The 272,632-nt window shown below is 38.8% G+C and overlaps 39 protein-coding genes, 9 long non-coding RNA genes and 6 other non-coding genes across 104 annotated transcripts; 30 read left to right on the forward strand and 24 right to left on the reverse strand.

Annotated features, from left to right (window-relative positions):
• Window positions 1-826: 826 nt before the first annotated feature.
• On the forward strand, window positions 827-5,079 carry LOC117229000 (galactoside alpha-(1,2)-fucosyltransferase 1). Of its 2 annotated transcripts, XR_013034877.1 has the most exons (4): window positions 827-1,412; window positions 2,083-2,713; window positions 2,771-4,534; window positions 4,619-5,079. XR_013034877.1 is itself a non-coding variant. In XM_076526586.1 (3 exons), the coding sequence occupies exons 2-3, from the start codon at window positions 2,250-2,252 to the stop codon at window positions 3,309-3,311; spliced, it is 1,005 nt and encodes a 334-aa protein (XP_076382701.1). In that variant the 5' UTR covers window positions 827-1,412; window positions 2,083-2,249; the 3' UTR covers window positions 3,312-5,079. The 2 variants fall into 2 exon arrangements, 1 of the variants encoding a protein (XP_076382701.1); XM_076526586.1 differs by having other exon boundaries at window positions 2,771-5,079.
• Gas8 (Growth arrest specific protein 8) lies at window positions 4,666-7,250 on the reverse strand. Its single transcript, XM_033484923.2, has 8 exons — window positions 7,111-7,250; window positions 6,797-7,008; window positions 6,465-6,726; window positions 6,133-6,393; window positions 5,909-6,076; window positions 5,752-5,838; window positions 5,473-5,682; window positions 4,666-5,413 (listed from the first exon to the last, which is right to left on the reverse strand). Exons 1-8 carry the CDS (start codon window positions 7,111-7,113, stop codon window positions 5,198-5,200), a joined length of 1,419 nt encoding a protein of 472 aa, XP_033340814.1. The 5' UTR covers window positions 7,114-7,250; the 3' UTR covers window positions 4,666-5,197.
• A 358-nt stretch (window positions 7,251-7,608) lies between these two features.
• Window positions 7,609-12,664, reverse strand: fbl (pantothenate kinase 3 fbl). 6 transcript variants are annotated; one of them, XM_033484998.2, is made up of 10 exons: window positions 12,352-12,664; window positions 10,572-10,749; window positions 10,117-10,295; window positions 9,736-9,909; window positions 9,495-9,662; window positions 9,343-9,419; window positions 9,093-9,269; window positions 8,856-9,024; window positions 8,658-8,771; window positions 7,609-8,577 (listed from the first exon to the last, which is right to left on the reverse strand). In XM_033484998.2, exons 2-10 carry the CDS (start codon window positions 10,693-10,695, stop codon window positions 8,524-8,526), a joined length of 1,236 nt encoding a protein of 411 aa, XP_033340889.1. In that variant the 5' UTR covers window positions 10,696-10,749; window positions 12,352-12,664; the 3' UTR covers window positions 7,609-8,523. The 6 variants fall into 6 exon arrangements, with proteins under 6 accessions (XP_033340889.1, XP_033340895.1, XP_033340910.1 ...); XM_033485004.2 differs by lacking the exon at window positions 12,352-12,664 and adding an exon at window positions 11,580-11,867; XM_033485019.2 differs by lacking the exon at window positions 12,352-12,664 and adding an exon at window positions 11,576-11,867 and having other exon boundaries at window positions 10,587-10,749.
• LOC117228936 (ubiquitin domain-containing protein 1) lies at window positions 12,138-22,487 on the forward strand. 2 transcript variants are annotated; one of them, XM_076526588.1, is made up of 6 exons: window positions 12,138-12,286; window positions 18,070-18,285; window positions 18,673-19,032; window positions 19,111-19,229; window positions 19,323-19,496; window positions 19,748-22,487. In XM_076526588.1, the coding sequence occupies exons 2-5, from the start codon at window positions 18,204-18,206 to the stop codon at window positions 19,482-19,484; spliced, it is 723 nt and encodes a 240-aa protein (XP_076382703.1). In that variant the 5' UTR covers window positions 12,138-12,286; window positions 18,070-18,203; the 3' UTR covers window positions 19,485-19,496; window positions 19,748-22,487. The 2 variants fall into 2 exon arrangements, with proteins under 2 accessions (XP_076382703.1, XP_033340933.1); XM_033485042.2 differs by having other exon boundaries at window positions 12,139-12,286; window positions 19,323-22,487.
• rtp (MORN repeat-containing protein retinophilin) lies at window positions 13,140-14,059 on the reverse strand. The gene is made up of 4 exons (XM_033485094.2): window positions 13,915-14,059; window positions 13,609-13,792; window positions 13,427-13,536; window positions 13,140-13,346 (listed from the first exon to the last, which is right to left on the reverse strand). The coding sequence occupies exons 1-4, from the start codon at window positions 13,922-13,924 to the stop codon at window positions 13,198-13,200; spliced, it is 453 nt and encodes a 150-aa protein (XP_033340985.1). The 5' UTR covers window positions 13,925-14,059; the 3' UTR covers window positions 13,140-13,197.
• On the reverse strand, window positions 14,092-17,855 carry Mms19 (MMS19 nucleotide excision repair protein). The gene is made up of 9 exons (XM_033484899.2): window positions 17,716-17,855; window positions 17,235-17,473; window positions 16,835-17,167; window positions 16,161-16,755; window positions 15,821-16,102; window positions 15,027-15,739; window positions 14,692-14,949; window positions 14,468-14,632; window positions 14,092-14,390 (listed from the first exon to the last, which is right to left on the reverse strand). The coding sequence occupies exons 1-9, from the start codon at window positions 17,810-17,812 to the stop codon at window positions 14,199-14,201; spliced, it is 2,874 nt and encodes a 957-aa protein (XP_033340790.2). The 5' UTR covers window positions 17,813-17,855; the 3' UTR covers window positions 14,092-14,198.
• Window positions 22,280-25,001, reverse strand: LOC117228887 (heme A synthase COX15). Of its 5 annotated transcripts, none has more exons than XM_033484970.2 (7): window positions 24,862-25,001; window positions 24,385-24,451; window positions 24,149-24,308; window positions 23,940-24,066; window positions 23,580-23,712; window positions 22,885-23,509; window positions 22,280-22,818 (listed from the first exon to the last, which is right to left on the reverse strand). In XM_033484970.2, exons 3-7 carry the CDS (start codon window positions 24,305-24,307, stop codon window positions 22,564-22,566), a joined length of 1,299 nt encoding a protein of 432 aa, XP_033340861.1. In that variant the 5' UTR covers window position 24,308; window positions 24,385-24,451; window positions 24,862-25,001; the 3' UTR covers window positions 22,280-22,563. The 5 variants fall into 5 exon arrangements, with proteins under 5 accessions (XP_033340861.1, XP_033340841.1, XP_033340830.1 ...); XM_033484950.2 differs by having other exon boundaries at window positions 24,385-24,507; XM_033484939.2 differs by lacking the exon at window positions 24,862-25,001 and adding an exon at window positions 24,626-24,755 and having other exon boundaries at window positions 24,385-24,507.
• LOC117228876 (xaa-Pro aminopeptidase ApepP) lies at window positions 24,946-27,397 on the forward strand. Of its 3 annotated transcripts, none has more exons than XM_076526584.1 (6): window positions 24,946-25,077; window positions 25,183-26,301; window positions 26,377-26,703; window positions 26,773-26,903; window positions 26,980-27,155; window positions 27,221-27,397. In XM_076526584.1, the coding sequence occupies exons 2-6, from the start codon at window positions 25,193-25,195 to the stop codon at window positions 27,341-27,343; spliced, it is 1,866 nt and encodes a 621-aa protein (XP_076382699.1). In that variant the 5' UTR covers window positions 24,946-25,077; window positions 25,183-25,192; the 3' UTR covers window positions 27,344-27,397. The 3 variants fall into 3 exon arrangements, with proteins under 3 accessions (XP_076382699.1, XP_033340803.1, XP_076382700.1); XM_033484912.2 differs by having other exon boundaries at window positions 24,971-25,111; XM_076526585.1 differs by lacking the exon at window positions 24,946-25,077 and having other exon boundaries at window positions 25,165-26,301.
• On the reverse strand, window positions 26,717-28,382 carry LOC117228945 (PRADC1-like protein). Its single transcript, XM_033485055.2, has 3 exons — window positions 28,170-28,382; window positions 27,952-28,091; window positions 26,717-27,885 (listed from the first exon to the last, which is right to left on the reverse strand). Exons 1-3 carry the CDS (start codon window positions 28,252-28,254, stop codon window positions 27,439-27,441), a joined length of 672 nt encoding a protein of 223 aa, XP_033340946.1. The 5' UTR covers window positions 28,255-28,382; the 3' UTR covers window positions 26,717-27,438.
• A 9-nt stretch (window positions 28,383-28,391) lies between these two features.
• LOC117228952 (muscle-specific protein 20) lies at window positions 28,392-51,243 on the reverse strand. 2 transcript variants are annotated; one of them, XM_076526591.1, is made up of 5 exons: window positions 51,094-51,243; window positions 42,757-42,838; window positions 31,694-31,823; window positions 29,078-29,198; window positions 28,392-29,004 (listed from the first exon to the last, which is right to left on the reverse strand). In XM_076526591.1, the coding sequence occupies exons 1-5, from the start codon at window positions 51,115-51,117 to the stop codon at window positions 28,813-28,815; spliced, it is 549 nt and encodes a 182-aa protein (XP_076382706.1). In that variant the 5' UTR covers window positions 51,118-51,243; the 3' UTR covers window positions 28,392-28,812. The 2 variants fall into 2 exon arrangements, with proteins under 2 accessions (XP_076382706.1, XP_076382707.1); XM_076526592.1 differs by lacking the exons at window positions 28,392-29,004; window positions 29,078-29,198 and adding an exon at window positions 30,429-31,504.
• LOC143260601 (uncharacterized) lies at window positions 30,312-30,761 on the forward strand. Its single transcript, XR_013034887.1, has 2 exons — window positions 30,312-30,449; window positions 30,512-30,761. It is a non-coding gene; the product is annotated as an uncharacterized LOC143260601 (long non-coding RNA).
• On the reverse strand, window positions 31,904-34,082 carry LOC143260599 (uncharacterized). The gene is made up of 2 exons (XR_013034885.1): window positions 33,583-34,082; window positions 31,904-33,400 (listed from the first exon to the last, which is right to left on the reverse strand). It is a non-coding gene; the product is annotated as an uncharacterized LOC143260599 (long non-coding RNA).
• On the forward strand, window positions 34,199-40,826 carry LOC117228990 (uncharacterized). Of its 3 annotated transcripts, XR_013034882.1 has the most exons (5): window positions 34,199-34,521; window positions 34,606-36,854; window positions 36,930-36,992; window positions 37,156-38,649; window positions 38,939-40,826. It is a non-coding gene; the product is annotated as an uncharacterized LOC117228990 (long non-coding RNA). The 3 variants fall into 3 exon arrangements; XR_004492426.2 differs by lacking the exons at window positions 34,199-34,521; window positions 38,939-40,826 and having other exon boundaries at window positions 35,217-36,854; window positions 37,156-37,845; XR_013034881.1 differs by lacking the exons at window positions 34,199-34,521; window positions 38,939-40,826 and having other exon boundaries at window positions 35,217-36,845; window positions 37,156-37,845.
• Window positions 43,317-43,457, reverse strand: LOC117229366 (U4 spliceosomal RNA). Its single transcript, XR_004492529.1, has one exon. It is a non-coding gene; the product is annotated as a U4 spliceosomal RNA (small nuclear RNA).
• Window positions 45,065-45,592, forward strand: LOC143260596 (uncharacterized). Its single transcript, XM_076526594.1, has 2 exons — window positions 45,065-45,127; window positions 45,197-45,592. Exons 1-2 carry the CDS (start codon window positions 45,080-45,082, stop codon window positions 45,590-45,592), a joined length of 444 nt encoding a protein of 147 aa, XP_076382709.1. The 5' UTR covers window positions 45,065-45,079.
• On the forward strand, window positions 45,453-49,330 carry LOC117228965 (myophilin). Its single transcript, XM_033485083.2, has 4 exons — window positions 45,453-45,601; window positions 47,849-48,048; window positions 48,119-48,239; window positions 48,364-49,330. Exons 1-4 carry the CDS (start codon window positions 45,596-45,598, stop codon window positions 48,544-48,546), a joined length of 510 nt encoding a protein of 169 aa, XP_033340974.1. The 5' UTR covers window positions 45,453-45,595; the 3' UTR covers window positions 48,547-49,330.
• On the reverse strand, window positions 46,032-47,625 carry LOC117228997 (uncharacterized). The gene is made up of 2 exons (XR_004492427.2): window positions 47,302-47,625; window positions 46,032-46,966 (listed from the first exon to the last, which is right to left on the reverse strand). It is a non-coding gene; the product is annotated as an uncharacterized LOC117228997 (long non-coding RNA).
• Window positions 51,244-51,913: 670 nt separating the features above from the next.
• TRNAL-AAG (transfer RNA leucine (anticodon AAG)) lies at window positions 51,914-51,995 on the forward strand. Its single transcript has one exon. It is a non-coding gene; the product is annotated as a tRNA-Leu (tRNA).
• A 954-nt stretch (window positions 51,996-52,949) lies between these two features.
• On the forward strand, window positions 52,950-53,021 carry TRNAW-CCA (transfer RNA tryptophan (anticodon CCA)). Its single transcript has one exon. It is a non-coding gene; the product is annotated as a tRNA-Trp (tRNA).
• An 892-nt stretch (window positions 53,022-53,913) lies between these two features.
• On the reverse strand, window positions 53,914-56,073 carry LOC117228586 (uncharacterized). 2 transcript variants are annotated; one of them, XR_004492343.2, is made up of 3 exons: window positions 55,733-56,073; window positions 55,224-55,653; window positions 53,914-55,125 (listed from the first exon to the last, which is right to left on the reverse strand). It is a non-coding gene; the product is annotated as an uncharacterized LOC117228586 (long non-coding RNA). The 2 variants fall into 2 exon arrangements; XR_004492342.2 differs by having other exon boundaries at window positions 55,224-56,073.
• Window positions 56,074-57,373: 1,300 nt separating this feature from the next.
• Window positions 57,374-57,445, forward strand: TRNAW-CCA (transfer RNA tryptophan (anticodon CCA)). Its single transcript has one exon. It is a non-coding gene; the product is annotated as a tRNA-Trp (tRNA).
• A 262-nt stretch (window positions 57,446-57,707) lies between these two features.
• On the forward strand, window positions 57,708-57,789 carry TRNAS-AGA (transfer RNA serine (anticodon AGA)). Its single transcript has one exon. It is a non-coding gene; the product is annotated as a tRNA-Ser (tRNA).
• A 307-nt stretch (window positions 57,790-58,096) lies between these two features.
• TRNAT-AGU (transfer RNA threonine (anticodon AGU)) lies at window positions 58,097-58,170 on the forward strand. The gene has a single exon. It is a non-coding gene; the product is annotated as a tRNA-Thr (tRNA).
• A 138-nt stretch (window positions 58,171-58,308) lies between these two features.
• On the reverse strand, window positions 58,309-59,808 carry LOC117229173 (uncharacterized). Its single transcript, XM_033485429.2, has 4 exons — window positions 59,387-59,808; window positions 59,010-59,274; window positions 58,665-58,930; window positions 58,309-58,578 (listed from the first exon to the last, which is right to left on the reverse strand). Exons 1-4 carry the CDS (start codon window positions 59,390-59,392, stop codon window positions 58,426-58,428), a joined length of 690 nt encoding a protein of 229 aa, XP_033341320.1. The 5' UTR covers window positions 59,393-59,808; the 3' UTR covers window positions 58,309-58,425.
• A 346-nt stretch (window positions 59,809-60,154) lies between these two features.
• Window positions 60,155-63,006, reverse strand: emei (transmembrane protein 161-like emei). Its single transcript, XM_033485416.2, has 11 exons — window positions 62,649-63,006; window positions 62,454-62,557; window positions 62,121-62,376; window positions 61,940-62,019; window positions 61,631-61,846; window positions 61,421-61,537; window positions 61,210-61,350; window positions 60,968-61,142; window positions 60,794-60,890; window positions 60,559-60,719; window positions 60,155-60,495 (listed from the first exon to the last, which is right to left on the reverse strand). The coding sequence occupies exons 1-11, from the start codon at window positions 62,649-62,651 to the stop codon at window positions 60,376-60,378; spliced, it is 1,470 nt and encodes a 489-aa protein (XP_033341307.1). The 5' UTR covers window positions 62,652-63,006; the 3' UTR covers window positions 60,155-60,375.
• Window positions 63,007-64,729: 1,723 nt separating this feature from the next.
• Window positions 64,730-67,543, forward strand: LOC117218152 (astakine). Of its 2 annotated transcripts, none has more exons than XM_076526631.1 (3): window positions 64,730-64,861; window positions 66,578-66,732; window positions 66,976-67,543. In XM_076526631.1, coding segments are annotated over exons 1-3 (411 nt in total). In that variant the 5' UTR covers window positions 64,730-64,859; the 3' UTR covers window positions 67,230-67,543. The 2 variants fall into 2 exon arrangements, with proteins under 2 accessions (XP_076382746.1, XP_076382747.1); XM_076526632.1 differs by having other exon boundaries at window positions 64,778-64,999.
• A 765-nt stretch (window positions 67,544-68,308) lies between these two features.
• On the forward strand, window positions 68,309-69,438 carry LOC117218151 (AN1-type zinc finger protein 1). The gene is made up of 3 exons (XM_033466313.2): window positions 68,309-68,448; window positions 68,527-68,960; window positions 69,036-69,438. The coding sequence occupies exons 2-3, from the start codon at window positions 68,535-68,537 to the stop codon at window positions 69,414-69,416; spliced, it is 807 nt and encodes a 268-aa protein (XP_033322204.2). The 5' UTR covers window positions 68,309-68,448; window positions 68,527-68,534; the 3' UTR covers window positions 69,417-69,438.
• A 117-nt stretch (window positions 69,439-69,555) lies between these two features.
• LOC117218150 (tetraspanin-33) lies at window positions 69,556-72,466 on the reverse strand. Its single transcript, XM_033466312.2, has 5 exons — window positions 72,123-72,466; window positions 71,764-71,967; window positions 71,521-71,694; window positions 71,312-71,443; window positions 69,556-71,226 (listed from the first exon to the last, which is right to left on the reverse strand). Exons 1-5 carry the CDS (start codon window positions 72,210-72,212, stop codon window positions 70,990-70,992), a joined length of 837 nt encoding a protein of 278 aa, XP_033322203.1. The 5' UTR covers window positions 72,213-72,466; the 3' UTR covers window positions 69,556-70,989.
• Window positions 72,467-72,541: 75 nt separating this feature from the next.
• On the forward strand, window positions 72,542-76,591 carry Brd8 (Bromodomain containing 8). The gene is made up of 3 exons (XM_033466300.2): window positions 72,542-72,706; window positions 73,046-76,032; window positions 76,115-76,591. Exons 1-3 carry the CDS (start codon window positions 72,688-72,690, stop codon window positions 76,289-76,291), a joined length of 3,183 nt encoding a protein of 1,060 aa, XP_033322191.2. The 5' UTR covers window positions 72,542-72,687; the 3' UTR covers window positions 76,292-76,591.
• Window positions 76,592-76,825: 234 nt separating this feature from the next.
• On the forward strand, window positions 76,826-77,999 carry LOC143260611 (uncharacterized). Its single transcript, XM_076526630.1, has 3 exons — window positions 76,826-77,066; window positions 77,127-77,349; window positions 77,864-77,999. Exons 1-3 carry the CDS (start codon window positions 76,902-76,904, stop codon window positions 77,932-77,934), a joined length of 459 nt encoding a protein of 152 aa, XP_076382745.1. The 5' UTR covers window positions 76,826-76,901; the 3' UTR covers window positions 77,935-77,999.
• LOC117218154 (uncharacterized) lies at window positions 76,964-78,086 on the reverse strand. The gene is made up of 2 exons (XR_013034900.1): window positions 77,974-78,086; window positions 76,964-77,055 (listed from the first exon to the last, which is right to left on the reverse strand). It is a non-coding gene; the product is annotated as an uncharacterized LOC117218154 (long non-coding RNA).
• Window positions 77,989-80,376, forward strand: LOC117218147 (heparanase). The gene is made up of 6 exons (XM_033466306.2): window positions 77,989-78,112; window positions 78,393-78,706; window positions 78,797-79,043; window positions 79,114-79,473; window positions 79,548-79,998; window positions 80,064-80,376. Exons 1-6 carry the CDS (start codon window positions 78,046-78,048, stop codon window positions 80,224-80,226), a joined length of 1,602 nt encoding a protein of 533 aa, XP_033322197.2. The 5' UTR covers window positions 77,989-78,045; the 3' UTR covers window positions 80,227-80,376.
• Window positions 80,377-80,908: 532 nt separating this feature from the next.
• Window positions 80,909-82,306, reverse strand: LOC117218149 (uncharacterized). The gene is made up of 3 exons (XM_033466311.2): window positions 82,040-82,306; window positions 81,610-81,963; window positions 80,909-81,535 (listed from the first exon to the last, which is right to left on the reverse strand). Exons 1-3 carry the CDS (start codon window positions 82,304-82,306, stop codon window positions 80,996-80,998), a joined length of 1,161 nt encoding a protein of 386 aa, XP_033322202.2. The 3' UTR covers window positions 80,909-80,995.
• Window positions 82,307-82,533: 227 nt separating this feature from the next.
• On the forward strand, window positions 82,534-84,878 carry LOC117218148 (tektin-3). Its single transcript, XM_033466309.2, has 9 exons — window positions 82,534-82,628; window positions 82,692-82,846; window positions 82,926-83,177; window positions 83,288-83,520; window positions 83,598-83,707; window positions 83,777-83,925; window positions 84,000-84,222; window positions 84,290-84,444; window positions 84,518-84,878. The coding sequence occupies exons 1-9, from the start codon at window positions 82,581-82,583 to the stop codon at window positions 84,726-84,728; spliced, it is 1,536 nt and encodes a 511-aa protein (XP_033322200.2). The 5' UTR covers window positions 82,534-82,580; the 3' UTR covers window positions 84,729-84,878.
• A 43-nt stretch (window positions 84,879-84,921) lies between these two features.
• mino (glycerol-3-phosphate acyltransferase mino) lies at window positions 84,922-95,542 on the reverse strand. 2 transcript variants are annotated; one of them, XM_076526609.1, is made up of 13 exons: window positions 95,407-95,542; window positions 90,561-90,679; window positions 90,323-90,501; window positions 88,451-88,606; window positions 87,976-88,370; window positions 87,465-87,888; window positions 87,222-87,393; window positions 86,539-86,723; window positions 86,282-86,468; window positions 85,988-86,211; window positions 85,816-85,926; window positions 85,552-85,744; window positions 84,922-85,472 (listed from the first exon to the last, which is right to left on the reverse strand). In XM_076526609.1, exons 1-13 carry the CDS (start codon window positions 95,466-95,468, stop codon window positions 85,285-85,287), a joined length of 2,595 nt encoding a protein of 864 aa, XP_076382724.1. In that variant the 5' UTR covers window positions 95,469-95,542; the 3' UTR covers window positions 84,922-85,284. The 2 variants fall into 2 exon arrangements, with proteins under 2 accessions (XP_076382724.1, XP_033322195.2); XM_033466304.2 differs by lacking the exons at window positions 90,323-90,501; window positions 90,561-90,679; window positions 95,407-95,542 and adding an exon at window positions 88,742-89,197.
• A 2,980-nt stretch (window positions 95,543-98,522) lies between these two features.
• LOC143260612 (uncharacterized) lies at window positions 98,523-99,969 on the reverse strand. 2 transcript variants are annotated; one of them, XR_013034897.1, is made up of 4 exons: window positions 99,722-99,969; window positions 99,276-99,319; window positions 98,842-98,992; window positions 98,523-98,735 (listed from the first exon to the last, which is right to left on the reverse strand). XR_013034897.1 is itself a non-coding variant. In XM_076526633.1 (3 exons), exons 1-3 carry the CDS (start codon window positions 99,967-99,969, stop codon window positions 98,961-98,963), a joined length of 324 nt encoding a protein of 107 aa, XP_076382748.1. In that variant the 3' UTR covers window positions 98,523-98,960. The 2 variants fall into 2 exon arrangements, 1 of the variants encoding a protein (XP_076382748.1); XM_076526633.1 differs by having other exon boundaries at window positions 98,523-98,992.
• Noc3 (Nucleolar complex protein 3) lies at window positions 99,897-103,178 on the forward strand. Its single transcript, XM_033484082.2, has 10 exons — window positions 99,897-100,037; window positions 100,161-100,432; window positions 100,504-100,744; window positions 100,830-101,127; window positions 101,210-101,544; window positions 101,613-101,983; window positions 102,062-102,226; window positions 102,297-102,654; window positions 102,742-102,839; window positions 102,912-103,178. Exons 1-10 carry the CDS (start codon window positions 100,032-100,034, stop codon window positions 103,117-103,119), a joined length of 2,352 nt encoding a protein of 783 aa, XP_033339973.2. The 5' UTR covers window positions 99,897-100,031; the 3' UTR covers window positions 103,120-103,178.
• Window positions 103,179-103,254: 76 nt separating this feature from the next.
• Window positions 103,255-109,782, reverse strand: LOC117228367 (Reduction in Cnn dots 1). 3 transcript variants are annotated; one of them, XM_033484078.2, is made up of 8 exons: window positions 109,641-109,782; window positions 109,050-109,425; window positions 108,385-108,970; window positions 108,024-108,305; window positions 107,249-107,941; window positions 106,801-107,164; window positions 106,524-106,715; window positions 103,255-105,000 (listed from the first exon to the last, which is right to left on the reverse strand). In XM_033484078.2, the coding sequence occupies exons 2-8, from the start codon at window positions 109,304-109,306 to the stop codon at window positions 103,895-103,897; spliced, it is 3,480 nt and encodes a 1,159-aa protein (XP_033339969.2). In that variant the 5' UTR covers window positions 109,307-109,425; window positions 109,641-109,782; the 3' UTR covers window positions 103,255-103,894. The 3 variants fall into 3 exon arrangements, with proteins under 3 accessions (XP_033339969.2, XP_033339972.2, XP_033339970.2); XM_033484081.2 differs by having other exon boundaries at window positions 109,050-109,318; window positions 109,641-109,780; XM_033484079.2 differs by having other exon boundaries at window positions 109,050-109,372; window positions 109,641-109,777.
• LOC143260613 (uncharacterized) lies at window positions 105,022-106,795 on the forward strand. Its single transcript, XR_013034898.1, has 2 exons — window positions 105,022-105,979; window positions 106,539-106,795. It is a non-coding gene; the product is annotated as an uncharacterized LOC143260613 (long non-coding RNA).
• On the forward strand, window positions 109,733-112,614 carry LOC143260610 (phospholipid phosphatase 4-like). 8 transcript variants are annotated; one of them, XM_076526628.1, is made up of 7 exons: window positions 110,542-110,808; window positions 111,097-111,363; window positions 111,443-111,548; window positions 111,625-111,772; window positions 111,888-112,016; window positions 112,178-112,242; window positions 112,362-112,614. In XM_076526628.1, the coding sequence occupies exons 2-6, from the start codon at window positions 111,278-111,280 to the stop codon at window positions 112,207-112,209; spliced, it is 501 nt and encodes a 166-aa protein (XP_076382743.1). In that variant the 5' UTR covers window positions 110,542-110,808; window positions 111,097-111,277; the 3' UTR covers window positions 112,210-112,242; window positions 112,362-112,614. The 8 variants fall into 8 exon arrangements, 7 of the variants coding, with proteins under 7 accessions (XP_076382740.1, XP_076382743.1, XP_076382737.1 ...); XR_013034896.1 differs by having other exon boundaries at window positions 110,543-110,808; window positions 112,080-112,242; XM_076526625.1 differs by lacking the exon at window positions 110,542-110,808 and adding an exon at window positions 109,733-109,865 and having other exon boundaries at window positions 112,080-112,614.
• LOC143260609 (nucleolar complex protein 3-like) lies at window positions 112,471-115,751 on the forward strand. The gene is made up of 10 exons (XM_076526610.1): window positions 112,471-112,610; window positions 112,734-113,005; window positions 113,077-113,317; window positions 113,403-113,700; window positions 113,783-114,117; window positions 114,186-114,556; window positions 114,635-114,799; window positions 114,870-115,227; window positions 115,315-115,412; window positions 115,485-115,751. Exons 1-10 carry the CDS (start codon window positions 112,605-112,607, stop codon window positions 115,690-115,692), a joined length of 2,352 nt encoding a protein of 783 aa, XP_076382725.1. The 5' UTR covers window positions 112,471-112,604; the 3' UTR covers window positions 115,693-115,751.
• Window positions 115,752-115,827: 76 nt separating this feature from the next.
• LOC143260608 (uncharacterized) lies at window positions 115,828-122,355 on the reverse strand. Of its 3 annotated transcripts, none has more exons than XM_076526605.1 (8): window positions 122,214-122,355; window positions 121,623-121,998; window positions 120,958-121,543; window positions 120,597-120,878; window positions 119,822-120,514; window positions 119,374-119,737; window positions 119,097-119,288; window positions 115,828-117,573 (listed from the first exon to the last, which is right to left on the reverse strand). In XM_076526605.1, the coding sequence occupies exons 2-8, from the start codon at window positions 121,877-121,879 to the stop codon at window positions 116,468-116,470; spliced, it is 3,480 nt and encodes a 1,159-aa protein (XP_076382720.1). In that variant the 5' UTR covers window positions 121,880-121,998; window positions 122,214-122,355; the 3' UTR covers window positions 115,828-116,467. The 3 variants fall into 3 exon arrangements, with proteins under 3 accessions (XP_076382720.1, XP_076382722.1, XP_076382721.1); XM_076526607.1 differs by having other exon boundaries at window positions 121,623-121,891; window positions 122,214-122,353; XM_076526606.1 differs by having other exon boundaries at window positions 121,623-121,945; window positions 122,214-122,350.
• Window positions 117,595-119,368, forward strand: LOC143260614 (uncharacterized). Its single transcript, XR_013034899.1, has 2 exons — window positions 117,595-118,552; window positions 119,112-119,368. It is a non-coding gene; the product is annotated as an uncharacterized LOC143260614 (long non-coding RNA).
• On the forward strand, window positions 122,306-125,237 carry LOC117221112 (phospholipid phosphatase 5). Of its 7 annotated transcripts, none has more exons than XM_076526616.1 (7): window positions 122,306-122,438; window positions 123,670-123,936; window positions 124,016-124,121; window positions 124,198-124,345; window positions 124,461-124,589; window positions 124,652-124,822; window positions 124,877-125,237. In XM_076526616.1, the coding sequence occupies exons 2-7, from the start codon at window positions 123,851-123,853 to the stop codon at window positions 125,035-125,037; spliced, it is 801 nt and encodes a 266-aa protein (XP_076382731.1). In that variant the 5' UTR covers window positions 122,306-122,438; window positions 123,670-123,850; the 3' UTR covers window positions 125,038-125,237. The 7 variants fall into 7 exon arrangements, with proteins under 7 accessions (XP_076382731.1, XP_076382733.1, XP_076382734.1 ...); XM_076526618.1 differs by lacking the exon at window positions 122,306-122,438 and adding an exon at window positions 123,116-123,381 and having other exon boundaries at window positions 124,889-125,237; XM_076526619.1 differs by lacking the exon at window positions 122,306-122,438 and adding an exon at window positions 123,116-123,381 and having other exon boundaries at window positions 124,929-125,237.
• A 380-nt stretch (window positions 125,238-125,617) lies between these two features.
• Window positions 125,618-134,055, forward strand: slmb (beta-transducin repeat containing E3 ubiquitin protein ligase slmb). Its single transcript, XM_033471784.2, has 9 exons — window positions 125,618-126,119; window positions 130,642-130,876; window positions 130,968-131,154; window positions 131,295-131,751; window positions 131,829-132,202; window positions 132,288-132,366; window positions 132,434-132,614; window positions 132,742-132,789; window positions 132,993-134,055. Exons 1-8 carry the CDS (start codon window positions 126,066-126,068, stop codon window positions 132,750-132,752), a joined length of 1,578 nt encoding a protein of 525 aa, XP_033327675.1. The 5' UTR covers window positions 125,618-126,065; the 3' UTR covers window positions 132,753-132,789; window positions 132,993-134,055.
• Window positions 127,439-128,391, reverse strand: LOC117221113 (uncharacterized). The gene is made up of 2 exons (XR_004490414.2): window positions 127,927-128,391; window positions 127,439-127,855 (listed from the first exon to the last, which is right to left on the reverse strand). It is a non-coding gene; the product is annotated as an uncharacterized LOC117221113 (long non-coding RNA).
• A 2,559-nt stretch (window positions 134,056-136,614) lies between the features above and the next one.
• Ranbp16 (Ran-binding protein 16) lies at window positions 136,615-143,702 on the forward strand. Of its 3 annotated transcripts, none has more exons than XM_033471793.2 (15): window positions 136,615-136,772; window positions 138,129-138,366; window positions 138,441-138,607; window positions 138,682-138,906; window positions 139,007-139,880; window positions 139,962-140,250; window positions 140,315-140,459; window positions 140,544-140,691; window positions 140,773-140,932; window positions 141,031-141,433; window positions 141,513-141,651; window positions 141,722-141,799; window positions 141,867-142,057; window positions 142,144-142,271; window positions 142,388-142,847. In XM_033471793.2, exons 1-15 carry the CDS (start codon window positions 136,758-136,760, stop codon window positions 142,491-142,493), a joined length of 3,306 nt encoding a protein of 1,101 aa, XP_033327684.2. In that variant the 5' UTR covers window positions 136,615-136,757; the 3' UTR covers window positions 142,494-142,847. The 3 variants fall into 3 exon arrangements, 2 of the variants coding, with proteins under 2 accessions (XP_033327684.2, XP_033327683.2); XR_004490417.2 differs by lacking the exon at window positions 136,615-136,772 and adding an exon at window positions 142,888-143,702 and having other exon boundaries at window positions 138,008-138,366; window positions 142,388-142,728; XM_033471792.2 differs by lacking the exon at window positions 136,615-136,772 and having other exon boundaries at window positions 136,786-138,366.
• A 736-nt stretch (window positions 143,703-144,438) lies between these two features.
• On the reverse strand, window positions 144,439-147,143 carry mms4 (Methyl methanesulfonate sensitivity 4). Of its 2 annotated transcripts, XM_076526612.1 has the most exons (4): window positions 147,034-147,143; window positions 145,313-146,806; window positions 145,190-145,243; window positions 144,439-145,008 (listed from the first exon to the last, which is right to left on the reverse strand). In XM_076526612.1, the coding sequence occupies exons 2-4, from the start codon at window positions 146,606-146,608 to the stop codon at window positions 144,898-144,900; spliced, it is 1,461 nt and encodes a 486-aa protein (XP_076382727.1). In that variant the 5' UTR covers window positions 146,609-146,806; window positions 147,034-147,143; the 3' UTR covers window positions 144,439-144,897. The 2 variants fall into 2 exon arrangements, with proteins under 2 accessions (XP_076382727.1, XP_076382726.1); XM_076526611.1 differs by having other exon boundaries at window positions 145,313-147,143.
• A 377-nt stretch (window positions 147,144-147,520) lies between these two features.
• On the forward strand, window positions 147,521-155,214 carry alpha-Cat (catenin alpha). 3 transcript variants are annotated; one of them, XM_033471797.2, is made up of 8 exons: window positions 147,521-148,071; window positions 148,647-148,988; window positions 149,072-149,804; window positions 150,078-150,104; window positions 150,811-151,044; window positions 151,136-151,738; window positions 151,822-152,499; window positions 152,696-155,214. In XM_033471797.2, the coding sequence occupies exons 2-8, from the start codon at window positions 148,672-148,674 to the stop codon at window positions 152,858-152,860; spliced, it is 2,757 nt and encodes a 918-aa protein (XP_033327688.1). In that variant the 5' UTR covers window positions 147,521-148,071; window positions 148,647-148,671; the 3' UTR covers window positions 152,861-155,214. The 3 variants fall into 3 exon arrangements, with proteins under 3 accessions (XP_033327688.1, XP_033327691.1, XP_076382723.1); XM_076526608.1 differs by lacking the exon at window positions 147,521-148,071 and adding an exon at window positions 148,079-148,582; XM_033471800.2 differs by lacking the exon at window positions 150,078-150,104 and having other exon boundaries at window positions 147,539-148,071.
• A 127-nt stretch (window positions 155,215-155,341) lies between these two features.
• Paip2 (polyA-binding protein interacting protein 2) lies at window positions 155,342-159,607 on the reverse strand. Of its 6 annotated transcripts, none has more exons than XM_033471804.2 (5): window positions 159,451-159,607; window positions 158,963-159,044; window positions 158,567-158,748; window positions 158,340-158,492; window positions 155,342-158,265 (listed from the first exon to the last, which is right to left on the reverse strand). In XM_033471804.2, exons 2-5 carry the CDS (start codon window positions 159,033-159,035, stop codon window positions 158,167-158,169), a joined length of 507 nt encoding a protein of 168 aa, XP_033327695.1. In that variant the 5' UTR covers window positions 159,036-159,044; window positions 159,451-159,607; the 3' UTR covers window positions 155,342-158,166. The 6 variants fall into 6 exon arrangements, with proteins under 6 accessions (XP_033327695.1, XP_033327693.1, XP_033327694.1 ...); XM_033471802.2 differs by having other exon boundaries at window positions 158,567-158,760; XM_033471803.2 differs by lacking the exon at window positions 159,451-159,607 and adding an exon at window positions 159,121-159,331 and having other exon boundaries at window positions 158,567-158,760.
• Window positions 159,608-161,036: 1,429 nt separating this feature from the next.
• On the forward strand, window positions 161,037-199,629 carry BNIP3 (BCL2 interacting protein 3). The gene is made up of 6 exons (XM_033471777.2): window positions 161,037-161,232; window positions 173,832-173,997; window positions 176,779-176,866; window positions 196,131-196,204; window positions 197,333-197,488; window positions 197,691-199,629. Exons 1-6 carry the CDS (start codon window positions 161,190-161,192, stop codon window positions 197,740-197,742), a joined length of 579 nt encoding a protein of 192 aa, XP_033327668.1. The 5' UTR covers window positions 161,037-161,189; the 3' UTR covers window positions 197,743-199,629.
• A 26-nt stretch (window positions 199,630-199,655) lies between these two features.
• On the forward strand, window positions 199,656-203,842 carry LOC117221106 (kinesin-like protein KIF9). The gene is made up of 13 exons (XM_033471776.2): window positions 199,656-200,092; window positions 200,228-200,379; window positions 201,115-201,208; window positions 201,284-201,463; window positions 201,520-201,705; window positions 201,769-201,983; window positions 202,072-202,425; window positions 202,511-202,610; window positions 202,673-202,778; window positions 202,848-202,957; window positions 203,043-203,180; window positions 203,247-203,636; window positions 203,722-203,842. Exons 1-13 carry the CDS (start codon window positions 199,979-199,981, stop codon window positions 203,770-203,772), a joined length of 2,190 nt encoding a protein of 729 aa, XP_033327667.2. The 5' UTR covers window positions 199,656-199,978; the 3' UTR covers window positions 203,773-203,842.
• Window positions 203,843-205,246: 1,404 nt separating this feature from the next.
• Window positions 205,247-210,111, forward strand: LOC117221109 (uncharacterized). 4 transcript variants are annotated; one of them, XM_033471778.2, is made up of 4 exons: window positions 205,247-205,483; window positions 206,333-206,500; window positions 206,986-207,040; window positions 207,130-210,111. In XM_033471778.2, exons 1-4 carry the CDS (start codon window positions 205,440-205,442, stop codon window positions 208,468-208,470), a joined length of 1,608 nt encoding a protein of 535 aa, XP_033327669.2. In that variant the 5' UTR covers window positions 205,247-205,439; the 3' UTR covers window positions 208,471-210,111. The 4 variants fall into 4 exon arrangements, with proteins under 4 accessions (XP_033327669.2, XP_033327670.2, XP_033327672.2 ...); XM_033471779.2 differs by having other exon boundaries at window positions 205,248-205,483; window positions 206,219-206,500; XM_033471780.2 differs by lacking the exon at window positions 205,247-205,483 and adding an exon at window positions 205,505-205,966.
• Window positions 209,435-238,223, reverse strand: LOC117221117 (uncharacterized). Its single transcript, XM_033471790.2, has 6 exons — window positions 237,777-238,223; window positions 234,748-235,469; window positions 233,705-234,249; window positions 231,185-231,504; window positions 227,442-227,756; window positions 209,435-214,998 (listed from the first exon to the last, which is right to left on the reverse strand). Exons 2-6 carry the CDS (start codon window positions 234,918-234,920, stop codon window positions 214,534-214,536), a joined length of 1,818 nt encoding a protein of 605 aa, XP_033327681.2. The 5' UTR covers window positions 234,921-235,469; window positions 237,777-238,223; the 3' UTR covers window positions 209,435-214,533.
• Between the last annotated feature and the right edge of the window lie 34,409 nt (window positions 238,224-272,632).

Consider the following 272,632-nt stretch of genomic DNA (forward strand, 5'->3'; position numbering starts at 1 on the left):
CGGCGAGTCTTCTAAAATATTTAAATAAATTTTTTGAGCCGATCTACGCATTTACATTCTTTTATTTCGATCTAGGAAACATATTTACTGATGACACGTCGGAACATAATGCCGCCACGGGTGTTTGAACGCTTCAAAATGGCGATTCCATTCTTCGCGGATTCATGTTGGTCAACGGTACGGTGAACACAATTATGGTCGTTATCGTACCCTGGCAAATTGTTTATCGTCCATGCTTACCTCCTCTATAATTCTATTTACATATTGCGTAAAAATAAATGCAAATATTGTAAGCAAATTACCATTATTGTTAACTTTCGCCGAACAGATATTGTTTTCCCTCTAAATTTCAGTTACTTCCGGTGCATTGACATGAATGATTCTTTAATCGTGAAATTATTTATGATCCAACTATTAAAGATCGTCAAATATTTCAGAACGAATTAAGAAAATTTTGTTTAATAATTTATTAACTAATTTGTTGCTTATTTGTAATGTATAGAAGGGAGGTTACACTTGTCCAGTTATCTTGGAAATATTGATATTTCTGGACTACAATTAGATTTGTTCCACCATCTGGCGGCACTATATACAATTCTTTCTTATTACGAGAATTGCACTACCTTTCGATGATAACACAAATCGTAGACTCAAGGGATAAATCTGTAATTCAGCGCCAAAGAACATAGTGCCAATATGCTCAAACTGGTAGATAAATTTTCCGACAGAATAAATACATTACGGTAGCGCTATCTGATGTGTTTGAAAATTAACTACAGTTGGTCATTCGCCTATCAATTTGAGTATTTTGCCACGGATGGTGTCATTAGTAATTAACGTTGTTTGGGATTTAAGTCGGTGAAAATATTCTTATTTCAAATCGTTTTAAGTCGTCAAACAATGTAAAAATAAATTTTTAGCATGCATGAATGTTTAGCATTTTCTGTGTGTGTACGTTATCTATAGAGTCAGTTCGGTAGGCGGTAAAAGAAATGAAAAATCTATGTGTACATGTGTACATGTATATTAACCACCCAGTAGTGACGACTGTTCTCCATGACGTCATCGGTCTGTACATCTCCTATTCCAAGGATGCAAGTTTGACGGGAGTGTCTTTTATTATTTAACAGCTTTGCGAAATAGTTTCGTTTTGAGGCAGTAGTCGCAATTTAGCATAATATCAGCAGTAAATAAAATGGGCTTTGCACTGTAATCGTCTGTGTCGGTGAAGTGAAATCGATTGAAAGATATAAAAGTACATACATCTCATGGAAACGCAACAAGCGTTGATGCACGAGGCACGCATCGATTTCACCGGGAAAACATGAGTGGCAGAAATAAGAGACAGAGCGACGCGAGCCCCGTGGCTAATAGCGAGTTTCAAGTGCAATGCGAATATTTTACTGGAACGGGTGAGTGACAAATTATCGTCGTTTTGTTTGTGAACAACTTTCAGTCTCGAACGCAACTCAATTGCGTTCGTCTCGCGAAAACCGCTGGAAAAATGTTTCCCTCTCTCTTTCTCTCTCTCTCTCTCTCGATAATCATTCCCACTAACAAAATCAATTTTTGTTTTCTACTCCAGAGTAAGTAAAAGATTCTTTCATGTTTTTTGCGTTTTCTATATTTTTGTCGTGCTATTCGTAGCAGATAGACGGTGGTGCATTTTTGTATATACATGTCTGAGTTCATGTAACACCTGAAGCTCACCACCTGTTAACCATTCTGTAATATAATTTCCTATATGGCGTTGTAGCATAATTGAACCAGATGCGAAATAAACGATCACAAGTTTCGATTCATACGTATCGTGCTTTGTATAATAAAACCTTGCTAAATTAGTAGCTTTAAAAACGAGTACATATGTATTAAGCCATGTCCTTTTCCATTGTCTGACCAATTCTTGCGTATACTACTCTTACGCATATCATTGACTACTTCAACATGAAATACACAACAATTTCAAGCAAATCTTTTTTCAAGTATTTTTATTATCACATTAGTTACACAACCCCTATCCTACTACCATATAGGAATAGAAATTATGTGCCATTCAATATAAATGGTATTATCATTGTAAAGATGTACGTCGGAAAACAAAGGGCATGGCACACCTGTAGATACGAAATGCCGGACTAGTGGAAATTGAAGAGTAGAGAATAATAAGCAGAGAGCTGTAGTGCAGAAGATAGAGAAAAGAATTGATTGGTACGTAGTAACAGAGCATCCTGCAGGAGCAAGTAAGGATAATGAGTCACGCTCAGCAGCATGTACTTGCAAGTGCAATAGTTCTTGCTCTCATAGTGGTCTTCGGCATCCATGTCTTCCTGTTTCCCATGTACACATCCAACCCACCAGCTCGTCATATTAAGATTTCAACCTATGAACAAGCTCTTTGTCGTACCACATTAAAAAATATCAGAATACCACCAGAGTGGAGAAATCCATGTCCGAAATATGGAATAGTTTCTGCAGTCCAAGGTGGCAGGCTTGGCAATCAAATTTGGGAGTATGCTTCGGTGTGGGCAACCGCCAGACGGACTGGCCTAGAACCATTCATGCCACGCTGTATACTAAGGACTCTAGAAGAGTACTTTGAAAATCTTAGTATCCCACCACTTAGTTACATTGGGAGATGCAGTCTAGATGTTAGCCAAGTTGTTAATTCTCTGGGACAATGGAATAGCACGGAGCAAAATATCATAATACCAAGGTAAATTATTTTTTTTATTGTATTTGATTGTTTTATATTTTAATGCTTCCATTGTAGACATGCGGCTTATTGGTCTCTCATTTTGGTGTGGTTGGATGATGTACGAAGAGAGTTTACTTTTAAGCTAAATTTGAGAATTTATGCAGAGAGAGTACTGAAAGAAATAGGCGAAGAATTCAACTTGCCTGAACCAACATTCGTAAGCATACACGTAAGAAGGACAGACTACATAGACTATTTGTGGCAGAAATTGAAAATTAGACCTGCTCCCGTTAGCTACTATTTCGCGGCAATGGATTACTTTGCTGGCAAGTATAGTAATGTAGTTTTTGTAGTGACTAGCGATAATATAGTTTGGTGCAAGTACAATTTGCATAGTAAACGACATAGAATCAAATTTGTATCTGATGTGGATGCAAGAGGTCCTGGCAAAGACCTGGCAGTTTTATCAGCATGTAATCACAGTATTATAGATTATGGTACATATGGTTCATTTGGAGCAATTTTGGCTGCTGGTGAAACTGTGGTGTACAATGTAACAACATACTTTTCTACATTGATTGCTGAAGTTTTGCCAAACTGGAAAATAATGAGTTGAACAAAAATCAAAAAGATACTTTTTACGAATCTCACATTAGAAATAACACGTGTACAAACACTTTATGAAAAATACTTTTTATACGGAGTATAAATATTCGTTTTATTCAACATTATTAAAACACAGAGAACACTCCTCTGTTGTTTACATCAAAATTATAAATGCTCAAAAACGAAGTTTTCTATACAATTTGTTAGTTGTTTATAATTTTTACAGTTATTATTTTAAATTCATAAATAATAACATTTATTTTCAAGCAATACACATATATGGCAGCATATAATTATCTACACTAAAAAAATATTAAAATTTAAATTTTAACGAATTTTTAATTTAGTAGAATTAATGCTTTGTTCCATGTAAAAATTCAAAGTTATTTTTGCATTATTCATAATGAAACAACCAAATGAAAGTGTATCGTTATATTTCAAAAAGTTTTTATCAAAATGATATATCTACGATGCTGATAAATTGCTTAGAAATAATATGCATAGTTTTTCACTTGATTATTGCACTATTAGGTAAATATTAGAGAACTATGCACCCATAATGGTAGTAAGAAAATTTACATATTTTAAAAAATTTGTAAAAATCTAACATAGAAGAGGGATACAACGGAACAATGGACCACTAATGTCTAAAATTAAAACAGATACTTATTTTTTTTACTACTGAGATTCATACTCTTGCGGCCCTGAACAATTAAATAGACTCGATATTATTTTAACATGATGAACCAATAAGCTGAGCCTAATCGAAAAATCTACAGAATAAAAAAGATATACAAACTTTACAGTGGTCGGAAATTAGGTGCAGTGATTTTTGAATATTTATATTATTGTTTTCGAAATCAGAAGCTTTTGACTAGTGTAGAATTGTTTCGTGATATAATGTAACAATCTGAGAAGAGGAGAAAGCATAGTTAAATGTACTTGCATTATGCGTTAAGTCTATCATACAAAGGTAAACTTGCAGATATAGATGAAAAAGTATTGACGATCTATGACTCTTATAATGTACAATGATTTCAACTGTGATTCTATTTCTTATTGTGCCAAAATTCGTAATATACATACACATATATAAAGAAACATATATATGGATATATATATATATATATATATATATAATAAGTTCATGTGTGTGTACAAAATAATATATACGTTTGCTGGTGCACGTTTGTACATGTACACACATATACAATGGAGTTATATCTATACAAGGTATTATATAATGTTTACAAATATGTAAAAACAAAAAAATGATAAATTATTTCTTCACTTGACAATTAAATATTTCTGAAACAGAAAAAATCAATAGATCGAAGGAAGAGGTATTTTACATAAGGCCAGTATATAAGTGTTTGAAGTTTATTAACCACGTGACCTGATATATTCGATTTATAATATTTTATAAATTAGTCTAGTTGGTGTGTCCATGTCTATATATGTTAATATCTATATAAATATATAGATATATATAGATATACTTACATAAAGCGTCTTCAATGTATTCAATGCCTGTTAGTTGTTGATTAGAAGAAAGAAGATATGGTTGAAAGAGTTGATATAAAAAATGGTTCATCATTTAGAATTTATAAAAGTGTTAAAAAGGCATAATTACGAATGTGTACAACTTTCAGGCACTGATATGATCTGCTCTGTACATTCTCTGTGATAACTTTACGTAATTTATAAAAAAAAAAGTAAAACAGATGTGCTGAAACTTATTTGTTTTACAAAATAAAAATAGTATACGTCAAAAATTATTTATGCTTTCTTTCCATTGATGTTCTTCATTTATGTCTCAAAAGTTTTACTGGCTATTAATAATGATCGATTTAATGATCATTTGCAATTCATATCAGGATGATTTATTAATATGAACTAACGATTTACGGTAACTAATCCAGCAGGTCCTAGACCTAATTTTGAACTTACTGATTTTATTTTTAAAGGTTGAAAACCAAGCTCGCTTTTCGGAATCCCATACTCCTGTAACTTTGCTTCATATGTCCTTAATAGGTCATCATGTGCTTTGCAAACTTTTGCTAATTCATACTGAAGATCTTGTATTGCAGTGTTTTTTCTAGTCAGCATGTTCTGTAAAAGAGAAAATGCATTCTGCTATAAAAATGAAGGCAAACAATTAATATACAGACCTCTAATTTCTTATTGGCATGTAGGACAGCTTCTGGGTCTAATTGAGCAGCAGCAAGCACCTCGCTAATCTGTGCCTCGCGTTGTTCTAGCAAATCAGATAATTTTTCGAGTTTCTTTTCTAAAAGTACGTTCTTTAGACCTGTTTTCTGTTGAAGTTCAAGTATAGATGAGATAAATCTTGATTGTAACTCGTCCCTTTCGGATTGACACTGATAAATAAAGTGCATTTTTAAGTTGAAATAAAAACGATGTTTGTCAAATGAAAAACAACTTTATACCTTGTCAAAACGTAATTCCAGTACTTCATTTTCCCATCTCAGATTCTCGAAATCTTTTTGAACAATTGCCAGCCTCTTCTTGGTAGACTGTAACGATGGGAAATAAAATGTAATATAAAATTAAGTCGTATTAATAAAAACTGATTAAGAAACTAACAGTTAATGCTTGTTTATCCTTCTCATAGTTTTGAAGTTGGTGAGTTAATTGTGCCACTGAATTTTCGAGATTTTTCAAGTCACCAGAATATTTTTTGTTTTCTGTGGTTAATTCTCGTACTTGTTTCTTCATCCGCTCTTCATTGTTTCTCATTACTTCCATTTGATCCTACAACATTAAGAAAAAAGTAATATCGATAGCTCTATATTTTATATTAGTCATACCTTCATACTTTTAATTAAAGACAAATTGTTCAGAGTAATATCATTGAAGTAAGTTTTCATTTCTGAGAATGCTGTCTCGTGATTTTTTATTAAATTATTAATCTGTATATTCTTCCTCTCTTCTACTTCGGTTATTTCCATACGATGTTTCAGAGTAAGAGATTCATACTGATTTGCTAACTTTTGCTCATACTTTTGTTCCATTTCGGCAGCTTCAGTTTCAAATTGCTTCGTTATCTTATCTATCTCCTCTGCATTTTGCTAAATAATGAAAATCAATTGCTGTAAATCCATTCAATAATGCGAGAAGATTCTTTCAATCTTTCCCATACCAATTTTAGTGCACGTATTTCATTTAGATGTGCTAAATCTTGCTCTTTTATTGTCTTCTTTAGATCCCTCTTATCTTTATACAATTCATTCTCTTGAGCTATGTAATCGTCTTGCGCCAATTTTAATGCAACCATGTGATCAGCTTTAGTTTCTGATAAATTGGTTTGATGTTCATACATCAAGTGTTTCACTTTCTGCTTGTACAATTTCAGCTCTGCCTCATGCTTATCAGTTACTTCTTCCTTCTCACGTTCTGTGTTTCTTTGCAGACAACAGACATCAGTTGAATGTGAGATCAAATATATTTAAGTTAAAAGAATCATGGATGTACCTGATAGTCGCTTGAGCCTCTTCTAATTGATGTCTTGTGATTTCCCAAAAAGTCCGAAGCTTATCTCTTTCAAGCTGAAAATAATTTCTTTCTTCTCTCTCCCGTTCCAATTCTTCAAGTATTTTGTGAGCATACACCTCTAATTGTTCTCTATTCATTTTTGTTGTATCTGCACCATCAACATTGTCAGGTGCTTTTGCCTTTTTTGGTCCCTATATAAAGTGTTCATAGAAAAATAAGTAATCATGTAAATCCAAATTGGATATAATTGCGATTTTGTCACGTAAATTTGTAACCAAAGGTCAGAAACTTACCATTTTGAATGCAAAATTCTATCAAGAAAATCTCAGAAAACGCGATACAAACAATATAGGATTAATGTTTAAATAAACTTGCTGTAAATAAGCAAACAAATTTATTAACGGCCGTAAAATATTTATAGTGGCACTGTGGTATTGACAGTTATAAATGAGATGTAGACGTCACTGCTCAACTTCCAAACATGAAAGATTATCTGTTTTGACTGAATAGTTGCCAAGCAACTAAAATCCAAATGACATGTATAACACACGAAATGACAACAGTGTATTCTCAATTAACTTTATCGTTTTATTGAATATCATGTATATAAAATATGCAAGGAGGAGTTCAGAAATGCATGCAAATCTAATAATACAATTTAAAAAATACTTCTAGTTTGCTATAACATTTCCAAGCTTTTTAACATTTCATGCCAAATGATGTATTATTTATTAATATATGTTGTAATGAATGTTACATTTGTTCTTGTTTTGTAAAAAGAAACACAGTAATAAATCTATTTTTGTTATATTTTTAAATACATATAAATATTAGCTGTAACGTCAAACATATCATAAAATACGTATATCAAAAACATTTTTTTTATAATGTTATAATACAAATATTCATGTAATGTTTTTCCGTTCTATTATTTACCGTGTTGTGAATTATTCTATAACAAATGCCTAACAATATCTTATGCGTACAATACCTTACATCACCTCGTATAATACCCCCCTTACAGTATTTGTTAGATGGCAAAGAATGCATAGAAATAACTTCTAAATGTCACCACCGACCATTACATATACTTTCTATTATTTGTATAACATAACGTTAATCTTACTATTCTATTAACTTACGTTAAAAATTTATTAATAACAATAATCATAGCAATAGATGTTAAGCAGATAGTTCTCCAATTATTGTTTGTTCTCTGCGTTTGTGAATAATAAAAAATTTATAAAAAATGACGAATTGTGAAGAATCGATGAATGTGTTTATAAAAACGTTTGGAAAGTAAAGTATGAGGTAGACCCATATTACTCGTATAAAGAATGTTCACTTGAGTTTTATGCGTTCGACTTTTGGTCCATTATAATTTCTTATGTAAACTCGTGCAAAGTTTGTGCCCACATTAGGTCTGTTTACAATGATCATATAATACGTTTCGAAATACTAACTTATTGTACTGTGCTTATTCTTTAAGATTACAATAAATATAAAGATAATACAATTCTGACCTCAGGCCTCTGCCGTTATTAAAATTTCATATATCATTATAACTAATTCCTGAGAAATTAAACAATATATAATAAAAATAAATAATCGTATTAAATAATTGGATAACCGCCTTCGTTAAAAAAGATTCACTTGAACGGGAGTATCAAATGGAATGCTATATATTATGCATTTTTTCTATATCTTTAACTTGTGTCTCCATTGAATTGAAGCAGACATCCTATCGCACCAAAGTATCCCTATAATTAATGTAAAAAAAAATATGAGATTATATTTTGTAATGTACAACATTTTAAAATTGCAGTTCAATGTATTTTACCTCATGCTCCAAGAACAAAGCTTTCATTGTTCCTTTAGACCAATAATCCATAGCATAGGCCAGAAGTTTCATCGATATATGATTTACCCTGAGGAAGTTACCCACAAATACTACCTAAAATATCAAAACGAAAACAATCAACATCACATCAAAACGATTCTTCATAAAATAAACGCAAAAATATTGTATTCATTTTACCCTTTCGATTTTTTCATTCACGGCACACATACGCGCAATTGAACCAATATTATTTGTAATGGTGACAAGTGTAGCGTGCGCAAGATCTTCCTTGCTAACTGCATTGCGACGTTCTTTAGAATTCATCTGACCAAAACTGAACACACGATCAAAACATGCAAGTAAATGTCTTAAATAAAAAATTGATTACACAACAGAGAAACAAAGTTCAGCACAGTATATTACTGAAAGTTATACCTGCTTGCAACAAGATCTCCGGGGAGACCGAATGGTCCATAATCTCCACCATAAATATCTTTGACCAGCTTGTCCACTCTAGTGTTGTCACCTCCTGTTGCTAATTCTATTGCCTCTTCAAAAGTGTTGCATCCAGTTAATAAACAACACAGTCCTAAAAATGTACCGCCGCCTAGACTAAATGCGAAATAAATAAATTAGTATAGAAGTATTTTTAGGCATTGTTGTGAATATGTTTTAAATAACATACCTTGTACCAGAGATTCTCTTATAATTTTCTGGTCCATATACTGCTAGTATGCTTACTCCTGACCCTATATTTACAAGCTGTGAAAAGATAGTTATTAGATATAAAATACAAGCTCAAAGGCATATAGAAAATATTAATAGAAACGAACATACCAAGAATGGATAGGGTTCAGAAAAGTCATAAGGAACTTTCTGACATTTGCTATCTTCTGTAGGATGAGACCAGTAATAACACTCGCGTGGATTTGTTGTTTCTATGTAAAGCATGCCACGTATTAAACTATCTAGTTCATCAAATTTTGCTAAATTCATGTTTACTTCCTGTAAATAAAACATTTATTAGTATGTTTTCATGTTGAAATTTAAAAATGTAACAAAAAAAAAGGACTCTCACTTGTTTAAAATTTTTTTCAAATTTATATGCTCCACCACCAGTGGCACAAACTGTTGTCACAAGACTAGCCATACCCTTAGACCTTGCTAATGCTAAAAAATTTCCCATTTCACTTGTAGGAAATCTAATAAAATGCAATGTGCCATGTCTGCCCCTTATGTAAACATTGTCCATCTGTAATTAATTTTTATTTTTAAACAGCATCAAGGCTTTCTATTACTCAGATTTATTAAGTATCTTTTTAACTTCCTAACACTTTCACTGTGTCGTGAGCATGGATGTTTTATTAATTCGCTATCGCGATAAATAATTGTTTACGACGCGGACTGGCATCAAGCCACAATGAGCATATTAAAGTGTTTAATCATTCAAAGAATATACCTGCAGATGTATATCTCTGTGGCCAGTTTTTCCATATGCGGAATTCTTAACTAGGTACCGCCTAATATTCTTTAAAACTTCCACCTCTGCATCAGCTTCATCCCTTGTAATATCTTTTGGTTCAAAATATACTAATTTGCATAATGTACCTCCTATATCCATGCCAAACCATGGCATTGCTGCAAAAAGAAAAATGAGAAAGTATTACATCCTTATATTTATAATGTATTACATCCAAATTATTATGAAATATTTGAAACGTTTTGAAGCATTATTAAACAAGATGCAACTTTTACAAACACTATATTTAATACATCAAAAACACAACAATTACGTAAATGATAAGGGAGTACAAGCAACTAATACATTATAAACATTTGGGACAATACTATTAAAATAAATAAAATATATACATAGAAGAATAAAATAAAAATGGCTACACTAAGCACACATACAGTTGAATAACTCACAAGGTGATGAGTGATTTTTGGACTCCTTGGCTGCAGTCTCAGAATCAGGAAAACCGTTGGATGCCATAACTTTTGAAGTTATATGATTTTTATAACTTTGAGGACTCATTGTTGAACTTCAAATTATTTACAAATACTTCCAATGCATTGGCCAACTTGTTGACTAAAAATTATGGAAAGAATAAACATTATATACATAGTGAACACTAATTTAATACTAATGTTTTGAACTAGCCATTACATAACATCCATATTTAAAAAATGTTTCTTTACTGACTGATCACATAATGACATTCTAAATTATGGCATGGCACAAAGGTCACTATTTAATTATGCATACCATGTTTGAAAAACACGAACGCATAACGCTCTACTGAGAACCATATATAAACTGTGACATGCCATATAAACTCATAGCAGTTTCAATTAAACAAAATATAATGTTTATTTATGATGAATCGAAATCAGTCAAATACGAATGCAAAGTAATTTATATTGTTCATAATAAAATCAATAACATCGACAATATATTCGATTTAAATTATACTATTTATATTACATTACATTTTGTTATGTTAATAGCGTAATTTACAGATACAATAGTATATCATACGATGCTATGTAAAGCAGCAAAGGTCGCGTTCGCTAAGATACCAAAAATATGCGCCGTTTATCATGATTAGACCGAAAGATAATTAGTTGAAATAGATAAACGATAGTATACAATTTTAATTATAAATCTTGTGAGTAGGTGACACCGAGTCCATGACATCAAAATCCACAGTTTATAAAGTAATATAATCATTGCGTACGTTCGCGTGCGATCAATGAAAAATTCGATTGCACATTTTCTAAATAAAATAACAATTGTGCGTTAACAATACGACATCGATGCGTTTCACGTTACCATCATTAGAGAAAAATTTCCAGTGAACACTGATTAGTATTATAGAATTCACAAACTTTAGAATCGTCAATGGATTATATACTTGCAGAATAACGCCAACGGTGTCGAGCGTAAATGGGAAGTGTACGAGTATGCGCGAATGCTGCACGCGCCTAACTGTGCATTCACTTGCAAGTTTGTAACTTGTATAGTATGTAACTATGTGGAATCACGCGATTTACGACGTCTCTCTTCTTTGAATTTCGTCAACAAACAAAACAGGAATGATTGATATCAACAGATAGAATAGATGTGTTGTCTACTATTGGTTGATACAATGACACGAGAGAGGACAAAATACAAGCACCATTTTCCAAGCCAGCCAACGATAGAGAAACGAAGCAATCGATAATGTAATACATAACTGTATCTTATGTATGTATACAGGGTGTTCCAAAAATTTCTCACAATCCGGAAATGAGGGGTTCCTGAAGTCATTTGAAGTAACTTTTCCCTTAGCGAAAATGCGATCCGTGGCTTCGTTTACGAGTTATTAAGAAAAAACAGTGACCAATGAGAGGCAAGATTAGTTGGCGCGAGACAGCCGAGCCAATGAGCGGAACTGGGCTTCGACCGTTCGTTGGTTGTGCCATCATGCGCCAGACAAGCTCGCCTCTTATTGGTCACTGTTTTTCATTAATAACTCGTAAACAAAGCCGCGGATTGCATTTTCACTAAGGAAAAAGTTACTTCAAATGGCCTCGGGAACCCTTCATTTCCGGATTGTGAGACATTTTTGGGACGCCCTGTATATGTATGTATATGGCACATCGGCACATGCTACATATAAAAGAAATAAGGTGTAAGATCATCTCCTACCTGGAAGTGTCATTTTAAGCCTGCATTTATGTGTTTCAAAACTTGCACGAATCAGCGATTATCGAAGTTACTCGTGAAAAGACTGACAACGCGTGATTACGAAACGGTTATTTCTTTTTGTCGATATCTCACGTTAATGTTCAAGCCTGACCTAATAGCACTCGATGGTTCTGTAAATTTTTTAGTCAGTTTCAAAAGACTTGGAAAGTTTGTATCACAATCACTTGGTTATCTAAGTTCGCAATGTCGATTGATAACTACGCTGAGTAGGAATCTCAAGAATACGTTCCATGAAGATCGCCCGATGCGATACTCCTTCCCTTCTCATTCTTATTTGCCTTTTAAATTCCTGGGATCACGTCGCCTAGCTATGGAAACGTTGGTTTATGTTAATATCTTTCTTCTTTTTACCCACGTTCACGTGTAATATAAGATTATTGACGTCATGAATTCGTATTACTTACGTTGTCGTCAAAAATATTGTATGAACATGAAAAACAGTCACACCGTATCGTCATCACGAGTTCGTTGGAAACCCATGCCCATGACACTAAAAAATTTTGAATGATAATTCTCTTAACAACACTTTAATTGAGACAAACTACTGTCGTTGTATCAAGCTGTGTTTTGCAATCGCTGAATCACATGTGTCAATTAATTTACTATGTAGATACAATCAGAACTATATTTATTTCATGTTAATAATGTATTACGATTTCACATTAAAATGGTACTCTTAGTCTAGACAAATTGGATTGCAATGAAATAAATAAATAAATAGCATTAACTAGTGTTCAACACTTTTATTAAGATTCACAACTACTCATTTTCATTTATGTCTACTGCTTAATTGCATTGAGCACGAGCCATCATAGATATCTTCTGTGCTTTTTGTACTATGTCTGGACAATGTTTACGTCGTACCAATTTACAATCTTGAAAGAAACCTTCGTTCCTGGGAAATCCATGAGATCCATCCGAATATGTGATCAGTCCTTCATTAAGAAAATTGAGACATGATTTGTATATATATATATAATTTATACATGGCAGATACTTGTAACATTTTATATACCTAGACCCCATACACGGCCTCCACGAAATTCTCCTTCAAATTTCATTCCATCTGCTCTCCAAAACACCCCATGGCCATGAAACCATCCTTGCATAAATTCACCTTCATACCTGATACATAAATAATATTAAAACGTTGACAATCATACAAGTAAAATGAGTAAGCTAATAATGGGCATTTACTTTGCTCCATCTGGAAAGATTATTACTCCCAAACCAGAGCATAATCCATTTTGAAAACCACCATCGTAGCGTGTTCCATCAGTAAGGAGCAAAGAACCAGCACCATGCTTTAAACCTTTCCCATTCCAATCTCCAATATACTTTGTACCATCTTCATATCTAAAAGCACCATTTTTTACCACACCTGTAAGGAAATTTAAACGTGCACATTTTTAACACAGATTAGAACACACTATTTCCACAGTTTTCTTCAAATATAAAAAAAAAGAGACTGAAGTTACGAATTACTAAAACATTAACTCTTACCATCACCCATGCTTCTGGCATACTAAAAGCATTAAAGAGAATCTTTCAGGTTTCAATCCTATTATAGAAATCAATCCTTTATTTAATTATGTACATTATGTACAATATAGCATGAATAGAACATGGTAAATCTAAACTTCTGGTATTTACTGACGATTTTTAAATCAAAGAAACATAGACAATCAACGTTTCATTTATATGTTTAAAAAAAATATACATATTTGTAAGTCGTACAACATTTTATTTGTAACTTGGTTTCACTTAGGATAAACAGATCATTGGTCTCAAATTCCTCCTGGAGCTCCGACCAAAAACCACCGTGTTCTAGCTTTCGCTGCAGCATTTCGGACTAAACGTTTCCGGTCGTCAAGGGATATTGCCAGTTTTTCTAATACATCTTGCTTGTATATATTAAGTAGAACCGTCGGATAATTACAATAATTCATTAAACATTCTAGAGCTGTTATTCTAACTCTCTGAAATATATATTTACAATATATTAAAGTATAAACTACTGCATCAAGAAATATCAATTAATTTCATGATATATTACCATTGTTGTGTAAGTAATCAGCTTTAGAAGTTTGGGGATAAAACATTGTGCTTTATCAGAGAAAATAACATGTTTGGTCTCCAATAGAACTTTCAATGTTGTCAGTGTTGAAAAAATTAACTGTTCATTGTCAAGAGACAAAGACTCTATTAAAAGTGGTACCAGCTGAAAAAGAATACATGTCACTAAATTAAAGTACAACTTGTTACGTAAACATGCTATACCTTTGTTAAATGCATAAATAGGAGTTCCACAGGTGCTTCCTCTAATAAGTATACCACTGCAGTCAAATATCTTTGTCTTGATGTGTCCTCGAACTCGAGATTTTTTTTAATTAAATGTTCAAATACTCTTTGTTTATAAAAGATTTTGACGATACAAAAATTTTCTTGTACTAAGGCATCTTCCTGTTTACTCGTTAAATCTTTATATTCCTGGGCCATTTGTTGACCAATTTGATCATGTTTTAAAAGATTTGTAATCTATAAAAACAATATTAGAGAAAGATTAAGCATTGGTCCGGAATTATTTTGAAAAATTATCAGTAATTATTACATACTTCGTCTAAAAATATTTCAACATCATAAGAACCTCTTGTAATTACGGCTTTTGTTAACCATATTTGTAAAGATGCTGCTGCTTCGATGCAAATATTCGTTTCTAGACTAATATTTATCTTTTCTTTGAAGTATAACAACACGCGACGGAAGCATTCACTATTATCATTCATTTTGTTTAACACAACAGCTATGAATTTACACGTTGTAAGCCTTACGTTGGAATGAATACTGTTCAGAGCTAAATTACACAAATTTTCTAACAAATCCGAGGTCAATATTAAATCAACATTTAGCCTTAAGGGAATGAATATATTCATTATGAACACTGCCTTGATCTCTAAAATATTCGTACTTAAAGCTGCAACATATTTGTCGACAATGCTTTGCTGTTGTTCGAGCGTGAGACTTCTTACAATTAATCGAGAAATATTTAAAATCAAATTTAATCTTTGATCCAGGGGACTGATGTCAATGGCGGCTAATTTTTCAATAATATTACATTCATTATGCAGATATTGTTGAATATCATAATCAATATTTTTTGTAGCAACTAGCCTGTGAAGACACGTTAAAGCTGTAAAGCTTATTTCGAAATTGATAGCCTTTGTCTGAGATACAATGTGTGGAAGTACTTCAATACCTAATTTGTACGTTTTAGCTACTGCTGCTAATACTTCCAGTTTGCGAATTTGTACTTTCACGGTTTCTTCGCCTAAAACATGTAAAATATTTTACTTAAGTATTTTAAAATAGAAGATCATGAAAACACGTTGTAAGATGTAGCTCGATTTACCAATTTCTAACTTAAATTTCTCCTTTATCAAAGCTGATATTTCCTGGGGATACAAAGAAGCAAAAGCTAAAATGGATGCGTGGCAAATTATTCTCATTTCGTTACAAGATGTTTCAATCAAGTTACAAATTTTTTCATAGAGACATCTTCGATGTATATCATTTAAATACAATTTCTGCAGTGTTAGACCAACTAATAGTCTTGATTGCAGCTCTGTATGCTGTGTTGATAGTTCACTTAAATATAATTGCGGTATATCTGTCCATGATAACTCTGCAACACCTACAAACATATCTTATGTACATTGTATACATTAACATATGACTATACGAGTACATACTTTTTATATCAATTTTATGTTCAGAGCTGATTTTAATAAAGTTATTTAGTGTTTCAATTAAAATAACTTTATCAGTTGCTGAAGTTTTGACAGAATATTGACCAAGACATAATGGCACTATTACTTTTAATACATGTGTGCATGATTCCGTATTAACTTTTGCAACGCATTCTAATGCCTTAACAGTTGGTCTAAACATACTAAGTTGAACATCGTACAAAGAAGACTTTGTATCTGTAATTACATTATCAATAAACTCTTCACAAAGCTTGGTATCACTCGATATAACTGAAATTATAGACATGACTGTCTTTAAGCTTGCACTTTTTAGTTCTAAGTCTCCACCAGGTATGATCTCTTTTCTCAAGGCAGGCCATAGTTCAGTCAGAAATGGTGCAGCACCTTTTACACCAAATGTGTGCATGCCTTTGCATAACAGGTCTAAAGAGTCTAACTTGGCAACTTTAAGATTCGAGAATAATTTATCGAGTATAAGTGGTATACAAAATTCTGCAAATTCTGGTACAGCATAAAGACAAGGTGCCAATTTCTCTGCTAAATCATCACGTGTTATTCCTACCCCTTCTGATCCAGACTGAAAATGTTAAATCAAACTATAATTTGCATTCATAAACGATTGCATAAATAAAATCTGTATTGGCTGATCTAATTACAGGATTGAAGTCGACTGGAAAGTAGCATGCAGTGACTTCAAACATTTCTTCTGTCAAATGACCTAATGGGAATTCTTTTATAAACTGTGGAAGTATGCTAAATAATAGCATAAGATTTCTAGGATCTCTTTCTCCATCAATATAGCTAACAAATCCATAAATAAAGTCTGGTCCCATAGCTTTTAGGTCTTCTATTCTGTTTTGTAGTAATGTTATAAATATTAAATATATGTTACGGCGATCACGCAACAGTTGAGATTGGCATTGGACATGTTCAAAAAGTACTCTGAGTAAACGTTCTGGTGAATTCCGAGGTAGGTGTTTCATTTCAACCTGGAACAATAATTCAAAATATTTTTATTTATTTACATGCAATTAATGAACATAATAAAACACTTACAAGCGACAATATCCCTCTCAACACTGATGGTATAATGCTATGATGGTCTTTAAGCCTATCACAGTAAAATGCTGTTACAAAACATAATTCATTTTCATTCAAGTATTCTTTGGGTAAGTGAGACAATATAGAAGAGAGGGCATCAATGCCTTTTTCCCTCGTAATGAGATTTTTGTCGGTAACAAAAGGTCCAAGCTCTTTCACAACTGCATAAAGCTTCGTGTGCCCAGATTGTATTTCTAAATAAACAAAGATGATTACAGCATAGTTTAAAGTAATATTCAGTCACATAAAAATCTACAGACCAATTCTGTATCATTTTTCTCTATCTTAAATTTATATAAAATCAATTTACAAATCTGACACACAAAACAAGTTTTTTTTCTGTGTTGTGTATGATCAGTTTCTGCTTGCTTTACACATCAAGGCCGTTCATCTATGTATATCATCAGAAAGAAGGATTATGGTAATTAATACACACCTGAGGCGATCTCCTGGCATGTCGTATTCAGTGTTTCATTTTTTTCAAACGCAGTAAGAAATCTTTCCCTAGAAACAGTACTTGCGAGCGAAGCCATTACATACCATGCCTCTTTGCTGCGTTACTTAACCTCAGTGTAATAATACATACATATATGTCCGGTCAGATTATAATAAATGTCTCCTTCATGAGTTTTCAAATCAAATTCGAGATAAGGGTGATTGCATGCAGCTGTCACGTCACGTGTAATGTGTATCAATTAATTATTTCGCCTATCGAGAAGCTCGGTGGTTTAGTTTGTTTTAGATATGTGTTTAACTTTAAAATTCACTTGTGTACGTGCATGTGTTTTAGGTTAAGTCACTGATGATACGATTAGAGCGCCTCTAATGGTACCGATTTGTAATGCAGTGGATAAGATGGACGAAAATGGCATGCGAGGTGTTGTTAAATTTCAGTGAAATGTTTGGTCACTCCAGCCGCCTAGGATGGGAGGCTGCATAGGTTTAACGAGGGCAAGAAACGCCTCCGTTGACGATACCACAGGAAACTCGTCGAGAGTCAATTCAGGTGAATATCTGGTCGAGATTTGTCGCGCAGGAACTTAGATCAACATCGGGCTAACCTTGAAGATACTTGAGCTTTTTCCCTTACCTTCGCATCTAGCGTTTGTTCCGTGTTATGGCTCGTTATTTGCATATTATTTGGCACATCGCATTGCGACTAATTATTTGCAACTGTGCATACTATTGTGCTGTTTCGTTACCGACGTCGGGTTCAAAGTTTCGTGTGTAATATCATTGCTATCGTATCTATTTCTCGGAAAATATTTACATTTCACGATTGTTTATCGTTGATTTCGGTGCAGTGACATAAATGTATTATATTGCGCGATTTCGTAATTATTGCGAATATCATACGCTTTCCTTCTTGCAAAGAAATCTTTTGTTTACGTAGGAAATTCAAGAAAGAATCATCCATTATGCCATGAAGTGATTAGGTGGAAGTCAGATGTACCATTGACAGAAGGTCAGCTCAGAAGCAAAAGAGACGAATTTTGGGACACTGCACCTGCGTTCGATGGTCGTAAAGAAATATGGGATGCATTGAGAGCCGGGGCAACTGCTGCAGAAGCTCAAGACTATCAATTAGCACAGGCTATATTAGATGGAGCTAATATTTCTGTGCCAAATGGCTTTTTAACAGAATGTTATGACGAATTAGGAACCAGGTACCAAGTCCCTATTTACTGCTTATCTTATCCTATTAATATTGTGAAAGAGGACAGTGGAAGAGACTCTCCTGCCGATTGTTCAGGTAACAGAATAAAAACATCTTCTAATTAAGCATCTTGAATTAATAATTTAGATGTTTATTCGTAATGTTATTTTATAGAACCAGTTGATAGTGGTGTTGAACAAACTTTAAAGCTTAGGTTGTCAACTACATCTGGGGAAGTAAAATTGCCTGTTTATAGCAAAGATACTATTGCCATTGCTAAAAAGAAATTACAGGTATTCAGAAAATTCTAATAACATTGTATATAATTTGTTAACTAAAAAATGAAGTGAACAAATTTTTCTATTCATTGATGATTGTGTTAACAGAGCCAGGAAGGGTTAGAACCATCTCGTCAAAGGTGGTTCTTTGGTGGCAAATTATTAGGGGATAAAATGCATATAGAAGAAGCAAAGATACAACCAGGTTATGTAATACAAGTAATTGTGAATCCTGAAAAGTTGGATGATAGTCCAATGAAAACAAGCTGAACTACTGTATACGTAAGATACAAGTCACATTGAACCAACCTTTCTAATAAGCACTATCTTACACACGTTCAAGAAGTAGGAACAGATTTTTTTTTAATTTTATAATGTATCATTATTAAGATTAGAGCAGCAATTCTTGAAGTGATTTTTTACAATAAAATGCACTTAACTCTCGTAATATACGTAAATGTTATAAGGATTAAATATTATTTCGTTTAAATTGTAGGTTGTGATTATTTAATTCTCTTTTTAATTTATACTAGATCAACAAAAAAAAAACAGAGCGTTAACTGTATATCGGTGAACCATTAGAGAATTCGAATTTATAATTGGTTCTCTGTTTAATGCATATAGCAAATCAAGCAAGAAAAATTGTTTCGAAAATGACATCTGAATTCACAGCAGGAAAGGTGATTGTACTCAAATTCTGATATTGTCATACTTATTTGTTACTACCAACAGAGGTACTGGTGCTGTAACACTTGAGAAAACTAAGTATATATGTAGAAAGTTATTCTGTGCTGCTTATTGAACCATGTTGCATAATGATATAATGTAAAAAATAAGTCATACACTTAAAATAACAATAAGAGAATTACATAAATATTGAATATAAAGAAGACATCAATGGACAATAGAGAGAAAAGGAACAAGATATATGCTACTTGTTGCAATGCATTTCTTCTTAACTTATCTAGATTCTGTATTCAATTTTTTTTAATTTGAAATAAATAATTGCAATATCTATTAAGGTCAAATTAGTAGAAGTAATCACTAATATCTTGTGTTATTTTTGCATAACAGTATAGGGCATAAAATTGTTTAATACACTTCTTTCAATTTTTGTAAATGGATCTTGAATATTTATAAGTCATAAGTTTCAATTATTTAATAGGAGCAAATGTTTGGCCTAACAATGGCCTGAAAATCTACGATTCCTTCCTGTAAGTACTAATAGGATATTGTATAAGGTTTTCAAAGTTGAAGAATAATGCACAGAGAAGAAAACATAAGACTAATATTGAAACTCATGTGGTGCAGAACGTATAATTTTTGCACAATTTTATCAGCGTAATCGTTTCAACGTTTCTGTGTTATTTGTGCTTATAAGGAAATGTTTAACACAGAAACGGTACTGCAAGTTCAATTTTTAAATAGCACTCGATTTATTACTTCTGCCCCATATGTTGCACAACAAGAAAAATTTGTCTAAAGGTATAACTATACAAAAGTGACATATTATGCGTGTGAATTTATTGACTGTACTAATACAACGGTGATATAGTTTATTTCTTATATGCATTGATCATATAAAATTATATATAGTATTGCGTGTGGGTGTATGTATAATAAATACAGACGTATATATGTATATGTATACAGATACATATATCAGTTCCACTATTTTCAATTTGAGTGTCAAAACAAGTATATTTAAACGTATAAATAACTTATTTATAAATTGGGTAATTACGTCCAAGATAATAATAAAAATGCCTGCAAGAAATTGTTAAAAATATTAACATGAAAGTGTACAAAAACCTATTCACACGAAAATTGATTATGATTAATTTCTTCGAATATAATATGGATAATAGTGTAAACAAAGGAAGTACACCTTGTTTGTCTAGAAATTTAGGAACTCCACATAAATACACCATTCTTCTCTCTGCTAGATCACAGTGTTCACAAATGTTCTTTATATACAAAGAAATAGACTTTTTTTCTATTTGCATTAACAATATGCAATTAAACTGTACCTTCATTTAATGAGACATGTGATCGTCTGGTAAAGCAATGACACTTTTCAAAGTATTACTTTATACTTTTCTTATGTTCGAAATGGTAATTTCGCATTTATTGTGAGACATGTGTTACCAGAACGTAATTAAGACATAAGATTCTCAATGGGACAACAAATTCTATCAGACTGATATTAGTTTCATTATATAGTATTTGGGTTACTTGCAATATATGAAAGAGACTGCATTAAGTTCTTTTTGATTGATGTTCAAGCACCACAGAAACGTTTTGTGCGTAAATAAATTACAGTATGTGTTTTCACACATATTCGTGTAAAGGTTTTATCATAAATGTTGTGTTTCTTTTTAAGGCTTGTAATTCCTATTTGTATGAGCGGTGAAAAATATTTTCCTTTAATACTCATATCCATGTAATATTGAATAAAAAAAATGTGATGTGGCACTATTGCCATGCAAGGAAATGAGAGTGACTGTAAATAAAAAAAGCATTACAATAATGAAAGTGCAATTCAAAACGCCTAATAAATATTGCTGCTGCTTTATATTAATGTTGCTATGTTGGACCAATGCATATAAGGCGTTTTAAACAAAAGAAAAATCAAAGAATGACTGATTGGAGATTAGGTAGAACAACTGCCAATAAAATAAAGTTGAATTCACTGTGTTGCTGATCAGAAGTAATTAGAACATATATAATGGAGAAAAAAAAACTTTTTAAATGCTGAAACAAAATATTACTGTAATTAGATAGCAATTATCAATTAAGCAGGGTTTACACATTTTTTAAACTAACCGAATATTACTATTGAACTATGTAATATTACTTACCAAAGCTGGTTTTTGAAATTAGGTATCAGTACAAACATTATTTAGTATTTGATACTTGCCCAAGCACAATGAAACAAGAGGAAATGATATTAGTAGTCAGTTCATTCTGATTTACAGTCTATATAGAAATAAAATTCAGTCAGGCCCATAAGATGTAATCTTATAATAACAAATAATGAAGAAAGGGAGTGAAAATGTTACAGATATGACACAATTTGTTTATTACGTTAGGATAGGTATTTATTTGTTCTTTATAAACATGAAATTAAATATACTTACAAAACGATATAAAATTACTTAAACTTTGATATTCTGATTGTAGGTATATTACTTACACACGTGTAAATTTATTTCTATGAATATTGATTATTATAACTTAATGCATTGTCAAATAAAGCATAATGTTGTGAAACTGTTATGAAATTATCTTACCATTTCCTGTTTCGTGGTGAACAATCATTGTATGTCACAAGTGTTTATTTATAGCCTCATTTAGGAACATATTTTAAGTATTTTAATTCGTGACACAACCAAATCATTGTGCTTAGTACAAGAAGACTACCAGACTGATGAGATGCGGCTAATGTTAAGGGTACATGGTGCACTAATGTTGTGATTCCTAGCAATACTTGTAAATAACCAGCGCAGAGAACAGCAACAACTGCTTTTCTTGCATTTCCAGGAAGTTTATATTTTCGAGATGCAATTCCAATATAAGTAATCAGAGACAACGTAGTGATTCCCTGTAAGGAAATATAGATTGTAAAAACGACGTTATAATTGCTGTCTGACTTATATCAAAAGCATACCAAAATTCTATGATCAAATTGTACAGCAGTTGGATTCTCAGTAAAATTTTTCCATTTCGGCGTTATTGCGAGTATGTCATCCGGTATCCATTTATCTGCCATTTTTGGAAATGTATTATAAATAAGACCCGCGTCCATTCCCGCTACAAAAGCTCCAGACAGAGCAGTAAGAAACACTAATCCCTTCGTCGAATGAACTATCATTCTAAATCTTTTCAATTTTTGTTTGATATCAGTTATGTTAACGTTCAGGGCACTGAGATCTAGTTTTTCGGCAGGACTTAAATAGCTTAAAGCATTGTATAAGAATCCTGTGTATATTATGAATGCCATCCCCAAATGAGCAGCCAAACGGTACTGTGAAACTCTAGGAACGTCTGATGGGTCCACAAAACGGTCCTCCAAACCCGATTTGACCATGTACCAGCCCATAAGTCCTTGTAAACCAATCAATGATCCTAGGGCAGCTACTCTAATTTTCATTGCTAGTGATAGCATACCTTTTGCCCAAAAATAAGTTGCTGGTACTATGAATACTCCACCTATCAAACGTCCCCACATTCTATGCAAATATTCCATCCACCAAATGCGTTTAAACTCTTCTAGTGTCATATCATGATTGGTTCTAAAATAAAAATGTAGATGCACAGTACAGTTTTAAAAAGCTTGCATTAATGTGTGTTAATAAGTTTTACATTTTATACTCAGGAAACTGTTTGTATCGTTCAAATTCTATGTGCCATTGATTTTCAGTAGTAGGCATTTTTTCACCTAACAATTTCCAAGTAACCATCGATAAACCAGATTCTGTGAGTCTTGTTACACCTCCTAAGCACATAGGAAGGAGAAATAAATTTTCGTATACTTTTTAATTTATGTTTTATTCATTATCATGTATGAAATAATTTAAGTGCTTAATATAGAAGTTCGATATGTAGTGTTAAAGCTACAGAAGTATGTTTCTAGTCTTGAAATCTATTTTCCATAAGTTTTGTCTACAATAACTTTTATAATAGTACGTATGTAAGAATATAAAACTAAATAGACAATTGTACCCAGAACAACAGCAATGAAGACCATGCCGCTACATGTTAATAGCCATTTTCCCACAGTTTTATCTGGTTTTGGAGATGATTTTGAGGCAAAACCAACAGCTATAACATTCCTTTGTTTAAGCAAATTCTATAAATATTATTGTAGAAGTTAGTATTGATTTAATTCATGAATAATCAAATGGATATTATTTTGAATTTAGTGTGTATACCTTTCGTAAACAGATACAATCTCTTTTTATTGATAAACTTGCTCTATTTATGTTTGTGGGTTTTAAACCAAGCATATATAAACTTTGTCGAGGTTGTAGAAATCTCAATGCATTGTTCTTTCCAATTGTTAATGCACAATGTTTCGTTAAACTAAGCATGCTAAAAAACATACAATGAATTAACAGCTATACATATATTAAATTAAGAATATATGTATGAGTGTATGTATACTTACATTGCAGAATTGTATTTTTAGGTTCAATGATAATGCTTTATCTTTATTTATATCTCTGCTGAATAATCTAATGTAAACAAACGATTGTATTTACTTTGCATGTTTTCGGGATAACCCGAAGACCTAAATACATATAGAAAGTATGACAGTAGAAAGGAATACAAAAAAATTACCAATCATTATAGAAGTTAAATAAAAAGTTTTATCATTCCCTAATCATTGCATCAAAGAATGTATGTACCGGTAATTAACGACGTACAATACTTGTTACGTCATATCCATCGTGTGTCATTTTCATGCATGTTGTGTTATGATTATGATTAAATTTATAAAAAAGAATATTATTTCATTATTGGAATGGCCGATTCCAATAAACTACAAGTACAAGTTATATGCTGATAAATGCAATTTGTTGCGTTATATGTAGGTATTTAGAAACTCTATTTGCTGAATATTACAAATTGAATCAGTTCTAACCTTGAGCAAAAGTGTAAATGGTTGGAGTATCAGTATGTTATACACTATACTATACGATTTATATCTTTGATAAAGAAAAGAGTTGAATTCTTCGATGTTTTTCTGAATTATGTGATAAGATAATTCTCTCTTAATCTGATGACAAATGACACAATTGTGAGTGCTTGAAAGGAATAGATTGATATTTATTGCAAATAATAACGTTCTTAGGGAAAGGTAAATATTGGAAAAATAAAAGCTGATATAATTTGTAAGTATTAAATTAGATAGTTTCATTTGCTTTATCAAAAAATTATTATACAGATTAATTTATCACTATAGTGGCATCAATATGGCAGAAAAGAGCGGTGCAATGAAATTAGCCAAACTTCGTGAACTGATGGAAGCTGTTCCAATTGGTGGTATTAAAGGAAAAGGTATCCAAGCAGTGCTTGTAAATTCAGATGATGCTCATCAGTCTGAATATTTAAGAGATAGAGATAAGAGAGTACAGTTCATAAGTGGTTTCACTGGATCTTCTGGTTTTGTCATTGTTACACCGAATAAAGCTTTATTGTGGACAGATGGAAGGTACTATTTACAAGCTTTGGCAGAATTAGATCCTCCAGATATGTGGACATTGATGAAGGAAGGATTATTAGATACTCCAACAACAGTTAAATGGTTGGTTTCTAACTTACCACCAAAATCTACTGTCGGTGCAGATGCTAATCTAATGAGTTACACAGAATGGGTTTACTTACATACCAGTTTAACTGCTGCTGGACATTGTCTGATTCCGCTTGAAGAAAATTTAATTGATAAAGTCTGGGGCAATGAGCAACCTGTTGCTACAGGTAATATTGTTCTACCACAGTCTCTGCAATTTTCGGGATGCACTGCAGGAGAGAAAGTTAGACTATGCAGGGAAGAAATGAATAAGAACGAGGCAAAAGTACTTGTGATTACAGCTTTGGACGAAGTAGCATATATTTTGAACTTCAGAGGATCTGATATACCTTACAATCCTGTTTTCTTTGCTTATGTGATTCTCACATTAAATGATCTGCATCTGTTTATCGATAAAAGTAAAGTTAGTGAAAAAGCTCAACAACAGCTAATAGATGAAGGGGTAAACGTAGTTTATCACGCGTATGATGATATAAATGCATTTCTAAAGGAAACTGCAGTTGCTAGCAATGAAAAAATATGGATTAGTAATGCTTCAAGCTATGCTTTACACGCTATTTGTGAGGAAGTAAAAAAGTACAGTGCTATCACGCCGATAACAATTATGAAGGCTGTAAAAAATAATGTTGAGGTGCAAGGAATGAAGGCTGCACATATACGTGACGCTGTTGCACTTGTAAAATATTTTGCATGGCTGGAAGATCAAGTTAAAAATAAGAAGGAAACGATTACAGAAATATCAGGGGCGACACAGCTGGAGAAATTTAGGAAGTAAGGGGATTTATATGCAAAATTAATGAACTTTGAATATAAACGAAATTATTTGCAATATGTATTATTTCAAAGGGAGCAAGAACACTTCATTGGACTCAGTTTCCCAACAATTTCCTCGGTTGGACCTCATGGAGCAATAATCCATTATCTACCAACAAAGAAAACGGATGTGCCAATTACAGACAAAGAATTGTATCTTTGTGACTCTGGTGCACAGTACCAAGACGGCACCACAGACGTTACAAGAACTTTGCACTTTGGTGATGCAACGAGCTTTGAACGTGAATGTTTCACAAGGGTATTCAAGGGACAGTGTGGTCTCGCTACAGCCATCTTCCCTTTGAAGTTACAAGGAAATTATCTTGATTCGTTTACCCGTGAAAACTTGTGGAGTGTCGGGTATATAGATCTGTTTTGCTTATAAAATGGAAAATATTATTTATTCATATATTAAATGTACAATTACAGTCTTAATTATCCTCATGGTACTGGTCATGGAGTAGGTTCGTATCTAAACGTTCACGAAGGGCCTATTGCCATCTCTTGGCGACCATATCCAGAAGATCCAGGTCTACAACCTGGCAATTTTGTTTCAAATGGTACGAGGTACAAGTATTACTCTTGTTTGTTATATAAATATACCGTGAGCATGAATACAATCGGTAACTTTATTAGAACCAGGCTACTACGAGGACGAAAAATTTGGCATTAGACTCGAAAATATAGAATTAGTGGTAAAGGCAAATACCCCATACAATTACAAGAATCGTGGCTTTCTTACTTTTGAGACTGTTACACTGGTGCCTATACAGACCAAGTTACTTGATATTTCCTTATTAATGGATAACGAGGTATTGATTTCACTTTCCTTTTACGTTCTTTTTATCTTAATAATATCATTTGCAATTCATTTTAGATCAAATACTTGAATGACTACCACGCGAAATGTTTGAATGTTCTGGAACCTCTATTGCAAGGACCAGAAAATGCTCAAGCGCTTGAGTGGCTACGAAGAGAAACTCGACCAATTTCGAAATAACAATTAGTTATTTACCGAGAAACAAATTCCATAATAAACTGTTTTTATATTTAATTTGTCCCCATTTAAAACCACCTTTTAATATGAATCGAAGATCACCAAAGCAACCATGGTGGTTGATGTACTTTATCCAAAGAAGTATAAGTTAAGTTTACTGGGATATTGATTAAGGCAAATGGTTGATTTAAACGCTTTAGTGTTTGCCGAATCATTTTGCCATTCTTACCAAGCAAAAATCCAGCAGGAATGTTCACTGTTTTCGAGGGTGGTATGGTATGGTCACGGGCCATTTCTACATAATAATAGTCTGCCCAGAATGGATTAGTTGTTGAATCTTCAACAGTAGGTAAATAATAGTCTGCTATGATCACAGCCTTCGCGCCAGCTTCTTCAACCATCATGCTCTTAATAAAAAAACTACAATTGCCCCGTTCCACTAAGGCAACTCTACCTTTTAATTCTTTGGCATTCTTTGCTATCTGACAACCTTGAGGAGGTTCAGCTGGAACCAGAGGTATTTTCTCCTCCAAGAAGCTTGCATTCTGAAAAGTTGTTAGACACAATGAACAGATCAGTATCGTTTGGAGATGGTAGACACAGCTACTTACGAAAGGAACTCCAAAATCTTTAGCGGGCTTCAATTTGTATGTGTACTCCAATTCTGGTGGATGTATAATTTCGAAGAACACATCTGTCCCGTAACTCGTATCCAGAAAGGACCCTCTCGAGTTAAATTTAAACAAATTTCCTAACCAATTTTCGATGACAAACAGTAAATTTAATAATGCAGATGTCAGTAACCTAACGTCCTCACATCCTTACTAACCTTCTCCGATTCCACTCGTTATTTTAAGGCCGAGTAATGTTAAAATGTAGAAAGAACGGAAAAAATTCATACTCTGTATTTGCATGTTAGTGTTCACATTGTTACTAACGGCATTACAGTGAAGAACTTAGGAAACTTAACCTTATTGACATAACCGCTGGTTTGCGCTTGTGTATACTATCTCACGGATATGATAAATGATTACGTACACAACACAACATATAGTTTACAAATGGCTTTTGTAATTGTCGAACAAGTATTTTGCAATTACATAAATGTGCAATACAATGCATGGCCATGTATAATATTGTAAATATAACAGTAATTTCATGTTTTACCTAATTTATTTATAAATCATCTGTAACAATAAATTATTTCACACCAGAGAATAATGCAAGCACAAGTTAAGTGCAGGAGACATTAGTAAAGAATCTCACATAAAAGAGATAAATCTTTATTAACATGTTGATTTTCGCATGCATTGGTATCGATGTATTAAAAATGCGAGGAAAAGCCACTTATCTTCTATTTGTATAAACTACATTGTAAATCAATGTCGTTTATTCACTATGCTTCACCCTTATATTAATATTATAATTTATAAAATGAACTGTAATGTCATAAAAAAAATGAACAATGAACACTATTTTCCAAGGAGTATCTTCCTTGTAGCGCCAAAGCTCTGTCCAGCTTGAGTCGCGCCTTTATTAGTTCCAGCTTGCAGTCCAATTAGGCCTTCACCGGCTCTTAATTGTTCCTCGGTGAAGTGTCGTTTGTTCTCCTCGGCTGGTTTAGGACCCAGCCAGGGTCCACGCCACTCTGGATGTCTATACGTCTGTGAAGAAATTCAGTTAATTCTATAATGCTCATCGAAAAGAATATGATTTATTGTTAGTAGAACTAGTTACTGTGCGACCGATGGCGAAGACTGTATTAGTCACTTGAGCGATATTTTTTCTTTCCATGAGATCAACTGCTTGGAAGAGATCTACATCAGGTACTCCGTATTTCACGCAAGCCTTTTGGAACCTGGAACAATGCAATGAATACCGTCAATTCCATTGAAAAATTTTCTTTAATAAAAAACTATTTTCTTCGTAAGTGCTCTCTATATATTGCCCGCCAGATAATTACACATACTACGCAGGTCATCGACTCATTCAGGTGTCACAGTGATTCGTTATTTAATCATACAGAATAAATGTGGTTCGAATAACAGTAGTCGTTTCATTATGACTAATGAATGAATTATAGATTTACCTATGAATAAATTTGAAATTTGTATTTGTTATTTGAAAGGATATCTGTCTAACTCTGCAGCATAAACGTTCATCGTCTATCCGTAGCCGCTAGACTTTAACAGAATATAGATCATCGGGACACCTCTTCGATGATCCGCCATCTTGTCGGCGCGATGACAGTAGGCGACAAACGTGAGGCAGGCCAGTGTTAACGAGCTCTCCGGGTACCAGGCATGTAGCTAATTAAAGAGGACTACAACGCATGCATGTACAACCTCCATGCCGTTGCTGATTTCCGCATGAAAAGGGAGTAACGCGGAGTGGCCGCGCTGCGCATCGTTCGCCCCACTACAAGAAAGCGCTCTTAAACATTGAAAACGCGCCAATTGGTGGCATGCGCAGGCAACGCGACACGCGATACTGTGGTTAAACAAAGAAGTCGTCACAATCGTCATGCGTGCTGTGTGTAGAGACTTCCTATGTCTCTCTGAATTTAGCAATATCAACGTTTTGATCGCAGGTGGTAGCTACCGATAACTAAAAAGATATTCAACATAGTATGGCATAGCACTGTGATATCACAGTGATAACACAGTGAAGCATTTTAATACCCTAATTTTGTCATAATTGATGTTTTTAGACGATCTTGGATTGAGGAACTGAGGGCGATGGTGGTGCCTCTTTTGGAGAAAATATTAAACTCCGTTCGGAGTCTGTACAACGCCAATTGGTGCAGTGGCAAAACACTCAAACTGTTCGCCAAATTTGACTGTTGGTAATTTCGACTAGTAGTTCGACCGTTTTGCCACTACCCAAATTGGCGCTGTACTAACCCTGTGCGGGGCTTTTTTTACCCAAAGAGAGACGCCAACATCCCTCTCCTTTACACAATGCAGAGGCGTTTAAAAACATTGATTATGCCAAAATTAGGGCATAAAACACTAAACCAAGGGCACGGAGTCGTTCAGGAGAATTTATTTTACGTATAAAAAACAAATAAAAACATTGTGAAACATAATTAATTGCTGTTTGAAGTTTGGTTAGTTATTTATTATGTTAACTAATTATATTTTGCCTTGTTATCGTATGGTTTTCTTACAGGATGTCGATGCATCAAGTTATTCTGAACAATAGAAATAGGAATATGGAAAAGGGAAAGGATTTATAAATAGACATACGCTTTTACAAGATATAGCATAATTTTAGCACGAAACCTAATTGTTCCGGATATTGCTATGGAAATAGGAAACGACAGTAATAATGTATTAGAAGATTTAGGCTATTAGAAGTAGTATAGGATTTGTAGGAAGAAAGAAAATTGTATGAATAAAAAATGCTATGGTTTGAATAACGCGGAATAAAGTGCCCGTTGGAGACTCGCTGCAGATCGCCAGTATCGCCACCATTTGTGTGCGGGACTATACTATACGCTAGTGGGTAGTCTCCACTGGGGACACTGATTGTTGCCACGTTGTCTCTTGCGGGCAATAGTTGTGGACATCGCACTAAATCGTTTTTTAACATTTCGTAATTAAACTAGAATATACTTGTACTGAGAGACAGTAGCGCGAGATGGTTGATTTGTATTCATAATGCAGTAGAGAGACTAATTTTACCAAAACGGAGAATGAACGAATGTAGATTATTGCCATTCGAGCAATACAAGACAATATAAACAGTCGTTTCAAATGTTCAGCAGATCGAATATTAAGTTCGAAGCGAGTCTGAACGATAACGCTAGAGAATCATCTGGCCAGGATTTAGCTACTGCGAGAGAGGCATCGGTCCGTCTGCGTTCACTGCGACGCGCGACGGTAACCCGACCTCAGACTTTATTGGTACTTATTTAGCAGGCTGTCAGAGAACGGCAAGAGGTATCTACACCGCGAACAGCTGGAACAGCTATTGTCGCGGTTCTTGAGTGTCCAAGTATGGCGGAATCGTTGGCCTCGAAGGGATAAACTCGAGGTCAATAGTCGCTGATGGTTGAATCTCTCGATTCCGGCGAGAGTCGGTGACCAATGGTCTCGATGTCGATAGGGTGCGAGTCGAGAGTCGTTCCGAAGCAAAACACTGTCGATTGCGGAAAGTCGACTGTGTAACAGAGAAGCATAATGTCGAAAGAGGTTCAACGAATTTGAAACCGATGAGATAGTTCTGCGGAACAACCACGCGTAAATACATTACGTGGTATGTATAAATATCTTCGGATAAAGTATTTCGAAACGAACAAACAACAGTGTTTATACAATATTTGTCAGCGCATTGATCATAGGTACTTACTGATTAAGGTTATCCATCATCTTATAATCGCCGCCGGAGGTGTTGATCTTGGTGATAAGTCCCGGTTGCAGTTTGTTCATAAGTTTGCAAAGAAGGACCCCATCTCTTAAGGAATCTTCGTAACTCACGCCTGAAAAGGGTTGTAGAAGAAGAATGCGTTAATTAACGTTTCTGTTATCGTACAGTTTTTCGAAAAGAAGACATCCGGAGTGTAGATATTAGTGTAGTAGCTATCTACTTCACTTTTGTTGCTTTATATTTACGAGAAAAGTACAAGTGGATTGGATAGGTATTACAAGTACTTTCGCAAAACAGATCATAATTTCGGAAAGGGCATCAACGATCATCAGACCTTCTTATACTTTGATACATATTTTTCTAAAACAAGCATCTTCGTTAACAAGCGTTCAAACTTATCTCCCGTGTCAAGAAACGTTGTTATGTAAATCCAGATTACAACAGTGTTCTGATTCGAGAGAAGGAAATCTTTAAAAACAAAACAAGAGCGACAGAACAATGAAAAGAATGCCGGGAACCACAGTGACACCAGGATAGCAGAAAAAACAAACGACTCCTCTCCCCCGCGGGTAACGACAACGACATGCGCAGTCGGTGCCAGCACTATCAGTCATCGATTTTCATGTCGAATGAATGACAAATTCATTTCTCTTCCTCTTTTATAGTTTTGTCTTTTCTCAGTATCTTCCCAGCTACCCTCTGGCGACCGACCAGCAAAATAATGACGCTAACGCTATTGAATTGATTTTCGTTTAGGTGCCCGTAACTTACGTAATTTCTGTTACTTTACACCATTTGCATCTTCCTTACATTTTTTTCTTAGTACATTATTCATTTGTTTCTTATATCTATTTACAATAAGCTATATAAACGTATAAATTGTTTAAAAATATAAAAAATACGTTTTCTTTAGTTTATACAACCTTTTGTCATGCATCCAGCTGACGAGTCAATCCCTCTTGATCTAACGTGTTAGGCCGCAGAAATTACAATAGGCGATTTAGGATGCATCAAGGTCATTAGTTCAACGTCGCAATTGTCAATTTCATCTAGTCATAGCGATTTCACATGTAAGTTAGCTTACTTAGTTACATATAACATCATTGAAGAGATACCTAATTTATCGCTAAATCGTGTGGACATACCCATGTCTCATGGAATAATACCCAGAGATTCCGACTTTAGAATTTTGGGTCGTATTGACCTTCTTATAAGTGCCGGTTTGTTTTGGGATCTTTTATGCATTGGACAGATCAAAGTCGGAATCGGTAACCTCGTGTGGCAGAAGACGCGACTCAACAGGGTTTGCAGTTTGCAGTGACCTGTCTCGACTCCTGTCTCGATTGTTTTCGGCGATTCATTTCTCGTCGGGGTATGTGCCCTGCTATTTATTCGGACAATGGTACGAATTAAAAAAAATTGGCGCGCGAAATGAATTAAGGGATTTAGGGCAGTTATTGCCTTCCAGTGCGTACAATGATAGATTTATAGGCGTGTCAGCGCAAGAACAGATTGTTCCTACACTGTCTTGTTCCAGTTTCCTTTGGTGGTTTCGCCAGGAATTTTTCCTCCGAGGTCTTTATGCTTGCCGCCTTTTTTTCCGTTAACGCTTCGTTCTCTCGGGGTCTCTTCACAGCCAATCGGTGAAAAGAGTCCCCCGCTTCCTATTGGCTAACTGCTCTCTCTTTTCTGTAAAATTTGCATCGGTACATTTACTAGCGCCATCTTTTTTCCTTTGTTTGTTTGCCGCCTGGTGGCGCCAGGCGGTCTCCCACTCCCACCGGGTGTTTACTGCCCATCTCCCTCTTTCCATAGATGGGGGTTAGAGGCAACCCTAACCTCCCATCCTTTGGAACATTTTTATGTTATACCTCCTTTATTCTTGTTCCCTGATCGGAATCTATTTGCTCCAACTGCACCTCACCTACCACCTTGTCTTTTGGGTTAATTATTGCTCTACTTTTGCTTTTCGTTTTTCTCCAATATTTATATGAAAAACGCACCTTTTTCTAACCACGTTCGTTCGATGAGGTATTTCCTACCCCTCTCCTCGAAATAAATAATAACGCAGGCTGCGTGCACCAGCACTCGTTCATGGCGCCCCATTATACCAAGAGGCGCGCCAAGGGGCATGGCATTTTTTGCTGTTTGGCCGAAGGACCAGGAAAGACCGCCTCCGTCTTCCCGTCGCTCGGGCTCTCTTTTTGCTCGCGATCGTTGGGCCTCGATCACCTAACCGCCATCATTGTCTTTCCGTCGTCGTGGGATCGTGCTGCGAAGCGCTCCCGTCGCCATTCGAAAGACACGCTGCATCTCGAAGTGCCAGGAGTACAGCATCCCGAAAGAGGTTCGCCCATCAAGCTGTCAGCCCTGTATCGTCATCGCCAACCGTTCACCTCCCCCCACCCGCAAGCCTGACAACGTCACGTTTCGATGTATCGAACTTATCGACACGGCACGCTACCTGGCGACCGGCTTTATAAATTGTATCGATGCACGGGCCGCCAGAAGAAGCGCTGCGGTCGCTTCGGGGCGCAACAGGCGTCCGTTGTAAATATGCAGATTAGTATCACGAGAAATCAGACGCTTATCATTCTATCGCATCGTGTACAATAGCAAGTCATTGTTCAGGACAGGTTATTCGATTATATTGTAATTGGTAATTCAGAGAACTCATTAAACTGCGATGCCATTACGTAAGTGCACACGAGGTACAATTACAAAGTGGAATGTAATGATTGAATCAGGTGTGCTACCTGAACTTCTCATGCGATGAATATCATTTGTAGATTTATAATTTCCGAACAGAAGTAAGCTGTTCTGTATTTCTACTTCAGTGGATTATTTTATCTAAATTATTTTGTGCAATAGTCTACTCTGGTATCATATTTCAGAAAGAAAAACGCCGACCATCGACATTCTTCGATGAAACTGTTTTACAGATGGCACGGTTGAGGAAGAGCTGCGATTCAAACGCTATATTCTAGTTTAGTGATAGTCAGCGATGGTAATATATGCAGTATCTATGAATATGAAAGTTGTGGAGTTACTAAGAAAACATACAGAGTCTCGAGTATTCCTCGAACTGCGCTCTCCGCGTGTATGCATAAATGATCAAAGAACGCGCACTATGCGCGCATGGATCTATAAATTTATGGCCATGAAAATGATAACCTTTGCATTTTATGAAAATAGAAAAGCAACTCTGAACAATCGTATGACAAAGTAACGGATATGTTAGAAAATTGTCGATATGTACTCCATCAAGGTTGTGGGGTAAGTGCCGAGAGGTCAATCATGGTCCTCTCATCAAAAGACACTGCCTTCCACACTCCATGACCAGATCCTTCACGAACAAAGTCCCAATTCTTTAGCAATGCGGCATCGGGACGCTTGCCTTCTTCAAATGTACATATTGGGTTGTCCGGAAAGTTCGTGCCGATTTTCGGTAGGTAGCGTGAGAGACTTAACTGAATATATCACAATGATTGAAAACAAATGACATGTGTACATATTCTAAACGAGATAACTTCAACCATATTTGGAAAAAAGCTTGTGGTTACGATTCGTTAATTTTTATCAGTTTTGTACGCCTTAGAATATGGCGGCAAATAAAGTGCATTATAGGCATTTAATGCTTTTCTTTTTCCGAAAGGGCAAAAATGCCACACAAGCGGCAAATAAAATATGCGCTGTTTATGGCGAGGATGCTGTAGCCGAAAGAACTGTGCGGAAGTGGTTTACTCGGTTTAAAGCTGGAAATTTCGACCTTGAAGATCAAGAACGCCCAGGTAGGCCGTCCACCACAGACGAAGATATGATTAGAACAGAAATCGAGAATAACCCACGCTCAACATTACGTCAATTAGCAGGAATGCTAAATAAATCAAAATCAACCATCCGCGATCATACCGTGAAGTTTGGCTCCAATATTTAAATGAGCTGCGTTTTAATTTTCCTAAAAAATCGGCACGAACTTTCCGGACAACCCAATACATTGTCTCAGTAGACGATCTGAGACAGCCGATAGCCGGAAAACTCAACGTGGTCTCCAACCGACGTCGTCTGTCGTCAGGTCTGTTTAGTCTCACTCATTTATCCCCCAATAGCCCCTATTATAAAATTATCAAATACCCTAATTCGGTTCTTCTTTCCGAACTCTCTCTTCCTAAAAATGCGTCGCCGCTAATAGATAAATATTTTTCCAATTTTATATACTCAATGAAAATCCGCCGTGTTCTATTTCGTAATGCTTTCGGAATGTTTTTGGCTGTAGCCGACTTCCGCGAGCTGTTCAAAAGACTACTACCCTGATCCTGCAAGGACGACATGTCACGTGGTTTCGCGATGGACGGCGCAAGTGCAAGTTACTTTATTTTATGGTGCTAAGGATTATAATATTTTCCTTGTTACACTGTTTTTATAGTCCAATACTTTTTCTTTGTACAAACTCTTCGTACCATCTTCACTGTTGGTTTCCTCTTCTTCTTCTTCTTTCTTGTCTATTTTGTTTCCTTTTCATGTCACTCCATGGGTTATTCTCTTTCTCTTTAGGCAGTGGTTTGTTTTCCCATTTTTCTACTTTAATCTACTTTTCTACTATGTATGTGTTTTCTCATAGTTTTGTGTAGATCGCATTCTTAGTTCTTACATTGCTATATTTTTTGTTTCAGCGAATGATTTGTAATTTGTAATTTGATAATCTAGTCGTATGCAATCTCTGGAGGTTGCACTATGTCGTTTACCTTAGTTGGCGCATCTGGGAAGCAGTTCACATCTCTCGTGATACGTTTCACCGCAAATTATACAAAGATTTACGCCTGCTTTACATGCTGTCTTGCGATGGTCCAACTTCAAGCACTTATAATATTGTTTTACTGGTCTGATCGACGAACGACGCGCCGCCGAATGCCTACCCGAAAATCTGTTCGCCTAGTACAAAACTGGTCCTGTGCTTGAATTCTCGATTGACGAGCCTTCGACAGTCGATCAGTTTCGGATACGTCGACCAGTTCCGTTCAATTAGCTGCGAATCAGCTACCACTGCACCTTACAGGCTTTCGTAAACGGTGGTCAATCCTCACTACGAATGCGGAGAGAAAAATAGCGGGGCGATTACACGCGAATGTTCAAAGTTAGCATGGTATAAGATGTATTTTTGGGAAAATCCTCCAATCGATAAGAAAATAGCAATACTTTATTATATTTTACTTTTCAGGGATCCCGTCACAAAGTTAAACGAATGATCAATTGGTATGCACTCCTAAAAGTATCGAAACAGGTGATACGCATAATAATAATAATATAATATATTGTATAATTATAATATATTATATATTAAATATATTATATAATATATATTATATTATATATTAAATATATATTATATAATAAGGACAGAAAGTCGAATGAAAATTTCTTGTAGTTTGAAACGCGCATTTCAGGCGGTCACTTTGGGAGCCTCGTCGAGGCGCGCGAGTCAAACGAGCCGAGCAGACCTTCCGCTTTTCCACGCTATCCAGGCATCAGCCGAGAGGAACGGCAACATCAATATCCCGATGGAACGCGGCAAACCGGTGTAAACAAGTAGAGAGCAGAGAGTGACATGCTGATACGTTCCTGGTAGCGTCGAATCGCAATGAGATGTCGTAAACGCGAGAGGATGACAGAAAATCGATAGGACCGCCTTCCAGACCTTGTCCACGACATCCTGCGAGATTCTTCGCCGGTTTCTTTCGTCCTGGTGGCGAGCACAACCGTATGATGCTGGCCTGATATTTTTCAGACGCCGCGTGTCTTACCGGTATCTTCGTTCGCGTCGATACGCGCGGCGAAAAAATATCGGACTGCAACAATACCTATCGGCGGATCGGCGATATTTCTGCCGCTGATACGATCCTGTTACGGTGACACGTCACGGTCGTCATGTCTCGGCGATTTGACGTGAAATCGATAAACCCCCTACGGGTACGCTACGCTTGCATTTACGTATAAATATTTAGTAGGTCTCCACCGCGCCAATTGATTTTATAAGTCAACCCTCTGTAACTTGAAACCCCCTAATACTTGAAACGTAATTGTGTAATGATCAGCTGATGTACAAGCTTGTTACACGTATACAAACTTGAGATACAGCTTGTTTTTAAGAGAAATCGAAGGCAGATAACCTGACGCTACTCCGCTTTCGGTTCATTTGTGGTAGGGTCGAGGGGTTCACGTAGCCTCTCAAAGCTGTGGTTCCTGACGACGGACAAACCCTAGATCATGTCTGACAACTCGAAGTTGTGCAGGTATTCGATGGGGCACATTCGACGTCGTACCGTTATCTTAAACAAAAGAGATAGTTTTCATGACGGATCTGGCCACGGAGTGGGGAATGCCTTCTGGTAAAAGGATTGTGTTGCACCGCAAGACGCTTACCCCAGATCCGCCGTAGAGAAAGCCTCATTTCTATCCACCCAAAATTTCTAACATATAAAATTCATAGAACAATTAACATTTTTGAAGAAGTCACCTTTCACGCAATAATTAAATAAGACTTAATGGATAATCGATACGTGACATCAGATTCATTAGGCGTTACAGATACAGAGGGTGGAACACGCGTAATTGGTGTCCAGATAGGTCTTGAAAGTTGAAGATCTGGGTCTGAAAAGACCCGGCGACAGTTGTCCAACAAAGCGTCTGTCCTCGATGCTTTGGCATTTGTTAGAAAGAGAATGGTGTCTGATACATATTATGATGAAATGCATCAATGTTAGTATTTGTAGGGACTCCAAACAAGGATTTTGTCTCGGATGTGTGCGCTTGCTCGAGCCGGTATCGATTTAACGTCAGTTTCATGTCATAAAGACGTCAAACGCACGGTTTTCACCAGGACAACATCCCCGGGCTGAATTTACGATCAGAGGCGAGCAACAGGTCCCGCGGGAACAGCGGTATGTGTGCGCAGTATCCGTTTTCTCTCCATTCTATCGGTGGTTAGCGTTTGCATAAGGATTTTTATACAAGCTCATATAGAGACTAAATTATGAAAGTATAATTCTCTTTCCACTAACGTCTCACGTCTCAGTTTCACTAATGTTTTACGTCTCCAATCATTTTAAAAGAAAGACTCTTGCTCGTACAGCAGTATTTGTCCATTTTAAGCTGTTCCTACTTGAGTATATGTATATCATCCTCTTGAAAAACAAGAGCAGCTTTTAGTAAAAATCGTCTAATTTTCAGCTGCAGCATACGAGAAATCAGTGTCATCAACGAAGAATTGTCCAGATACCAGTCTGTCATTATACAATCAACATCCAACAAAGACCTAGTTATGTCAGGACAAATTACCAAGATCAAGTGAAACTACCAATGTTAGCACAAATTACTAATATCGGGACAAACTATCCTTCGATCAATAGCAGCAAAATACGCTCCTCGAGCGCACCCTCAAGCGTGATATAGCTGGAGGCGACCACCTGTTGCGCTCGCTCGTAAATCTACCCCGGGGCTGTAATCCTGGTAGGCTTGTCTCAGAATGACGTCATTGACGACCCTTTGACAGACAACTGACATCTGCTGACGTATCCGCGGGGTCTTCTGCTCGGCCCGTGTCATCGAGACGAGCCATTTCCTGGCGGAAAGTATTCTTACGTGCTCGGTAAGGCCGGGGTGGGTCTTACCAACACACGTAGGCAATAGGCTCTCATCGGTGAGCAGGCCATAAATTCATCTACTACCCGTCGTTGCTACCCTAGTAACTGCGAGCTTTCGTGACGTCACGCGACGCCTCGTGACGAACTGTTCTCGACATATCGACGGCTGTCGATGTTCCACCCCCTGCGTCAGGATGGACAGGAGGAAGCTCGAAAAAGCTGATCAGCCTGCTGGACCACCGCGAGACACATCGACGTCGACGACGACGTGGCGGGAAAGCTATAAATCCCTCAAACGTCTGCTGGTACCCTGGTGCTAGCAAGCTACTTGTGCCACCGTGACGAACGGATGACTGACACTTCACTCCCCAGGATTCACCCCCGACATCCGGTCTTTTAACCGACCTAGACGCGTGAGCGAAAAAGAGGAGCGTACGTTCCTGAAGAACGGGAGATATAGACGTGAAGTAAGCAACATGAAAAGAGAGAGAAGATAAGAGATAAAGTGTGGGACGAGGAAAAAGAGATCAACACCGATTAGATAAGAAAGAAACGAACGTTAGGGTTCCACCCCAATCCCCTCCGTGGGTGTCGCAACCTAGGAAGATGCAAGACAAGGAGAAAATCACCATAGGAGAGCCACCTGGCACCAGTCGGGCGAAACTAAGTAGACTGTCGCTATTGAACAAACCAATGGAGCGCGTGGATTTTGAATCTCAGAAACCAATCGTAACCAAGAATGAATCAACACGAACCAATAGGAATGAACGCACAGCAGTGACACGCATACGCAAAAACGATGGAGTCGAAGAAGAAAGAAATTTACTACGCAACAAGGGAAGATAACCGTTATAGAGATATCCACCATTCAAGATACAGAAAGTGAAAGAGAATCTGGTGCCGAAAGCGTAGTTGAATTTGATAGGAGAAAAGAGAAGAAACAGGAGATAAATAAATCTCTGAGACAAGAATTAGTATAACTATGATCAATAATTTCAGATTTAATTTTTATGCAAATAGTGCTTTCTTGTTGATACATTTAAATGATTTCCGACGTATGTTAACACTCAAATATTTTTTTCAAAATAATTATTACAATGCAAGAGCCTGACCATCTATCGGAAAAAATATGTACGATGCATTCTTTCGAGAGGATCGTGTTCGGCATGCCTCGCGAGCTTCCAGGAACAGGCTAACATCTACAACAGAATAACTTGGGAATCCTGGAATACGTAGAATTCCGATTGCGTTTAGCGGAGCGAGCCACAGCTGCGGGGGTGGAAGAGAAAGTGACTGCGGAGACGATCGAACGCCGCCATTCCAAGTTCAATTTTAAACGAGTCAATAACATCAAAAGCTTCGAATACCCGGCTCGCATCACCGCGAGGAGTTATCTATCCTCGGTGGAGGTGGAGCTGACCCGCGGTACTCGAGCCCCATCTGTTGTAGATAACATTATCAATCGATAAGGTAAACCATTCATCTACCGAAAGAAACATGCTGATAACGAAAAGTCTGATTAGACTTGAAAATTAGACTCTAAGACTTGAATTTAAATTATCTTGATCTTACAGATATCACATTCACCAACTTATAAAATCAACTTCAAAACTATGGATTTTAGACAGTCACTAAACAAAACAAAATAGAAATATTGTCGAAGATGTGGATCAGTCTTTTTATATGAAAAAAGTTGTTCTTTCTTTTATTGAAAGAAGTCGTCAATGGCAAGTATAAGACACCAATGAATTCTGATTATTAACAAGTAATCGATTTACAAGATATTGCAATGTTACGTCAATTGCTATTCTATTAGGTGGAACGATAATCTCATGACAGGTGCGCCTTGAATCGGTTAATACCAGGCTCACACTTTGCCAAGGAAGTTCTACCTAACCCGAGCCGAGCCCTCCTCCTTCGATTCACGTGGAGGGTGGAAACTGTATATAGATCAATTAGCAACAGAGGAAGATGGCATCCTTTAGCCTTTGGCCACCTTCGTTACACCCTCCACTTTATTAGGGAGTTAGCATGCCACGAAGGCGCTATTCCCAGCGTTGTATGTTTTCTCTGCGAGGATTCTCCCTTGGTAACATTTTTCCCGCTTTCACAGAGTGTAGTGTTCAACTGCCACAAGTTCCTCTTCCATCCTTCAGGCAACGACCAATGGGGATGCGAGAGTGACTTGAAGAAATTCGAGAAAAGACTACAGTCGCATCTTGTCCATGTTTCAGCGAACCCAGAGCGCTCAACACGACGATTGCGTCGACGCCGGGCGTATTTCTTGAATCAGGGGTGCACGTTAGACATAGGGGTTGTTGCCTGCAACCCCGTTCAATAGGGTGACTCGAATGACGTAACAAAGCGCGCGTTTTATCAGGAAAACAACAGTCGACGAAAGATGCAACTACCCCCAGGAATTAGGAATTCTGGCAATCGGCAGGAGCCAACCCCCACTCTTTGTAAGTTAGGCGTTCAACTTTTATGCTTACCCCCGGAGAAAATTTATTATTCTCTACTCTCTTATTCTCTACTTTGAATACCGTACAATTTCTCTATGCACTAATTTCTTAAAAATTTGAGATGGCAAATGAAATACAATTGGTTGAATTAAGTAGTTAAACGAGGGATGAAGAAACTAATTTTTATGAACGTATGAGGATTAATGGCATCTAGATTCAAATGTTTTAATCAGTATTTTGAACCGCTAGCGAAAGCCCCAATTTTCAGGTCGAGATATGATACAGAGTTCAATGTCTTATAGGAAACCTCCGCCATTTTGACGCGTGGGAATGCTGGAAAAACTGACCTAGTCAACAAGCTTAACCTTTGCGACGTCACGCGGCCTGACATTCGTACCCGGGAATTATAGGGTTCCAGAGGGCATCTGAAATGTTGCGCGGGTCCTGCACGGGGGTGGTGATATTGACACGCTTTTCGAACCGCACCACCTCCGCAGAACAGGAGCCCATGCATCCGAGAGCGTACACAAACATCGAGGGAGTAGGTGTCATCGGCAAAGTTCAATCAACAGCGCTTCCCTCGATCCTCCCGCTGCAATATGCATTTTCACGGCTCGACACAGTGAGATTGCGTATCTCTGGAGGTCGGCGCCCGATAGACTCGCTTTATGTATAGTAATCAATCATAGATACAATAAGAGTACAAAAGAAAGTTTTTGTTGTTAGGCTTTGCGAAGGAATGCATCAAGGAATTCTATGGACTCTTACAATGACTATTGTAAGTATTAAGGTTTGAGAATAAGGACTTTGGCTCTATCTTCCTGACGATGTGTTTTGAAGATTATTTACGAAAAGGGCCACAATCAAGATCAAGGTTGACTCCATTATGGTAACTGACTAAAACTAACTAAAACTAAGCCAAAATATTTTTCAAGAACTTCACCTGATGGAAATCTCTCTCCGACCACCGTCTCGATCCATTGTTGGGCTTCAGCCTCCTGGCTAGCCTCTCGTTTCCCAGCAACCTGAAAGCAGAAGATGAAAGGGTCGCTATTTTAAAACTTTTTGAATGTTGATACTTCAGTATGAGTGTTATGGTACGTCGCTTCCGGTGATTAATGGGTGCTAATCTATATAGTATCTTTATAAGATGGATGAGGTCTATTCAGATATGATTGCTAAAAATAAATTTCGTTTTCAGGACCGGATGGGCCCCCCTCCTTCACCCTTGTCGCACGTGTCGAATATTCATTGTCGTTTATTTTAGATGTTATGGAGGAGAGCGAGCGCACCCGGCGGTTTGATTAACGACGCCTTTCAGTTTTATATATATATTCTCTAGAAATTGAAGAGAAGATGTTGGTAAAGTGTATTTATTATTTCAAGTATGAAAACGTTTAAACTAATTATAAATCCTTTGAATCTACAAACATTTTCAAGGTTAGGATTTTATTCTATATTCGATAAGGTATCAAGATATTTTGTTTCGATTTGTATCATCAGTTTCCGTAGAAACTTCCAAAAATTGCCGTAGCCGATGGTATTTCACATCGTCATGGCGGGGTATTGGTAAAAGTTTTCAACTAGCAATAATCGCACCTCGGTAGAACCTCATTGGTTACGATATCGCCACTGCGCAAAGCTGATGAGCACGTTTTTCCCCGTCCTACTAATAACAGCGCCAGCATCTTTTAGCTGCGAGAAATCCGTCAACCTCGATGCCATCTAGTGGCAGGTCCGTCAACTAACCGCCCTAACAAGATCGTACTACTGTCTCTGATTTACTGGTCTGTACAATTTCAAGCTTTATAATAACTGCAGTTCAATCAAACTTTCTAGTACTCATGAAGTTACTTAACAATATAAATATACACAATTTAATAAAAAACATTCTTCGGTCAGTATTTCCAACAGCAATCTATCCAATTTGTTTTAAACAACTTTACTTTCAGTTGCTGTGCAAGGCAACTGCAATCGGTGTATTTGCAATTGAACGCAAGTAAAGATTGGTTGAGTATTTGCTGGAAATGCACTGTGATAGGGAAACAGGATGCTAAGAGGTGGCAGTTAAGTATATGCAGTACGTAACGAAACCTTGCAATGGAATCTCATTGCACTTCACTCAATTCCTTCCGTATTGTTCGGGCAAACCTTGCTTTTCTTATCTGTTGCTCAAATCTGATGGGCAAACAATTAAACAATTGTATCAAAAAGCTGATTATACCGTCTGTTACAGGTCTGGCGAAATGGTTCTAGAAATGGAGGTCTTGGAATCCTTGAGCGAACCGTAAAATGATTTATCAGAAGCAACATGCTTCAACTTCTTGTCGATGATCATTTAATTAAAACGCGTTAAACATTAATATATAATATGGAGGAATGATACGACTATTTTAACGGAGAACTGAACGAGTATTATCGTCATTGCTTCCGGCATTGCAGCTCCATCAGGAGATCCGCGATGCGCCCGCAACTGATGCAACAATCCGAGTCTAGAATGTCTCAAATTTCTAATTGAATCGGCCCAACCTCCAAGAAAAGCTAACACGATCATATCGATGATGCCATCGATCACATTTTCGTTACACAACTACGGGCGAAACTTGGACTATGAAGAATCGTTCCAGACGATTTCGTCGGGTTACGATAAACTTGGAAACAGTGTCGATTGACGGAATCTAAACTCGGCGGTGGCCTCACCCTTCGAAGTGGCCAAAATCCAGAAACTACGACGCCTCGCTTATCGGTGTTTTCATCTGGCCGTGGTCCACGGACCGGTTAACTACCGTCGATTTGTGCAAAACACACCCACTTGTTCGAAGTTTTCCGCTCGCGGGAACGTCAGCAATCGTAATAACGAAACATACAACCCCCCTAAATAGTCTGTCCAGATCGTTCTAACTATTCCCGAACTTGATACATGATTTTCTCTCACGATACCGTCACTGTAATAGTCACACTTCTGCTACCTACTCAGAAAGTAATATGCTAGCTCTACTTAATGAAAACTCAAGCATGTCTTGTTTCTTGCAGGATATGTCAATACCCTGTCATACAATCGTACATTGCCTTACCAAGGAATCTTTTTGTCTTCCCAAGGCAATTATATTTCGAATAACGGTGGATCGTGTTCGCACCAGGCCTGGCTCTTTCCGGATCCTAGACTCTAGAGAATCACCATAGTTCAAAGCGAAGATTCATCAAGGAAAGGCTAAGAAGAAGCCGAGAATAAAGAGCTATGATTCGACCCAAATTGCTACCCAGTTATGGCGAAGAAGGTCTACGAACTCAGACCGAGTCTTAGATCAGGCCAGGTCTTAGATCAGGTCATCAGCTGTTTATCATTAGCCAGTATTGTAAGCAAAATGTATTCTTCGTTCCAGGATCCGTTCACGATTCTCAGTCTAATTAATCGAAGAGAGTTCAATGAAGAGAAGACGAAGAAGTGGAGCAGATCGGTTATGACTGATGTAACGGGTCGCCTCGTGTCTTGTCTTGTAAATAGGGCTGCAGTGTCAAGATCTGGCTGTGGGAAGGTGGGCGGGGGTGTGGGAATACCCAGTGGGCAACCGGCCAAAAATCACTCGTTCCTGAATGTCGGTGAAAAGGATTCGGCGGAGGGGAGACCGGCATATAGCGTCGCGACGCACGGCGTCCGACTTAGTCTTTGGTCGGCGTCATCGTTCAAAAGTCGCTGTCCCTTCGGAAGAGAAAGAGAGTTAAGACTCCTGCCGGTGCAGTGGTTAGAGATTGGATCGTCGGAGGACCAGACAGGATAAACAATGCCGGTATGTGTCGAGCGAAACGGTCAACCCCGAAGACACGGCGGTGTCCGTTCCGCGAGCAACAGTGGACCAATGTCGCGATAAATTGCCGATAATCACGGGCCCGTTAACGAGCATCGCGACATGCGAGAAGGGAACCGCTAACAGCTGGTGGATTAATAATGCTCGTTCGCGATGTTAATGCCGAGAAACCGCGGTTATTCGTAGAATCCTAATTACGGTAGACCTTGGGCTATTTCGTTCTGGCGGTAGTCCCAAAATATTGGATTAATCTTTACACGAGAGAAGTATTGAAATATGCCGACATATAAAAAACGAGGGGATGCACCGATGCGGCACGCAACCAAACGTTTTCAGCTTCCATTTATCGCTTCGACATTCGTTCCTCTCATTAAAGACGCATTTGTAAATCTTAATTTCATAAATGAATTAATTTAATTCTGTAAAAATATCAAGAAACTTTATTTTTGCACGGTGAGAGACCATCGTAGTCTCAGGGTACCGTTGTAGAGCTTAACGTTAGCGCCCGCGAGCCAGATCTAAGACGTTGTGGGCGTTCTAAACTGTTCGTCTAACGAGCCACAAACGTCAAAGAAGACGTTTCCTGACTGATTTGTTGCGATCCGTTTATAGTTGCGCGGACACGAGCCGTTAGATTGTTAACACGACGGAAATCCTGTGACGCCGGTTTGTTGCCGCGATGGAGTTTGACGCGTATTGACCGTCCGAGATATTTTTACCTCAAGATAAATACCCTTACGTAATATCTATGTTCGACGATGCTCGGGAATGGATATCCCAATTTAAAAGCCGCGCTTTAACCAGCGAGAGAATTTCATTTCCGCGTTTTCGCGAAACGTTTCGATATCCTCCGAGACTATTTCCACATCATCGATCTGATAACGCTAATTACGCTAGAACAGAGACACGGGGAAGTAATAGAACATGTACACCAGGGCGGCGAACATAACGGCGAACATAACGGCGACGTAAGTCAGGAGAAACAAAAAATATGTTGTAAACGTGTTGATCATTGTCTGCGGCATGGATGCTATTCATCTCCTCGTGCCGGTCTTATCCTCGAAACGTTGGAATCCCGATGAAAGCCCGAGGAAGGATGTCCGGTCGGTTCAAAATATATCATGCGCGCCTCTTCTTCGCTCTCGACTTGATCATCTTAATTTTAAGATCGCCGATCGTTGGGAAAAGTCGAGGGAACGAAAACGTTACTCCTCTTGAGAACCGTGCTTAAAATACACCTCGGGAGAGTTCGACGAGGAACACGTTGCTTCTGAAGATTTGACACTTCGCAGACGGGCTCTGGAGATCTCTCTACGTCCTTTCCGGTCCACCGAAAGGTGCGCCGAGCTAGATAATTTCAAAGTCAATCGGTGGTAATTTCGTACCTGGTATCCGCACAGAACGTCTCTCAGCATAGATCAGACAACTATTCTTCGCTGTGGCGAGAAGATCCGTTCCGTTTCTCTGCGGATAATAGGTAACACGGGTTTGCCTTCGAACAGGATTTCGCGCGGAGCACGGTCAAGACCACACAGGATCTATTTCGCGAGGTATCGAGGCTGATTGCAGCTATAAATACAGATCTATCGCGATGCAGGGATTGCCAGATTTAATTTGCGTCGACATCGTCGGGGCTGGGGTGCTCGTAAATCAACGGGAAATGAGTTGAACAAATTGCTTACATTAACGCGCCGAACAGGGACACCGATCAGTGGCTTCCAACTAGCAGCTTCAAAGAGGATTGCGGAGTTAGGAAGTCTTCTGAACCGAGATGTATGATCTCGTCGGGTCGCTCGATGAGATTTGGAACTATTAGCCGTGACGTTGGCGATTTTAATGAGAAACGGCGACGCGGAGGCATTGTCAGGCTGCCAAACGGTGGAATTCAACGCGGTGTTCTACCAAAAATCGGGAAACGAACGGGGTTCACACGGCACAGAAACAGGTGGCCCGAGTGAACCTAGCCGTCTCTGCCAGATTTTAATAAAAGCCGAGCGGATCGGCCGTCGACGAATATTTTATTTTCGACGTGCGGTTTACGAACGGTAACGTAACACCGTCGCGATCTATTTCCGTTCCGTCGACATTTTTAAATCGCTGACGCTCCGGCTGGACCATCCCCCATGCTTCTCAATTCCGTTGTAACCGAATCCAAGGGGCTGCTTCGTACGAGCAGAGATATTCTACTTGATTTTATTGGGACGACCTAAAAGTTTCGTGTGTTTCCAGGCCCGCAACAAGGATCAGGAGTCCGAGGTGCTCACTTGGATCGAGGCTGTCCTGGGCGAAAAACTTCCACCGGGAAACTACGAGGACATCCTCAAGGATGGAGTCGTCCTGTGCAAACTCATCAACAAACTGGCTCCCGGATCGGTGAAAAAGATTCAGGAAAAGGGAACCAACTTTCAGTTGATGGAAAATGTTCAAAGGTGGGAGACGATTGAATATTCAGTTGAACGAGAATTTACTAGATGGTAATTCGGTCTTTTGTTTTTCTAGATTCCAAGCTGCCATCAAGAACTACGGCGTCCCACAAGAGGAGATCTTCCAGACGGCTGATCTCTTCGAGAGACGCAACATCCCACAAGTGACCCTGTGCCTTTATGCTCTCGGTAGGATTGTAAGTATCCCATGATCAGGTTTGCTTCTGGTTCGAATTGGCCAGGACTGGCATTGGCGTAGAGTTAAGTTCTTACTATAGCAAGGACATACCTTTGCTTATATTAAACCGGTTGTTTGGACAGACGCAGAAACATCCTGAGTACAACGGACCCGGTCTAGGACCCAAGATGGCCGACGAGAACAAACGAATCTTCTCGGAGGACCAGCTCCGAGCGAGCGAGGGCCACCTCAATTTGCAAATGGGTTTCAACAAAGGCGCCAGCCAATCTGGCCACGGTGGATTCGGCAACACGAGACACATGTAAACATTTGCCTCGACCCGACAACTTGTTGACGACGATCGCCTTAGGCACACATTACTACTTGCTACCCATCTCCACACATTATGAGACGGTTTTCACACTCTTGGAATGGAAAAGCGTCGCGTGCACGAACTTCGAATGACATTAAAAGCATGTCCACGCGTGGGAGAGTAGAGCTAACATCGTAACTCGTCGTTGTAAATTTATTTTCTCATTCTTTGTACAAGTAAATGCGAGATTCTGTAACTGTGTCGATCGAGTAGTGTAATCGATGGCTAAACACATTCTACACGTTACAATCACTCACTTTGCATTATACACTTTACAATTTACTCTATGTACTCTGCACATTGCACAAACAACACGTACAACATGGATCACGTATTCTACACGAACATATGGAAACAAGTACACGCACAGAAACACGGTTACACGCGTCGAGGACTCGATATAGACGTTGTTGAAGTCTAATAATTATGCGTGGAAGTTCGACAAACAATTTCGACGACGATGTGCAATAAAACGAAACTTATAACTCGACTGATATTTCGCACCACGCATAATTATTGAAGATGACAGGCAACACGACGCGAAGTGCCAACAAAGCATTTGTCATTTTCCGTCGCACAAGTGGTCAGTAGTCTCGCATTTGCTTCAATGAATTCCGTTGATTCGAAGCAAACAGTCGTACTTTTCTAAGGTTTCTAATTGTCCCTGATACCTAATCACCCTATTCACATGTGAACAAATGTATCGAATAAAGAGGCAGCGCTGCTATTTTCTATTACCTTCCGTGAAAACTTACTCGAAAGTCTTCCTGAACGTTTTTCTACGAAACATGGGCGAAGAAAATTTAGAGAATCTCGTTAGAGACCTGTGCCAAGAATCGCTAATGTGGCTTATGTGGCTTATTAATGCAACTGATTCAAAAATACCGCGCATTAGGCCGCATGACTTGCTGAAAATCGCGACGATTGTATACAGCACTGATATACATGTATAATTGCATTGTATAATTCTGCTTAGAATGTTCCACATTAAAATGTTCTACTTCCAGCGGCGTTGGAATCTAATGGAAATTTCTAGCTTGAAGCGGTTCTAGAACCGTTCCAGCTCGTTTGCGTTTCCGTTTTGGATCCCAGAGGCTTCTGGTAGCACCCTCAACTCGGCCGGTCTAATTTCGGCGCATCAGACCCGAAAATACCGACGGCTTGTTTGTAAATAAACGTTGCCGCGAGACCCGTTGCCGTCATCGCGACACAAATTTTTCAGCTTATAAGATTTTCTTAGCTGGAACGCGCACGCCGATCACGCAACGCCCCAACATTTTGATTTTCAAACTTTTACTTAGCTCGGAATGTAATGGAAACCGTCCGGATATCTTTGGATGACCAGCTCGGAACTGGACTAGCATTGTGTCATCGTAACAGGAAAAATCATTATTCAGGAGTAAAGAATGAACCGACTGTTTCGGCAACAGCATTCGTTTAGAATGTTCGTGACTTTTGAAAGGTATGGACACTATGATGTAGTGAATTGAAGTATCAATTAGCTTTCTATCGCAATCCCGATCGGCAGGAATAATTTCTGTAACGGAAGTATTGATTTCAAGGATGCAGTGTGCCGCGCTAATGGCCCATCAAAAGTTTATTTGACCTTCGCAAACCGCCCTCGGTCCCACGTGTAAATCAAATTTAGTTTAGCGAATGCATCGAGTGACTCATGGTGTGTATAAGCTCTCCAGAATTAGAAGCATTTTAATGAAAACTCGCGAAAGTATCGCAGCGATACGCGCGGTGAATCAGAAGTTTGAAATAGATAGCTTTCCTGCATGTCAAGGAGACGTGATTTTCTCTTCCATCGTGTAATTCTGGACGCTTCACGAATATTCAAAATTCTGACGAGTACACCCTGAGAACGACTGGCGCAACGTAACGCGGGACACGAAGCGAAAAAGCAAATTGAGTGTCTTGCTAGATTCATTTTTCTCAATGTTAAGACAAATTCTGGTGGTACTAGCAATATCGTACACTTGAAATTGTTTTCAGATGAAGTCTCTGGACATCAAAAATGTCCAGAACGGAATCAAAGTGGTTTATTCAATATAACCGCAACCGGAACATTTTATTTTATCATGAAAATTATTCTCTGAACGAAACTTCAAATCCTACAGACTACAATCCTCAGACTACAAATCCTAATGAAAATTGCTTTATCCAATAATGCAAATGAATTTTGACCCGACTGCCATTGCATTAAAGTAATTATTTCCACTGCATGATGTTAGAGAACATAAGAATTCAATAAGAATAAATACAGATAGATCGCAGAGCACTACAAGTTTTGTATGAATCTAAGATTTCCACTACATGATGTTGAACATAAAAATTCAATATAAATAGATACTGAGAGAACGCAGGACAATGTAAATCTTATACGAACGAACATGGAGCTTTGTAGAATTCGACGTCAACTCAACTTTGTTGAACGTTGAATCGGTTCCACTCATTACGCACCAAGGATATTCTATACAGAAGTGAACCGACTTACCTGCCAAAGCGGACGTCCAGGCATGTCGAATACGGCTAACTTCGTTGACAATTAGCAGAACGCGTGAGAGAAGCCGATAGAGCTTAACGCACTCAAACTCAAGCACAAAAATTGTGAGCTTCCGAGCCTCGTGCTGCGTATATATGCGTGACAGGTACCCGTTGGTGTTAGTCAGCGTGGGGGCGTTTCTATATATGGACCACTTACTCACCACTACCCTCGTTCACACACGCGACCACCTCCGCCGTATCTTTTTGGAGGGGATTCTCAAAGAAATCACGCGAACGCCGTGTTTCCACCGACTGGAAATATAATTTCGACTGCAATTGAACCCTGGGCCCAAGGACTCTGGCCGTTGACTTTTATGAGACTCGAGAGTGAAGGACCGAAAGTGGCAGGCACTATCTTGTATCTTAATTACCTAAAATAAATAAACGCAAATGTCAAATCAACAGCACCTTGGACACGATTCCCTATGTGTTAGAAAGCATGGGCCATTTTCTACAATTATTCGGTAGTGAAGGGAATAGCTGGCAAGTATGGTCAATTTTTTTCAAACCCTAATTCTCATTGCGGGGATGAACAATGGCTCTTTACTCTCACATATACGTCAATGATCTAAAATAAATAAAAGTAAATGTTAAAACAGTAGATTTTTCTCTGAAGAAATCTTATCACATGCTTGCGGTTGCATCTCTAGAATCCGTTCCAAAAGAGTTGCAACTTGCAACGTCGTGTCGCTTCCTGTTATCTATTTAGCAGATTTAGCATATATGTTGGGTCTACATATAACGACCTTGGGAGCGGTGAGACTACAACGGGTAGCGTGGCCGAGCGGTCTAAGGCGCTGGTTTAAGGCACCAGTCTCTTCGGAGGCGTGGGTTCGAATCCCACCGCTGCCATTAATTTTTGCTTCCATTCGCAATAGCAGAGGTAGACGCCGATGCGTCCCCGGATTATATTCCTCGCAGCCTTCGCGGTCCGCGGCGTGTAATTAGCGGAAGAAGGCAGTGGTACCGACTCCTTTGAAGGTCCAATGGGTTGCGTCGGCACGCGGCGCCGTGGTTCACACCTATTAGGTGCGCACGTTGCTGCAGGAGCTTCACCATGTTGTGCCTCGAACCAGAGACATCTTCCGATGCTCTCGCGAACATTGTGCTAAGACTGTAACACAGTCGATAACTTCGTTTTTGTATAGGAACATTATCTATGAACAAAGTTAGAATTTCATAAATTTTAAATAGGACGTGCGATACTGTGACGACGATTATCTTTAGTAATATGAAAAAGGAAGAGATTTGAGAAACATCGGCATTCTCGTAGTTACCAAACTGTGGGTTTGAATAACATGCTCTTGCAAGCGGATAGAATCCTGTTGCCATTGTTATCACCGGGGGCTAGCCATTCTTGACCATTCTGGTAAACAGGGTCGATTATTGAACAGCCATCCGATCAGACAGGGGAAGCGGCGATGATATACACGTATAATAATAAACTCCAGCCGTCCCGAAAAAGCGCCATGAAAGTACTTATGCTTCTCGATGATCTGCTAGCCTGATCCGTGTTTCATTCTGAAGATGTTACCACGAGCCACACCCTGTTGGTACACATGCAACTTTTTAAATACGTAGATACGTGGACGTGAAATATAGATATGTTTCTTTATACAGAAGACATTATACAATGAAATTTAAACATTGCAATTGCGGTTCCTATATCTTTTAAAAATAACGAATCGTCTATTGACATGGTTGATTATTCAGTTTGTTTCTCAATAATTCTTTCGACGGAGTTCCGTTGTCAGGCTTACATGTCTGGACACAGAAAATTAGCGGTCAGGAAACGTCGTTCAAGCGGACTCCGTGGCGCAACGGTAGCGCGTCTGACTCCAGATCAGAAGGTTGCGTGTTCAAATCACGTCGGGGTCATGTCTATCTTTCATTTTGCAACTACAACATTTTAAGTATTATTTACCTGGGCATAATCTTTTCAACAGGTTTCCTTTGTGTTGCAATAATTTTTCAGCACCAAAACGATTGATTGGTCACTCTGAAATTATGAAATATTTCGTTGTTATACAATTTCAACTGCTTAAATGCATCGGGCAAAAAGTACAAGTGGATATGACGGTACCGTTCGACGTCGCGTGTGCATGAATGCGAAAGAAAGATGGCGGGAAATATAATGAACGCGGTTCCTTTGTACTGAAATTCAGTGCGAAGGAGACTGAAGTGCGGAGCGTGCTCACATCCCGCACACAAGACGCGAAATACTAGGATAATATGAATGACCTTTCTCCTCTCTCGTACCGTTGAGCGACATTCGCGCGGGTTGTCTCATTTAGCCCCTCCTTGGATTAGGCTAACACGTTCGACATGGAGGTCGACTAAAATGGCGGCTTCTTTCCCTATATGTATATGTATCATTGGAGAAAGAAAGTGCAGAGAAAAGACCCTAGGCTCTGATAATTAATTTAGCCCATGTGTCCCAGTACAAATATGTCGTTGTTGATATGTTAGTAAAATTGTTTTCTGTATTATTTAGTGTAGTTTGTTACAAATTTCTATGGTTATTCTTACTTATTACTATACATGTAGTTATATGTAGAAAAATAGTTCAATAAAAAAAATAAATTGTGAAGTTGCTAGTCCACCTTTAGTTTAGAATATTATGTGACTGAGGGTAAACTATGAATTATATTTAATTACGAACTTAGGAAATATAATCCCTAAATCCGTGTCAGTAGCTTGGTAGTTTTGCCGCAAGTGGCAGCACTATTTGTTTAATAATTTTAGTACTTTACTACGTTTTTATTCAAAGTTTAAATTATACTTGTCATTTATTAAATACATTTATTAATTCTATTATTAAGGCAATAAACGGTAAGAATACATCAGCATCATAGTAGAGACCCTGTAATAAGAAGTGCGCAGCGAGGGTGAAGTTAGGTCGTTGGTCGCCATGTTCAAGCACAATCATCGAAATTTGGAGCCCGCTGATTTGTCTCACTCAGTCATGTCTCGTCCTCTTTCCAAAGCAGTTGTGGGGTACTGAATGTATAGTAGAATGGAAAGGTTCTTGAATTGAGAGATTTATATGATTCGTGGTTAAATATGATGGCACCAATCAGAATCGGCCTCGATATTATGGGCATTTGCTGCTCCATCTAGCAACAAGAACCGGAACTAATCGGCTTGAAATTTGACGATTTTGCCGTAGATGGTAGCACAATTTGTTTTAAAATTTTAGTTATATTACCGACGGAGTTGATTCCATAAGTTCACAACAGAATGATTACCGCATATCTTGCAATGCGTGCAATTTATAAGAATAGGTAACACAATATAAGTTTTACAAGATAATCACTGTTGCGTATTAGCATCGCGAAACAAGATTACGTATCCGTACGACTACATACATTTCGATTGGACTTATCTATCTGAACTGAACCGAACTTTCAACATCGTTATGCTTCCCTGCTACAATGCACCAACTGATTGAGCCTAAATGATTCTGATTGCTAATCATTAAACCTTCAAACTTCAAACATCTCCGCGTACACGTTACATATATTATTAAATCATGCTTCGACTAAGATACGGAAAATTCTGAGATACACGTATCATTATATTGTCAAGATTCCACGGAGTTTTCCACGGAATTTTTTTTATCAAAAATATCACATCATGATGTCGATGACATCCACCATCTTTTTCCCAGGAAACGAAATACATACATATATACGTGATCGATATCAGGTACGATTTGAACGCAATTTTGTAACGTAAAAATCCCGAGTACTGTTTAAAATACATCGAGCTGTATTAATTTAACGTGGCTCGGTGTGCGATAGAATTATTCATTGAATTATAATCATCGAGTTTACCGCTACACACATACGTAACATAGACGTTGTCCATGCGTATCCAGGATCGCCGTGGACCTTGGTGCGCCGTTCGTCATCATCGTTTATCTTTCGCCTTTCGTACGACGAACGAGGAGTATGCTAATTTACGCGCAGCCTCCAGTAATCTGTAGTTAACGAGTAGAATGGACATAATCAACAATTTAACCGACTCGGTAGTAGGAACGCATGAACGTCGACTGATATTCGCCGCCATCGATATTACCTCTTCGATGGACGTGGTGGCCGCGGATCGGAAAGACACAATTTTGAGGAAGAGCCGCGCGGGCCTTAAGCACCTCTGTGACGTACAATACTTTATTGGCCCCCAACGACCTCTTTCCATTGCTTATCGGTTCATTGACTCCGGCATGGGCTGAAATTTCGGCAGGGCTACGTGTTTAGCCCGTCCCCGATGGCGGCAGACATCTTCCCGCTTCACCTCCGCCCTCGATAATCCATTGTTACGATGCTTCTAACCTCGTCCGCTCGGATCGAAGCATCATTACGGGACAGTGACACCGTTTTTCCCCAAAATCGGAATTAATAACGTGTCTCCAGTACGTATATGTAGGTGAGATGTCTCGTAAATTGTTTATCGTATCGTTATCGTGTCTCCGCGTCCGTAGTGCAACACAATGACGGTCCCCGTGTCGCTACATTCGTGGATGGATCAAACCTTATTACGCTTTCCCCTAAAATTAACGCGCGGTTCAGAAGTGGGGGATCCTCTACCTTCAAGCTTGTGTATTATGTCAGCACGTCACGTGGCCTACGTGCACACGCACGCAGCCAAGGTGGTGTGCGTGCACACTAGCGCATCTATCGGTCGCATGCGTTCCTGTTGAAAAAATTCCTCACGGGCGAAAGTCAAGGTATGACGGAACAGCACAACCATCGAAGCATACCAACTCCACTAACGTGTTATCCTGGTGCTAGGAGGGGCTTTGTGAGACAACCCGCGCGAAACTCTTTTCAACGTAGGGAGAAGACCGGCCTTCTCTAGCAACATGTTCCTCGGATAAATCGGTGCTTGCATGCGGGATGTGAGCACGCATCGCGTTCCTGTTTGTAGACACACTGCAACAATACTGATGATTGATGATGTTACATTTACCCTGTCTTATCATGTAGACATTCTACTACCTTTCCAGAGAACATATGACTACTGTTTATGCCACGAGGCCTAGCCTGTCACAAATGACAGGACTACAATTGTAATTAGGAAATTATAGGTAAATAATATCGGTTTTTGTGTTCTGTTAGGATTGAACGTATCCTTCTAAAGAAGGATATGTGCCATGTGGACACTTACTGCACATTTCTTAGCAAATGTAAGGAACGTACCTCGATGTGATGGACGGTCAATCACAGTCATCTCGGCCTTTTCGACTCTATGGCCAAAGCCATACTTAAAGATTCCTAACTTTTCAAACATGTATCAACAAATGCGTCTTATCAAGTACCCAGGTGACCTATGGTACCCCAGGTACCTATGACCTCACCATAAATTGACCGTCAGGCTATGTGCCTAAAAAATAAGCTGTCGCTATTATTGTCAATATACTTATCAAGAATTTATAAATTACAAAAATACAAATTTTGTCTAGGATAACGTTTTACTGGTTTCCTAAAATGGTTAAGTTAACCCTTTGCAGTCGAGGACTTTTTCAAGTGAACTACCCGCTGCGTCGAATGTCTTATTTTGTATAAAGCGATATTATGTTTTTATTTTTTGTTGTCTTTGCGGCGACATTCGATCTAGTGAATAGAAATGTGATATCGCTTGTACGGCGACATTCGACTGCAAGGAGTTAACATTAATATGGAAAGTATATTTATATTTTTCATAAATATCAATATAATCTTACGAAATTATATCGTATATGGTCTTATTTTAAACAGAAAAACCTTACAATTACATAGATAGAAGTCTCATTAAGAATATATAAAAAAGTTTTATATTGCGTTATTATTTATTTTTCATTTGCTATCCTTTCCTACGTTCGGCAAAGTACAAAAGCGAACGCCGAAGCTCGATCTGAGGCTGATCTTGATCTTTTCAAGGCACTTCGGTTCCGAGTTTTATTCAGCACTTGATCTGCCTGGCGCGATGCTTGCCCGCCAATGTGAACATGGTTATACTTGCACGGACCGAGCACAACAGCGAGTTTCGGCCCTAAGGGGTTGCGGAAATATAATGTAATATGATAGATTAATGACTTAATGTACTACACTTTCCATAACTGAAATATGATCAACACTTTCTTTATTTCAGATATTTTTTTATACGAAATGAGCTTTTCTTGATGAGTTATTGATTCAAGACCGACAGAACAAGAAAGTATTCCGTTTTCAGAAGATCGATGTAACGAAGACTCCGTGGCGCAACGGTAGCGCGTCTGACTCCAGATCAGAAGGTTGCGTGTTCAAATCACGTCGGGGTCAATTTCTTTTTTCCCATCAAATATTTGTAATACATATACTTTTGCTTTTAATTTAAATTATTATCTTTCATAAAAACTCTAACATCTGCAAGTCATCAATGAGAAACGAGGATAATCACTCACTGCAATAATACACTTTAAGTAGTTCTTGGTTTGTCGATGCTAAATAATTCTTTATATATTCTAATATTTTATTATTGCTTGATTATTTATAATAATTTCTAGTTGCTCTGAATTTTTCAAATTTAAGGCAATTTCTCGGAGCAGTCGTGGCCGAGTGGTTAAGGCGTCTGACTAGAAATCAGATTCCCAGTGGGAGCGTAGGTTCGAGTCCTACCGACTGCGAATATATATAACATAAATCATTTTTTTTCTTCGAAGAGTAGGTACTATTTTACATTTCAAAGATAGATAAGACCGATGAAAATGAATGACTATTCTGGGCTTAATAGTGAAGTAAATTTTTATTCCATCTGTTCAATACGTTTCTGAAGGTAGAGTTTTCTATTGTCGCCAGGAAGTAATTAATTTTTTCTTAATTTCATTTGTATAAGTTATAAAGACGTTCAACAATATTGTTACCAATAATTAATTGTTAAATTCATTTACTGCTCAAAACTGTTCTACGCCTTAATCGAAATTGGTGCTCAGCGGCGCCGTGGCTTAGTTGGTTAAAGCGCCTGTCTAGTAAACAGGAGATCGGGGGTTCGAATCCCCCCGGGGCCTTAAGTGGATCTTTTTTATTTACTTTTAGTAACAAAATTCTCTGACGTAGAACGTTATTACTTTATTATATTTATCATTGTATATTAAATTGATATTTTATTAACAGTTTGATAAATGATAAATCAAGTAACTGCAATAAAGGATTCACAGTGTTTATTTCAGTATCTTTAGGCTATTAATTAGTAGTATACAAATTGTTTCAGCGCACATTAAATTAATGCAAATAAATAAAATTATTATATACATTCTTATCATCTAAAAGTCAAATTTGTAACCATTTCCAGAGACTTTCACACGTGCTACAGAAGGTGCAGAAGAATAAGCGACGCCTAACAAACTCTGAGGCTGGTGTTCCTGTTGCTGGGGCTGTTGCTGTTCCTCTTGCTGTAATTCGACTTGTTCGGGAACCTGTGGATGATTACTATTAAACAAAAATCACATTTGAATTTTCTACAAATTATTATAATTAGTTGTCATATAACTGAAAGTTTTACCTGTTGAGTTTGAGCAACTTGTGCATGCGATTGTGCTTGAGCTTGTCTTAAAGCAAGAAGTTGGGCCAATTGTGCCTGATACAAAGCAGCTGCATTATATCCTTGTACCTGAGGTTGCTGAATTTGTTGCAACTGTTGATAATAAGCCAATGCTGCAGGATCTGCAGCAGTTTGATAGGGATAAGGTGCAGCTACAGGAGATACATATGTGGGTGCAGCTGGTGCAGCTGCATAGCCATTTGTAATTGGACCAACTGGAAACACTCCTGTAACATAACACATAATTACTCTGATTCCGTTTTTAGAACAAGATAAATACTATTATTTTGTTAAATAGTTACAGACCTAAGCCAGGATTTCTATAAGCAAGAGCATTGGCAACATTAGGGAACACTTTCTGTGATAAGTAAGGATTTCCAATACTGGAACTAAACGATTGATGAGAGCTGGGTCCACTAAATGCAAAGGCAGTTTGTGTCAAGCCTGGCCTAATGAAACTAAAGGATGCATGTTGGTCAGAAGTGCCTAATACATTTGTGGGTTTCACACCATTAATAGGTGGCTCAGCAAATGCACTGGAAAGCACTATGCAACCAAGTACTATGTATTTCTGAAAGAAATAGATCTTTTAGCAACTAGAACAGAGATAAATGGGTTGCAACAAGTTCTAGTAGAAAGAATTACTCTTCATTGAAGTTGAGAAACTTGCTCTCAGTACTCACCAACATTTTAGAAACTTAAAAGAACTTTAGCACTGTCTCACAGGAACGAACGATCGTATTAACAATGGAACATCAACTATTCTGACGCCAAGTAACCCCGTGGGGAGTTATATATTGCGGAAGCGACCAGGTTGATACGTGAGTAGCATCACATCAACACGTTTTCAGAGGTACAATCACACTTTCTCCAAGATGCCAAGATGGGACAGTTCATGAATCGTAATCGCTTGATATCAAGTTTTCGTTTTTACAGAAGATTTTTGTAATGCGACATAATGTACATAATTGTACGGTTATTTACAAACTAGGATATAAACTGTTCTTCATCGCCATATCATGACCGTATCTTTTTGAAAATACGAGTACATTGCAATACGTAATAATGTGAATATTTTTTACAGAATTATATACAAGAATCGAATTGCTACAATATAAAAGGCAATGTTATACCTCTATGTGATTCATCTATGATCATGACGTAGCCGAAGAAAGTTTGCTTTCAGCAAATCCAAAACGGTATTGATACGCCGACAGGTTATTAATGGTAATCAAATAGTCGTTCACAGAATGTTAAATAGCTTATTTACTGGCAGTGATACAATTTATTTATGTCTCGCACACGTTCAGAAGCCATACTTAGATTCGACCGTAAAATATCCGTAAATTTCTCTCTGCTATTCTGTGTGCTACCACCTCATGTACTTTTCCATCGGTTTTGTATAATCGCCACACATTATATGGAAAATTTAAACATTTGTTTTGACGTAGTTGAGTTTCAGCTCTTTTATTACTATATGTATTACAAATTTTAAAAGTTAGTACAAATGTTTTTTTTGGACAGTCGATATTGTGCGTACCTTGAAATAGGTACTTTTTCGAAAAATATTCGTTGAATATTCCAGTAGCAGTAGAATCGATAGACCAATTGCAGAGATTGACATAAATTTGTGCGAAATGACGTGAAATGCGTTATCTTTCACGGTGACTGTTCACATACTGGAGAAATATGATTGATAAAACATGCCCATGGCAGTAGACGCAAATAATGTGAAGCAACTCCACCATGTTGCTAGACCAAATAGACCTCTGTACACGTCTGTTGTAAATATCTATAAAATAACATATTGTGTATTCGTGATTTTGTGGTTTTGTCCATGAAACTATAGTTATACCTGCTTCAAAGATCCTAATGCAAGTTGAAAATCTTGCGCGGTTTGCGCAACAGTTTTATCAAGATCATCATTGGTTCCTTTCAGTACCGATATTGGTGATTCATCCACTGGACACTCTTCCAAAGCTTCATCTTTGAAGATACCCTCCCACGTATAACCACCTAACGAAGATATACAAACACATTAATATATGAAAATATAAAATTGATAAACAATACTTTGAAATTGATTTTACCTAATGATTTGTACATGAACGTTAAAAATAGACATATAATTAATGGAACAATGATTTGCAACGCGACAACACATAAATAATAAAATACGGCTGCAATCTGAAACAAATTAGAAATAAGACTATTAATATAATTGATAACTACGATTACGTCCTAAGTGTTTTTTTCATAAGTACCTTTTTCTGTAAATCAACGTTCTTTATCCTACCAGCTTCCTTCTTTTGATTCTCTAATCGTTGCACAGCTAAATTTAGATATGATTGCAGATACGTCGGCATCAATATTAACTTTAATAAAATCGCAACGACTATTGCAATCAGCCTCATACTCTCGAAAGCCGCGGGTGTCATTCTGTAAAAATTTATTTTTAAGAATACAATTAACATATTACTAAAGTCTTTAGCGAATTAAAACTTACAGTGGACCATTCATACCAGAAAATATTCTAACTGTAAGGTAATCCCTACTTATAGGCTTAATCCATAAGCTTATCAATAGAAGTGGAGAGGCATAACTAATGTTTGATATCAATAACAATAGCTTTCTGTCTTCGCAATATCTAAAACATAGTAGTTTGTTAAACATTCGTTCCAGTGAGAACATTTTTGACGTTACCATAGTCTCAGTACCTTAATGTATCCCAATGCATTTTTGACACTCTCAATCCAGGAAAAGTAAATAAGGAACCGAGCAAACCACACCACAAGGCAAGAAAGAATTTTATAACAATTTTTGATGCAGGTCCACTATAAAGGAAATTATCAGAGTATGGATATATAGAGATGAAATAATGTAAAAAGACAAACTGAAAGCTCCTAGTTAAGATTCTACAGACTTACGTAGATGAAAGACCTTGATTATCTAAAAACAAAGATGCGCTGTGATTAAAGCTTGCATAAGCTTTGTCCAATCCAATTTCAAGATTGTTCTCATCAACGATAAGAATCATCATAGCTATGAGAAGATAAGCAAATCCGGTCACAATACATGTGGACCTTTCACCTATACTCTCCTCTCCTTTGAAATATTCTATCCACAAGGAGAGCAATACTTTGCTAAGTAAATAATTAAGGAAGTCAATCTCAATATAAAAGAATCATTCTTTAGAGAAAGTATACCCTGACATGAATCAGCAGAGAAAAGGATACAATGCAAAACCCAAAACCAATGAACACCAAAGCATACTTAGATTTATCTCATCTTTGATTGGATAGAAATAATTATACACCTGTTTGATACAAAGCATTATGAAAACACAAAGAAAGGAGCCTAAACTTTTCATTTTACATTTCTTTCATACTCTGTACATTCAAAGAAACCATTACCAACCTCTGTTAGAGCATAGACTGCTGCAGCATAAACAGAAAAATCCAATAACCACTGATACTCTGTATAATATTTTAAATGCACTACATCTAAAGTATTTATCTTAACATTCTCCAGTGTAATATCCAGATTTCTAGGAACTTGAAACACATCGGCAACCTTTCCATTTTCCATGTGCTTGCCTTTCTTGGGTTTCTCTTTGGGTACACCCACAAGGCTCCTTAACTGTTGGTCAGTTGGATACAAGTAACGTGTCAACCTATTAAGCAATTAATAAATCTTCTATTAACTTTAAATTCTGGTTGATCAATGTTGTTACCAATCATGTCAATGTACCCTGTAGAACATAAGATCCACCTCGCCAAGGAGAAATGTGGAGTCAATTTTTGGATGACACTGACCATAATAAGAGTGATGACCAATTGAGCTCCGAGGAAAGCCTGTAACATTGTAAATCACTTTTACTAAAGAACATCGAATATCTGTTTGAAGTTGTTATTTATCCTAGACACTTGTGTTCAAAGAGATTACCATGATTGAATTTGTTGCAGGATTTGAAAAAAAAAATAAAGTGAATCCACCGATCTCACGAAACCATAAGTCCCATCACGGGAATCGTAATTCCTCGATAAATCGCCGACTAATGCTGAGAGACAACAAGCAATTATCTCGGAAATAACGCCGGTAATGCGTGTTCAACCATTTTAAATGGCACACGTTCGAATAGCTGGTTTTATAAATAGTTGTAACCCCGCGAAACCGAAAACATCGTAACCCTTTGCATGGGATATGAGGTTATTTCCAGTTATTCTGATTCTATCTATAGTAAGGGAAGATTAACCTGTTTGGGGTGAAGCCTTGCAAAGTCGCTGACAGATGGCTAACTATCATCGAAGATGCCATCTATATACTCGAACGTAAAAGATTTAAAAATTCGAGATCATAATTTAAATTCAAATTACACTCAGAAAAATTATGTAATATAACCACAGACCGCGTCTGTGATATAACAATGTTACTTATCTTTTGAATATTTAAACATTCACTCATTCATAGGTATGTAATCATTCAAAGGAGCCAGATTGAAGCATTATAGTTGTAAATAATAAGCGTATCACAGAACGCGAATATGGCCTCGAAAACGAGAGCGGTACCATCTGTATAAAACTGTTCGAACTTTTACCAAAAAGTTATAAGGATTTTAATTGTCGATAAAATAATTTGTCTAGCAATTTGAGCGTTTTGCCACTACGAGCAATGGCGCTAAATTTAGGTTTCAGGATGCTCAGATGATTTTTGTCACTATTTACACAGCGTGCTAAAGACGAACCGGTAAGAATCATTTGCGATTACATCAAACATTCGTTAATGTTATACAAATAATGTAAAAATATATTGAGCGTTAGGTTTGTACTTCAATCATTTACTCTAAAGTTCTAATATTATAACGAATCTTCCGATTTGAAGCAGTAGTCGTGCATTTACCATTTTCGTTACCAAAGTAAAGTGGAAACTGTACAATTTTTCGTCCACAAATATGGATACATTAAAAGAATACATTTTTTCACATTTCCTTGAGTATGCAGCACTCAGCGTCCACCATTGTGGAGCCATAGAAATAATAAATAGTATTATTTTTTAATCAATGATAATAATGGTTTAATAGCAATTTTTATTGGAAAAGGTTACGACAATAGTCTGCTACTGATAGATCCAGCTTGTGCAATTACAATTACCAATACCCGCAGGTACGTACAATCGACAACGAATTGATCGCACAGGAAATGCTGGTCTCATGCTGATTATAGGTAAATTAGAAACTTAGTATAATTAAGAGTGAAGCAATATTCGATATGTAGCCGAGATCGATGAACCTTCTCTCGTGGTTCCTGACCGATAAACACGAAATTGATTTTAAAAAAATGGCAATCCAGAGATTCATTAAAGTATTTGTGACGTCGATTCAATCGAAGTTTACGCGCACGCATTGAACTCGGCCCCATCGCTACCCGACGATAGACATTGTTCCAATAATACCGAACAACAAATGGCATTAATTATTAATCCTACGTACGAGCTTACAGGATCTGATGCGATCTCGCATCGCGGGATTTCCATTCAATTGATTACGTAATAGTTAATTATAAAACGGACGATCTTCGATTGAACCTACCTGTTTGTGAAATGTGGTAATTACGAAGGTGACGAGAAAAATTTTATTCGGACCTCCAACAAAATGATTTTAATTGAAATAATATACCAAGAAAGTTTCCGTCTTTTTAATCACTGCAGATAGATAGATATCTTCCTAAACTTTTCCATTTCATTTTCCTTCTCATCATGAATTGATGCTTTTGCAGAACCAATCTGGAAGATCAATATTAGAGAATCCAGAGGAACTCGATGGTTGTACCGTTTATTTCAAACGATGAGAACATTAAATTAATTTGCCTTGTTCCAGATAAATTAGTGTCACTATTCTGAAAGATAAGAGTTTAGCCAGGCAATCGTGATTGCAACTCTCTCGGTGGTAGTTGCGCCACTATCGTCAGGGATAATGGCGCCAACAAAAAAAAGATTCGTGTATCTGGGCACGAAGATCGATCGATCCGACCGTGACACCCGTGCCATGAATCTTCCTCTTCGATATAAAAACAACAGCCTCACCGGTTCACGCGATCAAATGCCGACAAGTGTTCGCCGAGCGTGGACAACGTGAACGATCTCTGCTGGCATCCGTGAATGTACGCACCTATCTGTAATTATCGTTGTTCTATTTGATCTTGTCACACCTGAGAAACGAAGAAAGAAAGAGAGAGAAAGAGAGAGACGCAAAAGTCGTGATCGGCCGTATACGAGATTAACAGGATTTGGATTCACGCGTGAGTACAAGAACAGAACAAGAACATTTTACAAGCGTTTCGATGAATTAGTATCGAAATAAGAAATTAAAGAGATCCGCGGCGCGTCCGATCCGCAGAGACTTACTCTACGCGGCTGTTCGCAAAATGTGCGTTCCTCTTTCATTTCATCTCTCAGTTTATGGACGCTTTACATTCGCGGGAAAGGTGTTAATGGGCTTCAAATGAAAAAACTTACAGCATCGTTGCAGGATAATTATTTTGTGCCGTGAACGCGTATTAAGAGATCAAGATTAACGCGAGCGGTATTTTATAAAATATAATATATTTTATAAAATTAATATACTCTTTATAAAATATAAAATATATATTAACTCTCCCGAATCGGTCTATGACGTTCATAATTACGTTCACGGGAGGACACGTCATTTACGCAGAAACATAGAGCCCGAATGAGTGTCCTCGAAAATAATGTGTATCGTTTCATCGCTGCAGTCGGGCATTATATAATTATCAATGATACATTATCACGAACGGGAGAAAGATGGGGGTCAGAGTCACCGATGATACAGAATTTGGAGCAAACGTCGTGGATATCAGCGATCTCGCGACCCAACATCGCCGGCTAAATACATAGTACGGTTTTTACAGTTTCTAACGAGTCGAAAGTTGACGCCTCAGTTATTCGTTGTCTGATTAACGCGTGACTAAGCCCTGGACGAAAGATCGGTCCATGTACGAACAACCTACCTGGAGGCTCCTTTGTCTCCCTCTTTCCTTCTTTAGGGAACAAGGAAATAAGGGTGCCTCGATACCGAGCATGCCGATTAACCCTTAACGTGCACGCTCGAGTTAACTCGAGCGCGCTAAACTGGCCAAACTGTGCACACTCGAGATAATTCGAGCGGCGTTGTACTTTATGTTGCTATAATTTTTCACACTCGAATGGAATCGAGAATTGAAAATAACAATGTGAAAGCAAAAAAAAACAATCGTTTTATTGATATTTATCATTTACATGAGATTGTAAGCTATAACACTTACTTATTCAAGTATAAAATATATCCTTTTTCTAGTTATCACTTACGACTTATCTTTTCCTTGTGAGCCGCTTTCCGACAGCGTATTCATATTCGGATACTGATTCGCTCATTTTTCAATATATATTTTACTAAAATATAATGTAAAATAAAATACAATAATAATAATAATAATAATAATAATAATAATAATAATAATAATAATAATAATAATAATAATAATAATATTCTGAAAATTAGAATTGCAATAAAAATTTTGATTATTTTTGTATTTTTGTAATTTTCTTGCCAAGACAACGTTCTAAATTGTGTTTTTTTACATTAAAAAAAATTGATCTTTTTTGGCCGGCCTTTTTCAAAAAAACTGCGCATTAAGGGGTTAATCAAATACGACTGAACTACATCCCTATTGTTCTATTGCAACTGCGAAAATTTTGTATAATCGTTCCCAGGTGTCTGATAACAAAACGAGCTGCGAATATACGAGCTCAAATATGACTGAACTACATCCCTATATTGTTCTATTGCAACTGTGAAAATTTTGTATAATCGTTCCCAGGTGTCTGATAACAAAACGAGCTGCGATGGCGTCGATCTTGCTCGCTTCGATTCTTCTCCTTTCGTTCAGCTGTCTCTCCCACGCAACGGACCGACCGGATTATATTCACTGTCAGAATAATTTGGAATGCGGACCCGGATACTGTTGCTCCATAGGTATGACGTTCGATGGTAACAATTTACACATGGTGCCATCGAAAGGAAATCGTGTGCTGTTTTATTCCTTGTGACTTATCCCGATTTCCAAGAACGAAATCGAAGCTCAAGGGCAGCGTTTCGACACTGCAGAAAGAGTTCACGTTGAATCGTGGCAGCGGCTTTAACTCGCTTAAAGGAACGCGATGATATTTATTGATAATTATTGATAAGCGATGAAATTAATAGAACGATTGATTTTAGGAGCAAACAGGTACAGTACCCCTCAGTGCAGACCTATGCATGCTGTGGGAGAAGTGTGCAGACCAGGCATCCCTTCCACCATCAACATGACTGCGTCGTATCCTGACGGTGTCCACGTGCAGTTGACCAACGTTCATTATATCCTTTGTCCCTGCGCCGACGGATTGTTCTGCAACCTAGGTGTCTGCGAGGAGACAGCCGAGAAACGCGACTCGAATCTTTTAATCGACGAACACCGTAATCAAGAAGATTAATCCATCCATTAGACGTGTCTCTGCAACGGCTCTCTACGGTGCAATTCGAGTGGCATTGTACAGGGCAAATGCGAAAAGCGGCTAAATAACGGGGGATTTTATTTTAAATGATTCAAACAAGATGACCTAAATAAAACATGATCTGGGAACCAAAGCGTTAAGTATTTTTAAGTTAGATGTAACGGATACGAGTTGACGCGTTAACGTATATTAAACATAGCACAGTCGATCGAGTATCGTAAGTAAGTTTACTTTGATGCAATGTACTTCTAGTGTGTAAAACCGTTAAATAAAAAATAACGCACTGCAATAAATGCTATTCTAGTCTAAGTAAAATTAAGAAGACCTCTGCAGCTATGTAATTTAATAACGATTGTTACATGTTGAGTTCTTCATTGATACCTGTTTCTTAAAAAATGGCGCCGAAGTATCATCGCGCCACCATCTAGCGTTAAAAGTATGGTACTATTTAGCTATTTGTTTGTGCATTTTTCCGTATATGGCGCGACGAATCATTTCTATTATTTGTTTCACATATTTAGATAATTAAAAACATTATACATAACAACTTTTTCTTTGAAATATTTATTCATAGAAATTGAAATCAATCCGACACCATGGAAAAATATGATTTGTTATAATTTTCTTATAACAATGATCTTGTTTTATGCAATCTTATTGTAAGCTTATCAATTTAAAAATAACGCAAAAATTTTTGTTGTAATTCGATTAAACAAATTTTTGTACTATTTTCTACGAACATACGATATAAAAAAACAATTTCCGTATCTTCATTCACGTAAGCAGAGTACAATGACCTTATATATTTTATTGCGCAGGATTTCATCCACTTCGGCATACATGTGCATTGTTCTGAATTCGGTCATTTCGGTCGTACAAAAGTTCTTTATACATATGTACATACATATATTAAAGTGAGCGAAACATTGTTCGATTAATTAAGTGAGTCTTTACGGAATGGACAGTCAGGTGTGTGCAGACGGTAAATTATTAGACGTGATCGATGAAGCTTGGCAAAATGACTGTTTGCCCATCGACGATATTGTAGTACCACCAGCAGAATTACCTGATCCAGAAAGTGACAATGGCGATTCGCAAATGACACTAAAGGAATTGGAACAAAAGTGGAATAATCTTGCTTTGGGCACACTCAGTGAAAATCATTTGCATTCTCCGACACCGTCTCACAATTAATTAAGTAAGTATATACTTGAATACTTTACATAACCAATGTATCTACAATTTACTTATTAATGTTTATTTTATTTTTAACAAGGACTCATAATGGATTTTCCAAATCTGGGGGAAAGATGTTCAGTCGATGAATGCAAACGATTAAATTTTTTGCCGTTCACGTGCAATCATTGTCGTGTAATCTTTTGCATGCAACACTTTCAGGCACACTCTCTCAAATGCGAAAGTTTCCGCGACAATGTGACAGACACCAAGACAAAATCTTTAAGTTACATTTGCACAGATGAGTCATGCAAAGAAACTTCACCTATTGAAATGAATTGCATCAAGTGCAAGAAACATTTTTGTTTGAAACACAGATACCATGGGTGTCTAGAATATTCCAATGAAGAGAAGACAATGAAATTGAAAAAATGGCAGATACCAAAGAAACAATTTGCAGAAGCAAAAGCTATAGTGGATCAAGAAATTACAGTTAGTTTAAAGAAATCTAAAAACATTGCAATGGCCAACAAAGTATGTTGTGGTATTTAAATGACCTGTAAGATAGAATTTATGCGTATAAGTTTACACTAAACATTATTTTTACAGGTACGTCTTATGCGTATAAAGGGTTCTGCTGTTGGTCCTAAAAATATACCAATGAACGAACGTTGCTACTTTCTTGTATACCCATCACCTAAAATGTATAATAAACATATAGGACCATCAAAGGGTATTTATGTGAATATGACTTGGACAATAGGAAAAGCCATTGATTCGTTGGCTGACATACTTAAAATGTCCAACAATAATCATGTAGCGGGTGCATCTAGATTACAATTATTTCATCATGCAACTGGTGAACTGGTATCCAATGAAATGGATACATTATTAACAAAGTTGCTAGAAAATTCTGAACTTGTTGATGGTCAAAGTGTTATTTTAGAATATTCAGATTGTGTGCCTATAGATACTTCTTTGTATAAATAAACTAATTTACAATGAATAATAACACCAGCTGTTGTTTTCTTCATTTTTACATGAATCACCTCATAAATTTATTGAACATTTCTTTTTCATTTTCATATTATATGTATATTCGAACACTGGTAATGGCAAGAACACAATATTAGAATAATACTTGTTTATTACAAACTAGATGGATTCATATATCAGTTTTACATTTATTCTCGATAAAAAGTCACGCAGATGTACTCCATATGCACTCAATAAACGAATCGTTTACACCAGATTATTGTCAGGTTTTGTTCCAAATAAAAATGTTAGACAATATTCTGACTTTGGCACTGGACGTTTCTTCATCTATACATTAGATTAGAGTTACACTAATGTAATATAATAGAACGAAACTATATGGATTTGTAAATGACTATGTGCTTACTGATATTGGGGGATCAGGACCCACCAGACCTATAAGAATATTTTGGCTAAGAAATTAGGAAAAAGTCGGAAGGCTTTGTACAGATGATCGATGATCAATATACGAATCTCAGTCCCAAGGCCTGTTTCCGACTATTTCTTAAAATCCTACAATATTTTTATAATATGCTCATATAAAGATTAAAAAACATGAATACATAGCAAAAGAGATTCGAAGTTAATTTTTTCGAACGATGTGCGTATTTTATCTGTGTACTTATATAGTGTATTCTATTGTGTTTGATAAGTATTCTTTATCTAAAAGAATAACAAAAAGCTCTCGTTTAAAATGAGAACGATTTACCTGCTAAAGCATTTTTGCAAATAATTGCATAAATATACAGAAAAAGAAGAGTATAAAAACTCAATCGCTTATAAACCTCATATAAATTGTGTCTACTTTGTAAATTACATAATCTAATTGTAAGTCTTTTATAGATCAATTATTCAAAAGCTTAAACTGTCAGTACTTATAATATGTATGGATACATTATTCTGATGATACTTTGAAAATCTGATGCAAAAATTACTATCGTATGAAATTCAATATTGTATAAGGATATTTTTTTCAGAAAATCATACATGAATAATTATTGCACGTTAATATTAAATCAATTACCTTGGCATGTACTCACTGTTCTATCCTTTAGTAATCTTATACTAACTAAAAATTCTACCCAAATGCGAGTAGCTTTTGTAAATGCAAATTCATATGCATGTAAATGAAGGCTTATACTTGGATCACATTTTTTTAATGAACTAGTGTGACCAGTTTGCTGCTATGTAAATAAAATTTCATTAAAAAAATGTATATATGGCTAAAGCATTCAACGATTTAATAAGAACGATGAAAAAAAAACAAAAAAACGTTTACAACAACAGGAAAGTATGTAAGTTAAAGCTAGCCTTTGTTTAAGTATATATGAAAATAATTTTTAAAATAAAGAACAAGCCTAATCAAAAAAAGAATGCATAATATGTATACGAAGATCGCGAAAAGAACGAGTAATGTCATTCGAACGTTTACGTGCGTTTCGACATCTTGGCCTCTTGTTCGGCCACTGGCCACCTGCCAGCTGGGAGGGCAATGAATCTGATAGCGGTAGGTGGCCTGAAGTCAAGCTCAGGAATGCCAACGAGATTTTTGTAATTCAATTTGACCTTCTAGTGTTTTGGCAAGATAAATTACAAACAGTTGACTAAGGGCTATACCCAAAGCAATACCAGCTATTGTATACAAGTTTCGTTCTGCAAAACTTCTTACAATTTCAATACATCCACTGGTCCACACCTTTTTGCCGGCTTCAGAGACTGGAAACATTTGAACTTTGTACCCACACATTATATTCACAAGACCGCTCTGAAAATTTAAATGGCATCTTATTTATATTGTGTCTTAATTATACTACTGCTATTTAAAAGTTTGAATATTAGAATGAGCATACTGATATGTCTGTAGCATTGATACAACAAGAAAACGGCACACCGCAACGTTCTACACTAGGACTAGAACAATTGAAGTATTCATTTTTTCCCCAATCCAAATATCCTTCTTGGCTCAAACCGCAGCACTGAAACTATAGATCAAAATATTCATACATTCAATGTTATAGATTTTTGTAATATATTATTGGGCTATTATGGAAGGTCTTACTTCTTGTTGCCCAAAGTCAATGAAGTTCTGTAGATCAGGATCCTCTCTATACGTTTGTATAATCTTATCTGTGAATGATTCTTCTAACAATGATTGCAATGTATGGGGAAACACAAAACCAACAATTGCTACTCCCATTTCAAGGAGAAAGAACACCAACAAAGAGAGTGAATACTGCAACAAAAAAACAATATGTTAACTAATCTATAAATGTTCACTTAGCATATATGTAGTAGTACTAACAAATTTCAGAAGACATGTATTTTCACGCAGTGCCCCAACACATCCAGCAAAACTAACAACAAAGACTACTCCTCCTGCAATGACCATTACAAGAGAAATATTCAAGACCACATCGTACACATTTTCCAGTCTAACAGATCCAGTAGCTTGCCATTTGTCCACAAATGCATATAAGCCAACTCCAATTAACAATCCTCCGAATAACTACATAATAAAATATTATATTTGAAATTGTATTGTCCTGTAGTTAACCATTTCCCCAAATTTTGATGTAATTTGGAGAGACAAGTACTGAGATGATGATTACAGCAATTAAAGAAAATTTATTAAGATATTAAAGATGTGAAAAACTTACTTACCCAGAAAACGAAATTGAGCATAAATATCATATACTTTACGCACGAACTAACATATGTAAAGTTATTTGTCCGCCTTCGGTTATTCATCATTGCAAAGTAAAAACAGTTATAGAATTTATTGGTTGGTATGTACAATTAATATAACACTCGCGCTTTCAGCTATGTATATATATATATATATGTACATGTACAATTTACATCAGCTGCACCACTAATTCGTCGATTTCACATACTGGATACATATTAACGAACTTTTCACTCGATTCTAGATTAATTACGTTTGACGATCCATGAATAAAATCAAAACTATAATGCACCATTCTTTGACAGCTTACTTGGAATCCGCCATTACAGTTCCGTTTCTCGTGTTCCCTGCTCTTCGATTTGAAATCAGCTGTCCACGCGTTCCATGTTCCACTGGAAAGGAACAATGCGTACATCAGCGTACATCCAACATGAATTGAATGTAAAGAATCAACAACGAATAAATTTTTAATAATTAATCTGTGAATTTCAATGTTTGTGCCTATACATTAATGAAAGGCTAAACTTGTTGTTTGAAAAAATGACGTCAGTACAAGACCGTAAGTTTTTGAATTATTTATTTTTGTTTCTGATTTGAAGGTTAAGAAAACTACTTACTGTTAATAAACATTTCTTAAACGCTTAATTGTTCGTATAATATAGCAACATCATGCCACAAGCGTTACTTGTTATTGAAAAAGATTAAACGAGTTAATTATTTTTGTTTGTGTATGTAATGAAACAAAATAGATTAACACTGTTTTGTAACCTATACAATGTAAACAACAATTTGATTCTCAAAGCGTTACTACTTTTGTAGGAATTGTTACACAGAAATTACTCACAAGTTCGCTGTTTTTCTAATTTATTTGTAATTGCTATTACAATATCTTTTTTAGGGCTGAAATTAAAACGAACCTATGACAATTGGAGTACCCGCGAACAACTATGTTTAGCATCCAGTGTATTGAAGTCTGGTGACCAAAATTGGATGAGCGTGTCAAGATCCTTGAAGGCAATTGTTGAAAAAGAAACATTAAGGCCACCCGATTGGTTTTCTCAAAAGTCTTGTGCCATTCAGTATGCACATTTATTAGAAAATGCGGATACTCCTAAGAGAAAAAAGAGAGAGAGTGGCGAAACAACTGGTGAATCCATAGTTAGAAAGCTAACACAGGAAAGAATAACTGAATTAGGACAAATATTGGCCTTCCAAAGAGATGAGTACCAACAACTTAAAGCTGAAATAAATATGTTAAAATCAGGACCTATAACAGAAGATAAATTACAAAAAATGTGGCTTGGTATCGAACAGGAAGAACGGGAGCAAGAACAAAAAGCAAGGGCCCATTCGGCATGGCTAGCCAAACGTCAACAAAAGCAAGAATTGAATTCACCGCAAGGAACATCTGCTATAAATCAACGTAGATCTACCGATACTTCTCTAGAACTTCAAGAAACAACAGAAGCAACTGACGAGGATGAAAAGAAGGGTAAAGGAGGGAGATCGCCTTTACTAACAAGTTTATTGAAATCACCAAGTCCTACCACACAAATTCAGACATCAACTACAACAGCACAAGCAAGCTCTCCTACAATTACAAGCCTACTTGGTTCTAGCCCTAAGGTTCCAAATACTCAATTGACGCAGAACGTTTCCCCACAACTACATCAATTAGTTTCTTCAACAATTACAAATGCACCACCAGAGAGACCATCAGTTGGTGCCCCGACTTTATCAATGTTGCTTGAAATGCCTACTAATGCACAACGAGGTCCCTTACCAAATTTACAGACAACGTCAACTATTGTATCGCAACAGAACGTGCCTACAGAAGTTCATACTTTACAAACACAACCTGTTCATCAAGTAACAATTCAAAATGAGACACCAATGCCTGCTCAATCACTTGCCATTAATCCACCAAATAGTCCAATTACGGAGAGTATGGTACACATAATAAACAATATAGACGTAATAAATGCAATACATAAAGATATCGCAGATGTAATAGACAAAGATGAAATTAACGAAATTATTGGTGATATAGAAGAATTAATAAAGGAAGAAATAACTGGGAGTCCACAAACTCTAGACACAACTACTACGCCAATTAATAGTCTTACTGTACCCCAAATTCAAGAAGTCCCAGTTGTTACGGAACGTCCAGAGCCTAGAGATGTAGATGAAGTTGTGTCGCTCTCTAATTCACCAGAGAGCGAAATGGCTATTGAAGAAATCGATTCTAGCACATCGAACATTGCAGAAATCATAGGGACAGTTGCTATTGAACCACAAGAACCTAAAGTTATTGTTGCTGAAATATCTGAAACTGTATCTAGTACATCCGAGCAAGTTAAATCTGAAGAATCTACAAGTCACGAAAGGATGACAGTACCTGATGAACTTCTCCCTGAGTTGGAGACAAATGATGGTGACAGTAGCAAAGATGCACCGCTAGAAGAAAAACAAATGATTGAGGAATTAGATACTATGGATTCAACATCAAATGTGGAAGCAGAGGAAGCTGATTCCAAAATGCGTATGAAAGAGCTGGATGATATGGTAGAAGATGAGATAGAAGAAGAGGAAGAAACAGATGTCGTTGTACCAGAGACTAAAGAATCACCTAGCAATAAACTACAAAGAGAGTCTTCTGAAGAGCTAGATAATAAGGGAAATATGGAATTAGATCAACTAGAAATGCATCTTGCTAAAATTACTGGTGAACAGCAGGATGTTCCATCGGCGGAAGTTGTTAGTGTTTCTTCCGAGGTAACGAATGATCTTCCCAGCACCGAGGACACGGAAAAGTCCCAAGACATTAGTTTGATTTTAGAAGATGACGAAAGTATACACAGCACGGAAGACAAGAAGAAAATAACTGAAGAACAAATCATAGAGAATACAATTGAAAGTACAGAATCAGTCGAATCGTTTAAAGAGGAACCTGTAATTGTAATAAAAGAGAAAACTATCATCGAAGTAAGTGAACAATCGCCAGAAAAATCTCAAGAAGAACACACAGAAGAAACTTTAGAGATTTATACAGATGAATTTAAGAAAGAAGACACAAAGGATTCTTCGGAAGATACAACCAGTTCTATCCTGCAAGATATAGAAATTAAAGAAGAAGAGATAGAGGAAACTACCCTTGTAGAAGATTCTGCTCAACTAGTGTCACCAGAAGAAGTTGAAATTTCAAAACAAGAATTTATGGAGCCTGCTAAATCTGAAAACGATGTTCCTATTATTAAAAAAGAAGAAAGCACATTCGAAGAATCTAAAATAGAAGAAGAATCTAAAATTCGATTAGAGAATGTTACTATGTTAGAATTAAAAAAGGAAGATATTCCTGTAAAGGAAGAAAAAGAAGATAAAAAGATTGTAGACAACGAACAAAATGTAAAAAAGGAAACAGAATCGATAGTTAGCGCTGGTGAAGATACTGTTGAATTAGATGAGGAAGAATCGTCGTTAAGTAAATTAAGCGGTGGACGTGCTATGAAAACTTATTCCAAAAAACAAAACGCATCTATTGACAGTGAGCCAGAGAATGAAGGTACTGGAGAAGGTGCAGATTACAGAGCATGGAAAAAGGCAGTTATGTTATTTTATAATCGTCTTGCCACACATAAATATGCATCTGTATTTTTGAGACCTATTACAGAAGATCAAGCGCCTGGCTATCATTCAGTAATATTTAGACCCATGGATTTATCGACAATTAAAAAGAATATAGACAATGGCACAATCAGGTCTACAATACATTTCCAACGCGATGTCATGCTAATGTTTCAAAATGCAATTATGTATAATAAACATGATACTTTTATTTATAAAATGGCAATTTCAATGCAAGAAGAATGTCTACAGCATATGCAGGTATACATCCAATCATAAGTTTTGTAGATATTAAACATCATTATTGTCACTAATAGCAAATATTATTTTATTCTCATTCTAGATATTGGTGCAAGTTACAGGAGAGGGAACACTCAGAAGAGAAACAAGAACTGCAGCAAGCAGTAGCAGTGAGGCTAGTGAAAGTAGCATAAAACGGAAAAGGAGTCACATTACACCAAGTCCTCATGATACAGACAGTCCACGTTCAAAGAAACGTAGAAAATCAGAGAATGACTAAGATTTCCTCTTTATGTAGGTGTATGTGGTTAATATTGAAGTTCGAAGAAACTGTTTGGAAAACAAAAAACCAGACAAATCTGTTCTGTTGACATAAAAGGAAAGTGTTGGACATGAAAGATGCTTAATGTTTATAAGACAAAACAATGACTTCAATTTTATTCAATTACTTTCTTATAGAAATGAAGAACAAAACAGGATATTTTGCACCGAATATATAAAATTTGTTTCATTTGTTTTTATAACATACCGGTATGGTATTGTAAATGTACAGTGAATTTAATACATTGAATTATTAATACTCCATTGCTTTACAAAAATAAGAACTCATTGAAATAGGTTTTTGTTTTGGCAAAAATGTAATAAAAACATTTTAAATAACAACAAAATATTTCCATTAATCTTGTACACGAGTGAAATTTCAAAAAGTAGTAGAAACTGCATTTCTACAACAAAAAAAGAACCTATCATTCCAAATGGCTCTGAATAGTATTTGAGTTATTTTGAAACCCCAAGTCACCTATAAATTTACCAGTTTAACGGAAACATATAATTTACAAACACAACGTGTTGCAATTACAATATTTTCACAAATTTAAGTAAAAACAGTAATGGGTTATTGTGCTAGCGGGGATATTCGAAAAACAGTACATAGCTCCGAAGATGACGAAGGTTATGAAAATCAATCATTTTATTCTGCTGTGTCTTTCGGTGTATTGAATCAACCAGAGATTAGAAACAATTCGTGTTTCCAATTTGGAAAATCTGTAACAATAGTAAGTTATTAACAATATTGGCGAACACATTAATATCTTAAACAATCATATATATATAAGTCTTCAGAACTAGCGCTGCCGGCATCAGATGATAGCGATAAACCATTTTGGGCCGAAAATGAGTTAAGTAGCTCGGAATCGAAACAGCAATTATTTAAACGACAGAAACGTCGCCGCAGTTTATCTTATCGTAATCGCCTTGTTAAACACCGACGTAAATCTGTATTTTTTCAATCATCGAGTTCTAGCTTAGACTCAAATCCTGGTCAAATAACCTCGAAAGGTATTCCCATTAAATTTTTCTAAACGTATATTACAAAAAGCTTAATTAGGCATGTTATTTTCATAATTATTACAGTTGCCATTCAGAGAAAATATAATCATTATACAGGTCGATTCAGTATCGGAAAAATACAATCTGGACGTAACATTATGAAAAGAAAATTTACGTGTAACAAAGTAATTTTTTCTAGCATGTACTTAAATTTTTAACATAAACTTAGATAAAAATGCAATTTATAACATTAAGGAAAATTTGTATATACATTTTAATCAAATACATAGTAAGTCACTTTTCATCTCGAATTCAGTCCAGTTACGAGCACAATTTATTATGCTCATTCATTTAGTATAGTAGTTACTATACTTTACTATAAACTTTAGGCTACTAGAAGTAGTAGTAGGTGCAAATATGTATGTAGATACATATACATAATCTAAAATACTATTGTTTGAATATTTGAAATATATGCGGCATTTTCTAAGGTTCTTCTACACTCATTTGACTCATTTCACAGCGAATCGCCAACATCCTGCTGTTCAGCATATACAATACACATTTATTTTCTTATCGACCGTTGCTATATAAACATAAACAGAAGTCACATTACTCGATTAATCATCGTACCTCTCTTTTACGCAGAGCAAGAATAATTAATAAAGAATACTTCTCAAAACATTTAGAAAATCTTGAACAATTATGAGTTACTTGAAAATCAACGAACGAGGAAAGAATCAATACGAGAACCTTGGCGAAGTTCGTATCCGTAAGTAAATGTTCCAATTAATGAAAAATTTCAATACATTTAATCTATTTTAAATAAATTATGAATTATAATTAATTATTATAATTAAATAAATTATAAATTCGGACATTATTAATTTTAATATTAAATTTACGTTATCGGTATAGTACATCAACCGCCATGTTATGCGATATATTGCGCATGCTCGTAGATTCAAATTTGATTTGAAATACAAATTTTTATAAAGTTGCGCTAATTGTCTGAATATTCAATAATACATTTTTATCTTTGTGAATTTCAGATACCTCATTTTGCCATGTTTTTAGCTTATCTATTCTGGGATTTTGCATAATATTTTTAATATTATCAGCATGGAATTTTAATAATGTGATCATTGAAACGAACAAGATCCATGTATATTATTTGCATTCACAACGTTCACCTCTATATGTCGTATCAGACAAATTCTTATCCTTTGGGCTTGATACAAGCTTATTACGACATATACAAAATCTTCCAATTGAAAATGAAAAGTTCGTCAATTTAGCCCGACATCTCGCACCTGCTTATGTTCGAATAGGTGGAACATCTGCAGATTGTCTATTTTTTAATCAGGTTTTGTTAATCTTGTAATGTATATTTTAAAAAATTTTAGCATAGCTTATTTACTCATTTTTATATTTCGCGTGATTTTATGATTAACAGACGATGCAGATAATTAATGAAACGGCAATTAGTCCTGTGGATGGTGACGATATAAGTAACTTTACAATCACCGATGTAGATTTCACAAATTTATACAATTTTGCAACGAAATCGAAACTACGCATGATTTTCGATTTAAATGTATTAATTAGAGATGCAAATAATGCGTGGGACGATGTTAATGCTAGGACTATAATCTCATTTGCCAAGGAAAATTACATGAAGTTGGATTGGCAATTAGGAAATGGTAATGTTATGCTACAATATTGTAATCTTATTTATCACGTCTTTTAATTATGGTTGAAATGTAATTGCAGAACCGAATTCATTTTATCATGTGTTTAATAGAAGAGTGAACGCAACTCAACTTGCGAATGATTATTATCAATTAAGACTGTTATTAAACAGATTAGGATATAATGCAAGTATCCTTGTTGGTCCAGAAGTGAACCGTGTAGGGGAGAGTAATCATTTTGGAGAGAATTATGCTGAAATGTTTTTAAAGAACGATAAAAACAGTGTAAATTATGTTACTTGGCATCAGTATTATCTGAATGGGAGAGAAGCTAAAATTGCAGATTTTCTTAATATTGCTACATTCAATTATCTATCAGAACAAATTAAATCTATGCAGCAGGCCATTGCATCATCGGGAAACAATATTCTTATGTGGTTATGTATGTGATTAGATAAATTCATGTTCAAAATGAGTAACATCCATTAAATCCAAAATTGATCGTGTCATTTACAGCAGAAACCAGTACAGCATTTGGTGGAGGTGCACCAGAATTGTCAGATAGATTTGTAGCTGGATTTTTATGGCTTGATAAGTTAGGATATAGTGCTAGTACTGGTGTAAATGCTGTTACCAGACAGTCGCTGTTTGGCAATAATTATGCTATGATAGGACCAAATCTTGTACCAAATCCAGACTGGTGGGTTAGTGTTGTGTATAAACACTTTGTATCGGAGAGAGTTTTAAAGTTAACACCGGCAAATGTTGTTAGCTTGGAAGGTGTACGGCTCTATGCCCACTGTACCCCTAAGAAAGCATTAATTAACAGAGTTCCAGCAATTACGATATACGGAATCAATATTAATAAGGTTCCTTCTCTAATAATTATTCGAGGGATCGTTCCTATACTTGATAAAAACGCTAAGATCTTCGTATATGCGCTAACTTCTGATTATCTTCAATCTAAGTATGTGAATGCAATTATTGGTCACATTGTTACAAAATTCATTATAATATTCCATTACATTTCAGAGATATAAAGATGAATGGTAAAACATTGAAATTGCAACCCGATGGAAGTTTACCACCATTCCCACCTGTAATACTAGAACCAACAGGATCAATTGAATTGCCACCCTACTCCATGGTATACATGGTAATACATGGAGCAGAGGTTCCAGCATGTAAAACATAGGTATTGTGCTAAAAATCAACAAAAGCATACACAGTTTTGTATAGTATGTTTTTTATATATTAAAAGTTATCATATGGTCTAATAAAACATTTTTACAATTTCTTGCTAAGAAAAAAATTTATGAAATCAATAAAATAGTTAAAGAACCAAGTTTTTGTTGTGTGTGTATATGTATTATTATAATATATGAATTTGTACGTGTCTATAAATATATATGTGTATATATACGTGTATCTGTAGATAACTAACTCTTATCGTCAACATATAACACCCTAGAATACAGAAACGGCACCGTGTGAACGTATTCGTAAACTTCATGTCCCTTCAATCTATTAATATATCACAAGACTGTTTTGTTAACGAAAGATACAATCATGTGATTGTTCATTGATACATAATATTGCATCTTTCCTTGTTGATATAAAACAATTTACTAGAAATTACAGACTACTTCGAAAAAAAACATTATAAAATAGAAGCATTATCGCACGCAACAAATATACAAATACTGAACAGATGCATACATAATGTTAGATAATTGGAATGGTTAGATAAATCTTTCTGTAGTGAAATGTTATTACATACATTTGAATAGCCCTAAAAGAAAATCAATATTTTCAGAATGTATTACAAATGGCTGCTATCAATAATTATATATGTATGTACGACATGAGCATGGAAGTAACGGTATAACAGTTTATTGGGTCGTTACTATTTATGTTATATATTTACACAAGAACGTTCGTTTTACTAAGTTTAATGTAACATATCATTCTTGAGCTGATACTGTGATAGTTTTCCCTTTGGGATCGTCGAATCTGTCCATAGTACGAATATCCATAATCATGGTAAGACCCCAAACTAAAATTAAACCTAATATACCAGTAACAAATATTCCTGTCCAAATTGGAATCGTAGTGAAACCAACACAATCGTATGCATCGCTAAATTTCGCCTCTCTAGCGGAATCTTCTTTATTAAATACTTGCACTTGGAAATTTTTTATAGTTAGCAAATGAGTTTCGTCTTGTTTGAAAGTTATATTATATGAACAATGGTACGAAAATTTTGATGCAAAGACAATATTCGTGCTTGTTATTAAGTCGATATTTTTTGTGTCACTCTCAAAATTTGAGAACAAAACAACCTTCCTGAGAGTAAAGTAACCACTTCTATTTTCAAATTTAAAGGAAAGCGTAAGATTATCTGATTCTGGTTTGTAATTTAGATTCAATATGAATTCATCTTTATCTGTAGTCTCTGTTGCGATTAAAGGATTAAGCTCTATAGCTTTATCTTTTTGTGGAATCTGTAACACATACATTTATTATAAAAGTACTCCTAATCATTTGTAGAAAAATGATATTTTTAATATGTAATTACCTGCAGTAATAGAGATTCACTAGCATAGAAAAGTACCCTTGCAGTTTGCAAGGTAAAAGGATTAGTGTTATTTTCAGTAGCTTCTCTTTTAACACGTTCGGATTGTCTATAACTACATAATCTTCCTGTAAGAATAGCTGTTAAATTAGGACTAGATTCTTTCAATGCTTCATATGTCTGTGGTACAATATCTAAATTGCTAATTGTCATAACTGACAACTGCCCTTCAGATATAGCATCTGTATAGTCTGCATAAGTTGTATTATAAGAAGGTAAATCTTCGATAACATTGACTGCTGTTTCAACTGCAGGATAATAATAGAATGAATCACCAGTGATAGTCGAATGAAGAAGCTGAAAGAAAGGGCTGTATGTATTATTCGAATGTTCAAACAAATCACTTTTTGGGCGCTGTCGCCCATATACTAACCTGCTTGTGCTTTATTAAATCTTCAACACACAGATTACGTTTCACAAAGAGAAGTACAGGAGGCAAGCCTTCCAACTTCTCGTGCAGAAACGATTCGAATTCTTTGCGAGTAGTTTTCAAAAATGGATTTATTGAATGTCTTTCGGAATCGGAGCCCGCACCACCCCATATTAGTACAGGTACCGCGTTATTCGCATACAATGGTGAAACCTGAGCAGCAATGGTTAATGCAAGAATCAAACTCAAAACACTACAAAATTGTGTCATGATGCTTCCAACGAAACAATTTTGGGCGAGTCAAACGAATACTGAAGTACTGATCAGCTCACAATCGAGCAGAAGGCAACGAAGCACCTGACTAGATCTGGAATCATATGACAGACGTCACGTGATGACTTTGTTTCCGGTTTTCAAATAAGTTTCCCCTCTGAAACCTAAACCATGTCACTTTTTTAAATTAAACGAGTTCTTCTAATGAGGAAATTTTCGTTGCGTTAAACATTCTGGTTTCCTGTGAATCTCGTATATCGTAAAACACAACATGGATAGCGATAAAAGCGGAGGGAAGAATGAAACTGTTATGTATTCGGTTTGTATTCCACAATGTGAAATCTCATGCAATGTTTTCTTTAAATTGACATATTAATTTTAGCAACTCCAACCATGGAGCACAGTAGGTGCGTTACCATGTATGGAACAAATAGCTGGTCCACCTGTTCCAGTTAGAGTCGGCGAATTTTATAAAACCCCGAAGCCTCATCCATGGCGCCCTACTATGGGATACGAAATGGTAGAAGCCGCCTCCTTGTAAGAACTTCCGGTAGTCATGCAGCATCATTATTTGAAAAGCACATTTCTTAAAAAGAACTTTCTAATGACAATTTAGACCCGCACAACCTATGACAAACATACTGGCCGAAACCTGTTACATGCCTAACGGAATGGCCACGGAACCACTACGATTTCCAAATTTGGTAACCGGTTTCGATAGGAATCCTGCACATGCAGCTCGAGCTGCACTCTTTACTAGATACGGGCCATACGAATGGGTGCAAAACCAGATAAATCTTTACAATGAATCTAACAGCAATAGAAATTATTCGGAAAACTTACGCCAAGACACCGTTCGGATGATGCGGTAAAAGAAAAAAATTATTTTGGAGTTCAACTTGAACAGTTTTAAAGATACCATTTGTCCTAAGCGCGAAGAACACAATATATTTTTATAATTTGTCGAGGTGATCTTAGAGAGGCTGACGAAAAGGTGCAAAATGGACAAATGGAAACGGGTCGAAAATTGGGAGAAAGAATCACGGACACGACGTTCTGGAGGAACGAAGTAGCTGGGGAATTGGAACGGATGATAATTGCAAATACAAAAATGCAAGAATGCCGTAGAAACTTGCAATCGGCAATACAAAATTTGGAGGGACAATTGCACATAGCGCAGGAATGTTTATACTACCGCGAGGCCAGGACAGGTTTTGAAGTTTTACATTTAAGACTTATATATGCTGTTACTTCTTTCATTTTATTATATAATATTAACTGTAACTAGGTTCTGATTTGGTGCACGATCAGGCTGAACATGCTCTTTTAAAAGAGATAGAAGTGGTGAGAAATTGTGAAAATAAATTAGAAGAGTTTACCGATAAATGTATCAATCAAGTACGTTTAAATTGAAAAGTTTATGTAGAAGTGTGGTTATCATGCTATACAGAAAATTCTTATATTCAGCTTACAAATAGTAGAGCGGTACAAAATCAACTAGAGATTGACATAAGGAACAAAGAAACTGCATTAGGGATTGATATCACTTCTCACCAAATGAATAATTTTAGTCGTGGTTTGCAGTATTACAGTGGCATTGAAAAATACGATAATAGGTAACAGTACAGTTAATGATTTACAGAGGCAGCTGATAAAGATTATGTTGCACTATAATACATTTTTTATTCAGTGTTACGCAAGCCGAATCGTGGGCTGAAGCTTCCAATAATGTAGTGAAAAAATCACAGACAGAAAGATCAAAATCTAGTCAGTTAATTAGCGACATTGAAATTGCCATAAATGCAGTAGGTCACGAAATGTGGGACGCATGGGGCTTTACAAATAATGCACTAGCCAGAAGAGCTGCAGAGATGCTTGAAGCAAAAGAAAAATTACAGATACATTTACATAAAGTAATTGAAGCCTATAGTTTCATCTTAGATGCTTTTAACACTACATATTTCATATTTGTTGATATAGATGCAACAAGAGATATTTGAAATTGAAAAAAATATGCAACTAATGCAGAAAGCAATTGCAGATAAAAGTTCTGCCCTGAAGGTTGCACATACCCGTCTTGAAAGCAGGACACATCGACCCGAGGCAGAACTATGCAAAGACTATGCTCAACTCAGGTATATAGAAAAGAAATTTTTATGATGTATGTTCTCAGAACATTAATCTTACGTTTATGGTTTGAATTCACAGAATGATCAAGGAAGTAGAAACCATAAATGAAATGATAAATGAAATGAACTTGAAGCTGCAAAAATTCGAAGCACAACATCAACAACTATTACGTACTAGATCTAATCTAGAAACAGATCTGAAATCGAAAGTTGATGCACTATTTATTGACAGAGAAAAGTGCATGGGTATGAGAAAAACCTACCCAATTGCATCAGTTATTAAATTTTAAGTTATGCTTCTATTGTATACATATTAATGGAACTGGAAGTTTCGTATTATTATATTTATTTTTTTCTAATAATATACATTTAACGTAAATATTTCGTATAAAATTAGCATTTTTATATAAAAATATAATAAAAATAGTTTTTAGTGCGTATCTTTCGTTGACATTAATAAAGAATTTACTAATACCCAAACCATTAGTATATAAGATTAGTTTTATTAACGTAGTAATTATAAATCTATAATCATCTAATGCTGATTGTATAGTAATATCACATGAACCATGTATATAAAATTTTTGTACGCGCATCAGAATTAACGACTGAAATCTAAAGTTTACCTGTACAACATGATGACTATGTAAAAAATATTTACCAAGACTTATCTACAAAACTTGTCAATTTTTTAATATACATACTCTAATATGTTGCGAAAACACAGTTTTCTTAAAGTTATATCTTACTTAATGTTCTGAAACCACTATATACAAGGTTTTACAACGATGTTTTATATAAAAGAATAGTACATTACAGAAGTTATTTCCTTGGTAATGTCTTTTTTTAATTTACATTTCGAGTCCATTTGAACGCTGCTATTGTTTCATAGATCTCCGTTACAGCCCAGTCTTTGTCATACTCATCCTTCAGATAGAGTATTTTAATGTTCTCTTGCGGGTGGCATTCCAAAACGTTCCATTTTTCAAACAATTTTAACGAATTTTTTATTGGATCAACGCATAAGCTCTCTCCTATTTTATGAACAAATTGATCCTGCGTTACTTTTCTTCTCTTATCATCCATTGCACATATTTCAATGTTATTACTCACCATAATTTACTATACCCCGATCTAAATTTGTTTTCAATTCTGCTAAGATTTCCTGGATTAGATCTCTTTCGGTAAGTGATCGTCCTACTAATTTCTTAAGTGTAAAGGCACTGAACGTGTAGATATCAATTAACGGCCGCAGCATCGTATGGAGAAATTCCATGCGTTTTGCGTGTTCTGGTACTAAACTTAGCTAAAACAAAATTCAAACAAATGAACATCGTCATTACAAAATATCTTTAGCTGTATAAAGCATATCCTTACTTTATATTGAATACTTTTTGTCCTATTGCTGCTCATATGTTCCTCGTCCGAACTGTCGTCAAACTTTGATGCGAATCTTCTGCTCCATGACTCTTCATCTAAGCAACCTTGCTGTAAAATCATTTTCACTATCAATAGCTGGTTGGTAAAAAATTACATTAACTTATAATACCTCTTGTAACATAATGATATCGGTATACGAGAGATTCTCTATTGCCTCAACAACGACGTGTTCTAAATCCTGGCATGGTTTGCAAAATATAAACTCGTATTTAAGGATATCGCATAGTTTAAGTGATCTTTGAATGAGGAGATCTTGAGATACTGTGATATTGTTTCGAGCAATAGCTTCTGGATCGTTGATCTGTGACTGCAATTCAGCATACAAAGCTGATACTAAAAAAAATACGAGAAATAATGAGTCTAGAATTAGTGATTTAGAACTATTAATTGGCTTCATCCTTACCTACTATACTATCCATAACGTAACACGTAAGCATCGTATTGCTGTAATAAGACAATTCGATCACATTTGGTAATATCGAGACAGGACGGATTGCGGTAACGAAGCCTGATTTGATTAATTGACCATCGATCACCTCTGTAATTTCTTGCCTTTGCTGCTGCACTAACCCCGGACCCAAAATATCCATCTGAAAGATATAATGCGAGGTCGTATCACCTTATTTCAATAAAAAGCTAATAAAAGAATCATTTGCTCACAGCGTGGTTGATAATGTCAAGACTTTCTCCGCAGAAAGCAATATCTCTCTTGCGACACTCTAAGTCTTGTCTGAGCATGTCAAATGCTTCCACTAATTTGTCCAAAGTACAACCATCTCGGAATTTATTTAAAAGCAAAAATGCAACGATGTTGGTGGACATGATAGGAGTCGAGACAGAAGAGTCTAAAAAATATTTTCTATTGAACAGGATTCAATGCAATCAAAATACAGTGACCCACAAAAGTGTTCGTCCACCCTTTAAAACGCGTTGTTACGAGTTAAAACAAATTAAACATAGCAAAAATCGCAGTTTTGTCTCGATTTTTGACACGTTTGACCAAAAACTGTAAGAAATTGCAATTTTTTAAATCTTTCAACGCCTGTAGCTTGACTCTGGATTAATCGATTTCGATAAAATTTTCAGCACGCACACAAGTTACAGAATTTTACGAAAGGTATTTCTTTTAAATTTTCGTTATAAGCTCAGATACAAAAATTAAAAAGCAAGCGTTTTAGTCACAAATAAAAGTGTTTTAGTCATTGTTTAATAGACTAATCCCCCTATCATCTAAAAGAAATTCAAATTATTTAGTCTAGTTCCTAAAAGCGTTATTGCATTTTAAAAGGTGTACAAACACTTTTATGGGTCACTGTACATGTAATCATTCGTCTTTCTCCTACCATATACAACGTGACGCGCAATACTATCTACTAATTGACGATGCTCCTCCACAATAACGTCTGTGCCATACAACGACGAACTGGACATTGTATACTTTAGAGTCTTCTCGGTGGGCGATGTTTTATTAACGGTTAACTTATTTTGCTGTGCTTGAAACGCACTCAACATTTCCTATCGATTAAGCAATTAAGTTAATAAGGACATTTTGTATCACGATTACGGATAATTAAGTGGCTGCTTACCCTAAGGGAGAACGGCTGACAAAAGTCGACTTTAACGATTCCATAATTGCCCTTTAGAGTCTCCCACATGGCTCTAATCGTAGACCAAAAGGTTTCCATTTTCTTTGGTTGACCTAGCTGTTCTCTAACAAAATTCCCATCAACGAGGCGTTCATAGTTTATTGTAACAGGTACTAGCAGCGCGTCTTCAACAGTTCCATCCATGTATGCGTCAATAATCACGCTCAGAATACCACCCTTTGGCATACACGGTTTACCAGTTCTTGTTCGTCCCCCTTCTATGAAGAATTCAATGTTATGGCCTGCTCTCAAGCTCTCCATGATATATGTGTGAAGAGTAGTACGGTAAAGAACATCTTTGCGACCCAAAACCGGATCGATCCTACGCTTGATAAAAAACGCGCCTAAGCCTCGTAGTAGCCAGCTAGAATTAACGTTAAATGGTAATAATTATTGGTAAAGAAAGAGCTTAGCAGAATAGATTACAAAATACAGAATATCCGCAACACACCCAAAGAATGGAATTTTTAAATTATCTCCGGCTGCGATCAGTGGATATCTAACTTCGTTCATTAATAGAGTGAAGCTGATCATAATGTAATCTAAGTGACTGCGGTGCAGCGGAAGAAATACCAAAGGAAGGCCAGTTTCGTTTGCTTTCTTCAGCATCTCTATCTGCGACGGTAATACTACGGCGGACTGTATAAAACACGGCAACAATTTATACAGAACCCAAGCAGCCAATTTAAGTAAAACGTTGCTTATTCTGCTTTCCATCTCAAGTAGGATTGTCTTAGCCCTTTCTTTTGCTTTGGTCAGAGCCTTCGTTTCGCTGCAGCCCTCGTCTGCCACTGTTTCCCAAGCGGTCATTTTGACCGCTTCTTCTAATCTCTCGTCGTTCAGGACCTAAAAACGGAATATACTCTGCAATGTCTGCGATTTCGAAGTTTAAGATACAAAAATTTCAATGCTCATTTGTGATATACCATTTGAGTAATTTTCGCGTAATCGTACACTTTACGGCTCCAAACATGCGAGATGCAACTGAACACTTTTGAAAATAGCGCGGGACCTGGATTGACTACTAGTATGTTTAGGCCGAAAGGCATGTGCTGCTTGATAATACTATTTACCAACGAATCCTGTAATAACACGAAATCAAAGTTAGTTAAGTGGAAAATTTTTCGCATGAAGATACTTTCTTATTTTTAGAATGATTCTTCAAGGGAAATAGATATGTTACGCGTGGATGTTTCAACATCCTTTGATCAACTTACACCTTCGGGATATCCCCGTATAATGGTAATGCGTAACCATCGTGAAAAAAGTCCACGTGGTTTGTCATACATTTTTAGATTTTTCTTTCTTTAGCTTAAAATAGCTCTCGATCACCGCACAATCACGTTAATTATCATTACTGCAAGTTTCACGAGCATTACGAGTCAGTTTTCAAATCAGATTTCTTAAATTGAATTATTCGATAAGAGTAATTGAACGACCCCTCGCTATTGTCGGTACATTGCCATCAAGAGCTGTGATTATGCATCCGATAAAGGTACATTGCACTCAACGGTATACATTACACATCGTCTTATGTTTGAATTCACTGACCAAAAAATGATCAACGTGTGTATTGGAAAGAATGTATTATTATATTCGATCACTACGCAATAAAATGCGCGACGAAATTATACAATAAAATAATTTGCGCATGTCTTGTGCGTAAACGCGCGACCAACAATTATTGTAGTTATCGAAGGAATTGACAGAATCCGATGCAGCAGTTACGTAATTAAATGTGCGTCGAAAGATGGCGGTGTTAATTAGGTAACGAGAGGTTTTTTCGTTGTGCGGTGCTTGAAATTCAAACTACACCAAACAATGTCTACTATAATAACGTGTAGAATTTTAATAATCATTCTCCTAGTCGGAGCACATCGGACACACTTTTAACATTCAATGCGTTTAGAGTATTTCGTAATCACAGATATTAACACATTTGATTAGTTCGAATATTTTCTTGAATATTTGTAGAATATTATCGATCAAGCTCGTTAACTATAGTAGGCGGACGAGTTATTCAGAACAAATGAAACTGAATTGATGCACATGTGCAACCACGATATTCCGAATTTTGTGCGTGCGATGGTCGCAAGAGGCACGGCTAAATATATTTTTGGTGTTGCAGGAATGTGAAGAAGCGATGTCGACGTTGTCAAACTGTCTGGGTAGAGTCTATACGCTATTAACATTGCTGCTCTCTTCACAAGCATTATTACAACAGCCCGTTAACACTATTGGTAGACAACTATTAAAAAATTCAGATACCATACAATATAGTCACGATCATATTAAATCACGTTAACATCGCTCTTCACATAATTAATATGGATGATCGTGCAATACAGTGGTTCTACAATAATTCCTCAATTGAACAATATTCTTATGAGCAGACTCCCTTAACCCTTTGCAGTCGAATGGCGACTATAAGGCGCCACTAAAAATTGTTATGTCACGTTTGAAAATAATGTTAACGTTATCAAATTTGCTTTATATTTATGAAACTCTTAATAGCGTAATTGTTGCACGAGTTACTAAATTCTATTTCGTATAAAACGGAAACACTATAGGTCAGAAAAACTATTTTAGATTTCGAGTTAAAATGGCTCCGACTGCAAAGGGTTAACACGTTGACCGCCAAAATTTTATAAAATCAAAGCATTCCATTGATTAATATCTGTGATATTATTTGTAAAAATTACGTGATATTGCTTTCAAATTAATCGCCCGAATGTGGATGGCATGCCATCAACGTGTCAAGGATTTGTTTCGGCAGTCCATTTTTCCATGAAACTCACTCTGGAAGCTGGAGTGCAACTCCGACAGCAGTAGTGCAAAAACGAGGGTTTCTCTTTCACCAGAGCACTCAACGGCTCGGTCTCCTTGATCTTGAACAAGTTGTTCTCCCGAACTTTTCTCGCCTGTTCTCTATCCTGTATCTTTCGCCTGTGCAACTGCAGTCCAGTCCGGCGAAGCTCTAAAACACAACGAACCCCGTAACAAACTGAATCATTGATTAATTACAAATAAGCTTACCCCCGACCGAGTAACGATTGGTGCTCGATTCCGAATTTCTTTTCACTTCCGTTCTACTCTCCCATTTCGCGTAGACCTCCTGCAGACGCGTTGATAATACGTCCACCATGGTGTTCGCTCTGCGATTACATAGGACATTTATTCGTTATTAATGTACAATGAATTTCGATGATTTTGTCTCACTTGAAGATTTCAAACGAGCCCTAAATAAATTACAATAGCAGATATCCGAGGGCTTTCGAGGGTTTTACGAGCTGTTTTCGCAGCTCGATTGTCCCAGAATGATTGAAACGAGTGATCTGGATGCAGGAGACTCATAATTACCGACGTCATGATATTAACACTAACCGTACTGGCACTTGACACAACCTTGACATACACCTAACCATACCGTAACCGATCATTTGACCGGTTACGAAATAGACGTTGTTTTTATGAAAAGAATTGTCAATTTATTGTTAGAAATGGTGCAAAACATAACTTTGATGTAACAATAAAACAATCAATCATATATTTATCATATTTTTATTTTTATATGTAACAGTATTGTCAACTTTCACTTTCGGAATCTGATACAAATTTTCGGCGCTTTTGTCCCCTACGGACATTAAATACGTTTTCTTCTTCATCGTCAGTGTCAGACAAATCGTCGCTTTCAATTTCATCAGTGTCGAACAAATCGCGGCAAGCGAGCCAGGTGATGAATTTTTCTCGGTAAAAAAAAAGAAGCCAAAAAGAAAAGAAAAATCGACAAATTTGATTAATCAGATAATATAAGAGTTTGCACAAAGTTAGATGAACAAAAAATATAATAACAAACATATAATTTTTAAATCAATCTTCCAACCGGCCCCGGTACGGTTAGTGTTAACAGACAATCACGGATATAATTCGAGGAGAATTTCACGGGTGATGCTCCCTGAGCCCAATCGAGCATCATTCACGCTCGATCTCCAACGCATTTAACGAGTCGATACAGCCGAGTGCAATTCTGAGCGGAGCGGATGTGGCTTTTCTTTTCCTGAACCTGTCCCCCGTATTGGACGCACAACAGGAGGCAACAGGAGTTCCAACGATAGGAAAATCAGTTACGTGGTCCCTAGATCAAGTCCATCGGACACAGGGTTCATTGGAGTTCATCCAAATTCTTCCCTCTATTTCAGTTTTCATAAAGCAAAATATGAAAATAGAAGTCAGTTTCACCGAGCCACTGAACGTGATCAGTTTTTATCGCTTTTCAAAAACAACAAGATCTTCACAATCTGGATAATAGCAAGATAAAGAATCCGCGAAATCCGTCATTTCGACAAACGTTAAATTTCATAAGGTATATTCGCGTTGCAAAAAGAAGGGAGATCAGATATGGATGGATGGTAGCGATCTGGCCGTGAAAAGCAAAGGTCGGCCAGGATATTAAACGCTCCAATTGGGGCGTGAAACCGTCGGGTAGAGCTTTGTCAACAATACCGTTTGTCATTTTATACAAATACGATATCTGTACATCTATCAATCTCCGTGCCTTTTGTTTACCGCGAGATATCGCGCAAGGCAATTATCAAATCTAAACTTTCACCCGGCAAATCCTCGGGCAAGATGACTTCTTAATCATGCTAATATATGTATACCGGAGACTCTCCCACGAAGGTCTGTTCCACAGGACGTCCAGCGGGATTGTACGCACACGGCCGTGGGCACGAAATTACAAGAAGTTACCCTCCGTTAGGCTCGCACGACTCTTAGGATGACGTAGTAATTCGCATTGTTCCATGAAACGGATGGAAAAAAAAGGAAGTACATGCGGAACAATGCTGCTCGACGTCTTGAAATGTAATGCATCAAATCCAAAGTTGAAACGCGAGGAGTCGAGGAAGGTCGATTTGGGGGCTCCTTGCGAGAGCCTTTGCAAATCAAATCTGTTCTTCAAGGTAGAATTCAGTGTCCGTTGCTGTAGGTCGCGCAAGTAGCTGACGCAAAGTCTGTATACCTTATCTGAAGCCGACGATAAGGAACCAACCACTCGAGACTGTTTCTCTACATTCGATCATTTAGGAATATATAATTTCTATTTAACGAGTTATGCATTTTTACAGGTCAAAAGGAGACCGCGACGACAAGACAATGAACACGTGAATTAGTTTTTCTGATGCGACGATTTCAGTATTGGGTTACATCCGTCGCGAAACTCCGTCACTTTGTGAGAAATAGGAAGAAAAGCGAATGATCGTAAATCACGGATCCATCGTGTTGTAACGTGGGACGTGTCGCTTTTTGTACTATCATCATTCGTGTTCGTCGTGACGAGTGCTTTCAAGCACGGCCTCGACCAATGTTGTGTTGAATCGAGCGTTCGATAAAGTCATGAAATATGTATCGCGAAGCGGCAGGTTTTGCGACGCGATTATGCAGATAGCTGGTAAGAAAAGGGACACCCGGTGCCATACGATCTGCAGCCGATCTATGTACACGCGAACGTATCGAGTATCGGTTACATAAACGAGTATTAAGTGTGAGCGGCCTGTCCGATTGGAAGAAGCATGTAAACGCGAAGCATTTGTCCGAAAACAAAAACAAAAAACGGTATCGTTCGATGGAGATCGGCAAACAGGTCGGACCATGTCGTCGCGAAACGATCACGGACGTTGTACCGAACCGGAAACGGATCTGTTCGACGATCGATGCTGGTGTCTTTCACAGTTTACGATCGAGGTACCTTAATCTCTTTCGAAGTCAGAATTTTGTACAATTGTCGAAAGCAGCACGCGCTCGAAGGTAGCAATGATTAATCGGCAAAGTCCAAACCGATAAGAGTATCGCGTGCCAGACTGCTGCTACTTCGAAGCCATCAAACGATTACAAACGATCGTGAGCAGTGACCGTCTCACCTCGAGTGGGAGTTAGACGATAATCATGATTAATAACCGTGGACACGGGTCCTTAGCAAACTGGACCCACTTTTGCCATGCTCGCCTGACGACACTGGCCAACAATTACTTCGCATTCCGACGTATTGAGATTATCAGGATCAAGTTTACTCGCTTCTTAAGAAAATTCTAACGCTATAGACAAACGACACCTTTCGTTAACACCGAAGCTCCGTGGAGGCTGCAACGCTTTCAACGAAGCGTCTCGTCGAATGTGCTTAAACCTGTTCGCTGCCACCACTTTTTTGGCTGCCTGTTTTCACTGCTAAAACATTAAAAATTGGAACGTACTAACATGAACACAATGAATATTAATATGTTCACTGAAAACAGAGTACGTATCCGGTTTGAAAAATAATCAAGCAATTTGTCGAACGAAAGTTATGGATTGTGACTTTACGTATCGATGTGTTAATTGATTTCTATGTCCGGACGAAACAAGTGATCCCCAAAGGCTTCTAGAGCCTTTCGTTAGGTAATTTCACTCTACATATTTCCAATCTATGACGATATTTATTTTCACAGCGTTAGATACATTCAAAGAATGCGCCACGCTTGTAAAAATAAGATGCAACACGACGAAGAAAAGTAGAAGTTCGACGGACAACATAATCGTTTAATAACAAACGCAGCTGGCGATGGTCCGATCGGATCAGCGTGTCGCAATTTTATTTTGTAGTCGACTGATATCGGATTGAACAGAGGTTAAAAGCATCGAGACGAGGATGGAAGAAAATGGAGAACTTCGATGAAAATAGAGCATCTTACGATATTGCTGAAGTTCTTTTTGTTTTAACATAGAACGCATGATCGTCCGGGTCGGGGTCCGGGTTATCGAGAAACAGAAACTCGTGTAGGACTCTTGTGAAAGCATTGTAAGATTAGGGGATGCGAATCTGATGCAGCTGGTGCAGCAGAACGCGAGTAAGCGCTGTACGCAATTAGCGCAAATGCGAACGATTCGCGCGAGGAAAATTCGTCAAAAGAAAAGCTAGAATTCAGACTAATGGTTTAACAGATTCCACAAGGATTTGCATAATTTCCCGATTATGGTAAAACAAGAGTGTTCGCGACCCGATCCACAAGCGTAAAATTAATGCCTTAGACACGATTAGAATTTTACCACCTCTTTGCAGCGGAGAAAGCGCAAACGGCCGAAGCTACGATTTCATGCAAATACTAGTCGAAATCGACGGAAGTCCTTTTACCACGTATTGCTTCAAAACAAACTCTGATTCTAAATAGAAATGTAGATTTTTCGTGAAATTACCTGATTAAGATATTCTACATCCCCTTAACCACGGTATAAATGAAATGCTCGAATTAAGTAAATCAGAGTTTTCTTCTAATGTATTTTGCACTGCGTAAAAAGAACGCAATCATATTGGACGCATAAACAAAAGTCGCAGGCTTTTCAGCAATTTGCAGGCCTCGAAATTGAAATCCCCGTATTATAAATCTGAGATTAATCTAAGTTAATCGAGATGTCCAGCAGACTCCGCAATACGTTCCGAGCGACCGACAACTCGATTATAAGTGTTACAAATAAGATTTGAATGGCATCGGTTATTTTAGGGTGCAGGCTAGACCGTGCGAAGCAAGAAGGTTAACTCCTTAATCGAGCGCATGCAAATTGCGATTAGTGGTACAAAGAGTTGTGCAACATTGTTGGCACACATCTGTTTCGAGGAGAAGCGCAACCGCAAGTGGGGATATCGTGCGTCGTTATACTAAATCTCGCGTGTGTAATGACCCGTAACGATCGCTCCATCGCGTTGCAATCAGCTGAGACACGACTCTCCCTCGGCCGAAATTCCCCGTGGAAAGAAAATAAAAAGATTCGCGGCAGAGACAGGCGGTCCTTAACGCTTCGTCGGCGAGCCGTTTCAGATGGCTAGAGCGCGTTGTACTACGATTATGGTTACCTGAAGTTGAAAAAGTAGAAGAGGATCCCGAAGAACAGGAAAATTTCGACGAGGCCGTCCATCGTGTTGTATCGTGTTGATCGCACAAAGCACCGCTCGCCGTGTAGAAAAAAAGCAAATGAATTCGAAAATGCGTAACTGGCTGGCTTCAAGGCGGGCCGGCGCCGGCAGAGCGAGCGATTATGCTCGTTTAGTCCGTAAAACAGAGTCGCGAGCTCAACTGCTCGGGAACATGATGATTTCGATCGAAATCGGCCGCCGTTTATCTCGAGTCAGCCCGATCACGGACGGTGACAATCGCGTAAACTTTGATCTTCGCGGCCGTCGCTCCTCGTGAGGAAACCACCTGGACATGATCCATAGATCCCCGAGAGAGCACGTTATCGTCGGACGTAACGGATGGCGCGCGAGGGCGCGCGCGCGCGCTTGCACTCGCAATCGACGACTTTCGTCGTGTGGGGAACCTTTGTGAAACAACAACACCGTGAAACACGAAATGCCGCCGCGCCGGTCGGGACAATCGCCGACTTTCTACCGCGATGCGTTAAATATCCGGCAACAATATTCGCAGAGGACAGTTCACTGACTCGTTTTAGCGTGTCGCGCACGGGTAGCATCGTTGCATCGCAGTCGCAACCGGCCCCTGAACTCAAGCATCCGGAACCCTTTTGTGCCGTCAACGGCCGAGGAACGGTTCGCAATCGAACAGGGCTAACAATTAGTTGGAAACGCTCGTCGATCGCTGGTTCGAACGCTCGATCGCAGGCTGAACATTGGCAACTCGGACAATCGTGTGAGAAAATCTACGGTGGCTCCAGAAATTCTCCGACAAATTGTTCATATTAAAACTGTTACGATTTCGGAAAAGCATTAAACCTGGTTTTGTTTTAAAGTTACAGGCAAGTCGCGAAAGGGCTGGACATGTTAACTCGTACAAGGAGTGCCTACGATAGAGGTGAACCAGCGTGATGATCGGTAGCATGTAATACTCCCGGGTGGGTAATACACTGATGACCATGTTAACTCGTATGCAGAGACCGTGTTGGTGTAAGAACGTCCGGTGGTGTGAGTATATACAGGGTGAACCACCTGACACGCATTCCTAAATATTTCCTAAGTCAATCTTTACGATAATAGCCAAAATTCTCGATGGAAAAAGGATTTACTCGTTGTTTTAATCCCAAGAACGTTTGTTTAAAAGTTGTTAAATGTTATCCATAACTCATAATGCGTATACGGATTACTTCAGCAATACGTGTTAGATTGTTCCTCTGTATTTGCGAAACGATCTCATTCTAACGGGTCGAATGGTACCGTTTTTGTTTCGCTCTCCAAACAGGATACGCCTTAAGAATGATCTTGACGGTCGTAATTTCGTGGAAGTCGATAATGGCACTGAATCATAGTGTAGCATAATGTTAACGGAGTTCGACACAGCTTTTACACGTCGGAATAATGATACCTTGAGTTCATCTCGAAATATAGTCATCGCATTCCTATGTTGTCCTGCGATAAATTGAGAAGAATGGTTGTACAAGTTTGCATAGATTTTCTGGTTTGCAATAATACTCTGGTAATCAGAGAATCGTTTTATATCGAGGTCCTAAAAAGCAACAGAATTTATATGTGAATCCCTTTCAAGTTCAAAAGCAAAACTCTGAATATGTATCTGAAAACTATTCACACCTCCACTTTTTGTTACGAATTCGTTACAGCGACCGTGAAAGAAGCATATTTTTCAAATATGCAATTCGACCTTATTATTTCCTAACGTGCGACCTCTGTCGAAGTATATCGTGCGAAAACACAGTGATTTACGACATTCATTCTTCCGCCGATAGATTTTCCATTTCTTCCACTCCATCCTTCTAAAAAATGTTCCGAAAAAAAGTTATCATTCAACGCACTAATTAATATTTCGCAAGACTGAATTCGATACCTGATTTATTCTATACAAAATTCAATTCGTATGCAAATACAGCAAGACGTTAAAATAAATATGTAGTCATGGACCAACAAGTAAATTGACACTGACATTTGGAATACGTAACCGGCAACACCACTTATCCTCAGTCATTCATTCAAAATTCCATTGCGAGATCAGTGAACTGTCGTCGAATATCGTCGCACGCAAGATTTACAATTACGTTCTATAAACAACGATTATTCAAATATTAACAATCACGGTAGACAGAAAGGAGTACCTTATGTTCGGCGACGTTCCAATTCCGTTACGTTTAACCGCGAAAATTTAAAGCGAACAGTACGAACTGTGGCGCACTTTTTGGAGGAAGAACTAACAACGAAAATCCGTTCAGTGTTGCATGTAATATCGGACCGTGCATGTAACACGGAAAAAAGGAACGATTATGCGAACCAAACGAACAGTTTCGGTTTCATTCGGCAAACGATGTGATCACCGCAAAGGTCGAATCATAACTGCATCCATGGCACCAAGGAGAACACGTGGTACACGGGGCAAAATAACATTCCCCGCGATGCTGACGATTAATCAGCATGACACTTTTAAGTTTTCCATCGAATACACAACCCCCGTTTGTCTATGACGTTAAGGGACGATAAGATTACAATTTGGAAACGGTCTCGTGATCAGTTACTGCGTTTCTCAGTCTCGAAAGAATGTGAAACGTAGATAATGGATGGTAGCTGGGCATTCGGCATAAACCGATGGTGGCGTTACTCTCGTTTGTCCAATAGGATCTCACGAAAAATGTTTGTTAGTTAAGTCACGAAAAAATTCGTCTTGACTGCATCTGCATTTCCATCGCGCACAATGTCAGACAAGTCAACGAAACCGTTTTAAAACTTCACAGAAGACGATCGGACACGCACTGATCAATGGCGACGTCGGACTCTGGTACCATTCCAAATATTTCATTTATTCGAAACGTTTAATATTAAAAATCCTACACGATCGTTTTTGTGTAAGAATATCGAACGTGTAAAGGGAGCGTTCGCGAGAGATTCTTTGTTTAACGTCTTTACGGGTTCGCACGATGCACTCTACAGAAACAGCATTCTCGAGCCACAAAATCGGTGTGACCCGATGTCCAGTTAGTTCCATGCAACCCGTAAATTAATCCTATTGAAAGCCATTAACGTTTCATGCTGTTCTTTATTGTGTGTCAATTTACAGGACCGCATTAAGATTCTCTGACTGTACGTACAAGAAAGATTCATTGGTAGTCTGAGAACTCGCTAAACAACGATTTCGTATGGGACTACGCTTTCTTCTTTACGCGTTGCTTTCACAATCAAAACGGTGAATGTAGTCGCTTCGTTATACACTTCGTTTTTTTATGTTATTTCTATTCAATCAAATCAACCATCGGTTATATTAATGATTAAATGAATTATATAATTGTGTTTTTCTTTATAATAAATGATATAACGTCAAATAAGTAAATGCCAAACCTTCAAACACGACCTTCTGCTATTGGACATTATAGTATAAAAAATTTATGGTAGATTATATGGCTCCCAATAAGTTTGTAACCTAATAAAATGAGCCCGATGACATCTAATTGCGATATTCATTCTTCATTTATATACAAATTATAGCGAACTAGAAAATATAACGTAACATGAATATACATAACATAACAAAAAATATTAAAAAGGATGACATATTGTTTACGAAATATATTTAGTTATGTATTAAGCTCTTAATTAATTACGACAATGCTTACGTTTTCTATTGTAAATATTCTTAGATCATAATGGAAAAGTTGACTATAGCGTGCCAAAAGTAATCTAGCATATCTTCTTCATCAGTCTGACAAGCGTGCAAAACATAACCTTCTTCTAAAAAGTATACCTTTTAGATTCACGCATAAATCTTATCTTACCTTCTGATGATATTTGAAGAAAATTCTTGTGTTCACATGGATCACTATTCAAAATAGATTTAATTATTAATAAATACGTTAAAATATAGTACTTCGCACTATAAAACATACAATCCTATATCTATGCTATTATCTTCATGCATGCGTTCAACATACTATTGTAAGTTCTGAACAGAGATTGTAGCTATTGAAATCGAAATTTGTAATTGTTAATACAATAATATCGTGTATTAAACGATATAAGTTTATTAGTAACAATTAATATAAGTACATAACAACTGTGATGTAGTATAATTAATAACATTTTTTTATGTTTATTATAAAAAAAGGTGGACATGCAATGTTGTGTGCGACCGTCTAACATGGCGCACGACGTCATATATAACAAAAACAGGTGCTGACAGAATGAACACTTATTTTACAAACTAGTTTGTAATAACAAATACTGTTCAAACGCTGCGATAGTACAATTACTGTGGTAAAGAAAATTGTTTTGGCGATGACTGTTGAAAGGTCGGTGGTTTGGAGGAAGAAGGATGGGGAGAGCGTTTCGGCCGGGTCCCGCTAGAGGACTCATCAGTAAGGTTTTTGTAGCGGGTTCTGCCTTAGACTTTGGGATGTGGGAAGGACGGACGAAGTTTGTATAATATACAAACTGAGGCAGATCGGTCACGTGCGGGAAAAGAAAATCCATTTGCTGACGAGTCTGGAGGTAGCCGTCACAGTGTGTTCAACGTTGCATAAATCTACGAAAAAATGGTGGTAAGTAATGCCAGATTAATGAATTAAAAACAATAATTAAACTTAACCTAAACGTCGTTATATATTTAAGATACATTTAAGGCAATTTGTCATTTCGTATAATTAGTTAATTTCTTATGTTAGGCAAAACAGAAAAAACTTAAAATTAGTGCAATTAAAAGGAGCAATCAGAAAAGGACCAAACTTATGAAACAAGGAAAACTTAAAACAAGGCGACATAAACCGAAAAAACAAGTTCAAAAAGTAGTACAATCACATCCAGAATCAGTGGAAGAAGAAGAGAGTGATCATGGAGAAGATCTTTTGAATATGGTCGAAGAAGATGACTTAGAATTTTTGGAGAAAGCTATCTCTAATAAATCCTATAATTTATTGAAACATATACATCTAAACCAGTATGTTAAATGTTCGATACCTTTATTATAGTATTTTGATAAACAATTGTTTATAATTATGTGTAATTTAGAACAGATAATAGAAAAGATAAAAAAAGGAAAAGTAACGGAACACTAGAGGAATTATATGAAAATAATGTTTCAAAAATAGCCGAAGAAAAAGGAAACAAGAAAGTTCGTCTACTACTTCCTACAAAAACTCAAAATGGGATTATAGAAAAAAGAGTAATAGAAGTTGATGATAAAGATAAAGAAAATGAGTCTAATGAGGAACAAAATGGAGAAGATGAGAATGTGGAAGGAGAAGTAGAGGTATGTGTAATAATGCTCATATCATATGAAACATTACTTCAATAGCAAGAATCCTTATATATGTATGAATTAACTGATATTTCAGAATGAAGTTAAAGATGAAGGTGAAAATAAGAAGCCTGTGTCTATGATTGAACTCTTAGCGTGTCGTAGAGAAGCACTAACATCAAAACGTTTAAAAATTGGTTTACTTGCTAGTACTCTTTTAGAAACACCAGAGCATAAATCTGATAATTTCAAAGCTTTGCTAGATTTTATGGAAGAATCAGATCCAGAAGTATACATTACTGTTAGAAAATTGGCAACAGTATCTTTGTTAGAAGTCTTCAAAGACTTATTACCGTCTTATCATATTCTACAAGTTCAGCAAGAGGGTGTAAAATGTATGCAGCTATCATTGGTGATATTATTTATATTTTAACAATATGCTGTAGCATATATGATGAACATTTTTTGATTCTTTAGTAAAGAAGGATACATTGGCACTACAAAATTATGAAAGCACTCTATTAAGAAATTATAAACGTTATCTGCAAAAATTAGAAAAGATGTCTGGTGTATTACGAAGAAAAAAAGGAGATACACGACCATTAAAAGAAGAGGAAATTGAATTAGGAAAGCTTGGAATAACGTGCATGTGTAGTATTTTAACGACGCATCCTTACTTTAACTACTCCATTAATATAGCCAATTTTTTGATACCGTTTCTTGATAATAAACTTGAATTTGTGAGACAAGAAGTGGTTAAATGTATTTCTCAAATATTCAAGGAAGACAAACGAGCTGAATTGTCTCTTACAGTAAGAAATCCAAACTATAATTTTAAGGTGCACTCTAATAATATTAATTATATTGTTTCAATTTTCAGATCGTACGTAGACTAAATCAGTACATAAAAACAAAAGCTCACTCTGTTCATTCTGAAGTTCTATTTGTACTTTTATCTCTTCGTATAAAAGATGTGAATTTGGATAAAGAGAAAGAGGAGGAAAGTAAGCAAAGAAAACTTATGTCTCACAAACAAAGAATTCTTGCTTTAAGTAAACGAGAGCGAAAAAAGAGTAAAAAGCTTGAACAAGTAGAAAATGAGTTGCTTGAAACCAAAGCAGAAGAGAATAAACACACTAAACAGAAACTCCTTACTGAAATTACTAGCATAGTGTTTACTATTTACTTTAGAATATTAAAGCAAACACCTAATAGTAAAATTCTGTCCATTTGTCTGGAAGGCCTTGCAAAGTATAGTAATTTTTTCTACATCTAATTACTTAATATATATCACGTTATATAATATTTCATTCTACGTAATAATTACAGATTTGCACATTGCATAAATTTGGAGTTTTATCAGGATTTAGTGACTGTTATAAATAAATTGATGGAAGAAACGAATTTGAGTCTAAGAGATCAATTGTATTGTATACAATGCGTATTCACAATATTATCAGGTCAGGGATCGGCATTAAATCTCGATCCTTATAGGTATGTGTCTCAGAAAAAGCAATTATCCATTTAGAGGAGAAAATTAAACGTACAGTTTTTTATTTTATAGGTTTTATGTACATCTATATAAAAATTTAATAAATATCCATTGTGGTAAAACTCATCCAGAATCAGAGATTCTTATAAAAGTTTTAGTACAAGTTTTAATTCAAAGGAGAAAAAGAATCACGCAAAATCGTTTAATAGCGTTTCTAAAAAAAATAGCTATTGTGTCTTTACAATCTCAGCATAACACAGCACTCAGCATTCTTGGAATAATAAAACAAAGTATGCAGCTTGGAAAAACTGCGAATATTTTGCTAGACACAGATTGCAGTACTGGAGATGGCTTTTATCAACCAGAATTAGAAGAACCTGAATGTTGTAATGCACACTGTACAGCATTGTGGGAACTCGCAGCTTTGCAAGTACGTAATCATAAAACTTTATCAATAACAACAGATATCTTCAAAGTTCTATCAATTATTTATACTTTTACTATTTTATCTTTGCAGCGGCATTATCATAGCGTCGTCCAGAATATAGCGAAAAATATAGCTTGGGGTGTACCATCCACTGGGGAAGGTAGTTTATCCCCTAAAATTTCAAAATTGTAAGTAAAACATTTCGTTTTTATGGACTGATGTTTTTAGATAAATGATGTCAATCATCTAATTTTTTGTAGAACTCCAGAAGAACTGTACACTGAGTATGATCCTACTGGTGTTGCATTCAAACCAGCTGTACCAGTTCCCAAGAAGACAACTAGAAAGAAGACAATAGCGACACATCATTTTGTTAACAGTCAATTCGGAGATTACGTTAATAGCGTAAATAACTCTGAATTGTTTGCAGACGGATACGTAGATTTTTATAATGCATATTGCAGTTAACATTACCTATAATACAAATTACAAAGAATGAAATGAGCAATATATTATTTTAAACCGTGCATACTTTGTAAATATTTATTTACGATCTTCAAAATTCTGTACGCAGCTATGAAATAAGTAGCATTTCGAAGTAAATAAATTAAACAGCAAAATTTTATTGTACTAGAAGATTCGACAATGAAACAAATGTACAACAATAATCGTGATTCACATTTTCATAAACCATTGTATTTACAATGCATATACAGTTATTATCACAATCGATATAATTCAAAATTAAATTATGTTAATTGATTTCTAAAATTTAAAATAACTTATTAAAATAAATTCATAATAAATAGCTTGTTTTTTAACTAAAAGTATTAGAATCATTGTGTGAGAATAGGCTAGATATACGTATTTGTTGGAAACTTTTTCCTAAAAAAAGAAACTTAAATCGTTCTCAACTCTTTATGAAATGTATGTAGTAAGAAAATGTTAATACATTAATCCTAGAATATTTTATAAGATTGGCATAAGATAATATTTCTTTGCATAGATAAATTTGAAATTATATAAAAGATTGCTCACTAGTAGTTTTTTATCTGTAAAATGCATTCTATACAGTATCTGTGAAAATCCATGGAACATCCCAGTAGCATTGCATTTTTATTACATTCATACTATAAAATAAGGAACAATATACGATTAATTATTATTAAAGCTGTTTAACCAATAACATTTACATAATTATGCTAGCCATACAAACACATTCTATTATTTGTAATTAGATAATCTATATGTGGAAGTTAATTCCATCGTCAAGTTTGGAATTCTCCGAACAAGTCTCTTCGTTTACTTTCGTTTCACACGAAATTTGTTTTACACTGTCCTGTTTCGTTGGCGATGATAAATCGATTTTTTGTAAAGGTATATATTTACGCTCTATAATATTCATTTTTATTGCATCTTCTATTTCTATTGTTTCATCTAGGTACCTCTCTTCGTTTCTTATCAGTTTCTTTGATGTGATTTGTGCAGTTTTATCAAGGGTCAAAAGTTTAGGTGTATTCATTTTGTCAATTGTCTTCGTAACAATTACTTGTTCGTTTTTATCATTTTGATGGGGAAGTTGCGAATTCCTTTTAGCAAGTATTATTTTAGTGTACTTTATAGTGGGTTGGTTTGTACGAGTTTGCATTGGAATTGTAGTTTTAGTTTTCGATATAGTAGGATTTTGTGGTCTCGTCTGTAGTATTACATGATTTAAATTTTGCACAGCTACATTGGGACATATGATAGTTTGAGCAGAAGGCGTGATAAATTTGTTAGTTTGTTGCTTATCATGTTTGTTACTTATGAGAACAACTTTAGTGCTGCTATTCAATTTACTTGTACTTTTTTCATGAACATCTATAGGTACAGTTACTTGCGATAGAGATGGATTTTTTTCAATGGAATTTAAATTATCATCATCTTTTGCAAATATAATTGGTATGTCCAAGATGTTTCCTAAATCATCATCAATATCATTTGCAAGGCAATTCTTTTGTACAGTCTGCGGTTTTGCTTTGTGAATTCTCTGCAAGCTGGATGTGTTAACTGTGATTTTTGGCATTGTTTTTGTAGATCGTTGGGTGGGTTTTAACTTGGTAGATAGTGGTAAGATAGTGCCTGAACTATGACTATTGAATGGTACTATCATCGGCGAACAAGTAGGTTTAGTATTAAGAGAACTTTCAACCATGATTATATTCCCACATGATGTATTATGAGAGTTATCGTTGTTGTTACAGGTTGTTACTTGTCGAGGTAATTGTGACATCTTGAACGTATCCAATGAATGAGTAGAACTGAGGATCACATGTGAAGAGTTACTGGTTGTTGCCATGTCGTCCATCACTATAAAATATATAGGTACGTATCAACAAGTTTTTAAAGTATAGATCAGCAAGTATTCCACTGATTTAATATGAACACCATTCAAGGATATAGATATGTTCAGAAATTATGGGAGACTCATTCTTAATGTACTATAAACCATGCACGAGCTATAAAAATAATAACAAAAGTTTGATAGCTTAACTAATATTTGTACTAACAGTGTTATCATACAGATATCATTATATCTTTTCGTCAGATATGTATACTGATAGAATACTTTTTTTGAAAAATATTACTGTATAGCTTAAGTAAAGATTGATACAAATCGTTAATGCAAATAGGATCGGGGTTAGGAAACAAATAAATTCAAATTACATGAAAAAATATTTATTTAATACAAAATAAAGGGTAGCGCTAATATATGTACAAGACATTACTTTAAATATTTTTGAATATATAAACTTATATTAATTGTAAAATAATATTAATACATGCTATATTTTATAACAAATATATGTATATGTATGTAATCCCCTTGTTATCTTTATGTAGCAAAATCAACAGTTATTATTAAATGCACTAATAATAAGTAAAAATATAATACGACTAGAAATAAATATGATCAGTTAAGTTTATTTGACTAATGCAGTCATACTACAGAAACACATTTCAAATAAAAAAGGCTACTAAAATCAGATAAAAGTTTGAACCACAATCTATGAACATAATAACAAAAAAATGGAAACAACTGTAACAAGACTCCTGTATCAATGGTGTTCATGCATAATGTGTTTTGTTTTTCCATAAATTAGGAGTCCTTCCAAATTGATAAAATAAATTGTAAATAAAAGTATAAAATTGAATAAAATAAACAGCTAATCAAGAAAAAAGTATATTTGATGAATAGTAATATATTGAAAAAATGCTCTAGTCTATACATGAAATTTTGTTTTATGTACGCGGGACATTTCTACAAAAGAAACTCCTATAAGCTTCTGTAAGTATTATGGATAGATGACATGGAGCCTCCTTCCAGTGCTCTTATCTCTTAAAATATAATTTATTAATACTGGAAATGATCTGTACATTTTTATTTTTTATACTCTTTTGTTTCTGTTTTATAATGTTTTCATATTTCTTTTAATTTCGTTTTTCTATGTTGTGGATACTTTCAAACAAATTGGAAAATTTATTTATTTGTGATTTTTTATATGTATTTTATAGGGATGTATGAAATACATTTCAAAGATACATATTACAATTATATAACTTTCTATGCATATGTACAAGATTTATCAAATTTAGGAAAAAATACTTTCTGTCGAGGAAAGAAAGAGGATATATAATTACGTTTCAGTAAATAAAGTTTTTACAATACTTTCGTTGTATCAATATACTCTTAAAAGTAATAATTAAATTTTACCAATTTTTATAATGTCCTAATTTCGTACTTGTCAACGCTATTTATATTTCATTGAAAACTCAGAAATATTACGACGTTGGCAAATTATTTAGTATTTGATTAGATAATAATATTCTACCTTTTGATATTGTAGATGAGGTTGGTGTTACATTATTTGCTGCAGAATTGTTTGGGGTCAGTAAGATGCTAGATGCTGTTGGTACACGAGTAGACGATGAACCTGTCGCGAGTGTGAGAGAACTTTTGCCATTTTGTAGCATATTTGGTAAATTGCCATTCGACGTACCAATTCCGGATTTATTATGTATTACTATACACAGGAAGAAATGAATATTCATTAAATATAATATACAATTGTAGATTAAAACAGAATACAATAATTACAGAACATTTACCTGCTGTAGTCGGAGTAGTAACTCTAATTTGGTTTCCAGAACTCGTCAATACATTAACTAACTTCGCGTCTCCGTTTTTATCAGGCATATTAATGTGCCTATAGTTATTAGATATTACTTTAGAAAACCCTTTGCCTGACGATACTATAGCTTTCATTTTTGAAATGTTCTGCAGCTGAACGCTTGTTGGTGTGAGTTTAGATACTTTAGTTGAGGACATTGAAGGTTTAGCAGTACTTTTGACTACAGGAGAAATGGTATGACTAGTTGATGCTGGTGCTAGTCGTATTGGACCAATGGGTGCTAAACTTGCTAAGGAACCAATGTTTAAAGTTATACCACCATTGTCTGTGGTAGAGTTTTGCTGTAAGAAAAATATTTGCTATTGCATTTACTTCTTCTAAAGACATATTGCACATTGTTATACTGCTACTGTTTTACTGCTTACCTGACCAGACAGCCTGGACGTTATTAAATGCTCTACAAAGTGTGCTTTCTGATTACTAATTACACGAGGTTTGCGTTTCACGTTGTGTGTGTGACTTGTATGTGCTGCACTTGCAGTTACTAAATTCGACTGTGCATTAAGTGTCCCTATTTTCGAAAGTGCAGGCGATGATGTATTTTGTCCAAGAGACACTGCCGAAGAAATAGGTGTGTTTGGTCGAGACTTCTTTACAGTTGGAGAATTTGGTTCACTTTCGACTGAACTGCTTGTCGAATTTCTTCGTTTTCGCGGTTCTTTTCTGCTGTTTTTACTTTCGAAACTCGATAATAAGGTTGATCTTAATGGCAGAGGTTGTGGTTGTAAAAGAATGCTGCCTACAAAATCTCCAATCTCATCCAGAATACATCTGTCCACCATGCTCTGAGTAATACCCTCAAATATCTTTTTCGCAGTAGATATCCTCAAATGATCATCTGCAGTTCCAACTACCACCAAACTTGTCTCGACCAACATCTTTTCTCGAAGATCTTCTAAATCATCGGATCTCGCAAGGGTAGCATTTTGCCCGATAATGAACATAACTGGACAACGAATATCCATTAACGTATCATCGGGAGTACCCCTTTTCCCTTCAACCGTAGAGAAGGGAAATCCAAGACAAATAACTGCAGTCACGTGTTCCATTTGTGCAACCTATAAATATTTGAATGCAATATTAATATTAAATTATGTAATATGAGACACAGAGAGTATTTTAATAATGCATTGATACTACCTGGCATGCGAGAGCAGCACCAGCATTAAAACCAACTAGTATTATCGGTCGTCCGGGACAATCACTTCTAATGTCCTGTATTTTTGTCCTAGTAGCTTGTACTAATTGGTCGATGCACACCATCATAGTCATTCTATTAGCTGCTAAACCTAAGTGTGTATGTACAGTAACAACCATTCCTAAAGCTCCCAATTGCGATATCCATTTATGTTGCCTCGACGACATGCTAGAACCAACCCCGGTAGGTGTTATTATTAGAATCGGATTTCCTGGTAATTTTTTCTGTAATAATAACGTTAATAGTCAGGATACATGAATATATATACAGGTAAGTTGTAACGATCTAAAAAAATTTCATTACAAGTCTATTGCCATTTAAACTTGGAGCAATTGGATCCCATGATCTTTTTAAAAGCGTTCCAAGAGTTTCCCATGTTATAGAACCTGTTTTTGCATTAATATTTGGCTGCACAGCAATCATCTTATCAATAAGTTGTGGAATTTTCAGTCTTAAAGTTTGCAATATATCAAGATAAATCCCAAGGTATTCTTGAGGAAGATGATCGAATAATAAGCTGTGCAACCATTGAGCAAGTCTCCAATCCCAGCCTGCAGAAGCCAATGTTTCTCGAAATCTTCTTGCAGCTGTATCTACTGATGTCCGCCGAAATATTGGTTCTATAGCACTAGTTGATTTAGCTAATCTCGCGAGTCTCTCTGAATTAAATATTTTAAGGACTTTGGTGAATATTCTATTCTGTACAGGAGTCCATAAGATTTTATCAAGCTGCTCTTCCCAATCTTCGTTTTCATCTGGCCTGGCAAAATTTGCTAAACCTTGAAGCTCATCCATTTGATTTCTAGATCTTGTTAAATCCAGTGGCGGTACCAGCGATTCATTGCTATCTTTTACCACGTCGACTTCTTCATCTTGACCAGATTTCTCCCTAATACAATAATTGTTATAGTATAAGTTTTTTATTTAGCATACTGAGCTCAATTCATTTTCTACATTTAATTTCTTACGTTGATGAACTTCTTTTAGGAAAAAATAACTTTTTTAGGGGTTTCACATATATATTTTCTGGTCTCCAATTCCATGGCCTAGCATAACAATGATCCCTTGTTATCATATCAACTTCCATCTCATAGCACCCAGCAAGCTGGTGTAAATATGTTGTTAATCTGTTTGGATTATCATCGATTGTGTCACTCATAGGGCTTGGAACTCTTGAGCCACTTATTGATGTAGATGGTATTGCTGACGTTGGTGTCAACATCATTATTGTAAATTACTAACACAAAATATATCCATAAGTATAATTAACCTCGGTTTGATTATACTGGATCTGTTTAAACCATTTATTCCATGACTTTTATTAGATTTCTTAAATGTATGTCGCTAGAGATAATTAGAAACTTATGTTATTATTATATGATATTTATATTCTTCACTTTAACATTAAAAATATACAGAAAAATTTAAACAATAGAGTGTATACATTCAAATTAATTGTAATAAAATGTATATAAACACATGCATAAATACTATTTTCCATTATGTAAATTACTTTAAACGTAAAAAGTGGTGCAGTATATTTCCCCCGTAAAACTAACCTGCAATATGCATTAGTTTCAAAATTTTGTCTTGTAGCATCGCAATGCCAAGTCTTATATCATTACACAGCCGTATATTAAATAACAGATATCGTTTTAATGGAATCTGTTGCAAGAAAAGGAGGTAGAATATAAATATAACACGAGTGTGTGGGTAATTGTGAATATGGGGCTGTGATTGGACTCCGCATGGGCTCCAAAATATGCATGCACATAACTACATACGTATGTACACATATTGTATACACTATTTTTGCATATCCAATAATGTACGAATCTATTAGATTCAACTGTGCATTTATTACATCAACATCCAATATTCGATGGTGTCGAAAGCATATGACCCCTAAAGATAATAAAATCACTCGGAATTAGCTTTTCTAATGCTAAAAATTGGAACAAGTACAAGAAATATTGTGGGTCCAAATAAACCTAATTGCTGACGTACGCGTGAAGGGATCAAATCATCAAATATTCGATCAAATGAGAATGAACAAACTGAACATAAACATGAATACATAATTAGATGGATGCGAATAATTACAATTTGCGTACGAAGCGATATTTAGATCAACAGATGGTCACTATGCAATATATTTATATATATGTATGTATACACATACACACGCTCGCACGCACACACGTGAACGTACATCTGAATGGTCTACAATGGATCTAGACTAATTGACCAATCGCGGACTCGGAAATCAAGTTTTAAATTTTAGTGTTGGCTTAAAATTATTTATGGAATTGCATAAATTATATTTTATTATTGTCCAGCGAATGTATTAATCTTCCTTCGATTTGATAAGATTTTTTTTTCGAAAAGTTTAAACATTCCATTTCAACATGGCAAGTTGTATTTTTGTACTTATGTACATATCACAATAAAGTCTGATTCACAATTGACATTTTAGTATGTACCTAGCTGAACATCGCTAGCATCGAATCAAATAATTATGTACAATTAAAATTGAAATATTTGGGCAAGAAAAATGTAACGTATTCGGTGTTGTTTTTCCAATAGTATATTAAAATGTATTTTTATGTATTTTATGTATACATCGACTAAATAAGTGCTATAACATATCTTGAAAAACTTCAACATAAATGATTGGTTAACACTTATTTTTTTAGAAAAATAGCATTAGGTCATTAACGTAAGTAGGTAAATATTAAACTGCGGGTATTTATGCAAATTTACAGCTTGTACGATAAACCTATGCAAATCTAAAGAAACTCGATCAATACAAAATGAACATTTTACTTAAACTTTTATATGAATAGATACAGTGAACAATGAGACATTAAAGTTCAATAAATCGTTTCTTCCTTATTTTTTATAGATTTTTATAAGAAGTAAATGTGTAAAAATCTGCACTATAGTAATTAGAAATCATTTAATCATATACCTTTTTTTTGTGTTCTGTTGATAATTTGAAACATATGTTTGCAGGTACTGTTATAATGGATGGACCCTCATAAATCAGTATCATATGAATACACAACAATGTGTATGCTTGTACTTACATGTGTATAGTGAATTTGGATTTATGTGATTAAATACATATTTGTTTCTATACATTTCACAAACAAAATGATAGCTATACTATGATTGCTTTTATTTATTCAAATATATGATGGCTGTTTCACGTAGTACGGATTTCTTGACAGGAATTTGGTTTGATATATTACTACGGATCGTTTTAGCAGGATTATTCATGTAATACTTTTTTTAAAAATCTATTTCTTAATGTTATTGTTATTATTTTTATGAATACTGTTTATTCTTTGCATAACAGAGAATTAGAGAATGCAGAACCATTTACAAGAAAAATTCATGAGGAGGAATTATGGTTATATAAAAATCCAAGAACTGATTCCTATGTTCCAACTACAGTATTATGGGTATTGTATTATACACATAGCATTATATTTCTGAATGTGCATCGAGTAATAGAATTATTAACTTGTATCTTTACAGCCTTTAGTATTCCTTATGCCAGCTGTGGTGATTTTTTGCACATTAATAATTTATAAAGACAAAACTGACTTTTACCAAGCAATATTGTCACTGACTTTAGCATTGGGCTTCAATGGTGTTGTGACGGATATTATTAAACTTTTAGTTGGTAAGAATTAAAATACTTAACTAAAAAAATCTATTATCTAGTCTTTAAGTGAAGAAGGAATATTTCCAATTTCAAGAATTTTTCCTGATTCAACATTTCACAATAAATGTTGTAGGTCGCCCTAGACCAGATTTCTTTTGGAGATGTTTTCCAGATGGGAAAATGATTTCAGATTTCAAATGTAACGGAAATCCAATTATTGTTAGAGATGGAAGGAAGTCATTTCCAAGTGGACATTCCTCGTGTATGTATCACTATAGGAGTCCATGTAGATTCCATAGTAATTGAAGCATTATTTATCTTTCAGTTGCATTTGCAAGCTTGTTGATAACAATTAATACGAGTACATGAGGCCCGTAATGTAATTCAATTAATAAAATTGTGTGATGTTTATTATAAAAAAAGGTGGACATGCAATGTTGTGTGCGACCGTCTAACATGGCGCACGACGACATATATAACAAAAACAGGTGCTGACAGAATGAACACTTATTTTACAAACTAGTTTGTAATAACAAATACTGTTCAAACGCTGCGATAGTACAATTACTGTGGTAAAGAAAATTGTTTTGGCGGTGACTGTTGAAAGGTCGGTGGTTTGGAGGAAGAAGGATGGGGAGAGCGTTTCGGCCGGGTCCCGCTAGAGGACTCATCAGTAAGGTTTTTGTAGCGGGTTCTGCCTTAGACTTTGGGATGTTGGAAGGACGGACGAAGTTTGTATAATATACAAACTGAGGCAGATCGGTCACGTGCGGGAAAAGAAAATCCATTTGCTGACGAGTCTGGAGGTAGCCGTCACAGTGTGTTCAACGTTGCATAAATCTACGAAAAAATGGTGGTAAGTAATGCCAGATTAATGAATTAAAAACAATAATTAAACTTAACCTAAACGTCGTTATATATTTAAGATACATTTAAGGCAATTTGTCATTTCGTATAATTAGTTAATTTCTTATGTTAGGCAAAACAGAAAAAACTTAAAATTAGTGCAATTAAAAGGAGTAATCAGAAAAGGACCAAACTTATGAAACAAGGAAAACTTAAAACAAGGCGACATAAACCGAAAAAACAAGTTCAAAAAGTAGTACAATCACATCCAGAATCAGTGGAAGAAGAAGAGAGTGATCATGGAGAAGATCTTTTGAATATGGTCGAAGAAGATGACTTAGAATTTTTGGAGAAAGCTATCTCTAATAAATCCTATAATTTATTGAAACATATACATCTAAACCAGTATGTTAAATGTTCGATACCTTTATTATAGTATTTTGATAAACAATTGTTTATAATTATGTGTAATTTAGAACAGATAATAGAAAAGATAAAAAAAGGAAAAGTAACGGAACACTAGAGGAATTATATGAAAATAATGTTTCAAAAATAGCCGAAGAAAAAGGAAACAAGAAAGTTCGTCTACTACTTCCTACAAAAACTCAAAATGGGATTATAGAAAAAAGAGTAATAGAAGTTGATGATAAAGATAAAGAAAATGAGTCTAATGAGGAACAAAATGTAGAAGATGAGAATGTGGAAGGAGAAGTAGAGGTATGTGTAATAATGCTCATGTCATATGAAACATTACTTCAATAGCAAGAATCCTTATATATGTATGAATTAACTGATATTTCAGAATGAAGTTAAAGATGAAGGTGAAAATAAGAAGCCTGTGTCTATGATTGAACTCTTAGCGTGTCGTAGAGAAGCACTAACATCAAAACGTTTAAAAATTGGTTTACTTGCTAGTACTCTTTTAGAAACACCAGAGCATAAATCTGATAATTTCAAAGCTTTGCTAGATTTTATGGAAGAATCAGATCCAGAAGTATACATTACTGTTAGAAAATTGGCAACAGTATCTTTGTTAGAAGTCTTCAAAGACTTATTACCGTCTTATCATATTCTACAAGTTCAGCAAGAGGGTGTAAAATGTATGCAGCTATCATTGGTGATATTATTTATATTTTAACAATATGCTGTAGCATATATGATGAACATTTTTTGATTCTTTAGTAAAGAAGGATACATTGGCACTACAAAATTATGAAAGCACTCTATTAAGAAATTATAAACGTTATCTGCAAAAATTAGAAAAGATGTCTGGTGTATTACGAAGAAAAAAAGGAGATACACGACCATTAAAAGAAGAGGAAATTGAATTAGGAAAGCTTGGAATAACGTGCATGTGTAGTATTTTAACGACGCATCCTTACTTTAACTACTCCATTAATATAGCCAATTTTTTGATACCGTTTCTTGATAATAAACTTGAATTTGTGAGACAAGAAGTGGTTAAATGTATTTCTCAAATATTCAAGGAAGACAAACGAGCTGAATTGTCTCTTACAGTAAGAAATCCAAACTATAATTTTAAGGTGCACTCTAATAATATTAATTATATTGTTTCAATTTTCAGATCGTACGTAGACTAAATCAGTACATAAAAACAAAAGCTCACTCTGTTCATTCTGAAGTTCTATTTGTACTTTTATCTCTTCGTATAAAAGATGTGAATTTGGATAAAGAGAAAGAGGAGGAAAGTAAGCAAAGAAAACTTATGTCTCACAAACAAAGAATTCTTGCTTTAAGTAAACGAGAGCGAAAAAAGAGTAAAAAGCTTGAACAAGTAGAAAATGAGTTGCTTGAAACCAAAGCAGAAGAGAATAAACACACTAAACAGAAACTCCTTACTGAAATTACTAGCATAGTGTTTACTATTTACTTTAGAATATTAAAGCAAACACCTAATAGTAAAATTCTGTCCATTTGTCTGGAAGGCCTTGCAAAGTATAGTAATTTTTTCTACATCTAATTACTTAATATATATCACGTTATATAATATTTCATTCTACGTAATAATTACAGATTTGCACATTGCATAAATTTGGAGTTTTATCAGGATTTAGTGACTGTTATAAATAAATTGATGGAAGAAACGAATTTGAGTCTAAGAGATCAATTGTATTGTATACAATGCGTATTCACAATATTATCAGGTCAGGGATCGGCATTAAATCTCGATCCTTATAGGTATGTGTCTCAGAAAAAGCAATTATCCATTTAGAGGAGAAAATTAAACGTACAGTTTTTTATTTTATAGGTTTTATGTACATCTATATAAAAATTTAATAAATATCCATTGTGGTAAAACTCATCCAGAATCAGAGATTCTTATAAAAGTTTTAGTACAAGTTTTAATTCAAAGGAGAAAAAGAATCACGCAAAATCGTTTAATAGCGTTTCTAAAAAAAATAGCTATTGTGTCTTTACAATCTCAGCATAACACAGCACTCAGCATTCTTGGAATAATAAAACAAAGTATGCAGCTTGGAAAAACTGCGAATATTTTGCTAGACACAGATTGCAGTACTGGAGATGGCTTTTATCAACCAGAATTAGAAGAACCTGAATGTTGTAATGCACACTGTACAGCATTGTGGGAACTCGCAGCTTTGCAAGTACGTAATCATAAAACTTTATCAATAACAACAGATATCTTCAAAGTTCTATCAATTATTTATACTTTTACTATTTTATCTTTGCAGCGGCATTATCATAGCGTCGTCCAGAATATAGCGAAAAATATAGCTTGGGGTGTACCATCCACTGGGGAAGGTAGTTTATCCCCTAAAATTTCAAAATTGTAAGTAAAACATTTCGTTTTTATGGACTGATGTTTTTAGATAAATGATGTCAATCATCTAATTTTTTGTAGAACTCCAGAAGAACTGTACACTGAGTATGATCCTACTGGTGTTGCATTCAAACCAGCTGTACCAGTTCCCAAGAAGACAACTAGAAAGAAGACAATAGCGACACATCATTTTGTTAACAGTCAATTCGGAGATTACGTTAATAGCGTAAATAACTCTGAATTGTTTGCAGACGGATACGTAGATTTTTATAATGCATATTGCAGTTAACATTACCTATAATACAAATTACAAAGAATGAAATGAGCAATATATTATTTTAAACCGTGCATACTTTGTAAATATTTATTTACGATCTTCAAAATTCTGTACGCAGCTATGAAATAAGTAGCATTTCGAAGTAAATAAATTAAACAGCAAAATTTTATTGTACTAGAAGATTCGACAATGAAACAAATGTACAACAATAATCGTGATTCACATTTTCATAAACCATTGTATTTACAATGCATATACAGTTATTATCACAATCGATATAATTCAAAATTAAATTATGTTAATTGATTTCTAAAATTTAAAATAACTTATTAAAATAAATTCATAATAAATAGCTTGTTTTTTAACTAAAAGTATTAGAATCATTGTGTGAGAATAGGCTAGATATACGTATTTGTTGGAAACTTTTTCCTAAAAAAAGAAACTTAAATCGTTCTCAACTCTTTATGAAATGTATGTAGTAAGAAAATGTTAATACATTAATCCTAGAATATTTTATAAGATTGGCATAAGATAATATTTCTTTGCATAGATAAATTTGAAATTATATAAAAGATTGCTCACTAGTAGTTTTTTATCTGTAAAATGCATTCTATACAGTATCTGTGAAAATCCATGGAACATCCCAGTAGCATTGCATTTTTATTACATTCATACTATAAAATAAGGAACAATATACGATTAATTATTATTAAAGCTGTTTAACCAATAACATTTACATAATTATGCTAGCCATACAAACACATTCTATTATTTGTAATTAGATAATCTATATGTGGAAGTTAATTCCATCGTCAAGTTTGGAATTCTCCGAACAAGTCTCTTCGTTTACTTTCGTTTCACACGAAATTTGTTTTACACTGTCCTGTTTCGTTGGCGATGATAAATCGATTTTTTGTAAAGGTATATATTTACGCTCTATAATATTCATTTTTATTGCATCTTCTATTTCTATTGTTTCATCTAGGTACCTCTCTTCGTTTCTTATCAGTTTCTTTGATGTGATTTGTGCAGTTTTATCAAGGGTCAAAAGTTTAGGTGTATTCATTTTGTCAATTGTCTTCGTAACAATTACTTGTTCGTTTTTATCATTTTGATGGGGAAGTTGCGAATTCCTTTTAGCAAGTATTATTTTAGTGTACTTTATAGTGGGTTGGTTTGTACGAGTTTGCATTGGAATTGTAGTTTTAGTTTTCGATATAGTAGGATTTTGTGGTCTCGTCTGTAGTATTACATGATTTAAATTTTGCACAGCTACATTGGGACATATGATAGTTTGAGCAGAAGGCGTGATAAATTTGTTAGTTTGTTGCTTATCATGTTTGTTACTTATGAGAACAACTTTAGTGCTGCTATTCAATTTACTTGTACTTTTTTCATGAACATCTATAGGTACAGTTACTTGCGATAGAGATGGATTTTTTTCAATGGAATTTAAATTATCATCATCTTTTGCAAATATAATTGGTATGTCCAAGATGTTTCCTAAATCATCATCAATATCATTTGCAAGGCAATTCTTTTGTACAGTCTGCGGTTTTGCTTTGTGAATTCTCTGCAAGCTGGATGTGTTAACTGTGATTTTTGGCATTGTTTTTGTAGATCGTTGGGTGGGTTTTAACTTGGTAGATAGTGGTAAGATAGTGCCTGAACTATGACTATTGAATGGTACTATCATCGGCGAACAAGTAGGTTTAGTATTAAGAGAACTTTCAACCATGATTATATTCCCACATGATGTATTATGAGAGTTATCGTTGTTGTTACAGGTTGTTACTTGTCGAGGTAATTGTGACATCTTGAACGTATCCAATGAATGAGTAGAACTGAGGATCACATGTGAAGAGTTACTGGTTGTTGCCATGTCGTCCATCACTATAAAATATATAGGTACGTATCAACAAGTTTTTAAAGTATAGATCAGCAAGTATTCCACTGATTTAATATGAACACCATTCAAGGATATAGATATGTTCAGAAATTATGGGAGACTCATTCTTAATGTACTATAAACCATGCACGAGCTATAAAAATAATAACAAAAGTTTGATAGCTTAACTAATATTTGTACTAACAGTGTTATCATACAGATATCATTATATCTTTTCGTCAGATATGTATACTGATAGAATACTTTTTTTGAAAAATATTACTGTATAGCTTAAGTAAAGATTGATACAAATCGTTAATGCAAATAGGATCGGGGTTAGGAAACAAATAAATTCAAATTACATGAAAAAATATTTATTTAATACAAAATAAAGGGTAGCGCTAATATATGTACAAGACATTACTTTAAATATTTTTGAATATATAAACTTATATTAATTGTAAAATAATATTAATACATGCTATATTTTATAACAAATATATGTATATGTATGTAATCCCCTTGTTATCTTTATGTAGCAAAATCAACAGTTATTATTAAATGCACTAATAATAAGTAAAAATATAATACGACTAGAAATAAATATGATCAGTTAAGTTTATTTGACTAATGCAGTCATACTACAGAAACACATTTCAAATAAAAAAGGCTACTAAAATCAGATAAAAGTTTGAACCACAATCTATGAACATAATAACAAAAAAATGGAAACAACTGTAACAAGACTCCTGTATCAATGGTGTTCATGCATAATGTGTTTTGTTTTTCCATAAATTAGGAGTCCTTCCAAATTGATAAAATAAATTGTAAATAAAAGTATAAAATTGAATAAAATAAACAGCTAATCAAGAAAAAAGTATATTTGATGAATAGTAATATATTGAAAAAATGCTCTAGTCTATACATGAAATTTTGTTTTATGTACGCGGGACATTTCTACAAAAGAAACTCCTATAAGCTTCTGTAAGTATTATGGATAGATGACATGGAGCCTCCTTCCAGTGCTCTTATCTCTTAAAATATAATTTATTAATACTGGAAATGATCTGTACATTTTTATTTTTTATACTCTTTTGTTTCTGTTTTATAATGTTTTCATATTTCTTTTAATTTCGTTTTTCTATGTTGTGGATACTTTCAAACAAATTGGAAAATTTATTTATTTGTGATTTTTTATATGTATTTTATAGGGATGTATGAAATACATTTCAAAGATACATATTACAATTATATAACTTTCTATGCATATGTACAAGATTTATCAAATTTAGGAAAAAATACTTTCTGTCGAGGAAAGAAAGAGGATATATAATTACGTTTCAGTAAATAAAGTTTTTACAATACTTTCGTTGTATCAATATACTCTTAAAAGTAATAATTAAATTTTACCAATTTTTATAATGTCCTAATTTCGTACTTGTCAACGCTATTTATATTTCATTGAAAACTCAGAAATATTACGACGTTGGCAAATTATTTAGTATTTGATTAGATAATAATATTCTACCTTTTGATATTGTAGATGAGGTTGGTGTTACATTATTTGCTGCAGAATTGTTTGGGGTCAGTAAGATGCTAGATGCTGTTGGTACACGAGTAGACGATGAACCTGTCGCGAGTGTGAGAGAACTTTTGCCATTTTGTAGCATATTTGGTAAATTGCCATTCGACGTACCAATTCCGGATTTATTATGTATTACTATACACAGGAAGAAATGAATATTCATTAAATATAATATACAATTGTAGATTAAAACAGAATACAATAATTACAGAACATTTACCTGCTGTAGTCGGAGTAGTAACTCTAATTTGGTTTCCAGAACTCGTCAATACATTAACTAACTTCGCGTCTCCGTTTTTATCAGGCATATTAATGTGCCTATAGTTATTAGATATTACTTTAGAAAACCCTTTGCCTGACGATACTATAGCTTTCATTTTTGAAATGTTCTGCAGCTGAACGCTTGTTGGTGTGAGTTTAGATACTTTAGTTGAGGACATTGAAGGTTTAGCAGTACTTTTGACTACAGGAGAAATGGTATGACTAGTTGATGCTGGTGCTAGTCGTATTGGACCAATGGGTGCTAAACTTGCTAAGGAACCAATGTTTAAAGTTATACCACCATTGTCTGTGGTAGAGTTTTGCTGTAAGAAAAATATTTGCTATTGCATTTACTTCTTCTAAAGACATATTGCACATTGTTATACTGCTACTGTTTTACTGCTTACCTGACCAGACAGCCTGGACGTTATTAAATGCTCTACAAAGTGTGCTTTCTGATTACTAATTACACGAGGTTTGCGTTTCACGTTGTGTGTGTGACTTGTATGTGCTGCACTTGCAGTTACTAAATTCGACTGTGCATTAAGTGTCCCTATTTTCGAAAGTGCAGGCGATGATGTATTTTGTCCAAGAGACACTGCCGAAGAAATAGGTGTGTTTGGTCGAGACTTCTTTACAGTTGGAGAATTTGGTTCACTTTCGACTGAACTGCTTGTCGAATTTCTTCGTTTTCGCGGTTCTTTTCTGCTGTTTTTACTTTCGAAACTCGATAATAAGGTTGATCTTAATGGCAGAGGTTGTGGTTGTAAAAGAATGCTGCCTACAAAATCTCCAATCTCATCCAGAATACATCTGTCCACCATGCTCTGAGTAATACCCTCAAATATCTTTTTCGCAGTAGATATCCTCAAATGATCATCTGCAGTTCCAACTACCACCAAACTTGTCTCGACCAACATCTTTTCTCGAAGATCTTCTAAATCATCGGATCTCGCAAGGGTAGCATTTTGCCCGATAATGAACATAACTGGACAACGAATATCCATTAACGTATCATCGGGAGTACCCCTTTTCCCTTCAACCGTAGAGAAGGGAAATCCAAGACAAATAACTGCAGTCACGTGTTCCATTTGTGCAACCTATAAATATTTGAATGCAATATTAATATTAAATTATGTAATATGAGACACAGAGAGTATTTTAATAATGCATTGATACTACCTGGCATGCGAGAGCAGCACCAGCATTAAAACCAACTAGTATTATCGGTCGTCCGGGACAATCACTTCTAATGTCCTGTATTTTTGTCCTAGTAGCTTGTACTAATTGGTCGATGCACACCATCATAGTCATTCTATTAGCTGCTAAACCTAAGTGTGTATGTACAGTAACAACCATTCCTAAAGCTCCCAATTGCGATATCCATTTATGTTGCCTCGACGACATGCTAGAACCAACCCCGGTAGGTGTTATTATTAGAATCGGATTTCCTGGTAATTTTTTCTGTAATAATAACGTTAATAGTCAGGATACATGAATATATATACAGGTAAGTTGTAACGATCTAAAAAAATTTCATTACAAGTCTATTGCCATTTAAACTTGGAGCAATTGGATCCCATGATCTTTTTAAAAGCGTTCCAAGAGTTTCCCATGTTATAGAACCTGTTTTTGCATTAATATTTGGCTGCACAGCAATCATCTTATCAATAAGTTGTGGAATTTTCAGTCTTAAAGTTTGCAATATATCAAGATAAATCCCAAGGTATTCTTGAGGAAGATGATCGAATAATAAGCTGTGCAACCATTGAGCAAGTCTCCAATCCCAGCCTGCAGAAGCCAATGTTTCTCGAAATCTTCTTGCAGCTGTATCTACTGATGTCCGCCGAAATATTGGTTCTATAGCACTAGTTGATTTAGCTAATCTCGCGAGTCTCTCTGAATTAAATATTTTAAGGACTTTGGTGAATATTCTATTCTGTACAGGAGTCCATAAGATTTTATCAAGCTGCTCTTCCCAATCTTCGTTTTCATCTGGCCTGGCAAAATTTGCTAAACCTTGAAGCTCATCCATTTGATTTCTAGATCTTGTTAAATCCAGTGGCGGTACCAGCGATTCATTGCTATCTTTTACCACGTCGACTTCTTCATCTTGACCAGATTTCTCCCTAATACAATAATTGTTATAGTATAAGTTTTTTATTTAGCATACTGAGCTCAATTCATTTTCTACATTTAATTTCTTACGTTGATGAACTTCTTTTAGGAAAAAATAACTTTTTTAGGGGTTTCACATATATATTTTCTGGTCTCCAATTCCATGGCCTAGCATAACAATGATCCCTTGTTATCATATCAACTTCCATCTCATAGCACCCAGCAAGCTGGTGTAAATATGTTGTTAATCTGTTTGGATTATCATCGATTGTGTCACTCATAGGGCTTGGAACTCTTGAGCCACTTATTGATGTAGATGGTATTGCTGACGTTGGTGTCAACATCATTATTGTAAATTACTAACACAAAATATATCCATAAGTATAATTAACCTCGGTTTGATTATACTGGATCTGTTTAAACCATTTATTCCATGACTTTTATTAGATTTCTTAAATGTATGTCGCTAGAGATAATTAGAAACTTATGTTATTATTATATGATATTTATATTCTTCACTTTAACATTAAAAATATACAGAAAAATTTAAACAATAGAGTGTATACATTCAAATTAATTGTAATAAAATGTATATAAACACATGCATAAATACTATTTTCCATTATGTAAATTACTTTAAACGTAAAAAGTGGTGCAGTATATTTCCCCCGTAAAACTAACCTGCAATATGCATTAGTTTCAAAATTTTGTCTTGTAGCATCGCAATGCCAAGTCTTATATCATTACACAGCCGTATATTAAATAACAGATATCGTTTTAATGGAATCTGTTGCAAGAAAAGGAGGTAGAATATAAATATAACACGAGTGTGTGGGTAATTGTGAATATGGGGCTGTGATTGGACTCCGCATGGGCTCCAAAATATGCATGCACATAACTACATACGTATGTACACATATTGTATACACTATTTTTGCATATCCAATAATGTACGAATCTATTAGATTCAACTGTGCATTTATTACATCAACATCCAATATTCGATGGTGTCGAAAGCATATGACCCCTAAAGATAATAAAATCACTCGGAATTAGCTTTTCTAATGCTAAAAATTGGAACAAGTACAAGAAATATTGTGGGTCCAAATAAACCTAATTGCTGACGTACGCGTGAAGGGATCAAATCATCAAATATTCGATCAAATGAGAATGAACAAACTGAACATAAACATGAATACATAATTAGATGGATGCGAATAATTACAATTTGCGTACGAAGCGATATTTAGATCAACAGATGGTCACTATGCAATATATTTATATATATGTATGTATACACATACACACGCTCGCACGCACACACGTGAACGTACATCTGAATGGTCTACAATGGATCTAGACTAATTGACCAATCGCGGACTCGGAAATCAAGTTTTAAATTTTAGTGTTGGCTTAAAATTATTTATGGAATTGCATAAATTATATTTTATTATTGTCCAGCGAATGTATTAATCTTCCTTCGATTTGATAAGATTTTTTTTTCGAAAAGTTTAAACATTCCATTTCAACATGGCAAGTTGTATTTTTGTACTTATGTACATATCACAATAAAGTCTGATTCACAATTGACATTTTAGTATGTACCTAGCTGAACATCGCTAGCATCGAATCAAATAATTATGTACAATTAAAATTGAAATATTTGGGCAAGAAAAATGTAACGTATTCGGTGTTGTTTTTCCAATAGTATATTAAAATGTATTTTTATGTATTTTATGTATACATCGACTAAATAAGTGCTATAACATATCTTGAAAAACTTCAACATAAATGATTGGTTAACACTTATTTTTTTAGAAAAATAGCATTAGGTCATTAACGTAAGTAGGTAAATATTAAACTGCGGGTATTTATGCAAATTTACAGCTTGTACGATAAACCTATGCAAATCTAAAGAAACTCGATCAATACAAAATGAACATTTTACTTAAACTTTTATATGAATAGATACAGTGAACAATGAGACATTAAAGTTCAATAAATCGTTTCTTCCTTATTTTTTATAGATTTTTATAAGAAGTAAATGTGTAAAAATCTGCACTATAGTAATTAGAAATCATTTAATCATATACCTTTTTTTTGTGTTCTGTTGATAATTTGAAACATATGTTTGCAGGTACTGTTATAATGGATGGACCCTCATAAATCAGTATCATATGAATACACAACAATGTGTATGCTTGTACTTACATGTGTATAGTGAATTTGGATTTATGTGATTAAATACATATTTGTTTCTATACATTTCACAAACAAAATGATAGCTATACTATGATTGCTTTTATTTATTCAAATATATGATGGCTGTTTCACGTAGTACGGATTTCTTGACAGGAATTTGGTTTGATATATTACTACGGATCGTTTTAGCAGGATTATTCATGTAATACTTTTTTTAAAAATCTATTTCTTAATGTTATTGTTATTATTTTTATGAATACTGTTTATTCTTTGCATAACAGAGAATTAGAGAATGCAGAACCATTTACAAGAAAAATTCATGAGGAGGAATTATGGTTATATAAAAATCCAAGAACTGATTCCTATGTTCCAACTACAGTATTATGGGTATTGTATTATACACATAGCATTATATTTCTGAATGTGCATCGAGTAATAGAATTATTAACTTGTATCTTTACAGCCTTTAGTATTCCTTATGCCAGCTGTGGTGATTTTTTGCACATTAATAATTTATAAAGACAAAACTGACTTTTACCAAGCAATATTGTCACTGACTTTAGCATTGGGCTTCAATGGTGTTGTGACGGATATTATTAAACTTTTAGTTGGTAAGAATTAAAATACTTAACTAAAAAAATCTATTATCTAGTCTTTAAGTGAAGAAGGAATATTTCCAATTTCAAGAATTTTTCCTGATTCAACATTTCACAATAAATGTTGTAGGTCGTCCTAGACCAGATTTCTTTTGGAGATGTTTTCCAGATGGGAAAATGATTTCAGATTTCAAATGTAACGGAAATCCAATTGTTGTTAGAGATGGAAGGAAGTCATTTCCAAGTGGACATTCCTCGTGTATGTATCACTGTAGGACTCCATGTAGATCCATAGTAATTGAAGCATTATTTATCTTTCAGTTGCATTTGCAAGCTTTGGTTTTATTGCTTTGTATGTAGCTGGTAAGCTGCATACATTTAGCCTAGTTGGCAAAGGACAATCGTGGAAATTATGTGCATTTATTTTACCAATTTTTATTGCACTTGGAATAGCGCTAAGTAGAACTTGCGATTACCATCATCATTGGCAAGGTAAACATACTTTTCCATGGCATCAATGAAACATCCTAATACTTCTAATTTTAGATGTGGTTGCAGGCTCAGTGATAGGATACTTTTTAACATACATCTGTTATAGACATTACTATCCACCTCTAGACTCACAAGTGTGCCATAAACCCTATGCTGTGCTTACTCTACAACCAGAAATTGGAAAGACCAGAAATGATCAGATCAAATGGATCTAATGTATTAATTACTTGAAAAATGAAACTACAGTATAATAGGACCGTATTCGTATAATATCTTTAACAGTTTTGCATTCCTAATTTATGCCTGTGTTATGTATATTTACGAACATACTAAATAATAACGATATTTAAGTTTCCAAAGCATGTATATTAAATGTATATATTTTTACATAAAATTAATTATTTTACCATTCAAATAGTCAGTTTCATTTTTATTATTATTATTATTGCGTTTTTATTATATTGCTCATTTGCTGCAACAAGAACATACGGAACTCGTTCCCCTAACATCATAATTTTTTATTTATGTTTCTTCCGTAACAAATGAACAATATAATTAATGAATGTATACCAGATAGAATGACGAGAAAGAAGCAGAAGATCGGGGTTCAACGACACAGTTATTAAATCAATCAGTTTTATCGAACAATAATTTCTCTTGATGCTAGATTTTTAAATCGTTTGAAATGTCGCGGTTCAAAGTGCGCAGAAACTTACAATAATCATATCGCGCGGCCAAACGCCATTTTGAAGGTGCCGCGTATGACGCGCCACCACATTGGTTTCAGTCAAAGACAGTCAAAGAGGAGCAGCGGTCGAGTTGATGGTGTTAGCGCTTCTCGTTAAACTTTTTAACTTGGCGGTTGATCGTATGTGTCTTTGTGCATCGTGGAATTCGGTCGAATATCTTCTACCTTAGTCAAAGAGGGATCAACATCGAGTTTCGTGGATCGCTCAAGAGCGAGTTGAAAATAATACGACCGTACACCTTTTTCCGCGGAAATTAACAGTTGTATCAGGTTTCTCAGCACCGTGAAGTGACATAGTTATTTACGAGCTGTTGTGTTGGTGAAATGTTGTCTCAACTTCCTGTACATGGCGAAGACTCGTGAGCGTCGTCGACCGTGTTGAATAGTCAAACGCCAGTGTCCGAAAGGTGTTTTATCCCTTTCTGAAAACCATTCGTCGTATCGACCTGTTTCTTGCAACCTAGATCAACGAGATCGTGCCAGTTGTGCGTGAAAATGATCAACATGGAAACGGATAAGATTATTGGCGACACAAACACAAATCTTCAGGTATGCAACATATACAGTAGAACTCTGCTTATTTGAATGAAATATCGTCTAAACGGCCGATTTATCGAGCTCGTTACCGATCAGCCTTTCGACTATTCACAGAATTATTACTAAGTAACGTTCCAGTTTCGCTAACGTCCCAGGTATCTTATTCCCTCGACAGGTTCGGTAAATGTATTAGTATTTTTGACCCGCCATTCTACCGCCATCTTATGTCTCCTTATGACAGAGAAATTCGCTAACATTTCTCGATCAGTCGTCAATTTTTTCAAAAAAACCTTATCAGTCGCATCTGACTCTCAGTATAACAAATTAATTGCACGAATTACGTTGCGCGCAAAACGGTGCAGGATTCTGTCGCACGCTAATGTCATCCACGATGATGATGATGATTGTGATCATTCGATGAAACCTCTTTTATCAAAAGTGTATTTACTCATATCTATCGGTGACAGTTATCGTATCATCTTTAGGGAATCCGTTATCGCGTACCTATTTCAGTATTTTCGTAACGAAAGCAAAATGATTCTGTATTTTCACAGTGGTTAATACCACAGTGTAGACTTTACCTATAATCCGTATCAACGAAGATGCGTATCAGAAACGCGAATCATACGATTTATGTGCTTCTGTCATTGAACATTTTTTTTCTTTTTTCAATAATTTGTACACACTGCTAAAATTCTGCGTTATCAACTAGACAATGTTTATACCGCGTCTGCGATGTACATATATACGTCCTTTTGGTACTTTTTTATATCCTGTTTATAAAGTCATATAGTGTATATTTATTCCCAAGCTAAAATTCAAATCGACACGCTACACATCTGATCGAATTATTTGTCAACGCTACACACGTCCGATCAATTTTCCGTAAAATCTAGCACAAGCAAGTGTAATCTTCAACTGGAAATCATATCACTCGATAACGTTTAATTAATAATCACTTAATTCGATCGGGTAATAATCGTCTTTGTTACTGAAACAAAGAAGAAAGACAGATGACTTGAATACACGTCTAATCTCAATTCCTGGTGAACTCTGAGAACAGCTTGCTACATAATCAATGTTTAGCTCCCGCTTCTCCCTTTCTGCTGTTTTTTCCGCTTTTACGATCTCATACCCTTTTTTAATGCTTCTTCCACGATAATAATAAATAATCGGCCAACATCTGCGATAGGATCGACTTTCGTTGAATTCGACAAGTGACAATCAATTTTTTCTACCTCAGGTTTCGCGATTTAATCATTTTCTTGATCGATGAATGAGAATATTAAGGGCAATTGACGTTAAATATTGATGTAAATAAGATACAGAGACGTTAATCAATTAATTTTATGAAAGTGTCTTTGTAGGATACGTACAATCGTACTAAATGAAAACTAATATTCTACTTCATCTCGTGTCGTTACAGTGATATTGATTCGTACACACAATTGGATATAAGCCAAGAATGTTTAATTATGCGTACAAATATTTGGACCTGTTCTCCCTCCATCTATCGCATCTTAATTAAACTCGATTATTGGTTGCGGTAAATTTGTACTATTATACAAAGTAGAACTGTGCAAAAATTGATTAGGTTAAAGCTGACCCATTCAATGTAGAGCTTAAGCGAACAAGTGTTGAGAACTCGCATAAAGATCGTTAAGAAAGAGGAATAAGTTGCAGTTGTTGCATCAGAAGGTCTTGCGAATTTGAGAGTGTATCGTTTCCGACGATCCACCATTTACCATCTGCAGCGAAACAAAGGTTACGAGTGTATCACAATGCGTAGCCTCACTGGAACAATCATTATTTCATTTACCAGAATATTCGTCCGTTTTTGGCCAGTCGATAGAAACGTGTTCACGATCCCACCAATGTAAACGAACTCTCTGTATTGTGTCGCTGGACGAAACATGACTTGACGAAAAAGAAAAAATGAACGTAGCCCTCATATTTAGTGCCAGTGACTCATCATTCCGGTTATATTACTTACTACCGAGCCGCCAGACACGCTTTTAATTTTTCATTTTTAACTTCGGCCCGATTCGCGGCAAAAACGAAGAGGCTACACAGGCTCAGGACTCGAGGAAGCGGTATATCGCGACTATGAATTCACAACGGTCTCTCAGAACCGGATAAATTTGTGTACACGTATTCTTGAAACTTGTTTTTTCTCGGCTGCTTTTTCGCCGTGTATTTAGAAAGACAGGAAGAGAGATACGAGCAACCAAGGACTATGAGAATTTCGAAACCTTTTCCGGTTGCAAATATCGCTACAGGTTATAATGGCTACTCTATGCTTTTTTTTCGCGCCACGAGTCACAGTTACAGTCACAACTCCCACTAGTTCTGCCTTACCGACGCAGACAGATTTGATCCTTTTCATTTGATTTAATTTGGAGGAAAGTGTTACCTGTTTCGTATCACTTAAAATAATTTCATCATAAAATTTTTCATTTCTTTTTCAGTTCAGATAATTCTTTTTTACGAAATATTTAATCGTAGTTGTTGATTTTTCTGGTAGGAGTAAACTAAGCAAAAAGGGAACTTCCATGTTTTTGTTCTAATCGAAAGTCTTATTTAGAGCGTTATTCAACTCAAATTTCAAGTTACTCAAACTTGTCTCGAGTAGTTGGACAGCTTGAGAAAATAGAACACGTAACGACGCGAAGACAAAGAAATACGAGAAGCATAGATTCGACACAAGTTCGCGGTCCCGTTATGCCGGGAGCACCGCGAAGAAACATTTTCAGGTGATCGAGGAGGTACTCCTTGGCCGCCAGGACTCTTCAATGTTGCTATGCCACCTTTTACAGTCGAGCGATCACGATATCTCGGAACGAAGGAGCGTTTTCTTGCGCGATATACTCTTCCCCTTGCAGAAAGTGTTGCAATCAGAGTCGTCGATCGTTGCAGGAATTGTTTGCGTACACTTTAAAAACTGTACTGTAGAATTTCTTACAAATATTGATCTTTTCTTAATATTCGCATCATCCTTTAAAAAACTAAAACTGTTTCGATACGTTTTTAAACATCTATTAGGGAGGCACTTAAAACAATTTATAAAAAAAGAAACTGTTTTACCAACCAAGTTACATTTGGAGAATGCCGTTGTAGGGGTCGTTAACTCGAGGATCTAATTGTTAGAAGATAGTCAAATATCTTTTACAAGCGTATTTGTTTTTTTGACTGCCAATTGTTTTCATAGTGATTGCACAAAAATGGCAAATTATTGGAGATACACCCTGTATTATTATATCACTGAAACAACCTATCAGACAGCGTTTTATCTTGAGTGTATGATAATAAACCTTCCTTTTCTGCGTTGTAATTTAGAATATTGCATTATATATTGAAACGATATCTTGAGCAAAGGGGGGAATGACTTATTACTGAGAAATCGTTGAGCGTTAAACTAGCCAAAGATTTCGCAGTTTTCTTTCAAGCTGCGTTAGTGATTTAATTAAGTTTAGTAATGACGGTGTTACGGTAACCAATTAATCTCGTAGCGTCGATAATGATTACGTCGAGACGGGTTTGATAGTTTCGTTTGTTCGATAGAAATGTTCAACCTTAATTGCAGAATGCTTAACAAGATATGCATCTATTATAAGGGTTTTCGTTTCCAGAGGTGGCGAGCGTGACAAGTAGGTCAGACACGAAATATTGGATTATAGCGAGCTAGCCACGGTCCTTCGACACATTTCCCTCATACAAATTAATTAAAACGTACCACCGTGGAAAAAATGTATATCTAAAAATGTTCAGGAGACATGTTTTTATTACTTTAACTTGTTAACCGGCCGATTTCTCCGATCATGAACACTTATGAGGGCGTGTAATTCAAGGCGAACAAAACTAATAACTGTAACACGTAAACGAGATATAGGTTACAGTAAATATAGACACCGTGCTATAATAAATGGCAGGAATTATTGTTAGTATAATAAATGAAAAAATCAAAATTATTCGAAATATGAAAGTACCTTGTATTTCACGGATCAGAGGGGATTCTGTAGTCAGGGTCAGCTATAATGTCAGTAAATACAGAGATTTCGTTCCTTTGCATTCGCCGATAGAGTTCGTTCGCAGATAAATCGTATCCGCGTACAATAGAAAACGTTCTAAATCAAAGAAACGAATCGCATGTTTAAACATCTATTTCTGCAAGCATACTCGATGCCTTGTACATGCGAGTGAGCGCGGTGTATATCTGAGGTCAAGAATCCGGTACCTCGCTCTACCTCAAGATACATTTGTCGTGAGTAGGTTTGCGATCGCGTATTTTTTGTACGACGTTTTACTTGATTTATGGATGTATTAAAAAAGAAATTGAAATATATATTGAATTATTATGTACGAGTATTTTTATCAATACCCCTGGTAATACATGATACTTTTACACTAGAAGGAAAAAATGTAGTCAAATCATTCATTTCATTAGAGCTCAAACACCTATATGAATATGTTTGCAAACAATTTTTGTTGTCATTTTTTAATACCTGTTACTATAATCTATGTTATATTTTTTCAGTATCCAATAACAATACTCTATGATCCTACTCGCAAGAAAGAATTACCAACAGGGGTATCTCCACAGTATGGCCAGGAAAAAGAAATTTGTATGAAACTATTTGAGAGATGGAGCGAACCAGAACAAATTAACTTTGTTGAACAATTGCTAGCACGAATGAGTCACTACCAACATGGACACATCAATGCTTACCTAAAACCAATGTTGCAGAGAGATTTTGTATCTTTATTACCAAGTAAATATTTCTATCGGTTTGTTACTGTTAGAATATTGTAGTAATTACTCTAATCACAAGTCTAATAAAAAGTGTTTTGCTCTGTTCTTAGAAAAAGGATTGGATCATGTGGCTGAAAGTATTCTTTCTTATCTGGACGCGGACTCGTTAATTGCGACAGAATTAGTGTGTAAAGAATGGCACCGAGTAATTAGCGAGGGAATGCTTTGGAAAAAATTAATCGAGCGAAAAGTTCGGACCGATTCAATTTGGAGAGGACTCGCCGAGAGGAGGGGATGGTTTGTTGATGTCTTGTACTTTGTTATTTCAAACTCATTATGTAGCACAGTCAACATACATACAGATTTCATGAAAGAAGACACTATAATTCTATGGAACTATTGTACACTACAGGTATTTGGTTTCATTTTACTTTCAGGATTCAATATTTATTCAAACCAAGACCAGGACAAAGTCATCCAAATCACAGTTTCTATAGATCTCTATATCCTAGAATAGTTAAAGATATTGATAGTATAGATAACAATTGGAGAATGGGAAGATTCAATCTTCAAAGAATAAACTGTAGAAGTGAAAATTCTAAAGGTGTTTACTGTTTGCAATACGACGACCAGAAAATAGTCTCTGGTCTTAGAGACAATACCATTAAAATTTGGGATAGAAACACTCTACAGTGTATTAAAGTCTTAACAGGACATACTGGTTCTGTTCTGTGTCTACAATACGACGATAAAGCAATAATATCTGGTTCCTCTGATAGCACTGTAAGAGTTTGGGATGCTAATACTGGTGAAATGCTAAATACATTGATACATCATTGTGAAGCAGTTCTACATCTTAGATTTAATAATGGAATGATGGTCACCTGTTCAAAGGTGAACAAACATTTTCTTAAACGTTCTTCTGTTTGCGTTACTATAATCTAAATAAAATTAACTTTCCTCGTTTTCAGGATCGTTCAATAGCTGTATGGGACATGACATCGCAAACAGAAATTGCATTAAGAAGAGTTCTAGTGGGACACAGGGCCGCAGTTAACGTTGTTGATTTCGATGAAAAATATATTGTGTCTGCTAGTGGTGATAGGACTATCAAAGTATGGAGTACATCTACTTGCGAATTTGTGCGAACATTGAATGGACATAGGCGTGGTATAGCGTGTTTGCAGTATAGGGACTGCTTAGTAGTTAGTGGTAGCAGTGACAACACAATCAGATTATGGGATATTGAATGTGGTGCGTGCTTACGTGTTCTAGAGGGACACGAAGAATTGGTCAGATGTATTAGATTTGATAGTAAACACATTGTTAGTGGAGCCTATGATGGGTGAGTAAAAAGAAAATTATCACAAACTTTTATATGTACCGCGTTTCCTGCAAATGTAATAATGTTTGACTATTTTTTATTTTAGCAAGATTAAAGTGTGGGATTTAGTAGCAGCCTTAGATCCGCGTGCTTTAGCCAACTCGCTTTGTTTACGTACATTAGTGGTAAGATATTTTTCATATTTTACTTTAATACCAAGAGGAATTCATTCTAATCTTTGCATCATTATAGGAGCATACAGGACGTGTATTCCGCCTTCAGTTCGACGAGTTCCAAATAGTATCGTCATCACATGATGATACAATACTAATTTGGGATTTTCTTAATTTTACTCCATCAAATGGAAGTATATCACACGGGCCGTCAATAAATGCATCTGGTACAAACCATACAGACACCAGATCACCATCTCGTGAGTATTAAAAAAGAGTGATTATTTAATAAAATATTTTAAAATATATAAAATAATTCAGGCGATACAGTTAAATAACTCACCTTGTATATTTGCATTCGTTAATCTTGTATATGCTATTTTACAGCATTTGAGTGATGCAGTAATACGAAGATTCCTTCATTGTGATATAACTGTAAGTATAATATGTAGAAACTTATTTATTGTCTTAGGATGATAAGATTTATATAAATTCTTTTTGTAAAAATATTGCTGTATAAATTACGTTTTATAAATAACCATTTACCCTGTTGTATTAATAGCCGGCCTTTCTTAAATTTGGTTCGTCATAGAAAGCGTACGAAAATATGCTAAGTTAATGTGTACACTTTATTTCAGACAAGTGGTTAGTGAGTGAATTTCAATGTGTTCACAATAGTGTACGCAAAGAATGAAGAATCAGTGTCCACTGTGAACAACGGCTAAACAGAAACAGAATCTCAAAAGGACATGGTCATTGACTTTTGTTTATTATTTGCTGTGAAAAGCAAACATAATCCTCTAAAATAGGAGATACGGAGTGACACGTAAAACACTATGAATTAATTTATACGCGCTTGACGCACTGCGTTTAGTAATGAACATTATGACGAAACACGTAAATACATCCCATGGATGTAAATGATTGTCTGCTTTGGCCATATCTGGAATTCTTCTACGCTCTATGATATGATAGAAGTTGACCACTTTCCTACTATGAAAGAAAAAAAAAAGACTTACGATACGTAAACAAAATGAAAATGTTTTTAGGGAGGCTGGATATACTTAATAAGATGTTAGCTGTATTATAGTAAATTAATAATTTTTTTGTGTAATTAATTTATGGTAAGAAAATTGTAAAATGTCGTTTGATTGGAGTACTTATCCTGTGTGAATGTGACAAAAAATAAGGTATTAATATGTGGAAGGATTATGATAACCCTCACGTTTCATTATCTTCGAGAAAAACTAGCTAATGTGAATCATTATACCCATGTTTAGCATTATAAATGTACAGCCGTTAATCGAACATGTAGCAGTTTCCATAGACATTAATTTTACGAGATTCATATTATATACTGAAAAGTACACGAAAAGTTAACTGTCTGTATACAGCTATTGGTACAATACCATTTGCATTTAAAATATAAATTTTCATTATACCAAGATGTAAATATTAATTCATATAAAAGCACTATAGTGACTTTGAGTTAATCATAGCATTGTAAAGGAATTATGTATTATGTTCTGACTGATGATCTCCGATAGATCATATTTTTCAGTGTTTAAGTTTTTATTAGTCACATTTTTTTTGCACTTAACTTATAAGCACGTTTCAAATAGTGCAGTATACGTTTGTATTGACAGCCAACATTAAAAGACAACAAAATTACCTATAGATACACTGAACAGCAAAAAAACATGACTGATTCATCAAATTTATTTAAATATTCTGACCTCCAAAAAACTGTACAACAACGTTCGTACAACAATATAATTAATTTTTGGTTTTTGATTTTTATAGGTGTTTTTTGAATTTTGTACATTGTAGAGATCTTACATTAGGATAAATCTACATAAAAAGTGCTGAAACAAAGTAAAAAAATGAGATAATTATCAATAAAACGTGTGAAACTATTTGATTTTTACGTTAAACGAGTAAGGAGTAATGTTAAGTAGCACTTGTACAATATTCTAAGTATTATAAAAATGTTTACATTAAAAACAAAAGAATTCTAGAAAATTGTGAGAACCATATATAGTCAAATTGGGTACAAAGAATTGTGATTTTTAAATTAAAATGATGGCATGAAAAGTTTTCTATAACTTTAAGGTTTGTATATGTGGGACTCCAATGCAAACTATACTTTTGTAGTATGCAGCAGGTTCTGAATTCATAAAATATTTTAATGAAGAAAATAGCATAATAATAGTAGTAAAAGATATTAACATACTCCTTATAAACATGTATTCTGTTATATTACAGCTATCTATGAATGCGTATGTATACATAGGTATTATGGACATTACATCACATATTGCTGTTTCCTACATTCTATACCGGAATGTAGAAAAGAAGATTGGGGTCTTAAATGATTTGAGCCAATAAACACATTATTATAAAGAACTAGAGATTTCTATAAAAGTCTATAATTGAGGAAAGTTATTTCTTTTAAAACTTTGCGACGAATGATGTGTCTTGATTGTAACTCAAATGTTACATTTATCAGAAGTAATAGTACGAAAAGAATACATTTAAGATAATATTGTGATGATTACTGTTAATAACAACAGAAAGTTTCATGTACGAAATTGACTACATAAAAATTGAATGAAGGCTGTGGAAAAGGTATATTTGAAATACAATACCTATGCAAGAAGAGGAAAAATTGTAATAGAAAAACTTATTCATCATTGCCCCTTGAATTTAAGGCTTTTTAAACTTATACGTGCAATTGTAAGTTATTTTAAATATATGAAGTAATCCAACGTTTAAAGTGTTCGTCAAATTATAAAAAGCGAAAAAGAAGAGTGTTGAAAGTTTTAATCTATTCGGTATGTGTATAAAAGAAATTGCTATTATAATATATGCCGTATTAATCTTAACGATGAAAGCCATTACATATCGATAAAAAAATAACAATTGCATTAAAAGTCTAGGCAACAATTGAAACATTTTTAATTCGTATATCATATCCATTTAAGTATCTTTGTTTAGAACGAGTATTGCACGGTACAGTTCCTGATAAATTTTTAAAATGATTACAATTTGCATTATTCCAGATTCAAATAAATTGTACATATATGTATATGTACAATGTATCTATACATATAAAGAAACTGAGATTATTGCTGACATTACTTTTAATTGATGTATGTAACAAATTTCGAGATTCTTAATATATGTTCATATGCCTCGAATAACTAATATGTAATACTTTTTCTTTAATCTAATAAGGAATAATGCATTTTCTTACGAAAATTTTACGTCTTATAGTTTACCATCGATGATTTACCAAAAAATTCTTTTCAAGATGTTACTATTTTAATAAAACATTTAAAAGGCCCCAATCTGAATATTACAATCGCATTTTGCTATTCATTTACTGTATATTATCATGAACAATGATCAATAATTTACGAAAAGATAGACACATATTCAACAAGAAAGTACTATTCGTGACAATCACCTTTCTCCAGATACATTAATTTCTTTTCGTTATGTTAACAAAATAAATTAAATCGTATTTATCTTGAGAAGCGATGCATCAAATGATAAAGTATTCCAATATAATTTTACGAATGAAACTTATAAAAAAATAAAATTTAAGAAAACAATATTTAAAAGCAGAACTAGTTTCAATTCTTTTTATTTGTAAGGTACTTTTCTACTTATGTCAATCAACAAAACTAATAATTAATCTTATTAACATAAGTATAGGCTACCAATTAAAGATCATGGTAGTTTTTACACAATAATCTACATTAATAAATTATTTAAAGAAAATACAACAAATCTTCTACTTCATTTCTTATTAAAGGAATACAATATTCTTTGTTGGACATATTAGTTTATATAACGATATTATTATCATTTATTTTTTAACAAAAATGTTAATAAGCACAGGTATCTGAACAAATTTAGAAATATCTTTTTCAGTATTAAATTTCGGAATACCGATCTAATCTACATATCCTATTTACTAAACATTTTAATTATTGTACTTTTATTTGTTTACTTATCAAAGTAATTTTTATGTAATATTTATAAATAATTGGTGACTGATGACATCAATCGATTAGAAAGTAATAATTAATCGATCGAATGGAAAATTCTAATGAATTAATCCCCATGTCCGGCCATAATGTTATATACGACGACATACGACTGTCATCTAAAATCTAAATTGTCAATTAACATAGTGGGGACGCATCTATCTTGTTCCATCGATAGATGATAAGCGAAGTGCGATTACAACAATTTTTTTTTCTCTTTTTGTTATTAAAGGTGGCGTTGTCGATGCTCCGACGTAGAAAACGTCGCTTCTACATAACATGTTGTGGCAGTCGCGATTAAAGCATGTGATCCTGCCTTCACTGTAGATAATATACGAAGCTGCGAAAATGGCGGACGAACAGGTGAGTTGCCGATCAAAATAACGTGCGAACCTTGAAACGAGACGGAGTTATATTACGACGAAGTGATTTGAAAAACGGTGTGGTAAATCAGCCGGCGGCAAATCTGTCGTGAGTTGTGTGGTATCGATGTGTGTACGAAACGTTTCGCAAACGTAAAACTTCTGACCGCTTTCCAATGGTATTGCACTGTTTGTTGCCGTTGCCGGATCACAGTGATTATTATTCGGTCCCGCTGTCAATGAAAATGCAGTCATGAACTAAACGATTCCTTGATCAACAGATTCATTGACGTTTCGTTTTATGGATGAGATCCTGTTGCCGTTGTGCAAAAGTTTAACCTTGTTTTCGTGAATAGTAGTTTGTGTAGATACAGAGTTGAAGTTTCAACAGATAATTAATGGATGGAAATATCCAGTTCGTGGACTTGATATTTGACCGTTCTGTTTTGAAAAAGTATCATTTTCTCTTTCCGACGAGTTCGAGTCGAATTACCCTGTTGAAAATTATTTGAAAAAATACGGCATAACCTATCTGATACTACGATTTTGCAACATAAACTAAGATTGTTTTCTCTGCAACTTCAGTACGTTAGATAGTTGTTTATCTAACGTTCGTTGTTAGTATTCTTAATTGCTGTGTTTCGATTACATTAAAAATTATCGAATACTCTATCGGGATGGATTCTTGAGATATTTTCAAATTGAACTTCCGACCGTTTGAAAGACAGTTGTTCTACATCTGTTATTTACAAAATATAGAAACCGCGTAACCTCAAAGTACTATTTGATAATGAAAGAAACAATTAAATGTTTATCTCGTGTCTTATCAGTGTAAAACGAGAAACAGTGAAATAAAAGAATTGCGCAAACAAATAAACCATCAAAATCACAAAAATTGAGTGTACTTCTAACATGTTGGGAAGAGAGTATTTGTGATGTTTAACTTTCATTTATGTTATTGTAACCGTCGTAAATGTTATTATACATTTAGAATTTAACTTTTTTTATAGTTACATTGGAACGAACTTTTTCTTTATTTATATATGCATTTTACATTTACATTATTTCATAAGATAAAAGCATATTATAAATAAATGGTATTATTTTGAAATTATGTTTACTGATTGTAATATAAAGGCTAATTAAAAAAAAATATTTAGCTACAATTGTGTTTCATATTCCTTAGATAAACATTATGTTTTGTGATTATATATTCTTTATTCATAATTATGATAGAGATTGATCAGGGATTAAAGAATTGAAAAAGTGAAGCAATGATTTCAAAACTTAATAGACTTGAACCTAAGTGAAAATATTGAGGTATATGTTTGAAACATTAAGAATGGATGACATACAGGAAGTACGGCAGCTGGAGTTGCTCTGCAAGCAGTTGTATGAATCACAAGATTCTACTCATCGTGCAGAGGCAGAGAAAGCACTTGTTGCATTCCAAAATGCACCAGATACACTTGCAAAGTGCCAGCTGCTGCTTGCACGAGGGGACTCTGCATATGCACAATTGTTGGCAGCAACAACTTTGACAAAGCTGGTCTCACGTTCTGGTGGACTCAGTTTACAACAAAGGCTTGACATAAGTATGTTTATCAATAAAATTATTGGACAAAGAAGATACAAATGCAACGACCTAATGAACCTAAATTTGTTTCAGGGAATTATGTTTTGAACTATTTAGCAACACAACCAAAATTACCAAACTTTGTGATACAAGCTTTGGTCACATTATTTGCCAGAATATCAAAGCTTGGTTGGTTTGATTCTGATAAAGATGAATTTGTCTTTAGAAATGTGGTCAATGATGTAACAAAATTTCTTCAGGTTTGTCATTTTAAATTCTTGCAAATTAAACATATTAATTGTGTATAATTTTATAATGTCTTTATCTTGTACAGGGGTCAGTGGAGCACTATATGATTGGAGTCCAGTTACTTTCCCAATTGACTTGTGAAATGAATCAAGTAACAGATGTTGATGCAAATAGGTCTCTCACTAAACATAGAAAAATTGCTAGTAGCTTCAGAGACACACAATTGTTTGAGATATTTAAGTTATCATGTACTTATCTAAGTACAGCACGTGAGAACTGTAAAAATTTAGACTTTAATGATGAGGCACAGGTATGTTTTCACAGTCCTCTACGTTTTTTTTTTAAAATACTTTACTGATGATATCAGATATATATATATATACATACATGTATATTATTTGATTTTATAGAATGGTCTGATCAGACAGCTTTTAAAGCTGGCACAGAATTGTTTAACATTTGACTTTATTGGAACATCTGCAGATGAAAGTTCCGAAGACTACTGTGCAATACAGATTCCACATTATTGGAAACCAATATTTTTGAATTCTACTTATTCGTTAAAGCTTTTCTTTGATCTATATCATAGTTTACCTACCTCATTGTCATCACTAGCCCTCTCATGTTTGGTCCAAATCGCATCTGTCAGAAGAAGTTTATTTTCCAATCTTGAAAGGACACAGTTTTTAACACACTTAGTAAACGGTGTGACCAATATAATACAAAATCCACGAGGTCTAAGCGATCCCGCAAACTACCATGAATTTTGTAGACTAATCTTAAGGCTAAAAAGCAATTTTCAATTGGGAGAACTGATTTTATTAGAACATTATCCGGAGGATATAGAATTAATTGCTAAATTTACAGTCCAAAGTTTGCGGATGTGGCAATTTTCACCAAACAGTTTGCATTACCTTTTAACTCTGTGGCAAAAGATGGTGTCATCTTTACCTTACGTTAAAACAGGAGATCGACATTTATTAGATGTCTATACACCGGAAGTTGTGAATGCATATATCACTTCAAGATTTGACTCAGTTGCTATAGTAGTTAGGGATCGTTTAGAAGACCCGCTCGACGATTTAGCAGTAGTACATCAACAATTGGAGCAGATATCGGTAATTGGAAGGTGTGAATATCAGAAAACTTATACCTTATTAGTACAACTCTTCGATCAAGCTGCACGAGCATACCAAGAACTACTGACTCAAACATCGTCTCCAAGTCAGCAAATGGATATCACCATAAGGGAAGGTCAACTCACGTGGCTTGTATACATTATAGGTAAAACCATATTTTGACAATTAATAAACTAGTAAAATTATGTAAAGCAAGGCACATATAATATAATGTTTCAAAAAATAGGTGGTGTCATTGGTGGGAAAGTAACATTTAACAATAACGAAGAGTATGATGCAGTGGATAGTGAACTAGTTTGCAAAGTACTTCAATTAATGCATCTGACTGATTCACAACTTGCACAAGGTGGTGGCTGTGAAAAATTGGAGCTAGCGATGTTGAGCTTTTTCGAACAATTTCGTAAAATATATGTGGGTGAACAAGTTCAAAAAAATCCGAAAGTTTATAGAAGACTTTCGGACGTTTTAGGAGTGAACGATGAATCTATGACGCTTGGTATTCTTATTCGAAAAATGTAAGTAAAACGTAATACATTGAAACAGCATATGAGATATTAATTTTTGGTATTTCATTTGCAGTATAACAAATTTGAAATACTGGGGTCGTAGCGAACAAATTATCTCGAAAACGCTACATTCATTAAACGATTTATCAGTGGGTTTTAGCTGTGTTCGGAAACTTGTAAAATTAGAGGAAGTACAATTTATGCTCAACAATCACACAGTATGTATAAATAGCTGTGTACAAAGTTGCTACAACAAAACCGTGCAAAAGAAGAATATTAATTACGCTTTCTTTTATAAATAGGGAGAGCACTTTCCATTTCTGGGAAACAATGTTCCTGTATCAGAAATGCGTTGTAGATCAATGTTTTACACGTCCTTGGGTAGATTGTTAATGGTAGATTTAGGAGAAGATGAAGAAAGGTTTCACACGTTTATGTTACCTTTAACAGGTATGTCGATTAGTTGAACTATAAAACGCGATGTAATTATACATTAACTTGTTCCCCACATTTATATTATACTTTGACCAGGTGCATTGGAAAGTTTGGGACAATTGATGGGTGCCGCAGATCCTTCACTTTTTGCAGCAGAAGATGCGAAAAAGGCTTTGATCGGTTTAGCAAGAGATTTAAGAGGCTTAGCATTTGCATTTAACACAAAAACATCGTACATGATGCTTTGGGATTGGATGTATCCTTTTTCTTTTAATATATAATTAATGAAATGATATCTTCATAGATATATATATGTATCTAATATCTAACATATTTACCTTGATTTATACGTAGATATCCAAATTACACACCAATTTTATTACATGCCGTAGAATTATGGCATTATGAACCACAAGTTACAACACCCGTCCTAAAATTGTTTGCCGAATTAGCACAAAATAGAAGTCAACGATTACAATTCGATGCATCTTCTCCGCATGGAATGTTATTATTTCGTGAAGCTAGCAAAGTGATATGTAGTTACGGTAATCGTATATTGAATGTTGATGTTCCAAAGGATCAAATATACCCTTTAAAACTAAAGGGGATAAGTATATGCTTCAGTATGTTGAAAGCAACTTTGTGCGGGAATTATGTGAATTTCGGAGCGTTCAGATTGTATGGGGACGAGGCGTTGGATAATGCACTTAACACATTTATAAAATTACTTCTTAGTATACCACAGAGTGATTTATTGGTATGCGCTTGATTCAGAGAAATGTTGTGTTCGGGAGATATAAATGTGAAATTTAATATTATCATATTATATTCTACAGCATTATTCAAAGTTGTCTGTAACGTACTATCTGTTACTCGAGTATTTGGCACAGGATCATATGGTATTCCTTGCTACCTTGGAGCCCAGAGTTTTTTTGTATATTCTATCAAGCATCAGCGAAGGCCTTACAGCACTAGGTTTGCATTACAAATTACTATAACTTTGCCCTTACAGAACTGAGATAATAGTTATGATATTTCATTGCAGATACAATGATTTCTACTGGCAGTTGCTCCACCCTCGATCATATTGTGTCTTATTTATTTAAACATCTTTATCCAAAAGGTATCATGTACTTAGTAGTTGTGTTGTACATCAATTCATACGTGCAACATCTGTCTTTTTCTTTCAGGAAACTATGCTAGGAGAAAAAATGCTGTAGTTCCAGGGGGCGGAGACTTATTTCTACAAGTTCTGAAACAACATCCTGAAATCCTCCAACAAATATTAAGTACAATTTTAAATGTGATAATGTTTGAGGATTGTAGAAATCAATGGGGTATGTCGCGTCCTCTTTTGGTACTGATTCTCTTAAATGAGGAAGTGAGTATATATCGCGTAATCATTTAATATTTTACGAGGAATTTTCCGGCCATCGTATTAATAAAAAAAAATTTTTATGATTTCAGTATTTTAATCAGTTACGAGAAAATATTATTAGAAGTCAACCAGTTGATAAGCAGGCAACAATGGCGCAGTGGTTTGAAAATTTAATGGAGGGAGTCGAGAGGAATCTACTTACAAGAAATAGAGACAAGTAAGAATAATTAAAAACAGTGGTGATGTTGTTCGAGCACGTGAAAGATCTCCTTAATGAAAAATGAAAGTAAGAAAATATTTAAACTTATATATGTATATTTCTCTTTATTTTAGGTTTACACAAAATTTGTCAATGCTTATAAAAGATATAAATGAAACCATGAAAGGACCTTACTCATCTGCAAATGTTACCAATGATAATATGATGACATTGCAGTGATACCGCTCTCTTGCTACTAGATTCTCCTAGGTTCTTGCCTGCCAAAATGCTTGAATGTGTGTGCGAGTGAACTTATAAATTATGGTGGATTTAAAATTATGGTTTTAGATGAGTATAAAGATAACAAATCAAATACTGTTGTTTTATAGAACCACTATTTCGTGGCTTCCTATTCTCTTGCAACCTTACTTTGTTTTTTAAAGTTTCTTTGAATCACACAATCATTTCAAAATCGGTAAGAACGAAACCTCCAAACTTAATTTTTTTAAATATATGTTGTATACTTATAGCTTTTCTTAAGCTGACATTAAACCGTTATTGATCCTATTAATAATATTTGCCAACAAAAAATAACGAATTGTCTTTATTACCTTTATACTCCTATTGTTTACAGATAAAATTCGTTGGACTATAAAATCTAGACATAAATCTGATAAACCACCAAATCAATTACAGGCATCTTATTTCAATAGAAACAAAAAGTTCGCTTTTCACCGTGACTTTATTTTGAACATCTAGTGCCAAGTTTCGGACTTAATGTGCATTGTCTTACATTAAAATTTTACATCACATATACAAATTTCATACTACTGTCACTATTTTTAAATAATGTGGAAACATGCAGCTTAGAATAGGAAGCCAATTATATAAATTACGATCATATATCTTGTTCCATATTACTTTTATATGCAGCCGACTTTCATTTATTTAAATATTTTTTTACTGCAAGATATGGGCCACAGTATTAAGGACAACGATAATATTCAAAAGTATTGAATCACTGTCGAGAATATATTAAAAATGAATTGCTGGTACAAATTGAAAGTGCATTCTTTACAATATCAGTACTTTAAACATTTTTAAACTGATAATGCAAAATTTTGTTTTAAAATTTATTTCGTTATTACTATGATCACAATGAAATTATACTTGTCATTAATAATATTTTATTAAAACAAAGTTTATATTAAAAATATGTTTCAGAAACCTGTTAAAAGTCTTCTAACTGTTAACATGTACATTCTTGGTATCACCTTATGTGATGCACTTTTCTGTAAGCATTTTTAGCATTAAAATCTTTTGCACACCTGTAAAATATCAATCATCAAATGTTTTTAACAAATTAATTTTCTGTATTATGGTTACGAATCATGTATATTGTTAGTAAAAAAAAATGAATTTCAATAATAAAAATTTTCATTACATAAAGACTAAGAATCATTTTATAAATGAACGTAAATGTCCATGCTATATAAAGTTTCATGCTACCTATTCTCATTTAATTCCTTTTTGTCTATGTTGTTTTATTCGTCTGTATCTTTGTTCCATGCATGTTGACAGTAGAAGACTAGCAATGTTTTTGTTAATATTACAATTTATATTATAAATGAAAATATTTGAAAATTTGCTTGAGTTTAAAACATTGACTTCCAGATATTATCAAATATTTCACAAACAAAAAAGTATAGTAAATTCACTTTTATACAGCCTTTTATACTGTTGACTATATTATTTGATGAACGAGAAAAAATTGAGTATGATTAGTTCGTTGAACACACACTTATCTTTAGCATAAACATTAATGCTTATCTCTAAGATGAAAATTTTCATCTTTAAATATTATCATATCGATTGTCAGAAACTAAGATGTTACATTAGTTTGTTCTGTTTCCTTTTAATGCTACTTTAGCAGTGATAAAGAAATGTATGAGGAGTGCGTGCAAGAAACTCATGCGAGAAATCTGTATAATGTTAATCCTTATACAGTTATTAATTTAGTAGGAGTTACATTAAATATTTACGAGATATCTTCTTTTAGGTTGCATCAAATCATTTATATATTTTTTACTGTAAGATAGTAGAGGAAAGCTGCTACGAAACAGCTGACATTTTTTTTTATAACAAACTTTTAGACATTTTATGTTTAATAAATACTTGTACAAAATGTTAGAAAACTATTTTTATTAAACCGTGTGTGTGTCTCAGTTAAATACCTACTGTAAACAAATACATTGTATATACATTTAATATAGTAAAAATGTTACATTTCATACTGTACACGATGTTCAAAAATATCTAGCGCAGAATTAGACTAGTTACAATTATATCATATCCATCTATGTGGTATATTGATTTTCATTATCCATACATCCTTTTCATTCAGTCAAATTATGCGCTAGGTTTTTAAAATAATTAATATATAAAACATGATTAAAGCTTTTATATAATCATAATGCCATTTGTTGTGTAACATACAAATATGAAGAAATTACCTACATTTTTTAATATCTCTGGAATGAACAGAAAGTTATATGAAATATGTGTTTATTATAATTTTTTACGTTTGATTATTTACATTAATTTAACAAATAAAAGTGAATAGACATTTGGTATATAAACATACTTAACTTAATAAAATTTCACCATCTTCAGATGTGAACATTATATATATTTTTTTGCTTAATTCGGGGCCTACTTTACGTGATGTTGTGAGAGGCCCAACAGCTCTTCTAATCTATAAAACACGAGAGATATACTTGAGAATTTAATTTTTATAAGTTTTAAACGTTTGCATATAATTTTCTCTTACATACATACAGTGATTCACATTAACATTCTACTTTATTTGTCCGAATATTAATATGAGTTACTATATGTTTACAAATTATAAAAGATACTTCAAATTGATGTCTTACTGGAATATCTTTTAGTAGGTTGAGTCCTTCTGTTTGTGAGCAATTGTTATAGATCTGAAAAAAAAACAGAATAGAACAAAAGTTATACAATGTATTAAATCATGCTTAATATGTAACACTTACTTCCATCAAATCTGCAGGACATCGATATATGGAACAGATTGCTTCCGCAATTTCCAGGCTACTCAAGTTGAATTGACAAAGTTGCTGTTGCCATAGTCTTTTCAATCCATTTCCATCTTTATCCACACGCACTGAGTTTCTGTTATCTCCCATTACATACCAATCAAATTTGCTTATCAAATTTTTATCCTTCTCTGTCTTAAATGGAATCTCTGCTATAGCTTTAGTACACTGATATATCATTAATGCTAACTCTTCTGATCTATCTATTAATCTACTGCTACACTTGCTAATAATTTGTATTTTATTCAAGCATGACTCAAGTTGTTGTTTTGAAATTTCAGGATAATTTTCAAACTCACAATTGCTTTTACTTTTAGTTTTCTGTGTCTTATTCTGTTCTCCATATTTACTTGATTTCTTTGATTGTTTTCTCTTTGTGAAGTAATCTCCTATATTATAGATAACTAACATTATATTATAGTTAGGAAATGATTCTTTGATACTGGATATAGTTGTACAAAAACTGCCATCTGCTACTTTTGTTACCCCCTCATTCCAGTTCCATATTATTAACATTTGATTAACTTTTTCAATATTCGTTGCTCTACATACTTCATTATCTTCGTTAAGATAACTGTGTTCAATATTTCTTTTCCATGTAATGCTGTTTGGGATTAATTTATCGCTAATACTGAATTGTATACTAGCATCAAGTAATGCAGTTAAAATTTCGTTCTTACAGCTAAACTGTTCAATACCTTTATCCAGAACAACTTCTATAAATTTCATGCATTCACCTGGCTTAATGTTCTTGGAGTTTTTTGATGCAATTGCTTTCAGTGCTCTGTCTCTTTTCAATTGTTGCTGTCTTTTCAATCTTTCCTGTGTTAATTGATCTTTAGTTTTCTTTTTAGCAGGTTTATCAACTTTAGTTGCTTTTCTTGCTTTATCTTCTTCATAAAACTTTGCAGGATCAGATAAATCTGATGTGCTACAAGAGGATGTTTTAACATTTCGTTTTCTTGATTTAGTGTTTGCAGTACCTGCAGATGATGATGGTGATGATGGTGATGAACAGACTTTTCTTGATTTGAAGGGACTAATGTTAGATAAATAATTTTCATTATAATAATCATCTGCTGTGGATAATTCGTTATCGTTTGCGGCATGATGAAAATGTACTTCGGGAAATTCGAAGTCATCCTCGTCGAAATTCACAACATTTACGGATCGATCATTCTTTACAGAGGAGACAGATATATCTGAATCACTGAGCACAACGATGTCTGTCATTTTATATTAAAATATTTTAAGAAACTAACTCTCAAATGTAACAACTAATATTTACATCAATGGTAATATTGGGTAATAGTATATCATAAGAGATCAAAAATAAGAAACTCTCTACGATCGTATTGGTCTGAATAGTGTTTTTCAAAATAATAACCATTTTTACATGTCACATTTTTTTATTTTGTGCATTCTGATTCGCTGTAAACAAGACATTCCTATACATTCCAATTAAAAATGTAAATATCGATTTTTCAGATTGCATTGCATAGATTGTGAAATTTATAGAGTCAAATGTTTTTGTTAGTCATACATATATACATATACATAGTAAATGTAATGTATATACATAGTGAAATATACATCTATTCTAAACAATTTCTAATTCGCTCATTAACTATTAATAAGGGTAATTTATAATTCCGTACCCTTGGTTTAATTTTTTACGCCCTAATTTTTCTATAATTAATCTTTTTGGGCGACCTGCATTGTGCATATGCATGCACCTCCTATGTGGCGCCTCTTTTGGAGAAAAAGAGACACCTTCGGTGTCCGTACAGCGCTAATTGGGATAGTGTCAAAATACTGAAACTGTTAGCCAAAATGACCAACAATCGAGTTTGACTAACAGTTTGAGCGTTTTTCATACTCCCACAATTGGCGCTGTACAGACCTCGAACTAAGTTAACTAACTTTTTCTTTACAAGAGGCGCTACAATCACCCGTATATAATAAGCGAATAGAAAAGAGGATATTCTGCGGCTGTGTGACAGAGTGAAAAAAATTCGACGAAATCAGAGGTTGAAAATTCAAAAAATTCGATTACATATTGATTATGTACGACAGCCACGTATAACTCGTGGCGCTGTGATCCGTGTCACAGAATCTTGTGACACAGATGGCAATGCTGTTTTTCATAGCGCTATCGAGAGGTGAATATAGGAGGCTCAACAACTATTGTTTTCAGCGGCGTACACTGTGCTCGCATCGTTTCTGCAAGCATCGCTCGATCGCTCTAACATTCATATAGTCCGAGTTTCGGGCGTAGACCGGTTTTGCTTGGCTATCGTTAACTTTTCAACTGTGGCGGAAATCATGACGTCATGAATGAAGTGTCGATGACAAACGGATGATACATCGAAATGATACGGGATTGTGTACACGCTAAAGTGTTTGCTTTTCAATGTGACTCATTTCGTGGGAAAGCATTCGGTGCAAAAGCAAGGGGAGAGCGGCGTTTCGTCCGGGTCTCGCTAGAGGACTCATCGGTAAGGCTTTTCTAGCGGGCCCTGCCTTAGACATCGGGATATCGGAAGAACGGACAAAGTCTGTATATATACAAACTGAGGCGGATCGCTTACTTGCGGGAAAGGAGAATCCATCTGCTGGCGAGTCTGGAGGTAGCCGCCACACGTTCTTGGGTTTTATTCGCGAATCTATAATTTCGAAGCCGTAGTCTTATGAAGGTAAGAAGCTGTTGTTTGCTTGCACCGATGTCGTATCGCCCGTATGCAAGTGTCAAAACTTGGGGAAACTAGTGAAGTATTTCAAAGTTGTATGTTCCCTAATCGCATATGCCTCGGACGATATTAGGATCACACCTTCTCAGCGCATTTCACGAGCAGATAATAAATACTGTTAATTCCGCGACAAAGAAATTATCGTAATGTTATTAGCAGATTGCGGGTGTTTATGCAAGTGTGGGAAGAAATCGAATAGAAATAGATCGGCTGCATCGATGCTTTTATCAGAATTCGAATTAGATAAGAACCTTGTTCAGTCCCATTAAATTTTTCATTATATCGAAGCTTGGGCGACTGTGATCGCTATAAATGAATCAATTTTTCCGTATCTTGTGCCTTGAGGATTGAAAAAATTATTAGCGAAATATTGTACAAGAGAAAAGCACTGGAGAAATAAAATGAAGATTTAACTACATTATTTGATAAATTATCTGTATCACATTCAAAAGCACAGGTAATTTGATGACTGTTGAAAGATTTACATATGTATGCATGTGTATGTTTTACTCCATTTCCAGAATTGACTTGTAAAAATCAACAAAGATGTCAGATCATTTTGGTCCAATCACTTTAAAATGGGATCCCAAGAATTTGGAAATTCGTACTATGTCTGTAGAGAAGACATTAGAGCCTTTAGTTTTACAAGTAACCACGCTTGTAAATACAAAGGGCCCCAGCAAAAAGAAGAAAGGAAAGTCAAAGAGAGCTAGTGCTCTCGTAGGAACTGTAGAAAAGGCAACTAGTAATTTTATTGAGAAAGGTGAACAAATTGCTTATGAAAATCCTGATATTACTGCTGAAATGTTAAGTGCTGTTGAAGAAGTCAAGAAGACTGGTGCAGCAATGAGCATTGCTGCTAGGTATTGCTTGTATCTTTTTTGTAAAACTTCTTTAGAATATAAATATTTTTCAATTTATACTTATGTTATTACTATCTGAACAGGGAATTCTCCGAAGATCCTTGCTCTTCGTTAAAAAGAGGCAATATGGTTCGTGCTGCAAGAAATCTTTTATCCGCAGTAACTCGCTTACTTATTCTAGCGGATATGGTTGATGTGCATTTATTACTAAAATCTTTGCATGTAGTGGAAGACGACTTACAGAAGCTGAAAAATGCATCTTCCCAAGGAGAACTGTTAGAAAATATCAAGCAATTTGGAAGAAATGCATCAGAACTCATGAATCAAGCTGCAAAGCGTCAGCAAGAATTGAAAGATCCTCAGTTACGAGACGACTTAGCTGCAGCTCGAGCTGTACTCAAGAAGCATTCCACTATGCTCCTCACTGCCTCTAAAGTTTATGTTCGACATCCTGAGCTAGCTGCTGCGAAAGCGAATCGTGATTATGTTTTGAAGCAAGTATGCGAAGCCGTGAATACCATCAACGATGTTGCACAGGGAAAGACTCCTCTTGATAGTCAACATCCTTACGAAGGACCCGGTGAATTAGCTGCCGCGTTAGATGACTTTGACGAGAGAATGGTAATGTCTCCGCTCGCGTATAACGAAGTACGCACAAGACCTAGCCTGGAGGAAAGATTGGAGAGTATTATTAGTGGAGCTGCACTGATGGCAGATTCCTCATGTACTAGAGATGAGCGTAGAGAACGCATTGTTGCAGAATGTAATGCGGTTAGGCAAGCTCTACAAGATTTGCTCAGTGAATATATGAATAATGTAAGTATGCTGTAAGCGAATCTTTTTAATAATTTATGCAAAAAATGAATACGTGTACAAGCTAAGCTATTCCCACACATAGAACAGACTGGTTATTTATTTTGATTTTTCTATAATTTATCTTGATTTGTCTTTTATTCATGAGATATATTCTTCTGTACACTACGTTTTGCAGTTGTATAAGTTTTTATGGAGACAAATTTGCTTAAAATGATTTATCTATATTTTAATATGTTCATTCTACTCATTTGTTCTTTATTTTGATGACTGCAGTTACAGCTCGCTCGGGGTGGGAAACGGGTAAATATGAAAACCTTGTGTTCTGGCACTCTCTTTGCATATAATTTATAAATCAAGCAAAATAACTGCTGAATTAGCTCTCACATATATAATGCTCCTACTTTCCTGTGATGTCTTACAACAAGCACTAATCTTATAATTCTTAACAATGGAGTGTTTATAAATTTTATAAATGACCTCTTGTTTGCACAACTGTAAATATGATATACTTCCATAATATATAATATAGTTTCCAGTTGATAGAAGTCAAGAAGTATATAGAGTAGACATATAGTGCATATTGCAGATGTAATTTTACATTGATTAAACTTAGACAAACTGTAGCTATCTATTGCAATCGAAGTAAACATGTAGTTTGAATTGAATCCAAATTGATTATAAGTTCCACACATTCTTTTGTTTCTTACCATAAGACTATTCTTTTATTATACGAAATTGCATCAACCATACGATTCCACGCATTCCTTTTTAGATTTGCTTGTGTACATAGCTTCTTCGTAATAATTTCATATTAAACGAATTGGAAAGTACTTTTAATTAAACATACTAAATAATGTAATCTACAATAATGATATCAATTAAAATATTTTCATATCTTGCACTCTAATAATCAATTTAGTGAAACAATAGCATAGATTTTATTTGAATGCCCGCACTGCGCTACACTCTGTACACTATTCATAACAATTCAAATATAATTCAACAGATGGGTGTTAAAGAACAATCCGAAGGTTTGGAAAGAGCAATCGATCACATGTGCAGAAAAACACGGGATCTTCGTAGACAATTAAGAAAGGCGGTCGTAGACCACGTATCAGACAGTTTTCTGGAGACAAGCGTGCCCTTGCTGGTTCTGATTGAAGCTGCGAGGAACGGTCGTGACAAAGAAGTAGAAGAATACGCGCTTGTATTCACAGAGCATGCCAATAAATTAGTAGAGGTAAATTCTTAAAAGATTACAAGTACTTCTACTAGTTTGAAAAAATTCACTGAATTCTAAAGATCGTATAATATATATTTCATTTAATCAGGTCGCCAATCTGGTGTGCAGTATGTCTGGGAATGAGGATGGTGTGAAGATGGTCCGTTATGCGGCAGCCCAGATTGGGAACTTGTGCCCGCAAGTAATTAACGCGGCCCGCGTGCTGGCAGCTCGTAATCGATCGAAAGTAGCCCTGGACAACATGGAGGTGTTCCGGCAAGCGTGGGAGAACCAAGTCAGAGTATTAACGGAAGCTGTCGATGACATCACCACCATCGATGATTTCTTGGCCGTGTCCGAGAATCATATCTTAGAGGATGTGAACAAATGCGTGCTGGCATTGCAAGAAGGCGATGCCGACACATTAGATAGAACCGCGGGTGCAATCCGTGGTCGGTCAGCTAGAGTCTGTAACGTTGTCCAGGCCGAGATGGACAACTACGAGCCTTGTATCTATACCAAACGCGTATTAGAAGCTGTGAAAGTTCTAAGGGAACAAGTAATGCCGAAATTTGCGCAGAGAGTAGAAGTCGCGGTAGATGCTTTGGGTAGTAATCCTGCTAAAGAGGTGGATGAGAATGACTTTATAGACGCTTCAAGATTAGTTTACGACGGAGTCCGTGAAATTAGACGCGCTGTATTGATGAATAGAGTAAGGATATTTCAAATTTTAGACTAAAGCTTTACACACACAGATTGTCGTGTTGGTCTCACATGATTCTCCATGATTTTTAGGCGGATGAAGATCTAGATCCGGAGGACGTCGAGCTTGACGAACATTATACGTTAGAAACACGTAGTAAATCAAGCGCCCAAACTGGCGAGCACGGTGTTGATGAGTATCCAGAAATCAGTGGCATAACGACTGCGCGCGAAGCTATGCGCAAGATGCCAGAGGAAGATAAGCAGAAGATTTTGCAACAGGTGGAGTACTTTAAGAGCGAAAAGTTGAAATTTGATAAAGAGGTTGCCAAATGGGACGATGCCGGCAACGATATTATCGTTCTGGCAAAACATATGTGTATGATCATGATGGAGATGACAGACTTCACCAGGGGTCGTGGACCTCTAAAGACTACCATGGACGTGATCAATGCGGCCAAAAAGATTTCCGAAGCTGGAACAAAATTAGATAAATTAACTAGACAAATTGCAGATCAGTGCCCGGAGAGTTCTACTAAGAAGGATCTCCTGGCGTATTTGCAACGTATAGCATTGTATTGTCATCAAATGAATATAACTAGTAAAGTTAAAGCGGATGTACAAAACATTAGTGGAGAATTGATTGTGTCTGGACTGGATAGCGCAACTTCTCTTATTCAGGCGGCAAAGAACTTGATGAACGCGGTAGTTCTTACTGTTAAGGCTTCGTATGTTGCATCAACAAAGTATCCTCGACAATCTACAGTAACTGTGAGTATCGTGAACATACTGCGGTTAGTTACAGTATATTAACATATGTAGATTTCTGTACATAACTAACATTAATATTCAAATTTGTTTACTAACTAACAATTGGATTATACAGTATGTGAGTATTTACACAGCTGTGCTGCCATCGATCATTTGTACTTTTTACTAATAGTTTAATGATTTTCTGCTCGTTTAGTCACCAATCGTTGTATGGAAAATGAAAGCACCAGAGAAGAAACCGTTGGTACGACCAGAGAGACCAGAAGAAGTTAGAGCCAAAGTACGTAAGGGTTCACAGAAAAAAGTGCAAAATCCGATACATGCACTCTCAGAGTTTCAAAGTCCTACGGAAAGCGTTTGAGCGCTCATGTGTAAGTAATTTAATAAAAATAAAATCTAGACACAGCATCACCTTTGGAGAGCCATTCGAGCAAGATGTTTTATTTTCTACTAAATATGACGTTCAAAGACTTAATCTGCATTTATTAACAATTTCTTATGTATCATGAAATGTAGACACTCTTTCTGCAAAACGATACCGTAGAAAGTTACAAGACGAAATTAAGTGTTACTAAACATATTTTAAATATCATCAGTGTACAATCATATTATAGCGTATTAAATAGTTGTAATACCTGGTAGTAAAAGAAGCAATTGAGAAAGATTTTAAATAATAAAATATAAAGAAAATTAATTTCATGTTTGAAATTGTGATAGAAATGGAAGATATTCGCAACAGAAATATAATGAAAATATTTGAAAATAAAATATCTTGCATAAAATAAGTGTTAATATTCTTTGTAATTATCGATTGATAAACGTTTGAAAAGCAAGAAGAACACTATATGATTATGTCAATTTGCAAATGGAACTTAATTAGATCTCGAAGATTAATCTCTTTTTGTAGAATATATATGAAATTTAGATTTGAATTATTATACATACAAATTAATAGGTGTCAACTATATTTCATAGGATATAAGAATGTTTTATGATTTGATGATACATCGTTTGATAACTCATATTGATTAGAACGCTTTAATCACTATGAAGTACGTATGGATATTTAAGTAAATTGTACTTTACTTAAATAAAAAGTTTATAATGTTTTACTACTCGTAATTATTGATAATAATTACGAATATATTTTTTCGCAAGTGAAGACTTCAGTGCAAAATGTGACTCTGATATATTAATTAATAATCGACAATAGCAATTAAGTACCGAAGGGATGCCAATTTTTTCATTATATATCATGTGTACAATTGATATACAAATATAAATTTTTTATTATATACATCAATTTTTATTGGATTTTTACTAAATAATATTAAACGATAAGTGGTGTATGTATATTTACGTATATATGCATGTAAACTTATCAAGGGCCTCATATTTTTTATGTTGCAATATTGAAAAAGACATACCTACGATAAAATGTTTCGACCAAATTTCATTTTTCTCGCGTTGTCTTTTTCGACTATTTAACCATTAATACACTTTATTATACATATCCGAGAGACGGACATCGTTTAGCAACAGAGTTAATATCTTTTGGAATATTTAAATCTTTGATATCTTTTGAGAAACAAAAGTTGCTGCTGCTTCAAGTAATTTTAATAATAATTATAGGCCTTGAATGTTTACTAATATGTTATACTAACGTCGGTTTCTTATTGTAATGTATTCTTTGACAATAATATTGCTGCATACTTTGTTATGCTTTTATATAAAATCAGCTAAGGTACAGATCTTAAACATCTTCCACACCAAACTTACATTAACAATTCCTACTGAATAATTTACAAGTCTAATTTGATCTATTCGTATACAAAAAGAACATTATTTTTTAACATGTTCTAAACTATACAATTCTAACTATATTAATTAATTTTTTATATACTTTGTTCGACATATTCTCTTGAGTCGACAAATATACTATACATTTATTGAGGCAAAATTATGATGTTATCAAATACCGTTATGATTTAATGGAAGGTAGAACTTTTGAATTACAAAAGAAAGATAGTTTCTATCAAGAAGACTTACAGAAAAGCAATAAGAAGTGAAACAGTATTGCATTGGAATAAAGAGACTGCAGAACAAAGTATTTAACAATTGTATATAAGTACATATGAGTACACAGTTTTGAGGTAATCTTGTTTATGATGATTTTGTAATACACATAGCTGATAAGAAGTAATTGTAAAAAAACTGATACCAATTTCATACTTTCAATAATCACTATGTCCTTGTGCATAATGATTAATTTACTAACAATTTGTTTTTTTTTGTTTCTTTCTTTAATTTGTTAGCTTTATGTTAAATGTATGTTTCTCAAAAACATCGTTTGTTCGAAATTAATTGCACCGACATATTCTGTATTAAAATTTGCATCTCTATGAAAATATATACATATATGTTGTACAAGCAACAAGTATTTAACAGTAAGATATAATTGCACTTAACATTATGACATGTATCATTTTATTTATATTAATCTAGCTGTTATAGTAGGTGTTGCCTATCGGAATACATCAAAGCGTTTGCAGAAAGTGTGGAATATCGCATTTTGCAAGTTATTTCAACACAAGATATGTATTGGTATCAATTTTTTACTTTTGTAAGACAAATACTAATTTATATAGAAATAATTATAAGAATAAATTGTAGTTACTGATATGCTGCCAAATATAAGGTGATGCTTTTAACAAATATATCTTCTTCCTATGTCACTATTTATTATTCGTTTAATCGTCATTAGTACAACTAAGGGCTAACGTAAAAACATTTAAGATAATAGGAAATGATGGGAATGGGTATAGCGTGAACAGTTAAAAAATACAATACACAGATTTGTATTTTATATGCTTCATTTACATACTAAATGATACAGAAATAATGATACGAGATGGGAATCGCAAATGCAAGTATTTAATGGCAATGGTACAATATAGTAATTCAAACTCGCTTAAAAAATATAATTATTCTTAATCCATTATGCATTGTTTTTGCAAATGGCAATTACAAAAGACAAACTTCACCATTAATCGAAAAAGATTATCTTATCATTTGGATTAAATTCTTTTCATTTTTTTTGCATTTTAGATTTTGTACTTTTTTATCTTTCAACGTAAAGTTGAAGTTATGAATATACTGCACAACCACATAAATAATCAATTGAAAAAGGAACACATTATTCGTGTCTTTTCATCTAAATGTTACAAATTATTTTTATATCTATATTAACAAATTCTTTTTGACAATTTCATTATTTGTTTTTTTTTCAATATACATAATAATGTAAGAGACAATTGCAGTTACTTATTTCGTAAAACCTAGATAACTATTATTATTATATACTAAATAAATACAGGTACCATTAAAATAAATCATTTAGAAAATTGATTCTTATCTTGAAATATTATTCAACTTTGCGACAATCTGAGTACATGAAAATTCAAAGTTGTATGCAACAAGGCATTATTTACTGGTCATATTTTAACCAGGAAAATTTTCTATTTTTCGTTTTTCTACTGCTAAAAAACAGTTTTTCACTGTGATACACGAGACATGCTATTAAAAATATTAATAATATGATTTAAATATTGCATGTCATTCGAATTGACAGATCCAATGACTACAAGATACGTGTTAATACAACTATTAGTATATGCTCCGTATTAGGATATTTTTTTTTCATGATTTTATTGCAAAAAGTATAAGCATACAAACTAAGTAGCTGCATGTAATTAGTATAATACGCTATTTCATCAGTAATATATAACGAATTGATAATGATTAATTAAGTGAAGATTTCGATAAACAAACGTTACTAAATCTATAAAACAGTCTCTCTGTACTAAGTTAAATGTGCCAAATTAGAAAATTGCTTGAATTTCATTTCAACTGTTTCACATAATCGATGTATTATAAGTTTCCTTCACGGATATCGTTACAAACTACGTGTACACTTCTTTTTTTACTTTTTCGTTTTTCACAAGGAGTAGCCACAAATTGGTATACGAGATACGTGTGAAAAAATTCAAAAGCAAGATAATACGAAGCGTTTATGAAATCAATAAAGTGTCTTAACTGTGAATAATATATTTGATAAATCTATTTAATTTGCTTTATAATCACAGTTTCTGCGTTCGTACTAAAGTATGTTGTGACTAAAATAATACAGATTTACCACATGCAATCTTACAAAATCCTGACAGTATATATATTTATATATCTATCACAATGCAAAAAATGTTAATAAAATTTGTACATAAGTATGTGTTTCCAAATAGTACACATAAGTGGTGAATTTATGGTTGAATAGCTACAGACTATAATTTTGTATTCGAAATGTTTGATTGTTAAGTTAATGTTCAAACATGTACTAATGAAATATGTTGCAATGGAAAGTATGTTGATTTTATATCTATTTATATATATATATATATTAAATTTTATATTACCATTTTGTATACTCACCACTTACAGTATTCAAATATTACATTTCATATACATATTCTAATCACTTTTGAAGTATCGTTTCATAAAAATTTGATTACTTAATTAAAGTAAGTAAACGACATGGCTCATGGTATCTCTAGGAAGAGCCATAGAATCAGTCCTTCACAGCCTGCATAAGACTTTCATTTGAGATCTTTTAAGTCTTTCAGATGTACGCTGATAGAGGACCAAAATAATGACATAGATGTTTGTTCTCCCTCTTTTCTTTTAAATAAACAAAACAAATTACAATACAAGATCATTGTTAAAAGTTGTTCCATGTAATAAGGACATAATAAGAATGCTTCAGCAACAGAATATGCATATTGTTCTTTTAATGCAATATAGTTCTTTTAATGCAATATTTTATTCGTGTCTTAATGACGTCGGTATATATTGTTCTTAGTTTATGTCAGTGATCCTACGGAAGGTGTATACCAGTATAAAATAAGTGTTATAAAAGGAACTCTTAGGAGAAGTGTTTCTCTAGAAACGCATACTACATTATAAAAACCTTCAGATCTTAATAAAAAGAAATATTCTGAAAGAATTAAAAAGGATATGCTTGTCTTGGATACAATAATTAATCGGGTGTACATATGTACAACATAATTAATACAAAAGTGAAGGTGATTCATACGAATTGACTAAAGATTCGAGACTTTATCAGTAAATGGTTTTCCTTCATATATGCTGCCTCAATTTGTAATAACATATATATAAAACAAAAGTAATGAAAACTTCTCAACTTTTGTGTATAATTGCCCTCGATTAAGCAAGAAATATAAATTGCAAATTTTTTTAACAAGTGATTTATGTATATATCATGATTAATTAATTCCCAAAAAATATATATGTAAAATTAAACGTTTATAATATTATGCAATATTTTCTGTCTATAAAAATTTGAATAGCATTATTTTTTCTATTTTTTTGCTTTTAAATTTTTGGTTATGCAACTGATTTCATTAATCTTGGATTATCATATAACAGCATTACGTATTATCCACTTTGACGTTCGTTATATCTTTGTACGTTTAGTCACAGCTGTTTAACTTTTAATATGTTCCGGTTAATACAACTGTGTTACTGTGGGTGGTAAATATTTAGCCATACATACAGTCCATTTTTGTTTACTTTAAAGAAGGGAATGTATGGCTTCTATGATGATTTTGCAGTTACTTCTGGCGGTGTACTTACAGATGTTACTGCGGGCTTGAATGCTGGTACGAATTCAGCTGCATTTGGATTTAATGTACTCTGAAAGTATACATTAAACAAATGAGATTCATTGTACATTCCATAATATTACTTAACAAAATATCAAAATGTACCCATTCGGTAACATCATCTGGAAGGCTTAAACGGTCTAATTGTTGCCAAATTTCAGTATCGATACTACTGTTTCTTTCAAGTTGTTTTTCATCCTCCCACATTGCTTTTAAACATTCCTCTGTTAGTTCTTCTTCCATCAATTGTTGGATCACCTATATATACAAACATATATTCACATTTTTATCTTCTGTATACTTTTATGCTAGTAGAACTATAATTTTTATACCTCTTTGTCAAATTCTTCCTCATTTTCCATCCAGAGATATTCTGAAAAGTCACTGTCCTCTGCTTCTGGCACGTCGAGTTCGGACTCATAGTTATTTTCCATGTATGTAATAATGTCTGTTTCCGTGCCATAATCATTCCCAGAACCGCTGCTTGGTATCTTCATTTTTATTTCAAATATGTCTGAAAGAACAACTACTAGTCTATATACAATTGATACTTTTTACAAATAATCTTATCATACATTAGAATTCTTAATCTCAAACAGCAAGATATATTCTACTTTGCATTTGTTCAGTTGTTACACGTTAATCCGTATAAAAATAACATACAAGTGGCAAAAAAAATGTGATTTCGGAAATTAATTTATAGATAGTATTATAAATGATATACATACAATACGTATTATACGAAAACTCGTAATCCGAGAAGGAATCGGCGATGAACTGATTCGACAAAACGTATCTCATCTAAACGTACTGAAAACAATATACAATAAATACAACCTTGAACCTTCCTGGTCGTACGAAAGTCGCAAACTGAACGTTTAAATACATGATCGTTTCGTTTACGCATATGGTAGCAGAGACTGCGAATTTGCGGTTCCCACTGTCGAAATCGCGAGTTCCAGCGTTTACAATTAATTTATCGTTGGATATGCGAACGACTGAGAATTTTGAATAACTACGTTTATCGCATCGTAGCAATCGGATACGGGTGAATGTCGCTTGACAGATCCGTGTGTTGCAGGGCAACCATTTTTAACTATCTATTTTGTAGTCACGACAAACCGATATTTCTTAATCTTTATTCATAATTGCACCGTCTATCTATTGTTATTACGACCAAGAATGATCTCGTACCGAGCGTAAAGTGTAAACATACCTTTTAAGAACGCGTCTACGGACGACTTGCGATAGAAAACACGATTTACGCAGTTCATGGGTGAAATACGTGTCGTGCAACACAAATTAACCCTTGGAGTAATGCCGGGACGGTGCTGCCACCATGTGCAAAAAGAGCAATGCACTTTGTGCTCGAAAAGTTGATAGATATTGATTTTGATCTGTGCATTATAATGATTAAATAATGAGTATAAGTATTGAGATCCTTCTCGTTCTTTATAATATTCTCTAAGTAAGCCTCAAGTATTGTATTAGCCCGTGGAAAGTACAAGCGTTGCGATAGTTTGATTACGTTGATGATACACTCGATTACAAAATAGCATGAATATTATTTTTTTCAAGGTTGAAAGAAAGTCGGTAATTATAGGATCGCCTGAGCAGAATAATTCAGCAAGGTATTTGTTGATTCCAAGTATCTATTTAAAGTCATTCTCTGCAAAGTTACAATGTACAATCGAATTTTATTATTATTAACAGCGTAAACGTGCAGATTTATTGCGTATCTGCTTGTACACGTACAGTATATCCAATTAAAAGATCAAGTAATAATGTACAATACATATCAGGCACAATAACATTTTGCGTAAAAAGAAAAATCGAAACTTTAATTCGTCCGAGGATACGTTCTCGAACGTTCATCTCGATAGAATTCGTATTTTCCTGCGAATCCAAACGAAAACGATGTAACAGATATTTATAAGTAGGAAAATACCCTGTAAAATTAAAGATTGCCACATCAGATTTTGAGAATCGCATGGAACATCTGATTACGTACATACATTGTATGTGCAATTTTCTGCGTCATTTTGTGAATACGAACGTGGATTGAGTCACGTAGTGAAAGGTAGGGGAACCATCGCGGTCATCGGCGTCATTCCCTACTTTCGTGTTGTTCAGGCTTTACTCGCGAATAAATTGGGTTTCCCCTACTCTGTTCTGTCGCCAAGGTAACAATGACGCTAAGCCTTATGTGTGACAGAATTTCAAAAATGTTATAGAAATTAATTTAGTTAACTATATGTTTTATAGTAATTAGTCATCAAACTTAAACACTGTAAAGAGTCGAAGGAGTATCGAACTACCGTTTAACCCAAACACAACATTCCAATTCTATGAAACAGTGTACGGTAAGTTCTTATTCCGTAGCAATTAGTTTAAATGATGAACTTTCTTCAAGTCCAAAAAGAGGACCAATGTTGACCTTAAATAAGAGGATTTAAATGTATGCGTGCAAAGGGAAATGTATACATAAGCAATCGAATCCATGTAAAAGTAATTTTATGTTTTGAAAGAAGTGAAGGGACGCAGAGATTTAAAACATGATTCCGTTTCCGCCAGAGTACGACGATATCTACTGCCCTCTGGGTCGAACGGTCGAATCAGGTCGAATCTTTGTAGCTACCCCCACTACGGTTGTTTGCAGTGGCAACGAATAGAAGGGGTGTACCCCGCAACTTGACTCGAGCAGTGTATTTATGTACATAGAGACGAAAGAGACCTGCGATTGGTCGCTTGAACGTGACGTGCGTGTGTTGACGTTTCATCAAAACAAAGCAGGATCAGCCGGCTCGTCGAGCATTTGATCACGGTGACTCGCCGCGGATGCGTCGGCCCCTGTGTTAGCGAAGTTGTCGAAAAGTGTCTGTTGGTAGTTGAAATTACTGTTAGTAAGTGCCGCGCCCGGTACTAGTGAAAGAGCAAGTGCCTTCGGCCATTGTGATGTCGTCCACGGTGAAATTTACCTCCGACGAGAGCTTAGGTGGTGAGTAAACCTTCTTTTCACGGATCGATTGGAGCAGCTGTCAGTCGAAACACCGCGGCCATTTCGCGTGTTCCTAGCTGACGCGTAAACAAACGCAATCTCGCTTTCTTTTGCGTCGTAGATCGTGGACGTTCACACCTACGACTCACTGTCCGCTAGGTTGTTCCCGACGCTTTTCTGCCTTCATGCTATTGAATCGCCGAGACAATACCGGCGTAAATTAAGCGTTTGCGTCGTTTCGAACATTTTGGCGCGCTCATCTGCTTTTAAAAGCTGATATGCGCCGGTATGAAAATCGCCGAACACCATGTCGGTCGTAGATACGTGTGCGGAAAGGATGGCTCGTGTCGGTCACCAGCGGTCGATAGTATTTCATGTACCAAATAAAAATTTACCGTCCGCAAAATCTGTGTTTCGTCTTTCGACCACAGAAAATGCATCGAGCGGCAATTGCTCGGTGTCTTCGTCTGTTTTACGGAAATCGATTGACCGACTGCGGATCTTTATTTTTATATGCAAATCGAGTTCTCGTTGTCGATTATTTGCACGCGAACGAGAATTGATCTGAACCTGTTGCTTTGGCTAAGAAAAGAGAAAACAAAGAAATCTTGTGAAATCTCTGTGAAATCGTTTGTGCGGTTCGCACTCTATTGATTAGTGACATTTTAACAATTGCATGGGAACCACGTTAGTCAAGTATCGTGTATCGTATGATGCAAATTCGGCCGGTTTGCAAGCGGATAAAATATCGCATTGCAGACCTTCATCGAAATTTTTACGAGATAGTTTTACGACGTTATAATCTTTATATCCGCCTTTTGTTCTCATGTTTATCTGTCCGTACCTCACGCTAATGACACTATTGTCACAACAGCGAGGATGAATGCACTTTATTCGATAAAGGGAGATAACTGCGACAAGAAATACGATTTAATTTAAAACCTGCGTATTTCTAGATTACCAAGCATGTACTCGACAGATCTAGAGCTCGGAAAGATTGATAAGAGTGACCCTCCTAATGGAGAGTCATATATATAGATTATATAGATATATTAGATATAATTATATATATATATATATATATATGTATGTTGTACCGGAGTCAATAGAAGTTTCAAGCCCAACGAAACAATGGATAAAACGAACATCTCGTTCTGGATGTACACGATCTTTCCGCCATAAAAAATGAAAACTAATACCATTGTTTCGTAGAACGTTCAATCGGCTGTTTACATTGGAGCACTGTTTTCTTAGGGGATCGACGGATAAAATAGCGTTTATTCAGGTTTCCTCGAGGGAACCTCGTAAATCTAAACATTCCGAACTATCCATGACTATGGTTGCGATCTTTGTGGATTCTGAAAGTTTCCGATTGTCGGCAGAATCTCTGTTGAATTCACGCGTTGGCAACCGATAATTTTTATTGCGTCCTATAAATATCACGCCCCTCTCGTTCTTGCTTTCTTAAATCCCCCCCCCCCTCGATTCCGAATACTAGACCATTCTGTGCCATGATTTTTAGCATCTTCAATATCTTGAATTAGTGTCGTGGTAGCTGAAATTGAAATCTGCTATTCCGTCTGTCCATTGCTCACCTCATCTACTTCCAGGGATGCAGTACACAACCGGACCTAAAATTTATAATATATATAAAAAATATAAAATATATATAATATATATAAAATATAAAAATATATATATATATTTATAATTTATATTATATATATAATATATATACTTAAAATATATATAATATATATATAAAATATATAAATTTTTGTCGTATCTAACAAACACGAAAAGGAGGGATTAGCACGCGCAGGTTCCAGCGTCAGGGTGTCAGTCAACAATTAGGTCACTGTCCCGCGGTTCACTCGAACACCACTGGCTCTATTTACACGAATCCGAAGAAACGTGGCACTAGGCCAAGTTCAGGGACGCCCGATGATGTCCAATGTATATTCGCTTCTGCTTTCTCATTGTATCGCCGGCTTTCCCGCTTGGTTTCCAACTGTACGGGAAAATCGTCGAAGTCCGACGACGTGACCAATGTCAGGGAAGCGACGACGGCGTTATCGAGAGTTTACCCGTGACGCAATGTTTCCCTTCGCGACATGCAGCTGCACAACAGGTATCGGACGCGTGCTGTCAGCTGCGATCAAATTTATTCGCAATAACAAAACCGCCCAACAACAATGGAAAGTTCTCGGTTACTGTTACGCTACGATTCCCGCTCGCGGGCGCGCCAAGAAATTCTCACTCGGTTAACATTAAACCTCTACCCAAGCAGTGATAGTACCTGGAGTGCATTGCTTCGTACGAGTGAGAAGATCGAATTCATTTAGATTTTGTAAAGTTTTTATTATAATAAAACTTTACAAAATCTAAATGAATTCGATTATAATAATATATATTATTATTATATTAATATATATTATAATAATATTATAATATTCGATTATAATATATATATAATATATATTATAATAAAACTTTACAAAATCTAAATGAATTCAATTATAATAATATATATTATTATTATTATATTAATATATATTATCATAATAATATTATAATATTCGATTATAATATATATAATATATATTAATATTCAAGCATTTTTTTCACGAAAGAGTCTCTACAGTTTGCAGAATTGCAAAATAAGAGAACGGTTATTTCGACCACGGTGTAGGTTTAGTGTTAACATACAAATCCTCGGAGTCACGGATGCACTTTCTATCGAATTCGCGCTTTTATCGAAGGTGTCCGCTTTACCCCGCTCCCAGGGGCAATTAACGGCTCCAGTGACAACTGTGCGCGATCCATCGGGGTTGATACCAGAGTTCCCGACTCCCATTAAAAATCATCCCCGAGGAGGCGATTCCAGTCGTGTTCCACGTATCGGGTTCGGGATAAATTTAGCTCCAGACCGGACGCTCGATAGTGCAAAAGTTTATCGTTTCCTGAAGAATACTCTCTTTCCGGGAGCCTTGGGCAGCGAGCTGCGCAGCCGTGTTTGTCTGCTTATGCTTACGTGACGATCCTCAGGAGCTGCACAGGCTGACGTCAGAGCTCTCGGTCTCTCGCTGTCTGTTTGAAAAAAGTTGACCTGAGGCCAGGTTCGTAATCGTCTCGTACGTGATACGAATCACGGCTATTGTGGTAGGCCACCTGCACCTGCTCCTAGGCCACTAGAAAACAGCATCCTGAGCGGGTCATCATCTTGAAATCTCTCTGGCCCTTAATTCTCTCGCTGGTTTAACCCTTTGCAGTCGAAGCTGAATTCGAAATCCAAAACGTGATTTCTGATCTACAGTATTTCTATTTTATATAATCTATTGCGATTTATGCACATGAAATTGAGCCTATTGGCAAGTACAATGCAATTTTAGTAGCTTCTTTTACATATAAACGAGTCTGATGCGCTTAGAATGATTTTGAAAAATAGTATACCAATTTTTAGTAGCGCCTCAGAGTCGCCACCCGAGTGCAAAGGGTTAAATTCCGTTTATCCAATCAATACCCATATTGTGGCACGCTACTTTCTTATTCGAACCCGCTGCACACAGTTGCAATGCAGAATCGCGGAAGCCTCTCGGTTCTTCCAACTGCGTTCCTGCAACGGTAGCGACTGCACAGCCTAGGTTCTCCGGCCATGAGAACCCTAAACGATAATTGTTATCTCGCGACCGGGAATGTTATTTCGATCGTTCAGCTTATGCGCCGAGAGTTTTACAGAAATTCGAAGAATTGGATCGACGAAGCTTTCGGCGAATGTTGTTGTCGAGAGACCCACCGTCTATTTTTAGCGGAGACACTTCTCTACCTTTTGATCGTTGTGTGTACTATGTTACGTCGCCGCCTATCACGCCTCCGTAGAACGTTAGATTGAAATGACGGACCGATGAAAAGGGGGACACGTTCGCGTCTATTTTTAACCGTAACGCCCGTTGGTGGACCTTAATTCAATTGATTAAGGCCACCCACCCGCCGTGATTTCGTGGCACGTGACGTTTTCCGGTAATTTTCGTGCGTTCATCCCGGCGACGACGTCCCCCCCGCCCCCTCCCAGTAGTCGAATATTACCCTACAGCAGGGGTGTCAAACTCAAAAGCTAACTTGGACCAAATAAACGATGCTTAACTTTAGGAGGGCCGCAAAAAAAAGAAGATCAATGTTCATAGAAACTGTGGCGGACCAGACATAATAAAAGCCACGTCCTCCAAAAGCGGGGTGTGCAGATGCCTTTTTCGAGTTTTCCCGACGCGAGGCGTACACACCGCCATAAAACAGTAAAAACGACGAGACACAGCTTCGGACCTTAGGTTCCGGATCATCCCGGTAGGAAAATCTTCGGGAAAGGCCTTCGCCCTTCCCAAGGATCTTCCCTTACCGATTTTAATACGCTCTCCCCCAAAAAGGGAGAGAAGTTAGTTAGTTAGTTAGTCAGTTTTCCTCCGACTCTCGACGTGTTCGTATCTCTGTCTCGTCCGTCACTCGCTTACCTTTTACGTATTTTAAAACACACTCTACCCCATCGTCTTTTTTGTTACAAGTTGTATTAAAGTTCTCGTTACATAAAACCAAAAACTCTCTCGGATTATTTTATATAAACCGTCGCAGTAACCCCTGCGACAAAAAAACAAATATTTTTATTTTGACTAGCACATTGTAATAAACGCATATATAAAGTTAAATTATTGTTGTTTACGTCCTGTTACTTGACATCAAAAATGATCATCTCGGGCCGCGAGTTTGACACCCCTGCCCCACAGTGTTCGGCAGACGAGCTTCCATTTTCGATGATTATTATATAAAACTTTACCAATCGTTATGGTAACGCGAACGTTTCCTTGCATCCCACAGATCTCTGAAAGCTGTCATTAGCGGCGAACCTAGCATTGCCGATCAAGTGTCTAGTTCCCGATGTCTCGTTTTAAATTCAGTCCTGTCATTTTCACAAGGCGAGCGCGTGCAAGCTGCTTTCAGGGCTCTGTAGGTTCAGCGTTCATTACTGCCCACGTTTAATTACCGCCCGCGAATGGATAATCGCCGGTGGAGCTTCGTCGGAATCGATCACAGGGCTTGGCGAGCTCGGATTATGCGAATCGGAGGCTTTTTCTTTCTCGGCCACCACTCGGCCACCACTCGGCCGCAACAAAGAGCGGCTAATGGCGAGAGTTCACCTTTCTATTTGCAAATAATCTCGCTAAGTGGGTCCTCTGGTGATGTTGACTCTGGGCAACTACGAGATTTAGCAATGGCGGCTGTGCAGTCGTCCGCGAGCCCGGCTTGAACATCCGCGAAAATAGGTCGCTGTTCGAATTCGCCGGTTCCCCCGTCGATCCCCGATTACACAACCCTCTTTCACCTTCCGGAAACGCTGTTTGCACGTCGGGAGCCCGCAAAATGAATGAACTTTTCTACGGACGGCGGAAAAGTTTCGAACTCTTTCCGTGATTTCGTGATAACGGTAAGCTCAGATTGCGTTCAAAAATGGACAATTTGGGAAGAAGAGATACGATTATTCGAGCCTTGCGAATCGGTTTTATTAGATTGTCGATAACTATAAAAACGGGACGCAAGGCTCGAATAATCATACCTCTACCTCCTAAATTGTCCATTTCTGTGCGCAATCTGAGCGCGAATTGGGGAGAAATTACCGTATTTCGCAGCAGTGCAGAAGCTCCGCGAGAGAAAGTAGCTGCGATCTCGTTGAATCGCTCGCCGATCGGAACTTTCGCTTCACTTCGTTGGGCCTGGGGGTCAAGTTTTGGGGCCAGCGGAGTCAGAGGAAGAGCGCTTTGTCGGAGAACGCCCTGTCTAATGTATCTGGTCGCCCGGAAAACTCTTCTTTTGCTTAGCTGAAATGCTAAGATCGAAGATCGAAGGTTTCAGCAATGCCGAAATCTGTCGAAAACGAATTTTTGCGAGCACTCTAATTGCTCTAATTACGCACGGTAGGCGTGGCTCCGGCGCGCAGTGCGCTTCATGCTCGCGCGCTTGCACTGCAAGCACGCTTTCCACCGTGAAATCGGACACAGGCACAGTGAATTCGCTTATCGCGTTTGATATTCCCGGTACCATAAATTCACGGAGCCATCGTGCACCCGGGCCACTTCGCGAACTAGTTTCGCTAATGCCTCTTAATCATTCACGCGTTTCCCCGCGTTTGCCTCGACAGCGTTTCCGGTTTCGAGATTGCACGATTACCGAGCCAAATGATCGACGATAGCCCGGAATCGAGGATCTTATTCGTCAACGGGGTAGCAGGTACACTCGGGTTGTTTCTGTTTTCTCTTCTTTCTCCGTTTCGTCCTCGTTTGGCACAGCTCGAACGCGGCTCGATGCCGTTGGACGATGCCGGACAGCTTCACCAATTGTCGCAACCTCTCGACGTTCACCCTGACCTTCTCCCGGGATAGCACGTAGGAACAATGGAGTATTTTCTCCAGTTCAACGTAGTTTCCCTTGCAGTCGGTCCTCGCAATCATTTTTATAGCGTTCGGTGGCTGGGGTTAATTGATCGCAGCGGCCAACCGCGGTGACGTCTTCGATCTGAATTTAATTAAACGAGAGGATTGTCGGGTCTCTCTGCGAACGAAAACATTTTTCTGTCGTGCCGTTGACCCTTGCCCCTGCGCGCGTTACGACGAAAATGTCAAATCTCTGGCCTTCAGGCCGAAATAAAATTCGACCGCTGCCGAACGCGGCGGTTCACGCGGCGTTTTACCTTGTTCTCGAGGGATATTTGGATGTTGGATCAGCACCGCGGAAGGTTAATTTTGATACGAGAAGGAACGTGAAAGGCGCGCCGAGTTCTCTTTGACGTGTCGAGCCGCGAAGAACAAAACAAGAACGACGGTCGATTATGTACCCCGACGTTGCGTTATTTATCGTCGCGGCGATAGCTGACCGATATACATACGTACACATACATGCGCGTGCAGACGACGTTGTATCGCGGTTTATCGCCTCGCCGTCCGCCCGATACGAGCTTTATAAAGCTGCGGGCGATGTCAGCGAGAACCGCTCATTACCCCCCTTGGCTTCGATAATTAAATTCATCGGGCCGAAATTGTGTCGCCCGATCGATCCGAACGGCTGCGAACGCGCGATTGTTCGTCCGCCGATTCAAGTTGCAACGGGATTCTCCGCAGAATACATTTAACACGTTGGCTGCCGTGGGGGTCACCGGTGACCGGCGACGCGACAAATAGTTAAAATACGTAATTAGGGTAAACATCGATACTTATAAATTTCTAAATAATACCATTGTTTCTGTAATGCTTTGAAGAAATTAATGCCGTACAGAACGTGCAAAAATAATGTTATTAATACAAGGAAATATACATGTTATTTGCGCGCATAACGATGAAACACATTGAAACACGGCAGGCACAGAAAAGGTGAACCAGAACAGTCAGCACAATATGTCGTCACTTTCTTAGCGCAATTCTTTGCTCTCATTCTTCCTAGTTGTTTTGCATTTTTTTCGTAACACAATTTGCAAAATCGCCTTATATTTCGCATACTTCCCGGTTCCCTTTTAAGTTCATGACGACGTTTTTTCTGTACGTAATTGCTTGGCGAAGTGCAATCTTCATCGTTAGAACATTTCACTAAATACATCGCTAACTTCATCCTAAACTCGGAGATTGAAATGTAATCGCAAAAATGGTCTGCGGCGCCTTGGGGGTCACCGGTGACCCCCGCCACGAAAAAAATGCATAAAACAAGTTTATACAACTAAACTTATCTGCTGTAAATAATATTTCAACATAATATGCATCGCATAATGAAAGATTCATGTTGGCGCCTTGGGCAAGTCACGTAAAATTCGCGCGGCAGCCAACGTGTTAAGTCGACTCGGGCCGCGCAACTTCGCTTCGAAGAAGAAGCAGCAGCTGGTGCTAGAAGAGGCTCGATCAATGAAGTTTAAACGCAGTCGGCTCAGGAGAAGAGACAGCCCTTGTCAGGTTCTATTACTCTTGAAATAACGTAATGATCGCGCGGTGCCGAATGACGAATGTTTTCCGAGCGGACCAAATTACAAACGCGTACACGTATTGATCCGAAATAATTGAAAAATAATTGGCTCGATAAAAACGGCCTCGATCGAATCGGAATCGTAATTACATACGCGACGAGGTCGTGTTTTCGTGGCGGCCGACGCGAAGATGCGTCAGTTACGGATTCACGATTATTTGCAATCTTTGTCGGGGTCTGCTAATAACGAACTGATAAAAAGCAGGGCAAGATTTATTCAAAAATCCGCGAGAAAATCGGCTAAAAACTTGTGTAATTCGAAGAACGGAAATACATAGATAGATTCGCGTCGAACCATCGCGGTCGCATCTTTCTTATCATAGTTATCTTCCGGGAACTGTCTATCTCGCAATAAAGCGTTTGATCCGCGTCGCTAATTAGCAAAATAGCGTACACGCGAAAGAAAGAGAGAAAAAACGCCGTTAGCGTGCCGAGCGTCACGTAATACCTCGTTCCGCTTCCCAAGTTCGCAAAACGTCGAACAGACCGTCATTAATCAGCTCCTTCCACGTGTCCGTCCCGACGGTGTTTCGTAAAACGAAAAAAAGAAAAAAATATAACCCGCTCGCTAGAATCAATAAATCGATCGTTCCCCGGATGACACCGCGTGTTTCGACCAATCGATGTCGTCGCCGCTCTGTTTCGTCGCAGTCACCCGGCTGTTGCGAGACGCGGATTGCGTTATCTGCGAGCGGGAAGGCGTTTTTGCAACGTTGCTAATTGCGGGCAGAAGGAGATCGCGCTGACGCCTCGGAGAAATCAGATCGCAACGCATAATGCGTCAGCTTCATTAAAACAAATCGTTCGCAACATCCTCAGACGACTTCTGCTCCGATTCCAGCTCGCCTTTTTCTTTTCGTTTCAATTTTCCAAGCCGCAGTTGCTCGCGGTACAATTTCCCAAGTTGCACTTCCCCGAGTTGTAACTGCTTATGTTGTGTAATTATCGAAGTTATAATTCCTCAATCCTTTCGGAGCCGAACGACGTCGCGTCGCTGTTGGCGAACTTGCTGCTTTTTTTTTTTTAGTAATTTCGATAAACGAGAATTTCATTTCTTAACCCTTTCGCTACGGCGGGCCTCGCCGCGGAGTCCCTCGTGTAGAACGGAGCACCCTGACGAAAGCAGGAATATTAAGCGCGCGCAGTCTTCAGCATTCGGGGCCAAGTCTTTTGCTTCAAAAACGACGTTGTGACACTGCTTTTAGAAGCAAAATGATTTCCGTTCATAACAATTCGTTCATAATTTTCCATGAACGTATTTTTAATTCAACAACACAATTAATATTTTTACATTGCACAACAAAATAATAACTATAATCATAACATATTATTGAGCAATAATTTTTTAATAATCATATTCTGTATGAAACTTCTCAAAACACGGATACACACATAATCCAACATTGCAGTTCTCACATTGGTATCGCGTTTGGACTGCTTTTGTCGTTCTTTGCGCATACCACACATTTTCTTAGTGGATTTTTTCTTCTCGTTTTGTTATTTACGTAAATTGATGGCAAGTGCCTTGCAGTAAGACGCGTTGGATTAATATAACCAGATTTATTACAATTGATCGTAGTTTTTGGTAGATGATAGCGTCTGCGAACAGAGGAAAGCGAGGCGATAGCCCTTGTTTTAACTTTTGGCTCCATTGTTGTGACCGGTGACTATAGTCGCCCGTCTTGTGTAGATGGCATCTTGTGGCCGGTGACTATAGTCACCCATCGTACGCGGTTGTCGTTTTGTGGCGGGTGACTATAGTCACCCGTAGTAGCGAAAGGGTTAAATTTATGTTCGAATTTTCCAATCGTCAGGTCTTACAAAATCTTCAGAACGTCTTTTGCGGAGCTGTAATTTCTCTTCAAGAGAGCCGTAATTCTCCGTCGTAATTCTAAAGCGTCTCGAAGTCGCAACTGCATGAGTTTCAAGTCCTCGATTCTCAAGTTATTATTCTTCGAGCATCTGATATCGAGGTTGCGTTTCATCGCGATTGCAACGGCAGATAAGCTGAAAGATGTAATCCAGAAGGTCCGATAGTTAGGCCGATGAATCACCGGTGAAACGAGAACTAACAATATGCCGGTGTTCTTCTCTCTGCACGTCGTGCGTGCACGTGACGATCGAACCGCGTGGAGAATCTGTGCGAGGAACGCGGGGGACTTGCCGCGTATCGATCCGCACGTGGCCGCAATTGGAGCGCGAACTTCCGTGGCATTACACGTTTTCGTAATTCGATCGATTAATTTACCTTATGCAATAATCTGCGCCGCGATAGACCGTGCAACGGCTGGAAACGGTACGCGTTTTCCCTCTGAAACCGTTTCTCCGTCGCCGGTTCTCCATTGCTAAGAACCTTTATTCATCGGAAGCGCCGACGTTGAGAACAATGGATCGATTAACCAGTCGTACGGCGTTCCTCTTTGCGGAACATAGATTCTCTATTTCCATCGCACCGCGCCGGGGTCAATCGTATAGTCTTCGCCGGTGACGCGGCGCGCGATCCGCAATTACTACGTCAGATGGTAACGGACCTTGCCCATGAACTTCTACCGTAATCGAATCAGATTGCTCGATAATGGACATTCGGGATCTGCGATCACGTTTCTCGATGTTTCTCATCCCTTCGGGATCGCGTTCCATCCTGCCTACACGTGGAAGCCCGGCCGTAATTTGTTGTTCATTTGATATCTCCCCCCCCCCCCCCCCCCCCCTCCGGTTCAATTTGTTTTCCATGATCGAGCCCGCGTGAGTCACCGTAATTCGCTAAAATTGTTCGCGACCGTTGAATGAGAAGATTGCAATCAACGTTGCTATCGAAGCAAACAATCCATTGTTTAACGACCATTACAGCGAATCTTGCTACATCAGCGTCAAACCGCGCATGTTTGCGATTGACGTAAATTGAATGCTGGAAAGGTAACGCTGAAAAAATTCAATACCGGGGAATATCTCTTCGCAGACATTTGCAGATTAACACGTTGAAGGCCACCGGGGGATCATCGGTGACCGGCACTTAACTTGGCGGTGACCGGCGCGCCCAAGTTGCCAGAAATATATATATAATTTAAAACGAATGTCAATATCTAGAATTTTGTATTATTACCATCGTCGATTCAAACAGTGGCCCCTGTCGCAATTAACATGTCGAACATGGTTATGCACTGTAACTTATCTGTTGCAGATAATATTTCAACATTACATGTATTAGATAAATGAAAATTCATCGTGGCGCCACGGACAATTTCTGTAAAACCGACGTGGCATTCAACGTGTTAACCGGCGGAAATTGTACACGAAATCGTTTTACCGCGAAATCGACAGCGTTTCGAAGAATGTCGATTTTGTCCTTGGGAATCTGACAAGTAATGTCTCCCTAACTGACGCTCGGATCGTGCACAAAAATTGGACAATTTGGGAAGAGGAGATACGATTATTCGAGCCTTGTGGCTCGTTTTTATAATTGCTGACAATTTGTAACTATAGAAACGAACCGCAAGGATCGAAAGAAGGAAGAAAGGGCAAACTTAACTTAACTTAAATTAAAATAATGGAATTATTATAAAATATAAATTTTATTTAATTTTATTAATTAAAATTATTGAAAATTTAAGATTTTAAACATTCTAATTTTAAAACTCAATTACAATTAGTTTAATTTAAATTTATCCCAACTAAAGTAAAATAAATCATATTAAATAATTAAAATACTTATAAAACACAGATATTATTTAATTTTATTAATTAAAATAATTGAAAATTTAAGATTTTAAACATTCTAATTTTAAAACTCAATTACAATTAGTTTAATTTAAATTTATCCCAAATAAAGTAAAATAAATCATATTAAATAATTAAAATACTTATAAAACAGATTATTTAATTTCATTAATTAAAATTATTGAAAACTTAAGATTTTAAACATTCTAATTTTAAAACTCAAAATTACAATTGGTTTAATTAAAATTTATCAAATAAAGTAAAATAAATCATATTAAATAATTAAAAAATACTTATAAAACACAGATTTTATTTAATTTTATTAATTAAAATTATTGAAAATTTAAGATTTTAAACATTCTAATTTCAAAACTCAATTACAATTGATTTAATTAAAATTTATCGAATAAATTAAAATAAACTTAAATAATTAAAATACTTATAAAACTCAGAATATCGTATATCGAAAATATCGTACAATAATTGAATAATCAATTAGGGAGACATCACTGTATTTAGAATGAAGTCGCGTTTGCGCCTGTCTCTGCGACGAGTCGAATCAACGGAAAGGCAACCACCCCTGCGACGAATCGACGTCCGTCGCCTCCTCGACCTTCGTTTCACGAAGATTACGATCGCGCCGACGCTTCGATCGCGCCGCGAAGGGTGCATCGATGCATTTGGGAATCGATGGGGAAACGTTATACCGTCGGACTCTCGTTTGCCTGACCGATGACTCAGGTGTCCTTCCTGTATAGTTAACGATGCTTTCAGGCTAATGGGCTTTCTCGTACCTGCCAGGTTGCTAACCTATGCCCGCGTTCTGTTCGCAGAGTCGTGGGTGGAACTGAATCATGTACCTGACAGGATAACGCCGTTGCCGTTCAGCAGCGGCGGGGAGGAATACCTGCGACTCCTCAGGGAGGCACAAAGGGATTCCACACAGTCATCCGCGAGGCATTCTTTGGCCTCGTCCCGCCGGGACACACCGAGAGATAGGTAAGCTTCACTCACCTCGAGATCATCCTAACCTTCCTTCGACGATCCGTGAAATAAGAAACGCAAACTTCGGGATCGCCTGATCCATTATGTAAACGCGAGGCCCGCAGTTCGAGGTCCTGAAGGGGTCGAAGATCTCTTCGACTGCAACGGGAATGAACCTTAGCCGTTCTAACCGATAGTTTGCCGATCCTTTCGCTGGACTGTTGTCGCTACAATTTTTAACCCTGGAACAACCCCTTCTATCTTTCAGCGTAAGTAACATTGCGCCGGTGATCCAAAATAAAATCTTAATGATATTGAGATATTATTTAGTGTTTTCAGAATATAGAAAAGCCTAATAACTCGGTACCTGAAGAGCAATTTTGTTTGTTTCTTCGCAAAAGTACGGTACGAGTTGGGAGGATGAAGAAAAGACAAATTAAAAATTTTCTGGCAATTCCAGGGGAACGTATTACTAAATTCTATATTATATTATTAAATTAATATTACTAAATTCTCCCTAATTGACAAGAATAACTGACAAGAATATGGACAATGGCTCGTTTTTATAGTAACCGATTGTCAGCAATCATAAAAACGAGCCGCGAGGCTCGAATAATCGTATCTCCTCTTCTGAAATTGTCCATTTTTGTGCACAGTCTGAGCGTCAATTAGGGAGAACTTACCCGTACATTTTTTTAACTTTTCTCCGGATCACTGGGCGCCCCGGATTGGTTCAACGATCCAGGTGATCGCGTTAGAAAGTATCCGCGTTCTCGTTTTCGGAACGAAGAAGCGGTTACGAGAAGCGATACCGAAGACACGTGAACCCATCGGTAATCGATCGCTGGTCGGTAGAGAGGAGTGGCCGGAGGAGTACGCGGTGGCTCTTGCATTATGAAATCGGTCTACCTTCCAGAAGCCGAGCCCGTGTCGGAGCTCCACTGGAAAATCTGGTTTCGCTTTGCTGGCCTCCGGGCGACCAGGGAAAAGAAAGAAAGAACGAAAGAAAGATAACTAACTGGTTGCATGAGTCAGAGATGCCTGGGTGCATGGCACACTGTCGGTGGATCTTTTTCTGGCCGGCCTCCTTTGTACATGTGGGCGTTGGTACGCTCCCAAGGACCGCGCGCCGGATCGAAAGAAGGAAGAAAGGGCAAACAAACCGGCTCGCTTGCCGAGCCGCACGTCCGTGGACCCGACGTTTTTTTGCTCGGCTCCCTCTGCCTTCCACTGCGCGACTTTTATGCCCGCCATTCAGCCGGCGAGGTTCTCTTGCTACCTTAACTCGGAATTCTACCGCCCCGACTCTCCTTCCAAAAATCACTTGACGACGTCTCGGCCCGGGGACCCTTTTAACAGGACACTCGAAAAAGCGGATTTGCATTTCCGAGCTTTTAACGACCCGTCCAGCAGCAGTCTCCCTCGCTACATTGTGCACCCTAGTTATTAGACTGTGGATGTTTGTGCAAATTCTTATTTTCATTCATTATTTTAAAAAAAGAAACAATCAGAATTGAAGAGAAGCTTCCTTCGTCTACTAAAAAACCTTAAAAATATATAATATATTTACATATATTTTTATATTTATATATATTTATATTATATTATATTAATATTATATTTATATATATTTATATTATATTATATTTATATTATATTACATTTATATATATTTATATTATATTTATATTATATTATATAACCTTAAAAATATATATAAAATAATCTTCTAAAACAATTTAACCTTGTTCACTGCAAAAAGAACGTAGAAATGCTATTAAACCTAGTCAATTTATCAATTTTCTTGGATTATAAAAATCCGCCTGTGCCATAAATGCGCAAAGATCCGCAGTCCGCTAATTATTAAAGTTCGAGGTCTCATCTTCGGATGTCCATCTTGCAGTTTGAAACAGTCCCCTGCCACGCAGTGCACTGCTGCACTTAACCGGTGATTCTAGACTGGCAGGCTTCAGAAGAAAGGCTCTCTGTGCTTTCATCTAACAGTAAATCGTGGCTCCATTATGTCCTTATTCAATCTATCATTGGCAGCCAAGATGGCTCCCAAATACGACGTAATCAAGCCGGAGTTATTAAGGACGGACAAGCCGGGACACGTAGGATTACTTATCGTATTTTTGCACCGCCTCCAGGCCAACTGTCTATCCTCCCAACGCGACGCTATTATATAGTATCTTCGTCGCGCAGCATTATTCAACTCGACAGTTCCTCGTGCCTCCTCGAGCACTCGGAGAAGCTTTCGCGAGCGAGGAAATCAAACCTAGCGATTTACGACGCAGTTTTTTCCCCGGTTTTCCGTACGCGCGTTCGGAGATAGCACTCCTCGAAGGCCGCCAGCGATTAGGCGTGCATCGCCGTCATCGTAGATAAGCGGAATAGCCCGCGTCACCGCTACATTGTCCTATTCGAAGATAATCGGGGTAACGAACTCCTGCCTCCTTTTGAGTTTATCGTACTCGTTTCGTCCTTGTTCAAGCCTCTCGTGAGTCAGGATTGCAGCGACGCAGATGCTCGATGAGGTCATTGTTGTCCGTGATACGAAGAGTCTGCGTTATCGTCGTAGTTCAGCGGGAAGGATCGTTGAAGAATGCAGAAAAACATGGGAACGCGTGTATCGTACGATCCGCGGAGGTCAACCGATACAAAATCGCGGGAGTCATCGATGAGTAAGACTCCCGAGAATGATCGCGAGTTCGTAGAGAAGGCTGACGATTGACGACGCGGTTCATCGATTTTCGCGGGATCGTGTAAATCGAAATGTTTGTCTCGTTGTTGCAGCCCGAAGAGCCCGCCGAACAGCCCCAACACGGAACTCTCGACCGAAGACGAGCTCAAAGGAGTCTACATCAATTACAGCTGCAGCAAGGTCAGTTCGTCATCGATTCCTAATATGTATGTAGCGTGTATAGTAGCAGAATTCTTTTGGCAATCGTTTAGAACTATGGACCTTCGCGCGAGCTAATAATTGCCTGCATCGATCCTGAAATTCGGTTAACCTTCTCGCCGGTTTATTCATTCCGGCCTCCCGAGTGCATCAAATTCGGTGGTCCGGTTATGTATTCCGTTCTCGATCGATTGCTTTCTGGCTGGGATAGGATAGAGGAGCCGGTTACTGTGGGCTGATGGAAATTGCTGCGCCTTTCGAAACATTCGAAACTGAAGGAAATAAAAGGATGCAAAAATGCATTCGACAAATACAAAACGAATTACAAGTGTAGAACGACTTTAAACAACTTTAAAACTGGATTGAGTGACCTGAATTTTTTTTTAGATAACAGAGGAGTGACTAAGACGATGACTAAAATGTTTTTTTTTAATTTTGCCATTACTTGGAATGACAAAAAAGAGAAAATAAGATTCCCGTTTCTTAACTTTTTCATAGGAACCTGTAACGAAAATTTAAAAAATGTAGGAAAATTTATATAACTGCGGACTTCTTATAGTTTTTGGTCAAAATCGTGACAAAACTGCGATCTTCGTCATTTTTCAAAGTTTCATTATAGGCTCAGATAAAAGAGTTAAAAATAATAAAAATAGATAATAATAAAAACAAGAGTTTTTTATTTTTCTTCACCATTACAAGTAACAGCAAAATAAAAAAAAAGACATTTTGGTCATTGCTCAGTATACTAACCCCCCCATCATCTAAAAAAAAATTCAAAACACTTAGTTCGCTTTTAAAAAAGTTCTTGCGTTCTAAAAAGTGTACCAACACTTTTGTCGGTCACTGTGTGCCCGAAAACAAACCAAAGGCACAGCAGATTGGTCACCCACAGTAACCGGCTCGACCACCCTATCGGGACACAGCGACGTATGATCGACGGTCATCAATTTATAATATTTTTATTTATAAATCGATTTCGATTCGATAAATAACGAATTCATATTCCCGGCATTCGCTGGCGAAATCGAGTCGTCGACGATCATCCCCGGCCTATTTTCAATGGAATTTCACGGCGCGACGTGCAACTGGTTTCATCGAGCGCCGTAGTCAGCGAGAAGTCCACGGCTCGCTGACTCCTCGTGTGTGCCAACCCCTTCCGTATTTGTGGGTCACGAAGCACCTGTGTTCAGTAACGGGTTCGCGTGATCGTCCCTTTGTCCCTCCGATCGATACGTTTTCGGAGCCACGCCGACCTAACGGTTGTGAACATTTACGCGAATTTTCGAATGTACGCGCGCGACGATGCATGAGCGAGAGCCTATGGTCCCGATAAAACGGTGGGATCCGTCTGTTTGCGAGCGATCCACACGGATTGTTTGTCGCTCGAGTGGCGCGACCTCGTATGGAAAATGCCCAAGCTGTTTTTATCGTTATCCGCGTAAACAGTGTCTAACAAGTTCGGTAAATACGGGCGGCAGGCAGGTTGACTCGCGCGACACACGCGATCATCATCATCCTGTTATCGTGTAGGAAACGGTGCACGGAAATAGCAACAAAGACAATCGTATCGGGCGGAATGAGTAATGGTGATAACGAGCCGCGAAGGAGCCGCGTTAAGGATTTTCCATGAGTCTCGGAACGTTGCTCAATCGGCGCGTTGTTTCGAGTGCCGGGGGCCGGTGGCCACCCTCCTCCTCCCCCGCTGTTCGAGCCTCGAGGTCTTGGAAAGTGCAGCAATCTCTTTGCTTCCCGGTTTCTTTGAGCCGCGCTGCGTTCGGCCGTTTAGATAACATATTATAAATAGAATATATCGCGAAGAGGCGCGGCGTCGTCGCGCCTTCTCTCCGAGGCTGCACGCGGGACATGCACCGTGAAGAAGACGATTTTCTCGAGGCTGCCGGCTATTTCAATCGCGGAGAGCCAGCCGCGCGTTCTGTCCGTTTCTGTCGAACAACGGAACGAGGTCTCCGCGGGTAATGCGAATGAACGGCCTTGATGAAACGGCCAGTCGCCGGTGGAACGGCCGTTTCCCGCCGCCGCTGCGGCGATTCCGATGATTCGACGACGCAGAAAACGGTGCTCGATACACGGGACCCGACGCGCCTGTTACGTATCTTCGCCAGCTTGTGTTCGTCTAGGCGAGGTCGGCTTTGCAACCAACTGTTTCGTCCAAGACAGGGGTGTCAAACTCGCGTAACTAACCTACAGAGCCCTGAAAGCAGCTTGCACGCGCTCGCCTTATGAAAATGACAAGACTGAATTTAAAACGAGACATCGGGAACTAGACATTTGATCGTCAATGCTAGGTTCGCCGCTAATGATAGCTTTCAGAGATCTGTGGAATGCAAGGAAACGTTCGCGTTACCATAACGATTGGTAAAGTTTTATATAATAATCATCGAAAATGGAAGCTCGTCTGCCAAACACTGTGGGGCAGGGGTGTCAAACTCGCGGCCCGAGATGAACATTTTTGATGTCAAGTATCAGGACGTAAACAATAATTTAACTTTATATGTGTTTATTACAATGTACTAGTCAAAATAAAAATATTTGTTTCTATGAACATTGATTTTTTTTTGCGGCCCACCTAAAGTTAAGCATTGTTTATTTGGCCCAAGTTAGCTTTCGAGTTTGACACCCCTGGTCTAAGATCTATCGCGACGCGGCGTCGTTGTTGTTCGTTTACTTTTTACGGGACACAATCCGTTGGCAGAACAGGGAGTATAAAAAATCGTAACCGGAGAGCACAGATTACGATCGACGAGAAAATTACGGACATACGATACAGCTAGATCGCGGATTTATACGCGCTTATGGCAGAAGTGCGTAGCTGAAGCGTGGAATCGTGGAGACGTACGAAGAGTTTAATAATATCGTTACCTAGTTTTCTCGAATTTATAAGGAGATTTTTTATATGGAGACAAATAAATCGATTTAATTTATAATATTTTATAATATTATTATAATATTTTTATTTGTAAATCGATTTCGATTCGACAAATAAATATTTATCTCCTTTATTTTCATCGAATTTATATTCCTTATGACCGTGACGGCAGATCTTTATTTTGTATAAATATCCGCAGTCTGGATGTAACTAACAGAGCGGCAGGACTGTTTAAAAAGATCGATCAGTGGGTAGTCACCTTATTTACATCGACAATCGTTCGATTAACGCCTGTGTGGAGGTTATAAAAAGTTCCGCGTTGATCGATATAAATTGCGAAGTCTTAATCGACGAACAGGATACATGGACGACAGGATATGCCCCACATTTTCTAGAATATCTAATATAATTTTCTAAAATATTTAAAAAATATACTTTACCAACGAAGATGACGTCGTAACATTTCTTTCTAAGTTCTAAAGTGGCGATACCGGTAAACCCTGGAACAGATTGGTAATCGTAGCAGGTAGTAGGCATTATCTCTGTCATAATGTGGTGGTGCATTGTATCTGTAAACATTGAAGTCGAGTAAACATTGAGCCGAACGTAAAGCATTCGGAGCCCGTTTCTAATACGTTTGGGCTCTCGTTGCAACAAGCTCTTATTGAATCGAGATTCTATTGAAAGTCCATGACATATTGTGATCTAGTGCACCAAGATTCTATCCTATCCAGGGCTCCATTTTATCGTGACCCTGTGGCATAAAAGGACTCGTTGCAACGCGGTGTAATCACATTTGAAGGCCGCAACGTCATGATCATACAGAGTGACCCAAGAACGACTCGCAGTCCGAAAGTGGGGAGGTTCCTGAGGTCATTTGAAGCAACTTTTTCCTCAGCGAAAATGCAATTCGCGGCTTCGTTTACGAGTTATTAACGAAAAACGGCGACCAATGAGAGGCGAGCTCGACTGACGCAAGGCGGCCCAACCAACGAACGCACGAAGCCCCCATTGGCTCGGCCCTTTCACGCGAGCCATCTCGCTTCTCATTGGTCGCGGTTTTTCGTTCATAACTCGTAAACAAAGCCGCGGATTGCATTTTCGCAAAGGAAAAAATTACTTCAAATGACCTCGGGAACCTCTCATTTCTCTCTTGTGCAATAATTTTGGGATATTATGTATCGGTAGCTTTTCAAACGGAATCAATTTTTAAAAATTGGACAACGACTATAATACTTCTTTTTCAAAGTTTGCTGTTACTTGTAATGACGAGTGGCCGCATGATAATCCGTAGCCTGCACGAACATCCTGCTTGTTAGTTTAACCCCTTAACGTGCACGCTCGAGTTAACTCGAGCGCGCTAAACTGGCCACACTGTGCACACTCGAGATAATTCGAGCGGCGTTGTACTTTATGTTGCTATAATTTTTCACACTCGAATGCAATCGAGAATTGAAAATAACAATGTGAAAGTAAAAAAAAAACAATCGTTTTATTGATATATATCATTTACATGGGATTGTAAGCTATAACACTTACTTATTCAAGTATAAAATATATCCTTTTTCTACTTATCACTTACGACTTATCTCTTCCTTGTGAGCCGCTTTCCGACAGCGTATTCATATTCAGATTCTGATTCGCTCATTTTTCAATATATATTTTACTAAAATATAATGTAAAATAAAATATAATAATAATAATAATAATAATAATAACAACAATAATAATAATAGTAATATTCTGAAAATTAGAATTGCAATAAAAATTTTGATTGTTTTTGTAATTTTCTTGCCAAGACAACGTTCTAAATTGTGCTTTTTTACATGAAAAAAAAATTGATTTCTTTTGGCCGGCCTTTTTCAAAAAAACTGCATTAAGGGGTTAATTATTAGCTCATTCCCTGTTTCCGCATTGCGGAAATTTTTGGACACAGGGTGTTCCATTTTCGCGACACCCCGTATCGGAGCGCGTTTACCGCATGGAAATTCCTCCGCATTCGGATAGGATTTCCAGCGCAGCTCGTCGGCACACGATCCGAACCTAGATACTATCAAAACAAACTTTGCGACATCGCGGTTCGTTGCACCAAGGTTTCGGCTCCCGCACGCTCCAACGCGCCTAACTTCTGCTGCATCTTGGTAACCTGTCGCGAACAACCCGACGGACAACTTCACTTGCGTCCAGAACCACGAAAGAAAGAATACCGCGGATGAACGCACCGCGGTGCCAAAGGCTCGATCGATCCCTCGCCTCGAAGAGCTTGCGGAATCGATGCAGCCGAGCGGACGCGGGTCCGCTACCATCGCCGGACCCTCGAGGCGCGCCGCGGTGGCGCATTGCGAGCGTGTTCACGCGAAACGAGCATAACAGAGGAATTAGCATAATCCCACGCGAGCGCATTTCGACCGAACGTCTGCTCGCGCCGGCGAACGTTTTCTCGGAGGACCGGTTTTTGCGCGGCGCGGCGCGCCGCTCCGCTCCGCGTCGCGCCGCGGCGTTGGGAATCGCGAGCCGATTCGCTGCCGAGGCGATCGCGTGATGCCTCGTAACGGGGAAACGGCGAACGCACGGGTGAACGATCTACAAGCGCGCAACCTATGCGACGGCAGAGTGCATGCTGCAGCCCGCGCGGATGCAAAAATCGAGAAGTCGACAGAATGCGACGAGCGGGAACACGCGTTCCATTTCGTTTCGCGAGCAAACTGCCGTTTCGTCGATAGAGACACGCCTGCGCTGCTACAGAGATAGCACCCTGGCTGACTCATCGATGATCGCTGGTCTATCGGATCGTCTTTGCCTCCGATGCCCAGGTGTTCGTACGACCGCAAGCTAGAGACACGGGCACCGTAAGCCTGTAGTTTTCTTATAGCGCGAATAATTACGGAACTTCGAGTTTAGCTTAGTTTCTCCCTTCGAAATCGTTGGATCAGTTATTGATGAGACCGATTGCGCGCCGGTGTGCCCGACGGTGCTTTAACCCTTCTGCTACGGCGGGCCTCGCCGCGGTGTCCCTCGTGTAGAACGGAGCACCCTGCCGAAAGCAGGAACATTAAGCGCGCGCAGTCTTCAGCATTCGGGGCCAAGTCTTTTGCTTCAAAAACGACATTGTGACACTGCTTTTAGAAGCAAAATGATTTCTGTTCATAACAATTCGTTCATAATTTTCCATGAACGCATTTTTAATTCAACAATACAATTAATATTTTTACATTGCACAATAAAATAGTAACTATAATCATAACATATTATTGAGCAATAATTTTTTAATAATTATATTCTGTATGAAACTTCTCAAAACACGGATACACACATAATCCAACATTGCAGTTCTCACATTGGTATCGCGTTTGGACTGCTTTTGTCGTTCTTTGCGCATACCACACATTTTCTTAGTGGATTTTTTCTTCTCGTTTTGTTATTTACGTAAATTGATGGAAAGTGCCTTGCAGTAAGACGCGTTGGATTAATATGACCAGATTTATTACAATTGATCGTAGTTTTTGGTAGATGATAGCTTCTGCGAACAGAGGAAAGCGAGGCGATAGCCCTTGTTTTAACTTTTGGCTCCATTGTTGTGACCGGTGACTATAGTCACCCGTCGTGTATAGGTGGCATCTTGTGGCCGGTGACTATAGTCACCCATCGTATGCGGGTGTCGTTTTGTGGCGGGTGACTATAATCACCCGTAGTAGCGAAAGGGTTAATTGAGTCACACGTGTCACTTTTGCGCAGCACACCGGCAACTTTGCCAAGGTTTTTGAACCGGGCGTAGTTGGAAACTATACGCTCGGCTATCGACTTGGCTGGCGAACCCACAAGCTAGCAATCTAGAGCTAATAGGATATCGGCTCGGTGCAATGGATGCAATGGGATCTAAGTGCAAGACCCGGCGCGCTCCCGTTCAATGCGCCGGGGGTCGGCGGAGGTAAACGAAGCTTCCGCCGTACACACGCTAGATGCAGCCGACTTATTATAAAATTGGGTTGAGCGCGGCTTACGTCGAACTGCGAGCCGCTCGTTAGGAGGCTCGTACGTTGAAGGATCTCACTGGCCTCGAGATTGGCGCTTCACGTTTTCATTCTCCGTTTGCTCAACGTTGCCAGAGAAACGGGCAATCGACGGGCAAAAATCGCTGGCGCTGTTCGAAGTAGAAACTTTTGACTCGGTAGAAACTTTTGCATTGGCAATTGTTGTATTAACTATTTGTCATTTGAACGTCGCAGGGCCGGCGGATTCGAATGAAACAATGACGTTACGCATATATAAACATTTTGAACTCAAATTTTGTTGTTGACATCGTTGTTGTTATTATTATTATTATCTTATATATATATTTATATTAGATATATTATTAGATAGATAGATATATTATTATTAGATAGATTATATATATTATTATTAGATATATTAGATATTATATATATATAATATCTTATTATCTTATTATGTTATTATTATCTTACCGTACTTTCGTTTTTAAATTTCTGAGCAGAGTTGTACTAATATAATTAAACAATATCAACAAAAGCATGCGAAATTCATTGTCGCTCTAACATAATACAAATGGAGGACGACGTCAAGTGTCAAATGGTCAAGGCGTGGCTTCGAGCCTGGGTCCAAAAAGGTCCAGGCCTGGTACAACGAGTGTTAATCGCTTCCTACCGTTTTACAACACGTTAAGCACGACGTCAGCCCTACCTGGGGCCGACAATGAATTTTCCGTTTGGGCGGTGTCAGTCCTCTTGGACTGATATTGTACTTTCTGTTTGGGCGGCGCCAGTCCTCTTGGACTGACAATGTACTTTTTTTTGGGGGGGCGGTGTCAGTTTCCAGCAACTGACAGAGCGAACCTATCGTTTGGACAGCGTCGGCGCATGGGACCGGCAGTATTAAGGATAGAAAATGAGCCGTTTATTTTGAAAGTGGCATAAGTCACTTTGTTTTTAAGTCGATATATTTAAGGGTTTGCGTTTTAACACGTTTAAAAACATGGATGCTAACTTTCGAGAAGATTTACTTGTATTTGTTATCTCGGGATACTGATATTTTTCTCAGTATAAATAATTTCGTATAAACATTAAAAAATCACCACTTTTCATTACGGTAAAGTGACTTATGCCACTTTCAAAATAAACAGCTCAACTAATGCCTACCTGCCGCTTCACGAGCTAGATTGTTCAAACTGCATTGCAGCGTATGCCCAACTATCGTTTATTACTGATTACTTATTTCATTACCTGAAATAGACTGTCTTGTTATTAAATCACTGCCTTATTATCAGACTGTGGATTTTGCGCATTGATGTGAAAAATTACATAATTTCGTGTGACATTAGTCGACTGTTCATCAATACAGTAAATTCTCCTCAATTGTCCTTCAGCTCGTAAACGAAAGTGGACAATGTGGAAAGAAGAGGTACGATTTATTGGAGCCTCGCGATTCATTTTTATAGTTGCTAATTGTCAACAATTATAAAAACGAGGTGCGAGGCTCGAATAATTATCTAATAGTAATATTAAAATAATTATCGTTGAAATTATCCGTTTTTGTTTAAAAGCTGAAGGAAAATTGGGGAGAACTTACTGTATTCAGCGGCCTCGGACCGGTGGCTCGCAGTTAATTGAAGTTCCTAGGTATTGTTGTCTGTCCCTCGGCTAGAAATACACCGAGTTTACAGAGCACTCTAATGCGTAGAAAGTGCGGCCTGTGTTTTCCTGTATACACAGGGAGAGCAGAGACCGCTCGATAAAAATTTCTCTTTTGCCTGTTACGCGACGTGCTGCACGTAACGCGTTCCACTTCCGCGTAATCCGAGCGAGGAGTCGCGTTTCCGTGAACCGGTTCGCATAAACGACGCTTTTCAAGGCGCTCGTGATTCTGCCATGGGATTTCTCGTTCTCCGATTGGCCGAGGACAACTGGACCACCGGCTGCGCACAACCGAATGACTGGTCGCTTTCGTCGAATTGCTAAATTTCTTCGACTGCCGCGACAACGAGCTTAAACATTTTATGAAATTAAAGGATTTTATTCACAATGGAATTTTCGCATTAAAAAGTTAAGAGCTCTGTGGCGTCAATTGCTTTTTTAACGGTCGTACGTTTCACCGATTCTAATGAAATTAAGAAAGTATACTGTTGCAGAAGTAATTTCGACATTTCAAATAGATACTTTACAAACGAACCGAAATTAGTTTTGCAACACCACCCGATAGATAATCGATTCAAAATTAATTTTGAAATCTAAGAAAATAACCGCGTCACTCAACGGGGCAAAGTGATCATAATTTGAATACGTGCATGCAGCAAGAAGCTCTCCCGTCACGAATTCGTTAACTCCGCGCTCTATTTATTTATGTTTATTGCGAAATGCCGTTGTAAAAACTGATTTAGCGAATGTATTAGCGCGCCGCGGTTGCACTGTCGACGACACCAAGCTTTCGGGAACGTCATCATGATGAGTCAGAATAAATGCATTATTGTCGCAAAATGGAACGGAGTTCGATCAGTTTGACCCGATCCCGGCTTACAGAATCGTGGAAAGGAGGCTAGAATGACGAAAGAGCAACAACACCCCGGTTTAGTATCGCGTTGGCCAATCCGGCATTGTCCAGGGGTCTGACCACTCACGGTATCGAATCAATTCGCCGAGGGCAGGACGTGCGTGACCTGATTTCCGTCGATCGGCTCTTGTCGATGACTTCTTTTTATGCTTCAGACGTTTCTGCCACCGGTAGGAAAGTGACTGGCACGATTCGCTGAAGCTGGATCGATTCTTCCAGACGTCATCGTTCTTCCATCATTTTTTTCGAGATCCGGATGGTTTCTTCGCCCACTCGGCACTCGACGCTCGAACCAATTTTGCTCGCGTTTTTGAATAAATCGTTTCGTCGGGTGAAGTCCAAGAGTCGTATTGTTAGCTAGGATCTCGAAGAAATGAAAGGGGCCATTGTTTTTGGTCGCCCGACCTTTTCTCCGACCCGACGCTCTGTTCCCTTTTAACGTGTTAACCCCTTGCCATACTTTGACGAGTCTGACACATAATGGAAATTTTTATTAATAGCCTGTTAAGTATGAATGCTATTCTGTTCTTTTTAGTCTGAATTTTTATTCAGGATTTTTTTCTGATTTCTCGTCATCAGTATAATAACAATAAGTACAAATGATCTTTCTTCTTTGAAGTTATTACAATCGAAAAACTTTTGATCATTGTAATTATGAAGAAAATAGTACGGCTAAGGGGTTAAGCGCCAAGCTTAATTGTTATAACCTGTTATAACCCGTGTTATAACATTTTGGAAAACCGACGAATCACCGTGTTTTAATGATACTCGTTGAAATTCTGTTTAACAAGTAATATCCAGATACATTTTTTAATGATTTGCTAACTATTTAAAAATTTATCTATACAGAAGAATATCATTTTTTTAAATCGTATATATCATCAGTCACCGATGATTTACGCGTTCCGAACGAAAAGAATAGTCGAATAATCATCGAAACATTCGAATAAATTGGCGCTTAACCTGTTAAGAATCATCTCGAGTTTCCAAGCAGATTATAAAAATTGCAGCAGATCTTACCGATGTCTTCGTTATGCCGCTTCAAATTCTTCGTTTCGCAATTATCGAATCCTTAACGATTCGTAGAAAGCCGTGTCTGATAAGAGTTCGAAATTTCCAATGCACAGTTCGGGTCTGCCCCCACCATTTGGCCAGGAATTTTCCCATGTGGTTTCCTCATTCGAAGTTCACGGAAAGCTACAGCTTACGTTCATTCGATTCTAAATCGGCTCTCCTAGAGATCTCCAAGTCGGTGTGTCGCGACGATTTATCGTTCTTTTTCCACCGGGCGGAGAAATAAAACCGTCGCGTGGATCGTTTTATTGCTGCTGCGGGTGGGAAGACCACCGTAAAAGAAGAATCCGTGGACCCAGCGAGCAGGCTCGATTTGGAAACGGATATCGAAATCAGTTCACGGAAAAAGTATTTGGTTGCTTGCGCGAGAATAAGAGGTCGCGACCGGTAATCGATAAACTCGTTACCTCGATAACGAGTCCCCGCCGCGACAGATAAGACCGGCGTTTTCCTCCTCGAGTGTCTTTTTGCAAATCCTCCTCGAGAGCGTTTTACAACTATTAGGGTGTCCCATAAGTTCTTTCCCTGCCGCGCTACGAATGACTTTAACTGGCTGTGTTTATATAAACACGTAGGCTTATCTCTTGGCTGTTTAGGGTATCGGTTGCAGTCGTCCCAGAGCTCTTTTAGAGTATGTGTCGTTGGTGACAAAGTTCCTTATCAAATTTTTTCTGCGCCGTTCGATATGGATAGCCAAAATAAGCATTTGCGGCATGTTATGCTTTATTGCTTTAAAAAAAGTGATAGGGCAAAGGACACTGCAAACGAGATTTGTACCGTTTACAGTGATGGTTCTACGACTATTAGGACAGTCCGCAATTGATTTGAGAGATTTAGAGCTGGCAATTTTGAATTGAAAGACGAAGACCGCAGCGGCCATCCAACAACGACGGATGCGGACCTTGTCAAAGATATGCTCGCTGAAAATTCGCGATATAGTGTGCGCGAGATAGCGGATGCCACTAACATACCCGGGACAACGGTACATAAGCATTTAATCAAGATGAGATATGTGAATCGCTTCGAAGTTCCACACCGTCGATAGGTGTTGACACCAGCCTTATGAACCGCGTCTCTACGTGCGATTTGCTTCTCCAACGACATGGAAGAAATCCTTTCCTAAAGAGGCTTGTCACTGGAGACGAGACTTGGATTTTATACCAAAATGTGCATCGAAAACGAACTTGGTCAAAAGGAAATAGTCCCTCAATTGTTGCGAAGTCAGGACTTCATCTGGAGAAAGTTCTTTCGTGCGTTTGGTGGGACTGGAAAGGCGTAGTCTACTACGAGCTCCTTCCTCAAGGTGAAACGACCAATTCGGCTAAATATTGTAATCAACTCGATGAATTGAAAGCCACCATAGCAGAAAAACGGCCAGAATTGGCGAACCGACGCGGCGTCGGTTTTCATCGCGACAACGCAAAACCGCGTGTTGCGTTGTTCGTAAGACAAAAATGATTGCAGTTCGATTGGAACGTTCTACCTCATCCTCCGTACTCTCCAGACATTGCTCCATCTCGTTTATTACTTGCTCTTCTCGTTAAAAAATTCTCTCCGTGAAAAACGGTTTAAATTCGTAAGCGAAATAAAAACGCACCTTGAACAATATTTTGCAAATAAGCCTCAACAATTTTGGAAAGACGGCATAACGAGGCTTCCCGAAAGATGGAAGAAGGTAATAGAGCAGAACGGTTCATATATAACTCGATAAATCAGCTTTAAACAATAAATATCGTGTAATCATTTCGCATCAGAATATAATATATAAAATATTGTATCAGCAATATCGATGATCCTGTGATTGGATTCGATCAGTGCAATCGGCTTTGGCTACGCGATTTGGCGCGTTCGCGCCAACCGAGTGCAACGTTCTTGGATGCTCGTCGGAAGAGCCAAGGTCTCGTCGGACGCGTCGCGATGCGCCTAACTGGGCCTACCGACGCGAAACGACCTTAAAAGGCTTTTTCCAGCGAGCAACCGACGACTCTACGTATCGCAGATCGGATCGAGTCGGTGCGACGCGACGCGACACGGTTGAAAACCCGAGTTTACCCGGGCTTTCTAAATGAGTCTTCTCGATGTCTATCTCTCGATGGGACGAGATTAAACAAAGCCTGATAATTCGAGGCTAATGGATGCCCTCGAGTGGCTCGCTCTCGGCGATGATTGTCTCCCGATTTTTTAAACGCGCGGTGCGTCACTCTCTGCAGTGACTCGCTGCACTTCTGTCTGCTAACGAGGGCCTGATCATTTTCACGGCGCGCACTCGTTACCGGCCAGAACCGTTCGGATCTCTTCGATGAATCTGTCGAGCCAGAAATCGAACAAAACCGCGCGCACTTAATTGACGAATAATGGAGCGAGGAGTACGGGCGCGCGTGGGCGTTGTTATTACAGACCGCATGCAATTTATAATTGATTATTCAGGCACGTGGGCATTGTTCGGTATTCAGGCCAGTCGCGGGACAGAGCTTGTCGAAAGATATCCTCGAAAATCGATCCTTCGCCGCATTCCCGCATACGTAATCGGAGTTGACCGGTCGAAACTGAAAGGGGTGAGTCAAGCGGAAGCGTTTCCTACGTTTCCGGCGTCTCTCGGCGGACGATGTCTTCCGGCCGAATGCGGTCCTCGATTGGAAACGCCGCTGAAAATCGCGGTGCTACAGTAATGTCTCCCTAACTGACGCTCAGATTGTGCACAAAAATGGACAATTTGGGAAAAGGAGATACAATTGAGCCGTTTATCTTGAAAGTGGCATAAGTCACTTTTTCAAAAAAATCGAGTTAATGGTAACACTAATTACAATTGAACGGTATCTTTTCATTAAAAAAAAATTTGCAATCAACAAGTTGAGAACTATTGAGATTTGTTCGAGAGAAGTTTTACTAATTAACGGTATGACAAACATGTTTATTTTGAAAGTGGCGTAAGTCGCTGTACTCAGGAAATTAATTGCGGGGCTTAGTGTAAAAGAAATAGAAACGTGTGATAAGTGTGTGTGAAGTATTGTTTTGAATTATTTTCAGTATTTTTAAAAAAGTTGTGATCACACTGGACATATTTTTATAAGTGCGAAGGAATAGTGCAGTTTTGTAAATTATATTATAGTGATGTGGCGACTACCTCCAGACCCGCCAGCAGATGGCTATAAAATGTTTTATAAACTAACTTCAGATGAAAAAGATGAATTTCTAACTTTGGATTTGTTACCAAAAAGGCGTTATTCACAAATAGAAATGGATCCGTTATACGCTGGATCTCGTCCTGTTTCTTCAACAAAATACAAAGACATGATGGACTTGCTTAATTATATACCCCCAATATACCACAGTTATTTTAAAAAATTGAAAAAAAACACGATCTCCGAGGACTTAATCACTCCTATTGATGACGAAAATTAAATTGAACTGATGTATTTTCATATAAATTGCTTATACTTATGTTTCAAAATGTACTAATTATTTTTGTATTTTATGAATATTAAAATAAAAAATACTTATATCAAACCTTTATATTAAATATGTTCATGGTATAAATTATTATTATGTATGTAATTTATTCAACAATTTTAGTAAATCAATGTCCTTTCAAAACATCACTTCAGTAAAATACGTCGGACAAAATTAATATATATCAGTCATTTTTCTAAACTATTTATTTTGAAAGTGGCTTAAGTCACTTTCCCGTAATGAAAAGTGGTGATTTTTTAATGTTTATACGAAATTATTTATACCGGGAAAAATATCAGTATCCTGAGATAACAAATACAAGTAAATCGTCTCGAAAGTTAGTATCCATATTTTGAAACGTGTTAAAACGCAAACCTTCAATATATCGACTTCAAAACAAAGTGACTTATGCCACTTTCAAAATAAACGGCTCAATTATTCGAGCCCTGCAGCTCGTTCTTACAGTCGTCGACAATTTGTAACTATAAAAATGAACCGCAAGGCTCGAATAATCGTATCTCCTCTTCCTAAATTGTCCATTTTTGTGGCTAATCCGAGCGTCGATTAGAGAGACATTACTGTAATACTACGCCGCAGACGGACAGAAACAGGTGATCGATATAATAAACATAGAGACACACACGCTCGTTAGAGTTCGAAGCGTCACAGTGCGCCGCGATTTTTTTGGCGTCGCTGAAAAATACGCAGAAGCTGTTTCGAGCCGGTGCTAATCCATAATAAGCTCTTATTACGCGCTGCCCGAAGACCTCTGCAGCACCTGCTATTTCGAGGAGTAGCAGGTCAACACGATACGCGTAAACACGAAACGAAGCATGAAGCGTCGCAGCGACCGATACACGTGCAATGATTTTTTTGGCGCCGCGCGAAAAGCGCGCAGAAGCTGTTCCGAGCAATTTAGAGCAGCGGGAGCGCGCGCGTTGCTCGAGAGTCCCGACCGGCCACTATTTCGAGAAATGCAGCGACTCCTCGGTTGACGAGCTTGGCAAACGATTTGAATAAATTGGACCGTGGTTAACAAGCATGTAACGGCGGTCTGCAAATAATCCCGCGGATCCCTGGCATTGTTGCAGCCATTCGGGGTTGCATCGTTGCCGCGGTTCTCGCTGGTCCTTTAACACGTTGACTGCCGCGTCATCCGTATTCGGGTGACAGCAAAAGTTCTCATCAGGCCACGTCACCCGTAATTCGGGTGACGCTGATTTGACTACTTACAAAGGATTTCCGAAAATATTTCGACAAATATTCTACAGGAGGTAATGAAACTATTGAATTCTTATAAAAATGGTTTATTAAAAAAATTATTCGCAGTGTATAACATTAAAACATTCTCTGCAAAGTTGAGGTTGATCAGGACAGCTTGGACAAAAAGTTGTTTGTTTTTTCAGATATGCTCGTGCCTCTGATCGGTCCATTTCGTATCTTTTATTTGAACTGTAGCTTCCTCAGTATCATCAACATTTCTTTCTTCTTCCATGACCAATTCTCGTAAAATCTCGTCAATAGTATCTTCATAACATTCATTATCACTAAGATTGTATTTATCAGTATCCAAATCAGAACCTGACGATGTAATTTTATTTATGCTTCTCCCTCCGGGCAATCCGATCTCTTTTCATTATTGAAAAAAAATAAGGGCAGAGATTTTAAGTTATACCATTCGGTACTCGGCAAAGATTCCAACTGTTCATGCAGGAACAGAAACAGATATGAATTAACAGCGCACGCTTCCTATAGCGGCACGGGTGGCCTGTAGGAGATTTTGTTGTAAATACGCGTGGCAGTCAACGTGTTGACGCGACGCAACGTGCAAGCTGGCTCTGTGCAGATGTCTATGCAGATGCGCCCCGGTCTTCGCGAACGGAATCGCGACGAGGGAAAACGTCACGGAATGGCTTTAACGATTTGCAAATATGTACGCGAAAACTAGTTTCGTTCGGCTCCCGGCGGGATTATCTCGAACCTTGACGAGACGAAATTTGAACGAATCGTTGCGAAACGACGACGGACAGAAGAAATCTTGATCAGTTAACCCGACAATTTTCGAGCAAACACCGCGAACAAGCGTGATGGTGACGATTAAAGTTGATACGATAAAGATTAAAGCTGCAATAATATTTGCACCGCTGCGCACCGTTCTTCTGGAACGTTGGCTTCGTTTCCTTTGCCGGAGATTCGCGTATAAGTGAGAATCACGCCGTTGATCTCTCAGATCTGTGAGAGAAAGGTCGATTTTGCGTGTCACCGGAAACGTACTCGTTCCACGATTTTAACTCGAACTTGCCGGTGAAACGTATAACGTAAATTTCATAAATTTTTGAACGCGTGATCGATGAAATCCGTCGCGAAATTGGTCGACGCAGCTAAAATCTTGAACGCACGAAAATCATCGGCAGTTTGCGGACGAATTGCGTGGACGATCTACGAATTTCTTTCTTTCAATCAATGCTCATGATTCTGTGCAGCAAAAATTTCAGCATGTAAACAAAGAGAAATCGCAAGAGCGGCGCGGCTGCGATGCAAAATATTAGCTTTTCTTAGTGCACTCGTCTTGCAGATTGTGCACGTTGCGAACGATGCTTTCCTGCGATATAGTACGAGAGTTATGTTTATTAGTAAAAGCTAGAAATCTCGGTTTCTTCGCCGAACTGTTTAAATAATACGAAAGATAGCGGGAAATCGAGGCGGAAAACCGCGAACCGTACAGATTATTTACGACTCGACGTGTGTGCACTATCGCCGGCGTCAGTGGGCTCGAGTGTTGCATACTCGACCTAGAAAATAATGCATTCGGTGCGCTGAAAATTCGTTTGGGACACGTGCGAACGACCGTGCCACCGTTTCGTTATGAATAATCGGACTGGAAGCGAACGTTCGAAAACAAAGCCACGCGTGGCAATAATAACGAGCGGGGAGCTATCAGCGGTATTAAAACGAATATAAAAATCTGGCCGTTGGGGTCTCCGGTATCGCTGCGAACGCGTTCACACTGACTAATCTGTCCAAACAAAGAAAAATCCGCTGCCGGGCGCACAGTGTTTACGGACGGAATTAGAATTTTTGGTTTGCGCCGCGGTCGATAATTCGCGCCCGTTATCGCGGCGACGATAGTGATAAGCCACCCGAGCGTTGGGAGTCCGATCGCGGTGAACCTGCTAAAAATAACCGAGAAACAACTCTAGACCCCGTTGAAAAATCTCGAGCCGCCAAAGTAGCTCCTAAATCACTTTAATTGACGGCGATTTGCAGTTCAAACAAGCTGAAATTACCGCATATTTGTTTACTCGTTCTGAAATTATGCTTCGCGACGTATCGCCGCGACCGTTGAATTAAAGATTCGTTTCGTCGATGTAAATTCATACGATATATATGTCCACTATACCTCAGGTGGACGAACAATGGATCCGCGTTGTTCTTTGTACGCTTGATAAAACGTGAGTCTCGCGTGAACGGGCGAGGAATCGTCGGTTAAAATCGTGAAGGGCCGCGCGACACGACGCGCGAAGTTTAAATTTAGGCGTGTCCGCGACCCCGAGGATTGTTTACAAACAAACGAGGCGTAGTTGATTTGCGACGCGCGTACAAGAGACGATAGCATGATTGCAATCGCCTCCCGCGATTGGCCGGTGGCCAATAGAAGTTATCCTTGGACGGCTCTCTCGCCGCCGTCGTCGCCGCGGCTTCCCCGGTATAGTCATTCATAGATAAGAAGCACGGCCACGAGTTGCCGCGTCTGCGATCATGTTTATTTCGTCGAACACAATCGACTTCTTATTTTTTCTTTTTTTTTTTACACAGAACGAGATAACGATGAAAACAATTGTCTTCGTTGCAGCAACGTCACAACTGCAAAACAATTGAAAAGTACGATATTATTCACAGTGTCAACTGTCGCGCGAGATACGGAACAAAATGAACGTGTGAATGGACGAGATAGCTTTGACAGAGTTATCGAACTACTAATTATTGTTGGACTTGATGATATATTATAAATCCATCTCTTGTTACACACGGGTCTTTGTTCAATCTAATTTAACCCTTTCGCTACTACGGGTGACTATAGTCACCCGCCACAAAACGACAACCGCATACGATGGGTGACTATAGTCACCGGCCACAAGATGCCACCTATACACGACGGGTGACTATAGTCACCGGTCACAACAATGGAGCCAAAAGTTAAAACAAGGGCTATCGCCTCGCTTTCCTCTGTTCGAGACGCTATCATCTACCAAAAACTACGATCAATTGTAATAAATCTGGTCATATTAATCCAACGCGTCTTACTGCAAGGCACTTTCCATCAATTTACGTAAATAACAAAACGAGAAGAAAAAATCCACTAAGAAAATGTGTGGTATGCGCAAAGAACGACAAAAGCAGTCCAAACGCGATACCAATGTGAGAACTGCAATGTTGGATTATGTGTGTATCCGTGTTTTGAGAAGTTTCATACAGAATATGATTATTAAAAAATTATTGCTCAATAATATGTTATGATTATAGTTATTATTTTGTTGTGCGATGTAAAAATATTAATTGTGTTGTTGAATTAAAAATACGTTCATGGAAAATTATGAACGAATTGTTATGAACGGAAATCATTTTGCTTCTAAAAGCAGTGTCACAACGTCGTTTTTGAAGCAAAAGACTTGGCCCCGAATGCTGAAGACTGCGCGCGCTTAATGTTCCTGCTTTCGGCAGGGTGCTCCGTTCTACACGAGGGACTCCGCGGCGAGGCCCGCCGTAGCGAAAGGGTTAAGAGCTGTTTCGCTCGAGTCTCGTTTCGCAATTGAGAACAGAAAAAGGAATTGGTATAATCGGTTAGCGCTGGACTGGACCATTGTCTTCGCCGCCGAAACAATCTCTGACAAAGGCTGTATAGATCGCGATCCTGTTACGCAACAAACCGCGGCCGATTCGCGATCACTATCGAATTCTTCCGGGCGACAGGAAACCGATCTGCATCGCGTCAGTTTCCCGTGGCGTCGGCCCGGCAGAAAAACCCGGCGCGAGCTTTGTGTTACACGCACAAAACCGGTAAACCGATCCCGCCGACTTTCAATTCAATTCAGACACGCGTGCATCTTCTGTTTCACTGGGCGACACGTGATCCGCTTCGCGATTTAAACGCTCGCGAATCCGATTCGCGAGCGGCTTACGCGAGCCGGCGGGTCCCGTTCGAATTGTATTTCGTTTCGTTTCGTTCGGACTCTTTTTTCTTTTTTAACTCTGTGCGTTTCTTTGTTGCAGGAACCAGAGCTTTTGGATAAGAACACCGACTGGATCTACGAGTGGAGTTCGCGTCCGGACCAAGCGCCCCCGAAGTATGCAAATTATTCTGCACGCCCGTGCAAGCAGCACCGTTTAAATGGATTACCTAAATGTCTCAGTTATTTATGGTCGCGCGAAGAACAAGGGAACAAAGTAACGCTATTTTCAGAGACACATTCGTCTACACGAACAGATCTCTTTCTCAGTAGTCAGTTTGTCAAATTATTTTTCTAGATTGTCAAAGCGTTTTGTTTCTCTGTTAGAATAATCTTTTCAATCAATTTTTGGAGGATTTGTTTTGCACAAGAAGAATTGTTGTTTTGTCTTCAGATACGTTTTTGGTTCAACTATAAATAACCGAGATACTTCTCTGTATTTTGATTTAAGTGATTCACCATCCGTCCAGCCGCCCTCTTTCCTAAATTCGTTACTATGCATCATCCTTGCACAGTTCTCCTTGCAATAATCGTCACGCAGATAGTTCTATTTGCAGCGATAAGGAGGTCGCGGATTGTATGCACTACGCAATTATTCGACGTTCATGATCGATAGAACCCATTGCTAAATGATACATAGCAATGTTGAACGAGGCTTCTATTTTATTTGGAGTACGATAAGCTTGGTGACAGAATCAATAAATTTCTATTTGACCTAGTACAGAAAACTTGGTGTTTGCAATAGTACCTAAATGATGACTGTGTATTCGTGCATTGACGTTTTCGTGTATACAGTTGCTGTACACATTTTTGTAGAAGTAAAGACAGTTCGGAGAAAAATCATTCAGTTGTTGAATCAAGAATTCTTGAAACAGCTGTATAAAGTTAGGTGTATATACATTCTCCGTGGCGGTCTGCACTTTGAAATAATAATATTAGTTTAAGAATTTTTCCATGTTCTAGTTTAGTTTATACCGCGGTCTGTTTCATAGTTTACTAACTTCGTAGCTCGACGTAAAAGCATAATGTACGCGTGAGAATTCCTTGTCCCAATTTCCTAGTTTCTAGTCTACTTTCAACTATAATCTACTCCATAGCCTTCTCCAAAGTTCCCTAACACTGTATAAACCTGTAATTTTCATTTGGTAACTTTCGACTAAGTTCCATTTCACTTTATAATACTTTTTCAATAATATCTTTCTTGATGTTTCGAGGAAACTTTACTCAATGGCTGTCCTATTTTAGAGATTGGAAATTTAAGCACCCTCTTGGAACGAACAAGAGGAAATCCTATAGCATCCGCACTACAAAAGTCGGCAAAATTGGCCTGTTTTCCAAGGAGGTCCTGTATACACTTTTCATAACAAACATCTTGTCCGTGTTGGTCGGCGCTGGCTTGGGGTAAGCAGTTTTATAACTTCGTAGAATCATGGATTCCATTGGATTCTTATTCGAGAATGGCTTCTCTTCCAACCATTTTCTTTCGAAAACACAGCTAAACAACTCACGTATCAATAAAGTTCTGTAATAGTTAAAGAAAATTTGAAGCTGAATGAATGAGAGGGTCACGAGCGAGTATACTAAAGACCGTGTCGTTTTGTAGAGTTTGGTTGACCAGGCGAGGATCGATAACGTCCAGCTTGACCATTGAGTGAAGGAGCTCCCCAGTCAGGACCGCGGACGTGTCAGGATTGCTGCGCTTGTGTTTGTAACGGAACGGAGCGATGAGTTGGTCCATAAACGTGTTGCAAAAGATAGAAGACTGAAGAGCGAAGAGGGTCTATCGAGCCTAAAATATGAAGCATTACATTAAAAAAAAAAGCAGATAAAAAAAACAGTAAAACCGACAACAATCAAGAGAAACAGAGAGAGAGAGAGAGAGAGAGAGAGAGAGACCCAATTTCGATTAGCCTCCTCCTCCCCGGTTTTTAATATTAGCACTATCCATCTTAACCCTTTCCTGCCCGACAGACAAAACTTAAAGCTACGGCGTGCGCCTATGGCACACATTCTTTATTATTCTGTAAGCCGTGTACGCAATTTGCATATGCTTAGAACGAGAAGAGGGAAGAAACTTGAAAACCATACAGGACATATACAGAGACACGTACACGAACATACACAAGATTAATACGATTTATTATTATAGTCTAGCGCGTTGTTGATACAACAAGGAACATGTCCATTTTATACCGTTTCTAAATGCGTTTCTATCTGCGATAGTCTATAGGTATAGCTTGGATAGTATTTATCTATAATTAATTATTAATTGTTACACGAAAAGGGAAACGTTGTGAACAGATATAGAATGTTTATGAGCGTGGTCTATAGAGGGGATGAGTGGTATCATTATGGCGGAGTATAATGATAGGAGCAGATTAAACGGAGAAGATATTGCTTAGGAAAGAAAGATTGCGAGGGACATTCGACTGCATTGAAATCGACATTCAATGCGGGCACGAGTAGGCAAATTTTGTTCGAGTGTGATACACGTTGTAGAGAGACAATGGAGCTTATGATATCCTCTTTCGAAGGAATAATAATTCAAATCTGTTCGTAATATACAAGTACAATAAGGCGAGAGTTTGTTGAAAAATGATTTACAATGTATGTCCGCGTTAACAATTACTTTGTTATCTCGTTCATTAATGTTTTTGATTCTTTTCCTTTTCTGTGTTTGCGATTTTACGATTGTCGAGGACGTATAAGAAACATTACGATTCTGTTTTATTTTGTCGATTTGTTAGAAATTCAGAATTGGTGTATTCAAATATATACGTTTACGTTGATTGGCGTGTTTCTAACCGTATATATTCATTAAGTACTACCCTCGGCAGAAAATATGCAATGATATTTTAAACAAATATATTAATAAAGTGACATTGTTCTGTAAAGATAAAAAAAGAAAAAACGTTCTCACGCTGTTGCTTACAAAATAGCGAACATAATTTAACGTTATGTTTGTAAACGATTGATCTCATTGCATTTTGTACGTAAAATATCCGAATGATATTTCTTGGCATAATCGATCGAGTACTTTCTGCCAGAGGTGTAGACGATAATCGACAATGCACTTGGAATATGCAACAGCTATTTTATACAAACATGGTTTTGTATCGTCTGGGACACATGGACGCATGAAAGCTTTGACGAAAGAGAACACAGGCTCGCAATTTCGGCGTGAAAGCTCGAGTCGATTCATCGATCCTTCTTTAATTTGAGAGACCTGTCAGTTACTTGCGTCGCTTACAATTCTCCCGCGATATACTTACGAGTCGCGCTTATCTTTCGATAGCACAATGTGTGGCTGGTATTGAACTATGGTAAAATAAAGAACTACAAAAGATAAACATAAAGAAGCAACTCGACAGCGATCGCAATCGCTTTACTAAGATTACCGAGGTTTTTCACTGACGACGAATATAATATCTGTACCGTGTATTCAGTGTAAGATGCTGTATATTATGAAACAGTGCGTATTCGATGTAATTAGGAATTAGCCACGCAAGTTTTTATATTTTCAATAATAATTCTATATATTACATCGGGTCTTTTATTTCTGAGAACCCATGAAGCGTTCGAGGAATCGATAAAACTGAAATGATACGCAAGATCTAGTGATAATGTTAGATGCTTCTGTTAGCATTTCGTAATTGAAAGTCTGCATGCTCTAGAGACTTGAAAGTATCGGTGAAACAGAAGTTCCATCACAATAAAAATCCACGATAATGGCGCCCGAACCGGACCAACTGGAAGCAATTTCTGTTTCCACGAAACAGAAATACCTAAGAAACCTTCTCTAATCTTTTATAATTCAACGAAAGCAACAGAAGAAAACAGAAAACCAAAAAGCTCTGCTGAATCCGATTGTACCCGACGATTTTCATTAGCATGATCCATTACAATGACGTAAATACCCGCGAGAAAAATATTAAGATCTTCGTGAGAGTACTTCCGTTGGAGAAACCCTGCGATTCTTGCGTACGAGTCGACCTAGAGTACAAAGTAATTAATGTTTTTTGAAAAGATGTTGAACGTGGAGAGCGAATTTGTTGACATTTTGACAGCGTTACTTTCTCCGCTCAGATAGCCAGAGGTTAATGTAATTAATTATTAAAGGAAGGTCAATCTTATCTTTAGAAAATATTTATACGATGCTTACAAGAAATGCAGCCGAACAGGGTCGCCATAATAAAAGAGCCATCTTATTGGTGTTTCAAAACAGATGGAATTTTTCTTGACGCCTCGCAGGAGGAGGTGTACCATTCCTCAAGCAAGGATCTAGTCTTGAAGTAAATTAAGAACCTGATGCTCTTGATTGTAAAGCCACCCTTGGCAATTATTCTTGAGGCAATTATTCCTCGAGCAAGGATCTAGTCTTGAAGTAAATTAAGAACCTGATGCTCTTGATTGTAAAGCCACACTTGGCAATTATTCCTCAAGCAAGGATCTAGTCTTGAAGTAAATTAAGAACCTGATGCTCTTGATTGTAAAGCCACCCTTGGCAATCATTCTTGAGGCAATTATTCCTCAAGCAAGGATCTAGTCTTGAAGTAAATTAAGAACCTGATGCTCTTGATTGTAAAGCCACCCTTGGCAATTATTTTTGAGGCAATTATTCCTCAAGCAAGGATCTAGTCTTGAAGTAAATTAAGAACATGATGCTCTTGATTGTAAAGCCACCCTTGGCAATTATTCCTCAAGCAAGGACCTAGTCTTGAAGTAAATTAAGAACATGATGCTCTTGATTGTAAAGCCACCCTTGGCAATTATTCTTGAGGCAATTATTCCTCAAGCAAGGATCTAGTCTTGAAGTAAATTAAGAACCTGATGCTCTTGATTGTAAAGCCACCCTTGGCAATCATTCTTGAGGATTTCAGTTGAGACACTATGTCGATGTTATTAGCTTAGCATATACCAACTCCAGTCTTGCTCTCTCAGACTGCGCAAATTGTACGGGAGGGGAATTCGTGATTTATTACTATTTTGAAAAAACATACGACACGAAAATAACGAGGTATTTTCAGGATCCTAGACGGTACAAGTTGCGTCCTGTTGGGCCACGGACAAACGGGCTCCGGCAAAAGTTTCACCCTCAGCGGACTGAGCAACAACTGGGAAGTACGATTCTGAAAGAAATTAACGCAGCCGGTTAATCGAATAATGTAGATCCAGTGATTACGTTCCTCTTCTCAGCACAGGGGTCTGGTATCGAGGATACTGTGCGACCTGTTTCTGGAGAAATCGAATCGAAAGAGGGTCAGCAAGATACAGTACCACATAAGCTTCGTCGAGCTACGTGGGAAAGATGTCAGAGACCTGTTGTTGCCAGAAACAGAGAATAAGGCACGGATAAAAGATCGAGATCCGTTTAAGGTGCGCCGCATCAAGAAACGGGCGATAAGAGCCTGTCTTAATTGCTGCTCCTACAGGAGATCTCTGTGGTTCCCGCGGAGAACGAGGGACAAGCTCTGAGGATGATCTTCGAGGGAGAGGTCAGGAGATCCATCGTGAGAGGATCTACGTATTCGGTGTCCCATGTGGACACGGCTGTGATCACCATTCATGCTACCAATGCCAGCTTGGTCACATCGGGAAGCGTGTTTACCAGAGCCAAAGTAATTTATATTCATTGGGTGTTCTATGGATCTTCTTGAACCGATCTTTCTCTACCTTTCCAGATGCACATCGTGGAGATGGCTGGCATTGGGACGATGGGCAGAAATGATTTCTGTAAAACGGCTTCGGACATTGCCACGGCTAACTCGACCAAGTCCCAGCTGGAACATTTTTTCGCGCACCTTGGCAATGGAGGACCAATGCCGTACAACGTGATACGATCTAGCAATCTGTTGAAGATCCTCGGAAACGATTTCCCCGTGGCATCCGTGATCCGGTGATTAATCGAGAGAGAGAGAGAGAGAGAGAGAGAGAGAACACAAGCTACTCGTTCTCAACGATGAATAATTCAATTTATCTGACAGATTCATATCGCACATCCGCGTGACGAGAGAGGATCTAGACGTCACGCTGTCAACGTTAAGATTCAGTGGGAACATTGCCAGATTAAAACCTACGAAAGTCAAGAAGGGCATGGAGTATGGTCAGGATCGGATTGTTGAGAGGCTTCGGAACGAGATCGACGCTTTGAAAAAGGAGCTGACGATAAACGAGATGCTCCTGAACCAGGAAGCTTCGATCAATATATCGAGGACCCGATTAGAACAGATTAAACGGAGTGTTGTTAATTACTTGAATGGCAACGTGAACAAATTCACGTTGCTGAACATGACACAGGCTCAACAGCTGCTGAAGAGCGTCAAGGATCTGTACAACAGGTTGTAAAGTCTTCTTATATCGAGTATTATTCTTCCCTGTTGTAAAGTCATTGTCGCAGTTAATTACTGTTAATTAAACCGCTAGACTGACGGCCAAAGAAACAGAGATGGAACAGCTCAAGGAGATGTACGAAAACATGTCAAAGAACATGGTGGATGTTGGCGTATCAGCAAGATTGTCTAAAGTATGTTAATTTGTACATGGTTTGATTAATCGTCATTGATAAAATATTTGGATCGTTGATAGGAGTCGTTGACTGCTGAAAGTCGAATCCACAGTCTAAAGAAAGATACTTTGGAAGTCCAGGAGGAGGCATCGAAAGTAGAGGAAGTTGGAAGCATAGCTAAAATCGGTTAAAAAATTTGCTAATTTTTTTTTTAAATAGATGTCTAAAAACAAAGTGATGATTGAAATTCTTTAGCTGTCGGGATGACTCTGGGACCATACCAAAACGAGGAAGAAGGATATGAACGGGACAATGTTACGGCGGTTGAACATGAACGCCAGATGGACCATCAGAGTATTTTAATGGTTCGTATATATATAATATTTATTATTATTTATAATATACAATTTTATGCTAATTTTATTTATTTTTAAATTTGTGCCTGTGCAGAAACTCCGGCAGATTTTCAAGCGTTTCCTGAAAGACGAAAGGGTGTACAGTAGGATGAAGGAGAAGTTGGATAAGAACGTGAGGACGTTGGAGATAGTTCAACAGAGATTCTCGAAATGGATCGATAAGTATTTCGAGGTAAGCCAAATTTATCTCGGATTCGATTTAGGATTCGGAGATCGATGTAGGAACTTTGTTCTCCAGGTGAAGAGCACTTTGGAGAACGCCAAAGACAAGCTCAGCAAGCATCAGCGAATTCGGTACGCAATGAAACCGCAAGAACCAGAGGAGTTGGTACCGGAAGTGGAGATAGTGATCAGCCGTGATATCGCGTGTCATCAAAGAGTTCTGATGAATTTGGAGGAAGAGGTTCTTCAAGCACAGAACGAGATACGCCATTTATTAAAGGAACAGCTGAAAATGCACACGGAATTCAAGTCCGGTTTCCGAGAGTATTGCAAAGAAATGGACGCTTTGACACTTTACAGTGACAACTCAATTAAATTGTTGTTGGAACCGGTGGAGAAGGAGTCTTTGGAAGTAGCTAAAAGCAAGTTCAATCAGTTTCAACGAGCGATGATGCGCAAGTTTGAGGTGAAGTATTGAATTTCAGAAGATAATTTTAATTTTAATTCTAACACAAATCATTTTTTCAACCGCTTCTTATTATTATTTTTAGGAGAAGGAGAGAATGAAGGAAGTGCGACGCGATGATTGGTGTATTTTTTAAACTTTACCAACTATTGCAATAATACTTAATACAACGCATAACGTGGAACACACGTACTGTAGCGCTATAACACACGGCGTCATATTATTTCTCTACCCAACCTTATTAACGTATTAATTTTAATTTAGCTTATAATTAATCGAATTAACTTATCGATCATCTAATCGGTAGATGAAATTATAATGTAAGCTAAATTAAAATTCGTATAATCAGAATAATACATTAACATTTCATATTCTACATTTAATTGAATAAATCATTATATTTTTAAACTTTTCAAAACTGCTCAAACATACGAAATTGTGATTTTTGAATGCAGAAAATTGCTCAAAAGTACGAATTTCAGGATATAAATCTTTCAAACGTGCTCAGAAGTACGAAATATATTTTATTTCCGATTAAATAAAATATGTACAAGATTACATTCCTAAAATGTGATGAAACGGCAGGTATTGGTGGCGCCACTCGTGGCAAAACGTTCAAGCTGCTAGTCAATTACCGACCCGTGTGTGACAAGGAGCGGTAGATGACGCAGCAAGGCAGTCATACACATTCGTGAATTACAACGCTAAACGCACTTTCCAAAGATCGTTAATAATGCATTAATTGGGCATCTACTCTATTCTAGACTTCATTCTAGGCTCTTTCGACACATAGGTGCATATTTTACGTTGTAAGATTGCAAAACTAGTTAGTACAAGTCAATCGCAAGCCAGACAAAGCAATTTGAAATATGTACTTCCTCGCATGTTTTCCTGATAAAAATAACAAGTAGTGTAAGTCAGTGGAAAGTTAGACTTTAAAATTTTTTACTGGTTTGAAAGGGAAAGGAATCCGTAGGATTTTACAATAATTTTATACTCATGAAAGGGAATCAGAACGAAGCCGACGACTTACTTTACTAATAATAAGACGCACCCACGCACGCAGTATATATCGAGCAATTATTGGCTACAAACTCATACATTCGAAACAATCTCAATGTGCATTGAGCATCGTTCGCAAATTCGCTGGCAAATGTGGTCGAGAATTTCGCGAGGCGAGAAAAGTACAAGTCGAATATCGCGCCGCGTGTTTCAGATGGAGCGCCAGGCACGCATGCGCGAGAAGAGTGAGAGCGCAAGCACAAGTAAAGTGAGACAAACTACATTGGTTGTCGGTGTGACTCGTTTCGCATGTGGTTGCGCGATGCGTGCTATCTTTGTCATTTACTATGACGGCAGCACTATTTAGCTGCGAATTGTCAGCCAATCAGAGCACAGCAATTCGCTGCATTCTCTCAATTCAAGATCCCCGTTGCCCCTGGATACGGTTCTTGAATTGCGAGATTAGTGTACATTGAAACAGAATTTCCGGATTGGCCATCAACTCGAGCGTTTTACGGTCGACATTTTCCCTAGTACTTTTTCTAATCCAATCAAGGCACAATCAAGGCTGCCTAGTACCTAGAAACTTTCCCTTAGATTATTCGACGTCTACTGTCACAAAGTGTGTCTTCGGGAATCGGGGAGCATCACCTTCTCCCAGTTTCTCCCACTACGGTAGCAAGTGAAACGCGCCTACAGCTCAAGTGTGCATTGGATTGGAATTGGAGTTAACCAGTTGCTCAAAGAGTTGCTCTGTTAGTAGTGCCGTAGTCGAGAGTGTGCTCGCTTCAAATTAATAAAATGCAGCACGAGATCGATGCAAAATGTGATACAATTAAGTCGAGGTAAGCGTGGCACTGTAATTTACAAAACCGATTCAAGAGACGCGAATGATGTACATGTATATCTCGTTGCTCGCGACCGGCGCATGTCTGAGCGGTTCGAAGTGTATAGGGAATATCGCTATGAATGAATATTTTGTTTCTGGAAGACGGTAACTACAACGACATCAGCGCCCTTACGCATTCGCGCTCTCGTTCATATCGTTTGCCATCAAAGTGAATCACCGGTGAATAGAAGATCCACGGTCGCGGTAGTGTGCACTCGCGTCGCCGAACAATTTGGCACACGGCTACGTTCTTCCCCGAAAACATCGAAAGACCCGATCCAATTAGGATAAAGGTTGTTCCACGCATCGTTTCCCGGACCGCGCGCGCTTGCGTTCACGATTCCGTCGTGAACTCTCGAGTGGCGCGTTTTACATGGCGTCCCGAATGGTGTCTACACCGAGACTCCGGCTAGACTGACACACCGGTTTCGAGTGGCTCGTACGTGTTTTTTTTTCTTGTCGCGTTATCTTTGTCCGAATAGCTTGGCGCGGAATGTCGTGATTGTGGCCCCGGTCTACCGAAACAGAAATAGAGAAATACGCGCGCGCGCGCGTGTGTGTGTGTGTGTATGTGGGAGGGAGAGCGAGAGGGTGCGAGTGAGAGAGCGTGAGAAAGGGAGGGAAAGGGACGTGAAGCAGCGTCGAGTACGATCGAATGCATCGGATAGGTAAAAACGGAATCTTGCGGTAGGAATCAAGTTGTTCGGACATTTCGGTGTCGGAACGGTGCGGCCGCGAGTTGCGTTTAATTCTCTTTACGGGCCAACAAGAGGGAAGGCGTGGAAAGATAATACGTGGTTTCAAGGCAGGGCAAGACTCTAAACACCATGGGTAAGACGCCAAAGAAGGCGGCCCCTGGGGGCGATGAGAGGAATTTGTACGATCGGAGGCTGCTCAAAGCGACGACCGCGGCGTCAAAAACCTCTGAAACGCACTTGCACAACAGACAACGCGAATCCGAGAATCCGAACAGGTTTGTAAAACCAATAAGCCCCCTCGACGAACCAGCGAGTTTAATCACAGTCTTCTCCCTGTCATATCTCAGCCACATATCCGTTATCTTCGCCTCGGTCCGAGTTTACGCATCGTTTCGAGTTGTCTTTTTGTGCTTCGTGCGGTGCCGGACGCATCGCTTGCATTTATCGTTCTCCTCTTGTCGCGCGAAAAACGCGACGAGGATAAACCGGGCCAAATGTCATCCAATTTCGCAGATAGCTCATACGATGTCGCGTATCCCTGTTTGTAGATCGAATTTTCGAATGTTTTTTGCGAGAAATTTTTTACGGCTAAGTGTTCCGACCACCATTCCGTTCAGCTGTTCTACGGAGTTTTTTAACAATCATTTTCAATTAGTACCTCTCATCACCTCCGGTACTTCTTACTCGGTGGAAATTGGCTATAAATAAATGCAGGTACCTCCTTTCAACCACTTTCAGCGTTCGTGTATTCTTGTTCTAGGTCTAAGTCGAGCACAGCACAGAAAAAAATACCTACCGGTCACAGAGACTTTACGGTAAATCAAATATACCCCTCCCGACAAAGATACTTCTCTTCTTTGTAACGTACTCGAACCTCTGATGCAAATCGACATATTTATTGCAGAGTAAAATTAGCAAGCCGTCTAAGTTGGTTTCGAAGCGTCCTGTGAGGCAAGTTGTCACGCCATTGGGATCCTTACAGGAGAAGAAGCTACCTGTCAAGAACAAAAGCAAAGAGATCATCTTAAAGATGCAGCCGGAGTCGGAGGAGGCTGAGATTAAACTGGATGAGGCTTCGGGGAATAAAAGCACGAAGCAAGAGCCTTTCAAGGAGACTCAGAACTCTACGGAGAAGCATGGCGAGCATGCTGCTTCGGAACCCGTTCAGACCAGCTCCAAGGGAGAGGAGCAGCCGAACGGAGAGTCTGAGAAGGAGCAAACAGAGCCAGGAAAGAAGGACGAGAAAACGAACAATTCTGCGGAAACGAAGATGGTAGAGGAGCATGAAGAACGCGAGGAGAACGAGGGGAACGATATAAAGTTGACCTTCGATAACGACGAGAGCTCCGTGAAGCCTTTAGAGGAGAAGCCTAACGGGGACCCGAAGGGCAACGAGAGCGACGAACCGAAGGGCAAGGAGAACGAGGAGGTTCGAATAGAAACGGAAACAAATGTGCAGGAGAACGACGGAGTTCAAAGCGAATCGCTGAACGACACAGAAAACACCACCGTAGAGACTGCGGAATCTTCTAGATCGGAGTTGTCAGAAGTAGTTGCGAGTACATCATCGAACGATGCCAGAAAGGATAAAGAGAAAGAGGAGTTGACGACCCAGAAGGACGAGCCGTCCATTTCGTACGACCCCACGATACTGTTGAAAGACGTGCAGATCAAATTGAACGACTGCATGAAGGAGAACCCGAAACTGCAGGAAACAACTAGAATGGATCAGGAGGACGAGGAGGAACAGGAGCGAGAGATGCCGACGAGACCTTATCAGAATATGTCCTTCGGCAAGACGCTGAGGAATATCTCCGGCAGACGATCTCTCAGCAGAATGCGACACGTAACGATACGCGAACAAAGATATTCGCCGAACAACTCGATGTTCGTCAACACTTCCGGTTCGTCGTTTATGCCCGACGAGACCGAGGACTTCAAGATCGTGCGGTACAGCACAGGCGTGTCCGAAACGATTTCCGCGAGCAACGGCAGTTCGATGGAAAAGAAACGAAAGCACGAGTTCAACGAGGACTGGAGCAGTAAGAAACAAAAGATCGACACAGAGAACAGTTTGTTGAACACCTCTATCAGCATACTGAAGGGCTTACGTAGGCCCATACAAGCGTCCACGCCTGTCGCCGAGCTCAAGTTCCAAGGCGATAAGCTGGATTTATCCGACGACGAGCGCGATAAGTTGGCGAACGACCAAGCCACCAAGGTACGATGGTGTACGGTCATGTAAATTACCTCAGAGATTTTATACACCTGCGTACACTCTTTTTCTTTTTTTGCACGCAAGGAAAGCGGCCCTCGTGCCATGCCATTTGTAGTCATAAGTATGTGTGGTTGCGACCACATTGTCGATTTGAAACATTTCAAACTTTCGATTTGATTCAGCCCGGAATAAAATCGGTTCTTGATCTCTGGAATCACGAAGCCTTGCGGAAAGACATTACTATATTAATCATTTCGTTTTTTAAACTTTAACTTTAAATACGCGGTCTCGCTGTACAGTCTTAAGAATGTTCGTGGAAATTTTCGTTGTTACGAGTTGATTTTGATGAACAATAAACGAAAGCTTCTACAATGTTACGAACGCCTAGGAAATTAGACTGAATACTACGCCGAGTTTTATCACACGATTATCGGTTTAACCCTCGGGCGCGGCGGTCGTTTAATTTATTCTGTATTCAGAATATCATAAAGATACGTTTCGATCGAACCGATAAAACAAAATTGTATGTGGTCCAAATCATCGTCAATTGTGTAATTGTCGAGAGAAGTTCTGCCTGTCGAGGGTTAAAGTACAAAAATCCTTCGAGAATATATTTTATACGAACGACGGGACGCAGTTGTAGACGCGTTCGAGTAATCGATCGTTCGAATTCATTGTCCATGTTTTTGTCACCCTTTCGTCGCGTGCACTTTATTCAAGCAAATTTCATTCTACCGATTCCCGATAAGCGATTACAGCTGAATTCTACATCGCAGAACAGATTACTTCCTCTCGAATCGTTTCGCGTCGCTAGGGATCGTTTAATTTTCTTCACGTTAAAAATGTATACTGATATATATATTTTTTATAGAACTCTATAAGCATGTCCTAGAACATTTTTCTATCGGGAAGCTAGAGAGAAAAAGAAGGGAGTAGAAAGAACGAGGGGGGAGGGAAGAGAGAGAGAGAGATTGATTTATTGTTTCGAGGGTATTGTAAAGATTTATATTTACCCTGACCGTAGAGCTTGCTTCTCTCGTTGCGCAGACACGACACTTTTTTTTTCTTTTTCCTTTGTTTTTTTTTACTACGTATTTATAATAGGGTAAATCGTTGCGGAATATAACTCGCGCGTTATCGAGCGGCGATAACATTTTTCTTCTGGTCGACCGTTCGCAGATACGATTTTTTGGTGTCCGGATTCGAACACGAAGACTGAACGACATGGAAGACGACCAGGGAGAGGGAGAGAGATAAAGAGAGAGAGAGAGAGATAGAAAGAGAAAAAAAGAGAAAGAGAGTATTAAAATGTATCGATTAAGTTAGAATAAAACAAAGTAAATGCGACATGCTCGGTAGAGTCGTATTTCCACCAAAGTCGTTCTCCCATGTTGCGAGTAGCCCCATTTAGTTGACGTTTTTATTGCCAGCACTTTTACCGAGTATCCTGTAAGCTCTCTAGGAACAGCTCTCGCTCCGGACAGGAGGGAAAACTTAAGCGATTTTCATCGATCGAGCCTTAATGCGATCCCGGCGAACCATTAATAATAGCTGTGGGGATCCACTTGTTTATACTTGTTACGATTGAACGGAGGAGAGTTGGGAACACGATGTATGAATAATGTATATAGAAAATGAGATTTATAATAAATCTTGAAAACCCGAGAACGGCTTGTTACGGTACTCGAGAGAAACCTCGCCCCTCGGTCCCTCCGTCGCGCTATGCCCACGTGCTGTGTCGTTTGCCAGGAAAGAATCGCAGTCGGATCCGTCGGCAAGATGCTATCTCGAAGACGCAGCAACGGCGACGGCGGCTCCGCTAATTAACCGACTGCGCGCCACTTGCATTCTTTTATTAAACGCTGCGGGTCCATGCGGTCGCGGCCGCGTTATTATTCCAACAGATTCGATTAGTATCGCTGTCCTCGTTGCCACGATAATTGCCATGCGTATATGTAACTACGGCGTGCAGCGATTACAGCAGACTTAGCGCCCGCAGGTTTGCTCTCGAGAAACGAGATTCGCGATAAATATTACGGTATTCAATAGCGGAGAACAGCCGGACCGCTAATTAAACATCCGCCGGTTCTGAATTCGTCGACAAAGCGATTAAACGCTACGTAATTAGCTATTAACGATTCCGGGAGTAATCGTCCTTAACGATATCGCGTAACTCGTTATCCGCTCGTTAAGTACCATCGCGTGCCCGCGCTCTAATCGCAGGCTTCCGGTTCTTTCTTTCGTGGAAAGCCGGTTTTCCGGAAGAGGAGAAAACTGGTTTCCCGACGCGCGTCTTGGGAAAGAGGGTCGACTATTCGGGTTACGGCTCGGATCAACGCGGTTATTTCTGCTTTAAATGACTCAAGGACTTAAGGACTCCCGAAGATTTTCGAAGATCTCGGAACTTTTAATTTCCGGCGGCTTAAAAATACAGGGTTCCCCGGAAAGAATCATCCGATTTCAAAAATTTATATTTTAAAAAATTATACACAGAAAATTATCATTCAAACACGAATATAACGGGAAAACGTGCGAGTTTTACTTTTTACCCCCATTGGCACTTGGAGGTTCGGAATTTTCTTAACACATTAAAGGCGGGGGATCTTGACACGAAAGTATGCTAGGTAACGCGGCGACCGCCCTGCCTCGTTTTTCGTCCTAGAACGGGCGATATTTTGTGTAATCATAAAAAAATTTATATATATATATATATAGACTTAAAAAAGTTTATTTAAACTCTCTTAAAACTAAAAGAAATATTAAAAAAGAACTAAACACTAATTACAAAAAATGTTTTAAAGTACATATTTATGAGAAGTCGAGATAAATCGTAGTACTACGACTCCCGCCTTTAATGTGTTAACACGGAACTACCAAACCGTTGGATTGGTCGCAGTTCATCCGATAATATGGTTCTACACAGTTGGCCTCCGAGATCACCCGACCTGACCCCATGCGACTTCTTCCTTTGGGGATTTGTGAAGGATCTTGTCTTTGTACCACCTTCACCTACAAGTGTAAATGAACGGAAAAAAACGCATTTGCGATGCTGTACAAACAATTACCAGAGATACATTACACCGTGTTTGACAAGAACTTTCATATCGCAATGATATCATACGTGCAACGAAAGGAAGTCATATTGAACGCTTGTAAACAAAATCTCGCACATTTTCCCGTTATATTCGTGTTTGAATTATAATTTTCTGTTTGTAATTTTTTTTTTTTTTTTTTAATACTTAGCCGACCGCACGCGTCACAGAGACCTGTACAGTTTCCACCGCGCTCGGGAAAGCCAAACTGCGCTGTCCACCGCGCATTTTTCTGAGGTAGCACGGACTGAAATTCGCTATTTGAAATCAAAAACGTCCGAAAATTATTTATGCGATCAATTATATCTTACGGTAACAATTTCGTTCAACGATTTCACATATTGCTTATACAAAATTCGAATTTAAAAGTTTATAATAATTATGTTTTAATGGTTATTCAAAAAGTATAGTTAATAGAGTGAGAAAATTAAGGACAGTAAAGATGACGGATAAATAACGTAACTCAAATATGGAACAAAAAAGCAGTAATATATCGTGATGTTCAGGCATTGTGTTGATGCACGCAGTTCGACCATATGCTTCAGTTCAACTCTAATATCATCTTCTGTCCGATCATCGACGCCATTGACAATAACATTTGATTCCGAGTCATCGGCGGAATCATCTTCCGTTTCACTCAAAAGGATTCGTCGATTAGTCTGATATATGGGAACGATGGTGCGGTGTGGTGTTGGTGTGCATTTTATTATATGTTGTACCCTATAGAAATAAGAAGCTCTATAGAGAAAGAAGCGTTCCTCAGGTCAAAGTGGTAGATCTACCCGATCGATCGGCTAAGTGTTCTAATAAAATAATTTTATGGCTGGTAGAGGCACCTTCGGAAATCCCGAACATAAAGAACCGTAATAATGGGCAATAAAAGACTTCAAAAATTAGTGCATGTTATTATAATTATGTTGTACTCTATAGAAATAAGAAGTTCTACAGAGAAAGAAGCGTTCCTCAGATCAAAATGGTAGATCTACCCGATCGGTCGGCTACCGACTAGCTTGGAAATGGGTAGATCTACTCGATCGGTCGGCTAAGTGTTAAAATATAAATTTTTGAAATCGGATGATTCTTTCCGGGGAACCCTGTAGATGTGTCCACGAGCCTCCGGCTCGCATGCGGGCGTAACCGCTGGCGCGACGACGACGCTGCGCCAGGAGAGAAAGGCCAATTAGGTAAAATTGACCCTGATCGTTCGCGCCGCGTAGTCCGAGCGGACCCGTTCAAACATATCGTTTCACGGATCGCTACGTTCGATCCGCTCGGGACGAAGCAACCGGTTCGAAACGAGGGAGGGGACAGGCTCCGAGAAAGTTTCCCGCGAACCCTTCTCGCGGATCGTTCGATCTAAAGTGTGCGAACGCTCTCGTCGCCGTCGTGGAAAAACAATGAAGTGGCTCTGGAGGGACTTCGGCTCCGTGAACGACCGGGTTTTTCGCGGGTTTCCAACCCTCTCGGAGAGCCAGGCTAGACGGTGACGGAGAGGGATGGGAAGGGCTCGAAGAGGACACGAGGGGATTGGGCGAAGCGCGTGCCGAGAATTCGAAGAGGAGTTTCATCGGCTGCTGCTCCCGTCGCGACGTATCGATATTCTCGAGGCATCTGCGGCCACACGTCGAATACAAAAGTTCCACGATTCGCTCGCGACGGCGCGGAAAAGTTGGCTCGCGGCCGCGGGGAGGCATCTGTCGCGGAAAAAGTTTCCCCGTTGCAAGTTCCGCGGAAGTTTTCGGCTCGCCGGGACGAGCCGTGACCGGCTTCTCGGACACCGGCGAATCTGGGACGAAGAGACGCGATTCCGTGACGTGTTACGCAAACGAATTACAAATGATCGTCGCGGGACAGCGTCTCCTTGAACCGCAATTCGCGTCGGCGATTGGCTCTAAACTGGAAATCAAATCGATTCGAATTGAATCGAATTCGTTCTCTGTTAGCGCGGCCTCCAATCACGGTCTATACGGAATCTTCGAACATCTCGGGACAGATATCTCGTCCGGGCGGTTTTAAAGAATCTCATCACGTCGGTCGGCCGCTAAAACCCTATCCCGTGACGGTAAAGAGTGCGACCTGTTTCTGTTACATAAGCCGGAGTATGAATATAATTCCGATTCCCCTCGGGAAATTCAAGACAGCGGCTAGGCACGCGCGGTGATCGGACCAGCCAGTGGCGTAGAAGTCGCGCGTCCTCCATACGCGATGATCCAATGCTCGTCGCGTCGGTTATCATCGATCCGCTCGATCCCGTTATGAATCCGCAACAACGGCTAACGACAATTATCGGTCGCGAATTTGCGCAGTTTTGCTGAGAAATCCGGAAACGTTGGCAACGAGTCCGAAGAAGCGACGCACGGATCAAAGTCGTACTTTAATGGACTCTGTTTCAAGGTCTACGGGATCTCGCGGATTAATTTCAAGTATCGTTGTCAGACTCGCGTCGGAGAGACGCAATGGAAACCTAATCGCGTTTCTAGCGACGTCGCGAGGTCGGTGAAGTTCCTAGATCAGGGCTCGGAATTAAGTGCACGCGACGCGGCGATGTCGAGGACTACGCCTCCTGATTCCCGTCGCGCGACTCGCTCATCCGTGGTCGCCTAAATGCTGCACACATATGCGCAAAATAACAAATACATGCGCCTGATGCGCTCCGAGTCGAGAGCGGCGACCACGGGTGAGCGAAACATGTGAAGGGAGCCAGGAGGCGTAGCCCTCGCAGCGCCGTCTCGCGCGCACTTAATTCCGAGCCCTGCTCTAGGAACTTCTCCGAGCTCGCGACGTTGCTAGAAACCCGATTAGCTCTCCATTGCGTCTCTCCGACGTAGTCTCTCTCCAATTAGAGCAACGAGGCAGGTCCGAATGGTTTCTAGGCCCCGCCTAGAAATGGGCGGGGCGTGTATCACACGCTGTACCGAACCGCACCGGTGTGCAGCGGGTTGCCATCGACTGGCGCCGTCGACAGGACCATTTCTGTCCTCGGTTCGCCGCCGCAGGATTAAGTCGTGAGGACGATCGCGCGATGGAGACAAGGACCCTGGCAGCCTTCCCTGAGCCCCGGCCACAGGACCGTCTTGATCCTGGTGCCGTTCGGGTTCGGAGAGGCGTGGTGCCTGACGTGAACCTGTCGCCTGAACTCCAGGGCCTGGGCCACGTCGAGGACCAGCGGCTTGGCGCGTGCCAAACAGGCCCACGCCAAACTGGAGCACACGGCGGCGTATCTCTTGACCTCGTCGCATCCCCGTAGACACGGAAAGTCGTACAGCGTCCTCTCCAGCTGGCTGACCACCTGTTCGGCGACCTCCCGGGAACCGGTTCTCGCGCCGGAAGTAGCCAGCTGCCGTTTCACGCATTCCTCCAGGCCCGGCGTCACCGTTTGCGCCGCGTTCTCGGTGCCGCTAAGGACCTTCAGGGCCTCGACGTATCTCGAGGTCTGGATCATGCCCGCCAGCCGCCAGGAGAGCTGCAAGTTCAAGGAGATTCGAGGAATTTCGAAGAGAATTAACCCCTTGCCGTATTTTGACGAGTCCGACTCGTTATGAAAATTTCTGATAATAACTTATCGAGTATAGATGTTATTCTGACCTTTGAAATTGGAATGAAATTCTAATCTCTTGTCATCAATATTTAAGCATTCGAGTAAATTTAGGCACACACGATAAGCATCAATTTTCTTTCCCTTCTAAGAAATTATTGCAATCGAAAAATGTCTAAACTTCAGTAACTGCGAAGAAGACGGTATGTCAAGGGGTTAAAGACCCTGTAGCAGCCATTGTGCTGCAACTACGCGCCCGTCTAGAGAAACTCTCAATTTTATAGCGGTACACGGCCGGCGACGATAATAACAGTTAGAGGATTCGCTTGCAGAGGCCAAGGACGAAGTAATAAACTTTCCCTGGCCGTTGCAAGTCGAAAATGATTTTATTGACTTTTTTGGACAACCCCGCGTGTACAGCAAATGTTGCTGAAAAATAATTACCGGCCGCCCACCGCGGGAAAACCCTCAGGAGTAACCGTCACCTTGGACAAAGGAAGACGATGTTCCGCCGGACGAATATAAGCGGCAAAAGTCGGCTGCCGCGGGTCAGTTCGAGCAGTTCGGTCAGGACAGCACGGTTACGTCGAGTATCGGTTAAAGTGTAAGTTCGTATATAAGTCCATATTGTTATAATTGAGGGTACGGAACATTTCGAATACACAACCCCCTCAGACCCGAACCGCGTGTCGGTCGGACCAGAGAATCGCGCGCAGACCGAGCGCCGCCGATCGATCCCGAATTTCTTCTTGGCCCGACTCCCGCGAGACTTCGCCGACGATCAGCATCAAGTTTAGGATTTAGGCCACCGGAGACAGGCGGTGGTCGCAAAGGGGCGGGCCCCGGCTTGTTCGAAGACCCGGGACCTTTTTCCTTTCTCTCGACGTGTGCGTGACGCGCGAACGAAAAGCCACCGCGACGAGAGGACGAGCAACACACGCTGCTCGGAGGCCGGGATCCGCTTTCATAATCCTATGATTTATTCAGCAACGGAAAATGGATTCCGCTTTGACGCACGGTTTTTACGGCATCGTTTCACCGGGATCCTGCACTTTGAAGCGGAATACGGCGTATCGGGTCGACTTTCCGGCGGATCCGGGGACCCGCGCTCTCCGTCGTACGCGGCCGAATCTGCTCCGCGCGATCGATTTCGCGATTTCGTCTTCAATTAAAACGAGCAGCCCCGGCCGCTCCGGTGCTTTTTTAACGAGCCTGTCGTTTGATCAACGCGCGAACGCCGGCCCGCCGGCGGTTTTTTTTTAACGCGACGCCTCGCCGGAACGCAATTATATCAGTTCCGGACGCGCGCAGTCTCGCACAGACGCGTCCCGCCGCGCCGTTGCCCCGTTTAACAACGACACCTCGGCGCGCAAGCGTTAAATTATATTTGCGAACAAAGCGGCCGAGCCGCAAAATCCTGTTTCGAAAACAATCGGGCCCCTCTAGCCGGAAGGCGAGGCTGGAAACGTCGCGGACGACGAGCCGACGCCGCTGGCCGGATTCCGCTTCCGCCTTCGCCGCACGAAACCGCGACCGGTTACAATGTCTCTCCGCGGGACTTGGCCTGTGGCGATAAGGCTTTCAATTTCCTGCACGCTCGCGATCGGTCAAGGTTCCTCGATAAGGAACGTTCGATGTATTAGGGTGTCCCATAAGTTCTTTCCGCGCCGCGCTCTATGAATGATTCTAACTGTTTATATAGACACGCAGACTTATTTTTTGGCTGTTTAGGGTATCGGTTTCAGTCATCCCAGAGCTCTTTTAGAGTACGTTTCGTTGGTGACAAAGTTCCTTGTAAGTTTTTTTCTACGCAGTTCAATACGGATAGCCAAAAGAAGCACATTTGCGGCATGTTATGCTTCATTGCTTTAACACGTTGACTGCCACGCGTATTTACAACAAAATCTCCTACAGGCCACCCGTGCCGCTATAGGAAGCGTGCGCTGTTAATTCATATCTGTTTCTGCTCCTGCATGAACAGTTGGAATCTTTGCCGAGTACCGAATGGTATAACTTAAAATCTCTGCCCTTATTTTTGTTCAATAATGAAAAGAGATCGGATTGGCCGGAAGGAGAAGCATAAATAAAATTACATCGTCAGATTCTGATTTGGATACTGATAAATATAATCTTAGTGATAATGAATGTTATGAAGATACTATTGACGAGATTATACGAGAATTGGTCATGGAAGAAGAAAGAAATGTTGATGATATTGAGGAAGCTACAGTTCAAATAAAAGATACGAAATGGACCGATCAGAGGCACGAGCATGTCTGAAAAAACAAACAACTTTTTGTCCAAGCTGTCCTGATCAACCTCAACTTTGCAGAGAATGTTTTAATGTTATACACTGCGAATAATTTTTTTAATAAACCATTTTTATAAGAATTCAATAGTTTCATTACCTCCTGTAGAATATTTGTCGAAATATTTTCGGAAATCCTTTGTAAGTAGTCAAATCAGCGTCACCCGAATTACGGGTGACGTGGCCTGATGAGAACTTTTGCTGTCACCCGAATACGGGTGACGCGGCAGTCAACGTGTTAAAAAAAGTGATAGGGCAAAGAACACTGCAAACGAGATTTGTACCGTTTACGATGATGGTTCTACGACTATTAGGACAGTCCGCGATTGGTTTGAGAGATTTAGAGCTGGCAATTATGATTTGTAAGATGAAGACCGCAGCGGCCGTACAACAACGACGGATGCGGACCTTGTCAAAGATATGCTCGCTGAAAATCCGCGATATAGTGCGCGCGAGATAGCGGATGCCACTAACATACCCAGGACAACGGTACATAAGCACTTAATCAAGATGGGATATGTGAATCGATTCAAAGTTCCACACCGTCAAATTTTCATCACGACAACGCAAAACCGCATGTTGCGTTGGTCGTAAGACAAAAATTATTGCAATTTGATTGAGACGTTCTACCTCATCCTCCGTACTACCCAGACATTGCTCCATCCGATTATTACTTGTTCTTCTCGTTAAAAAATTCTCTCCGTGAAAAACGGTTTAAATTCGTAAGCGAAATAAAAACGCACCTTGATCGATATTTTGCAAATAAGCCTCAACAATCTTGAAAAGACGGCATAGTGAGGCTTCCCGAAAGATGGAAGAAGGTAATAGAGCAGGACGGTTCATATATAACTCGATAAATCAACCTTAAACAACAAATATCGTGTAGCAGAAAAAAAGAAAGAACTTATGGGACACTCTAATACGTATCTTGAGCGCCGCCGAAATGTTAACGGACGAGACTTCGCGGTTCCGGGGCAACGCTCGCGTTGCTAATTGCCACGAATTTCACGACGGTGTCGCGTTCGTTCGCGAGACACGTGCAAGATCGCGACAAGTCGCCCGGGGCGAACGATGTCTGCGGACGACGAGGATTGTCTAAATTTTTGGGAAGACTTGGGAAGACTTCTCGATTTTGACGAAGCCGCCTGCCACGGTGCCTCGCGGAACAACATATGAGCCGTTTATTTTGAAAGTGGCATAAGTCACTTTTTCAAAAAAATCGAGTTAATGGTAACACTAATTACAATTGAACGGTATCTTTTCACTTAAAAAAAAAAAGATTGACTTATGCCACTTTCAAAATAAACGGCTCATATAGAGCCCGAACGTGACTTACGTCGTAGTTCCCATGGAAATTCAGCTCTTAACTATTATGTCGACCTTGATCAAAATTGTCGATGTTGTTCCATAACCGGGGTAACCGATATCCCTACGGCGATCTCTTATACTACGTTACTGCTTTATACAACTTCTATGCAATTATATAAACATTTATTTTAATTTATTACATATTTATTACTGCATTCAAATAATATTATTTTTTAATTGTCTGGGGAATTTCTACAAGGGCACCTCGTTTATTAAACAAACGTATATCAAACTTTATTGTTTAATTTTAGTATTTTTCTTGATAACAAAATTGTACTCTCGAAACATCGAGGGTGTCCCAAAATTATGGTTCTTCCGGGAAATGAGGCATTCCTGAAGGCATTTCAAGTAACTTTTTCCTTAGCAAAAATGCCATTTACTGTTTCGTTTACAAATTATTAACGAAAAACTGTGACCAATGAGAGGCGGGATTATCTGGCGCGAGGCGGCGGAGCCAATCAGCGGAACTGGGCGTCGACCGCACGCTGACTCACCCGCCGCGCGTCAGCTGATCTCGCTTCTCATTGGTCAGTGTTTTTCGTCAATAACTCGTAAACAAAGCCGCGGATTGCATTTTCGCTAAGGAAAAAGTTGCTTCAAATGATCTCAGGAACCCTTCATTTCCTGGAAACACCATAATTTTGGGATAGCTTGTATATCGATAGGAAATGTGTCGAATAACGAGGATCTGGTCGGATATTGGAGACATTTAACCAGGAACAAAACATACAGAAAATTCTGCCGAATTTTCCTTCAGCTTGTAAACGAAGATGAATAATTTGGAGATACGATTATCCGCGGCTCATTTTTGTGGCTGCCGATTGTCAACAATTATAAAAACGAGGTGCAAGTTTGGAATAATCGTAACTCCTCTTCCCGAATTCTCCATTTTCGTCTAGAAACTGAAGAAAAATTGGGGAGAATTTGCTGCATTCCAAAGAGAACGTGCAGAAGGGTGTCCGGTCATTGACACAAGGGTTAACAGCTACGATTCTTTCGATTGCCCCGTCGACGAGGCCCGCCGATTCCGTCGATTTCGCGGCGCAGGCCGGCCGAATTAGCCGGCGCAATCTGGCAATCTTTGATCGCGTGTTCTCCGAGAATTTCGCCTCGGACTCGGCGCGCTGGTACACGACACGGTTGATCCCTTTGCTCGTCGCCGATGCACGCGTACAGGCGAAGATTATTTTTGCCACCACTACCACCACACGCACCTTGTCTCCCGTCCGATCGATCGACCATTAACGTCAAAGCCGTCGCGAGGGGGGTGCCGAGGGGACACTTTTGCGATCGAGTGTACCCCCGGCAAGTGGCAGAGGCGCTAGTCCGTCAGCCTGAGGCTATTACTTTGCATACATACAGCCTACTAGCTGCTCTGGCTTTCCACACATCGGCGTGCCCGGGAAATCGATGAACTAAAATAAATACCCACGACGACGAAAGCGACTCCGTCTCTCCGTCTTTCCTCGTCCGTTCTCCGTTCGTTCGGCCGGCCGAACCGTTCCGTTTCGTTCCGTTCCGTCCCGTTTATCCGTGACCTGTTCTCCAACCATCGAACAATCGAATCCTTTTCACGGCTCGTTTGCTCCCTGGCCGCCAATCCTTTCCCCATTTATCGGCGAAAAAGGCCGCGCGCCGAGACGATCGGTGTTTCCTCTTGTCCGGCTTCGCGTTATAAATTCGCCGGTCTAGAAACGCGATCGCGAGTGGAAAGAGGAACGATATTATGGAGCCGGGTATAGTGTGAAACGAGAGCTGGCAGCCCGGTAACGGTATAGACCGACAACAGTTAGGCGTTAGCGAGTCCCGGAGCACATGGGTTCGCGAACTCGCGATTCCATTGTGCTCGGGCTCCCGCGATTAACTCGCGGATTAATTGGGCGAGAGGCGACGAGACGCGCGGCTCGATTCCGTCGGGCATCTTTCCATCGACACTGGGATCGCCGGTCTCGCGACGGCTACGTTGAAAATTGTATTTCTCGCGGAGAACATATTATGATAGAAGTTCGAACGCGTTCAACGTCGACGATCGAGCAAAAGCCAAGCTCAAAGCAATTGTTGAAATTTTAGCCTCGAACAAAAATTAATCTATAGTTTACTTAGTACTAAGATACTAAGATATCGGTTTACATTTTCGCCGGTTCCGTCAGCGGGCAACGACGGTGATGTAAACTGTATATAGTAGATACCGCGATACATCATCACCGGTACCATTAGATACACATCGTGCCCTGACTGTTTGGGGGTCCCAGCGTCACGTATACAATGTGAAACGCGGCAAATAAACGTCTCTGATTGGTGGATAAGACGAACCCAAAAAGGGTATAAAAGAAGCGTTTTTTCTTACCGGACTCTTAGTAGAGTTTGGTCGCTCGATCGTTTTCGCCGATATACCTTCTCTCAATAAAGGAATAAAATAAAGTCCTTTTAAGAAAAGAATTAGAATCATATTCATTTCCATTCCATAATCCCAACAGCAATTTCACCAATTATGTACAACCGAAACGGAAAAGAGAAAATTGACCATAGCGGATGACATTAGAACTATAGTAATGTCTCTCTAATTGACGCTCAGATTGTCCACGAAAATGGACAATTTGGGAAGAGGCAACACGATTATTCGAGCCTTGCGATTAATTTGTATAGTTACGAATTATCAACAACTATGAAAATGAGACGCGGAAATCGTTTGGAAAGACGTGATACAAGCTTCCCGGTCCGTTTTTATAGTTCTTGACAATCGATAACTATAAAAACAAGCCACAAGGCTCGAATAATCGTATCTCCTCTTCCCAAATTGTCCATTTTTGTGTACAATTTGAATGACAATTGGGGAGAATTTACTGTATAACGTGTATTGTCATCGTTAAATGATTATTGCTAAATTCTGAATGCATGCATATGCTATGCACCTTGGTAACATCAAATTGAACAATTCAAGCATTTAAATCCTTTAAATGAATAAAAGTTTACGCAAGATATGCAATATTGCATTATTCTTTGCTCTGTGTGGACGGTTCGTACGACATTTTTCTTTCATTGCATCCCCAAAGGATCCCCTAAAAAGGATATTCTGTAAGGGAAAGTGCAAGAAGAGCAGGTATATGCAAATCCTGTATTATTAATATAATAATAATAAATATATTTTTATAATAATAATAAAAATATTTTTGTGCATAATCTGAGCGTCAGTTAGGAAGACATTACTGTAATTCGCATCCGAAACATCCTAGTCAAATTCGGTTTGGTCGTGCATCACGATGAAATTGAATTTTCGAAATTGGTAAAAAATTAGTGTCGCCTATATTTGACCGCCGCGGCGCTCAACGTGTTAAGATTTTTCATTTCGATGAAATAAGATTTTTGTCAACTTCATCTTCGCCTAATAAATGCTCGAATTTCGGAATATTGATTCGAAATATATGTTTTTTTACTGAAATAAAAAAGGCACGTCTGCAATGATTCTCCTGTTAGTTTGTTAGGTCAGTTCTTATCGATCGTTGTAACATCTAACATCGTTGTCCCCGCGACACAATAGACGAATTTCAGGAACTTACGTTGCTAAAAGGCATTTAGTTAGCCGGGCAATTTTCACTTTGCGCGCGAATTCGTCGCTTTTGTCCGCGTCCGCAGACACCGTTTCGCAGAATTTCGGCCCGCGGGAGAGCCCCGGGCCAAAATACCAGCTGTCCACCGGGAAATCAAGAACCATCCGCCGCTGAAATTATGTGTTCCGTTTCGTCCCTTTTTCTTCCCCGTTCGCGCTTTCATCCGGTCCACTTTTCGAACGGATTCGAACGTACGGAATTTCGATTGCCCACCGATATCGCGCGGCATTCTCCCGTAAAAAGGGGAAATCGGGGCCGATTTACATACTGGAAAACTTATACCGCGGAGCCGAAATTCGAGCTTCGATTACGCGAACGTGAAAAATTGGGTAAACCGAGCCGAGTGCGCGAAAAAGGACACCCAGACATTGTGTAGTATAATCGATACCGTACGGCTGTCGAATAAACAAAGAAATAGGCCTCGGGTGACGTATTGGGGTCGCGTATATACAATATACGCGATTCCAATATAATATATTATTAATATAATATATTATATATATATAATACCATAATTTTGGGACATCCTGTATATTATATATATAATATAATATATATATATATATATATATATATATATATATATATATATATATATATATTTTAATATATAATTTTTAAGCAAGGTGTTCAAGTTCAACGAATGATTCGCAAAGCTAATTTAATATATATATATATAATATATATATAATAATAATTAATATATATATATGTATGTATATTACCGGGAAATGAGGGAAATTATTAAATTAGCTTTGCGAATCATTCGTTGAACTTGAACACCTTGCTTAAAAATTTCGTATGTTGACCTTGATATAATCTTGACATAACCTTGACATAACCTTTCATATTTCTCTAACAAACATATCTCTTACGTCCTTTAACACGATTATTATTTATTAAATTAGCTTTGCGAATCATTCGTTGAACTTGAACACCTTGCTTAAAAATTTCATATGTTGACCTTGATATAATCTTGACATAACCTTGACATAACCTTTCATATTTCTCTAACAAACATATCTCTTACGTCCTTTAACACGATTATTATTTATTAAATTAGCTTTGCGAATCATTCGTTGAACTTGAACACCTTGCTTAAAAATTTCATATGTTGACCTTGATATAACCTTGACATAACCTTGACATAACCTTTCATATTTCTCTAACAAACATATCTCTTACGTCCTTTAACACGATTATTATTTATTAAATTAGCTTTGCGAGTCATTCGTTGAACTCTGTTCGGACACGGAATTATTTAAATTAAAATATCATTTACGTACTTTGTTAATCTTCACTGTACACCTTGCTTAAAAATTGTATATGTTACACACAAGGTGTCATGCACACTAGAAAATTAAAACGGCCGTCACGGTTAAATTACATACTATTTCGGGTCCAAAAAATTAGTAAATATTCTTCAGACGTTCTAAAGTAAAGGTGAACAGCGTTTTTCTTAAAAATATCACTGTTACGTAGTAAAAAAATCCGGAAAGTTCTCGCTTCGTGATTTGTTCAATACTTCGAACGCGGCTCGAGTCCGTCCCGACCATCTGTCCCGACCGGCTCTCGAACTTCGCGCCGTCTCCTCTCATTGGTCAGTGTTTTCCGTTAATAACTCGTAAACAAAGCCGCAGATCGCATTTTCGCGAAGGAAAAAGTTACTTCAAATGACCTCAGCTACCCCTCATTTTCGGCTGTTAAAATAATTGTGGAACACCCTGTATATGTATAGAGAGATATGGTTTCGAAGGTGTATTAAAAGCATACGCGCACACGCGTAGTTCGGTACGTGTCGCAATAAGGACTCATGCACCCGTGAATTATTTCACGTATGTTTAAATACGCGTCCATTAATTCACGTGCAATTTCGTTACACGTGCATGGATGCGTCGCCCGTCCCACTCTTTGCGTAACGCATTTTATCGTGATGCGAGCTTGTTTTCCAAAATGTATGTAGTACATATTGTATACGCGTAACTAAATACACGTGAAATACTACGCGTACATATAAATGTACGTGAAATAATCCACGGGCACACACGTGCTCTTAATGCGACACGGGTACACGAAGTTCACGTGTACACGTGTATTTAAGCGTACAGTGGTCCACAAAAGTGTTCGTACACCTTTCAAAACGCAATAGCTATTTCAAAACTGAACTATACGACTTGAATTTTTTTTGTTAATAATACAGGAACTGATCTATTAACACGTTCCGTGCCACGTGTACCATCGATGGTACACGCTTGCATGTTTAGTTAGTGAACTGAACAAATTGTTTACAAGAAATTTAGAACCGAAGAATCAATTTCCACCGCAAGAATGGGCGTTGATAAGTTTTTGTTACGTTGTTATGTGTACGAGAATTAATAATTGCACGTAATACATCAAGTTTTAGTAAAATATCAAAGTGTGAAGATTCGAGTAAAAAAAGCTCGGCACGGAACGTGTTAAATGATGGCTAAAAAACTTTCCTTTTCCTAAATTTTGTTATTACTTGGAATGAAAAGAAGAAATAAGAAACTCTCATTTTTTTAACTTTTTAATTTGAAACTATAACAAAAATTTTAAAAATGCCTCTCGTCTTGATCGGAATCGGTTGACCCAAAGTCGAGCTGCAGGTGTTGAAGGATTTTAAAAACTGCAGATTTCTTACAATTTTTAGTCAAAATCGCGATAAAGTCGCGATTTTTGCGATCTTTAATTTGTTGTAACCCATAACAACGTGAATCGGTTTCTATAAAATTTTCAATATGCATATAAGTTGCCGAGATCTTTTTTAAATTTTCGTTACAGGCTCACAAAAAAGTTAAAAAACGAGAGATTTTTATTTTTTTCTCATTCCAAATAACAAGTAAAATTGTATATAATAATAATAACAATTTCCAAGTAAAATTAAAAGAAAAAAGCATTTCAGTCATCGTTTAGTAAACCAGTTCCTCCACCATCTAAAAAAAGGTCCAAGCTATTTATTTCAGTTTTAAAATAGTTATTGCGTTTCAAGAGGTGTACGAACACTTTTGTAGCACACTGTACGTGGAATAAGAATCTCCAGCATGGACGAAATTCGGACCGCGTGTACCGGAGCCGAAATTTTCGACACGTTCGAAGACGGATGGCCGCCCATTCGTTAGCTTCGCCCGGCTATCATCGGCGGATCTTCCTGTGTCATCTTTCAAGCGGAATATCTGAACCGTGAACGGCTAATCCCGTCGTCTCGCGCTCTGAAACGAATCGCAAGCGGTCCTACCGGAAGCGGAATCGTGTTCCGTGGATCCGCGTGTAATTCGGATGGCTGAACCACCGGTTTCCTTCTGGCCGTATCCCGTCGCCCGGAGACTCCGCGAATTTTCCCGTCGATTTTCGACTGACGAAACCCGGCCAAACGCTAGCATTTTCGAAGCGAGAGACAGAGAGAATTCGCAGCGTTGCAACGCGTGGACGCGTCATTCCCGTTTCACGCAGAGATTCGTCGCGGGACAAAAGCGGCCGTCCTGGCAAAACGATTCGCGGGAAAAATAGGGAAAGCGAGGATCGGCGCGGACACGCCTCGACGACACGCGAGTGACAGCGGTCCGCGACACGCGCGCGTGCAATCAATTGCAGTAAAATCGGTTTAATGGCCGGCCTTTGGGTCCGCTGTCTTTTTCGCTTTCCAATCTCGCGTTCTCTTTTCCCGTTTTCCCGCGGCGGACCGCGTCGAAAAGAACGCGATGCGAAACAAAAAACGGCAATCGAACTCTCGTCCCTCGATATTCGCGGGATTGGGAACGCCGCCGGAAAAGAACCACGCGTTAATTCGACCCAGAATCGCGTCTCGCCTGCTTCTCCGATCGTTCCTTTCAGGCGCCACTTACAAGAAGGAAACGATCGTGCCTCGTTCCGCCGTCGTCGGCATCGAGTATACTACGCTCGAACCTTTACGAGATAGGTGCGAACCCTCTGCGAGTACTTCGGCGGAGAAAGATGTTAAGTGTAATCATTAAAGCGTTATTGCTTTTGGGTGGCAATCGAAACCCGTGAAAGGAAACTTGATCATTGAGATTGAAACTAGGATTCCTTAAATTATTCCCAAAATTATTGTACTAGCGGGAAGTGAGGGATTCCCGAGGCCATTTCAAGTAACTTTTTCCTTTGCGGAAATGCAATCCGCGGCCTCGTTTGCGAGTTATTAATGAAAAACATCGACCAATGAGAGGCGAGAACAGCTGACGCGAGGCGGCCAAGCCAACGGGCGCACGAAGCCCGGTTCCGCACATTGGCTCGGCCGCCTCGCGCCTACTCGAGCTCGACTCTCATTGGTCAGCGTTTTTCGTTAATAACTCGCGAACGAAGTCGCGGATCGTATTTTCGCAAAGGAAAAAGTTATTTCGAATGACCCCAGGAACCTCTCATTTCTCTCTCGTACAATAATTTTGGGACATCCTGTATCCACAGCTTTTCAAACGGAATCAACTTTTTAACCCGTTGCACTCGAAGCCATTTGAACTGTAAATCTAAAATAATTCTTCTGACTTATACTATTTCCATTTTACACGACAAAGTGCACGTTATGCATACTGAAATTGAGTCTTGTGACTCGAACCACAGTTACACTTTTAACAATTTTTTCAATCTATACTTTGACAATATAAAAATGATCTTGGAACGCGATGCAACAATTTTTCTGGTGCTTCAGAGTCACCAGTCGAGTGCAAAGGGTTAAAATTGGTCCGAACGTCTTGAATTCCTTTTAGATGAAAGAGAGACTAGCCCACTATAGACAACGACTATAATACTTCCACTTAAAAGTTTGCTATTACATGGACCGACCAGCGACCTCGGGAACCCCTAATTTCCGGATTGCGAGACGTTTCTGGGACACCTTGTACATCGAACTTGATCCCATCCCTATGTCCTTGCGCGACCCGGCCTCCGCTTGAAAGAAGGAAACGATCGTTCCGCTGTCGTCGTCGTGGCTCGCGCTATTGTAAGTCGCGGGCCCCGCGGAAAATATGCTAATGCGTCGCCAGTTAAAGAACTGGAACGCGCGGAAAACGATCCGGTTAAGGATTAAGGGCGGATTATGTTCCGGCACTTACCACGACCACCGAGTAGAGGATCTTGGCCTTCAAGTCGGGCGCATCCTTGAGGGGCTCCAGCGCATCCAGAGCATCCAAGGTATGCAAATGGGCCTGGCTGTAAAGGGCGGCATAGCTCTCGGCCAGTCGTTCGGCGGTCACGTCGCCGCCGGAAGTTACGGCGTTGGAAAAATTCTTCTCGGGCCTGAGAAGCTCGCAGCTGATCCTAACTACCGGTTCGGGGGTCGGGCTGCAGCTCTCGTCCGTGTGATAGCCCGCGCTGCTGCTGGATTCCTCCTCGTAGTCGTCCGCCAGATTCTCGTCCAATTGGAATACCTGAGTGCAAGCATACCGTAAAGTCACGCCAACTTTTCCCACGTTGTATTAACACTTTCCGCTCGGAGACGCTTTAAACCCTGGGATCAAGACATTTCTTTCTCGCCCCTGCGATACCATTCTCATTTTCTACCGGCATTCGCGCTCGATGCGTACACCGTCGCGCGAGAGTCTGCGGACATTTGTTTGTTTTATAGAAGTTACGAAATATAACGTGTATCGTTATCGTTAACAGTGGATTCACGGAACTCGTCGAAATGACGGGACAATAATTTTTTAATCGACGATTATTCGTGTCGTGAAGATATACATTGGCGAGTTATTTATTCAATAATTACTTAATAATTCGATAATTATTTATATGGCAAATGTTAAACACTTGTTGTGTAACACAATAAGTAATAGTAATAATATATAAATTTACATAGTAATAGTATACAAATGTAACACTTGTTAAAAGTCAGACTAAATGTCTTATTGTTACTTTTGTAAACTAATATAAAACAGCTGTATCTTTGTGCTCCGTGAATCTAGCGTTAAATGATTATTGCTAAATTCTATTCTGACTGCATGGACAGTAATTTCTCCCTAATTTATCGTACTTTCTCTTCCTAAATTGTCCGGTTTTGTGTACAATCTGAGCGATAATTAGAGAGAATTTACTGTAAAGTGAATTCTCCCAAATTGACGCTCAGCTTGGAAACAAAAATGGACAATTTTAGAAGAGGAGGTACGATTATTCGATTATTGCAGCTCGTTTTTTATAGTTCTTGACAATCGGTAACTATAGAAACGAGCCGCAAAACTCGAATAATCGTAACTCCTCTTCCTAAATTGTCCATTTTTGTGTACAATTTGAACGTCAATTAGGGAGAATTTACTGTTTAACGTGTATTATTATCGTTAAATGATTATTGCTAAATTCTGAATGCATGCATATGCTATGCACCTTGGTAACATCAAATTGAACAATTCAAGCATTTAAATCCTTTAAATGAATAAAAGTTTACACAAGATATGCAATATTGCATTATTCTTTGCTTCATATGGTCGGTTTGTACGACATTTTTCTTTCATTGCATCCACAAAGAATCCCCAAAGAAGGATATTCTGTAAGGGAAATTGCAAGAAGAGCAGGTATATGCAAATCCTGTATTATTAATATAATAATAATAAAAATAATTTCAATCATAATTATTTTTAGAAAGTAGTAAAAATTAAGGTGGTGTTCACATACTTTTGAGGTACTTTTTACGACATTAACCCCACTTGCTCGTACGATACTTAGTTGTTTAACGATTCAGCAGATACAGCCTTGGTAGAACAGTTGAAAACTGACACATTGTATCGTTCACAAAGTTGATTATTTTGTCAACAAAAAATGTCATCTTGCAAGGGTGTCGAAAAAGCATTCACTATTTTGCGAATAAGGAACGCAGCACTTCCGCGAGCACAAGATTTCGAAGCTGCCAGAAGAACGCCAAAAAATGTCTCCTTTCTTTCCGCTCCGATCGTTCAGAAATCGTCTTCTCGTTTTCTCGTGAACGAGCGAAACAACTATCCGAAAGATCCAACAGCGCGACGCATGCTTAACACGTTCCGTGCCGAGCTTTTTTACTCGAATCTTCACACTTTGATATTTTACTAAAACTTGATGTATTACGTGCAATTATTAATTCTCGTACACATAACAACGTAACAAAAACTTATCAACGCCCATTCTTGCGGTGGAAATTGATTCTTCGGTTCTAAATTTTTTGTAAACAATTTGTTCAGTTCACTAAGTAAACATGCAAGCGTGTACCATCGATGGTACACGTGGCACGGAACGTGTTAATGGTGCCTCGGAGTGGTCGTTATTCGAGGCCAAGGGGTTTCGTACGGTTCGCGATGGCAGCTTTCGCGAATTACCAATTCGTCGAACAATTCCGATGATTGTGTTAAAATTAGTAGAGGTTTCGTTCCCGCCGGAATCAACTGGAAACCGCGAGCAGGCTGAGCGGATACCGGTGGGAGCGTCTTAAATCCGTTCGCACGGCTTTCGAAATTCGGCCGTGGAACCGGGCAGGTCGTTAATGTCTCTTCTTCGAATCCGAGGATTTACGGGTCGAGGAGGAATGAGTAAAGAGTCGCCGAGGCTCGTCGTCGATCATCGGGGTCGGTTCTCCCGTTCGGCTGGAGAAGTAAAAGTGGTTCCCCCCGGTCGTAAAATCTGATTAATTACGGAGTCGCGGCGTGCCGCGCCGCGGCGCTGTCGAATCGGCGCCGTTTTTAATCAACAATCGTCCGGCCGTCGCGACCTCGTTTCATCTCCGTTCGCTCTGCTCGTTTTCCGTTCTTTCCTTCGAACGGTATTAAAGCGTTTCCACGGCCGGGAAGGGAAAGTTTCGCTTCCCGGCCGCCGGGAACAGGAATCGAATCTTCCGCTCGTTCGGCCCGGAATCGACTGGAACAAACTTCTTGGAATTTCTCGCGACACCTCTTGTCTTCCGAGGATTTCCCCCTCGAGTGCTGCCAACGGCCGGGACAGAACGGGAGAGCCAGAGAGAAGAAGAAGAAGAAGAGAGAGAGAGAGAGAGAGAGAGAAAGCGATAGGGAACCAAGGAATTCGCCGGCGAATGGAAACGACAGTCGCGATTGAAAAACGTCCGGGCGAAGGAAAGCTCGGCCGCCGTTGGATAATTAATTGACAGGGCGAATCAGCGCGAACGGCCGCGCGCAATTTTGGTGCGCGCGGGGCATCGGCGTCCCTCCGAATTTCCGACGAAATATTTATTAATTGGAAACGCCGCGGCGGGCGCGGACCAGCGATTACGCGCGTGCGGTCATTTCGATCGGCGAGCCGAACGTGGACGCGCGGCCGCAAATTGTTCTATCAAAATTTTAAACGCGCCTATGATCTCTCCTGCGAGAGAACCGCGTCGGCTCGATTTACAACAATTTGCTGCAATCCGTTGCAATCTGGCTAGCGATCGATGGTTCTCGGATTACGCCAATGACGGGGGCCCGAAGGTCCGGCGCGTGTTCCGGCGCCGGGAGGTCCCGAGTTAAGATCCGCCGGAAAACCGCCCCGGGGATTTGTGGCGAAGGTGTACGCCGATGGCTAACAGCATTGCAACACCGGCCAGCTGGAAAATGGAACAGAGAAGGCGTGGTCCCGAAAACCGAGGAGACTCGACGTCCGAGAGGTTTCTCCGGACGATCAGACGTCGTGCTCCACTACTTTCGAAGTTGTCGCTGAGCGTAGAAAACGGACGCCAAGTCCGAAAGGTTGGAGGGTCCTCTCTCTCCCTCCACCCCCCGAATTAATTACGCGCTTCGAGGGTAAATTCCGCGAGCCCTGCGTTCTACGTTCCATCGGCTGTTCTCTGCGCGGCGCGAGAGACAACGGGAACGACAACGAGAACGAGGGATCGATTGCCGCGTACCTGCAAATTGGTGTCCTGCGTCATCAGCTGCAGCGCGAGCTCGCATCCCCTGGAGAACTGCAACAGCCTTGCGGCCAGCGGCGGGTTCTTCGTGTCCCCTGCGAGCGTCGAATTCCTCAAGGCCGTCCATTGTCTGAGCGCCTCCTTGTCCTGCTCGACCCTGCGCTTCAGCTCCGACAGCAGACTTTCTAAGCAGCTCGGGTCGCCGACTTTCTCCAACGTGTTCAGCAGGCTCTGATTATCGATCAGCCGTTGCTGGATCTCGCTGTACTTGAGCGAAAGTTGCCGCTGGTGCGAGGCCGCCTGCACGCCGTGGTCCGCTGCGGAACAAAGCCCGTTACACGCTTCCCTTTCGTCCGATCTCGCGGCGCTTTCGTAGGCGGTCGCGCGCGCGATCCATGCCTAGAAATCGGCAATTTCCGCTCGTCCGATTGATTCGCGATAATTCCGTGCCGAAACGGAGAGAGCGGGGTGCGCGCGTTCTCCTATCTCTCTCGCTTCTCTTTTAATCCGCGAGCAGTAATCCGGCGACGCGACGCGGCCCGGTCCAATTATCCCGCAATTCGCGGAGCAAATCAATCGCGAGTCGCGACAAATTCGGCGCCGGTAATCGTCCGGCAATCAATTCGAATAAACGCGGAGCTCGCCGACACTCGTTTCTGCGATCGGGGGGACCCGGCTCGCAGGCCGTCGAACAACGGACGGACGCGCGTCGGCAACGATGTCATTTTCCTTTAGATTGGCTCGCGGGCACCAGCGTTTTGAAGCCTGTTAAGCGCACGGTGCGTGCCGGCTGACGGATCGAAAGCGGGTCAGGCGTGCCCCGTTTCCCGTGTAAATCCGCCGCAACGCGTCCCGCGACACGTTGCCAGAAATGCAACGCGTCCGATGCAGCCGCTGCAAGCTGCGAGCCGCGTTCAAATTCGACGCTTCACGGGCCCCGTCGAGCTACGCGCGATCCGACGTCGAATGCGATATCGGAATACGTTTCGTTAACGTCCTTACTAGAGATGGCATCGAGTACACTACGCTCGAACCTTTACGAGATAGGTGCGAACCCTCTGCGAGTACTTCGGCGGAGAAAGATGTTAAGTGTAATCATTGAAACGTTATTGCTTTTGGGTGGCAATCGAAACCCGTGAAAGGAAACTTGATCATTGAGATTGAAACTAGGATTCCTTAAATTATTCCCAAAATTATTGTACTAGCGGGAAGTGAGGGATTCCCGAGGCCATTTCAAGTAACTTTTTCCTTTGCGGAAATGCAATCCGCGGCTTCGTTTGCGTGTTATTAACGAAAAACGTCGACCAATGAGAGGCGAGAACAGCTGACGCGAGGCGGCCGAGCCAACGGGCGCACGAAGCCCGGTTCCGCACATTGGCTCGGCCGCCTCGCGCCTACTCGAGCTTGACTCTCATTGGTCAGCGTTTATCGTTAATAACTCGCGAAAGAAGCCGCGGATCGTAATTTCGCAAAGGAAAAAGTTATTTCGAATGACCCCAGGAACCGCTCATTTCTCTCTCGTACAATAATTTTGGGACATCCTGTATCGACAGCTTTTCAATCGAAATCAACTTTTTAACGCGTTGCACTCGAAGCCATTTAAACTGTAAATCTAAAATAATTTTTCTGACTTATACTATTTCCATTTTACACGACAAAGTGCACGTTATGCATACTGAAATTGAGTCTTGTGACTCGAACCACAGTTACACTTTTAACAATTTTTTCAATCTATACTTTGACAATATAAAAATGATCTTGGAACGCGATGCAACAATTTTTCTGGTGCTTCAGAGTCACCAGTCGAGTGCAAAGGGTTAAAATTGGTCCGAACGTCTTGAATTCCTTTTAGATGAAAGAGAGACTAGCCCACTAGACAACGACTATAATACTTCCACTTAAAAGTTTGCTATTACATGGACCGACCAGCGACCTCGGGAACCCCTAATTTCCGGATTGCAAGACCTTTCTGATACACCTTGTACATCGAACTTGATCCCATCCCTGTGTCCTTGCTCGACCCGGCGACGTTAGCGAGACGCGCGAGCACCTTTCACGCCGGCCCGGAACACGCGACACGGCCGAGCAGAAGTTCACCGGGACAAACAGTCCGCGCGGCATTCGATTCCCCGAGCGTCCTATCCGATCCCGCACAGCTCGTTCGTTTTCGCCGCTTTCCCGACGCGCCCGGGGACCGGATCCCCGAGATCTCGGTAAGTGGAACTGCCGGGAGAGGCGACGTGACGGCGATACGACAGGATGACACTCGAGGAACGCGATCGCGTGTCATTTCAGACAGCCGGCGTACGACGGTGGTAATCGGATCGGGAACGGCACATCCGATCGAATATCCCCGCGACTTTCTCTCGCGTGATCGTCCGCGACGTTTTCGCTTCCCATGGAAATTCCTCGGGGCGTTTCCCCGGCGCGGTGAAATCCAGAGCGGGATACGGCGAGATCCTTGCGCTCGGACCTTTTCCCGAAGCCGTCGGATCGCGTGACCGCGCGCTTTTTTACCTTTGTGCGTTCTGGCGTGCTTCCCGAAGCTCTCGATCTTGTGCACGGCCAGCTTGTACGCGTCGATCCTGGTCTCGAGCACCTCTTTCAACGCGACCGGAAGCGGAAGAAGATTCGACGCGGCCCCGGTCTCGGGGTTGCAGAGCTGCGCCGAGGGTACGAGCCCGTGCCGGCCGAGGCCCTCCACGGCCCTCTCCAGCGCCCTTCTCCTCGCGACCAGCGTGCTCCGCGCGTTCGGCGCCAATCTGCCGACCGCCACCAGCAGCTTGCACCAGATCCTCAGACGAAAATGATCCTGGCTGACGGAGATCAGGTGCACGATCTTCCAGAGCACCTGCTCGACACGCAGCACCTTCGCGTCGCTGACGTTCAGCTCGACCAGCCTCGTGTAAAGCGCCTCGAGCAGGGCCAGACTGTGCGGCAGCGTTTCGATCAACAGGTCCACCGGAATGTCCGGCAGGGTGGCTCTCAGGGTGTAGTGCGGCAGCTTCGCGAGGAAACTGGCCGCCTCGCGGTATTGTCTTCCCTCGTACAATCGCAGCAGACTGTTCAAAGGAAACGCGATCGTATTAAGCCGGCCGCTGGCCCTCGCCAACTCTCCGTTTACTCGACCCGACCCCGACTCCCGCTCGCCGTTTAACACGCTTTTGATCCCGTCCCGATCGCGATCGGTTCCTCCGTCAAAAGACCTCCGTCGACGATTGTCCCGCGATCGCTCGCCTGCGCGAGAGCCGAGACGAGGCAGAGGGAGGAAGAAGATGTATCGTCTCGATGGACAGCGAGCAAATTATCCCGGAGCTTCCGAAGCCGCGCGGCTGTCGACCGGACAAATCTCCGCCGATCGAAAGCTCGTTCGAGCTGCCACGCGGTTCGACGGCCGATACCGTGAACGCGAAACAACCCGTCGATTATGCGCATACCCGAGTAGCTGTTTGAATAGGCGGGCTCGTAATTCGTTCGTTCGACCGGTAAACGGTTGGCAAACTGGATCGATCGCGGCTGGAACGGGGCACGGGGGTGGAGGAACCGGCGGGGACACGTACCTTCTGAGTGCCATCCGTGGATTCGAGCCCTCGTCCTCGGGCAAGCCGATTTGCCCGACCTGGAACTGGGAGCCGGGACCCCAGACGAGCCTCTGGATGGGGTTCCTCGGTCGTTCCGGCCTGATCCTCTCGCAGGAGTTTAGCCCAGCCGGCGGCATGGTTCGTCTGCTCATCTTGGCTCCGCCACTTATTCCCGTATCTGTTCCTATCTCCGGCAGGGACACCGGAATCACCCTCGCAGGACGATATCTCTCCCTCGACTCCTCTCGCCGACTTCTCTCCGACTATTCAATTCATCCGCCGATCGACGGCCCCCTCCGCCGCGGTGCTTCTTTGTCTTCGGGTCGTTCGAGCCCGCGACCCGTCTCACATGCTCGCTTCGATCTCCTTCGAGGCCTCCTTCTCCTCAACTTCCTCCTACTCCTTCTAATGCCGCTCCTCCACCGAGCCGTCTAAGCTCGCGCTCGCTTCCGATCGAAGCGCGAACCGCTCGCTCAACGAGGCGACCGATGAATCATCCTCCGAAAAGTCGGTTCTTTCTTCAGGTGTGTCCTCTCTCTCTCTCTCTCTCTCTCTCTCTCTCTCTCTCTCTCTGTCTGTTTGTCTTGAGAGAGAGAGAGATATATCGAAGAGGTCGGGATCCTCTCCGCGACGAAACTCGGGCTGGCCTATAGCCTCGGGCCCCGGGCCCGACCGGCCCACTTCTCCTCCGCGAGATGGACCTGCGAACCGAACAATTTGGGTGAGCCGCGCTTCCTTCTTTCTCCCGCCGCGTTGTTCTTCTTTCTTTCTTGTCGCGCGGACAGCAAACAGCATCGCGCGCGCAACCGTTTCATTGGGCAGCCAGGAAATGAAATAGCTCGGGGCGGAACGGCTCGCTTGCTTCCTCTCGAATTAATTGTAATTGGAAATTGTAACGAATAAACGTTCATTTGTTCCAGCCGCGCGCGCGCGCGCCGTAAAATTTCGCGTTCTAATTGCGTCGGAAAATTGAAACGGAATTTGAACAGTGTTGAATTTTAGTTGCCGCCGTACACCGTACTTCCTTTCCGTTGATTAGCGCTTTTTCGGCCTTGATTATTCGTCCGATAGAACATAGAGACAATTGCCGGCTGCTTTTTTTCCCACGCGAATTCGGAGGATTTTCTGCGTCCCGAGGCCCCGACGCGTCGCGATCGAGCTCAGCCTCGTCTCGGGGCGAACCGTAAAACAGAGAGGCAGAGGGTCGAGGAACTTCCGTCGTTCCGTAGAGCCGGCCAGATGCAACTAATCACGATCCGGATTTTCCGATAACGTTCCGACGCGTTCCCGGGGCCCGGACGTGCTCGCAACGCGACATTAAATTCAATTTATCGGCCGGAAAACGCGTCGACGAGCAGAATGTACCGTGGGGAGCCGCGTCGCCCCGGTTCACCTGTCCCGGAACGCGGATTCTGTCGCGGACCGATCGAGATTAACTGGCAACTTATTTCGCGACCGGGTTCTATGTAACGTTGTCCAACGATATTTCAGCCGGACGCGTTTATTCTTGCCCGATCGACTCGCTTTCAAAGCGATCTCGTCGCGCCTCGATGTTTACTGTCCGGATCCAGGGTTTCCGAGATTTTAGCTTCTTTAGGCCACATTTGAACAAGATCAGCTGTTTTAGACAAAGTGGTACGGTAAAGTCTCTCTAATCGTCGCTCAGATTGTGCACAAAATCGGCCAGTTAGTTGACGATCTATAAAAACGAGCCGCAAGGCTCGAATAGTCGTATCTGTTCTCCTCAAATTGTCCATTTTCGCGCACAATCCGAGCGTCAATTAGGGAGAATGTATCCGTTTCACTAAATTTACTTGCACTCTAATGGAGAATTTTCCATTGCAATAATTTGCACTTTCTTTCTTTTAGATTGGACGCGCAATCTCCAAAGAACACAACGAAACCTGTAGGTTTTGTAAGTCGAAACGAGACAGATAAAATTTAGGTGATCTAGAAGATAATAAAATACCAGTTAAGAGAATAAAATGTACTAAATATGCTAAGATATAAATACTATATTTCGCTTTTTATTTGAATATGGTTGAAACGTTATCATCAGGAATTAAAGGTTTCTTACTGTTTATTCTAATTACCGAGTAACTGCAAGATTCTGTCAAGTTTTCTGGTAACTTGATTTCTTTAAATAATTTAAAAACAATTTCTTTAATAATTTCTTTAAATTTAGCCTCACATGTCGCTTTTCTTTTATCTCCAGTTGCCTGGATTTCTATCGTTTTACTTTGTTACGTCATATCTAGACTACAAATTTTTATTAAATTTAAATTTAAATTTAAACAAGCTTGAATTGTTCAATCGTTCTCGATGTTTCGATTCTCATCTATTCATTCTTGCATAAAACTGCATAAAATCCGCAGTCCAGTCGTATCGCATCGACATCCATTTGCTTCATCATTTCGCTTCTCCTTTTTCTCTCGTTTGCACTCTGTTTGATTGCTAACGTATTTTCGTATTCCACGGCAAATGGTTCGTCCCGTTGAACGAACGAAATATCATTATTATTGTTATCAAAATCAAAAAGAAGCATTTTAGTCCCTTGCGCGGTGAACCAGCCGGTCTAACGCGATCCAAAAAAATTCAGGTAATTTGGTCGAGTTTGAAAAAAGTTGTCGCGCTTCAAAGGGTGCTCGAACACATTCCGCCGGGGGTAGTGCGCGAGCTATTAATGTTCCTTGCTGTGGGCCGCGGGTTCGACACCCATGGACTAGATCAGGGGTGGCCAAAGCGTCGACCGTGTGTAACTTGTATTCCTAGTCGCTCGCCTGTCCGATATTATCTATATTAATTTTACATCGAAACTTATTTTCGGCGTTAAATTACTACTTTTCTTACGATCACTTGACACGTACGATGTTGCTATACCGCCGCCTCTAATTTAAAAGAACAGGTCGCCCGCAGCGATCGAAAGTTTGCCCACCCCTGGTCTAGATTATTTAACCGTTGTCCTTTTCTCCGTTCCGTGTCCTTGTCGGTGGACAAGCGAGACGTACTCTGCACGGCGACCAGCCGATCGAGATCCCTGGATCGAGGCGGAATCGATGGTTATCCTTGGAACGGTATCGATATCCCCGTCGCACGGTCACAATTCTTTTCGTTTCGCGTTTAGCCCCGTTTGGCTTTCGTGTAAGACCACCGGGCCGAGAAACACTCGAATTTTCCCGAGAATATCGCGGTTAAGCTCGTCCGTCGAGACCCGCGGCGAATACTCGAGGACGCGAGATAGATCTTCCGGCGGCCGTGAATCCCGGCTGATCCGACATGTCTGCGAGACGCGCGAACAACGAAATCCTTGCTCTCCGGGCTCTCTCTCGGTTCTACGGGCTTCTCCTGGCCAACGGGACCGCGGGACGGGCCCCTCGGATTGTGAGAGCCGGTCCCCGATGGAGGTGGAACAGAACGAATCGCGCGGATGACTCTCGCGAGAGATCGTCTTCTGCGCCGCGTGCCGCGTCGACAGGTGCGATCGCGATTTATTGAACCGAAGCGACTCGAACGACTTTTTCAGCGTTTCGAAAATCCATGAGGGTTTCTTTCCTTTTCCTGGCGAGCCCTCGCGCGATCCGCCATCCCGTCTTCTTCCCTTCGGCGCGTCAACGTTCTATCCGACGATTGGTTCTTCCGCCAAGGTGTACAATAAATTCTCTTTGATGGACGCTCAGACTCTAGAAAAATGGACAATTTGAGGGAGGAGGAGTTATGGTTATTACTTATAGTTATCGATTGTTGACAATTGTAGAAACGAGCCGCAATGCTCGAATAATCGTATCTCAAATTGTCCATTTTTGTGTAGAATCTGAGCGTCAATTAGGGAGAATTTACTATTATATTGTATTAATTGTAATTATATACAATTATAATTGGTATATAATTTACTATTATATTGTATTAATTGTAATTATATATAATTGTAATTGGTATATAATTTACTATTATATTGTATTAATTGTAATTATATACAATTATAATTGGTATATAATTTACTATTATATTGTATTAATTGTAATTATATATAATTGTAATTGGTATATAATTTACTATTATATTGTATTAATTGTAATTATATACAATTATAATTGGTATATAATTTACTATTATATTGTATTAATTGTAATTATATATAATTGTAATTGGTATATAATTTACTATTATATTGTATTAATTGTAATTATATACAATTATAATTGGTATATAATTTACTATTATATTGTATTAATTGTAATTATATATATATTACAATTAATACAATATAATAGTAAATTATATATCAATTACAATTATTAATTGTAATTATATATAATTGTAATATATGTATATTACAATTATTATAACTGCAATTAATACAATATAATAGTAAATTATATACCAATTACAATTATATATAATTACAATTAATACAATATAATAGTAAATTAAACTATCGCGTCGAATCACCAACGATTTCGCGGGAAGGGCGGACCTGGGAAATTTTGATTTGATATGAGAATAAAGGATGACTTCTTGAAATGATCCGTTTCGAAACGTTATTTTCGGTGTCGTTGTCTGAACATAAAAAATGATATCGGTCCGCTTCAGACGCAATAGCAATCTCAAATAATGAAATATTTCGGTTTTTATCTAAGTTTTTATTTCATACATGATACGACTTTGTAAATTGTACGCTTGATTCGCCGATCCTCCGCCATTCGTCGTAAAGTTACGTTCTTCCGTTTTTTTGTTGTTATAAAAACGTGCGTTCACCGCGCCGATGCCTTCAATTATGCACTTTAACACTTTGATGGCCGCTCGCACAACATGTATGCGATGCTTTAATAATCATGTAGGCGATTGCTTTAATAATTATCACGCAAAGGAAAAACGTTGTCGTATCAAATGTGCTGTTATCGTTGTTGTTGTTGTTGTCTATGTTTTGTTTCACGCGTATGTTCGCACATGTTGAATTGTTTCATGAATTTACATGATTCATCAAAAGAAAACATATTAAATAATTAAAAAGAATTAAAGTCAAACCTTTGCACTCGAAGCCATTTTAACCGTAAATTTCAATCAACTTTTCCGACTTGTAGTATTTCCATTTTATACGACAAAGTGCACCTCATGTATATGAAATCGAGTTTTGTGACTCGTACAACAATTAGACTTTTAACAATTCTTTTTACATCTAAGCTTTGATGGTATAAAAATGATCTTGGAACGTAATGTAACAATTTCAGCGGTGCCTCAGAGTCACCACTCGAGTGCAAAGGGTCAATTCTTCAAAAATATTGCCGGCCTCCGGCGACGTTTCACTGCTTAAACTTGCGGCCATTGAAGTGTCAACGGAACTGTCGCGTTTACAAATAAATAAAAAAGTGAGACGACGTGTTATTTGAAATAATATCTCAAACGCGCCGAGAGGTTTGGCTTTCGGAACAAGTTCTCGAAAGAAGAGGCGTCGTCGCGGAAAGAAAAGCGAGAGTCAGAACCAGCGTCGGAAAAGTTTGACTTACGAGACACTGAAACGCGGCGATTCGTCGGCGAAAAGGAATTAAACGCCGACAAAGAGGACTGAGTAACACGGCTTGCTGAAAAGAAAAAAAGAGAGAGAGGGAGAGGGAGAGGGAGAGAGAGAGAGAGAGAGAGAGAGGGAGAGAGAGAGAGAGAGAGAGAGAGAGAGAGAGAGAGAGAAGTGGGAGACAGAAGGGGAGTATCTCTGGAGGAGCCGGCGGAGTCGCTGGCTCGGAAAATGAAAATAATGGACACTTAGGGAAACGAGGCTAAGAGGCAAGATCTCGGCGAAGAGGAGGAGAAGGAAGAGGATGAGGCGAGCAAGAAGCGGCGAGAAAACGAAGAAAGTAAACGGTTCCGGGGAGCGTGACCGTATCGCGACAATAGCAACCGAAGTAGTCTAGGAATCGGCCAGCTGGGGCAGAGGCGACTTTCCCGAGGCGAAAGAAAATTCTGCGCTACATATCGCCGCGACGTTCCGTCCTCCGCGAGGCGGATTCCTCGCGACGGACACGACGCATCCGGTCGACAATCTCTCGGACTCTTCGTCGTCTCTCCTCCCGCCTCTCGTCACCGTTCATCTCCTCTCCTTGCCGCGGCGTCGTTTAATAGCCGTTCCCGCGCGCGGCCGGTGCATCCTTAAAATATTGTACGCGTCGCGGACGGAGAATCGCGCCGACAAAAGAGAGAGAGAGAGAGAGAGAGAGAGAGAGAGAGAGAGAGAAAAACGAGCGCGCGTCGACCTACTGTCCTGCATACCGCGATGGGCCTGACTGCTTGCCACGAGGAGTCAACCACGAGGAGCAGCAACGCGAGGAAGGGAACCGCGAGGAGAAGAAGGACGCGAGAAAACCCGCGGGAATCGAAACGCGAACCGGTCGGCCGGACGTTCTTCGAAATGAATCGCGAAAGAATCGGTCCGATGGGAGAAAAACTGAAGAGCGCGCGAGCGCGCGCGCGGGGGGAAGGGGGAGAGAATCGCGCGGATAACGAGGCCGGCAACGCAATTTTGTCGCGGCAAACGGAGACGCCGGTAATTGAATGTCGTAACGGCGAATAAATAAAAAGCCGGCCGGAGGAGTCGCCTCGGTAATTGTCTCGTTAATCGGTCGGAATTACACGCACGCCGGCCGGCCTGGTAATTTGTTGATCCGGTAATCGAATCGGGGGTGGTGTAACACGATTAACCGTGCGCCGCCGCGTTCCCGAAGGTCGCTAACGAAACGCTCGTTGTTCCGAGTGCAACGGGGGGGGGGGGGGGGGAGGGGGGGCACCGGGCGCTACGTACACCGGATAAATCGGCTGCGTTTATCAGATTCGAAGCCCGGGATCCGCGCGCAATTACGCGCTCCTCTCGGCGCCTAAGTGCGCGCGGTAATTGCGACGTCGTCGATTCGAAATAAGCGAGAGGGAGGGAGAGAGAGAGAGAGAGAGAGAGAGAGAGAGAGAGAGAGAGAGAGAATGCACTGGCTTACCGCGCGCCGCGGCGCGCAGAGCCGTGCCGATTCGGCGCTCGATTAATTAACGATTACAATGTAACGTCTTGGTCCGCGTCTAACGCAATAACTCGTGTCCGCTCGCTGACACGAAATTAATTTCCTCGTCAAAGGCGATTAGGGGGAAGGGGGGAAAGAGCAGGGAGAGAGCGAGCGAGTGAGAGAGTGAGAGAGAGAGAGAGAGAGAGAGAGAGAGAGAGAGAAGCGGCTCGGCACCAGAAACAGAGAAAATAGCCAGCACCGCTTCGGATCGATGGGATGCGCGAGCTCGCGACTCGTCGCCGACGTCGCCGTCGTCGTCGGCGACGCGGTTCCGGCGCGGAACAGCGCCTAACTTCGTTCGGGAGCACTTGATTTCGCGAACGGGAAGGAAATGATTTTCGGCGCGCGCTTAATAAGCCCCGGGAAGCTTAATGAGTAGCTCGGCTAACGAACGCCAGATTCGATTACACGGCAGAACAACTTTTTCGGCGGAGGGAACGAACAAGCTCGCGAACGATCCCGCTCGGAAGATTATACGCGAGCGGAGAAACCGCGGCGCAGTCGCCGGCGATCACCGCTCCGCGAGATTCGCCGCCGTCGAATCCGCGCCGGTTCCGCCGCGTCCGATATTATTTTCGAAATGCTCTGTCGAAACGATGGGAAAACATCGGGAGAGACGCGTCGATGCGTGGGCGGAACAGCTCGCGCGTCCCAGGCATCCCATTATTGCGACTCGGCGGGCCCATCAATTTCATTTAACTATTCGCGACGCGTCGATTAACGAGCGTCGGCCGCGCGCATTGCGTGCACCGCGTGCGTCCCATCGATCCGCTTTCCGGATTTATTTATTTATTTGTTTGTTCGTTATACGCGAGAATCCATTAGTACGGGCTGCACAGAGAGACATCTGTTCGTCGGTTTACCGGAAAAGAAAAGTAAAGAAATGTGATAGAATCTGCGAACTTACGCGTCGTACAAGTTACAATGGATTCAATTAATCCCTTGCACCCGAAGCCATTTTAACTGCGAATCTCTGAAATCATTTTTCTGGCTCACAGCATTTCCATTTCATGCGACGATGTGCATTCTACGCGTATGAAATTGAGTCTCGCGACTCGTGCAACTGTTACGCTTGTAACAATTTTTTGAAGTTAGTCTTTGATTATATAAAAATTGTATAATGAAGTATAACATTGTATTGTATACGTGTAACGTGATATAACAATTTTAGCGGTGCCTCAGAGTCAGTATACTCGTTAAACGCTGCTAACTCGTTAAACAGGATTTTTCTAAACGTTATTTTCTGCGAACAGTCGAATCTCTTTTCCACCCCCAACGTGTTTTATACGTCCGGTGCATCGTCTTCTCGACTGCTATTGTTAAACGGTGATTTGCAATTTGCGGTTTCTTGTCCAAAGAGATATTTTCCCGTAAATGAATGAACACGAAATTGCCATAAGGTCGATCGACGAAATATGTATAACTTGTCGAAAGGGATGGGAAACCGTGATTTAGTCGAACATGTTTCGCGGTGTCGCGGCAATGCGATCGATCGAGCATTTTCTGCTCCGCGTGTCGCTTACGAACGCATCAATCTTTCGGATTGCAGTATCCGCGCGGTCGCCGGACTCGTCTCGCATGCCCGAATCCGTTCGACGAACGGCACCGTTCTCCCTATAATCGAATCGAATCGCATCGCATTGCATCGCGTTGCATCGAATCTCTGCGAGACGACTTTTATTGCTCTATTATTTATTTAACGGGACGAACCCGGTTCCGGTGCGAAACAGAACGAAAATACCGGACTTACGAGTCGTCGACCACCCCTGCAACATGTTCGATCGATCTAGTGCACGCGGACAACGATTAATTTAACCCTTTGCGCTCGAGTGGTGACTCCGAGGCACCACTGAAAAATTGTTACATCACGTTCCAAGATAATTTTTATATTATAAAAGCTTAGATATAAAAATGATTAAAAGTCTAATTGTTGTACGAGTCACAAGACTAAATTTTATATGCATAAAATGCACTTTGTCATATAAAATAGAAATACTATAAGTCAGAAGAATGAATTTAGATTTATAGTCTTTATAGTCTTCGATTTATAGTCTTTATATCTTCGAGTGCAAAGGGTTAACGAGACATTAACGCTAGATTTACGGAGCACGAAAAACAGCTGTTTAATATTAGTTTATAAAAATAACAATAAGACATTTATCCTGATTTTTAACAAGTGCTATCGTAACATTTGCCGTAAGTTACGTATAAATTGAATAAATAACTCATAAAACTATCTTTACGATATAAATAATCGTAAATTAAAAAATTAGTGACCTGCCATTTTGTCGGTTTCCTGGTATTAAATCTGGTGTTAAAAGTCTGCCTTTATCGCCATGGAAAATCAAATTACAATGATTTCTCCCTAATTTTCCTTGAGCTTGAAAACAAAAATGGAAAATTCGAGAATAGGAGATACGATTATTCGAGCCTTGCACCTCGTTTTTATAACTGTTGCCAATCGGAAACTGTAAAAATGAGCCGGAAGGCCCGAATAATCGTATCTCCTCTTCCGAAATTGTTCACTTTTGTTTGCAAACTGCAGGAAAATTCGGGAGAATTTACTGAATATCATGAAATCATTAATCATTACAGACATCGCGTATCATTAATACATTTTATGCCACGTGTATCACCGATGGAACATGCTTATACGTTTACTTAATGCGCTAGAAAACTAGTTTATAACAAATTTAGGAGCGAATAATTCATTTCCACCACAAGCATGGATCGTGATAAGTTTGTTTCATTGTTATATATACGATAATTAATAACATATAATAAATAATAATATAAATATAATAAAAATAATCACATATAATACATCAAAGTTTAGTGAAATATCAAATGGCCAGTGTGAAGGGTCGAGTAAAAACGGCTAGGCACGAAACGTGTTAATCATTTCCAAAGTAAAAATCTCATCAAAAGCATTTCTTAATTAATGTTACGCGCGTCCCGATTCAGCCGTTCTTCACCGACAGAGTCCACTCTCGAGAAACTATCCAATCCATAACCGGAGTCTTTGACGCACTCGCAAGCTATAGAGACACAACCCCGTTAATTATATCGCGCAATTGCGAGGATATCCTCGCGTTGGTGGATAATTGAATTGAATTTAATATTCGGCTTCGGCTAAGGACGCGGATCGAAACGCAGTGAACCGGACGCCTTTGTTTGCCGCGAACGGGAGCATCTTCCGCGACGAGAACAGAGTTTACGGTCGCCGATAATTAAATCAGTCCCACGGAGTTCGCTGCTCTTTCCGCGGGCTTCGTCTCATTTCGTTTCGTTTTCCTTCCGCGACGGAGTCTCTCCCACGAGCGATCCTATCCGACCCGGTAGCGCCATTGTGAAATATCGCTTTGCAATTCCATCCGCCATCGAGCCGGAACGGGAATCGCGAGCAGTACGCAACGTACTCGGCGAAAAATCATTCGCGGCACGATCGCGCGAATAATTTCTCGATACTACGCGGATAGAGCTCGAAACAAACGCGAATTAAAAGGTTCCCTTGACCCCCTCGGGAAACGATCCCCGGCCATCTTCCAGGCGCAATTAATCCGATCGTTGGCCCCGTTGCGTTGCCTGTAACGAGCAGTTCGCAGAGACGGTTCCACGGTTCTCAACGAAAAGGCTCGATCTTTCGCCCGTTCGGTCGAACAGAGTCAAAGAAAAGGAGCCCGGTTCGTTTTCTTTTCAGCAGGCCCTTTCCAGCGCGACCGGAGTCCCTTTGTACTTGCGTTCGTTTCATCGCCCGGGCACGCTTCTTCGCGAGCGGAGACGATCCAGCGACGTAGCCGGGAGGTCCATTTACGATGTTTCAAGCTCGCTATTCTATTTCCCACGACTCCCGGCGAGAATCCGACGAGCTCCTAAGATTCACTTATCGGGCTGCGAACGGCTCCCGCGTCCCGCGAAAAGACGCTGCGTGCACCGCCGAGCGATAAACGATCTTCTGCCCCGTTAATGCTCCTCGCCGCATTATACTAATGCAACGAGACTTTCATAAAACCGGGGGAAACGCGTCCGAACAAACAGTCCGTTTGCTACGAGCATTCGCTGACGGTAAATTGTTAGTTGATTCCGCTTTCTCGGTTTTCTTTCTCAGTGAGAATTTAATGTCGCCGCTGAACTTCGCAGATTTCGCGAATTTATGACGAAAACGGTTATACGAAACTGGATACACCAAATGGATATTATATTATTATTTACTATATTATATATTATATATATTATATACTATATTATATTATATATTATATATTTATAATATTAATAATATTTTATTATATATATTATATTATATTATTTACTATATTATATATATATATATATATATTAAATTGTATTATATAAATTATTATATATTATATTATTTGCATAAAAAACTGCAGCTCAATTATCACGCTCAAAGTGATCGAAAAAGGGCGCTTTTCGCTCGTCGATTATTTATTTCGACAAAATATATATTATATAATAAATTTTATATACACATATATCACGCATCTACAATTGTAACGAAATATTATTTTATAAATATCGAAACTTTATTTTGCGCAGTAGAGGTTACAATATACATATTACAATGTTACATCTTCATTCGCATTTAAACCGTTTATTTGGGAAAAAATAGGAAAGGGAGAAATATTGAACGAGGAAAAATAGATTTTTGGAATAATACACAAACGAATGGATCAATAAATACTTCTATCTTCCGATGTAATATAGAATTTGACAAGTAAACTTTTTCAGACATGTTAGTTACATTTGGATATTATGTAGTTAAATATATTTTTGAAATGGTATTTTCATATGTATGACTATTATTTATTGAATTCTGCATCACATGAGGATACATAATATTGTTTCTGATCTATTTATTATTTTAAAAAATCTATTTTTCTCCAGCTCTGCTTCACAGCCATTAGCTCGGTGTAATTATAGATTTCGAATCTGTTATAGAACGATCGAGGTTTCTTTCGATTTATAACCGACTGGAAATAGAAAATTACATCGATTGCCCGAGTCTCACCACGTGGAGGTTGCTGTGACTGGAGACCCGAAAGGAAGTCAGAACGAAACCAGAATCCGTTATGACCCCCTTCCTTACAACAAGTTTTACTCATTAACTACAGTCTTAATAAATAATTACTTAATAACTAAAGTCTTAACAATTACCCCTTAATAAATAACGACTTAATAATTATCCCTTAATAACTACCCCTTAATAATTGCCCCTTAATAAATAACGACTTAATAACTAACGCCTTAACAACTACCCCTTAATAACTAACGCCTTAAAAACTAACGCCTTAATAGGTGAGTAATCTTCGAGCATGTGTGTGTTGAATTAGACGTTATCTCTGAATGATATTTCTTAATGAAAATCCAACAAGATTCATATTTCTTCGGTTAAATTGGGTGGTATCCTTCTATCATCATCATCATCATCATCATCATTTCCATTTTATTTCCATTTCATTAAAAAAAATCTGAAACAGACTATTATTATATATTAAATCTGAAACTCACTATTAAGAAGATTACTTAATAAGTATATATATATATACTTATTAAGTAATATATTATAATATATAATAATATATATTATAATATATTATAAAATAATAATAGTAATATATTATAGTATATATTATATTGTATTATATTATTTATTATATATTATATTATTTGCATAAAAAGCTGCAGTTCAATAATCACGCACAAAGTGATCGAAAAAGGGGACGCTTTTCGCTCGTCGATTATTAATTTCGACGAAATATTCGACGACATTTAAATTATTTCGTTATTATCATCTGACTCGGAGATGCGTTGCGAATATGCTGCGACAGACGTTGCCTCGTTCATCGTTTCATCAGCGTGATCGACGGGGAACAGCGAGCACAGTTCGGACCGACTTCGTTTCGACGAACGATCGAGGATATTCGCGAAGGGGTTGGCCGCGAGGATAGCGATCGCCAGATGCGATGTGGAAAAGCGACCGGTCGGCTCGTCCAGAGGATGCCCAGAGGATGCCAGAGGATGCCACGGGACGCCGGAGGGGTGGAAAGGGGCTGTAGTCTCTGCCCTCTCACCTCACAGCCGACTAGTTTTTCGTTAGCTCGTCGTCCCGTGAAATCCGTCACACCCTAGCTGCTCTAGTCAACGAGGGCTCTCTGCATCGGTCCGTTCTCACCTGTACTCCCTCGCACGCTCTCTCTCTCTCTCTCTCTTTCTCCCTCTCTCTCTCTCTCTTTCTCCCTCCCTCTCTCTCTCTCTCTCTCTCTCTCTCTCTCTCTCTATCCTTTTCCCCTCTATCCGCAGACACCGGCTCGTTCGTGCGCGTCTGTACAGGCTGATCTACAAACCGGTCGCAAACACCTAATTATTCGGCCTCGAAACGCGTTGCTCGCGGCCGCCTTCCATACATTGTGCAGGCAGATTTCGTTGCTGAAAAATGCATCGTACACCATGGAAATTCTCCTCCGGCTGCAACAGTTTGCAGGCTGTTCCACGAAAACGTCGGAACTTCTTCTGCCGCCGCAAACTTTTCCCGCCGCGCAAGCTGCCCCGAACTTAGGGGTTGCTGCTTCTACTTTAGTCTCCGAGTTGTCCTCGCGTTCTCCGTCGTCCCGCGATTCTTCTTCCGGGCCTCTCGGCTCCGCGAAGGAATTCGTCGAATACGTAACACGAATAATAGAAAATTCGGCGAGCCGTGGGCCGGCCGTTGTTCTCGATTAATTCGGCCGGCTCGGAATCGGCCGCGGTCGCTCGAGGGCCGCTCGTCGCAACCGGGAAGCACGGAGGGTGGAAGCTCGAGCCTAAGATCGGCCTGTACAGAGCGAGAGGGAAGATCCCAGCGGACACAACACAGCCTGGGCATGAGCGGCGAGAAGCGTGTGTGCCGTTGGTGTATCGGGTGTGCGCTTTGACGAGCAACGAGCAGGCCAGGCACACGGTGCTCTCGAACCAGTCATTCACCGACCGCAAACGTTCTCGATTGGCCGTGCTCGCCGACCGAACAACTTGATTCAGAACGAGGTTAGCCACGCCGCTTCAACGACACCGCCGGCTAAATCTTGAATGCACTGGCTGGCCTCGGTAATCGCGCATGCCCCGGGGTATGTCGTCTCGTTCGTCCCGTGCCACCACCCGCTGCATCTCGCCCCCGACGACCGCCTCCGCGTGCTCCTTCGACGAAGATAGATCGTTGGCCAACGCGGTGCACGTGAATGGAACGAAACCCGGGACGCTCTTTACGACGATTCAATTCCGTACGGAACGCGATTAGCCGCCGCTTCTGACCGGAATACAAGAAAAACCACGGGACAATCTTTGACCGGAATCCGGCAGGAATTCGCCGCGGGACGAGCGATCGATGGGCTATCTTACGAAATTGGTGGCACGGGTTTGAAAATACTGTTGCAGTATTGTCGATTCGAGGAGATTATTGAAGAATTGAAGGAACGTTCGCGCGATTTGTTGCGGATTATCAAATAATTATAGGTTACTACGATAAAGATATTAAGGCGCGAAATTATTTAATTCTAATTATTTATATTTAATTATTCATTTAAATATTAGTTTATATTTTATTATTATTATTATTATTATTATATATTTATTATATTTATTATTATATATATATTATTAGTATTTATTATATTATTATATTATTATTATTATTTATTTATATTATTATTATGAATTATTATTATTTATATTTTATATTAATTTTATAATAGGATATCTAAGCCATATTTTAATATAAATTTTAATCGCGAGTATCTATTATAATTGAAATTTATATTAAAAATCAGTTATAGTTCAAAATTTATAATTACTATAATATAAAGTTGCGACAAAACCTTGCAATAATCGATATTACCTGTTTTGAAAATAAATTAAATTAATTTCTGTTAAAAATGAATCATAAATCAAGTATACATTTAAAAGTCACTACAATGCTCTGGGAATTTTTCTGTAAAATGAAAATATTTGCATCTGTCGCAGAAGACAAGTATTATTCAGGAACATATTTTTTCTCTAATAATTACTATAGGTTTACGATTAGTTGTCCACTTTTTGATGATTTCAACGAGATCCTCTGTTACATAAAACAAAAGACCGAAGTTCTAAAAGAGTCAGCAGACTTAGGCTATAAATCGGTGCGAAGAACAAGGTCTAAGACAGTGAAAATTATTAAGATTTTAGTTCAGGTGAAGTCACGGTTAAGGTCGCGGTTTAAACCACGACGATCGCAGAGGTTCTAAACAAAGCACCGAACACCTTTTCTTCTCGTAAACGCGCGAATTCCGCGTCCAGCGATCGCGACGCTTTCGAACAAGTCACGGGACAACGAGTTCACGAAAGGAATTCGCAAGTAGAAAGGCCGAGCGAAGTATCTGGGCGGTTTCGAGGAATCGGCGTGCGTGCTGTTCGGATCTGCCTTCTCGATACATTGGTCCCGGCCTGGCAGCTGTTATTGTATGTTGTTAGACGCGGCCCGTTTCCGCGGTTGGCAACCGAGCGGAATCGACGGCACCGTTCCCGAGTTGGCGAGAACAACAGCTGGTATTCCCGTGTCGTACGTTGTCGTCCCGTCGCGGCAATTTCTGCCGCGGCGCGGTGCGGTACGTTCCAGAAAAAAAGGAGCCGAGCTATTGTTGTCGCGTTAAAATAGCCGCGATTGAGCGGTGCACGCGCGACCGGCTCCGTTACGTCACGCGTCCTGAGCAGCGGTGCAGTTGCATCGCGGTGGCAAGTTGCGGGGCAAGTTGCCGGGGCGGGGAACCCGGAGAGGGCAAGACGAAAACGAAGCGATAAAGGAGTGCTCGAAATCGAAGGGAAACGGAAGCGCGAGCGAAAAGCGAAGGCGACGAGCGCGGGAAAACGATTACGAACCGCCGTAAGGTAAACGCTGTCGAGTTGCTTGTCGACGTCCGGCCGTGGTGTGCTCTAGAAACGTCCGGAGAGGATGTTCGCGGCTTTCCCTCCTTGCTGCTCGATGTTTGCGAGCCGGCGAGCCGGCGCGACCTCGCGGAACGAACTGGTCGCGAGTAGAAACAGCAGAAAAAGCGGAAGCAGAAGCAATGTTGCCGGAAAGATGGCGAAAGGTCATCGAACAGAATGAAAAATATTTGACTGACGAAGTACATTTTTGGCATAGAAAAAAAAGTTGAGTTTTATTTCACGTTGAAATACTGAAATTACTTTCCTGTGAAACTAATACAGTAATGTCTCACTAATTCGCACTCAGATTGCGCACAAAAATGAACAATTTGAGAAGAGGAAATGCGATTATTTGAGCCTTGCGGCTCGATTTTATAGTTATCGATTGTCAAGAACTATAAAAACGAGGAGCGTGGCTCGAATAATCGTATCTCCTCTTCACAAATTGTCCATTTTTGTAAGCAATCTGAGTGCGAATTAGAGAGACATTACTGTATTAGTTTGGCAGGAAAGTAATTTCAATATTTCAATATTCGATATGAGCGTCAGTTAGGGAGAAGGAGAAGCAGAAGCGGAAGAAGCAGAAGAAGCAGAACATGCAGAACATGCAGAAGAAGCAGAAGCAGCAGAAGCAGAACTAGTAAAGTAATTTCAATTTTTCAATATTCAATATGAGCGTCAGTTAGAGAGAAGGAGAAGCAGAAGCAGAAGCAGAAGCAGAAATACTAGAAGCAGAAGAAGCAGAAGCAAAAGAAGCAGAAGCAAAAGCAGAAGAAGCAGAAGAAGCAGCAGCAAAAGAAGCGGAAGCAAAAGCAGAAGAAGCAGAAGAAGCAGCAGCAAAAGAAGCGGAAGCAAAAGCAGAAGAAGCAAAAGCAGAAGAAGCAAAAGCAGAAGAAGCAGAAGAAGCAGAAGAAGCAGAAGAAGCAGAAGAAGCAGAAGAAGCAGAAGCAGAAGAAGCAGAAGCAGAAGAAGCAGAAGAAGCAGAAGCAGAAGAAGCAGAAGAAGCAGAACTAGTAAAGTAATTTCAATTTTTCAATATTCAATATGAGCGTCAGTTAGAGAGAAGGAGAAGCAGAAGCAGAAGCAGAAGTAGAAGAAGCAGAAGCAGAAGAAGCAAAAGCAGGAGAAGCAAAAGCAGAAGAAGCAGAAGCAGAAGAAGCAGAAGCAAAAGCAGAGGAAGCAGAAGCAGAAGCGGAAGCAGGAGTCGAAGCATCCAGGAGCGTTAAAGTTTAACGTAGTCGATGGGAAGGTCCCATCAACGAGCATCGTCCGGATCGTAAGCGAGCAAGGTGTCGGAGGGCATCGTAAACGCGAGAAGACGCGATACGACGAGCGATGCACGAGGGTGTTACGCGATACGAAAGCGAAACACTCGTGCGCTCGGTTCCGTCTGGTTTATGGGAAATGCGGCCGGACATCCCGGCTACCTGCACTGTCCTCCTCCGTCCTTAATTTATGGTAGTCTAATTAGTTTGGGCCGAGGTGCGGGCTGGCTCCGCAACTTCTCGGAAGCGGTTTTCCCGATGAGGAGTCTCATTTCGAATTCACCCCAAACGCATGCAAATTTCCACCGAAAACCCCGGGCACATGCTACCGGCTACTTGCCGGTGTGCACTCGAAAGTGCACCGCTCGAGAAAATTCGATGACATCCAGCGAAATTACCGCGCCGAGGGACCGGCGCGACGTTTCCACGCGCGAACAAGTTTGATTATGTTCGATGTGTCTTTGCCCGCCGTGCCGGACAATTTCCGTGCGTTTCTCATTTAAACGGAGCGCCGTCCGCGGGCCTCGTTATAACGTCGGGACTCGCGGCTTTGAGAACAAAGCGAAACCGCGTTGCAACGCGGTGCAACGGATGCAACGTTCGGCCTACGGGGAGGTTGTATTTTGCAACAGGGGGGGAGATATAGCGCATCGGTTCAATCTACGTGCAGAGCAGGGTGCTCGAGGGGCGAAGCGATCGAGCATTTTTTAGGGTGAAAATCGATGGACGAAAGAGAGAGAGAGAGAGAGAGAGAGAGAGAGAGAGAGTCGGAGTCGCAGATGCACTCGGCTAGAGATTGTTCAACGAGTCGGGTGTCGGTAAACACGAAGAAAGCTCGGCTCGCACCGCGGAGGGGATGACCGAGCCGAGCCCGAGCCTCCTCTCTCACCCTTGTATTTACCTGTATCGTGTTATGCGCTCGGAAAGGTGTGTTGGTAAACAGTGGAGAACGCGTGTACGTGCGGGTTATGGTGGCAGAATGGCGTCGGTGGTGGTAGCGGGTTAGACCCTATCGATCACGAGACCTCGTCCACGACGACACACAAGCCCCTGCCTACGAGCCTCCTCGCCGGCGCAACCTATTTCTGCCAGCTTTAACCTGTTAACCGGGGAAGACGAGTTAACTCGTCCTTTCCGTTCGACTCTGCCCCCCCCCCCCTGTCGTTCCTCTTTCGAACGTCTATCCTCCAACGATCATTCCTCCAAATCGCGTTTCTCGTCGTCTTAACCCTGTAACGGCTGTGATTGCGCTATTCTTTTTTTCTACTATTTGCAGTCTTCGTGTTAGTTAAATAATAATAATAATATTATTAAATAATATTATATATATTATATTTATTATTATAATAATATTATATTAAATATATATCATTAATATTATATAATAATAATAATAATAATATTATTATTATTATATAATATTATAATATATCATTAATATTATATAATAATACTAATGTTATTATTATTATTTAAGTAACACGAAAAATATATAAATATATATATAATATTATATATTATATAATAATAATAATATAGATCAAGGAACCCAGACGTTCAAAAGATGTTAAAGAGACTTCGTAAGAACCGTGTAAAGCAAAAGTGTTGCGAGTTAATTTGTTGCTAGGCTAATATTACCAAATCATATTTAATCTGACATTTCATTCGATTGTTTTAGTATCTTACGTTAAAGCTTGAAAGTGGCTTAATCGCAGCAACTTTTTATGTTACCGCATTTTCCACTTTCTTTAGAAAGCGTGTCGACAATCCATGTCGGAACTTTGCACATTAATGTACGCTTCGTCCTGCACGATGCGCCATTTTGTAGTTCCATTGCGTTTCCTCTTCGTTTCCCGCGAACTTCTTTCAACATCGTGTACTAACGGGTTTCCCGCCCGTGCGACGAATAAATGAATAAATCAAGTTATTGGCAAAGATACCCTACGATACCGACAATTTTTCTCGGCGGCCACGAAAAACACCGAGGTGCCATTAGCGGTTTAATCGTCGTTCGACTCGAACAGCTTCTCTGAAAGCCAGCGAACCAGGAAGGAGAGCATCGATCGTCGAATCTCGTTTTTCTGTCGCGTTCCCGCGGTCCCCGAGAAAAACGCCGTGAACGCTCGCGGTGCCGCGGGAGCCTTGCCAGAGAATATCGAGCACGTTGCGACTTTATCGTTCGCCAGGAATTTCATTGGTTCGACGGTGGAACGGGCAGCCAGGGCGGAACGGTTCGAGGACTAACCCATGGAACGGACGCGAACGATCCGTTTCGGGGACACGAGCGCCTATCGTGTGCCGCGAGCCGCGATAACGCTTATCAAAATCTTCGCGACCCCGATTTGAAAACGAATCCAGCCAGCGAAAAGGGGAATCGGTTGATCGCGAATGACAAATGGCGCGCGATCGATCCTTCGAATTTAACCCGAGTTTTTCGGAGATGCCCGAACAACCCCATCGGACTCCTACTTCGCGTAAACAAAAAAAGACTCCTTTTTTTTGGATAGTTGGGAATCGGTGTCGATTACGCATAGCTTTGACCCTGCCGGACAGAGAGAAGCGAGCAGCGAAGGACATGGCGGCAAAACGTCGTGCACATGTTGCCGACGAACATTTTCTCGATCCACTCGAAATGTACATCGTTCCGACACTTTTACCGGGCCGTTCCTTCTTCAAAAATGTCTACAGAATCCGATCCTGGGTAGAGTTTTCGTGCTGAACAAAAAACTTTTCGTAAAAATACAAAAATATTGCGCAGAAACTGCTCACGTCGACACTTTTTTAAACTTTCACATTAATTTATTGCTATTTAGGATCAAAAACAATTAATAAATTGCATGCCATTATATTCGGGAAACTCTCCTCTATCTTTTAACACCAATTAGAACCTTCTAACGTTTATACTTTTCATGCAATACCTCATTTTTGTCGAAAATTTTGGGTTTGTACAAAAGTTCGTTTATTTAAAAAACTGAGGGTGATGGAGAAATTCGGTTTTCGGATTCTTGTTCAGGAAGTGAAGCTCTACAAGAATTTCATAGTGGCTATAGAAACCCAGAAAAAAGGTTTGATTTTGTCGGACAGTGTTATTCGAGCCTCGCAGCACGTTTTTATGTTTTTTGACGATTCGTAGCTATGAAAACGAACCGCAGGGCTCGAATAATCGCATCTTCTCTTAACGAATTGTCCATTTTTCTGGACAATCTGAGCGTCGATTAGAGATTAGACGTTACTGTATTGGCATATTTTTTGTTTATTTCGCATATTGGCATTATATCCAACGATAAGGCACATTGTATTAGCTGAAGAAGCGCGACTCTCCTTAATGATTTTTCTAACATCCTAATTTCCCACATCGACTTCTCTCATAGTTTTAGAAAACGAGATAGGATGTTAATGGTCGGTGGAATCGTTGAAGAAGATGACTTTCTATTATTCTGGCTCTCTAGGCCTTGATTTGTACACCTTAAAACACTTAAACGACCGCTTGCAAGATTTCTCGCGTTTCAATGCTCAGATGAACAATCAACGAACAATTCCGAATAATCGGAAAATTAAGTTCGGATAAAGGAAGAATCATAAACCTAGAAGCTTTTGGAGGCAATTCTGGAGTAAAAATTGTACCAAAAGATGTTCAAAGCATACCGTAGTCTTATAATAAGCCTACGAGAATTAATATGCGGTCATTTAAGTGTTAATTATCAGCCGAAGAGCTTCCCTTTTTTAAGGTTAATCTTGCTGTTGACACGAGTAGTGTATGAGATTGTCTGCTGCAGGATTCTAACCATGTGTCGTGGCAATGCTCGATCTACGATAATAATAGAAATATTCTAATTTTCAAACTTTGCAACAGGGGGCATTTTTCACCCTGTACGAATAAAATGTCAAATTGAATATGATTTGGTAATATTAACCTAGCAAAAAATTAACTTGCAACACTTTTGCTTTAAACGGTTCTTACGAAGTCTGTTTAACATCTTTTGAACGTCTGGGTTCCTTGATCTATATTATTATTATTATATAATATATTATAAATATATATATATATATATATATATATATATATATATATATATATATATATATATATATATAATATTATATATATTTATATATTCTTCTATATTATTATTATTATATAATATTAATGATATATTATAATATTTTATAATAATAATAATAACATTATTATTATTATTTAAGTAACACGAAGAATGCAAATAGTAGAAGAAAAGAATAGCGCAATCACAGGCGTTACAGAGTTAAGACGATTAGATTATTATTATATATAATATAAATATATATAATATTATACACATAATGATATATTATAATATTATATATATTTATATATATATACTATTATTTAAGCAACACGAAGAATGCAAATAGATGTCTTTCGATGCGAAGCTTTCATTAAATATATTATAAATATATAATATAAATTCCATAAATTTTTGACATCCCATTGTTTGCAGCTTTAGAGAAGAATTCACAAATGCATCGTGAATTGGCCAACCCTAGGTTGCAAGTTATACGCGCAATGTTCTTATGCAGAGGAATGTGCATGCTGCTAATAATGCCAATAAGGGTTAAAAAAGAAAGCAACCGCCTCGAATTTTCTCGCGATCCCGCTGCGCGGAGTTCCGGCGAGGGACCTGTTGAAAAATCGATGCACCGCGACGGGCGTCTAGAGCAACCGTTCGAACAGAGAGAGCCGCGGCCGCGGCTCGGCGACGAAACTTTTGCCGCCTGTTTCGTATGATTGATAGCCGCGGCCATTATCCCCGTCGGAGCGAAAAAAAAGAAGTGGACCGAGAGGATAGGAAAAGTTCGAGCCGGTTAACAAGGAAGACATGAATTTTCCATACTTCCGGCGACTTTTCGCCCCTCCCCGCCGCTTAATTACTCTCTCGGCGCTCCGCCAGCTTCGCTCTATCTTGATTATGCTTTGTGCCGCAACGCGCGTTACCGGCTAATTGGGAATTACTGCCGGCGCCGTTGTCTTCGCGACTTTTTTCAGCCGGCCGGCTCCCGGAACCATCGACGAGCTGTCTCGAATTTTTCATGCGATCGCGTCGCCGCGCCGGGACGCGTCCCCGAGAAAGGACTCAACGTGTCGCGGCTGTTCCACATGCACAATTTACAGGGTGTCCCGAAACGACGGTACTTCCGGGAAATGAAGGGTACCAGAGGCCATTTGGACGAATCGTTGACGCGAAACTTTTAATCACTGCTGCATCGAGTTTCAGTCATTTAATTTTAATCACGTTAACAAATAGTAACACTTTGCAATTTCGAAAAGAATTCTCTGATATGGAAAATATCGCAGCTATTGGAGCATACACTGCAGCCTCCGCGGAGGAATTTCTGATCATTGATACACGTGCATAAATACGGAACGGTGCATTTTATGCTCGTACCTGACTCGTTTCCTTCGAGACTCGTTTCCCGCGGAAAGCTTTCGTTCGAACATCGAATATTTTCTATCTAAAATGCGTGTACGAGTGTTCAATGAGTGAAGTATCTTGCATAATTCATATTTTAATACTAGATTTACGGAGCATGAAAAACAGCTGTTTTATATTAGTTTATAAGAGCATCAATACGACATTTATTCTCATTTTTAACAAGAGTTATTGTAACATTTGCCGTAATTAACATATAAATTGAGTAAATAACTCGCAAATGTATCTTTACGATACGAATAATCGTAAATTAAAAGATTAGTGACCCGTCACTTTGACATTGTTGACAAAAGAATCTAGAAATAATTTCATAGATCTCTTAATTCATAAATACAATAATTAGACATTCTATGCTTTTATAAGAAAAATGAACAGATGAAACACAGAACAATGGATACGCTTGAAGATTTTTAAAGAATATTATTATATTATCTTCAACTTATTAGATTTATTGAGAAATATAGGCGTCCCAATTTTGTCCCAAAATTATGGTACTTCCTGGAAATAAGGGATTCCTGAGGCCATTTGAAGTAACTTTTTCCTCAGCGAAAATTTCATCCGCCGTTCCGTTTACGAGTTATTAACGAAAAACAGTGACCAATGAGATGCGAGCTCGGCTGGCGCGAAGCGGCCGAGCCAAGCAGCGGAACTGGACTTCGACCGCTCGTTGGCTCGGCCGCCACGCGCCTACTCGAGCTCATCTCTCATTGGTCAGCGTTTTTCATTAATAACTCGTAAACGAAGCCGCGGATTGCATTTTCGTTAAGGAAAAAGTTGCTCGAAATGACCTCAGGAACCCCTCATTTCCCGGAAGTACCATAATTTTTGGACACCCTGTACAGTGTCGCGCGAAGTCTCTCTCTCTCTCTCTCTCTCTCTCTCTCTCTCGCTACGAGGGTCGCGACGAGTCCTATCCGGTCACGGAGCAAATATTTATGCAAGTTCTGGGAGGCAGGCGACACGCCGCGCCGGGGAAAAGTTCATTCGGAACTGTTCTGCGGGCGCTGCGCGTGCGGCCAGGGAGTAAATATCATAAACACCGGATATACGTATAACGAAGCGTGGCTCGAGGCAATTTCTCGCTCGGCTACGCTCGGCCAACCGATAACCGGTTCGTCAATAATAATCCAGTGCGCCGTCGATTAGATTTCTTCGAACTTGACCACTCCCGCGGTTTCTGTTTGCGAAGGTTCCGAACCTTCGAGGGTTCCGTATCTTCGGGCACGATCCAATTCCCGTCAGTTGTTCGTCGAAAGTTCGCCGAAAGTTCGTCGAAAGTTCGTCGAAATCAGAGCGGAGGAAAAAGTCGGCCGGATTAACAACTTGTTAATGCAGTGCTCGAGAGGTCGCGATTTCCGCTGCGGAACGTCAGCTCGATGACAGTTGCAGCTAGGACGTCTATCGACAGCAAACTTGCGTCGAGGACGTCGCAGACGGTGTTTCGAAGCTCCTCTAAGCAAGTTAGCCGTTTATCTCGACGATCTTATCCATTGTGAACGCGCGATGCATCGACCGGCGATGCAACGCAACGGCACGCGACGCGACAGCTTCCCAGAGACCCGCAGACCGATTTCAAAACGATCGCAGCTATCGAGAACGATCGTAGCTATCGAGATGATCGCAGTCGGATTTCGCGACCCCGCGTGAAATCTCGAGATCTCCTCGACAATCGGAGCGAATAAACGTTCTCTCGGCACAATGCGCGGCCGCCTCCCGAAGAATGCATCGCGTAGTTGCAGCCGTTGCAGGCGTTGCAGCGGTCGCAGCTGTTGCAGCCGTTGCAGCAATGCACACGTGGGAAGTTCTCAGCGTCTGCGGGAAAAGACGTGAACGGCAGAACAATGCTCCTGAATTATTGGGCCAGCGAACTTTTGCAAAATATTCTTCTTCCTTGTTATGTTTAGTTAGGAGCAAAAGTGAGCGAATTTTTGCTGTTTTGCTGATATATGTTTCGTTCATAATTAATCGTGTCTTACGTTCTCCGTTTTTCTCTTTATTTCATTTTATTATGTCATTATATAATGATATAAATATTAATAATAATATTATATTATACCTCATTATATAATGATATAAATATTAATAATAATATTACATTATATCTCATTATATAATTATATAAATATTAATAATAATATTATATTATACCTCATTATATAATGATATAAATATTAATAATAATATTACATTATATCTCATTATATAATTATATAAATATTAATAATAATATTATATTATACCTCATTATATAATGATATAAATATTAATAATAATATTATATTATATAAATATTATTATTATTAAATATTATTAACTCACGCTCCGATTCTCCGTGGTCTCTGATCGATCATGTAGGGATATAATTAACAAAATGAATTTCAATTTAATATTAATAGCAGTAATTTTATAGGTTGAGTATATTTTTAATATAATCGATACAAATTATTTTCTTATTATTGTCTCTGTATCACTTCTTTGAAAAACAAAAGTATTACAGCTAACACGCTACTTCTCCTCAAAATTATTAACAACATCGTCGAACGTTCACTCCTACTCGATTTAATCAATTTCAACGTTCGTTCTCGTCCTTTACGCAAAATTCCTGTATCGAAAAACGACGAGCCTGATTTTTTTCAGGCGACACTGCGAACAATCGCAGGCAAACGCGTTAAACAAAATTTCAAGTGGCAATTAACTTCGTTACGCGTCGTCAATTTTCGACTCTGCCGAGGTTCATTGTGCTGTTGGCTTCGTTCAGCCCGTTTGAATAAATCGATAAATAAATAATAAGTTTCCCGGCGGGGCTGGCGCGAGAACGAACGATCCCGGCGAACAAATAAAACTTTTCGAATCCCGGTGACCCATCGATCGCGATGCAGAGAATCTAGAACGTATCGTTCCGAGTCGTCGGGCTGTTCCGGCGTTGAACAAAAGGGACGACTAAGTGATCGAGAGCGCGACATTCGATAAGTGTGTCCCGGCGATCGATCATCGAAGGATGCGAGCCGGGCGACGTGGAGGCCGAGACAAGACGTTTATCCGGGCTCGGGCTAACGTAATTTCCATCGGGTTTTCAATGGGGAAGAAGAAGAGAAGAAGGCTCCGGGGACAACAAAGCCGGCGTTGGTGATAAAAAAGTAACGTCGCCGGTGCACAGACCGAGAGAGAAAGGAAACAGGTGAAGGGACAGCGGGTAAGGAGGGCAAGAGGGTGGAGCGACGCGTAATGGAGGACAGAACGTCGTTTTCGTAAATGGCCGGCGCATTCCCGGACTATCGGCCGAATCAGGTTCTCGCGTGGATCATCTTCGACGAAACGGACGCGCGATCTCGCGTGCTCGCTCGGACGCCTCGTGGATCGTTCGATCGAGCGCAACGATCCCTTCGGGCGGTCCCTCTTCCGGTCCCGTCGACGACTTTTTACCGGCTCGCTTTCGATCGATCGACTTTCGACGCTCTTCCCCGACCTCCGCTCCAGAAATCCAAATCTTCCGCGATAATTACCGACGCTTCGCCGTTCTTCGCTGTTCTGTTCAACAAATATATGGACGATCACGAGCTCGCAGAAAGGGCCTAGTCGATTAAAATGATCAAAATTGTCCTTAGAGATTTTTTTTAACGAGTATTACACCCTTCGATGGCTGACCAAGGCTGACATAGTATTCTTGTTTTCGAGATATCTTCAATTTCCCGTCACCTTTTCTGGTTTTCCATTTTTGATAACCAAAGCTTGCAACCGAAAAATCTGAAAAAATTCCTTAATATGCGGCTTGATGTCCAAAGCAAGCCACATTTTTTTCAAAATTTTAGAAGGTCACCGAAGGGAGGAAACGAGCGAAAAAGCGCGCGATCTAATTTACCCTGTAACCACCCTCTCGGAGATATTACAGGGTTGAACTTTTGCACAGGTGAGTTTTTCTTGGCCAGCTGTCGAGCGGTATAATACTCGTTAAGAAATCTCTAAGGGCAATTTTGACCGTCTTTATCGGTCAGATCTTTCGATGGAATTTGAAGGTTCGTTAGCGACCCGCATAGATTCGACGACGCCGATTCGTTCGGAAGAAGCCCCCGCAAAGCCGAGACCGCCCTCTCGTCTGGAGCATTCGAGTCGAGATCCAGACGGGGGTCCGATAATTCCAAGGTAAACGGATTAAAGGTGAAAAGGCGGGTGTGGGGGCCGGCGCGGGGGCGCTTTCTCCGCCGCGGAGTTTCCCCCGCAGATAAGAGCTCGCCTCGCGAAACACAAACAGACCGGAGCTTTAACGACGTCGGAAAAGTTAAGGGGTCTTAAGATGGAGACCGTCGGGTAACTCCAGAATTTCAGAGCGCCGGTGGCTCGGCCGAAAGATTAAGGACACGCCGATGAATGGCATCATCGGTGTGCGCGGTGCGTTCCCAATGGCGGGGACACCCACGCGTACTCCCGAAAACCCTTTCGAGCAGCCGAGCGCAGGCTCCCGCAGCGTCGTCGAGGGTGAAAGGGTCGAGGAGCATTCCGAATGCAACCTTCCAAGCAATTTAATCGAGCAGATGCTCCGTTCGACTTCTCGATGACCGCGAGCTACACGAAAGTCCAACAAAGGACCGTGGCATTCCGGGAGTGCAGAAACTCTCAACTGCGAGGAGAGGCCTGGGAGAGCCCTGGTCGCGCTGTCCTTTGTGCCATTCAGGATATACGAGTGGAAAATCGGTGATAAAACTCGGAGGACCTGTTTGAAAACAAGGCGCACGGAGGAACTTTTGAAAAAGACGCGCAGCTGATGCTACCGTAAGGCTTTCTTCTTAAACGTTTGTTACATTAATGAAGGCACGAAGTTTCGCGAGACGCAGCAGCGCCTTATCGGCTCTTTCTCTCTCAGTTTTTCTTGATGGAGGTGGATTCGGGAAAGAGGAGCGATTCAGAGGCACTTCGCAGTGTGTACTTCTTACGGCAAATCGGCTACGGTTGGCTTTGCCGCGCGGCTCCCGTTAAGTGCAACCATGTATTATATATATGTATTAGAAGACGCCGCTCCGTGCTTGCTGCTTAATGACGTCGAGTTCGGGCAGCTTTCGAGTTTACCGAACGATCAGTGTCGGGCACGGGAGCGGAGCACCTTTGTGTCGAGACTTGCTTCCGAGCCGCCAGCGGCTCCTTATCTGCCCTCTGCCAACCCCTCTCTTTACGAACTCCTTCGCAACCCCTTTGCAACCTGGGTTACAGCTTTGTCTCTTCGGCTTTGAATTTGCCGTGATAACGCCGGCAGGAGCTCGGTTCACAATCGCAGATTATCGCGCAGCTCGCGCTAGCACAGCCTGTTGCACTTTTACGGTCCTCGCTCTCTCTCTCTCTCTCTCTCTCTCTCTCTCTCTTTCTCTCTCTTTCTCGCTCTCTGTCTTGCGAGCGTCGCTTGATGATTCGAAGTCGAGACAAAGTCGTCGGCTTGCTGTAAACAACGGATTCGTGTAAAATAGTCGAACGAAATTTCTAAAAGACGTCGAACTTCGCCACAGAGCAAACAATTTTAATTAATTACACAATCCTCCGACGCGGTCCCCAATAACCTAGGAGAATCGACGGGACCTTAAATACTAAATTAAAAATTAAAAAAGAATAATTCATCGGCTTATAACGTTACACCGGAGCGATCGATCACGGGAACGAGACAAGCTCGCCGCGCGGCACGACCCGGCTGCGGAATTCTGAAATTAATTAATAATAAACAAACGCTGGCGTATCCGCAGGTTTTACGAGCGGCAAGTTACAATTCTCCCAGTCCGAACCTGAACGACACTTGAAACGGGACAGACACCAGATGTCCGTCATTCCCTCGCTTCTCGTCCTTGTTTCTCCCGGAGCATGGCAGACGCGCGCGATCGGTCTCGGTGCAACCGTGCATTTACCGTGGACACGGCGCAGGCTGATATTACGTGGAAAAGTGAGTGGGAAGTGTGGAATATAAATGTTAACTTTGCAGGAACGTGGGTCAATATTCTTTCATACGTTCACTTCGATGTAGTACATAGAGCACTGCGTGTATTTTGTCTTGATTTGTAACACGGGACGTTTTTAGGCTGTTCGTAGGTCGTTCGTAGGACATTATTCTTATTGTTCTTACTATTCTTATTGTGCTTATTGTTCTTACTATTCTTATTGCTTTTATTGTCCTCGTTTTCCTTATTGTTCTTCTTATTTTTCTTGTTCTTCTTATTCTTCTTATTTTTCTTGTTCTTCTTATTCTTCTTATTCTTCTAATTCTTCTGATTCTTCTGATTCTTCTGATTCTTCTGATTCTTCTAATTCTTCTAATTCTCCTAATTCTTTTAATTCTTCTAATTCATGTAATTCCTTTTAGTCTTCTTATTCTCCTTATTCTTCTTATTCTTTTAATTCTTCTAATTCTTCCTATTCTTCTTATTCTTCTAATTCTTCTAATTCTTCTCATTCTTCTTATTCTTCTTATCCTTCTTATTCTTCTAATTCTTCTAATTCTTCTAATTCTTCTAATTCTTCTAATTCTTCTAATTCTTCTAATTCTTCTAATTCTTCTGTTTCTTCTAATTCTTCTAATTCTTCTAATTCTTCTAATTCTTTTAATTCTTCTAATTAATTCTTTTTAGTCTTCTTATTCTCCTTATATTCTCCTTATTCTTCTTATTCTTCTTATTCTTTTTATTCTTCTTATTCTTCTAATTCTTCTAATTCTTCTAATTCTTCTAATTCTTCTAATTCTTCTAATTCTTCTAATTCTTCTGTTTCTTCTAATTCTTCTAATTCTTCTAATTCTTCTAATTCTTTTAATTCTTCTAATTAATTCTTTTTAGTCTTCATATTCTCCTTATATTCTCCTTATTCTTCTTATTCTTCTTATTCTTTTTATTCTTCTTATTCTTCTAATTCTTCTAATTCTTCTAATTCTTCTAATCCTTCTAATTCTTCTAATTCTTCTTATTCTTCTAATTCTTCTAATTCTTCTTATTCTTCTTATTCTTCTAATCCTTCTAATTCTTCTAATTCTTCTAATTCTTCTTATTCTTCTTATTCTTCTTATTCTTCTTATTCTTCTTATTCTTCTTATTCTTCTTATTCTTCTTATTCTTCTTATTCTTCTTATTCTTCTTATTCTTCTTATTCTTCTTATTCTTCTTATTCTTCTTATTCTTCTTATTCTTCTTATTCTTCTTATTCTTCTTATTCTTTTTATCCTTCTAATTCTTCTAATTCTTCTAATTAATTCTATTTAGTCTTCTTCTTCTTCTTCATTTTATTCTTCTCCTTATTCTTCTTATTGTTCTTGTTGTTTTCGCTCGGATCTGCAATCTTACGAATTGCGTACCGCACTTTCTTAATTTTTTCTTTTCCTCCACAGTTGCCTTCAAACGTCTGCTATTTTGTCTATTAAGGATAATTAAACGCCTGAACTTCATATTTAAGTATAATTGAAGACATTATTTTGGTTTCTGTATTTTTATATTTATTCAGTATTCTGTATTTACTTTCGAATAAAACAATTTAATATGTCCCATTCGATAAACATAAATTTAACTATGCTCAAAAACGAATCAAAGGTACAACAATTAGTCAGCGAACAGTATATAATCCACTCCACTTCCTTTTTATGCTGCAATATTCTTTCCTTTACTTCCTATTACATACTCTTGTTTTTACTTTACTCCGTCATCTTTTGCATCACCGCATTATCGAAAATTTTTTACCATCAATTAAAAATAAATCGAATTAAATCAAATTCGATATTTTCGCAAGCTGCGCTTTTCGAGTAGCATTCGCGAGAAGTAGAAACGGTAAGTGGTGATCGGACACTCGGCGATGCCTGTTCGATGGCGCGGACGCATGCGAGAAATAGAAACCATAAATCATGGTCAAGACACGCGAGAACGAAACAATAGGGTCCTCGTATTTGCATTTCTCGGTAACGATGCCACCGGTGAAAAGATGTTGTTCTATATTTACGAACGTAAATTTTTCACACGCGAAATCGATCTCTGTCCGTTTCTGTCATGAAAATTCAAATGGTCCGTAAACATTTTGAAAACATGATCTGCCTGAAATTCATCGTTGGAAACTCTAAATTGAAAGCCGGCCTGTTCGTAGCCGCGGAATTAATTTCGGATGGTCGAAATAAAAAAAAGAAAAACGGAAACGAATTAAATCGTTTGCTTTGGAAATATCGGAACGAGCGGAACTGGCGTCCCGAATACGGCGACAGTCGTCCTCAAAGAGTTAATATACGCTGTCAGGACCGGGCGTTTGCTGAAAATACGAACGACTTTGTCCCTCGGATTTATGAATTTACGTCCATCAGAGACCCTTTGCGGGGTCCATCCGAGCGAAAGTTGCTAGAATTGCGGGTCGCCCGTTCTCGAGGAGGTTTTCTCGTCGGCAGTGGCTCGGTCAAAGTTGCGCCGTCGCTCGGTAAATAAGGGCTCGGTGTAAATTAAATGTCGCAACGGCGCCGTAAAACGGTAAGATTGCGCGAGCAACGGGATGTCCCTTTGAAGCGTTCGTCCCCGCTTCTGTCCTCGCTTCTCTCGCTCGCCCAGCGGCACTGAAAGAGTTGCACGGCGGAAACATGGAAACGAAACAAGAGGCTCTGGAAGTATCGGCCATCGAAAATAATAAAATTCTCCGGTCAGCGCGCTGTGATTACTGATTCGATTACGCTTGATTGCGAGCTGTGCCCTCTGCGCTCTGCGCGTTCCGCTTTCTGCTTTGTCCATCTGCGCGCGATTGTCGAACAAGCGAAAAGGAAAGAAAGGCTGGAACTCGGCGAATTTCAATTTTTTGCCCACCGTTGTTTCGTTCGCCGGCTCTGTCCTGGCTCGAGTTTCGGACTATTTTCGTAGATTTCCTGTCGACCAATCAAATTATTTCGAGCGGGTCAGCTAATAATTAAACTATCGTGCAGAATGTCCGTGCAGGCCACGGGTCGCTCAAAATAATAGCAAACTTTGGAAAAGAAGTATTATAGACGTTGTCCAGTAGGCATTCGGACCAATTTAAAAAAATTGATTCCGTTTGGAAAGCTGTAATTACAAGATGTCCCAGAATTATTGCACAAGCGTATGAAAGGTTCCTGAGGTCATTTGAAGTAACTTTTTCCTTAGCGAAAATGCAATCCGCGGCTTCGTTCGCGAGTTATTAACGAAAAACGCTGACCAATAAGAGACCAGCTCGAGTAGGCGCGCGGCGGCCGGGCCAATCAGCGGAACTGGGCTCCGGCCGCTCGTTGGCTCGGCCGCTTCACGCCAGCTAATCTCGTCTCTCATTGGTCACTGTCTTTCGTTAATAACTCGTAAACGGAGCAACGGATTGCATTTTCGCAAAGGAAAAAGTTGCTTCAAATGACCTCAAGAACCTCTCATTTCCTTCTCGTACAATAATTCCTATATACTTCCTGCGGCCAGTGTAAATGCATCACATTGTCCGCCCCTGGTATAAACACTTCGCAAACGAGGACAGCACTAAAACCACCATAGCCTAGTTCACTCATTCAAAAGACCAGTGCCCTAATTCAAAATGGCAATGTGTACGTTAAAAACTCGCCTGGAAAAGCGTATCGAGGCAAATGAGCCACGTTTTGACCAAGCCATAAAAACATCCTTCAAAGCAAGATACGCACGAAGTTTTTACCATTCGTTTGAAACATTTCGTATGCGCCGACCTGATAAAAGTTTCATGCGCGGCGTAAACACTATCATCGACCGCACGGTGTAGGAACTACGAATTATGCATCGTCGTTGATGGGTTAAACGGGGAATCTGAAACGGGTGAAAACGGGTGAGCGGCGTGCGACTCTCGAGCGAGCACGCGTCGCCGTACGGTGAACGGCGAAAGTTGCAATTGAAAAGTTCCGGAGCGACGGAGACCAATTTGCTCTCTTGGCTTGAAAGTTGTCGGTCCGAATTGAATTGCCACGGACTGAACGAAAATAAAAACTCGCTGTGTCCCTTGATTCCCTAGAATCTCTGGCAACGGGCGACGGCTTTGGAATCGGGACGAAAACGTTTGCGGTTCGTAGGCGGCGCGCGTCCTGCCGGGAACGACGGGAAACTTTGATGGCAGGGCGAGGAGGGACGCGTCCTGAACTTGGCGACTTCGAATGCTCGGACGACGCGTTTCAACTCGAGAGAGAGCGAGAGGAAGGGAGCGGGAGAGAAAGAGAGAGAGGGAGAAAGGGAGAGCGATAGAGTAAGAGAGAGAGAGAGAGAGAGTGAGAAAACGAGAGAGGGAGAGCGAGAGAGCGAGAGAGAGCAAGAGAGAGTGAGAGAGAGCGAGAGAGAGAAAGAGAGCGGGAGGGCGCGAGAGAGAGTGAGAGAGAGCGAGAAAGTGAGAGACCGAGAGACCGAGTGAGAGAGCGAGCGAGAGAGAGCGCGAGAGACCGAGAGAACGAGTGAGAGAGCGAGCGAGAGAGAGAGCGAGAGAGAGCAAGAGAGAATGAGAGAGAGCGAGAGGCCGAGCGAGAGAGAGCGCTAGAGAGAGAGAAAGAGTGAGAGAAAGAGAGCGAGATAGTGCGAGAGAGAGAGAAAGAGAGCCAGAGAGAGAGAGAGAGAGAGCGAGCGAGAGATAGAACGAGAGAGGGCGCGGGAGAGAGAGCGAGAAAGAGAGAGAATGGCTCCTTTCTCGGTGGTCGCGCGAAAAGAATTGCGAAGACGCCCTCGCGAATTCGAATTGATATCCTTTAACCCCCCCTCCCCCGCGATTGAGAAAGCACTCCGTCGTCGTTCCATTTCGTGGCTGGCAGCCGAAGAGAGTGCCGGTAAATCGATAGAAAGAGATTACGGCTTGAAATTAACTGACGGACCCGATATTTCTTGAACGTTATTCGAAGCACGGGCTCACGGAGCTTAATAACGAGCCCGCGCCTGCGTTCGGCGTTATTAAGCCTCGCGATCGTAATTATGAAGGTAGCCAGGCGGCTCTCCCGCGACGCCCAGTTCAGCTTACTTCCCCAAAGACGATTACGTCGATTCCATTGTTTCGCCAGGCTTGCGGAGCGGGTCGCGGAAAACTTGCCGAGCGACCCGCTGAATGGATTAAAAACGAAACGAAAGGGGACACGGTGCCGCGGCGCCGCAACGAAAGTATATCGTAGTGACGTGAAAGGAACCGGTTTAATTAAATTAACGGGGAGAACAAGGTGGCGGGACACCGAGACGGATCGCGTTTTAATCAGCGTCGTTATCGAATCAGCCGGTGAAAAAACCGGCGACCTCCCGCGGGCGGACCGACCGTCCGGCGAATCAGTTTCGAGAGCGTGCTGAAAATCTCATAAGCCGGGAAATATGATTATCCATCCACCGCGCGGAGGATCCGATTCGTTTCAATTAACCTCCCTCTGAAACGTAAAATCAACGGGACCCCGACGCTTCCACGGGGAAAGCAAGCATCTCGCGGGAACGTAACCGGCAATAGTTTCGCGGCCGGAAAACGGCGGAACACGTGGAACCCGGTGGAACCGGCGGCGGAGTTCTCTTAATTTTTTTCCGTATTTGTTCCAGCATGTTCGGGGAGAGTGTTTGCCGTGCAAACACGCGGAGCTTTTGTCCGCGGTTCGGAGAACGCGCGATGCGCGCCGCTCGATTCCGTCGAAAAATGGGGCGAAAATCGTCACGGCTTGAAAACTTGCTTACTCACTGGTAAACAAACGGAATATTTACCTAAATGCGCGAAGCGTGTCCGTCAAGTAATGACGCAACGTCATCGTTGATTTCTAGTTTTCTTTTTATCGTCAAACCTTAATTGTGTGTGTGTGTGTGTCAACGAGGCTCCTTTTAGAGGGTCCGATTGTTAAGCAAAGCATAACATTGTTTATGACCACAAGAAAGAATTCATTCTAACAGATTCACACAAATTGTAGATTATATCATGCTGAAACCACATCATCGTTTTTTAAACAAATAGAAGTATGCTGAATTTGATAAAAGTGAAACATGATGATCGAAATTGTAATAATTTTGAATTATTTCGATTTTCTCAGTTATTAGTGTATAGTAATATAAATAAATATGTAAATATATAATAATGAATTATTATTATTATTTAATATTATTATATATATTATTATTTATTATATTATCATTTAATATTATTATATAATATTAAATATTAAATTATTAATAATAATAAATTAATAAAATATTATTAAAATATTATATATTATTATATCTTATTATATCTTATTATATTATATATTATATTATATTATTAAAATATTAATAATAATATATTAATATTATTATTTAATATATAATAATATGTAAACGTGTATAGACAATAATAAGACAGACTACACAACAATTTTCTACGAAAAAAAAAGAAAATCGACCACCGTGCGACGCGTCTCGTGAAAACAAGCGACAGCGAACCGAGCAGCGAATTTAACGAGACCGTTTGCGCATTTAACGCGAAACGAAACGGTTCGACCGATCGATGGGTAATCTTTCATGCGGTTCGCTCTACAGGCTTACAGAGGGTATAGCCCGTCGACCGTTCAATTGTCCGCGGTGAATGCGACTGCAATTGTTTTTCCAGACTGCTTACGAGCGCGCCCGAGAATGCACCCCCGCTACACCGGTTAATAGATTCTTTCGACGAACGTCTCTTATCGTTATTTAGTATCGTAAATCATTCATTGCGCAGTGCCATGGCCGGCGAGGCGGCCCAGTACATTTCATCCACCGGTAATCACCCCGTCAATCAGTCTCTCTCTACCCCTATCCTTCCCCAGCCTGGCGATTAAACGCCGGAGCTTTATAAAATAAGATTACTTTTTGTTGATCGTTAGCGAAGAATTTATATAGCTAGGGTAAAATAACGTTTACGAAGTAATCGACGGGACGAGGTACAATGGGTTCTGAAGATCGAATTATACGAGAAGGCGCTGCGACTGCATCAAGAGCGTTCATTAAAATATCAAATTATGAATATGGAACGGGTGCAACATAAATTTTTTGTGGCTAATTGCTAGGCTGCCTGGCCACCTAATGCTCTTTGACGATCACAGTTTAAAGAAATTCAGTCCTGCCTCACTGTTATGATCTAGAAATTATATTCTATAATAATTTACAAATTATATTCTGTTATAATTTAAAGATGACATTCTGTAATGATTTAGAAATTATATTCTGTTTTAACTTATAAATTATAAATAATAAATAATATACAATAATAATATATAATTCTATAATTCTATAACTTTATACTTCTATAATTATATATATAGAATTATATATAAAATTATAGAATTATAGAATTATAGAATTATAGAATTATAGAATTATAGAATTATAGAATTATAGAATTATAGAATTATAGAATTATAGAATTATAGAATTATAGAATTATAGAATTATAGAATTATAGAATTATAGAATTACAGAATTATAAAATTATAAAATTATAAAATTATAGAATTATAAAATTATAAAATCTAAAATTATAGAATTATAAAATTATAAAATCTAAAAATTATAGAATTATAAAATTATAAAATCTAAAATTATAAAATCTAAATAAATTCGGTCTTGCATTTCTTATAAAGCAACACACATTTATCATTTTTAACCTATTGCTTACAACAAAGAGTTAGGGTCGCGACAAAGACTTCATACACATTCCACTAAACACGAATCTTATAAATTTATTTAAAATCGCAACATAATTTGACTGTTCTGTTATCAAAGTCTAGAAATGCCACTAAACGAAGACGCAGAGGAAACAAAAATGGCCTCATTCTATCAAACAAACTATTAAGAACACCCCTCGAAGCTAGTCAACGCAGATGTCGAAGAAATCGCGATGCAAGTGCTTGATGCTGGGTAGCTTTACCATTAAATAATTCGCACAGAACTTCGGAACAGCTTCGACTTTCATCCAGTGATGAATTTAATAACGAGCATATGGCATTCCCGAGGAGTTGATGAATCGCGTCCGTCATCCCTATCGCAACGAGTTGCCGGAAGGAACGGACGAGGGTGCAATTACCGCGCGAGGACCCATTCGTGGGGGGCGAAGGCAAGACAAGCGGCGGCGGTGCCAGTCTTCGAAATTGTTCGGCGAACCCGTTCGGTCAGCGGCGGTTGTTTTATCGTGAGCTTGCATCGCCGTGGCCGGTCGTGGTAGCGAGGGATGATCGCAATTAGCAAGAACGCGGTGCAAAGCAAACACGCGTCGGTCTGTGTCGGGTCGACGCCGGCGTCGACGTCGGTTGCTCGCAACACGAGTGCATCCGTAGAATGCACAGAGGCTCGTTGTTCGGCCGATGTAACCGCCGAGCCTCTCTCGTATCGGACCACGATCCGCAAGCTCGGTCTTGACTAATCGACGTCAAATTAAAACGCCGCTTGTCAAGCATGCCGGCCTCTCTCTGTTCTCTCTCTCTCCCTCTCCCTCTCTCTCTCCGTCGCTCTCTCTGTCTCTCTGTGCCCTCTGTCAGTAATCTCCGCACGAACCACGTCCAACACACACACAGAGAGACCACCCGAACACAACCCGTTCTCTCGTCGATCGAACTATAATCGAGTCGCTCCTGGGAATTCACCGAGGATCCTATTATTCGTGCGCGAGCAACAGAGCGCGGACGCGCTCCATAAATACGAGCCCACTGCAAATCGAATAAAAACGTTTCAACCGGCTAACAAGCTCGAGCTTTAATTAGCGCTTTGGTTTGCCCCGCGAGGAGAGAAACGCGATTCATCGGATCGGCGTTGTTCGAGACAGGGCCGGCTCGCGGATTCCCGCTTTACGATTCGGGTTTCGTCGGCAATTCGCGGCCCCTTGTTACGCTAAGCCCGCGCGCGCGCGTCCGTTTTGCCCTCGCGACCCTCGGGTCGAAATCCTGATTTGTTCGCGCGAACCTTGTCCGAGTGCAACGGCAGTGCATGTGCACTCGCTGGCCACCGAAACCGCTGCGAGTCCACTGTCCTTCCGTCTTAAATCGTTTCCAGTTCGCCGAGTCCCGACAATTGCTCGAGATTCGTTTCCCCGGCACAATGGCGGCGATTCGTTAAATGGAAATTCCTGATTGAACCCAGCATGCTTGAGGAAGGATCGAGAAATGTCCATAGAATCTTAACCGTTTGAGTCTCAGGGGTTGTTCAGAAAACACGGTCGAAAAGTGGCGAACAGAGTAATAGCGCTT

This window comes from Megalopta genalis, chromosome 15 (genome assembly GCF_051020955.1).
Source record: "Megalopta genalis isolate 19385.01 chromosome 15, iyMegGena1_principal, whole genome shotgun sequence".
Classification (NCBI taxonomy): Eukaryota; Metazoa; Arthropoda; class Insecta; order Hymenoptera; family Halictidae; genus Megalopta; species Megalopta genalis.

Bases quoted from the DNA above. Each gene is read 5' to 3' on its own strand.
- LOC117228876 (XM_076526584.1), top strand. From the start codon at position 25,193: ATGGCAGAAAAGAGCGGTGCAATGAAATTAGCCAAACTTCGTGAACTG. The intron at 26,704-26,772 runs GTATATAGATCT...GTACAATTACAG, and splicing joins GAAAACTTGTGGAGTGTCGG to TCTTAATTATCCTCATGGTA. The intron at 26,904-26,979 runs GTACGAGGTACA...TAACTTTATTAG, and splicing joins TGGCAATTTTGTTTCAAATG to AACCAGGCTACTACGAGGAC.
- LOC117221117 (XM_033471790.2), bottom strand. From the start codon at position 234,920: ATGAGCAGACGAACCATGCCGCCGGCTGGGCTAAACTCCTGCGAGAGG. The intron at 234,250-234,747 runs GTACGTGTCCCC...TCCTTTGAACAG, and splicing joins CCACGGATGGCACTCAGAAG to TCTGCTGCGATTGTACGAGG. The intron at 231,505-233,704 runs GTAAAAAAGCGC...TTTGTTCCGCAG, and splicing joins GCACGCCAGAACGCACAAAG to CGGACCACGGCGTGCAGGCG.
- emei (XM_033485416.2), bottom strand. The intron at 61,143-61,209 runs GTAAGTTTTAAT...AAATTTTTACAG, and splicing joins TCTGGTATGAATGGTCCACT to AATGACACCCGCGGCTTTCG. The intron at 60,496-60,558 runs GTATAACTATAG...GTTATTTTATAG, and splicing joins CATTAGGATCTTTGAAGCAG to ATATTTACAACAGACGTGTA.
- LOC117218148 (XM_033466309.2), top strand. From the start codon at position 82,581: ATGGATAGCGATAAAAGCGGAGGGAAGAATGAAACTGTTATGTATTCG. The intron at 83,926-83,999 runs GTAACAGTACAG...TTTTTTATTCAG, and splicing joins ATTGAAAAATACGATAATAG to TGTTACGCAAGCCGAATCGT. The intron at 84,223-84,289 runs GTAATTGAAGCC...TTGTTGATATAG, and splicing joins TACAGATACATTTACATAAA to ATGCAACAAGAGATATTTGA.
- Brd8 (XM_033466300.2), top strand. The intron at 76,033-76,114 runs GTATACATCCAA...TTCTCATTCTAG, and splicing joins AATGTCTACAGCATATGCAG to ATATTGGTGCAAGTTACAGG.
- LOC117221112 (XM_076526616.1), top strand. From the start codon at position 123,851: ATGATGGCTGTTTCACGTAGTACGGATTTCTTGACAGGAATTTGGTTT. The intron at 124,122-124,197 runs GTATTGTATTAT...GTATCTTTACAG, and splicing joins TTCCAACTACAGTATTATGG to CCTTTAGTATTCCTTATGCC. The intron at 124,346-124,460 runs GTAAGAATTAAA...TAAATGTTGTAG, and splicing joins TATTATTAAACTTTTAGTTG to GTCGTCCTAGACCAGATTTC.
- LOC117228952 (XM_076526591.1), bottom strand. From the start codon at position 51,117: ATGCCTGGACGTCCGCTTTGGCAG. The intron at 42,839-51,093 runs GTAAGTCGGTTC...TTCTGCTTTCAG, and splicing joins CTGGACGTCCGCTTTGGCAG to GTTGCTGGGAAACGAGAGGC. The intron at 31,824-42,756 runs GTGAAGTTCTTG...AACCCTTTTCAG, and splicing joins CGGAGAGAGATTTCCATCAG to GCGTGAGTTACGAAGATTCC.
- BNIP3 (XM_033471777.2), top strand. From the start codon at position 161,190: ATGTCGTCCACGGTGAAATTTACCTCCGACGAGAGCTTAGGTG. The intron at 196,205-197,332 runs GTATGCAAATTA...GTCCTATTTTAG, and splicing joins CCGGACCAAGCGCCCCCGAA to AGATTGGAAATTTAAGCACC. The intron at 197,489-197,690 runs GTAAGCAGTTTT...GTCGTTTTGTAG, and splicing joins TTGGTCGGCGCTGGCTTGGG to AGTTTGGTTGACCAGGCGAG.
- LOC143260612 (XM_076526633.1), bottom strand. From the start codon at position 99,969: ATGGATTTTCTTTTCCCGCACGTGACCGATCTGCCTCAGTTTGTATAT. The intron at 99,320-99,721 runs GTATTTGTTATT...TATTTTGAATAG, and splicing joins ACTATCGCAGCGTTTGAACA to TGATCCATGTGAACACAAGA. The intron at 98,993-99,275 runs GTAAGATAAGAT...TATATTTTCTAG, and splicing joins TCTTCAAATATCATCAGAAG to TTCGCTATAATTTGTATATA.
- LOC117228367 (XM_033484078.2), bottom strand. From the start codon at position 109,306: ATGATGTTGACACCAACGTCAGCAATACCATCTACATCAATAAGTGGC. The intron at 107,942-108,023 runs GTAGTATCAATG...AAATATTTATAG, and splicing joins GTGCTGCTCTCGCATGCCAG to GTTGCACAAATGGAACACGT. The intron at 107,165-107,248 runs GTAAGCAGTAAA...TTTTTCTTACAG, and splicing joins CGTCCAGGCTGTCTGGTCAG to CAAAACTCTACCACAGACAA.
- fbl (XM_033484998.2), bottom strand. From the start codon at position 10,695: ATGAGTCCTCAAAGTTATAAAAATCATATAACTTCAAAAGTTATGGCA. The intron at 9,270-9,342 runs GTATGTTATTTA...TTTCGCATTTAG, and splicing joins AAGAGAATCTCTGGTACAAG to TCTAGGCGGCGGTACATTTT. The intron at 9,025-9,092 runs GTATAACTTTCA...TTTTTATTTAAG, and splicing joins GGAGATCTTGTTGCAAGCAG to ACATTTACTTGCATGTTTTG.
- LOC117228887 (XM_033484970.2), bottom strand. From the start codon at position 24,307: ATGCTTAGTTTAACGAAACATTGTGCATTAACAATTGGAAAGAACAAT. The intron at 24,067-24,148 runs GTATACACACTA...TAATATTTATAG, and splicing joins ATTGTATCTGTTTACGAAAG to AATTTGCTTAAACAAAGGAA. The intron at 23,510-23,579 runs GTAAAACTTATT...TTTTTATTTTAG, and splicing joins CAGTTTCCTGAGTATAAAAT to AACCAATCATGATATGACAC.
- Ranbp16 (XM_033471792.2), top strand. From the start codon at position 138,096: ATGTTTGAAACATTAAGAATGGATGACATACAGGAAGTACGGCAGCTG. The intron at 139,881-139,961 runs GTAAAACCATAT...TTCAAAAAATAG, and splicing joins GTGGCTTGTATACATTATAG to GTGGTGTCATTGGTGGGAAA. The intron at 142,272-142,387 runs GTAAGAATAATT...TCTTTATTTTAG, and splicing joins CTTACAAGAAATAGAGACAA to GTTTACACAAAATTTGTCAA.
- LOC117228965 (XM_033485083.2), top strand. The intron at 48,049-48,118 runs GTGGGAGACGAT...TTGTTTTTCTAG, and splicing joins TTGATGGAAAATGTTCAAAG to ATTCCAAGCTGCCATCAAGA. The intron at 48,240-48,363 runs GTAAGTATCCCA...TTGTTTGGACAG, and splicing joins TTTATGCTCTCGGTAGGATT to ACGCAGAAACATCCTGAGTA.
- LOC117218149 (XM_033466311.2), bottom strand. From the start codon at position 82,306: ATGACACAATTTTGTAGTGTTTTGAGTTTGATTCTTGCATTAACCATT. The intron at 81,964-82,039 runs GTTAGTATATGG...CCTTTCTTTCAG, and splicing joins ATTTAATAAAGCACAAGCAG to CTTCTTCATTCGACTATCAC. The intron at 81,536-81,609 runs GTAATTACATAT...TATGTGTTACAG, and splicing joins GTGAATCTCTATTACTGCAG to ATTCCACAAAAAGATAAAGC.
- mms4 (XM_076526612.1), bottom strand. From the start codon at position 146,608: ATGACAGACATCGTTGTGCTCAGTGATTCAGATATATCTGTCTCCTCT. The intron at 145,244-145,312 runs GTAAGTGTTACA...TTTTTTTTTCAG, and splicing joins GTCCTGCAGATTTGATGGAA to ATCTATAACAATTGCTCACA. The intron at 145,009-145,189 runs GTAAGACATCAA...CGTGTTTTATAG, and splicing joins ACCTACTAAAAGATATTCCA to ATTAGAAGAGCTGTTGGGCC.
- Noc3 (XM_033484082.2), top strand. The intron at 100,745-100,829 runs GTATGTGTAATA...CTGATATTTCAG, and splicing joins ATGTGGAAGGAGAAGTAGAG to AATGAAGTTAAAGATGAAGG. The intron at 102,655-102,741 runs GTACGTAATCAT...TTATCTTTGCAG, and splicing joins GGGAACTCGCAGCTTTGCAA to CGGCATTATCATAGCGTCGT.
- LOC143260596 (XM_076526594.1), top strand. From the start codon at position 45,080: ATGGCGAAGAAGGTCTACGAACTCAGACCGAGTCTTAGATCAGGCCAG. The intron at 45,128-45,196 runs GTCTTAGATCAG...TCTTCGTTCCAG, and splicing joins CGAGTCTTAGATCAGGCCAG to GATCCGTTCACGATTCTCAG.
- Mms19 (XM_033484899.2), bottom strand. From the start codon at position 17,812: ATGGCTTCGCTCGCAAGTACTGTTTCTAGGGAAAGATTTCTTACTGCG. The intron at 16,756-16,834 runs GTAATTAGATCA...TAACATTTTCAG, and splicing joins TTCCAGTCGACTTCAATCCT to TCTGGATCAGAAGGGGTAGG. The intron at 16,103-16,160 runs GTATGTACTCGT...ATATGTTTGTAG, and splicing joins ACATAAAATTGATATAAAAA to GTGTTGCAGAGTTATCATGG.
- LOC117228945 (XM_033485055.2), bottom strand. From the start codon at position 28,254: ATGCAAATACAGAGTATGAATTTTTTCCGTTCTTTCTACATTTTAACA. The intron at 28,092-28,169 runs GTTAGTAAGGAT...AAAATTGGTTAG, and splicing joins AACGAGTGGAATCGGAGAAG to GAAATTTGTTTAAATTTAAC. The intron at 27,886-27,951 runs GTAAGTAGCTGT...ACAACTTTTCAG, and splicing joins AAGATTTTGGAGTTCCTTTC to AATGCAAGCTTCTTGGAGGA.
- LOC117218151 (XM_033466313.2), top strand. From the start codon at position 68,535: ATGGATTTTCCAAATCTGGGGGAAAGATGTTCAGTCGATGAATGCAAA. The intron at 68,961-69,035 runs GTATGTTGTGGT...TTATTTTTACAG, and splicing joins ACATTGCAATGGCCAACAAA to GTACGTCTTATGCGTATAAA.
- LOC117221109 (XM_033471778.2), top strand. From the start codon at position 205,440: ATGCAGCACGAGATCGATGCAAAATGTGATACAATTAAGTCGAG. The intron at 205,484-206,332 runs GTAAGCGTGGCA...CGTGGTTTCAAG, and splicing joins TGTGATACAATTAAGTCGAG to GCAGGGCAAGACTCTAAACA. The intron at 207,041-207,129 runs GTAAATCAAATA...TATTTATTGCAG, and splicing joins CCGGTCACAGAGACTTTACG to AGTAAAATTAGCAAGCCGTC.
- alpha-Cat (XM_033471797.2), top strand. From the start codon at position 148,672: ATGTCAGATCATTTTGGTCCAATCACTTTAAAATGGGATCCCAAGAAT. The intron at 149,805-150,077 runs GTAAGTATGCTG...TGATGACTGCAG, and splicing joins TCAGTGAATATATGAATAAT to TTACAGCTCGCTCGGGGTGG. The intron at 151,045-151,135 runs GTAAATTCTTAA...TCATTTAATCAG, and splicing joins ATGCCAATAAATTAGTAGAG to GTCGCCAATCTGGTGTGCAG.
- rtp (XM_033485094.2), bottom strand. The intron at 13,537-13,608 runs GTAAATGCCCAT...TTTATGTATCAG, and splicing joins ATCTTTCCAGATGGAGCAAA to GTATGAAGGTGAATTTATGC. The intron at 13,347-13,426 runs GTATATAAAATG...TTCTTAATGAAG, and splicing joins AGGCCGTGTATGGGGTCTAG to GACTGATCACATATTCGGAT.
- Paip2 (XM_033471802.2), bottom strand. From the start codon at position 159,035: ATGAGATACGTTTTGTCGAATCAGTTCATCGCCGATTCCTTCTCGGAT. The intron at 158,761-158,962 runs GTATGTATATCA...ATAGACTAGTAG, and splicing joins GTTTTCGTATAATACGTATT to TTGTTCTTTCAGACATATTT. The intron at 158,266-158,339 runs GTACATTTTGAT...GTATACTTTCAG, and splicing joins CAGATGATGTTACCGAATGG to AGTACATTAAATCCAAATGC.
- mino (XM_076526609.1), bottom strand. From the start codon at position 95,468: ATGGACGGCCTCGTCGAAATTTTCCTGTTCTTCGGGATCCTCTTCTAC. The intron at 88,607-90,322 runs GTGAGTTTCATG...GTGTTATTACAG, and splicing joins GTTGCACTCCAGCTTCCAGA to GATTCGTTGGTAAATAGTAT. The intron at 87,394-87,464 runs GTAAGCAGCCAC...CTTAATCGATAG, and splicing joins GTCAGCCGTTCTCCCTTAGG to GAAATGTTGAGTGCGTTTCA.
- LOC117221106 (XM_033471776.2), top strand. From the start codon at position 199,979: ATGATCCATTACAATGACGTAAATACCCGCGAGAAAAATATTAAGATC. The intron at 201,706-201,768 runs GTAATTTATATT...CTACCTTTCCAG, and splicing joins GCGTGTTTACCAGAGCCAAA to ATGCACATCGTGGAGATGGC. The intron at 201,984-202,071 runs GTGATTAATCGA...TTTATCTGACAG, and splicing joins CCCGTGGCATCCGTGATCCG to ATTCATATCGCACATCCGCG.
- LOC117229000 (XM_076526586.1), top strand. From the start codon at position 2,250: ATGAGTCACGCTCAGCAGCATGTACTTGCAAGTGCAATAGTTCTTGCT. The intron at 2,714-2,770 runs GTAAATTATTTT...CTTCCATTGTAG, and splicing joins CAAAATATCATAATACCAAG to ACATGCGGCTTATTGGTCTC.
- slmb (XM_033471784.2), top strand. From the start codon at position 126,066: ATGATCAACATGGAAACGGATAAGATTATTGGCGACACAAACACAAAT. The intron at 130,877-130,967 runs GTAAATATTTCT...CTCTGTTCTTAG, and splicing joins TTTTGTATCTTTATTACCAA to AAAAAGGATTGGATCATGTG. The intron at 131,752-131,828 runs GTGAACAAACAT...CCTCGTTTTCAG, and splicing joins TGATGGTCACCTGTTCAAAG to GATCGTTCAATAGCTGTATG.
- LOC143260608 (XM_076526605.1), bottom strand. From the start codon at position 121,879: ATGATGTTGACACCAACGTCAGCAATACCATCTACATCAATAAGTGGC. The intron at 120,515-120,596 runs GTAGTATCAATG...AAATATTTATAG, and splicing joins GTGCTGCTCTCGCATGCCAG to GTTGCACAAATGGAACACGT. The intron at 119,738-119,821 runs GTAAGCAGTAAA...TTTTTCTTACAG, and splicing joins CGTCCAGGCTGTCTGGTCAG to CAAAACTCTACCACAGACAA.
- LOC117218152 (XM_076526631.1), top strand. The intron at 66,733-66,975 runs GTATGACGTTCG...GATTGATTTTAG, and splicing joins CGGATACTGTTGCTCCATAG to GAGCAAACAGGTACAGTACC.
- LOC117229173 (XM_033485429.2), bottom strand. The intron at 58,931-59,009 runs GTCTGTAACTAT...GTTATGTTACAG, and splicing joins TTATAGAAATCCTGGCTTAG to GAGTGTTTCCAGTTGGTCCA. The intron at 58,579-58,664 runs GTAAAACTTTCA...AATCATCCACAG, and splicing joins AAGTTGCTCAAACTCAACAG to GTTCCCGAACAAGTCGAATT.
- LOC143260610 (XM_076526625.1), top strand. From the start codon at position 111,278: ATGATGGCTGTTTCACGTAGTACGGATTTCTTGACAGGAATTTGGTTT. The intron at 111,773-111,887 runs GTAAGAATTAAA...TAAATGTTGTAG, and splicing joins TATTATTAAACTTTTAGTTG to GTCGCCCTAGACCAGATTTC. The intron at 112,017-112,079 runs GTATGTATCACT...TTTATCTTTCAG, and splicing joins TCCAAGTGGACATTCCTCGT to TTGCATTTGCAAGCTTGTTG.
- Gas8 (XM_033484923.2), bottom strand. The intron at 6,727-6,796 runs GTACATCCATGA...TTGTCTGCAAAG, and splicing joins GAGGCTCAAGCGACTATCAG to AAACACAGAACGTGAGAAGG. The intron at 5,839-5,908 runs GTTAGTTTCTTA...CCATCGTTACAG, and splicing joins AGGATAAACAAGCATTAACT to TCTACCAAGAAGAGGCTGGC.
- LOC117228936 (XM_076526588.1), top strand. From the start codon at position 18,204: ATGGGAGGCTGCATAGGTTTAACGAGGGCAAGAAACGCCTCCGTTGAC. The intron at 18,286-18,672 runs GTGAATATCTGG...TTGTTTACGTAG, and splicing joins CTCGTCGAGAGTCAATTCAG to GAAATTCAAGAAAGAATCAT. The intron at 19,033-19,110 runs GTAACAGAATAA...GTTATTTTATAG, and splicing joins CTCTCCTGCCGATTGTTCAG to AACCAGTTGATAGTGGTGTT.
- LOC117218147 (XM_033466306.2), top strand. From the start codon at position 78,046: ATGAGTTACTTGAAAATCAACGAACGAGGAAAGAATCAATACGAGAAC. The intron at 79,474-79,547 runs GTATGTGATTAG...TGTCATTTACAG, and splicing joins CAATATTCTTATGTGGTTAT to CAGAAACCAGTACAGCATTT. The intron at 79,999-80,063 runs GTATGTGAATGC...ATTACATTTCAG, and splicing joins TCTGATTATCTTCAATCTAA to AGATATAAAGATGAATGGTA.
- LOC143260609 (XM_076526610.1), top strand. The intron at 113,701-113,782 runs GTATGCAGCTAT...TTGATTCTTTAG, and splicing joins TCAGCAAGAGGGTGTAAAAT to TAAAGAAGGATACATTGGCA. The intron at 115,228-115,314 runs GTACGTAATCAT...TTATCTTTGCAG, and splicing joins GGGAACTCGCAGCTTTGCAA to CGGCATTATCATAGCGTCGT.
- LOC117218150 (XM_033466312.2), bottom strand. From the start codon at position 72,212: ATGATGAATAACCGAAGGCGGACAAATAACTTTACATATGTTAGTTCG. The intron at 71,695-71,763 runs GTTAGTACTACT...TTTTTGTTGCAG, and splicing joins ATACATGTCTTCTGAAATTT to TATTCACTCTCTTTGTTGGT. The intron at 71,444-71,520 runs GTAAGACCTTCC...TTTGATCTATAG, and splicing joins TTGACTTTGGGCAACAAGAA to TTTCAGTGCTGCGGTTTGAG.
- LOC143260611 (XM_076526630.1), top strand. From the start codon at position 76,902: ATGGGTTATTGTGCTAGCGGGGATATTCGAAAAACAGTACATAGCTCC. The intron at 77,067-77,126 runs GTAAGTTATTAA...TATATATATAAG, and splicing joins TTGGAAAATCTGTAACAATA to TCTTCAGAACTAGCGCTGCC. The intron at 77,350-77,863 runs GTATTCCCATTA...CTCATTTCACAG, and splicing joins TGGTCAAATAACCTCGAAAG to CGAATCGCCAACATCCTGCT.